This window comes from Carassius auratus, chromosome 48 (genome assembly GCF_003368295.1).
Source record: "Carassius auratus strain Wakin chromosome 48, ASM336829v1, whole genome shotgun sequence".
Lineage (NCBI taxonomy): Eukaryota > Metazoa > Chordata > Actinopteri > Cypriniformes > Cyprinidae > Carassius > Carassius auratus.
Window position 1 is genome coordinate 2,608,374 of NC_039290.1, and position 207,804 is coordinate 2,816,177.

The window sequence follows — 207,804 nt, forward strand, 5'->3', positions numbered from 1 at the left end:
CCAAGATTCCATAGAGGGCACACACCCTGAGTGATATCTAATTCACGGACCATGATTGTGTGTAAACTTTATTGGGATCGGGATATATCAACCAGTAATTTAATTTCATTTTCAGTAATCAGTTTTCAGTTCTCTGCTGAAGTCCATACTGTAAAATCATTATTCTTCCACAACAAGATCAACAGTGCTCCAGAAACTCGTGATCTCTTCAAAACATTCAATTCTCTCCTCTGTCCCCCTCCACCACCTTTACTTCTATAACAGCTGATGATTTTGCCACATTTGGACAAAACCAGAATGATAAGTAGTCAGTTTTCGAGAACGAGTCAATCTTTTGTTCGTTATCTGGCTCGGCTAGGTGTTCATTTTCAGTTCTCTCTTCACAGCAGTTCAGTGAGTGTTCTGTTTGAGGACATGAATTACTCTGGGATATTGGTTTGTTTGAACTCAAAGGGAGTGTCAGCCACATTAAAAAGTTAACAGCCTAAGTCATTTGTGGATTAATGCATATTGGAGACGCGAACCATTTAAAACAATCCAGTTTGATTTGGTGAACCTCTATCCAGGTTGATGTGCTGCTTGGTTGGATAGGTGTTCAATGGTTTCCTTTGTGTGTGTATGTGTGATTTAGATTAAAACATGTGCCTTTAGTCACTTTACAAAAGTTGCCAAAATCTTTTTTTCAAAATGCTAAATTTGTTGCTATATGCTTGGATAGTCTAAAAAGTTGGCAAATTTAGCAACAAAATTGCTAAATTGGTCTAACACAAGGTCCCCAAATAATACTAATTCTGTGCCAATAAGGCTTTAGATGTTAAGTGATTATGACGTTATAATATTAGTTTCTCGTTATTATGATTTACAGATTCATATTTTATACACCACTGTGTCGAAAATCCACTACCATAAGCCATAATGAACCTAAAAGGTGTGAAGTGGCTTTTTATAATCGGTAACAGAACCTTCCCACCCTCTAAAATTCCATGACGCATCGGAACGTCATCAGACGGAAATGACTTCATGAGATCCAAGTGTTGATCTCCACCCTAAAGAAAAAGAAACCAGTGCTCCGCCCTTCCTGTTAGAGAAATTGGACTTTATGTGCCTCAGTTTAAATCCAGCACAGAGCACCGATAAATCAAAAAAAAAAAAAAAAAAAAAAACGAAGGTAAGGTTGCTTAAAACAACGATTTAATTTGTGACTATGTATAGAGTAACGTTAGCCTATCTACCACAAGGTCCTCGCCATTTTTTAAAAGAAATTATCCACACACACACAAAATATGATCCATTATTTTATCTTTTGTGTAATTTTTATTTTCACAATGGTATTTTACATATGTCGAGTTACAGTTTATGTTATCGACTATTAAATTACCTGATAAGGCGCACTAACCAATGCACTTTCTACGCGCTGCGTAGTAACGTTAACGTTAACGTTAGTTACCTTAAAATTACGTTATGTGATCACATTATTTTGGCGTAACGTATAACGCTAGCCTTATAAGAAAATAAAACAAAGCTTGGTTGATTAACTAAGCCTATTATTTTGCATTCGTTCAAAGCATGTGTAAGTTGTCTAATAATATGGCATGTTAAGTTAACCCCATCTTGATTGTTATGCTAACGGCTAAAAGCTTTTTCTCATGTGAATCTCTCGTATCTTTGTTGTTGTTGTACTGAATGTGTTGACGTTTAATTAGTTTAAAAGTACACATTTTAAAAGCACATTTCCTTACGCTAAGATGTCTTTATATTTATTAGTTGCGAAAAAACATTGACCTTGTTTGGAGCAGGCATTCACCGATATAAACAAGATGGGCTGTAAGGTGCTGTGTCCCAGTATTGTTCTCCTTGCTTATCTTATGATCTGTGAACATGTCCGAGGTGAGTATCTATCTATCTTTCTTTCTTTCTTTCTTTCTTTAATGAATTTTAACTAAGATTACGTATGTGTTTTAGCATTAAGATAATCTAAATGCTAGTGTAGAAAACGAACCTTAATGACATAACGTTAGATATACGGATTTAACATTTAGAGTCTTGTCTTTTGGCAATATCATACAAAATATGAATTGCACATTAACAGGGTTGCCAGATCTCACTAGTCCATCAAAACCATATTAAGCCACTTGAGGTTTTTGTTCTTCCAGAAAACAGGCATGAACAGTATATCCATTTTTTTCCCCTACACCCTATGCCGCTTTCAGTGAATTTTAGGAGTAACAAACACAGAAGTGTACACAATCCGATACTGCCAATGAACTTGTTTAATGGTTATCTCTAATAATTCCACAAAATCTGAGATTCTTAGTACATTCCAGTGAATTATTTGTGGGATATTGTTCATTAAATCATGATAGCAAACCATGAACACAGTGTCTTATTTTTGTCTTTTTCACATTGTTACAGCAGAAAAGTAAAAAAATATAATCAGATGGACAGAACAAAGAGAACTTAAAAGAGGATTTGAAACTTATATTCTTTTGGTATCTACATATAATGGGGTGTATCTACGTATGATGGATAAAAAATAATGACGGAAAACGTATAGCTCATTCAGCCAAAATGACAAATAACTATTATTTGTAGTGCACCCTTAAAATATGAAATCATTTGTTTGTTTATTTGAGTGACACTTGGCTAAACCTGAAGTGCTGGCAATATGTTTAAAAAGCTGTTTCATTCCCTCAGACAAAGGTGGATATCATTTTTATTCTAAGGATTGTGTGGGACTTTGTGTTTTTTGTAAACTGTTTATAGCCTAGTAGCATTATGTTGATACTAGAAACTAATAATGCTTTGCAAACAGAAATCGTTTTGCTTGATGCTTGATAATCCTGATAGGGGTCACAGCATGCCTCTACTGTACACAGACATAACCAAACATGACTTACATTTGCTTCTGATGATGAAATGGATACATAAACCCAAAAGTAGTTTTAGCATTTAAATATAAAGTGATAAATTATGAGCAACATTAACAAAAAGTAAAAACTGTTAATAAACTTTAATTAGCTGATCCTATTCAAGCATTGTAATTTAATTTCAACTGCACGTCTTACTCGAGTGTTTAAACCATACTAATAAATTTTTTCTTTTTTCCCCCAAATATAAGAATAGAATGGAGAAGTTGAACTTATAATAATGATGATGATGATCAAAATAGTACTGTGCCTGATTACAGTAACGCATGTTGTTTATCACCACAGGGGAATGTACACAGCCTTCTTTTGAAGCAAGAAATGTCATTTTATCAGCAAACGATCTCTCGACTCAAAATTTCTCAGAAGGATCCAGTGTAACATTTGATTGTCAGATTGGACACAAGCCAGTTGACTCAACAGCATCTAGATCAGTTACCTGTGAGGGAAACCAGTGGACAAGTCTGGGACTCAGTTGCACAAGTATGTACTGTCATTTATTATTAAGTAACGTACATTTGTAAATTCCTTTAAAATGCCTTTGAACATTTGAATTTTAAAAGGTCTCATTTAGATACGTAAAAGGACGGTATAGGTCAAGAAGTCATTAAATAGCGTATGTTTTTAAATAACTCATAGTTGTTTTCCCACTGACGGCAGGAATAAATCCCTGTATCATGTGATGAAGCAACAGTGAAGATTATTATTATTATAAGATTATTTGAGGAGCACCAATTCTAAATCAGTCAATATCTTGAATACATTACAGGAAAACCCTGTGGAAGTCTTCCTGATTTCCTTTATGGGAGATATGAAATGACTGGGATTTTATTTGGCGACACGGCTAAACCGGTTTGTGACCAAGGGTAAGTGAAACAATTAAGTTCATATATATATATATCTATATATATATGTGTGTGTGTGTGTGTGTATATAGGTATATGCTGTTTTAAGTCTGTTTTAAACCACATAGAAGTTAGATTGTTTGCTGTGTTTAAGTATTTGGTAAGAGGCAAATCATTGCTTTCAGATACATGTTAGCGGGTAGAGAAACAACGAGAACATGCCGAAATCAGGGATGGGATGGCCGAGATCCTCTCTGTGAATGTATGTTAGTTCTTACATTTGAAAAAATATATAATCTTGAAGAGCACAAAACCATTCCCGATTTGTGTTAAAATAGTTTTTATTTTTTTTCCTGAAAATAAATACCGATTCACCTGTATATGAATAGGTATATGAATGTGATATGTTTTTCTCTTTAGCGGTGAAATGTTCAGCACCTCCAGCCATAGAAAATGGGCAACTCCAAGATGTGCCTTTGGAAAGTTACGAATATTTAGATGCAGTCTCCTATAGATGTAACGGAGGATTAACTCTTATAGGACAATCAACACTTCATTGTTCTGAGGATGGAACCTTTAAACCAGATCCACCAAAATGTTTTGGTAAGTTATGGTTAAAATGTCATGAGATGAAGAAAAAAAAGTCTTGTGAGTTTCTTCCTGTTAATGAATAAAATATTTAATGATCAGTTCTGTTCCTTTAAATAATCTTTTACCAGATGGGTGTCCAGCACCTAAAATTCCTAATGCAAAAAGAGTTGGTGGAAAATCAGCACCCTACAAACAGGGTAACTTTATAGAATACAAATGTGAAGACGGCTATACACTGAAAGGAGATGCTTATATTGTGTGTAGAGGAAATGGATGGAGCCCTGAACCACCACAATGCATCGGTAAGACTGAAATTAATTATTTTATTTTATTAATGTATGACTGCTTTTTGTAAAGGAACTGTTCACCCAGAATGAAATTTGTCATATACTTACTGTGTTGTTGTTTGAGGAAGTCTTAGTGAGCTATAGTGAGTCTAGCTAACATCACATTAGTAGTTCAGAAGATAGAAATAAGTAATAATGGTATAATAACTAAAATAGTATTCAGTGGTATATAAATAGTATTTAGTAAAATAGTATTATCTGAGGATTTCTTTCAAACAAGGCAAAATTCACTGCCAGATTTTCGGCTGAAAAACAAAAGACGATGCTGTGAGACTATAATGGATTCATCAGTTATGTTGCACCACACAGATGTGAGTGTGTGAGTAAATGTTTTCATTATATGATCACTATTGCTTTGTCTGTTATTACAGATCGTTTGATATTAGTATTTATGCATTTTTAACCTAAATCACAGCACCATCCATTTATGAAGTATGTAGGCTGTCAAACATACTCAACTGTTAGACAATCATAGCAGTCGGCGTTTACTTCCAAATCTACAATCCGCCACGAATATTCAAACAGAGCGTGCTGATGAGGGGGGTTAAAACAGGACAGAAAATAGCCTATTACGACTAAATTATAATACTTTTTTATGTTAAAATCCTAATAAGTGGACCTCCCAGAACAATACACCTACGACTACTCTTGCGATTTCCCCAACATCCAATCCTCCTAAATAGAATGATATTGTCTTCTGACTCTTTATTATAAAAATATTAGCTATAAATTAAAGCTGCAGTAGGTAACTTTTGTAGAAATGTATTTTTTACATATTTGTTAAACCAGTCATTATGTCCTGACAGTAGAATATGAGACCGATAATCTGTGAAAAAAAAATCAAGCTCCCCTGGCTCCTCCCAGTGGTCCTATTGCCATTTGCAGAAATATGAGCTGCGGTCTGTAACTTTTTTTTGTGTGTGTGTTCAAAATTTACAAAATGTATATAATAAGCGAGTACACCATGAATCCGTTTTTCAAACCTTGTTTTTAGCCTGTCCTGAATCACTAGGGTACACCTATAATAAGTGTTTATGTTCAGTCTATCGCGGTGGAGTAACCCAGTACCTTTATGATTCTTCATAGACATAAACAGAGAGAAGTAGCTCTGGCTACAATGTTCTTCCACAGGACGAAAGCAGTTCTGTTTATTAACCACTAGAGCGTCAAAAGCTACGGACTGCAGCTTTAATGTTCTCATAATGGCCTTGCTTTGAAGAGTTAACATCATTAAAATCCAAAAGGAGAGAGTTCAGAAATTTTTGTAGTGATGTTCCAATATTTATTAACAATTGAAAGAAAATGCTGGCTTACAATTTAAGGCTGGAAATTGTTAGCCACCACATGAATAGATTAATTTTTTTTTATTCTGAGATGTGATTACAACCCTTCCCTTCCACAAGCCTTCTTTGCTCTGATTGTCCAGCTAGCCAAGCCTGTTGTGATTGGCACAGAGAGTACTCATTGAGCCAGTTAGCCAGTGCTACCATTGACAAAGCACCTTTACATAAAACATTAATATAGTGCGCCACTCTGTTCTTATAATGACATAAAATACAAAAACACTTATGCAAGCAAATCAGGGCTACAGCTAAAGTTTAGCTGCTAAACTGTAAACACTTGGTGGATACGTTAGCCAGGTGCTAACATGACTAACTGATGAAACAATACAGTCTGTAAACCAAAATATGTCTACTGTAATGTTTAAAAAAGACAGACACAAGACACTCTGTCTTAACTTATAATTAGAACCCAGAACCACTGTATCACAGGAGCACCAGCCTAACTAACTCGCTCATCTCTCACCCATTAACCCTATAACTGCCGGTGCAGCAAAATAAACCACAATTTCACAATGATTATAAAGTCTGTGCTACACTACATTCTTTATTATTAAACAAAGTAATTAGAACAACATCAGGCTACAATAATCGACACATTCTTTTGAAATAATAGGTTCACAGGGAATTATCAGAACTAATTCTACTTCAGTAACTACTTCAGTAACACAGTAATATTGTGCTTTTCCTGGAAAGCTGCACTGGGTACACATCGGGTTCCGTTGGGTTCGGGCAAAGATCTTCAGCTCTAAATTGTACTGCGGTATCCTTGAACACAACGTCTTCTCAACATGATGTAAACTAGGGGTGGAACCGTTCAACCTTTTCACGGTTCGGTTTGTTTCCCGAACAAATAAAATAAACGGTGATTGTCAGGCTTTTTAGGTAGGTCTAGCATTAGTAATTTAATGTAAAACAGCATTGCATATTGGACTGTATAAATTAAAGATGATTATTTGTTAAAGTTACAAAAATTTTTCAATCAAGATCAGTGAGTGATTTATTTGTTGTTGCTGTTCGATTAATATAAAGACTGTCACTTTAAGAGAATACACTGATCCAGTGCACTGATACAGTAGGCCAACGTTCAGCCGGCAATGTCTGCTGTAGGATACTTAACAAGGCAGGCATTTTGACATTTTTGTGTGAATTTGTCCACTTAATCGACACAATACTTCAGAGAGAGCTTAATATTTGCACGCGTTCTGAGGTGCAGGTTTGCATGCTTCGGATGAGCTCACGCACAAATCTTCTCACTGCGTGCATGAGTTTGCGTCCTTTTTCTATTAAATATTTATACTGGCAAATCCTAAATGAGTTTAGTTCAAACACCGATATCAACATTAACCCTATAACTGCCGGTGCAGCAAAATAAACCACAATTATAAAAGCCAAGATTAGAGAAGCAGTCCTTGGTTTAATGACTTGCACACAGAAAAAGGTTCGAATTGTACTAGAGCTGTAATCAGGCCTTAAAAGTTAGGCCGGACAGGACCCGAGCCAGACAGATTTCGTCCCGTGCCCGACAAATACATTTTGATTGACAGCTTTTTCAAAGTGCAAACCCGTTTACAGTCCGACATTATTCAAATGTGCACACACACAGCTCTTTTGGCTTTAGAATCATTTATACATGTTTTAACATAATTTATTCCGAATAACGTAACATATAATTTGAAAAACCTTTACTCACCAAGATTAGGCTAGGCCTACATGTTTTTGTGTATGAAAATTATTGAATACACTGTAGATGGCTTCAGCGCGTTCCTGCGCTCACTGATTCGTCCAGCAATATAGCCCACTGGCTCATTATTCTCGTTATAAACATGGTCAAAACTTTTCCACACCTCAGACTTTGCTTTAGTTGCTGGTGCAACCAAAACTTAATCGCCAGAGGCAAGACTCCGTTTTACCTACTCAGCATCTATTTTTGCATCTTTTTCTCGCTAATCGAAATGCATCACATGACCACTCATTTACCTCACAAACCAGAGCACAAGCCTGAGCCCGTGTAAAATTATATAAATTAAGCACGAACCTGTTGGGGCCAATCGGGTTCCGTTGGGTTCGGGCAAAGATCTTCAGCTCTAAATTGTACTGCGGTATCCTTGAACACAACGTCTTCTCAACATGATGTAAACTAGGGGTGGAACGGTTCAACCTTTTCACGGTTCGGTTTGTTTCCCGAACAAATAAAATAAACGGTGATTTTCAGGCTTTTTAGGTAGGTCTAGCATTAGTAATTAACTGTAAAACAGCATTGCATATTGGACTGAATAAATTAAAGATGATTATTTGTTAAAGTTACAAAAGCTTTTCAATCAAGATCAGTGAGTGATTTATTTGTTGTTGCTGTTCGATTAATATAAAGACTGTCTCTTTAAGAGAATGCACTGATACAGTAGGCCAACGTTCAGCCGGCAATGTCTGCTGTAGGATACTTAACAAGGCAGGCATTTTGACATTTTTGTGTGAATTTGTCCATTTAAGCGACGCAGTACTTCAGAGAGAGCTTAATATTTGCGCGCCTTCTGAGGCGCAGGTTTGCATGCTTCGGATGAGCTCACGCACAAATCTTCTGCACGAGTGCCAAGTCTGCGGTTGTTTTTCATGTCCGCGGTTTGAAGCAACCCCAATACCAATAACGAGATATTTAGCCCCTAAAATGTGAATTTTACCAAGACAACCATGCCAAAAAACAAAACGTATATTTTAACCCCTGGAAGCATTTTTTTTCAATCTGGGAACCTCCTGGAATCGCGATTAGTTTTGGACTAGTTTTGAGAAGCAACAGGGCAGGATTTATTGTGAAAACCTGGCAACGCTGATCTGAACACACGTGCTGGAGATAATGGGGAAGTCGTGGTCTAATGGTTAGAGAGTCAGACTCCCAATCGAAGGGTTGTGAGTTCGAGTCCCGGGCCAGCAGGAATTGTGGGTGGGGGGAGTGCATGTACAGTGCTCTCTCCACCTTCAATACCACGACTTAGGTGCCCTTGAGCAAGGCATCGAACCCCCAACTGCTCCCCGAGCGCCGCAGCATAAATGGCTGCCCACTGCTCCGGGTATGCTCCGAGTATGGGTCACCATACTTGGCTGAATGTCATGTCACTTAATACTTCCAATTAAAGGAACGTTTTTACTGATGAGATGTGCATGAAAATCGCATTCGATTTTTTGTACAGCCCTATTGTGTACAAATATACACAATTACTAGTTAATCGGGCCCATTGTTCTAAAGGTCCTTACAAAACCTTTCCCAGTAGTGAAGGTTGTTCAAGGAAAGCTCTATGGTGTTCAAGTAGATGAAGAAGAGACCTTAGAAAGAACCTGGCACACATTTGTACAGCATACACACAAAAGCACAAATGTTACTTTTAACACATTTAATCCTGCCAAATACTGTTAAAGATCATTTTGACAATTAAATTCTTAGTAGAATTCTATTTTTAATTTTGCAGTTATGCAGTTTTATTTTAGTGAGTTAATCATTTAATAATTAAAATAATTCCCCCCACCTCTGCTAAAATTCTAAATGAGCTGTTGTCATTGCAACTCTCAGTATCACTAGCCAAGTTTCCATCAGGTTTTTGCCCTGTTTTGTCATCGACAAAAAAATATGTATACATTTTTTTTTCTGTCCAGCCGGTTTCCTTCCAACTGGCCTTTTGCCGACAAAATGGTGTGCGTGATGACATCATCCCTAAAAAATGGAATTGTCATTGAATAATTGCTGAATTGCATAAGTTTTAGTTTATTGCAAAAAAGCTGTGTCCATACATAATTTCACCTATTATGCAAATGATAAAGACTAGCAGCCTGTTCTTCAGTTTATTTTTATTTTTTTATTTTTTTGGTACTTTGTTATAGACCATTTAGATACTTGGTCTTCAAGCAATATTCATAAACAGGTGCAGTTGTAGTATTATTATTCTTTTCTGATTAACTTTTATTAGACCATATTGGAAATTCAGTTAATTTTGATTTGTTATGAATTGTAATTTAATATAAACTTTACGTCTTAAGCCCTATTCGGACGAGACTAGTTTTCTAAACTACGTTTGAGTTTCGATTCTTACCACCTGACGTCTGTGATTTTCATGTACCAATTCGGACGGGACTAACATCTCCTTATTTGTTACAGAGGTGGGAGGGTCTGTTTTGTGCATCTGGGCATCACAGAGATCACACGCTCTGTATGCGTGCATTGCATTCATTCAGAATGATTGCCATTAGTATTAATACACAATAAATACTAAATGGCTAGTATAGCAAAGTATAGTATTTTGTGTGTGTGTGTGTGTGTGTGTAGTAGGCTAAACCTAACGTATGTTTAATTTTCATAAAGGTACATATGTAATTAAAACATTATGTAACTGAGTGCATAAATGAATGTGAGTAATCTTATCTGATGCTGATATTAAAATAGATGGTATTAACAGTTAACATGATCTTGCTCTTGATTTTATTTATTTATTTATTTTTTTTATTTGCCGCTAAGCAAATATATCAAACATCCGCACAGTAAGAGCATCTACGGTAATTCATGTTGGCCAAAACACATGAGGAAATGCGTTGTGAAATAAAATATCACCGGCAATCAGAGACATTCGCATTCGGACGGGATTAGTTTTTTCAGAGGATCACTGAGTTTGCTGAAAAACAGTAGGTAATTTGCTCTGAAATTATCACAGAGGTTGTGTGAGAAAAACACAGACGTGGCAGATTTCGGACGGGATTAAAATCACCAAGTACGTCTGTGAAACGCAGATTTCTCTAATGACCCTCTGTAAAACTAGTCCCGTCCGAATAGGGCTATACTCGAGTGAGTAAACCATACAATTTTTTTTTTTTTAACCAAAGTAAGAATAAGATGGAGAAATTTAACTACTACTAATAATAATAATGATGATGATGATCAAAATATTACTGCGTCAGATTACAGTAACACATGTTGTTTATTTCCACAGGGGAATGTAAACCGCCTTCTTTTGCATCAAGAAATGTAATTTTATCAGCAAACGATCGCTCGACACAAATATTCCCAGATGGATCTAATGTAACATTTGAGTGTGTGATTGGACACAAGCCAATTGACTCAACAGCATCTAGATCAGTTACCTGTGAGGGGATCAAGTGGACAAGTCTGGGACTCAGTTGCACACGTATGTACTGTCATTAAATATTAAGTAATGTTTGTAAATTCCTTTAAAATGCCTTTAAACATTGTATTTTAAAAGGTCTAATTCAGATATGTGAAATGATGTATGGTATGACTCAAGACGTATTTAAATAACTAAAGTCACAGTGGTTTTCCCACTGACGGCAGGAATAAATCCCTGTATCATGTAATGAAGCAACAGTGAAGATTATTATTCATCAATCTGACAGTATTTGAGGAGCACCAATTCTAAATCAGTCAATACCTTGAATACATTACAGGAAAATCCTGTGAAAGTCCTCCTGTTTTCCGTAATGGGAGATATGAAATGACTGGGACTTTATTTGGCGACACGGCTAGACCAGTTTGTGACAAAGGGTAAGTGAAACAATTAAAGGTCCTATGACATGAAAATTTCACTGAGGTTTTTTAAGATTAATATGAGTTCCCCTAGCCTGTATATGGTCCCCAAGTTTCTAGAAATTTGAATAGGTGTAAATCAAGATTTTTCTATCTTTCTCTGCCTTTGAGAAAATGGAAGCTCAACCGGGCTGATCTTGAATCTGCTCGTTGTGACGTTGCAAGGAGAATTGTTACTAGGTCTGTGCGATTCATCGAAATCGAAATAAAATCGTGATTTGAGTGTGCGCGATTTCTAAATCGCTTTATAGCACGATTTTCCGCGGCCCTGACCTCTATGGAGTGAGTTTTGGTTCTTTATTACATGCGAGAAAATAAAAGATCTGTGAGAAAAAAAAAAGTTTGAGAGAAAAAGTTATCACACTGATAGCAAAAAAACATTTCATGAGAGAAAAAAGAATATTCGAGAGAAAAGGTTTTCATGCCAATAGCAAAAAAAAATAATATTTGAGACTAAAAAAAAGTTTTGAGAGAAAGTATTTTCTCATAGAACATAAAAAAATATACATTTGAAATTTTTTACATTATTTCTGAGAAAAAAAATCTCTCTCAAAATACTTTGAAAAAAACTCTCAAATATATATTTTTTGCTATCAGTGTGAAAATATTTTCTCTAAAAAAAAAAGTGTTTCCCTCGAAACGCTTTTCTTTGCTCGATGCAATTTCTTGCTCTCGTGTCAGGATTTTGCTTTCACTGTGAGAATTGTGTCATGGGCGGGGCCACGTTCCTATTGGCCAGTCGGGTGAGCATAGTCTTGTCTTGGGAGTCGAACTGAATCATTACATCATTGTTCGGTTCACCTGCATAGAGGCCGCCTCTGCCTTATGGCTAGTTAAGTTGAGCACAGACACTCCAATGTTTGGGTAAGATGATGACACACAGCTGGCTGAGCAAGTTCAGTATCACTGAAGATTAAACATTAAAAAATAGCACTCATATTCATGAATGAACGTGTATTATATTATTTGCTTGCTAATCACTAGTAAAGCTAACCAGCCATCATGCTAGGTAAACTTGCAAACTCACCTGGTTTATACTATGTTTAAATCAAATGCCAAATTAATGTTTTGATTTAGATAGTTTCACGCCTTATTTAGTGAGTAGTGAGTGAGCAGTGATTGATATACCGTTTGAAAGTGTCCCACCTAGTTTTGTTTAAAATAGTCTTTGTATGGTTGTTGCACTACATGTTTAGCTACACTGCATGTATAGCTCACAAACTCAGCTACACGGGCTTATTCTAAATATTTTTTACCATCTAGCCGAGGTCTAGAGCTGACAAGGTAAATTGCAGGTCTAGAACTAACTCTTACATTAGCAACCCACAAATATGTTTGTGCCTGTACTGTCATGGTAATTATTTTTTCTTTTAAATCTTTCAAACGGTTTATAAATCACTGTCTAACGTTAGCTAGTTGTAGGGTTGCCACCTTCCATGCATACTAATGTTAGTTGAAAGTTGTACGGGAGGTTGTATGAACAAGCAGTTACTCTTCAGGTGCTTTGAGGCTAGCAAGTGCAAAGGTAGAAACTAGCTCACTACTCGCTATATAAGGTGTAAAACTATCTAAATCAAAACATTAATTTGGCATTTGATTTAAACATAGTATAAACCAGGTGAGTTTGCAAGTTTACCTAGCATGATGGCTGGTTAGCTTTACTAGCGATTAGCAAGCAAATAATATAATACACATTTATTCATGAATATGAGTGCTATTTTTTAATGTTTAATCTTCAGTGATACTGAACTTGCTCAGCCAGCTGTGTGTCATCATCTTACCCAAACATTGGAGTGTCATATGTCCGTGCTCAACTTAACTAGCCATAAGGCAGAGGCGGCATCTATGCAGGTGAACCGAACAATGATGTAATGATTCAGTTCGACTCCCAAGACAAGACGATGCTCACCCGACTGGCCAATAGGAACGTGGCCCCGCCGAAAATGAGAAAAACACTTTTTTTTTTTTGAGAAAATATTTTCACACTGATAGCAAAAAATATATATTTGAGTTTTTTTTCAAAGTATTTTGAGAGAGATTTTTTTTCTCATAAATAATTTTAAAAATTTCAAATGTATATTTTTTTATGTTCTATGAGAAAATACTTTCTCTCAAAACTTTTTTTAGTCTCAAATATTATTATTTTTTGCTATTGGCATGAAAACTTTTTCTCTCAAATATTCTTTTTTCCCTCATGAAATGTTTTTTTGCTATCTGTGATAACTTTTTCTCTCAAACTTTGTTTTTTCTCTCAGATCTTTTATTTTCTCGCATGCAATAAAGACACATTTCTAACTCCATAGACCTCCTGCAGTATGTTATCTGAACCAATCAGGATGCAGCGCACCTGAGTGGAGCGCGAGAGCAGAGCACTGAGAGCAGACTGGGCATATGCCTAACTCCAGGTTCACACACTGTCTGTGATGCGCAGCCTTTTTGTTTTTCGAGCCATGTTAACGGATCAGAACGTTCACACTGCACGCAGTAAAAAGATGAGAAAAGAAAAGGTTATAAATAGAAAGGTGCGAAAAGATTTAATATCTTGCGCGTGAGCGCAGAGTTGTGAGTGCACAGGACACAGGTTGAATGAGAGGAGACACGTTGTAAGTCAGCATGTATCTGAGCCTTATACAGTCTATGATCTGAGCACGCGCATCTGGTTTTGATAACAGAGCAAAGGAAATCTGCGTGCAAGTCAGTGATGCGCGGGTTGATCCAAAATGAGCGGGTGCCCGCGGTTACCAGTCATCCAAAAATATTTTTAATGATATTCGGCTCGCTGTCGGTCGGAACCTTTGAAATAAAAATGCCAATTAAATCTTTGTCATTTATATAGTAGGCATTGACCCGCGCATCACTGGTGCGAGTGGAAAGATTCGCGCTCGCGCATTATTTTAATGTGCTGTTTCGCGTTACAATAATGCACTCTCGTTGCTGCTTCTGAACCGCTTACACATAAATTACTGTATACGCACTGCAGATGGAGTACGTGACCTTTGGGCAATAAATATATTGGGTAAAACATATAACACCTGAGGGTACCGCTACAGTGAGCTCTATGACCAATGCATGGAGAGAAAAAAAAAAAAAGATCCCTGAACACGGTTTTATTTTATTTTATTTTCTTCCATATGTCTAGACATTTTGTTTGACATCTTTACTTAGTGATTATTTTGACTTATGTCTGTTCTAGAGGCATTTGATAAAGCTCTCATTGGTTTTCCTTTGGAAATAAGTTTAAAAATTATACTGAATGCATTTATGACTGTAAAGCATGTCTATGTTTGTCAAAATCGTGATTAAAATCGAAATCGCAAAATTGACAAAAAAATCGTGATAGGTTTTTTTTGTCCATATCGCACAGACCTAATTGTTACCTCCCCTTTCTCTGCTTTGCCCGCCCAAATATTTACATATAATTCAGTCGCAATGTCAGCACAGGCGTTACAAACAGACTTTTATGATATGGATTCGACAGCACCGGCACAAACAGTGAGTAACAGTGTTCATTAATGTCTGATCTGTGATCAGTGATTTCTGATGTGTAGCTAATCATTCACGTTCACACAGACTTTCTTTATAAATCGTTTAATACTGTTTATGCATCGGTGAATCAAGCCAGTGACTAAACGATCAACTTCACGTTGTTTCTCTTAGTAGCATGAAACAAATCTGTTATTTAAATTGTGATTTAACTACAGAGAGCGATCAAAGAACACTCGCTTTTTTCCGGAACTGTTACACATCGCGAGTATATCTGCACACTTGCCCAAACTGCCGTTACAATGAATGAAGCTGTTATGCTGCACAATGGAGCTCTTACTGTATTCATGTGTTTGCTGTTAGCTGTTGTTAAAGCATTTTGTGAGATAACGTGTTGCAATAATGAGGAGATCACTGCATCCACGCGATAAACAGACTCTGTCTACTCAATGCTCATCACTGCAGCCTTTCATGTGATGGGGAAAAGATCGAAAAAATAATTATATAATCAACACTTCCACGATTCGTTAATCTCGACAACTGTATATATATATTTGAGAGGGGTTCCACATGAATGCATTTCGTATGCAAAGATGTCAGCCAATCACAACAGTTGTGGTTTACTCGGAGTCTCACAGCAGACACGCCCCTTCAAACAAAGCATTCAAGGGCTAATATCAGGATCTAAAAATGCTTTTTATTTCTAAATTTTAAATGTTAAAATCATACTAACAATATAAGTACACCTAAGGAAACATTAAAAAGCATTTAAAGAAAAGGAAATAATCCATGTCATGGGACCTTTAAGGTCATTTATATTTATATATATGCATAAATATGTCTGTTTTAAACCACATGGAAGTTAGACTGTTTGCTGTGTTTAAGTATTTGGTAAGAGGCGAATCATTGCTTTCAGATTCTTGTTAGCGAGTAAGGAAACAACAAGAACATGCCAAGATCAGGGATGGGATGGCGGAGATCCTCTCTGTGAATGTATGTTAGTTCTTACATTTTAATGAAATGTAATATTGAAGAGCACAAAACCATTCTCGATTTGTATTAAAATATATATTTTTGTCCTGAAAATAAATACCTATTCACCTGAATTTTTTTTCTCTTTAGCTGTGAAATGTTCACCACCTCCAGTCATAGAAAATGGGCAACTCAAAGATATGCCTTTGGAAAGTTACGAATATTCACAAGAAGTCTTCTATAGCTGTAATAGAGGATTTACTCTTATAGGACAAGCAACACTTCATTGTTCTGAGGATGGAACCTTTAAACCAGATCCACCAAAATGTTTTGGTAAGTTATGGTTAAAATGTCATGAGATGAAGAAAGAAAGTCTGTTAATGAATAAAATATACACATTAATATTCTCACAATGGTCCTGCTTTAAAGAGTTAACCTTAAGATACAAAAGGAGAGAGCTCAGAAACTTTCTCTAGTAATGCTCAGATCATTTATTAACTATTGAAAGAAGATGATGGCCTACAATTTAAGGCTGGAAATGTTTTGCCACCCCACAATAAGAATAAATTTTTTGATTCGGGGATGTGATTTCAAAAATCAAATAATGATTTGCTAGAAACATCCCAGTAACATACTACATTTTATTCTGATTTTACAAAAAAATAAAGAATTATGAACAGCTGAAATCACACGTAATTAAATCACATAATCTGGGTGGATTTATAAACGTTAAATGAATGCATGGATATTTCATAGTGATGTGACGAAATATAGTGGCAGGAGATCCGACTTGTCTTGTGAGAATGTGATGATATCCTCGTCAAAAAATTAGCAGCGTTTACATTAGAGCTGCAAGATTAATCGTTTAAAGATCGCGATCTCGATTCAAACTCCCACGCCATCTTATTCCTGAATGATAATGATTCAGCTACGTCTGTTACGAGTTTTTCACATCGCGCGTGAGAGAAGCACGATTTGTCGTTATCATTCATGCTGCTGCTGATCCAGAAAGAGTAACAGTCTTCAACCACACGTCATTCTGGGTTACAGACATTGAAATAAAATAAGTACTGGGATAAAGGTTTATAGTTTGGGTATAAACCCGTATTCTTAACACTTGTCTGTATTGTAACGCTTATCCTCTTCCGCCAGCAGGTGGCGACAACTGCCAGTTTAAAAAAAAAAGTAATTGAATCATTGATTCAGGTGATTCCAATTGTAAAACCGGTCTTTATGGATCTGTTGTTGCCCCGCATCCACAGCAGAGAACATCACTGGGTTCTAATTTGCTTTTGTTAAATCGCGCCGTTTACACGTCTGGTGTAGACTCTTAGAGCAGAACCATGCATCGTTCATTTATATTTCTACATGACTCCCTGCAATACAACTCTTGATTATTCAAACATACAGTGAACAGGGAACAACATAATAGCTGTAATTACTTTCATACCGGAATAGTGCCCTCCCCTACCCCCACCTCTGCTAAAATTGTAAATGAGCTCTGATACTCTCTGTATCATTGCCAAAAAAAAACATCAACTCTACATTAACATCTACTAACTCAGAATAAACTCTCTGACCGCTCAGAGATTCACAATATCCTATAATAAGCTAGTTTCTGAGCATTTTCCAGGTCATGTCATATTTTCTAGTTGGGCATTGTAGTTTGTTTTAAGTGAAGGTTTACATTTACTTGAGTTATGTTTTATTTTGTTGATTCTCAGCCCCACCTACGATTCCCACGACTACCGCAACTCCTGCGATTTCCACAACATCCGAGCCTGCTAAAGAGAGAAGTATTGTCTTATGAATCTATATTTTATTATTAAAATATTAGAAACACGTTAATATTCTCACAATGGCCCTGCTTTAAAGAGTTAACATTAAAAATCCAAAAAGGAGAGAGCTCAGAAACTTTCTGTAGTGATGTTCAGATCATTTATTAGCTATTAAAAAAAATCTATAATGTCCTACAACTTAGGCCTAGAAATCTTTAGCCACCCCACGATTAGAATACATTTTTGATTCAGGGATGTCAGTTCAAAAATCACAACACATCCCCAAAAAAAATTTGTGGATATATATATATATATATATATATATATATATATATATATATATATATATATATATATATATATATATATATATATATATATATATATATATATATATATATATATATATATATTGGGAGTTAAAGTGGTTCTACGTATGCTCTAAATTCATAAACATGCATGTAGAAATCATCTAATTCTGCTAAAATTATAAATGAGCTGTTGTCAGTACAACTCTCCATATCATTGCCAATAAAACATTAACTCTACATTAACATCTACTAACTCCTAAGAATAAACTCTCTGACAGATCAGAGATTCACATTATCCTATAAAAGGCTAGTTTCTGAACATTCTCCAGGTCATGTCATATTGCTTGCCAGGCACTGTGGTTTGTTTTAAATTAATATTTACTTGTGGGTTATGTTTTATTTTGTTGTAATTTTTTATTTTGTTTTATTAAGTGTTAAAAAAGTGATTTCCACATTTATGTCTAAATCCATTAATTTTCCTTTTTTTTTCAGGTCACTTGGTTACCTCACTGTGTGTTGTGTCTTCGATCTTGATTGTTGTGGGTAAGTCAGTCTACACGTCCTATACCTTCTTTTAATTCAATGCACTCACCAAATCTTTTGTTAAGTTGTAGCAGTACTATGCTTTAAAAGGGGCTGAGTTTGGTTTCGGGATGGACAAGGTTGTTGTTGTTATATGTTGTTATAAGTCAGCTCATCTATTTAATGAACAAAATGCAGAGAAACAGAGAATATGTTTTAAATTCTTCTTTTTGATAATGACTTTATATTCTGAAAAATAAGCCTAACCTGATCATCACACCAGACCAAAATTGCATTGTTTAGAGCGAGACAGAGGGGAAAAAAAGATAAGTTAATATGTATAAAAACACGTTTTTTAAATTATTATTATTATTTTTAAACTCCACAAAAAATAATTTAAACTTTTATATTTTGCATTTCTGTTCTGAATACTTTTTTTTTATTATTATTTAAAGTTAATTTAATGTATATTGTAGTATCTTTTATTATTAACAACAACATTTATTATAGCAAAAAAAAAAAACCCTAAATAAACCTACTGGTGTGTGAGAAATATGCTAAACATATACACTTGGGCTGATATGCCTCCCTCACCGAGCATAAGTCAAATTGTGCGCACTTTGTCCAATCCCCCTTACAACTGTCACAAATTATCAGTGTTGTTTTTTTTTTTTTTTTGTGAAATATTCAAGAAAATACGTTTTGTTGACCTTTTTATGTGGGATACTTTTTTATTACAGTGTTATTTGTAACAATTCCTTTGTTTAATAGGTGTGTTGGTATGGTGGATTGTCAGAAGGAATCGGTAAGTTATCTGCACTGTCTCAGTTGCTCTTTTCGTGACTTCTAGACTGTTGTTCTTATACACTCACATTGGGTAATAAATGAATACTTTGCATTCAGTGGTTGCAAAACAGGAGGAAGGTTTGGGTAAGATTTCCAGACATTTCTCATGGGAAATGGAGATTCCTTTGAGGTGAAGTTTTAGTATACCAGCTGTTTAGTCATGCACATGCTGACTGTTGGATTTCAGCTCAAAGCATGAGCATTTTGAAAAGGTTGTTGACTCTTATCTTATGAGCATTTAAGTGCCCATTTTTAATCTACTTTTTGCTTAAAATCAAAATATATAATGTTAAGCTTCGTCTTAGTTGTAGACGTTCACTTTTTTGAGCAGCTAGTTAAATATATATGCAATGTATCGAACCACAGAATGCTTCATTGTGGATACAAATTCTCAAGAAGTTCCAATGGAAAATTCTACAGTTATGCAACCATTAATGCTGGGGTTCTGTGTTTAGCTATGGGATGAGGTCTTATACATGTGTGCTGGATTGAGATTTAATATACCCAGTTATTTAGGCATGCACATGCTAACCATCTCTTGTTCTTTTGGATTTCAGCAAACACTCGTATTCTCACAAGGTTGCAACTAATAATGAAGACTATCCATTATGAATCCCTCACATACATGGTAAGGACAATATGAACTATGAAACTTTCTCTGACTTCCTCCATCTAACTTCACCATGAGCAGACAGACAGAGTTTCTGAACATCGTACTTGTATCATTGACATTTAAATGTGCCCAGTTAGATTTCTGATGTCAGAAACCCATCATTACCAAAATAGAAGTATTGAGCTCAGGATTGTGGAGGACATTTGGAGTTCAAATCCATGCATGCATATGCACACTCTCATTAAAAGCATCAGCAGCACTGAGTGTTTTCTAGACGCTTAAATAGTTTTTTCTTTTTACCTAAGCCTGCTGTTATTGGGACCTGTCGGTTTTCATACCTTAAAATATAGTATAATTTCATAACTTCCATACAATTCATTCTTAGTTTTTAAATAACAGCATGCATTATTTTTATGTGAATGACTATTTACACCTCTAATTACAGGTTTTCATGAAATTTGCCATGGAGAAAATCTGTGGAGCATCTTGCAAATATATATAATTTACATTAGCACTTTCCAGAATTAAAAAGAGGCTGGCTAATTTCCTGCAGCAAATTCCTCCGTGATCAGAAACACTGTTCCTTTGAAAAGCTCTGCTTAATTTGAAAAAACTGCATTCTAGCAGTCTCTTGACTTCACCCCATTCTGTGCTCTGAAACAGATCTGTCTTCACATAAGACAGGTTGATTTCACTTTTATAAAGTGCTTGCTTGTCATTTCTGTCTTAATTTTCAACACTGTTGATCCAGTGACCACTCTTCTGTTAATGATTTCGCTGTTCCTCTTCCTGAGAATGACTGAAGATTCACACCAAAAGAAGTGCACTGATTGTCCCATACCTCACTGGTTTGGTTGAGAGATTAATTTTTCATTAATATTTATGTAGAAAGACTGATCAAATCCGTTTGAAAAGAGATACATATTTGAATTTATAAGTCGGATTATTTAAACAAAACCAAATGTTGAACAATGCTTACTGCTTTTGCCTATTACTTTTAATTTGGATAAAACAGGATATGTATATTAAACTTCCCTGTAAATATTCAGCAGAATGTGATTTGCAATGCAGATTGTAAATGGGAAGTTTTTCTTAAAGTGCCTTTTCATTTTCCTGGGGTTTTTGCTCCGTATTGTCTAGCTCTATGTGAATGGGCTCTTATTAAATTATAAATGCTTTGCTATTGATTACAGACTTGGATATAATGAAGAAAAATAAAAGAGAACTCAGTAATTTTTTCTTGCCAAATTATAGACATATAAAATTATCTGGTTAATTTCAGCTCATATTTTCAACCATTTCTGTTAAATTGGTTAAGTATGTATCATATAAGGTTTTATTGTAGCAACTAGCTGTTGTTTGGAATAATGGTTTTGAACCATCACTTTGACTTTCAAATGCTGGAATGTAATAAAGTTGATCATACATAAATCCACCTCTTGCAATTGTGTATTTCATTGAGCTTTGTAGGTGCCCGGATGATCTCAAAATAAAAGCTCCATGGTCAAAACATAACACTTGGGTTCTTAACTGGTGAATATTTTCATTTTATTTTCATTTCAATACTATTCATTTTAGATATCACAGACGTAAGCATTGATAAATGTGAAGCAGTTTGATAAATGTCTAATGTAAAATTAGATTTTGCAAGATCAGTTGCTCCATCAGCAGATACATTTCCTGTTGAAAATGTCAACATGAATAGCTGCTTTCTGTATCACAAGGCTACAATAAACCATCGGAGTTATCAATTGAGATATTTAGCAGTAGTTTATACCTAGAAGGAATGATGTTCATAACATGATTACGGTGCATAGCTCTGATTGCAAATCTAGTGACGTGGACTGCTCATTTGAATTTAACATATACAATAAATGTTTCAAAATAATGCCCAACAAAACACATCATAAAATGAAGACATACTGAACATGAATCCTACTGGACATGGTATTTGGAAGGCATATTTTGAATGGAATATTTTGCTCCAATGAGCATAACAGATATATAATAGTCACTTCAATTCACGTTTCATCCTGTTCTACAGCCAACAGCTGTCACGGTTTTACGCTGCCTGAAGGAATACGGAGTCGAGGATAAACAGAATAAGGCTTTTAATATATCCAACACAGGGGATATCCAACATGGAGCACAGAGGTAGACACACGTAAGTAGCAAGTGAAGACCCGACAAAACAGAACTGAAAGGACAAGGCTTAAGTACAAAGGATAATGGGGAAACACAGGTGGATGGAATAACTAAATTAACAGGGACATGGAACACATGAGGAATAGAATTGACACACCTGGGAACTAATCAAACTAAACACGGAAGACAGAAACTGGGTCACGGGCAAAAACACACTAAATGAGTCCAGGTGTGTGACAACAGCAACATTCTGAAAACCTGTTTTCAATTACCAACAAATTTAAGTCTACTATAGATAATTAAATTTGTATATTTTCACTTAAATTGTACATTTGGCATTATTAAATATTGGCAACTCTTAATGTACATCTAAAAAAAAAAAAAAAGAAGAACATATAAATCTAGTACAACATGAGAAACAAACTTCCAGATTTAAATGACAAGCTAAATAACAGCAGCCCGAAAAATAACAGCACAAGAATTTCTAATGCAAAACATGTCAAAAGTTATTGCATTCATAAGAAACATGCATGTGTACTGAAATGTGTAAGTTCGGTTCAATGCATTAGGAATCCTAAACTAATGTCAATAACTTTTTTGCAGCATTTATTAATCTCTAGAGTCTAGACCCATGTTCATTTAAAAATATGAAAATTCATATCATATTCAATGTTAACCCAAGTTGCTTCATATAAGTACATTATAAAACAATGTTTTCAAACAGTTTTTATATTAAACTTCAAGAATCATTTAAAAAGCTGTAAAATAATTGTTCATTGTTATTCCATGTTATCTATTGCATTTATTTGTATAGAACCTTATTGTAAAGCTTTATCAAAGTTAATTAAATAATTACAAATGTAATAAGGGAGAGATAAAAAAAATTTCACCACTTTCTACAAGACATAGAAATAAAAAAAAATAAAAATGCAAAATATGTTTTGCCTTTGAATATACATACTCTTATAAACAATCAAATACTAATGCTACATTCATAAATTCATAAATGATTTTTGACATACACTGGGAGTAAAAAATGGCCCTGGATTTTCTCCAAAATAATAGGCCCACCAAAACTACAAACAGTTGTTTAACAATATTACAGCATTCCTGTCACATTTATGGCAAATAACATCACAAAACCATGGTGACCTTGCTAACAAAAAAACAATAGAAACCATCACAGAAATTCTAATAATTTCCACTACAAAAGCCACTACAAACCATTAACTTTTAACCATTAAAACCATTAAATAATGTGTTTTGGGACATATTACGTTAGGATTTAGTGGTTTTAACAAAAGCCACCAACAAAATATGAGCAATTAATAGCTGAGACCAACAGGCACCATTAGAGTTTTAATTAAAACCAATACAATTTCATTATAACCAGTAAAACCATTACAAATAATGTGGTTTTCTTTTCTTTTCAGTAGGGGATTGAAATAAAGGTATTATTGTATGAACTAAAATACTTGAGATGAATAGCAAAAGAGCAGAATGCAAAATGTATAATATGACAATAATAAGCATAAACCTAGAATCTAGAAACCTGAAACAACAGAATTCTTCCATCTGAGTATTCGCATCTGTCTGTGTGTGTGTGTGTGTGTGTGTGTCTGTGTGTGTGTTTGTCATGTCAATCACCTTAAATGTGATTTCATTAACTCTATTTTCAAACTCAGTAGGCCTAGATCTTAAAAGTAAACTGAATCGCTGCTGACTCTGTTACGACTTCTAGGGGATAGCCGTAACAGAAAAGACTGTTGACTTCACACCAGAGAGATGCCAAAGAAATCTATTTTATTTTATTTTAACGGGAATATTGTCAAGGGTAGACAAGGCCAAAACAATAAACAAAACAAACTTTGCTTTGAAACTAAATAAACTCAAATGGAAATAAAGAAAACAAAAATACAGACCAACTTACCTACCTCCCTTAACCATAAACAAAGTGAGAAAAAGATACATATAAATAAAATGGCATCTAACCCCCTACATCCCTTATAATTATATAATTAACAGAAATATTTACAAAGTTATTTACAAATTTCCAGGCGTACACAAAGCAGAATTAGAATCCAAATCGTAGTCAAAAACAGGCAATGTTCAGAGAAACATATGAACTGACAATGACAGACACTTAACAGATTCACTACACAGAATATATCTCTCTGATATAACACTCTCTACCAAACGACAAAGATACAAACAATAGCATACAAAACTTTAGAATGCAAGCGAAACCAGAAAGCAGTCAACAAGGTTCAAAAGGCCTAGATGAGTGTTTGGGGCGGTCCTTATATCTGGTTCATGTGTATAGTTGGACCAATCACCATCTTCAGCTGGTTAACAGAGGCCACATCCACCTGGAACACAAACACATCTACACAAACGAGCAAAAAAAAAAAAAAAAAACACATACAAAAAGAGTACACAGATGCATAGCATATTTTAAAGGTCATAACAACTCTTTATGAAAGAATATTCATGCCATACAATGTGGAGTAATAAAAGGCAGTGAATGTTCGGACTAGGGGTGTCCTGTTAACATAGTGCTCATATGCTCTATAGCAGGGCAACTTTGATAGTGAAGAGAGCCAGCATTTTTTTTTCTTTATACCACGGTACCAGATTACTCATCCACATTCACACCTTTACATTTTCTTCCTTTGTATTGAAGGAAATTAAAGTAGGCTATATTGTAATTTGTTTTTAAAGATTTTATTAATTATAAAACTTGAGCAGTTAAGCTAATTGAGAAGGGAAAATTTGTCGTCAGTTGACAGCAATACCACCTCAAAAAAAAAAAAAAAAAAAAAAAAAAACATCTCAATTGCATTGCCTGTTAATTTGCACTAAACAAATGTACAGAGGTCCTATTGTTTTATTCGTGGCCTATAAAACATTCTCAAAACAACACAAGAGGACAGTTAAAAGGGGCTTATTCAAAAAAAATTTTAAATAGTTATTCCAAATGGTACCATAAAATAACCAGGAAATAACTGCAGGGTTTTTTTTAAATAAAATTTAAGAGCTTTTAAGACCTGCACTTCGCATTTCAGCCTTTAAACATTTTTTAAGAAAAAGGAACAGTCAAAAGTATAAATTATTATATTAATCTAAACAATTTTCTTATATTTAATTACATAAATATATATTAGTGTCTTAATTGTTCAGATTTTTATAATGCATTAGCTTTTTGTCGATCCATTATTTCACATTTAAAAATATGTAGCAAAAAATAGCAGAGGTCTTATTGAAAAAGCAAATTCGTTCTCTGCCAGCAGCGGGTTTCACCCATAGACAGCAAAAGGGTTTCACCAGAGAATGTCTAATATGGCGAGAAGTTTCACTCTCACTACACTTCCGGCTTCTGAACTGGTTGCAGTTCCACACTCATTCCATATGAGGGCGCTCACAGGACGAGTGCAGAATGAATGGAGGTCAATCGCGGTATACCCCTCAAAATCCACTTTTCTCAGCATTTAATTTTTTTGTCTAGTAATTTGAATGCTGTATTCGAAAGGAGATACAAAGAAATTACACATTGCTGGGTGTTAGATTTCCACTTAGTCACTTATTTGCTTTAAAAAGTATTTTAAAATGTCAATGACGCCATACACATCGTACGACCAGAGATACTGCTTTACGGCATTCCTTCAGTCACTTTGGTGCTTTTAGAGAATGTCTATGGTGCTTTCCAGAGCTGTTGACAAATTAATTTTACATATAATTTGTATGTAGCAATCGAGTAAGGGAAGAGTCCCCCTCCAAACTAGAGCTGAAGATCTTTGCCCGAACCCGACGGGACCCGATGGGATCAGGACAGCAGGATTGTATTGTTGTGCGCCCCTTCCTCAAATATGATGATGGGAAATAAACTTTTTTTTTTTTTTTTTTAGTTTGTTTTCCTCAATATTTATTAAAATGCAAGGAATAAATATACAATAAAACCAAACCGAAAAAAATAAGGTTTCTGATTCACAAAAACGTTTTGTTGTTCCCCGTCGCTTTCTTTTTTTCTTTCTTTTTTTTTTAAACAGTTAGAACACAACAATAATTTTCAAATAACAAAAATAGAGACAGAGAATATTTCAACAACATAATACAAAAAAAGTATTTAAAATAAATAAATAACTACCAAAAACAAAGAAGGATACAGAAAGAGGGCATTACTCACATGAAAGAAAATTTTAACATTTAACAAGGCAAAGAGTCCATAAGTCGTGCAAATTTTACAAGTTCTGATCGCTTTTGGGTTAAGAGATGACGAGATTGTATTTAAATAATGTTTTATCTCATGCAAAAATACCAAATGAATTGGTTTACAGTTTGAGAATTTACATTTATGAATATAAAATCTGCACAGGAAAATAATTAGATTTATTATAAAGCAGGGATTAGAATCCGCTTCAAAAAATCCAAATATAACAATTTGGGGATTCATAGAAAAATTTTGCAAGATATTTCTTGAGATAAACCAACTAACATCTTTCCAAAGATTCTGAGTGTAACTGCATGACCAAAACAAATGAACAAGAGTTTCAGTGTCATGCTGACAGAAAGGGCAGTTAGTTTCAAAATCAGATCTGATTTTTTTTCTGAAGGAAATTTTTGACTGGGTAAATATTATGAACTAATTTAAAAGATATTTCTTTTACTTTGTTTGTCAGGAAAAATTTATGCTGTATGGACCATATATTTTTCCAATTTAAATGATCAAAAAGCCTATTCCAATATGAGATTGCGGGAGGGGCAGAAATAATGTTTAAGGAATAAAACTTTATAATTTCTTCCTTTTTTTAGTGAAACACATCTTGCCAGTAGGTGTATTGACAAGCTCAGGATGAGACAACGACCCCAAAGAGAGAGTATTGTTTTTAAAAAGCATAAGTAACCCAGAAGGAATAGCATCCATTACTGTGGTAAATTCTTTAGGACTGGTATATTATATTCTGAAAGAAACTCTGCATACCTAAAAAGCAGACCTTTGTTATTAAAGAGCTGTCTAACATGATATATTCCATTATTGAACCAGTTATTATAGAACAAAGATTTATTCTTAAACAAAATATACCTATTGTTCCATATATAACATCGGTGAGGAGAAAAGTTATGTTTGTAGATGAGATTCCACGCCAGAAGGACTTGTTGGTGAAAGTTAGATAGCTTGACAGGGAGTTTATAAATATCATAATTACACATTAAAGCAAATTTTGCACCAAGTTGCGAGAAAGCATGCTGAGGGAAAACATTCCAAATAGAGGTGGGATTTTTAAGGAATTGATTAAGCCAATTTATTTTTATTATGTTACTTAGTGAAATAAATCAAAAAAATCACTGAAGTTTAAGCCGCCCTTTTGTTGAGTATTTCGTATCACTGACTTTTTCAAATAGTGGGGTTTATTTTCCATAAAAATTTAACTAAGATTCCATCGATAAGTTTACAAGTGTTCTTATCAATGAACAGTGACTGAGCAGCATAAGTAAGGCGAGACAGACCCTCCGCTTTAACAAGCAAACCTCTGCCTTTCAAAGAAAGGTCTCTCTGCAGCCAGCAGTTAAACCGTTTCATTGTATTTATAACAATTGGATCCAAATTAGCAGAACATCTAGAATTATCTTTGGTTATTTTTATACCCAAGCATGTAACACAGTTTTTAATTGCAATACCATCAATTGAAGAGATCATACTGTCTTTTAACGGAAGTAATTCACATTTATTAATATTGAGACGTAGGCCAGAGGCTTTAGAGAAGAGATGAAGAGTACATAAGGCTGCAGGTATTTGCGTAAAGTCTTCTAAGAACAGAACAGAATCATCCGCTAATTGATTAATAATTAACTCTGTATTGCCAATACTGATGCCTTTTAGATGGCTTGCTTTGATGTGCGAACTAAGAAATTTTGTAGCAATTAAAAAAAGATAAGGAGATACTGGACATCCTTGTCTAACTCCACGGTTCAAGAAGAATCTGGGAGAGGTACTGTTACTCATCTTAATGGAGCTGCTACTGTTCATATACAGCATTTTGACCATATTACAGAACGAGTCACCGAAACCAATTCTATTTAGTGCTTGAAACAAAAATCCATGCTCTAATGTGTCAAATGCTTTGTAGTAGTCTAAAAATAAAATAAAACTATTTTGGGAGTAAATGAATAGTCCAGTAGATCTAATATTAAGCGTATGTTGTTTGAAATATGTCTGTTTGGCAGAAATCCTGACTGTGTTTCATCAATAATAGAATTTAGGACACATTTTATTTAATTTATTTAAAGTAATTGGGCGCCAATTATCAATAAGAAGGGGATCTTTATTTGGCTTCAGAATTAGAGTTATTATTCCTTGACATAGGGTTGGAGGAAGAAATGTTTTCTCTAAAAACCTGTAATAGAAATGGTGTTATTTTTTTTACTAAATAATTTATAGAATTCTGAGGTGAGCCCATCAGTGCCAGGAGATTTTCCATTTTTTAATGAATTAATTGCTTCTACAATCTCATTTGTGGTAATAGGAGCATCACAAAAATCTTTATCTACCATATTAATTAAATATTACTAAATTTAATAATATTTAGTTGTATATTCTGAAGAGACTCGAAGAAATCAGTTGCATCTTGGTGGCAAAATTTAGATGTATATAAATCCGTGTAAAATTTAGAACAGAATTTTCCAATTATTTTTTGATCTTCATTTAATACTCCATCAATCATGAGTTTCCTTATTGTATTTGTTTTAGCTTGTTGTTTTTCTAAACGAAAAATAAGCAGAGCTTTGCTCGCCTTCCTCTAGCCACTTTCTGCGTGATCGGAGTTCAAAACCCCTGCAAAGGTTTCCTGAGCCTTCAAAATGGTCTCTCAGTTTGGTTCACTAAGTTACACAATCATGTGGATGACTGCTGATCTGACAGTTATCTAGAAGACAATCAATGACACCCTTCAAAAGGAGGGTAAGCCACAAACATTCATTGCCAAAGAAGCTGGCTGTTCACAGAGAATTCAAGAATTTGAGTGAACTTCACAAGGAATGACAGAGGCTGGGGTCAAGGCATTATTGACAGACATGTCATTTTGCTGAATCACACACACAACATCAGAGGTGTCTTACCTGGGCTAAGGAGAAGTAGTACTGGACTGTTGCCCAGTGGTCCAAAGTCCTGTTTTCAGAAGAGAGCAAGTTTTGTATTTCATTTGGAAACCAAGGTCCTAGAGTCTGGAGGAAAGGTGGATAATCTCATAGACCAAGTTGCTTGAAGTCCAGTGTTAAGTTTCCATATCTGTGATGATTTGGGGTGCAATGTCATCTGGCACTGTCAGATAGTAAGGTGAATCCCTTTTTATTTTACAGTGTTCAGTGGAGGTTGAGTTATTCAAGCTATATGAATGCCACAATGTGTCAGGGTTGGCAAGGGAGGAACTCAAGTGCAGACAGGGATCACAACACACAGGATTTATTTAATACAAAAAGGGGAAAACAAAACCCACGAGGGGGAAAACAACAGCTAGGGCGGAAACTAAACAACTTAACAGGACAGGATTGACATGACAAACAAACTCTTAACACTAACTACAACCAAACACTCACGGTAATACAAGGACTTCAGAGGTACAGCACAATCACAAAAGTGGAACAATCACAGATGAGGTACAATCACAATGAACCGACACGGGTCTGCCATGATCCTGCCTCAAGACTAGGAAAAATCAAGGACACGAGGGCAGAATTATGACAGAACCCCTCCCTTAAGGAGCGGCTTCCAGACGCTCCTCAAGGGAACATCAGACACGGGACATGACTGACATGACAGACTGGGACACAGACACAAACCAACAAGACATGACAAATAACAACAAAGGCAAACATGAATACACAACGGCAGGGTTAGGGTGGCGTATCAAAAAAAACAAACAGGGAAGGGGAGGAGGTGGGACCACAAAGTTTATGGGGGACAGACCAGGGTGGGAGGGTGGGCAGGAGTCTTAGGAGGACGGGACGAAGGCTGACGACGAGGGGTCCGGGCAGGTCTGGGTGGTGAGGGGTCTCGGGACAACTGACAGAGGACATGACAGGAGCAGACACAGGACGCGGGGCAACACTTACGGGACGCGGGGCAACACTTACGGGACGCGGGGAGACCACAGCTGGACGCGGGGGGACAACATCTACTGGACGCGGGGGGACAACAGGACACGGGGAGACAACGTCTACTGGGCTCGGGGAGACAACATCTACGGGACACGGGGGGATAACAGGACACGGGGAGACAACGGCTGGACACTCGGGACTTCTGGGGACAGGGTCTGGGGACAAGACAGGACTGGCGGGGACTTCTAGGATCTGGACAAGACGAGACAAATAATCTGAGAAGGCTTTAGCAGCAAGAAGAACCGGCATCTCCTTACGAGATGAGACAGACTGTAGTAAAGTTTCTGCCGCAGAGTCGGCCGCGGCTCTCTCCTCCGCCCTCACGACTGGAGACTGGAAAACAGTTCTCTTATTCACCGGTTCGGGTTCAAGGGTCACCGCTGCTGGCTCGGGCACGCCAGCGCTAGCGCTCTCCGCTGCTGGCTCGGGCACGCCAGCGCTAGCGCTCTCCGCTGCTGGCTCGGGCACGCCAGCGCTAGCGCTCTCCGCTGCTGGCTCGGGCACGCCAGCGCTAGCGCTCTCCGCTGCTGGCTCGGGCACGCCAGCGCTAGCGCTCTCCGCTGCTGGCTCACCGCTGCTGGCTCGGGCACGCCAGCGCTCACCGCTGCTGGCTCACCGCTGCTGGCTCGGGCACGCCAGCGCTCACCGCTGCTGGCTCGGGCACGCTCACCGCTGCAGGAGGAGACAAAGTCGCAGGACCGGAAGACCCCTTCTTCTTCCTCTTATGCGGGGCAGACTCTGACTCCCACGACAATCGTCTCCCTCTCTTCATGGGGAGACTGCTGGCTGTGGAAGGCGCCTCAGGACTCTGGGAGGGACTTGCCTGATCCCCCAGGGTTGCCACGGCCAGGACACGACCCTCTGGGATTGCTGACAGCTGGGCTGACGGTGGGGACCTCGAAGGGAAAACCTGCGGCTCTCCCTGGGATATACTCTCCCATAGCCGGGCATAGTTTTGAAGGATCCACACCCCCTCGGGCGAGTATGGGAGGGTGACCCCCTTCCTGTCAGTGGGGGATGACGTCCAGCATTGCCGGCGGAACTCCAACAAGTGTCGTAGCTCGGCGGTCCTCCTGCCTGCTGAGTTCCTTTTAGGTCGGTTCATTCTGTCAGGGTAGGCAAGGGAGGAACTCAAGTGCAGACAGGGATCACAACACACAGGATTTATTTAATACAAAAAGGGGAAAACAAAACCCACGAGGGGGAAAACAACAGCTAGGGCGGAAACTAAACAACTTAACAGGACAGGATTGACATGACAAACAAACTCTTAACACTAACTACAACCAAACACTCACGGTAATACAAGGACTTCAGAGGTACAGCACAATCACAAAAGTGGAACAATCTCAGTGGAACAATCACAGATGAGGTACAATCACAATGAACCGACGCAAGACAGAGCACACTAGGAGATCTAAATAGGGGGAACAATTAAGACACGACAGGTGACACAGATAGGACAATCACGACAAGACTAGGATAACAAGGGGGGCGGGGCAAGTCCCAAAGACAAGGCCATGTGCTTGTACACAAAACACGGGTCTGCCATGATCCTGCCTCAAGACTAGGAAAAATCAAGGACACGAGGGCAGAATCATGACACAATGTATGTTTGAGTATTGATAATATCGAGTGCCTGATAATGTTACAACTAGTGCTGTTAAAAACATACTGTTTGTTAGGGCCGATTGTGGCTTAGCTTTCTGGAGAAATGCTCCTTCAAATAACTTCACAGTCAGCACCCTGAACAATACACCTCTTATGAGTCATAGTGCTATAGCAATGCTAAAATAAGTCTGTGTGTCTATTTTGCTCAAACAAATTTTCTTCTCTTTCTATTTTCATCTACTATTTTTCAAGTCTGTGATTAAAGGAAGTGTGTGTGACACTGATGTCATGTGCACTAATTTCCACAGCAGAGCATGTTAATAAACTGAGACTCTTATGTTTAAGGCTTAAACATTGCCTTCCTTGATTTATAATACTAAATTAAACCAATGCATTCATAATATATCTGTGTAATATGCAATTAGTTGTGTATTTTTTATTATATAAAACAGGTGGGACCTTTCCCCTTGCTTTTCTTCTCTGTTATATCAGTTATTATACTTTACACCTATTGGCAGTAAGCAGAATGAACTATCTTCGTTACACACAAAGCAGGATAAAATTACTAAAATTACAGGAAAATCAAAAATGCTGGATAAAATGTGTACATAATTATTAGGCGAGTCAACATTATGATTAAATTTAAGCACTTTTACCAATTTGAAACCACATCAATCACTATATTTTTTTACAATCATATATCTTATAATAATGTAATCAGTATGAACAGGACAAAAACGCTCACTATTGCTCCAGAAGGAAATAATGCATTAAGGGGGTGAAAACCTTTGAACAGAATGAAGATTTTTATTCTTATTTATCTATATGTAAATATGTTCAAATATGGTCAGAAGATTTAGGGTGGGTTATCTGGTTTAAACTGGATGTGGTAAAAGAAATGCTGATCAGAAATGACATATTAAAACTAAGAACATCTGCAAGTGGAGTTATGAGATCTAGATAGATAGATAGATAGATAGATATAAAAAGAATGAAGTAAATGTCTTCAGTTTGCAAGAGGTGCTACATTGGTCAGCAAAAGAACGGAATATAAATATGTGATAAACCCACAAAAGAATAAATGTTAAAAGGCAGCATGAACACAAGAGAGCATATGACTCTGCACTGGATCCGTTTTTAAATCAGTCACTATTCATTTTGTTTACAATCATCTTTTAATTATATAATCAATATGAACTGGAAGTAAAAACTGCTCACTGTTGCTCCAGAAGGAAATAACGCATTAAGGGGGTGAAACCTTTTGAACAGAATGGAGATATATATTTATATGTTTCAACTGGATATGGTGAAAGAAATGCTGATCAGAAATGACATATTAAAACTAAGAACATCTGCAAGTGGAGTTATGAGATCGATCTAGATAGATAGATAGATAGACAGACAGACAGACAGACAGACAGACAGACAGACAGACAGACAGACAGACAGACAGACAGACAGACAGACAGACAGACAGACAGACAGACAGACAGACAGACAGACAGACAGACAGACAGATAGATAGATAGATAGATAGATAGATAGATAGATAGATATAAAAAGAATGAGGTAAATGTCTTCAGTTTGCAAGAGGTGCTACAGCAAAAGAACGGAAGTGAAATATGTGTTAAAACCACAAAAGAATAAATGCAAAAAGTCAGCATGAACACAAGAGAGCATATGACTCTGCACTGGATCCATTTTTAAATCATTCACTATTAATTTTGTTTACAATCATATGTATTATAATCAATATGAACTGGAAGTGAAAAATGCTCACTGTTGCTCTAGAAGGAAATAATGCATTAAGGGGGGTGAAGCCTTTTGAACAGAATGGAGATATATATTTAAATATATTTTTTGATTTAGTATTGCCCTTAAGAAGCAACAAAAGATACTTGCATGTTTCAAGACAAAATAAGTTCAATTTACACAGATCTTATTATAAATAATAATTAATTACATTCTTTGCGTAGCCTACAGAAAGTTGCTTCGTAAAATTATTGTTGAACCCCTGATGTCATATGGATTATTTTACAGAGCTCCTTGCCACGTTTCTGGACCTTGATCATGGTAGATACATTGCTGTATGGGAGTGTTGGGCATATGGTCATTTTACAAATCGTCATATCCTTAGCCTTTGAGATCGACGATACACATATCATCATGCACGCAATTTGTTGACAGCAGCCTGGAGTCTCACTGTTTATTTTTGGGATTTTATAATGCACAGGACAGCACTGGACAAACTCTTTTCTCCTGCATCAAGGATGTGTTTTTGAGACTGAACATTCCAATCGAACGCCTCAAAGAATTGTGCCCTAAGTCAATGTATGTACACTGTAACAACCACGTGCTGGACTTGCTGCTTCAAAAAGTTGCTTGTGAAGTGAGCCTTGTGGCCGACACTTTGAATTTTGTACGGGGTGTTGCGACTGTAATTGGAGAATCGCCAAAGCGCAAACAGCTTTTTGAGTCGCTTTTCGGTTGCGGTTAACATCCTAGGCCTTTGCCCGATGAGATGGTGCGTCCGCTCCACAGACATCAAACTGCGTCTGTTTCTCTTACAGTACTCTTCTGGCTACACTCAATTTGCTGAAAGATGACAAGAAGCTGCTCAGAGGGGACAGCAGATCAAAGATTGGGGGACTGTGGAACCAAGCCCGAACAGGGAGAACATTTTTTCGGTCTTCTGTTGCCAAGCACTGTTCGAACTCTGCGAGGCAGTGGCCCGGGGCCAGCAGAGCTCCAAAACAAAGTGCCCTTGGTGCACTTGAATGAGCAAATGTGCTCAAAGATTGCATAGCGGCACTTTGTGATGATGACATCATCATGACGGCATGTGCCTCAGAGATGGACCTGAAAATGCCAGACACCACCGCAACAGTGAGCAGAACCCCGGGCCGCTTTCACCAAACCATGGAACCAGAGGCAGTGGCGCACAATGCAGCAACAGTGATTTGGTGACATCAGGTTTACCAGGCTGTTGACTTGTTGTCAGCGGAGCTGAAGAGACGGTTTGATCAAGAGAGTATGACACTAGCAGCGAGCCGAGAGAGGGCAGTAATAGTGGCAGCAGGAGGAGGAACTGTTGATTTGGAGCCCCTTCAGCTTCCCAAGGAGCTGGACAAAGACCGCCTTAATCTCCAGCTCAAAATGCTTTGCGATGTCAACAGAGAATCTCAATGTAGCACAGTGAGAGATGTAGCATCATGCCTATCCAAGCTCCATCCTCAAACGAGAGCTCTGTTTACTAAGGCTGAAAAACTCATACAATTGTGTCTGTGTTTACCTATATCAGTGGCCTCATCCGAGCGATCATTCTCCAACTTGTGCCGATTAAAAACATGGTTACGGTCCACCATGACACAGAAGAGACTCACACACTTGTCCCTGACGCACGTCTCACGCAGGCAGTCTGCATGCAGCAGAGCAAATGGTGTTTTCAGCTGCCTAAAAACGCTTTGGTGGACACAGGGCCTAATTGCTCAAAAACAGTGTTAATTTAATTAAGGACATTTATTACTATGCATATTTTCTTGCATTAATATGCCTTTTTGCATTGAATTTAAAACCATTTTCTTTATTTAACCTTAAATACTACTCTAATTGTATTAGGCTATACATAACAGCGGAAAATAGGATACAATTCATAACAAAAACTGTTGATCTGCATGTTTGTCTTCGGCGTGATAATCAATGCATGTGTCTCTCACGCACAATTTGTGAGAGTTAGCAACCCTGCTTTGTCATCGTTGACACAAAAAAGCCTTCACCTGATGAACATGTTCATCAGTAATAATGTCCTTAATTAAATTAACACTGTTATTGAGCAGTTAGGCCCTGTGTCCACCAAAGCGTTTTTAGGCAGCTGAAAAAGTCATTCGCTCTGCTGAAAACGCCCACCTGTGAGCACTTGAGAACGCTTTTTGTGGGCTGCGTTTTTTCAGTTGAGACCACTGATCTATATATGATATCTATATTATAGATCAGTGGTTGAGACGCCTTGGCTGCTATGATACAGAATAACCGCTAAACCAGGGACGTGCACAGACATTTTGAGGGGCAGGGGCTCAAGTGAAATAAAGGGCACTTCTCATAATTACTTTTTTTTTTAAACAAAAAAAGTATATATATATATTGACTTCCTTTTAAAAAAATTAATTAAAAAAGTTAATTAATTTTATCTTCCTCAAACTCTAATTTTCAAAAGATGTCTACAAAATAATCAGTACACACAGAAACCATGGTCTCCTTAGTATTCACTAGGTTTATAGAGCAGCAAAGGAAACCATCCCACAATGTGCATGTTTTGAAAACATTTTCTATGCTACTAGTTTCAAGTATATATTTAGAATAACCAAAATAACTGCATCGAGCAGAGGGGTGTGTTTTACTAAAAATTTGTTTATTTTTTTGCACAAGGCACTACATCATTTTAATTATTTTGGTGTTATCAGAACACATAACACTTTTAAATCAACACAAATATTCACTTTAAACCCGAAATGTTCAATGTACACAAACGTTTCCAACATGTTTTGATGTAGGCCTAAGCTGTGTATGTTTAGTTATGATTTGATTTTAGCCCAATGACACATACTGTACCAGGTTTTTGTGTTGGGGACTGCAAAGTGGACAAACCAGTTCTGGGTTAGCTAGGGTAGTTCAATGTGTGATTGCAAGATGTAAATGTAATGGTTAGATTAAAGCCATTAACAGCGTGAATGCAAGGTGACTTACATCGTAAACAATATAATTCACAATGTCCATATGTGTGCATGGAGGTAAATGGTCCAGGTCTCTGTGCCGCTGCAGGGAGCTCGTATGGGCCGATATTTTTGATGCCTGAGAACTTCTCCCATAATATTACTTGTTCCTGTAAGGTCCCCTTTCTTTCACCTTATCTTTCTGCATTGCTTTACTTTCTTCATTTCTTTCTCGCATTCGTAGATCCGTCTCTGTTCCGCCGACATAATAATTGCGCAAAAATGAAAGAGCTCTGAAATGTTTAGTCGCGCCTCTGTGAAGTTCTGAAGGCGTTGCCCCTGGCAACCGATAGCATGTCCTACCATCATGGCCGACCGGCTCAAACCAAGGGGCAAGGAACTCGACCGGAAGTTGAAGTCGGGTGGGGGCTGCCATCTTTTAGCAGAACTTCACTTGCGTTAGCATTCCCATTGACTCCCATTCATTTTGGCGTCACTTTGACAGCGAATAACTTTACATCTGAGGCGTTTAAAGACTCTGTTTGTCCATTATTTATTTCTAAAGATACACGACAATGTATAAAGGGCTCCATTACCTTCTATGTTACATTATGGCCCCGTATAAACAGTTTTTGTAAAAAATAGGCTAACGATTGCGTCATAACCACTCGGCTCTCTGTCGCATTACCGTACAGACAGGAGGAGAAGCTCGCAGGCAATTAACTTAATATGGCGTACTGGCGTTACATTTTAAAATACTATACAAAATAATTAATCAGAATACTTACTCCTGCTCACTCACGACAAAGAACTCCCCGCTCAAGCTCGCCGTCTCTGCAAGATTAACGATGGCAGTTTTCACGCACAGCTATTAGAAGATTTACATCTGCCAGACAGGTTGCTGACGTCGTCAAGCTTCGTTTGAGTCTGCGCGTCAGAAACGGAAGTGCTAAAAAACGCTAAAACCGGGCTTCATTTGTCTCAATTGAGTTCCAATGGGGTCGCTGTGTCCATTTCTTTTACTGTCTATGGCTCAAACCCCTCCCAATTCAACCCAAAGCGGCACGTCACTCCTCACTCAAATGCTGTGGTGGACAAGCGGCCTTAAGGTTACTATATTTAAAATTATTTTTAATTCAGAATGGGTGCAATGCTAGCTTTTTTTTTCTCAGAATTATGTTTGATGGCTAATTTACAACTAACAATCCGATTGTGAGCTAGCATCCTAAAATAAAAAAACAACTATTGACAGACCAAGATTATAATAAAAGTGACTGTCCGATTCTAAGATAAACACTTATTCAGTAGCAGTAAATTATGTGTACCAAACAATCATAAAACAAATTAATATTATCTTACTGTCATTGTGAGGTAAAATAACGAGGAAGGATCACTCTGTCAGCCTATCACACAGCGACGTCGCTCGCGCTCGCAGTCTGTAAATTCCTTCAGAAAACAGCGTGTGGCGCACTTGAGCGTATTTTCAGACGCACATCTGATTTGAAGTAGCTTTTTATGGGAGCAGCAGCAGCGCAATACGTTGATAAAAAAATAGACAAGGCTATGTGAAATATTGTTCCTATTTTTAGATTTTATGAAAAAACAGGGGACCCCCATTTATTTGGGCCTTATGGGAGGTACCTTGATGCTTATGGGGGGGGGGTCCCGGAACCCCCGCACCCCCCTCAAAACGAACACTGGCACTGAACCTCCTCTTACCAGTCGATTCACTATAATATTAGAATATTTGGTTATAGTGCCCGCTCACTTTTACCCAGGCCCGTCCAAAAATAAAAATCTGGCTACGCCACTGACTACTGTGTTGTGTTTGAGGAAGAGGAAAATATCTACAAGTTTGCAACTTCTGTCTGTGACTTTAAATTTACTATGACACATGTGGTTATATTCTCTACAATTACAAATAATGCTGTCACTGACGCTTAGTTGTTCACCAACAATACCTAAAATATAAGGCGGAGCGTCTCTCCAGTGGCGAAGCCAGGATGTTTTTATAGGGGTGGCCAAGTAAGGGCCAGCAACCAGTCTGGGGTGGCAGAGAAATCTTCATTATTTCTATATAAAAAATGTGTTTGACTATAATGTAGGCATAATGGGCTATTTTAGTGCCTTAAACACAACTGAGTACAATTAATTTCTACTTAACTGAATTGAGATTGCAATTTACGACTTAGATCAAGTAACACTGGGTGAATATGAACATTTTTTATTATTCCTCACCTCCAGGTATTTTAAAAAAGGGGCTCACTTTAACTTTATTGCTCATTCAGCTTCTCAAAACTTGTAAATGCTTTTTCTACAACATTAATCATGGATGAGGCGTGCAATGATACAAAAAAAGGCCAGAAATCAACATAACAGTCGAATTTGTTTATGCATTTAAATGGTTTAATTTTCGCATATTTTATAGTATAAGTGCACTGTACAATAAAATTAAATTACTAATAAAAAAATACAAATCAACTTATGTCTGATATTGTGACCTCGAATTGCAGAATAGGCTATATTTAACATGCAATATATAACATGCATTTGAGATACGTGGTTTGCTGCTTATACACGCACAGTTTGCAGCTTTAATCGCCTTTTCTGTGATTTCATGACTTAGATGTAGACATCTTCAAGACTAAAAGACTTTAAACAGCCCTTTAATGCTTTTCATGGTGCAGCAGTTGATTCTGTTCCCCTCTGGAATTCTTGTTTCCCCTCGGGTTGCAAGGTCTGTGTAATAAACCCAACCAAATATTTTATCAAACATTGCCCCAAAGTAGCCTAAATCGTGCCGCCTGCAAATACACCAAACACAACTGGATGTAAGGAAAGCAAAAAGGGACAAATCTCTTGCTACACTGCAGCATAGTAAAATGATTCTCAAACTCCAGTTAATGTTCTATTATTATTTTTCTTCATCTTGCAGTTGTTCCTTTGTTTTTGTCTTATGTCCGAGTTTTTGCAGTTTAATTTTTCCATTGCAAATTAGTGTAATCTGTCTGATGTCCAAATGCTGACGTTTCAATATAGAGCAACAATACATTTTAACTAATATTCTATGATTAATCTGTTTACCTTCTTACTGATACAGTGGAATATAGTTCATATAGATCAAACCTATATGAGGAAATTCTAAATTACAAAACTCAAGGTATTTATCAATGTCTTAAAAAAAATAGCAGAAATATTTTACTTGCATATGTCCTCCAATTTCCAAGTTAATGGTAAGCAACTTCTCTACAGTAACACATTTTTTCATAGTAAAGTGAGTATAATGATACACCAACACTTTATTATAACAAAAAGTCAGTGCTTGTCAAGAAACTATACTTAAATGACTTAAAGCAACTAGCACATGGACAATGACCTGTTTTCTAATTTCGGTTTATATAGGTATATTCCTTCAATCAGGCCTTTAGAACCTCATTGCAGGTTATTTGTTTAGATTTTAACAATAAAGCTATTTCAATAGATGGCAAAGTTAATCCTCAGAAAACAATGCAAAGTTTAGAAGAAAAGCGGCTGCTGGACAAAAAGAGGCCAGACAATTTTTATTTTAGAATTAGACAAAAGCAAGACATTGATAAATGGTTAAAAAGGCTACTAAATATTTTCCTTTTCAACACTGCTTTGAGACATATAAACTGATTATGTTATGTTAACAGCTAGGATTAATTTAGTGGGGAAATTCACAAATGCATGTTCAGGACCAAAAATTTAAATGAGTACATTTATTGACCATTACATAAAATAGCCTATGCTATTCTGACTAAATATGAAGCAGTTGTGTACTGCAGTAACTTATTTCACAGGTTTGGGGCAACAAAGATCATTCTTTCTGACCAAGGCACAGAGTCTGTTTACCAGGTTTATAGTTTATTGAATAAAGGTGGGGGGGGGGGGGGTCACTATGAATTAAAGTTGTCATGTGTGCATATGGTTCTGATTTATACACAACTTTTATGGTTCATTGTATACTTATTCTAGTGTATGTTTTGCATACACACCACACACAAAGATTTTTTTAAGCTTTCAGTGCATACATAAATACAACAACAGCAAGGCATATAATACAAAAATAAAAATAAATGAGCATAAATGAATAAGTATAAGACAGTATAAAACAAAATAGACAAAGCCTCAAGCATCACACTGAAATCGGTAATAAATCTAAAAAGAAAAAAAAAAGAAAAAAAAAAGGAAATAATTTTTGAGTTGTAAAACCCCTCCTCTTAAAACTATTTTCAAGTTTAAGATTTAGGACGGTATTTTGAACCATTTGACTTGCCGTACATGCAGTCTCGCTTCTTGTGCACGCTAGTTCTGATCGTACTAGGCAACTGAACTGAGATGATGACATCACTGAATTCAAAGATGAACTGCCTTTAACTGTCATTTTGCATTATTGACACACTGTTTTCCTAATTAATTTTGTTCAGTTGCTTTGACGCAATCCTTTTTGTTAAAAGCACTATATAAATAAAGGTGACTTGACTATGTTTGCGTAAAGGGAAACAGACATTTCGAGGGGAACAGATAGACTGCTGCTGCACCGGCGGTATTCTAACCTTCAATGCTTAACTTAGTTTGCAGGCTACTAAGCTAGCCAGTGCAGTGTAGTTCAACTTTAAGCTGCTACTTAGTGCTAGATACATTTTTCCTACACATTCAGAGAGCACTAACTAAACATTGATATACCATACATCTCAATCGACTGATTCCAGCGTTTTTGTCGTTGCTACTCTGTGTGACTGTCCTCCTGTGTTTCACGGACCAGCAGCAGTAGGTGCAGCGCGCGCGCTCATCTCACGGGTCACCTGACCAGCATGGCCAAACGTCCGCTTAGCAGAAATCATCTCTCAGTCTCCGTACAACCGTTACTGTGTTAGTTAAAAATGTAAAATTGGCCCTTAATCAGTTGATCAGCTGTCATCATTGATTGACAGCATTTCTCCTTTCTTGTGTTGACGAACTTGACCAACTAGCTATCAGATCCAAGTATAGGTCTCTGCAGGAAAGTAATGGGAGTTACAAGATCAAGGTGTTTTTACACCATGATACCTGATTGGTTGATGTAGTAGTGACGTTAGTTTTAGGGGTGGGGTTGGGTAAGGGGGATCATTTAGATTGCATGATTCAGAAACACCCAGCAGTTTTAAACCACCCACATGGTGATAAACGCCCACTTTTGCTCTGCAGAGACCTAAGTCTCATCAGATCTGGGGTGGCCACAGGGGTGGCCAATGAGCTTTCAGGGGTGGCCCCGGCCACCCCAAGACACCCCCTAGAATCGCCATTGCGTCTCTCACGCACAGAAAAGTGCCCTTCATGCACTTTGAAGGACTGGTCTTCGAAGTGTGTTCACTCAACTTTGGGACACAACTGTTGAGAAGCAATTGTTAATCTCTACCCGTAGTTGAACTGGACTTTAGTTTAGACTCAGTTTGAATCCAGCACAGAACACCGACGAATCTTCTAAAAACACCCGAAGGTAGGCTGAGGTTGCTTAAAAAAACGATTTGATTTTCGCTTCTCTAGAGTAATATAAATACCGTAAGGTCCTCGCCATTATTAAAATAAATTATCCAGAAGAAGAAAACACAAAAGATATGAATACATTATTTTATCTTATGTGAATTCATTTATTTCACAATGGTATTTTAAATGTGTCGAGTTACAGTTCTGTCATCGACTATTAAATTAACAGATAAAGCCCTTTCTGTGCGCTTCGTAACAGCACATTATTTTGGCGTAACGAACAACGTTATCCTTATAAGAAAATTAAACGAAACTTTGTTGATTAACTCAGCATATTATTTTGCATTCGTTCAAAGCATGTATAAGTTGTCTAATGATATGGCATGTTAAACCCTTTCGTAGGCTATATTTGTAGTTGTTGTTGTACTGAATGTGTTGACGTTTATTTATTTAAAGAGTAGGTCTACATATTAAAAAAAAAAAGTTCCTTACGCTAAGATGTCTTTATTAGTTGCGAAAAAACAAACAAATAACATTGACCTTTTGTTTGGAGCAGGCGTTCACCGACATAAACAAGATGGGCTGTAAGGTGCTGTGTCCCAGTATTGCTCTTCTTGCTTATCTTATGATCTGTGAACATGTTCGAGGTGAGTAGGTTATCTATCTAGCTATCTTTAATGAATTTTAACTACGATTACTACGACACTTAAAACGTTGTATCTTTTGACGTATATGTTTTAGCAAGAAGATAATCTAATTGCAGCGTAGAAAATTAACCTTCACCAGATGGATTTAACATTTACAGTCTTGTCTTCCGGAAATACCATACACAAATATTAATGTCACATTAACAGGGTTGCCAGCTCTCACTAGAAATCAAACCCATAATAAGCCAATTAAAGGGCCCATGACATGAAAATTTCATGTTATGAAGTTTTTAACATTAATATGAGTTCCCCTAGCATGTCTATGGTCCCCCGGTGGCTAGAAATTTCGATAGGTGTAAGCCAAGCCCTGGGTGTCCTTTTCTGCCTACCTTCCCTTTCTCTGTTTGAAATTGGATTCAGTTAATTTTTTTACATTTAATTCAGTCACAATGTCAGCACAGGGTTTACAAATAGACTTTTACGATCTGGATTCGATCTGCTCATCGCTTCAGCCTTTCATGTGATGAGAAAAGATCTACAAAATAATGCTATAATCAAAACTTCCACGATTCGTTAATCTCGAGAGCTGTAATAGTAAATAAAAATGTAGTAAAAGAATTTGAGAGGGGTTCCAGATAAAATGCGCATTTCGAATGCAAAGATGTCATCTAATCACAACAGTTGGCATTTACTCTTGCCCCGTTTCCAGTGGCGAAGCCAGGATGTTTTTATAGGGGTGGCCAAGTAAGGGCCAGCAACCAGTCTGGGGTGGCACAGAAATCTTAATCATTTTATATAAAAAATGTGTTTGACTATAATGTAGGCATAATGGGCTATTTTAGTGCCTTAAACACAACTTAGTACAATTAATTTCTACTTAACTGAATTGAGATTGCAATTTACGACTTAGATCAAGTAACACTGGGTGAATATGAACATTTTTTATTATTCCTCACCTCCAGGTATTTTAAAAAAGGGGCTCACTTTAACTTTATTGCTCATTCAGCTTCTCAAAACTTGTAAATGCTTTTTCTCCAACATTAATCATGGATGAGGCGTGCAATGATTAAAAAAAAAATGTGAAAAAGGCCAGAAATCAACATAACAGTCGAATTTGTTTATGCATTTAAATGGTTTAATTTTCGCATATTTTATAGTATAAGTGCACTGTACTATAAAATTAAATTACTAATAAAAAAATACAAATCAACTTATGTCTGATATTGTGACCTCGAATTGCAGAATAGGCTATATTTAACATGCAATATATAACATGCATTTGAGATACGTGGTTTGCTGCTTATACACGCACAGTTTGCAGCTTTAATCGCCTTTTCTGTGATTTCATGACTTAGATGTAGACATCTTCAAGACTAAAAGACTTTAAACAGCCCTTTAATGCTTTTCATGGTGCAGCAGTTGATTCTGTTCCCCTCTGGAATTCTTGTTTCCCCTCGGGTTGCAAGGTCTGTGTAATAAACCCAACCAAATATTTTATCAAACATTGCCCCAAAGTAGCCTAAATCGTGCCGCCTGCAAATACACCAAACACAACTGGATGTAAGGAAAGCAAAAAGGGACAAATCTCTTGCTACACTGCAGCATAGTAAAATGATTCTCACACTCCAGTTAATGTTCTATTATTATTTTTCTTCATCTTGCAGTTGTTCCTTTGTTTTTGTCTTATGTCCGAGTTTTTGCAGTTTAATTTTTCCATTGCAAATTAGTGTAATCTGTCTGATGTCCAAATGCTGACGTTTCAATATAGAGCAACAATACATTTTAACTAATATTCTATGATTAATCTGTTTACCTTCTTACTGATACAGTGGAATATAGTTCATATAGATCAAACCTATATGAGGAAATTCTAAATTACAAAACTCAAGGTATCTATCCATGTCTTAAAAAAAAGAGCAGAAATATTTAACTTGCATATGTCCTCCAATTTCCAAGTTAATGGTAAGCAACTTCTCTACACTAACACATTTTTTCATAGTAAAGTGAGTATAATGATACACCAACACTTTATAATAACAAAAAGTCAGTGCTTGTCAAGAAACTATACTTAAATGACTTAAAGCAACTAGCACATGGACAATGACCTGTTTTCTAATTTCGGTTTATATAGGTATATTCCTTCAATCAGGCCTTTAGAACCTCATTGAAGGTTATTTGTTTAGATTTTAACAATAAAGCTATTTCAATAGATGGCAAAGTTAATCCTCAGAAAACAATGTAAAGTTTAGAAGAAAAGTGTCACGCCCCCGGGCTGATCTGCCTGTTTTTCCCCATAGTGTGTGTTGTTTACACTTACCATGTGCTTCTGTGTCACCGTGGTGCCCGTCTTCACCCTCTTGTTTCATTATTATCTTGTTATTGGTCACCATCACCTGCTCTGCATTATGATAATAACTCCTTCTCTATTTAGTCTCCTCATGTGTGCTGTCTGTTGTCAGATCGTCGAGTTGTCAACTTTATCCACATCTCTTGTTAAGCCTGCACAGAGATTGTGCCCGTTTTGTTTTCATCCTCTAGTTTTGTTTTTTCCCACTTCCTCCTGCTTTCAGGCAGCGCTACTCTCCAGCCTTCCGTGTTAGAGCTCACCGATCACTGTCACTCCTCTTCTTCGCCGCGCCACAGCGCGCCACCAGTTCCCCGCCTCAACAGCGTCCCCGCCTCCCTGTCAGTTTATCCGGGCATTGCATCAGAGGATTTCCAAGTGGAATAAACTGACCTTTTGAGCACCTGCAACTGAGTCCCAGTCTCGCCCTTGACAGAACGATCTGACCACCATGGACTCAGCAGGTGCAGATCCCCTCAGATCAGCCGTCACCCAGCAGGGCATTCTCTTGGGCCAACATGCCTCCCAGCTAACATCCACGTCGCGGGAGGTTGAGTTCCTTAATGCCAAGTTGTCGGAGCTGACTGCCCTGCTCCAGGAACTTCGGAGACAGACATCTGCAAGATCGGAGGACCCCACTAGCCTTTCCTCTACCCGTCATGATCCTGAGCCTCATGCCAACAACCCACCTCCCCACGTCCCTCCTCGTCTCCTGCTGGCGCAGGGTTTTTCTTTGTTAAGAAGAAGGACGGCTCCTTGCGCCCTTGTATTGATTACAGAGGTTTGAATGACATTACCATTAAGAATAGGTACCCCCTGCCCTTAATGTCATCTGCCTTTGAACTTTTGCAGGGAGCCAAGGTCTTCAGTAAGTTGGACCTCCGTAATGCTTATCACCTGGTTCGGATTCGAGAGGGGGATGAGTGGAAGACAGCATTCATCACTCCTTCGGGACATTATGAGTACCGGGTGCTACCCTTTGGCCTGACAAATGCCCCAGCTGTCTTCCAGGCCCTGGTTAATGACGTGTTGCGAGACATGGTTAACAAGTTTGTCTTTGTGTACCTAGATGAAATACTTATTTTCTCTCCTTCACTTTAGGTACACACCCAACACGTGCGCCAGGTGCTACAACGGCTGCTGGAGAACCAGCTATATGTTAAAGCGGAGAAGTGCGTTTTCCACTCCAAGTCAGTTCCCTTCCTGGGCTATATCATTTCGGCGGAGGGAATCAAAGCTGATCCCGCTAAGGTAAGGGCCGTAGCCGAGTGGCCACCTCCAGACTCACGAAAGGCACTGCAGCGGTTTCTGGGATTTGCCAACTTCTACAGGCGCTTCATCAGAAACTTTAGTCAGGTTGCTGCACCCTTGACAGCTCTTACCTCCACTAAGGTACCGTTTAGGTGGAATTTGAAGGCTCAGGAGGCCTTTAGTGACCTAAAGTCCCGATTCATTTCTGCTCCTGTTCTTTCATTTCCAGACCCTGAAAGTCAGTTTATTTTGGAGGTGGATGCTTCTGAGATTGGAGTAGGTGCGGTCCTTTCTCAGAGATCCCCCAGAGATGGGAAGGTACATCCCTGTGCCTACTACTCTCACCGCCTGAGCCCAGCAGAACGGAATTATGACGTAGGGAACCGGGAACTATTGGCGGTCAGGCTGGCCTTGGGTGAGTGGCGTCACTGGTTGGAGGGGTCAGCACAGCCCTTCTTGGTTTGGACGGACCATAAGAACTTGGAATACGTCCGTTCGGCCAAGAGGGTGAGTTCACGCCAGGCCCGATGGGCACTCTTCTTTGGCCGGTTCAACTTCTCTCTCTCGTATCGCCCAGGCTCCAAAAATATAAAACCTGATGCCCTCTCCCGTCTTTACAGGGATACAAAAGGAACCAGTGTATCTACTGAAACAATTATCCCTAAAGAAATTGTGGTAGGGTCCCTCTCCTGGGACGTGGAGAGGAGAGTGCTGGAAGCCATACGAGAGAGAGAGGTGCCGAGGGAGTGCCCAGAGGGTAGACTTTTCGTGCCGGCTGGGCTGCGCCCTGAAGTCCTCCAGTGGGGGCATTCATCCAAGTTAGTCTGTCATCCTGGGGTTCGGAGATCTCTGGCTGTCATCCGCCAGCGATTTTGGTGGCCATCCATGGCCCAGGACGTCAGGCAGTTTGTGTTTGCCTGCCCAATTTGCGCCCAGAACAAGAGTTCTAATCAGCCTCCTGTTGGTCTGCTACACCCCTTACCCATCCCCTCCCGCCCCTGGTCACACATAGCCCTTGACTTTGTCACTGGTCTTCCACCATCGAGGGGTAACACCGTAGTATTGACGGTGGTTGATCGCTTCTCTAAAGCAGCCCATTTCATCCCCCTTCCCAAACTGCCTTCAGCTAAGGAGACCGCTCAAGTGGTGGTTGACCACATCTTCCGGATTCATGGCCTTCCGGTGGACGTGGTTTCTGATAGGGGGCCACAGTTTGTCTCCCGGTTCTGGAAGGAGTTCTGTCGACAGATCGGGGCCTCTACGAGTCTGTCGTCAGGTTTTCACCCTCAGACCAATGGGCAGTCCGAGCGGGCAAACCAGGTTCTGGAACAAGCTGTCCGCTGCCTGACGTCCCATAATCCGAGTTCTTGGAGCCAACAGTTATCCTGGATTGAATATGCCCATAACTCCTTGCCAGTGGCGGCCACAGGTATGTCTCCATTACAGTGCTCCATTGGTTTTCAACCTCCTATGTTCCCCTCACAGGAGCCCAATGCTGCTGTTCCGTCTGCCTTAGCCTTCGTCCGCAGGTGTCGCCGCACCTGGAGGAGGGCTGAGGAAACCTTGGCTCGGGTTTCCAGACGAACCAAAGCAGCGGCTGACCGTCACCGTATTCCTGCTCCCCACTCCGTATGTGGTCAGAGAGTATGGCTGTCTACCAAGGACCTTCCTCTCCGGGTGGCTTCTCGCAAGTTAGCCCCCAGGTTCATGGGGCCATATCAGATCACCAAGGTATTGAGTCCGGTGGCGGTAAAGCCCAAGTTACCTCCCATACTTGGTCGGGTACACCCAGTCTTTCATGTTTCTCGGGTCAAGCCTGTGTTTCATTCTCGCCTTAACCCATCTGCTACTAACCCTCCCCCTCCCCGTCTAGTGGATGGTTCCCCAGCCTTCGCTGTCAGGAGGTTGCTGGATGTCAGACGTCGAGGTCGGGGATTTCAGTATCTGGTGGACTGGGAGGGATATGGTCCGGATGAGAGGAGTTGGGTCCCGGCTCGGGATATTCTGGATCGGTCGCTGATCGAGGACTTCAACCGGCAGCGTGGTGGTACCTTCCCTGGAGCGCCAGGGGGCGCTCCTGGGGAGGGGGGTAATGTCACGCCCCCGGGCTGATCTGTCTGTTTTTCCCCATAGTGTGTGTTGTTTACACTTACCATGTGCTTCTGTGTCACCGTGATTCCCGTCTCCACCCTCTTGTTTCATTATTATCTTGTTATTGGTCACCATCACCTGCTCTGCATTATGATAATCACTCCTTCTCTATTTAGTCTCCTCATGTGTGCTGTCTGTTGTCAGATCGTCGAGTTGTTCTCGTCCATGTCTCAACTTTATCCACATCTCTTGTTTAGCCTGCACAGAGATTGTGCCCGTTTTGTTTTCATCCTCTAGTTTTGTTTTTCCCACTTCCTCCTGCTCTCAGGCAGCGCTACTCTCCAGCCTTCCGTGTTAGAGCTCACCGATCGCTGTCACTCCTCTTCTTCGCCGCGCCACAGCACGCCACCAGTTCCCCGCCTCAACAGCGCCCCCTCCTCCCTGTCAGTTTATCCGGGCATTGCATCAGAGGATTTCCAAGTGGAATTCGTCCAGGAGGCTCTTTTGGATCTGCTCCAGACTGCCCTGTTCCTGGATAGTTTTTGTTTGTTAATTCTTATTTTTATTTTTTTTGTCCTTTTGGAATTAAGACATCTAATAAACTGACCTTTTGAGCACCTGCAACTGAGTCCCAGTCTCGCCCTTGACAAAAAGTGGCTGCTGGACAAAAAGAGGCCAGACAATTTTTATTTTAGAATTAGAAAAAAGCAAGACATTGATAAATGGTTAAAAAGGCTATTAAATATTTTCCTTTTCAACACTGCTTTGAGACATATAAACTGATTATGTTATGTTAACAGCTAGGATTAATTTAGTGGGGAAAGTCACAAATGCATGTTCAGGACCAAAAATTTAAATGAGTACATTTATTGACCATTACACAAAATAGCCTATGCTATTCTGACTAAATATGAAGCAGTTGTGTACTGCATTAATTTATTTCACAGGTTTGGGGCAACAAAGATCATTCTTTCTGACCAAGGCACAGAGTCTGTTTACCAGGTTTATAGTTTATTGAATAAAGGTGGGGGGGGGGGGTCACTATGAATTAAAGTTGTCATGTGTGCATATGGTTCTGATTTATACACAACTTTTATGGTTCATTGTATACTTATTCTAGTGTATGTTTTGCATACACACCACACACAAAGATTTTTTTAAGCTTTCAGTGCATACATAAATACAACAACAGCAAGGCATATAATACAAAAATAAAAATAAATGAGCATAAATGAATAAGTATAAGACAGTATAAAACAAAATAGACAAAGCCTCAAGCATCACACTGAAATCGGTAATAAATCTAAAAAAAAAAAAAAGAAAGAAAAAAAAGGAAATAATTTTTGAGTTGTAAAACCCCTCCTCTTAAAACTATTTTCAAGTTTAAGATTTAGGACGATATTTTGAACCATTTGACTTGCCGTACATGCAGTCTCGCTTCTTGTGCACGCTAGTTCTGATCGTACTAGGCAACTGAACTGAGATGATGACATCACTGAATTCAAAGATGAACTGCCTTTAACTGTCATTTTGCATTATTGACACACTGTTTTCCTAATTAATTTTGTTCAGTTGCTTTGACGCAATCCTTTTTGTTAAAAGCACTATATAAATAAAGGTGACTTGACTATGTTTGCGTAAAGGGAAACAGACATTTCGAGGAGAACAGATAGACTGCTGCTGCACCGGCGGTATTCTAACCTTCAATGCTTAACTTAGTTTGCAGGCTACTAAGCTAGCCAGTGCAGTGTAGTTCAACTTTAAGCTGCTACTTAGTGCTAGATACATTTTTCCTACACATTCAGAGAGCACTAACTAAACATTGATATACCATACATCTCAATCGACTGATTCCAGCGTTTTTGTCGTTGCTACTCTGTGTGACCGTCCTCCTGTGTTTCACGGACCAGCAGCAGTAGGTGCAGCGCGCGCGCTCATCTCACGGGTCACCTGACCAGCATGGCCAAACGTCCGCTGAGCAGAAATCATCTCTCAGTCTCCGTACAACCGTTACTGTGTTAGTTAAAAATGTAAAACTGGCCCCTTAATCAGTTGATCAGCTGTCATCATTGATTGACAGCATTTCTCCTTTCTTGTGTTGACGAAGGCCCCGGCCACCCCCTAGAATCGCCATTGCCCGTTTCCACCGCAGGAACTTTACCCAGGAACTAGGGACTTTGGCCTGGTACTCAGGTTTTCTTTGGTCTGTATTCAATTGATCTATATATATTAAAAAAGGCAAATTTATATAATATTTTGTTTCATTGTAATGGCTGTATATACACATATCCCTGAACTAAGTACATTTCTGCAGCTGTTATTATGTTTAAATGAAAACGAAAGGAGGCAGTGGTATTTGATATCCTATTTCGTTTTATTGTAAATATACAGAGAGGAAATTTGCAGCAGCCAAGACGAGCTGACTGAAGTTATGAAGTACGCTGCTGTTTGCAGAATTAACGGATTTGTGTTGTCGCAGACATCACACTCTCGAGTCGAATAAGTGAAATCTAAACTACAGAGGATGCAGGTCCAAAATCAATTTACTTTATGTAGAGAAACGCGCGCAGACCTACGTCACCAGACTATTTGCCTAATCTTCCCGGTACTTAACACCGTGGTGGAAATGCAGAAAGCAACAGGTCTGGGGGGAAAAAAATTGCTGGTAAAAAAAGTTCCTGGTACAAATGTTCCAGGTAATTTCGGTGGAAACGCGGCATCTGAGTCTCACAGCAGACACGCCCCTTCAAACAGAGCATTCAAGCCAGAGGACTAAAATCAGGATATAAAAATGCATTTTATTTCTAAATTGTAAATGTAACAATCTTACTAACAATATAAGTGCACCCCAGGAAAATTTTTTCCAGGAAACAGGCATGAAGAGTATATCCATTTTTTTCCCTACACCCTATAACGCTTTCAGTGATTTATGAGAGTAACTTCCACAGATGTGTAAAGGCGGGCGTACACGGTACAAACTCGGATCGAAGATCGTGTGTCCATGCACACATCATGAGTGAGTTTATCTGAAATCGTACGGACGAGGTGAAATACGACACGATTTGACAACCTGGGCGGGGGGGGGGGGGGGGGGGTTGTGATAAAATATGAGCAACATGAACAAAAAGTTAAAACTGTTAATAGACTTTAATTAGCTGATCCAATTCAAGCATTGTAATTTAATTTCAACTGCACATCTTCCTCGATTGAGTATATAATATTTAATTTTTTCTTTTTTTTTCAAATATAAGAATAGAATGGAGAAGTTGAACTTATAATAATGATGATGATGATGATGATGATGATCTAAATAGTAATGTGACAGATTACAGTAACGCATGTTGTTTTTTCCACAGGGGAATGTACACAGCCTTCTTTTGAATCAAGAAATGTCATTTTATCAGCAAACGATCTCTCGACACAAATATTCCCAGATGGATCCAGTGTAACATTTGAGTGTGTGATTGGACACATGCCAGTTGACTCAACAGCATCTAGATCAGTTACCTGTGAGGGAAACCAGTGGACAAGTCTGGGACTCAGTTGCACAAGTATGTACTGTCATTAATTATTAAGTAATGTACATTTGTAAATTCCTTTAAAATGCCTTTGAACATTTGTATTTTAAAAGGTCTCATTTAGATACGTAAAAGGACGGTATAGGTCAAGAAGTCATTAAATAGCTTAAGTCTTTAAATAGCTCATAGTGGTTTTCCCACTGACGGCAGGAATAAATCCCTGTATCATGTAATGAAGCAACACTATAGATTATTACTCATCAATTTGACAGTATTTGAGAAGCACCAATTCTAAATCAGTCAATATCTTGATTTATATAACAGAAAAATCCTGTGGAATTCTTCCTGATATACTTAATGGGAGATATGAAATGACTGGGATTTCATTTGGTGACACGGCTAAACCAGTTTGTGACAAAGGGTAAGTGAAATACAATTTAGGTCATTTTATACATATATATATATACACTATTATAGTCTGTTTTAAACCACAAAGAAGTTAGATTGTTTGCTGTGTTAAGTATTTGGTAAGAGGCGAATCATTGCTTTCAGATACGTGTTAGCGGGTAGAGAAACAAGAAGAACATGCCGAAATCAGGGATGGGATGGCCGAGATCCTCTCTGTGAACGTATGTTAGTTCTTACATTTGGAGAAAAAAAAAATATTGAAGAGCACAAAACCATTCCTGATTTGTATTAAAACAGTTTTTATCTTTGTCCTGAAAATAAATGCCTATTCACCTGGACATGTTTTTCTCTTTAGTGGTGAAATGTTCAGCACCTCCAGTCATAGAACATGGGCAACTCAAAGATGTGCCTTTGGAAAGTTACGATTATTTAGATGCAGTCTCCTATAGCTGTAACAGAGGATTTACTCTTATAGGACAATCAACACTTCATTGTTCTGAGGATGGAACCTTTAAACCAGATCCACCAAAATGTTTTGGTAAGTTATGGTTAAAATGTCATGAGATGAAGAAAAAAAGTCTTGTGAGTTTCTTCCTGTTAATGAATAAAATATTTAATGATCAGTTCTGTTCCTTTAAATAATCTTTTACCAGATGGGTGTCCAGCACCTAAAATTCCTAATGCAAAAAGAGTTGGTGGAAAATCACCACCCTACAAACAGGGTAACTTTATAGAATACAAATGTGAAGACGGCTATACACTGAAAGGAGATGCTTATATTGTGTGTAGAGGAAATGGATGGAGCCCTGAACCACCACAATGCATCGGTAAGACTGAAATTATTTATTTTATTAATGTATGACTGCTTTTTGTAAAGGAACAGTTCACCCAGAATTAAATTTGTCATATACTTACTGTGTTGTTGTTTGAGGAAGTCTTAGTGAGCTATAGTGAGTCTAGCTAACATCACATTAGTAGTTCAGAAGATAGAAATAAGTAATAATGGGATAATAACTAAAATAGTATTCAGTAGTATATAAATAGTATTTAGTAAAATAATACGGATTCATTTGCAAACAAGGCACAATTCACTGCCAGATTTTCGGCTGAAATACAAAAGATGATGCTGTGTTGCACCACACAGTTGTGAGTGTGTGAGTAAATGTTTTCATTACATGATCACTATTGCTTTGTCTGTTATTACAGATCATTTGATATGTAATAACTTAGTATTTATGCATTTTTAACCTAAATCACAGCACCATCCATTTATGAAGTATGTAGGCTGTCAAACATACTCAACTGTTAGACAATCATAGCAGTCGGCGTTTACTTCCAAATCTACAATCCACCACGAATATTCAAACAGAGCGTGCCGATGAGGGGGGTTAAAACAGGACAGAAAACAGCCTATTACTGCTAAATTATGTTTGATAACATAATAAGATGACCTCGGAGAATGGTACAAAATAATAAAACATTCAGTTCATGACTCATTTAAGAGTGTGACTATTTCTGGGATTATCTGGATTTCTTGTACTCATATTTCTATAGTTCCCTAACCCAATGCAAATGTTGATTTTCAGCCCCACCTACGACTACTCCTGCGATTTCCACAACATCCAAGCCTCCTAAATAGAATGATATTGTCTTACGAATCTATATTTTATTATAAAAATATTAGCTATACATTAATGTTCTCATAATGGTCTTGCTTTGGGATTTAACAACATTAAGATAAAAAAGGAGCGTGCTCAGAAGCTTTCTGTAGCAAGGTTCAAATATTTATTAACAATTTAAAGAAAATTATGGCTTACAATTTAAGAATTTTTCAAAGCAAGTTCGGAGCAAACCGCTCACTTCCAAGTATAGGTCTCTGCAGGAAAGTAATGGGAGTTACCAGATCAGGGTGTTTTTAGACCATGATACCCGATCTCATAGTGATGGTTTAGGCGTGGGGTTGAGCAGAGGGGTCAAGTAATGAAGTACAAATACTTTGTTACATTACTTAAGGAGAAATTTGGGGTATCTATACTTTACTTGAGTAATTATTTTTCAGCCGACTTTTTACTTCTACTCCTTACATTTTCATGCAAGTATCTGTACTTTCTACTCCTTACATTTTAAAAATAGCTTCGTTACTGCGATTTCATTTCGGCTTGTTTTCATTCCGGCTTGTCCAATCACCAATCACAACAGTTGGCGTTTACTCTGAGTCCCACAGCAGACACGCCCCTTCAAACTGAGCATTCAAGCCAGAGGACTAAAATCAGGATATGCAAAAATGCCTTTTATTTCCAAATTGTAAATGTAACAATCTTACTAACAATATAAGTGCACCCCAGGAAACATTTTTCCATGAAACAGGCATGAAGAGTATATACATTTTTTTCCCTACACCCTATAACGCTTTCAGTGATTTATGAGAGTAACTTCCACAGATGTGTAAAGGCGGGCGTACACGGTACAAACTCGGATCGAAGATCGTGTGTCCATGCACACATCATGAGTGAGTTTATCTGAAAATCGTACGGACGAGGTGAAATACGACACGGTTTTATGACCTGGGGGGGGGGGGGGGTTGTGATAAAATATGAGCAACATGAACAAAAAGTTAAAACTGTTAATAAACTTTAATTAGCTGATCCAATTCAAGCATTGTAATTTAATTTCAACTGCACGTCTTCCTCAAATTAGTAAATAATACTTATTTAATTTTTTCTTTTGTTTTCAAATATAAGAATAGAATGGAGAAGTTGAACTTATAATAATGATGATGATGATGATGATGATGATCATGATCTAAATAGTAATGTGACAGATTACAGTAACGCATGTTGTTTTTCCACAGGGGAATGTACACAGCCTTCTTTTGAATCAAGAAATGTCATTTTATCAGCAAACGATCTCTCGACACAAATATTCCCAGATGGATCCAGTGTAACATTTGAGTGTGTGATTGGACACATGCCAGTTGACTCAACAGCATCTAGATCAGTTACCTGTGAGGGAAACCAGTGGACAAGTCTGGGACTCAGTTGCACAAGTATGTACTGTCATTAATTATTAAGTAATGTACATTTGTAAATTCCTTTAAAATGCCTTTGAACATTTGTATTTTAAAAGGTCTCATTTAGATACGTAAAAGGACGGTATAGGTCAAGAAGTCATTAAATAGCTTAAGTCTTTAAATAGCTCATAGTGGTTTTCCCACTGACGGCAGGAATAAATCCCTGTATCATGTAATGAAGCAACACTATAGATTATTACTCATCAATTTGACAGTATTTGAGAAGCACCAATTCTAAATCAGTCAATATCTTGAATACATTACAGGAAAATCCTGTGGAAGTCTTCCTAATTTCCTTTATGGGAGATATGAAATGACTGGGATTTCATTTGGTGACACGGCTAAACCAGTTTGTGACAAAGGGTAAGTGAAATACAATTTAGGTCATTTTATACATATATATATATACACTATTATAGTCTGTTTTAAACCACAAAGAAGTTAGATTGTTTGCTGTGTTAAGTATTTGGTAAGAGGCGAATCATTGCTTTCAGATACGTGTTAGCGGGTAGAGAAACAAGAAGAACATGCCGAAATCAGGGATGGGATGGCCGAGATCCTCTCTGTGAACGTATGTTAGTTCTTACATTTGGAGAAAAAAAAAATATTGAAGAGCACAAAACCATTCCTGATTTGTATTAAAACAGTTTTTATCTTTGTCCTGAAAATAAATGCCTATTCACCTGGACATGTTTTTCTCTTTAGTGGTGAAATGTTCAGCACCTCCAGTCATAGAACATGGGCAACTCAAAGATGTGCCTTTGGAAAGTTACGATTATTTAGATGCAGTCTCCTATAGCTGTAACAGAGGATTTACTCTTATAGGACAATCAACACTTCATTGTTCTGAGGATGGAACCTTTAAACCAGATCCACCAAAATGTTTTGGTAAGTTATGGTTAAAATGTCATGAGATGAAGAAAAAAAGTCTTGTGAGTTTCTTCCTGTTAATGAATAAAATATTTAATGATCAGTTCTGTTCCTTTAAATAATCTTTTACCAGATGGGTGTCCAGCACCTAAAATTCCTAATGCAAAAAGAGTTGGTGGAAAATCACCACCCTACAAACAGGGTAACTTTATAGAATACAAATGTGAAGACGGCTATACACTGAAAGGAGATGCTTATATTGTGTGTAGAGGAAATGGATGGAGCCCTGAACCACCACAATGCATCGGTAAGACTGAAATTATTTATTTTATTAATGTATGACTGCTTTTTGTAAAGGAACAGTTCACCCAGAATTAAATTTGTCATATACTTACTGTGTTGTTGTTTGAGGAAGTCTTAGTGAGCTATAGTGAGTCTAGCTAACATCACATTAGTAGTTCAGAAGATAGAAATAAGTAATAATGGGATAATAACTAAAATAGTATTCAGTAGTATATAAATAGTATTTAGTAAAATAATACGGATTCATTTGCAAACAAGGCACAATTCACTGCCAGATTTTCGGCTGAAATACAAAAGATGATGCTGTGTTGCACCACACAGTTGTGAGTGTGTGAGTAAATGTTTTCATTACATGATCACTATTGCTTTGTCTGTTATTACAGATCATTTGATATGTAATAACTTAGTATTTATGCATTTTTAACCTAAATCACAGCACCATCCATTTATGAAGTATGTAGGCTGTCAAACATACTCAACTGTTAGACAATCATAGCAGTCGGCGTTTACTTCCAAATCTACAATCCACCACGAATATTCAAACAGAGCGTGCCGATGAGGGGGGTTAAAACAGGACAGAAAACAGCCTATTACTGCTAAATTATGTTTGATAACATAATAAGATGACCTCGGAGAATGGTACAAAATAATAAAACATTCAGTTCATGACTCATTTAAGAGTGTGACTATTTCTGGGATTATCTGGATTTCTTGTACTCATATTTCTATAGTTCCCTAACCCAATGCAAATGTTGATTTTCAGCCCCACCTACGACTACTCCTGCGATTTCCACAACATCCAAGCCTCCTAAATAGAATGATATTGTCTTATGAATCTATATTTTATTATAAAAATATTAGCTATACATTAATGTTCTCATAATGGTCTTGCTTTGGGATTTAACAACATTAAGATAAAAAAGGTGCGTGCTCAGAAGCTTTCTGTAGCAAGGTTCAAATATTTATTAACAATTTAAAGAAAATTATGGCTTACAATTTAAGAATTTTTCAAAGCAAGTTCGGAGCAAACCGCTCACTTCCAAGTATAGGTCTCTGCAGGAAAGTAATGGGAGTTACCAGATCAGGGTGTTTTTAGACCATGATACCCGATCTCATAGTGATGGTTTAGGCGTGGGGTTGAGCAGAGGGGTCAAGTAATGAAGTACAAATACTTTGTTACATTACTTAAGGAGAAATTTGGGGTATCTATACTTTACTTGAGTAATTATTTTTCAGCCGACTTTTTACTTCTACTCCTTACATTTTCATGCAAGTATCTGTACTTTCTACTCCTTACATTTTAAAAATAGCTTCGCTACTGCGATTTCATTTCGGCTTGTTTTCATTCCGGCTTGTCCAATCACCAATCACAACAGTTGGCGTTTACTCTGAGTCCCACAGCAGACACGCCCCTTCAAACTGAGCATTCAAGCCAGAGGACTAAAATCAGGATATGCAAAAATGCCTTTTATTTCCAAATTGTAAATGTAACAATCTTACTAACAATATAAGTGCACCCCAGGAAACATTTTTCCATGAAACAGGCATGAAGAGTATATACATTTTTTTCCCTACACCCTATAACGCTTTCAGTGATTTATGAGAGTAACTTCCACAGATGTGTAAAGGCGGGCGTACACGGTACAAACTCGGATCGAAGATCGTGTGTCCATGCACACATCATGAGTGAGTTTATCTCAAAATCGTACGGACGAGGTGAAATACGACACGGTTTTATGACCTGGGGGGGGGGGGGGTTGTGATAAAATATGAGCAACATGAACAAAAAGTTAAAACTGTTAATAAACTTTAATTAGCTGATCCAATTCAAGCATTGTAATTTAATTTCAACTGCACGTCTTCCTCAAATTAGTAAATAATACTTATTTAATTTTTTCTTTTGTTTTCAAATATAAGAATAGAATGGAGAAGTTGAACTTATAATAATGATGATGATGATGATGATGATGATGATGATCATGATCTAAATAGTAATGTGACAGATTACAGTAACGCATGTTGTTTTTCCACAGGGGAATGTACACAGCCTTCTTTTGAATCAAGAAATGTCATTTTATCAGCAAACGATCTCTCGACACAAATATTCCCAGATGGATCCAGTGTAACATTTGAGTGTGTGATTGGACACATGCCAGTTGACTCAACAGCATCTAGATCAGTTACCTGTGAGGGAAACCAGTGGACAAGTCTGGGACTCAGTTGCACAAGTATGTACTGTCATTAATTATTAAGTAATGTACATTTGTAAATTCCTTTAAAATGCCTTTGAACATTTGTATTTTAAAAGGTCTCATTTAGATACGTAAAAGGACGGTATAGGTCAAGAAGTCATTAAATAGCTTAAGTCTTTAAATAGCTCATAGGGGTTTTCCCACTGACGGCAGGAATAAATCCCTGTATCATGTAATGAAGCAACACTATAGATTATTACTCATCAATTTGACAGTATTTGAGAAGCACCAATTCTAAATCAGTCAATATCTTGAATACATTACAGGAAAATCCTGTGGAAGTCTTCCTAATTTCCTTTATGGGAGATATGAAATGACTGGGATTTCATTTGGTGACACGGCTAAACCAGTTTGTGACAAAGGGTAAGTGAAATACAATTTAGGTCATTTTATATATATATATATATATGCTATTATAGTCTGTTTTAAACCACAAAGAAGTTAGATTGTTTGCTGTGTTAAGTATTTGGTAAGAGGCGAATCATTGCTTTCAGATACGTGTTAGCGGGTAGAGAAATAACAAGAACATGCCGAAATCAGGGATGGGATGGCCGAGATCCTCTCTGTGAACGTATGTTAGTTCTTACATTTGGAGAAAAAAAAAATATTGAAGAGCACAAAACCATTCCTGATTTGTATTAAAACAGTTTTTATCTTTGTCCTGAAAATAAATGCCTATTCACCTGGACATGTTTTTCTCTTTAGTGGTGAAATGTTCAGCACCTCCAGTCATAGAACATGGGCAACTCAAAGATGTGCCTTTGGAAAGTTACGATTATTTAGATGCAGTCTCCTATAGCTGTAACAGAGGATTTACTCTTATAGGACAATCAACACTTCATTGTTCTGAGGATGGAACCTTTAAACCAGATCCACCAAAATGTTTTGGTAAGTTATGGTTAAAATGTCATGAGATGAAGAAAAAAAGTCTTGTGAGTTTCTTCCTGTTAATGAATAAAATATTTAATGATCAGTTCTGTTCCTTTAAATAATCTTTTACCAGATGGGTGTCCAGCACCTAAAATTCCTAATGCAAAAAGAGTTGGTGGAAAATCACCACCCTACAAACAGGGTAACTTTATAGAATACAAATGTGAAGACGGCTATACACTGAAAGGAGATGCTTATATTGTGTGTAGAGGAAATGGATGGAGCCCTGAACCACCACAATGCATCGGTAAGACTGAAATTATTTATTTTATTAATGTATGACTGCTTTTTGTAAAGGAACAGTTCACCCAGAATTAAATTTGTCATATACTTACTGTGTTGTTGTTTGAGGAAGTCTTAGTGAGCTATAGTGAGTCTAGCTAACATCACATTAGTAGTTCAGAAGATAGAAATAAGTAATAATGGAATAATAACTAAAATAGTATTCAGTAGTATATAAATAGTATTTAGTAAAATAATACGGATTCATTTGCAAACAAGGCACAATTCACTGCCAGATTTTCGGCTGAAATACAAAAGATGATGCTGTGTTGCACCACACAGTTGTGAGTGTGTGAGTAAATGTTTTCATTACATGATCACTATTGCTTTGTCTGTTATTACAGATCATTTGATATGTAATAACTTAGTATTTATGCATTTTTAACCTAAATCACAGCACCATCCATTTATGAAGTATGTAGGCTGTCAAACATACTCAACTATTAGACAATCATAGCAGTCGGCGTTTACTTCCAAATCTACAATCCACCACGAATATTCAAACAGAGCGTGCCGATGAGGGGGGTTAAAACAGGACAGAAAACAGCCTATTACTGCTAAATTATGTTTGATAACATAATAAGATGACCTCGGAGAATGGTACAAAATAATAAAACATTCAGTTCATGACTCATTTAAGAGTGTGACTATTTCTGGGATTATCTGGATTTCTTGTACTCATAGTTCTATAGTTCCCTAACCCAATGCAAATGTTGATTTTCAGCCCCACCTACGACTACTCCTGCGATTTCCACAACATCCAAGCCTCCTAAATAGAATGATATTGTCTTATGAATCTATATTTTATTATAAAAATATTAGCTATACATTAATGTTCTCATAATGGTCTTGCTTTGGGATTTAACAACATTAAGATAAAAAAGGTGCGTGCTCAGAAGCTTTCTGTAGCAAGGTTCAAATATTTATTAACAATTTAAAGAAAATTATGGCTTACAATTTAAGAATTTTTCAAAGCAAGTTCGGAGCAAACCGCTCACTTCCAAGTATAGGTCTCTGCAGCAAAGTAATGGGAGTTACCAGATCAGGGTGTTTTTAGACCATGATACCCGATCTCATAGTGATGGTTTAGGCGTGGGGTTGAGCAGAGGGGTCAAGTAATGAAGTACAAATACTTTGTTACATTACTTAAGGAGAAATTTGGGGTATCTATACTTTACTTGAGTAATCATTTTTCAGCCGACTTTTTACTTCTACTCCTTACATTTTCATGCAAGTATCTGTACTTTCTACTCCTTACATTTTAAAAATAGCTTCGTTACTGCTATTTCATTTCGGCTTGTTTTCATTCCGGCTTGTCCAATCACCAATCACAACAGTTGGCGTTTACTCTGAGTCCCACAGCAGACACGCCCCTTCAAACTGAGCATTCAAGCCAGAGGACTAAAATCAGGATATAAAAATGTCTTTAATTTCTAAATTGTAAATGTAACAATCTTACTAACAATATAAGTGCACCCCAGGAAACATTTTTCCATGAAACAGGCATGAAGAGTATATCAATTTTTTTCCCTACACCCTATAACGCTTTCAGTGATTTATGAGAGTAACTTCCACAGATGTGTAAAGGCGGGCGTACACGGTACAAACTCGGATCGAAGATCGTGTGTCCATGCACACATCATGAGTGAGTTTATCTGAAATCGTACGGACGAGGTGAAATACGACACGGTTTTATGACCTGGGGGGGGGGGGGGGTGTGATAAAATATGAGCAACATGAACAAAAAGTTACAACTGTTAATAAACTTTAATTAGCTGATCCAATTCAAGCATTGTAATTTAATTTCAACTGCACGTCTTCCTCAAATTAGTAAATAATACTTATTTAATTTTTTCTTTTTTTTCAAATTTAAGAATAGAATGGAGAAGTTGAAATTATAATAATGATGATGATGATGATGATGATGATGATGATTATCATGATCTAATTAGTAATGTGACAGATTACAGTAACGCATGTTGTTTTTCCACAGGGGAATGTACACAGCCTTCTTTTGAATCAAGAAATGTCATTTTATCAGCAAACGATCTCTCGACACAAATATTCCCAGATGGATCCAGTGTAACATTTGAGTGTGTGATTGGACACATGCCAGTTGACTCAACAGCATCTAGATCAGTTACCTGTGAGGGAAACCAGTGGACAAGTCTGGGACTCAGTTGCACAAGTATGTACTGTCATTAATTATTAAGTAATGAACATTTGTAAATTCCTTTAAAATGCCTTTGAACATTTGTATTTTAAAAGGTCTCATTTAGATATGTAAAAGGACGGTATAGGTGAAGAAGTCATTAAATAGCTTAAGTCTTTAAATAGCTCATAGTGGTTTTCCCACTGACGGCAGGAATAAATCCCTGTATCATGTGATGAAGCAACACTATAGATTATTACTCATCAATTTGACAGTATTTGAGAAGCACCAATTCTAAATCAGTCAATATCTTGATTTATATTACAGAAAAATCCTGTGGAATTCTTCCTGATATACTTAATGGGAGATATGAAATGACTGGGATTTCATTTGGTGACACGGCTAAACCAGTTTGTGACAAAGGGTAAGTGAAATACAATTTAGGTCATTATATATATATATATATATATATATATATATATATATATATATGCTGTTATAGTCTGTTTTAAACCACATAGAAGTTAGATTGTTTGCTGTGTTAAGTATTTGGTAAGAGGCGAATCATTGCTTTCAGATACGTGTTAGCGGGTAGAGAAACAACAAGAACATGCCGAGATCAGGGATGGGATGGCCGAGATCCTCTCTGTGAAGGTATGTTAGTTCTTACATTTGGAGAAAAAAAAATATTGAAGAGCACAAAACCATTCCTGATTTGTATTAAAATAGTTTTTATCTTTGTCCTGAAAATAAATGCCTATTCACCTGGACATGTTTTTCTCTTTAGTGGTGAAATGTTCAGCACCTCCAGTCATAGAACATGGGCAACTCAAAGATGTGCCTTTGGAAAGTTACGATTATTTAGATGCAGTCTCCTATAGCTGTAACGCAGGATTTACTCTTATAGGACAATCAACACTTCATTGTTCCAAGGATGGAACCTTTAAACCAGATCCACCAAAATGTTTTGGTAAGTTATGGTTAAAATGTCATGAGATGAAGAAAAAAAGCTAAATTATGTTTGATAACATAATAAGATGACCTCGGAGAATGGTATAGAATAATAAAACATTCAGTTCATGACTCATTTAAGAGTGTGACTATTTCTGGGATTATCTGGATTTCTTGTACTCATATTTCTATAGTTCCCTAACCCAATGCAAATGTTGATTTTCAGCCCCACCTACGACTACTCCTGTGATTTCCACAACATCCAAGCCTTCTAAATAGAATGTAATTGTCTTATGAATCTATATTTTATTATAAAAACATTAGCTATACATTAATGTTCTCATAATGGTCTTGCTTTGAGATTTAACAACATTAAGATAAAAAAGGAGCGTGCTCAGAAGCTTTCTGTAGCAAGGTTCAAATATTTATTAACAATTTAAAGAAAATTATGGCTTACAATTTAAGAATTTTATTTACCACCAAAAAAATAGAATACATTTTTTGATTTAGAGATGTGATTATTGAAAATTATTTGCCAATGATTAGGAAACATCTCATTCAAAGCAAGTTCGGAGCAAACCGCTCACTTCCAAGTATAGGTCTCTGCAGCAAAGTAATGGGAGTTACCAGATCAGGGTGTTTTTAGACCATGATACCCGATCTCATAGTGATGGTTTAGGCGTGGGGTTGAGCAGAGGGGTCAAGTAATGAAGTACAAATACTTTGTTACCTTACTTAAAGGGGGGGTGAAATGCTGGTTTTCACTCAATGTCCTGTTAATCTTGAGTACCTATAGAGTAGTACTGCATCCTTCATAACTCTAAAAAGTCTTTAGTTTTATTATATTCATAAAAGAAAGATAGTCTGTACCATTTTTTTTTTTTTCGGAAAAACACGACCGGCTGGAGGCGTGACGTGTGGGCGGAGCTAAAGAATCACGAGCGCGAGTAGGCTTTTGCGTTGAGAGCATGTGGAAGCTGTGACATTACCGGGAGGAAAAAAACACCATCCAAAACAAACCATGGCTAACAGTCCGATTCAGCGTATATTTATGATCCAGAATCAGATCCCGAGGCTGAAATTGAACAAGAGCAGCAGCAGCAACGACTACAGCAGGACGTCTCTATGTGGTATGTATTAAAACTGTATATATTTGCTTAGCAGTTTTGGAAAATGACTAAGTTCCACTTTATGCAAATCTGGCGTCAAACTAGACCTTGTTTGTAAAACAAGCATCTTCGAAATGCAGGGAACAAACAAAAACACTTGCACAACTTTGTTGATGCTCTGTAAAAATAAACTCCATCCACTGGTCCCTTAATGCTGTTTTTTTTTTGGTAATCTGTGCAGGGTTGTCTTGCCCTGGCAACCAAAAACACACTCCTTTTGTGACATTTCGGTCTCTCGCTCTGATCAGTGAACGTCTGTTGTGCTCTCAGTGCTCTGCTGTACGGGAGCGCGCGCTCTTCCGGGAGAAGTGCCCTTAGGACCCATATAAGGAAATTCCGCTCCATCTAACGTCACACAGAGCCATACTCGAAAAAAACTTCCCGAAACTTGTGACAAACCGGAATTCAAACGTACAACTTAATTTTTGAAACTTTGTCCATGTTTAGCATGGGAATCCAACTCTTTAACAGTGTAAAAAACCCGTATGCATGAAATAGCATTTCACCCCCCCCCCCTTTAAGGAGAAATTTGGGGTATCTATACTTTACTTGAGTAATTATTTTTCAGCCGACTTTTTACTTCTACTAAGTATCTGTACTTTCTACTCCTTACATTTTAAAAATAGCTTCGTTACTGCGATTTCATTTCGGCTTGTTTTCATTCCGGCTTGTCCAATCACCAATCACAACAGTTGGCGTTTACTCTGAGTCCCACAGCAGACACGCCCCTTCAAACTGAGCATTCAAGCCAGAGGACTAAAATCAGGATATAAAAATGCCTTTTATTTCTAAATTGTAAATATAACAATCTTACTAACAATATTGTGCACCCCAGGAAACATTTTTCCAGGAAACAGGCATGAAGAGTATATCCATTTTTTTACCTACACCCTATAACGCTTTCAGTGATTTATGAGAGTAACTTCCACAGATGTGTAAAGGCGGGCGTACACGGTACAAACTCGGATCGAAGATCGTGTGTCCATGCACACATCATGAGTGAGTTTATCTCAAAATCGTACGGACGAGGTGAAATACGACACGGTTTTATGACCTGGGGGGGGGGGGGGTTGTGATAAAATATGAGCAACATGAACAAAAAGTTAAAACTGTTAATAAACTTTAATTAGCTGATCCAATTCAAGCATTGTAATTTAATTTCACCTGCACATCTTCCTCGATTGAGTATATAATACTTATTTAATTTTTTCTTTTTTTTTTTCAAATATAAGAATAGAATGGAGAAGTTGAAATTATAATAATGATGATGATGATGATGATCATGATCTAAATAGTAATGTGACAGATTACAGTAACGCATGTTGTTTTTTCCACAGGGGAATGTACACAGCCTTCTTTAGCATCAAGAAATGTCATTTTATCAGGAAACGATCTCTCGACACAAATATTCCCAGATGGATCCAGTGTAACATTTGAGTGTGTGATTGGACACATGCCAGTTGACTCAACAGCATCTAGTTCCCTTTCGATACTTCACTCATACTGCGTATGGGGAAAAGCTCCTTTTTTCCTCGATACTGAAGCCTTTTTTCAATAACGCAGTGCAACTGCACTGCCATTGGTTTAATCTGTAAACTTTTTTAAACCAATGACAGCGCTGCGTAGCTGCGCGAGCCTGTGGCGATGCAGCGCGCCAAAGCCCGCCAGAATGGGCGGGGCGAATGGCTATATAAGCAGGCAATCGCCAGAGGAAATCAGATCTTACTCCTTCAGCGACGACTTCACTTCGTTGGATCTCTGCTGAACGCCTTCGCCTGGAACGAGCTCTCGCCGTCGAAGAGGCACCGCAGCGGACCAGCTGAGACCGCCGACCGCCTGCAGCGCCGGCGTACTCGCAGACAGCCGCTCTCAGCGCCGATCTCGGGCCGCCCGCTTCCGGCCGCTTCTCAGCGATCTCCTGCCGCCATCCGGCGATCCTAAAAGAGCTTTTTCCAGCGGTTTTCACCGCTCTAAAAGAGCGTTTCTAACGCCGTTTTAACGGCGACGGCCATGCCGCGCCACAGCTGTGGCACATGCAGAGCCCCTCTGCATGAGGACGACGGCCATGGTGAGTGTGTTTTCTGCCTGGGCAAACCCCATGCTGAGGCTGCACTCACTGAGACTTCATGCTGCTTTTGTGAAAGCATGAGTCTCGCCTCTCTGCGCTCGCGGATTGCTTTCTTTAATGAAAGTAATCCCGCCCCTCGCGCCCTCCCGTCTTTTTCCTCCCGCGAGCCGGCCAGGAAAAGACAGCGGGGAAGAGGGGCCCAGCGCCCGGATTTGGGTGAGCTCACGCCGGCTCAGCGCCCGCGTGCCTCACCCTCTCCAATGAGAGAGCCGTCCCCTGTCCTCTTCTCACGCCCAGAGCAGTGTCCCTCGGCTGAAGCGAGCGACCTCGTCTCTTTTGGCGGATCGGAGGACGAGCCGCTTGACGACTCCATGTCACTCGCGGCTTCTGAAACGGAGGACTGGGCTGGCAATTCTGACCCCGCCCACCTGCCGTCACTGGAGCCCATCGACGCCAGAGCTGGGATGGATGCCGAGCTTCTCCGCATCTTCTCCAAGGCCGTTGAGGAACTCCATTTGGAGTGGGCCCCCCTGAAGAGCCGACACGCAGCAGGCTGGACGAGTGGTACCTGCCAGGACGCCGCCAGGCCCCCGCCAGCGACCTGCCCCATTCTTCCCTGAGGTTCATGACGAGCTGACAAAGTCGTGGCGCGCCCCCTACTCGGCCCGCCTACGCACTTCCTCTGCAGCTCTCAGCTCAGTAGATGGCTCTCAGGAGAAGGGCTATGAGCAATTGCCGCCCCTGGATGAGGCCGTGGCTGCTCACCTCTTGTCCCCCCGCGGCTGTGGGGTGGAAAAATAAGAGAGCCCTTCCTTCCAAGCCCTGCAGGACGACCTCTGCCATGGCTGGCAGGGCCTACACTTCTGCGGGCCAAGCCGCTTCATCTCTGCACACCATGGCCATATTGCAGGTGTTCCAGGCAAAGCTTCTCCGTTCCCTGGATGAGTCTAGCTCTAGTGAACCTGCTTTCCGTGACCTCCGCAGCACCACTGATTTGGCTCTGCGCGCCACGAAAGCCACGGCCCAGGCCATCGGACGATCCATGGCCAACCTGGTTGTGCTGGAGCGCCACCTCTGGCTCAACCTAACAGAGATTAAGGAGAGCGACAAAGTGGCCTTTCTCGATGCCCCAGTCTCTCCATGCGGCCTCTTCGGACCAGCGGTAGAAGGGTTTACAGAACGCTTCACTGCAGCACAGAAGTCGTCCCAAGCCATGCGACACTTCCTGCCCAAGCGCTCCACCTCTGCCCCGAGTCGCCCCAGGACTGCGCCGACTCAGCACCAGAGCAAACCTGCCCCTTCTACCCCCCAGGCGGCACCCCCTAAGGAGCAGCACCCAGCTCGCCCCACTAGGCGCGCTAAACCGCCTAGACGTCAGGGCCCCCGGCAAAGGATTGTGCTGGACCCGACGCCCTCTAAATCCTCCTGATCGTTGGGGAAGAAAGAGGAAGGGGCAAAGTCCCGCCGCGGCCGGACCACCCCAGAAGCTCTCTCGCCTGTCTGCTGTGCGACCTGGGCCCACTGTTGTTGCGTCCACGCAAAGCGCCGTTGTTATGGCGAACACAATAAATATTTCACATTTTCAAAAAGAGAGCACTTTTCCTCTTCCACACTCGTCAGTGTTCAGGCCCCTGATCAGCGGTCTGCCATCCGACACTATCCAGCCCCTTGTCACGCGGGCCGAGGCCTGGCAGGCCATCCCCGGAGTGTCCAAGTGGGTGTTGGGGATAATAAAACACGGATACTCACTGCAGTTCGCCCGAAGACCCCCGCGTTTTCGCGGAGTGATCCCCACCTCGGTAGAGCCGGACGATGCTCAGGTCCTCCGCACCGAAGTGATGACGCTGTTAAGGAAGGGAGCCATAGAGATAGTTCCTCCCTCAGACAGCGGGTCGGGGTTCTACAGCCGTTATTTCCTTGTCCCCAAGAAAGATGGCGGTCTCAGACCCATCTTAGACCTCAGACACCTGAACCTTTCCCTCATGAAACGGAAGTTCAAGATGTTGACACTGAAGCAGATCCTCACGCAGATTTGCCCCGAGGACTGGTTCTTCTCGCTGGACCTGAAAGATGCTTACTTTCACATCCAGATAGCCCCCCATCACAGACGATTCTTGAGGTTCGCGTTCGAGGGTGTGGCTTACCAATATACAGTCCTTCCCTTTGGGCTGTCTCTAGCTCCCCGCACTTTCACGAAGTGCATGAACGAGGCGCTCTCCCCTCTGAGACAGATGGGAATTCGCATTCTGAACTATCTCGACGACTGGCTCATTCTAGCCCTGTCACGAACCGAGCTAGACCACAACAGATCCATGCTCCTGAGCCACTTACAGTGCCTAGGACTCAGGGTCAATTTCGCCAAGAGCTCACTGCTCCCCAGCCAACGTATTACGTTCCTGGGAGCAGTTTTCGACTCCGTCAATATGAGGGCGGTCATATCACCAGAGCGCGCTCTTGTACTTCAGCAGCTCGCGGCCTCTGTCAAGAACAAAGCCTGTTTCCCTCTGAAGTTCTTTCAGAGGATGCTAGGGCTGATGGCTTCCGCCTCCCCAGTTTTACAGCTCGGCCTCCTACGAATGCGGCCCTTGCAGTACTGGCTGAAACTCCGGGTCCCACCTCATGCTTGGCGGCACGGCCGCTTTCGCATCAGGGTCAACCAGGCCTGTCTAGCAGCCCTGGAGCCTTGGATGAACCCTGTTTGGTTCAGTCGTGGAGTACCCCTACAGGCGGTTTCCAGAAGGACGGTACTCTCAACAGATGCGTCCAACCTGGGTTGGGGTGCTCTGTGCGAGGGCAGACCAGCCTTCGGCTCGTGGTCGCACGAAGAAAGCCATCTTCATATCAACTGCCTCGAGATGCTGGCAGTAGAACGAGCCCTTCAATCCTTTCAGGCAATCTTGGAAGGGCGCCACATCCTAGTCCAGTCGGACAGCATGACAGTGGTGTCCTACATAAATCACCAAGGCGGCCTTTCGTCCAGCCGCCTCTGCGCACTGGCAAAGCGCCTCTTGGAATGGGCATTACCCAGGTTGCGATCGCTCAAGGCGACACACATACCTGGCAAGACGAACCTGGGAGCAGACATGCTTTCACGGAGCAATGTCCCCTCGGACGAGTGGATGCTCCATCCGCAGACAGTTCTCAAAATCTGGGAGATTTTCGGGAAGGCAGAGGTCGACCTCTTTGCCTCAGAAAGCAACTCTCATTGCCCAACTTATTTTTCAAAGGAAACAGATGCACTGGCCCACAACTGGCCCAGCCTCCTTCTTTATGCTTTTCCCCCGATCGCTCTGATCCCTCAGGTCATCAGACGAGTCAGGGAAGACAGACACAGAGTCCTCCTAGTGGCCCCACTCTGGAGGACCCAAGTTTGGTCCTCGGAGCTTTTCAGGCTTTCCATGAAAGCCCCATGGCCGATCCCCCTGAGGCGGGACCTCCTCTCTCAGGCGAACAGGACAATCTGGCACCCACAGCCAGAACTCTGGGCTCTGCATGTATGGTCCCTCGATGGGAGCCTCTGAGCCTCCCCGGGGACGTACTACACACCATTGCTCAGGCAAGAGCCCCGTCTACAAGACGCCTCTATGCCCAAAAATGGTCAGTCTTTGTTGACTGGTGCTTAGCACAAAACAAAGACCCTGTTGAGTGTGATGTATCTCCGATACTGTCATTTCTCCAGGAGCGTCTAGAAAAGGGTCTCACCCCTTCCACACTCAAAGTGTACGTAGCAGCCATTGCAGCATTTCATGCTCCTATTGCTGGCCAATCAGTGGGTCGACACAGCCTCATTGTGCGTTTCCTGAGAGGTGCTAGGCGGTTGAAGCCCCCACGCCCTCTTACCGTTCCCACTTGGGACCTTCACACGGTCCTTGGAGCACTCAAAGGACCTCCCTTTGAACCGCTGCGGTCAGCTGACCTTCGGCCCCTAACGCTCAAAACCGCTCTGCTACTTGCTCTAGCATCGGTCAAGCGTGTTGGCGATTTGCAGGCCCTCTCAGTGAGCCCTGCATGCCTTGAGTTTGGGCCCAATGACTCTAAGGTCATTTTAAAAGCCAGGCATGGCTACGTACCTAAAGTGCTCTCGACGCCATTCAGAGCACAGGTAATTTCCCTCTCAGCTCTGCCTCCGTTGTCAGGTGAGCGAGAGCTGGATTTACTCTGCCCAGTGAGGGCTTTGAGAACTTACATTGAGCGGTCTCAGCCGTTCAGGCAATCTGACCAGCTTTTTGTCTGCTTTGGTGACCGCACCAAAGGGTCTTCGGTCTCAAAGCAACGCCTCTCGCGTTGGATAGTTGAAGCTATCGCTCTATGTTACTCCTCTATGGGCCTTGAGTGCCCCATAGGAGTTAGAGCCCACTCTACTAGAGGGATGGCCTCTTCATGGGCCTGGTCTAGTGGTGTCTCTATCAAGGACATCTGTGAGGCGGCCGGCTGGTCCTCGCCGTCCACTTTTGTCAGGTTCTATAACTTGGATATCCCGACCTTGCATGCTCGGGTTCTTTCGGTTTGATACGACGGCCTCTAGCAGACTCTGTCATCATACCACCTCCAGGGAGCTAGCTCCCTCTCAGCAGTGTAGCGTCAAGGGTTCGATGGCTCCGGCCCTCTCACTTATCCTCTGGACCCCAGGGTGTTCAAGTTAAGTCTTGTCGTTCCCTACCGTGGCACGGCGCGGTTGAATTCGTTCCCCATACGCAGTATGAGTGAAGTATCGAAAGGGAACGTACTCGGTTACGAACGTAACCTCGGTTCCCTGAGATACGGAACGAGTACTGCGTTATATGCCGTGCCACGAGGCTGCGGGTTCAGTGTCGTCGCTTCAGTCGTATGACCTGATTTCCTCTGGCGATTGCCTGCTTATATAGCCATTCGCCCCGCCCATTCTGGCGGGCTTTGGCGCGCTGCATCGCCACAGGCTCGCGCAGCTACGCAGCGCTGTCATTGGTTTAAAAAAGTTTACAGATTAAACCAATGGCAGTGCAGTTGCACTGCGTTATTGAAAAAAGGCTTCAGTATCGAGGAAAAAAGGAGCTTTTCCCCATACGCAGTACTCGTTCCGTATCTCAGGGAACCGAGGTTACGTTCGTAACCGAGTACGATCAGTTACCTGTGAGGGAAACCAGTGGACAAGTCTGGGACTCAGTTGCACAAGTATGTACTGTCATTAATTATTAAGTAATGTACATTTGTAAATTCCTTTAAAATGCCTTTGAACATTTGTATTTTAAAAGGTCTCATTTAGATACGTAAAAGGACGGTATAGGTCAAGAAGTCATTAAATAGCTTAAGTCTTTAAATAGCTCATAGTGGTTTTCCCACTGACGGCAGGAATAAATCCCTGTATCATGTAATGAAGCAACACTATAGATTATTACTCATCAATTTGACAGTATTTGAGAAGCACCAATTCTAAATCAGTCAATATCTTGATTTATATTACATAAAAATCCTGTGGAATTCTTCCTGATATACTTAATGGGAGATATGAAATGACTGGGATTTCATTTGGTGACACGGCTAAACCAGTTTGTGACAAAGGGTAAGTGAAATACAATTTAGGTCATTTTATATATATATATATATATATGCTATTATAGTCTGTTTTAAACCACATAGAAGTTAGATTGTTTGCTGTGTTTAAGTATTTGGTTGGAGGCGAATCATTGCTTTCAGATACGTTTTAGCGGGTAAAGAAACAACAAGAACATGCCGAGATCAGGGATGGGATGGCCGAGATCCTCTCTGTGAACGTATGTTAGTTCTTACATTTGAAAAAAAATAAAATATTGAAGAGCACAAAACCATTCCTGATTTGTATTAAAACAGTTTTTATCTTTGTCCTGAAAATAAATGCCTATTCACCTGGACATGTTTTTCTCTTTAGCGGTAAAATATTCAGCACCTCCAGTCATAGAACATGGGCAACTCAAAGATGTGCCTTTGGAAAGTTACGATTATTTAGATGCAGTCTCCTATAGCTGTAACGCAGGATTTACTCTTATAGGACAATCAACACTTCATTGTTCTTAGGATGGAACCTTTAAACCAGATCCACCAAAATGTTTTGGTAAGTTATGGTTAAAATGTTATGAGATCAAGAAAAAAAAAGTCTTGTGAGTTTCTTCCTGTTAATAAATAAAATATTTAATGATCAGTTCTGTTCCTTTAAATAATCTTTTACCAGATGGGTGTCCAGCACCTAAAATTCCTAATGCAAAAAGAATTGGTGGAAAATCACCACCCTACAAACAGGGTAACTTTATAGAATACAAATGTGAAGACGGCTATACACTGAAAGGAGATGCTTATATTGTGTGTAGAGGAAATGGATGGAGCCCTGAACCACCACAATGCATCGGTAAGACTAAAATGATTAACTTTATTAATGTATGACTGCTTTTTGTAAAGGAACAGTTCACCCAGAATTAAATTTGTCATATACTTACTGTGTTGTTGTTTGAGGAAGTCTTAGTGAGCTATAGTGAGTCTAGCTAACCATCACATTAGTAGTTCAGAAGATAGAAATAAGTAATAATAGTATAATAACTTAAATAGTATTCAGTGGTACATAAATAGTATTTAGTAAAATAGTACGGATTCATTTGCAAACAAGGCACAATTCAATGTCAGATTTTCGGAAAGGCTGTACGACTATTTTGGATTCGTCAGTAATGTCGCACCACACAGTTGCTATTGCTTTGTCTGTTATTACAGATTGTTTGATATGTACTGACTGAGTATTTATTCATTTTTAACCTAAATCACAGCACCATCCACCATTTAATTACACTTTTTTTTAATTACACTTTTTTAAATATACTTAATTTAATCATACATACTTTATACATACACTACTGTGCAAAAGTCTTAGGCACGTTAGTATTTTCACTTAAAAGAATGGCGTTCGGCCAGTTATTTATATATTTTGCTGTATTGTGTCAGTATAAAATATCAGTTTACATTTCCAAACATTAATTTTGTCGTTGTCAAACTGCTTGTGCATTCAAAATCGCACTAGATTATTGTTAAAATGAATGGCAAACTGATATTTCCTACTGACACACTACAGCAAAAGATATAAATATCTGGCTTAAAACCCTTTTTGGGGTGAAAATACTAATGTGCCTAAGACTTTTGAATAGTACTGTACTTTACAAATGACATTGTTGCTACTTTATAAAGAATGAGCATACAGTAATTCACAGAAGTGATTAAAGACAGTGACAGACAGCACTCATCTTAACTAAATATCAGAGTGAGTGACAGAGATACAGTAGAAACGTTATGTGTGGTTTTGTATTAAATAATGACCCAGATTGTGAAATACATTTTGGTTGTGAAATTACAGCCTTAGATTAAGGGAATCATAACTTGAGAAATGAGAACATCCAAGGAGCGTGAGAAAGCTATGGATTTATTTTAAATAATTGTAATGTTCTTTAATGTAATCCATAGTGTTTTTTTGTTTTGTTTTGTTTTTTGTGGCTCTTTTTTTTAAGTATGGGTTCAGGCACCGTTTAGGCACCAGTAACATTCTAAAAGTATCAAAATGGCACCAGACCATACTTAAAGGTTATTATTTTTCACTGGCTCATTTACCAAATGGGTGCTTTCTCTTCATCCTCCACAAATTAAGCTACTGTAGGTAGTTTGGTAGCGAGAACTTTGAATAAATTATCGTTTGTGATTGACGACGCGATTGATAATGTTGTGATAAGTAGGCTATACAAACTTTGTAACTCGTCGGAAAGTGTGTTCATTTTCAATGGGCATATACTGTATGTGGCTGAAACAGGTAGCCTAGTGCATCCTAAATTTTTATTTTTTCTTTGAGGAGGTGGGGTAGTGCACAATAGGCCCCTGTGGAGCGGCCTAAGCTTTTGTTCTTAATGGCATTTTTTCCGCTTACATTACTTTAACTTTCATACTTTAAGTAGTTTTTTAAACAAGTACTTTTACACTTTTACTTGTGTAAAAAGCTTGAGTTGATACTTCAACTTCTACAAAAGTCTTTTTAAACCCTAGTATCTATACTTCTACTTGAGTAATAAATGTGAATACTTTTGACACCACTGGAGTAAGGGGAATCATTTTAATTGCATGATTTATAAACACCCAGCAGTTTTAAAATACCCACAAGGTCAAAAATGCCCACATTTGCTCTGCAGAGACCTAAGTCTCACTTCCACAAGCCTTCTTTGCACTGATTGTTCAGCTAGCCAAGCCTATTTTGAATGGCACAGAGAGCAGTCATTGAGCCAGCTAGCCAACACTACCATTGACAAAGCACATTTACATAAACAATAATATAGTGTGCCACTCTGTTCTTATAATGATATAAAATACAAAAACACTTGAAAGCGAATCAGACTACCGCTAAAGTTTAGCTGCTAAACTGTGAACACTTGGCGGATATGTTAGCCAAGTGCTAACATGAATAACTGATGAAACAATACAGTTTGTAAACCAAAATATGTGTGTTGTAATGTCTGAAGAAAGACAGACACAAGACACTCTGTCTTAACTTCTAATCAAAATGCAGAACATTTGCAGACAGGATCACCAGCCTAACTACCTAACTAACGTACCGGACTATCATAGTTTGGCTGGTCCTGCGACTTATAGTCAGGTGCGGCTATTTATCAAAATTAATTTGACATGAACCAAGAGAAATGAACTAAGAGAAAACATTACCGTCTACAGCTGCGAGAGGGCGCTCTAATGCTGCTCAATGCTCCTGTAGTCTACAATGAAAACATAGAGCGCCCTCTCGTGGCTGTAGACGGTAATGTTTTCTCTTGGTTCTTGGGTCAAAATAAATGCGACTTATAGTCCAGTGATGACTTTCCTTATCATGCCGTATTTTTGGACTGATGCGATTTATACTCAGGTGGACTTATAGTCCGAAAAATACGGTAACTGGCTCGTCTCTCACTCATTAACCCTATAACTGCCGGTGCAGTAAAATAAACGACAATTTCACAATGATTATAAAGTCTGTATGCTACACTACATTCTTTATTATTAAACAAAGAAATTAGAACAGCATCAGTCTACAATAATCAACACATTCTTAGGAAATAGTAGGTTCACAACGAATTATGAGAACTACCTCAGTAAGACAGTAATATTGTGCTTTTCCTGGAAACTTAAAGCTGCACTATTCAATTCAATTCAATTCAAGTTTATTTGTATAGCGCTTTTTACAATACAAATCATTACAAAGCAACTTCACAAAAAATTATGTTTCTACAATATTTAGTAGTAGGTTATAAGTGGTGACTGTCAGTTTGTGTGCATATTACAGGATTTTTCAGAAAAATTAATAAGTAGTATACGTAGTCAGCCAGATGGTGAACATTATTAATAGTAATTATTATATGATGCAATCACACTTGTAGCAATATTTGTTAGTTCTGTTTGTTGATTCAGGGTTAGCATCATCTGGGGTCCTTTGAAGGGTCAGCATCATCTCTTCTCAGGTGTTCTCGGTATCCAGACTGGAGCTTGTGTATATCCTAGTTAAAACAGCAAAACAGAGAAACAAATAGAGACATCATTAGCATAGCTGCTGTTCCAACAAAGTAAAATGAATCAGTTTAACCCAAGCTAAAGAATGAGCATGCACATTTGATCAGATGCAACTGCAGTCACAATTTATGAGATGCATTATTCGAATGCTTTGAGAAAGAGATGCGTTTTTTAATCTAGAATTAAATAGAAAGAGTGTGTCTGAACCCCGAACATTATTAGGAAGGCTATTCCAGAGTTTGGGAGCCAAATGTGAAAAAGCTCTACCTCCTTTAGTGGACATTGCTATCCTTGGAACTACCAAAAGTCCAGCGTTTTGTGACCTTAGGGAGCGTGATGGATTGTAATGTGGTATATGGCTAGTTAGGTATGCAGGAGCTAAACCATTTAGGGCCTTATAGGTAAGTAATGATAATTTGTAACTGATTTGGGGTAATATAATCATAATTTTTTGACCTGGTAAGGACTCTAGCTGCTGCATTTTGTAGTACCTGTAGCTTGTTTATTGAAGATTCAGGGGGGGGGGGGCAATTCGCAGGGTGCATTTAACGTCATGACATTAAATAAACCAATCAAAAGACTCTGTAGGCTTGTACAGCCCACTTGGAGCTGAAGTCCCACCCATTTGGAGCTGGCTCCGACCTCCGCTTAGAGAAGGGTAGAACTGCAGCCTGGAGATCTCCAAAAAGGGGCGGGATCTCCAATATAGGGCATGGCTTCCTCCAATTGAGAGACACGCATGCACACCCCCCCCCCCCAATCCACTTCAGTGCAAACTCCGCCCCACAGCTGATTCTGAAGTTTTTATTGGTTGCGTCCTACACTATGTAACAAAAATGCTAACCCCTAAACCTACCCCACACCTTACCTTAACCATTTAAAGAGCCACACAGATGGGAAATCAAAAATTACCTGTATTACAGTGTATGATGTAGCTGTCCATCAGTGTAAACAATGTGCAAAGTAATTAAACCAAAAAGTACACGATTTATAAAGTTATTGGCTTCTAAAGTAAGGAGTCGACTCTGAATCACTGAAACTAGTCGTTATAGATTTCAAATCTTTTGCCCATCTCTATGTACGTCACTAGGAACACTTTGCATAATAATCTCCACCTACCGTCTTGAGAGAAACGGAACTCTGACCTGCCCCAGACGCTCTGGTTGGTGTGATGGCATCATGTCGAGGAGACAGTGTGTTTTTAATTGTAAAGGCAAGTTTGTTTTATTTTCACTGCCAAAGAATGAAAATCAGAAGAACCAATGGCTAAAATTCATTTTTACCACAATACCAGAGCAGCACTTTTGTTGTGTTCACAACATTTCACTGATGACTGCTTTTCTAATCTCGTACAGCAGGATTTTCAAAGCGTTTGGCCATAAAAGAGGGTTCATTACCAACTTTATTTAGAACAACGAGCATCTCCGAATCACAACGCAAAGTATGATTATGAAGTTATGTGTCTGTTTTCTCCAGAGCGTCTTATCAGTATGTGTGCTGTCTGCAGCCTGTCTGCGCTGATCTTAAAATGAAGTGTAACTCCGTGAATAATCAACGAAGAGACATGAGAGAGATATCTATAGAAAGCTTGACATGTCTACTTTAAAACTAAACAAGTTCTGCTGAAAACAGATATTTTGTGATAAAGTAATCCATATGAAAACAACGCGATGTCTGTTTTTCATGTCTCCCTTCGTTATTTCTAATGTGACCACACCCCCGCGCTGAACGCGCTATTCAGATTCAAACTGAAGCGCGCGGCTTGAATACACCCACACAGAAGAAAAAGCAGCGAGACTGTTCGTTTTTTATTTGACTGTTTGCTTCGCGGTGAGAGGAATAAGACATAATTCACCGCAAACAGATGCTAACGCATAATTTACCGTGGAGATGTGTGCGGAACAACCAATCAAAACTGACTATGTTAGTTGACCAATCAGAACACAGTATGCTACCGAAAGGTGGGGTTTAAGGAAACTGAATCTTTTGAACAGCTTCGCGCGAACCGTTTGGGGATCTCTGAGAATTGAGGTAATTTTAAAATGATATTTTGGCAAAATGACAATGTTTTTTAACCTTGGATGGATTTAAACCTAATGTACAGGACTTATAAACAGTGATAGGAAGCTTAGAATTTTCATCTTACTGGCTCTTTAAATTGACTGAATGGCAGGATTGATGCTGAATAGTGTGGTAAAGAAAGTTTCAGTTCAGGAGATAAACAGTTAATAAGATTATGCGATATAAGACCCACCGCACAATGGAACTTTTTAGTTACACCCAGCATCGCTACCCCTTCCTAGCCTACAAATTTTGTGTTCCGGGATGGCCCTGTTGCTTGGAATAAAACGATAGAGTAAAATCTTTCCCTCCGCTGGGACAGCTCCTGAGTGATTCCCGTTTACATCATGAAGCAGAGGTTCAGACTTGAGTCCCAACACCACTCGCCACAAGCTTTGGCCTCTGCTCTCATGGAGAATACAATTGGCAAAAAGTCAGTAACAATTGGCTGAAGCCACAGCCAATAGTGAAAGTCTTTGCAAAAGGAGACCCCGCCCCATTTTGGAGGTTCTGCCCAATTTTGGAGTTCACGTCCCATTTTGGAGATCTCTGGTCTGCAGTTATTGCAAAAATTGCCCTTGAACTGTCCATGCATAATTTCACCTATAACACAAATTATAAAGACTAGCAGCTTGTTCTACATCCATTTGAAAGTTCCATGAGTTTTTTTTTTTTTTGGGGTATTTTGTTATAGACTATTTAGATACTTGATCTTCAAGCAATTTTCATAAGCAGATGCAGTTGTAGCATTATTATTATTTTTCTGATTAACTTTTATAAGACTGTATTGGAAATTAAGTTCATTTTGATTATTTTATTTCTCGTAAACGACAACTGACAGTCATTATGCCATTATTAACCATTAACCACCAAGATTGTTAGATTAATTAAATTAATTATTTTTAAAATAATTTTATGCATGCAAAAACAGCATAAACAGAACTTGAGGATTCACATGGTCACATTACACGCAGAGCTTCTGCAAACAGAGAAAAACAAAGCTATATATAAAATAAATAATTAGGCCTATATGCAAAACACTCTTTTTCTAAATAATAAATAAACAAAAATAAAGGGGGCGTGACTTCAGCAACCAGCTCCCACCTTTTTGCACATTTTCAATTGTCCAGGAGAGTTGTGCCGTTATGGGCTGACAAGATGTTGACGGCCAGCTCTGCACACTTTGAGTTTCAAAACGCTCTTCAGGAGACTACGGGTGACTTTAAGGTCACTACGTCCATGTTTTTATACAGTCTATGTTCCTTCCATGTACCTTTTTTTTTTGTGGTTTTACCACAAATGTAAAATAAATGTACAAACATTCTATGTATAATCTATATACATACTCTACATAATGAATACAACCAATGCTTTAATTTGCAATGAAATGCTTTATTTTTCAAACAATGGTAATATCAGGTTAACAGTACCTTTAACTAAACAAAAACTTAAACACTAATAATGTAAAGGCAGGGGAGGTGGAGATTCAAATTGACACGCTGGACAGCTATATAGCATCATGGGGTCAGGCTCTTGAGCACATTGCATGTACCACCGGTCTTAGATGTCACATGATTTGTGCTTGAGCTCATCTGAAGCGTGCAAACCCATGCCTCAGAACGCACAAAAATATTAAGTTCTCTTTGAAATATTGTGTCGCTTAAATTGACAAATTCACAAAAAAATCTTGGGAACAACAAAGTTAATAATGATTCCAAGATATTCAGGGTGAATATCTGAGATACAGTAGAACATATAGCTAGCTGTGATACATATACTGTGTATATCCTCTGGAAAAAAAAATGATGTACTGTACCATGCATGAATGGGGCCTCAGAATGATCAAGGCACTGAGATGTTTTGTTTTGAAGAAATTTGTTTTTCCTCCTGTTTTGGAACAGTCAGGAACACAAGGAAGATGTTTTGTTTGTTGTTTTGGCATTTCCCATCTCGGAAACTTGTGATGTGGCATTTAGAGGAAAATGACCTGAACGCTCCCACAATAAATGAAAATTAATTGTACTCCTTGTTGCTGATATTCATCCGTTGCATGTTGTTCCTCTCTCCTCCTTCACTGGGCCATATCAAAAATGAACAGAAATATAGGTGTCATCCCTATCTGCTCTAGAAAGGGTTCTGGTCGTCCCAAGCGTCTTCCATTTAAGGATTATTGGAGGCTCTTAGAAACCTTAAGTGCAGCAGAATTTTTTTGTAACCTTGGCCAGATCTGTGCCTTGTCACAATTCTGTTTCTGAGCTCTTCAGGCAGTTCCTTTGACCTCATGATTCTCATTTGCTCTGACATGCACTGTGAGCTGTAAGGTCTTATATAGACATTTGTATGGCTTTCCTAATCAAGTCCAATCAGTATAATCAAACACAGCTGGACTCAAATGAAGGTGTAGAACCATCTCAAGGTTGATCAGAAGAAATGGACAGCACCCAAGTTAAATATGAGTGTCACAGCAAAGGGTCTGCATACTTAGGACCATGTAATATTTCAGTTTTTCTTTTTTAATAAATCTGCAAAAATGTCAACAATTCTGTGTTTTTCTGTCAATGCGGGGTGCTGTGTGTACATTAATGAGGAAATTGTTTTTAGCTTAAATTATTTTAGCAAATGGCTTCAATATAACAAAGAGTGAAAAATTTAAGGTGGTCTGAATACTTTCCGTACCCACTGTATATATATCATAGACCAGGGATAGGCAACTCCGGTCCTGGAGGGCAACTGTCCTGCAGAGTTTAGCTCCAAGCCTAATTTAACACACCTGAACAAGGCAATCAGTGTTGTCGGGATTACTAGATAGATACAGGCAGGTGAGTTTTTATGAGGGCTGAAGCTAAACTCTGCAGGATAGTGGCCCTCCAGGTCCGGAGTTGCCTATCCCTGTCATAGACTGTATAAAAACATGTAGATAGTGCCCGTGACTTCACCCGTAGACTCCTAAAGAATGTTTTTGAAGCTTAAAGTGTGCAGAGCGGGCCATTGCAATCTTGGCAGCGCGTCACAGCGCTACTCTCTGGACAATTGAAAATGGGCAAAAAGGCGGGAGCTGGTTGCTGAAGCCATGCCCACCTAGCTCGACGCCGGTGTCAGCAACGGCAATCCACCTGTCACTTCAAGTGGCCATGCCCTTAATTATGCAGAACTTTAAGGCTTAATATAATTTAAACAGATGAATTATAATAATAAAAAAAAAATAATCCACCCCCCTATATGAGCTATATAGACCAACATAATTTTTTGCACCAGGCTGTAATTTTTTGTACAGGCATGTTTTTTTCTGCTGTAATGTTGGCCATTTTAGCATGGGGAGGCTATTGGACTGACTCCCTTTTACAGTCAGCCTCAAGTGGCTAGTCAATGAATTGCAGTTTTAGTCACTTCCTTGTTGGCTTCATGAGAGAGAGCGGGAGGTTGCCACTCGATATATATGGGCCCTATCATACACCTGGCACAATGCGACGCAAGGTGCAGCGAAAGTGTGTTTGCCAGTTTCGGTCCGGTGTTCTGTCAATTCATCCTACGCTGTCAGATTTTCCTACCTCCCACTAAAACAGTGGGTAGTACAATTCCACAACGAAAAATGCTACTGTAAAGTTATGGTTTATTAACGTCTACACCTACCACAACCCTAATCATACCCTTACAGTACTGCATATACAGTAATTATGTGTTATATTCGCGGTTGTTGCTAGAAGGGATACAGTTACAGGAAACCAACAATAAATATTATTTTCTACCAATTAGATTGCGTTTTTATTAAAGTCTACACCTACCTCAACCCTAAACCTACCGTTACAGTAATGCAGATACATTAAATATCGTTGTTTAGCATGAGACAAAGGACGTGATATTGATGTGCACGTGCCGGGTAGGAAAATCTGACAGGGTAGGATAAAATGTCAGGACACCAGCGCTGTTCGCATTTTCCCGTCCAGCGCCACGTCGTTTAATTACATTTGTGCGCCCACGGGCGTGCTGGTCTAAAAAAGAGGTGTGTATAAAATAAATAAATAGGCCTATATGCAAAATATATTGTTTCTAAATAATTTTTTAAATTAACAAAACTAAAGGGGAAAAAACTGCATCAAGTAGTAGCCTATATGCAGAATTTCTGTAAATATTTGTCCTGTTTGTTTCCTTTAAGCACAATGTTCGTTTTTATTGTGGATGTAAACAAATAAAAAAAATATTTAGAATAGTTTCGAATAATGTCTTATTCTTATATGACCACAACTGAATGAGTATTATAAGTTGTTTCTACTTTTATAAGGAAAAAATAAATGAATTGTAATTTAATATTAACTGCACGTCTTACTCGACTGAGTAAATCATACTAATTTACAATTTTTTTTTACCAAATATAAGAATAGAATGGAGAAGTTGTCCTAATACTAATAATGTCAATCAAAATATTACTGTGTCAGATTACAGTAACGCATGTTGTTTATATCCACAGGGGAATGTAAACCGCCTTCTTTTGCATCAAGAAATGTCATTTTATCAGGAAACGATCTCTCGACACAAATATTCCCAGATGGATCCAGTGTAACATTTGAGTGTGTGATTGGACACATGCCAGTTGACTCAACAGCATCTAGATCAGTTACCTGTGAGGGAAACCAGTGGACAAGTCTGGGACTCAGTTGCACACGTAAAGTATTGTTCAAAATAATAGCAGTACAATGTGACTAACCAGAATAATCAAGGTTTTTAGTATATTTTTTATTGCTACGTGGCAAACAAGTTACCAGTAGGTTCAGTAGATTGTCAGAAAACAAACAAGACCCAGCATTCATGATATGCACGCTCTTAAGGCTGTGCAATTGGGCAATTAGTTGAAAGGGGTGTGTTAAAAAAAATAGCAGTGTCTACCTTTGACTGTACAAACTCAAAACTATTTTGTACAAACATTTTTTTTTTCTGGGATTTAGCAATCCTGTGAATCACTAAACTAATATTTAGTTGTATGACCACAGTTTTTTAAAACTGCTTGACATCTGTGTGGCATGGAGTCAACCAACTTGTGGCACCTCTCAGCTGTTATTCCACTCCATGATTCTTTAACAACATTCCACAATTCATTCACATTTCTTGGTTTTGCTTCAGAAACAGCATTTTTGATATCACCCCACAAGTTCTCAATTGGATTAAGGTCTGGAGATTGGGCTGGCCACTCCATAACATTAATTTTGTTGGTTTGGAACCAAGACTTTGCCCGTTTACTAGTGTGTTTTGGGTCATTGTCTTGTTGAAACAACCATTTCAAGGGCATGTCCTCTTCAGCATAGGGCAACATGACCTCTTCAAGTATTTTAACATATGCAAACTGATCCATGATCACTGGTATGCGATAAATAGGCCCAACACCATAGTAGGAGAAACATGCCCATATCATGATGCTTGCACCTCCATGCTTCACTGTCTTCATTGTGTACTGTGGCTTGAATAAAGAGTTTGGGGGTCGTCTCACAAACTGCCTGTGGCCCTTGGACCCAAAAAGAACAATTTTACTCTCATCAGTCCACAAAATGTTCCTCCATTTCTCTTTAGGCCAGTTGATGTGTTCTTTGGCAAATTGTAACCTCTTCTGCACATGCCTTTTTTTTAACAGAGGGACTTTGCGGGGGATTCTTGAAAATAGATTAGCTTCACACAGACGTCTTCTAACTGTCACAGTACTTACAGGTAACTCCAGACTGTCTTTGATCATCCTGGAGGTGATCATTGGCTGAGCCTTTGCCATTCTGGTTATTCTTCTATCCATTTTGATGGTTGTCTTCCGTTTTCTTCCACGTCTCTCTGGTTTTGCTCTCCATTTTAAGGCATTGGAGATCATTTTAGCTGAACAGCCTATCATTTTTTGCACCTCTTTATAGGTTTTCCCCTCTCTAATCAACTTTTTAATCAAAGTACGCTCTTCTTCTGAACAATGTCTTGAACGACCCATTTTCCTCAGCTTTCAAATGCATGTTCAACAAGTGTTGGCTTCATCCTTAAATAGGGGCCACCTGATTCACACCTGTTTCTTCACAAAATTGATGACCTCAGTGATTGAATGCCACACTGCTATTTTTTTGAACACAACCCTTTCAACTAATTCAACTAATTGCCCAATTGCACAGCCTTAAGAGCGTGCATATCATGAATGCTGGGTCTCATTTGTTTTCTGAGAATCTACTGAACCTACTGGTAACTTGTTTGCCACGTAGCAATAAAAAAATATACGAAAAACCTTGATTATTCTGGTTAGTCACATTGTACTGCTATTATTTTGAACAATACTGTATGTACTGTCATTAATTATTAAGTAATATTTGTAAATTCCTTTAAAATGCCTTTAAACATTGTATTTTAAAAGGTCTAATTCAGATAAGTGAAATGATGTATGGTATGAGTCAAGACGTCTTTAAATAGCTAAAGTCACATAGTGGTTTTCCCACTGACGGCAGGAATAAATCCCTGTATCACGTAATGAAGCAACACTAAAGATTATTATTCATCATTTTGACAATATTTGAGGAGCACCAATTCTAAATCAGTCAATATCTTGAATACATTACAGGAAAATCCTGTGGAAGTCTTCCTGATTTCCGTAATGGGAGATATGAAATGACTGGGACTTTATTTGGCGACACGGCTAAACCGGTTTGTGACAAAGGGTAAGTGAAACAATTAAGGTCATTTTTATATATATATATATATATATATATATATATATATATATATATATATATATAGACTGTTTGCTGTGTTTAAGTATTTGATTGGTAAATGGGTACGGTTGGTAAACCATGATCTCTGGATGTTTGCACTTTGTGGTGAAGTCTGTGTGTTTCGCGTCTGCACTGATTAGTTTGTGGGCGTCTCTGTTTAATGTCGTTTACCCTGTTTGTCGGCTTCAGTGTTGTCTGCGTTGGATGTCTGTGTTTTCCTAGAACCTCATCCACTCTATGCACTTCCACTCAGCTACAAACATTTACCTTCGGCTCTATTCCCCGCAGTTCCTGTGCCATCCTCTCCTGCTGCCTTCTCACCACCATCATCCGGACTACTCACCTTCGCTCCGCCATCATCCGGATTCCTCACCTCCTCACCACCACATTGGATTATCGTCTTCTCAGCCTCATTGTTCCCTCGTGTATATTTGTTTATTTATTTTCATTAAAAACTGTTAACTTGCATTTGTTTCCAGCCTTTCCTTCATCCCACCGTCACAGTATGTTAGTTCTTACATTACAAAAATAATAAAAAAATCAGTTCATGTCTCCTTTAAAGGGGGGGTGAAATGCTATTTCATGCATACAGAGTTTTTTACACTGTTAAAGAGTTGGATTCCCATGCTAAACATGGACAAAGTTTCAAAATTGTAATTTTTTTACAACTTACGTTTGAAGGAATACTCCTTCCGGTTTGTCACAAGTTTCGGGAAGTTTTTTTCGAGTATGGGTCTGTGTGAGATGGAGCGGAATTTCCTTATATGGGTCCTAAGGGCACTTCTCCCAGAAGAGCGCTCGCTCTCGTAGAAAAGAGCACTGAGAGCAGAGACATTCACTGATCAGAGGTAGAGCGAAATGTCACAAAAGAAGTGTGTTTTTGGTTGCCAGGGCAAGACAACCCTGCACAGATCCCCCCCCCCCCCCCCCCCCCCCCCCAAAAAAAAAACAGCATTAAGGGACCAGTGGATGGAGTTTATTTTTACAAAGCATCAACGGAGTTGTGCAGGTGTTTTTGTTTGTTCCCTGCATTACGAAGATGCTTGTTTTACAAACAAGACCCAGTTTGACGCCGGATTTGCACATCGTTTATTTCTTAAGGATAATGCAGTCCCAACGAAAAAGGGTCACGATCGTGTGTTGGAACCGCAGGCGGTGAGTAAAACTGCTTCAAATATCTCTGTGTTGTTAACTTAGCTATCGGCGCGTAAGCGCATCAAGTAAAAAACATGCAAAGTTGGCATAAAACTGCACTTTCCGAATGTACACCTTAAAAAAAAAAAAAAAAAAAAAAAAGTGGAACTTTTTCCAAAACCGCTAAGCAAATATATACAGTTTCAGTACATACCACATAGAGACGTTGTTGCTGATGTTGCTCTTGTTAAATTTCAGCCTCAGGATCTGATTCTGGATCATAAATATACACTGAATCTGACTGTTAGCCATGGTTTGTTTTGGATGATGGTTTTTTCCTCACGGTAATGTCACAGTTTCCACATGCTCTCAACTCAAAAGCCTATTCGCGCTCGTGATTCTTTAGCTCCGCCCGCACGCCAAGCCTCCAGTTGCTCAGGTTTTTTTTTCTCTTATAAATAAAATAAAACTAAAGACTTTTTGGAGTTATGAAGGATGCAGTACTACTCTATAGGTACTCAAGATTAACAGGATATTGAGTGAAAACGAGCATTTCTGGGATTATCTGGATTACTTGTACTCACATTTCTATATTTCCCTAACCCAATGCAAGTGTTGATTTTCAGCCTCATCTACGACTACTTTTTTTTGCACAACATCCAAGCCTGCCAAAGAGAATGGTATTGTTTTATGAATATATATTTTATTATAAAACTTTTAGATACACATTAATGTTCTCACAATGGCCCTGCTTTAAAAAGGTTAAGAACATTAAGATCCAAAAGGAGAGAGCTCAGAAACATTTTGTTGTGATGTTCAAATATTTATTAACGATTGAAAGAAAATTATATACTTCAGTTTAGGGCTGGAATTTTTTTGCCACCACATGAATAAATAAAAAATTTAGATTCAGGGATGTGATCACAACACATAAAAAAAAATAAAAAATAATAATAATAATAATGATTGTAATAGGGAATAACATTGGCTATGCATATGCTCTAAATTTATAAAAGTGCTAATATGTAGAAATAATCTGATAAAATACCCTAGTCGCAAAGGTAGTTGTTGTAAAAAATAATCTGTAAAATATAATGTAAATAAACTGGCAGCTTTGGTTGCCAGAATTATACTGTAAAAAAATTCGGTAACACCGTTTTAGGTTTAACGGATTCATACCATAAAAAAATACCATTTTAGGTTTAACGGTTTTACCTTAATTGTACAGTTTAATACCATAATTTAACTGATATAATATTAATATACCAACTGAAATCTGTTTTGTACCTTTGTAATACACTGGTAACCAACAAAAGCAGGTGTTGATGAGAAAGTCACGTGATGGCTCATCACAAGCAGCTTTTAAATAATAAGATACATAGAAGGTGCACAGTGTGATTCACACAAGCACTAAACGCCATCATGGTGAGCCTCATTAAACTGAAATATGCGATAAACATTAATTTAACAACATTATATGTAACATACAACCCTAATAAACATAGTAATTAAAAAAAAAATCATCAAATTCAAACTAAATTTGAAATGCAACATAGAGAATTCTGGGAACATCAGTTTATGATTTTACAGGAAACTACAGTTAATTTAAAAGGTTTGTAATGTAGCATTTTCACAGTTTTTTACCATTAAAATCACAGTCATTTACTATAAAATTACATGTAAAGTCCAATACTATTTTTCACCGTATATAGTAGGGGAATTTACCAGGGATGCACAATCATGATTTTTCATGGCCGATTTTGATTTTTTTTTACAAGCAAACTGGCCGATTCCGATATCGATTTCCGATTTCTTTTGAATCTTTAAGCAACAAACAAGAAAGAAGGAAAGTGTGCATAAACAAGATGTATATTTGGTATTTAATAGGCCAAACTGGCTTTTGGCTATTGAAAACAATAACCGTAACCATCTGAAATTAACAGCAGTAACTGCACAGTAAGTATCCTACATTCAATATAAACATATACAGACAGCATTTAGCTTTTGTTTTTGAATTGGGTTGAAACCACATAGAACTGGCCTTTAATTAAAAAATTAACTGTAACATGTGAAATTAAAGGCAACAACTGCATAGTTCTACAATCCAAACACAATCAACATGCATTCAATAAGGTTTCTTAATCAGCATTCAGTATTTGTTTTAGTTTTTAAATTTGGTCTTTAGGCGATATGTAGGCGATATGTACCAAAAAGCTTTGACGGGATGTCTTCTAATAGCACTTCGTCGAGTTTTCCTTCAGGTGAACAGGTGTGTTATTTCAAACAAACTGCAACATGACCATAAACAAACGAATGTTACAGTATGAATTACTGACTGTGGAAAACATGAAATATTGTAATTAGTAGTTATGTCTTCTTTATTCGTTATATTTTCTGAATAATGTGCATTGTTAGATATAAAAAAAATATTGTAATATAGATTGTAACACTGACTTACCTGTCGAGAAGAAAACTGGCCACTTCAGCGTCTCTTTTGAAATCTTTATCCAGCATTAGCTCTTTCCACCTAGAAAAAGCTTCCCCGACATTAACTCTTGTTTTCTGTAATCTACGGTCACGTTTCCTTTTACGTTCTATTTTTGACTGTTTTGGCGACGATGTTTTCTTCTCCTGTGGCGCGGCATATGTATGATCCATAATAAGAATGCAATCCAGACTTTTAAACTTGCCGGTGCAGTTTCAAGCGGCTCTCACTGCTCTGCACCTGCATTTCTGGCTCTGACCGAAAACGCGTTGTGGATACGCGTTGGCTTAGTACTTTTTGTCCCTCTCTGCTATTATAGTTTTGCAAGATGGCGGAACTACATGGAAGCCTCCGTCGACCTACCCGTCCCATGTATATAAAGATAATAAATTCTTCATTTACGAGGATTAGTGTAAACATTGGCATAGGTATTTGTACACCATTGAGGGCATATTTATGAATAAAAATATTGATTTTAGATAATAAAATACCTAAAAAGTTACTTATTGTCCCTTTAATATCAAATAATATTGGTGGGAATTAAACAAAGATGCAAAGCGTTTCATTCATCCAATTAAAAAAATAAATTTAAGGTAATGATTCACATCTGTATTTTTTTACTTGATCCAATGAAAAATAAATAAATATTGTGTCAAGTTAAAAAATATAAATGTGAATCATTACCCAAAATTATTTTAAATGGATGAATGAAACACTTTTACGCTCGCGCAACTTCAGTGAGCAGGAAAGGGACTCTTATTTTGTGCAGTCGACTGTTCGCTTCCTGCTATCTGTGCCTCAGACATGTAGCTCTGCACTTCCAGTGCTGAACGGCTGCCCGTGTCCTGCGCACAGATTTCAAAATACTTCCACTCAAATTACATAGCGAATGATTACAATGTAGTCTGTGCAATTTTCATAGTCATGAAAATAAAGAAAACTCTTTGAATGAGAAGGTGTGTCCAAACTTTTGGTCTGTACTGTATGGTCGGTCAACTGGTGCATCCCAAGAATTTACCGTAAACCATTGAACAGGTTGTCACTGTAGCATTTTTATGTTACAGTTAAATTCACAGTCATTTTTTTGCTCATTTTATTTTTTTGCACTTTTCACAGCAAATTCACTAATCATATAGACCAGATTTGTGCGTGAAGTCTGTTCAGATGTTTTCAGGACCAAATCATGATTTGACAGTAAGATCCCAATAACATTTCATTTTGATTTTAGAAAATAAATAGGAACAGCTGAAATCACACGTACTTAAATCACATAATCTGGGTGGATTTATAAACGTTAAATTAATACATGGATATTTCTAGTACAGTTAATTAGTGCTGGTGCGCTAAGACGAATATGGCTTCTGTTTTACACTCCCCTCTTAAAGGTTGGTTGTAGGAGTAACGTTGTGTAAATTTAGGGCACTGGTATACATTTTCGGTGGAAGAGCGGATTACCTCACGGCTGCGCGCTTTTCTTTCGTCTGGGTTTTCAACTTTTATAACATAAAATTGCAGGTTCATTCAAACGTTTCTCGCCTAGTATGCTGTCTGTCGCATGACTGATGTGTGTGAGCTCAGCTCGAGCAGCTTCTTTCACTGGTCCGATCCGATAAATGGTCCGTGCGGCTTAGCTTAATTCTAATGATTTCGTCAAACTTTCACATTTCACCAGACATTTTTATTAACTTTAAGTAACGTTAATACTTGTATGAAAGTTTTGCAGCTAATCTTTTAATGTATTAATGCTGGCGAACAAACAGGAATAGCATTCATTTGCAATCGATCTGATTCTCTGGGGGAAACAAACAGACTAAAGGAAATTAAAACTTTTTTTAACGTATAAAAATAATAATTAACGTATCAGACAGATTACTTAATATAATATTATAACAGTTATATACATCATACGATTATATTAACAGTTACTTACCCATAATCAGGCAGGTTGCCTCTGATGTCCGCGCTGAGTCGCTGACTGTTAAAATTTGAACCGGAGTGAAGCGGGAAACATATAGCTAACAATAACCCAACGACGAAAAAAAAAATGACCCAACAAATTTTAAGATAACCCAACACATAGACCCAATATGTGCAGTGGTGGCTCCAGACAATTTTGATTGGGGGACAATGGGGGGTCCTGGTCATTTCAAGGGGGGTCTCATGAAAACCAACAAAAAATAAAGTGGGCACGGCTAATAACTGCATATTACTGCATCGAAAATACATTTTGGTCCAAAAATAGCAAAAACTATGACTTTATTCAACATTGTCTTCTCTTCCATGTCTGTTGTGAGAGAGTTCAAAACACAGCAGTTTGTGATATCCAGTTCACGAACTAATCATTCGATGTAACCGGATCTTCTTGAACCAGTTCACCAAATCAAACTGAATTGTTTGAAATGGTTCGCGTCTCCAATAAGCATTAATCCACAAATGACTTAAGCTGTTAACTTTTTTACCGTGGCTGACACTCCCTCTGAACAGGGCCGTGCAGAGACCTTTGGAGAGGCAGGTGATCAAAGTATAAAAGGGGCACATGGACAAAACTTTAAATGGCACTGTTCAAAATATCAATACAGCAATATATTGTGATGCATTCCTTGCTGATTCGCATATCGATATGGATGGTTTTGTATTGATACAGCAGCAAATGTTTTGATGCAGTTTAGAAAAAGAAACAATAGAGAAGACAATTTTAAGTTTAAAATAATAATAGCTCTGGAATTAGAAACTGAAATGTCTTAAATTGTCCCAACCTGATGGCTTTTTCTTCTCTGTTCTACAGAATAATTAAGAACAGCGGTTATGGTAAAAACTATAGAAAACACTTGTGCCTCTACATTTTCCTCTTTCTCACCAGCCTCTGTCTCCTGGCTTGGTGTTCCCTGCTCTCTTTCTGTCAGTTGTACCTCTACATTTCCCTCTTTTTCTTCCTCTATCTCCATCTCCTCATTTGATCTATTACTTTCCACTCTCTGTCCATCTAGGAACAAGGCTCAATTCACTATTTCAACATTAATATATTATTTTAACCATCACTACTACTCTTGCACCTAATCAATTCCACCTTAAATATTGATACAAAACATAAAAAACTGATACACTGGAATATAGTGATTAATATTATTATTATTATTATTACTGTTGAAGTTGTCTAAAATTGAACACCTTTGCAATGTAAACAAATGACAGGCATTTGTTATCCATATCCTTCACATTTCACTTTGATGTCAGGTATATTATGCATTTATTTCCAGAGAGATATTATTGAGTTTACAGGCTAAAGTGGTCTTGCTGTTGTAAACACTGTTGCTAGTGTAGAAAAAATACATATATTTGCGTCACATTTAAAATATAATTAATTTCTGAATTGTTTTTATTTTATAATGATAATTTAGAGAAATGGGAAAATCTGACAAAACGATGCACAACCTTACCAGTGTTGTGATAATTATTTTTAAGGCACTCAACATGTTAAAAAATAAATAAGTACTGTAATATAATAAAAGTTTAGTCAAATAAAATAAAAAAGACCAGACCCCTCGATGCCTGTGAAACTTTTCTCCCTCAAACAGCACGCTAGTGTTACTTCTACACTACAGGCTACACACAGCAACATATCTGCATGTTCTCACCTCAAATCGTTCTTGTAAAATAATAATAAGTAAATAAATGTCAAAATCATTTTGCTGAGAATGAAACACCACTTACCAGCTGCCACGGTGTTGAAAATATCCTTTAGCAATTATAAAATGCGCGTGAGGAATCGTCCCGGTGAGGTGAAAGGTCATCATGTTGGTCATTTTATTTACGGCTAAATTATTATTAATAAATTGTACTAATATTATGATTGGGCGTGGGCAGGCATCACAAAAGGGTATGTTATTACAAAAAAAATCGAGGAAATTTTGCTTTGACAAAAGGGCACTTAAGGGGCAAAGGAGCAGGTGCTCAAGTGAACCGGTTCTTTCGGACAATGTGATCAAATAAACCAGTTGGGGGAAAAAACGGTTCACCGGTTCTTTTGCGCTCGATGTAATGTCATTAGCGATGGCTGCCCTTCATTCAAGCCTTCAATTTATCCGCGCTTATAACATAAGCACAGAACAGGCGGCAAGGAAGTCGACCGGAAGTTGAAGCCGGCTGTGTGCTGCCATCTTGTAGCAGAACTTCACTTGCATTAGCATTCCTATTGACTCCCATTCATTTTGGCGTCACTTTGACAGCGAATAACTTTACATCTGAGGCGTTTAAAGACTCTGTTTGTCCATTATTTATTTCTAAAGATACACGACAATGTATAAAGGGCTCCATTACCTTCTATGTTACATTATGGGCCAGTAGGGATTGCGTCATAACCACTCGATTCTCTGTCGCATTACCGTACAGACAGGAGGAGAAGCTCGCAGGCAATTAACTTAATATGGCGTACTGGCGTTACATTTTAAAATACTATACAAAATAATGAATCAGAATACTTCTGCTCACTCACGCCAAAGAACTCCCCGCTTCAATTGTCTCAGTTGAGTTCCAATGGGGTCGCTGTGTCCATTTCTTTTACTGTCTATGGCACAGAATCAGTTCAGAATCAATCACCAAAAGAATCAGTTCGGTTCAGACGAGCTGTGAGTCAGTCTGCTTCACACTGAATCACACATGCGCAGTAACATCAGCTCCTCGGTTCTCGAATCAGACGCGTCTGACCGAAACGGTTCTCGGTTCAGTGTATGAATAAATGTCGAAATAATTATTATTTATTATTTTATCTGTGTAGTTTGAAGATAATTTTTTTAAAATCTTTATCCCGGATATATATATATATATATATATATATATATATATATATATATATATACACACATTAATCAGGAAGAGGATGATGGGGGGGGGGGGTCAAATGGGGGGTCAGAGCGTTTTTTTGCAGGGTCTTGCGATCCCCCAAGACCCCCCCTGATGCCGCCGGTGAATATGTGTAACCCAACGGTTGGGTTAAAAAAAACAATTGCTGTGCATTAACCCAGTCTTGTGTCTCGTCTAGTATCGCTCTCCTGAACCCAGTCTCCTGTATCATCTTGTCTCATTCTCGTCATCTCGTCTCGTGTCTCATTCTCAGGAACCCAGTCTTGTGTCTCACCTTGTTCTCATGAACCCAGTCTCGTTTCGTTCTCGTGAACCCAGTCTCATGACTCATGGGATAAGTGTCTCGTCACACACCTAATATTTCATAGTTTCTAATGTTTGCTAAGATTTACAAAAGGCTCTAAAGGAAAAGTTGTATGGATCTCTTATATGTAGATTTGATGCCAGTTTTTTTCATCACTGGGTTCTATTTGCTTTTGTTAAATTGCGCCGCTCACGTCTGGTGTAGACTCTTAGAGCAGAACCATGCATCGTTCATTTATATTTCTTCAGAGCGTTCAAGTGGGTACTTCAAGTCAAGTTGAGGTAATTCATATATGCCAAATAAATATTTTATAATAAATGATCAATGATAAATGATCTGATCAATGATAAATGATCTGTTGTCCATACAACTCTCCATATCATTGCCAATAAAACATTAACTCTACATTAACATCTACTAACTCTAAGAATAAACTCTCTGACAGATCAGAGATTCATTGTATCCTGTAATAGGCTGGTTTCTGAGCACTCTTCTGGTCATGTCATATTTCTAGTTGGTCATTGTAGTTTGGTTTAAATTAATATTTACTTGTGGGTTATGTTTAATTTTGTTGCAAGTGTTATATTTGTCTTAATCCATTAATTTTAGTTTTTTAATTTTTTTGCAGCTGCGTTGTTCCACAATCAGTACCACTGTTGCTCTGAAACAGATCTGTCTTCACAGAAGACAGGTTGATTTCACTTTTATAAAGTACTTGCTTGTCATTTCTATCTTAATTTTCAACACTCTTGATACAGTGACCACTCTTCTGTTAATGATGTTGCTGTTCCTCTTCTTAAGAATGACTGAAGATTCACACCAAAAGAAGTGCACTGATTGTCCCATACCTCACTGGTTTGGTTGAGAGCAGTGCTGTAATTTATTTAATTTTCTCTTGCCAAATTGCAGTCATGTAAATTATCTGTGGTGTACTGTAGTTCAGCTAATATTTTCAAACATTTTCGTTAAATTTGTCAGGTAATTCAATTTAAACTGCAAAATATTTCCCCAAAATAATTTGTTTCAAATATTTGATCATACTGTTTTATTGTAGCAAGTAGCTGTTGTTTGGAATAATGGTTTTGAATCACCACTTTGACATGCAAAAAAAAAATTTTTTAAAAAATGTATATATGAATCCACATCTTGCAATTGTGTATTTCACTGAGATCTGTAGGTGCTTGGATGGTCTCAAAATAAAAGCTCCATGGTCAAAAAACCTAACATTTGGGTTCTTTGATTGGGCGAATATTTTCCTTTTGTTCACAGTTTAGTTTTTAGATATTGCAGACTTAAGAATTGATTCAGTTTGATAAATGTAATATAAATTTGATTTTGCCAGATCAGTTGCTCCATCATCAGCAGATACATTTCATATTGCAAAATTCAACATGCATGGCTGCTTTCTGTATCATAAGGCTGCCAATTAACCATAGAATAACTATGTTCAGTCAACATTTCCATTAAAATCATTACAAAGAGCAGTGATGAGATGTTTAGCGGTAGTTTAATCATTCAACTAGAAAACAACAATGTTCATAAAATGATTACAGTGCACTGCTCTGATTGCAAATCTAGTGATGTGAACTGCTCATTTGAATCTGTAGAAAGAATATACAATATATGTTTCAAAACAATGCCCAACAAAACAAAGACATTTTTACAATTCTGGGCATCTCATAAATTAATTAAAACAATTATCCATTGAAGATAAATTAATACTTGTTACATCCTGGCACTCTTAGTTGTATAATAACCAATAAATTAGCCTAATGACCACTGCTCATTTCCATGCAGTGACTGGTCCTTCTAAGGCACTTAAATTGTACATTTAGCATTATTATTTATTGGCAACTCTTAATGTACATCTACAAAAAAAAATCTAGTACAATATGACAAACAAACCACCAGATTTAAATGACAAGATAAATAACAGCAGCCCGAAAAATAACATCACAAGATTTTCCAATGCAAAACATGTCAAAAGTTATTGCATTCATAAGAAACATGCATGTGCACTGTATGTGTACTGAAATGTGTAGGTTCAATTCAATGCATTAGGAATCATAAACTAATGTCAATTAAAAACTTTTTTGCATTTTTTTATCTCTAGACCAATGTTAATTTACAAATATAAAATTTGTATAATATTCAGTGTTCCTTCATATACCTGTATATGTACAGTGTATAACAGTATTCATTTTTTACAGCTTCTATAATCATAAAAAAAGTAAAATAATTGTTCATTGTTATTTCATGTAAGCTATTGTATTTATTTGTATAGAACCTTCTTGTAAAGCTTTATCAAAATTAATCAAATAATTAAACTTGTAACAAGGGAGAATTCTTTCTACAAGACGTCAAAACAAAACTGAAAAATATTTTGAATATACATAATCTCAAAAACCCTAGATCCATAAATTCCTGATTACCAACCACATAATTTTTGACATACATATGAAATCAAGTATATTTTTTTATAATTTTGACAACATGACAGTTTTTGGTTGTTCAGTGTTTGGTTAAATCACTCTGTCTGAGGCACTGAAATCGTTGGGCCCTTTGGATCATCAAAGCGGTCCATGGTGTGAAGCTGCATGATCATGTGCAGGCCATAGGTAAGAATGAAGACCATGAGCAGAGAGGTCAGCAGGCCCATCCAAATCCCTGGAGTGAAAAATCCTGCACAATCGCTGGCATACGAGAAGTCTTCACCAGTAACATTGAAGCCTTGGATCTGTGGGAAACATTGTGCATCAATCAGCTGCAGTATGTGGTATACTGTATATGAGTTTTGTAAATGAACCTGAATCACTGAACACTACCAGTTAAAAACAGTGCACTGTAATAGCACCTGAAAATCAGTGAAGGACAGCTTCCATTGGTTAGCGTTGTCTGTAGCACTGCGAGGCACCAGCAGGGGGCTCTGAATGCTGCTCACACTCTGGCAATGGAAAGAATACTCTGCAGGAGAGTAGATCCCACCACTGGCGTTAAAGATGGCCCTCTGGCCGTCATACTCCAGCACCACCTGCTCCACCACCGACCAGTTGCGAGCAGATACAGGAAATAAGATCTTGCGCATAGAGAAGCTTCGGAGAAATATCACAAATTAATAGGTATCACAACACCACAATATATAACATGCATGCAGTATTGGCCAAAGGTTTTATATAATTACAAAAATATCTTATGTTCAACAAAGCTGCAATATTATATGAGAACACCTTTCAAAATGTTTTTTTATAAATCTTAATCCTAACTTTTGACTGCTGGCGTACTTCACCCAAAACGCAAGTTAAGAAAGATTTAACTTGGCATTAAATATGGTTAATTCAAAAGGTCAAACAAAGTGAGCTTCCGTGTTTATTAATCGTTTGTTAAAAAAAAATAAACAAAATACATTGACCAAGTATACATGTTTAACACTTTTTTAAAAAGATAAACAGAATCATGAATATTTTTATTTTGGTTTCACTTTTGACATTTAGTAACTGCTTTTCTTTTAAAAAATAAAAATAAAAAAAGCTTGCTCTATTCTTTTTCTATTATATCGGTTTACTTTTTATTATATAATAAAAAAATAAAGAGACTTGTTATAGCACTTTGTGCTCTTGTTGATTTTGATTGTTTCCATTGTCAGGTCGCTTGTAGTGTCTGCTAATGACTGAATGTAATGTAAATGTAATGGCCTGTACATGGGGTCCAATGTTAAAGAATATAAAAAATAAAATAAAAAGTACCATCTGTTCAAACTAGTATTGTGAGAGTATGTGTCGTGAGATCAGTATTGTGTATTGATGTGAATCGTGACATGAGTATAGGGTTACATCCCTATTAAATATGCATGTAAAATATATCCATATCCAACAATTGGAGTAAATCATTTTCTTCAAAATCACAAATAATACATATCAGTGATGGATTATGTGTTGAATACTCACATAAGCCGGAGGGATCGCAAATCCAGAACGTTTTGGTAATTAATGACGAGCCTGGAAAACAAAATATGTTATACTTTCAGAGGAAAACATTGAAAAATATTGAAATGTATACTGGTTTCTTGTTGATTGTGATTCTGACCTTGACAGGTTTTCATTGCAAACTGAACCAGTCGTGTCAGCAGAACCATTAAAAATGTCTCTTGCCAGATCCACCTGCTTCCCAGAGTAACTAGCGAGGAGAGTGTCAGCCCACAGCAGGATGCAGGGCTGGCCCGCTGTGCTTTTGACAACGAGTGGAGCTTTCACAGATGACTGTGGCGGTGCCTGAAGTAGCGATCGGCCCACAGAATGTCCTGCCATTACTGGAGTCTCCTCAACGACCTAAAACAGAAGGATAAATGACAAATGAATAAAACATCAAAGCTGTCATGAATTTATAGTCTCAAATAAAGAGGAACATAATGTGAAAAAAAAAAAAAGTACAGTACATACTAACTTGTCCTTATGATTTTCCACATTTGGTAAAAGCATCTGTAAAATGAATCACTGTTAAGGTAAATGTGGGGACTTACTCTAGAGGGCTTCAGACCGGTGTATACAGCAGTGTAAGGCACATCCTGAGATCTGAACACGTCAAGGACCTCTCCAATGATCGCATCTAATCAGAAAATAAATCTTACATCCTTTAGTATAATACAACAATACTGGCAAACACATGGCATCAAGTTCAATTGAATTATACCATAAAAAACAATAAACAATCATTATATTAAAATAAGTATCAAACCGGATAAAAAAAATATATAATAACAACTACTCACCATTTTTCATAAGCGATTCCTTTGTCTCATCCCTGACATTCAAAAAAAGCAAAAACAGTGTTATTTTTGTATGTTTTATAAAGCATTATAGTTTTTATTAACATTAAAATTAAATTTTATTTTTACCTTTTGCTTTATTTTTTTTTAGTAATTTTGTTGTGTGATTGTCATTTTCATTATTTTCATATTTTTTTTATACATTTATGCATTTAACTTGAGCTTATTTTAAGTTGGTTAAGGAAATATTTTTTATTTTAATTTTAAAAGTGTTTATGCTTTGGTTTTCATATATGATATTTTATATGATATGGTTTTTAGATATTATGTGCGGTGTGGTGTTTCAAAACATTGAAACAGAAAATTTATAATTTTAGAGTGACATGTTTTATATTAGAAAACATTCTTTGAGAAATCATTCAGACATTAACCAGTTTCTTTCATTTTACTTTAATATTGTGCTGTGTTTGTAATGCTTTGGAATGCAAAATGATTCATTCTGGCATCACATCACACTGACTAAATTTTAGTCCCCGTGCTGCAGAAAGTTACCGAGATGAAAAACATGAAAGTGTCTGAAAACATTTTGTAAGATATTGTATATGTATAATTAAATAGCATTACAGAACATCTTACCCAGCAGTGTAAGGGAGATGGACAGCCAGCAGTGAAGGCTGTGCGGTGTTCAGCTTGATTTCTCTCAGGGTGCTGGGGTCGATGTGGACTGCTGGGATACCCAGCTCTCCCTGGAAAATCTCCAGGATGGAATGTGATGCAGACCAGTCCAGGGCTGGCAACACCAGGGGACTGGAGGACATCTGGAGGGCTGACTTGAATACAGTGAGAGAATGTTGAGAGAAATCTAGTTGTGCTATACCTTCAGAGAAAAAAAGAAGAAAAAAAATCTGAAAGCACATACCCACCTCTACATTCAAAAATGCACTGTCTTGCTTGTTGCCAAAAACTCCACCGTACATAGTGAAGTCCTCCATACTGAGCTATAAAGTGGGGAGAGCAGGCAAAAATTCTGTTATTTTAGTATCCTTGATACTTTTCAGCTTTGTTTTTATATTATGACTTAGTTTTTATTTTTATATTTAATTTTTTCATTTTAACTTTAAACTTGTAATATTTAAACATTTTTATTTTACTACAATTTATTTTTGTTGTATTAATAGTATTATTTCATATTACACTATTTATTAATATTATGAATTACCGCATTTTTCGGACTATAAGTCGCACCTGAGTATAAGTCGCATCAGTCCAAAAACACGTCATGATGAGGAAAAAAACATAAGTCGCATTTATTTAGAGCCTAGAACCAAGAGAAAACATTACCGTCTACAGCCACGAGAGGGCGCTCTATGTTTTCAGTGGTAAACTACAGGAGCAATGAGCAGCATAGAGCGCCCTCTCGTGGCTGTAGACGGTAATGTTTTCTCTTGGTTCAAGTCAAATTCATTTTGAAAAATAAGTCCCACCTGACTATAAGTCGCAGGACCAGCCAAACTATGAAAAAAAGTGCAACTTATAGTCCGGAAAATACGATAGGTTTTATTTTGATTTTTTTCAATACTGAAAAATAAGAAATGCTGGTGTAGCAACAAAATAAGTGTAGTTGTATTATAGTTGTTGAAAATGGTTTATATGGTTTTAGTTGAAAAAAAAAAACACTGATTCAGATCACATATACATTGTTAATATCTACCGATCACACTTGTTAGTCAATGTTTCAAAACTCTGATGTTTAATATTGCAATAAAGAAAAAGAAATCTTGCAGACCATCAAAATTATACAAGGGTAATGTAACACTGGTATGTCCAAGGGAAGATGGATGGGGAACTAAGAATGTGGCTCAGAGTCACACTATACTGACAAGTCCAGTAAATGGCTGGGAGAGTAAAAATATCTGTGAGAGGAGGAAACTACTTCACTAATAGTTCCACATTGTAAAATACATTCCTACTACACTGATCACATTGTAAAGCTTTTCACCAAGGTCTGAAATGAACTTTTCCATTAAAGGATAATATGTGGAATTGATTTCAAAGGGCATTGTTACATTTATGAGGACATTTTTCTAAGAAACAGCACATCATTCATTGTTTCATATATTTCAAACAATATAAGTGGTCATATAACTAAATAATATTGTATTATGAGACTAATCAAAAGACAATTTTTTCGGCTGGTGCAACAAATTTTTGTGAGCGGTTGCACCGGTGCTCACTGGATCTCGGCCACCACATTGCGTTTGAAACAACCTTTTAAAAGAGAAATTCAAGCACTTTACAGTGACTTTCAAGCATTTCACACAACTGTTTTTCCAGCACTTTAAAGCTCTAAAATGATCCAGTTTGAATGTTATTTTTGATGGGATGAACAAAATATACTTTGTGGTAAACAAACACTTATATAAAATTAAACAAATACATAATATCACAATTATAACCAGTAGACAGCAGCAGAGGAGCACTTATTGGCTTACTAGTCATTCATTTATGCTTTTTCTCTACATTTTAAAATTATAAAACAACTATTATAAAATATAAAATCATCAAGAAATCAGATTTTGTCAGAATTGTACACTTTTTTTGTGAATGAAGTAAGAAAAGTCACAAACTTTTCATCAATTTGCTACTAAATCGAACAATCACTGAACTCGGCCAGTTCCATAGGCTAAAAGAATAATGGTACATTTAATAAGAGTGGAATATATAAATTTTCTGCATAGAAAAAAAGTAGATTTTGCACCTGTTACTGTTGTTAATAAAAGTAAATTTTGTATGCATCTTAAGTCATTAGTGCTTTACGGTCAAATCTGTATAAACAATAAACCATAAATGAACATGAAATGTTATTAGTAACTACACTTATTAAAGCAAAAATAAAATAGTAATTTTATGATTAAATGATCTTTATTTTGAATACCCCCACACACCACCCCCAGCGCTACCAAATCTGCTCCTGGGTCCATCATCTGTAGATCTTGGTGTCACTGGTGCCACTGCTCTCAAATGGAGCCCTGTGTGGGAGGCATTATTTCACCCAACATTTTAAAGATATGGGGCATTTTACCTTATCCTGCAGGAAGAGCAGCACATTGTGTGGAGCAACGGACAAGGCAGATTTCAGATAAGACCCCAGCTGCCCTCCAGACACTGTCTGACCAGCTGCAGGTTGGGCCAGGTGTAGGTTGGACCTGTGTTGACAAAGATATCATTCAGTTTGCAACCCCCTCAACAAAATCAGGCTGACTGAAACCTTGTCCACTGTAATGAACCTCTACCAAACACTTTCCAATGTCACTGTCTGCCTGAACTTATAATAGAAGAGCATAGCAGTGTTCTGGAGCTAATAGAAATCAATCATAAAACCATATTTAAGAGACAAACATGTAACGTACCCATCACTGGTCCACATGAGCAGAGGCACTTGACCATAACAGCTATAAATCGAGCAGATGAATAATAAAACCGAGGTGAAGGCCATTGTTGAAACGCTCCTACACCGCATTACCACTTCCGTCATCCTCGGGAGAGTCACGTGAATGATAGATGATCATATGACTGATTTTTCTTCAATCATGTGATTCTCTTCTAACTCGATTCGTCCGTAGACCCTTCTCTAATAATTCACGTCTCCTGAGCAGTGCGCAGGCGCGAGATGCAGCGTCTGTCTATGGCCTGAACATCATATAGACTACATTTGCATTATTCGGTAGGCCAGCAAGAAAAAGAACATAGTCGCTGTAAAACATCCTCTATTTAGAACTTTGATTACACATTCATTGATTACAAATATGAAAAAAAATTAACCTTTAGATTTAAGTTCAATTTGGAACTCTATCTATCTATCCGTCTATCTGTCTATCTGTCTGTCTGTCTGTCTGTCTGTCTGTCTGACGTCTGTCTGTCTGACATTTCTTAAGAGAGAAATGCTGCAATGATCCATTTGTCATTGTAAAACACATTTTTTCCAAAGTTTAATAGTATCTTTGTTTTGTAAGACAACATTAAAAAAAATAATGCTTTTTAATACTCAAAGTAAAGTTGCGTTTATCTCTAAACACATTTGGATGACGCTGTCATTTCAGGACCACTTTATTGGGCTTAAATATTGACAGACAGTCTCTGTCATATCGCATTTTAATCAAGCCTATTTTAATTATTAACAGATCATATATTATTATGAGCATGTTGATATAAAAGTAAAAAAAATCATTTGCGTTTGCAGAACACTAAAACAGCTCTTATCTTAATCATCACCGCGTTGATTCACGCATTATTGACAGAGGCTTCACCCACAATGTTGTTGGCGGAGGGATATATGGTACTGTGACTGCGCCCTGTGCCATTCAGCTGGGAGATTGGGAAATGAAAGTGCCACCGAGCGTATTCAAATGTATTTAATCAGATTCCCCAGGACGTGGATTACCATTGATATTTTAAAAGCGTCTATATTTACGGCTGAATTGTAACTCTGGGCTGATGACATTCATAGCAATATCGATCATCTCCGAGTAGGGAGGTGCACTATATTATTTCGCGAATGTCTCCGCACCGCTGGAGCTTGTGCTGCGGTCAGGGCCATCTTTGGTTGTTCTCGCCGGTCTCACCACAGTCAGTTTGCAATTGTGATACGTAAAAAAATATTAGAGCGATAATTGTTCGCAAAGAGGTGTTTTTTGCCACTCATAGAACAATAGACTGGTCCTGCATAAATATTTTGTTTCATCAACACCGTTTTGCAGATTTTTTTGCAACGGAAATTTGGCAAAAGACGGGAGATCCACTGTAATACATCATGGATGAGGAATATGATGTTATCGTATTGGGCACCGGACTCACAGTGAGTAGCGCATTCGGGTCACTGAGGACTCGTTCGCTTCAGAAACAGATTTAGATGTTGCCGAGGGAGGCTCGGGTGCTTATAGATATGGCTGTACGAATAGATGCTTTGCGTTAGACTGAACCCTAAGGCCTATTGCTGACGCATCCTTTGGACCAGTTCTGTATGTGTGTGGAGTGAGCCAGCATTTCTCGCAATTTCTGCTTGAATACGAGCACAGTTCGTCCTAAATCTACCTTCCCCCGAATGTTCAAAGTCGCCGAGGCTGCATCATTATATTGGCATGAAAGTGGTTATTAAAAAGTAATGAGAGATTCTTCCCTCAGTGTCTGGTTCTAAGGAGTGGCATCAGGTATCCCGTGCGTCGAAATAGGCGCAAATGTGTATTTATTGCGGATATTTTGCCTTTTATGGTTTGCTAACGTACACGCTTTATTGTACTTAAGTGATGTTTAGTTCATTGTTTGCCTGTATTCATTTTTGTTATTGTTATTCATTTATTATTTAACAGACGTGGGAGCTTGACATTGCGTAAATACATGCAAAACATGTATTGTAAATAATAATAATAACGTAAAAAGCCGAAGTGCTTTTATGAAACGTTTCCTCTGTTTTCCTCATGGAGGATAGTGGATGATCTAGGCTGCGGCTCATGATGTGGGCTGGGTGTAGCGATGTCCGAATCGTGAAGAATTGTTCTTGTGAGTCGGATCTTTTCAGTGAATAAATCAAATAGTAGACGTTTTAGAAATTAGTATTATAGTATTGTTTCGTCTAAATATAAATTATTTCTAATTTTTTTAAAAGTCATGGATGTAACAAACGGAATTTGAACACAACAATTACAATAAACGCAATTGTTAATCAAAATCAAACATCAAAACACTAAATCGGTCACGCCAGGATGTCTGAATGACGTAGACGAATCAGAAGAATTCGTTTTCGAAGCGTTTCATTACAATTAGAACTGTTCAAAAGAACCGATTCGCGGGAATGATTCGGACTTTCCATCACTAGTTGGGTGGGGTGACTCGCATCCATCCCAGTGTTTAACACGGAAGTCAAGGCAATGGATAGATACCCGCTGCCATGTCAACAGATATTTAAATATATTTAAAAATTGAAATGTATGTCTATGACGGATTATTTCAACTAAATGATGTTTGTTTGTATAGGAATGTATTCTCTCTGGGATCATGTCTGTGAATGGGAAGAAAGTTTTGCATATGGACAGAAATCCATACTATGGTGGTGAAAGTTCCTCCATCACACCCCTGGAGGAGGTGAGGATAATTCACATTTCCCACTGTCACTATTCCAATCTCATGTATGCTTGGTATTCCACACGTTTACTGTAATTATATCATTGCAATGAATAATAAAATATTAATAAAAAATGTTGCCATTTGTATTTAACAATTTGTATTTAACAAATTAATACTTTATTTTAATATCAATGTTTATATTAATATAAAATCTGTTTTTAAAATCAATTGAGATTATCATCTGATGTACATATGTTTTATTTATCCTTGTTTTTAATGCATGCAATCACATTTTAAATGCTTTTCTCTCAGCTCTATAAGAGATTTGGGATTTCGGACAGCCCACCAGAGACAATGGGCCGGGGAAGAGACTGGAATGTGGACCTTATTCCTAAATTCTTAATGGCTAATGGTAAAAATACTGTTTGCTGGTCAATCAAAAACATGATTGTTGGTGTGATAATATTGCTCAAAACATGTTTTTGGATTAGACTGTTGTCAATTAAGTCATACAATTATGTAATTTCATAAAATTGCAAATAATGATGTACCACATGATTTTGTCACCATCTTCTTTAAGGTCAGTTAGTTAAGATGCTTCTATACACTGAAGTGACCAGATACCTTGACTTCAAAGTGGTCGAGGGAAGCTTTGTGTATAAAGGAGGAAAAATCTACAAAGTGCCCTCTACTGAGACAGAGGCACTGGCTTCAAGTAAGTCCAGCTAGCGATTTAATTGTCTCTAGGAATAAATCAAGAATGACTGTTTTTGATGAACATGCAGATTGATTTAGTTGACACGTAACATGTGTTGCTTAGATCTAATGGGAATGTTTGAGAAGAGACGCTTCCGCAAGTTCCTAGTTTTTGTGGCCAACTTTGATGAGAATGATCCCAAGACTTTTGAGGGCGTCGATCCCAAACTGACAACAATGGGAGAAGTGTACAAGAAGTTTGACTTGGGACAGGACGTCATCGACTTCACGGGACATGCCCTGGCCCTCTACAGGACAGACGAGTAAGTGTCGCTAGTGTTACAAAACCCTATAAAGTCCTTAAGAATCTTATTATTGCTTTCATCTTAAAACAAATTAATGGAATGTAAGGCAATACAGTACAGGAAAAATCTTTGTTTTATATATTTAAGTGTTTATTTAAGTATATATGGATATCATATCAATTAAAACATGTCTCTTTAAAGGTTTTGTCAAAATGAGTTTTTTCTTATGGATCAAGCCTGAAATCTCCACTTCAGTGGCACTTACATCAAAATATCTGATTTTGTTCCTATCCATATTCTGAATTTTTTACAGAAGGGTTCATTCATTTATCATTTGCCTGATTTATATAACATTGTATTCCTACATGTACAAGCATATTGAATTAAAAAATTTTATGTACTTCTTTTTCCCTGATTTATAGAGTGATGAAAATATATATCTCTTCTTAACTCTAATATGTAAACAAAATGAAACAATAATTTTGAAACCGGCCTTTTCCAATGTTCAGATATTTGTTGTGGAAATGTATGCAAATTGATGCATATTTTAGTTAGATAATGCCTCATTTGAATATTTAATTTTATTTCAGAAACCTTGTAATACAAAACAATCATCTTAATGTACCGTGATTAATCAGCCGGGGAAAGTACGCTTGCTTGCCTTAATGTCAATAAATGGCAACAAATTATTTTGGATTGGTAATAAATGTTATTAATTGAATTGAATTCCTCCTAGTTACCTAGAGCAGCCGTGTCTGGAGACCATCAATAGGATCAAACTCTACAGTGAGTCTCTGGCACGCTACGGGAAGAGCCCATACCTTTACCCTCTGTACGGACTGGGGGAGCTCCCTCAAGGGTTTGCTAGGTCAGCGTCTCCTCCCACACATGTGTTTAGTGTCATTGTAAAGTCGTTGTGTCAGAAATATGGTATTTTTTCTTGGGGAATTTACAGGTTAAGTGCAATTTATGGAGGAACCTACATGCTGAACAAACCAGTGGATGAGATAGTGATGGAGGGAGGACACGTAGTGGGCGTGAAATCAGAGGGAGAGGTGAACTTTTCACACAAGTGCTGTTTGCAGTGTGATATACCTTCAAATTAATAATTAAATATTCATAATTTATAATAATAATAAATTAAATTGATTTATTTCAAAGTGACAATGCATGGACTTAAAAAATGTAAATTTATATTTGGTTTATTTAATCAACCATGCATTAAATAAGATTAAATAGGTGGCTTTCATGCATAGGTTTATGCATAAGACCTGGTGTTGTCTTCTGATTTGGTGCAATCATCCAGGTTGCCCGCTGCAAGCAGCTCATCTGTGATCCTAGCTACATCCCGGACCGTGTGCACAAAGCCGGCCAGGTGATCCGGGTCATCTGCGTCCTCAGCCATCCGATTAAAAACACTAATGATGCCAATTCCTGCCAGATCATCATCCCTCAGAACCAGGTTAACCGCAAATCAGGTTAGTTACAATATATCAACTTCAGAATATTTGCAGGATAAACCTACACTATAACAGTGTGTATATGTATTAAAGTAAACGTTAGCATGTGTGCGTCTGTACTTGTGTGCAGTCACCACTAGAGGGCGCTGCTTGCTTGCATTTCAGAAATGAGCTGAGCTGAAATAATGAAAAGTTCATGCACATTTTGTTTTGTTTTTGCCTGTAGATATCTATGTTTGCATGATCTCCTACGCCCATAATGTGGCAGCTCAAGGGAAATACATTGCCATTGCAAGCACCACTGTGGAGACCTCTGATCCTGAAGCTGAAATTGAACCTGCTCTGGAACTCCTTGAGCCCATTGACCAAAAGTCAGTTTACGCTCTTTTTCTATGCCTTTTGTTTTTTGGGTCTTTTTTTTTTGTGAAGAATGTTAGTGACTTAAATAGAAGCAGTAATATTCCGTTCAACTGCACAACTGCGAGTGTAATACTGCTTTTATGCAATAGTTTTGGAAATAATAGTTCATATCTGTTAATAATTGTCAATATCAAGAAAGATAAGAAAAATGACCATTTAGTATTAGGTATAAAAATAAAACATTCACTCTTTACTATAGACAAACCCCATAACTCTTTATACTTTGGTCTGGAACACTGCTTTGCCAGCTAAATTCTTGGACTACAGATAATATTTATATTAAAACATCAATCATAAATGGAATGCAATTTTTTTATGCCATTTCTACAGGTTTGTGGCCATCAGTGATATGTATGAACCCAGAGATGATGGTACAGAGAGCCAGGTCAGCTTCCCTCAGTTATTTTAATATTATTTCTATATTACTGTAGTATTTACTAACATCTTGAATTAGCTTCTATACTTTTAGCTTTCATTCAGTTTTATTTTAGTTGTAATTTGACTATGTGCTTTTGTCATTTTTATTAGAATTTTAAATATTTCTATTTAACTTTACTATTAGTAAGTTTAGTACTTAAAGTTTCATTTTGCTTTGGTTTCATCATAGTTTTTTTAGTTTCTGTTTTTAAGCGAATATTTATTTAATTTATTTCAGTTAACACAAACTATTTGAATAGTTTTAGTTAACAATAACAACACTGGCTTCACAGTTCTTTCTTTCAACAAGGCACTGCCGGGCATCAATCACAAAACATAACCGCTATCCTTGTTTCCATGTTTCCAGATTTTTGCATCACGGTCCTACGATGCCACCACTCATTTCGAAACGACATGTAACGACATCAAGGACATCTACAAGCGGATGACAGGCAGCGACTTCGACTTTGAGAACATGAAGCGTAAACAGAACGACGTCTTCGGCGAGGACGAGCAGTGAGGGGTGGAGAAGTGACGGAGGAGTGGAGAGGCAATGATCAGGTCGAGGGAGAGATGAAGCTGCGTTCAAAGGAATGACAACGCTTTAAATCTCTTTCAACCAGCCTTATCTTTATCCTTATCTGCTCATTCCCTCCACACTCCTCCGGTGTCTCTGTTCGGATACTTACAGTTCAGCACAAAGACACACAAATGCTCTATTGCTCACATTCCACAACTCTGCACTACAAAGTGGGCTCACACCAACATGCTATTTTAGATTCATACACAAGCAGTATGCATCGTTTGCGCAAAATATCCTGCTGAAGTGAAACACGTCTCTTTCTGTTCTCTGAAAATCATCTTTGACTGAAGCCCACAGATGTGAACGATTCCTCGAATATTGAAGGTGATTTAAAACAATTTCTCATCAACTTTGGTGAACTGTCCTCAGAATGTTAGTTTAGCATACTGCCGTCACTTTTTCATGTGAACACTACAGCAGCTTTCCTGTACTTTGGGAAAGTGTCCCTGAGCAAAATAGTACGATTATGAAACGCTCTCAATTAAAAACTAGAGTTTGACACCTGGAAAAGGATGTAATATGATATCGACAATATTTAAAACACAGAAGTCGTACAAAAATAAATCGGACTTTGCTAGATCCAGCAATCAAAACCTGAACTGACGGTCTTATAAGTCTCATATCATTGCATTTCCTAATCATGATCCTTCTGCTCTATCACTTTAAAGGTATTTAGTTCTTTTTTATGATTATTATTGGAGACAACTAAATTGAATGAGATGTATAATATGCAGTATAGAAGTGAATTGTAAGCCATTAACTTGTAGCTAACATTACAGTCTTTGTGCTAACTTAAAAACATTGTATGGCCTCACAATGATCTGTCGACTTTATTCTACATTCCTCATCCTCCTGCTATCATTCTTGTTTGTAGTAAAAAAAACAAAAAAAAAACAATACAGACAGCTGGTATTGAATGCAGATGTGAGCAAAAATGCATAATGAGTCGATCGCTTACGGGAAATGAGTCTTAATAAGAACGTGGAAGCAATTTTCACTCCCACAGCTGCAGAAGTAAATGATAATGTGAATTTAATGAGTATCAGATCCTTTGGTATTCAATAGTAGCCATATCTGTTGGTAATCTGGCTTTTGTAAACCAGGCTGACTAAATATATTCATGCTCTTAACTTTGAATTGTGATGAACACTATGCCTCTCCCTGTGTACTGTAAAGATTCTCACTCTTCATGCAACTAAACCGCATCTTCGATTTCTATTTTATCAGTGATTGACACATGCAGTCTCTGCATTTACACTTGGCTGTTAGAAACCACAAGACAAACTTAGTATTGAACTATGACTGGTCATTTTCACCATTACTTATATCCCTATTCATGCTTGTTTTTGTTTTCAAATGAATTGATCTGCCATCAATAGTTATAGTGGACTCTAGTCTGGACCAGATGATAATGGTGTGCTGTCTGAACTCTTACTGTACAGCTTTCAGTGTAGAATATACAAGCATTGTCATGTTTTCCATACTCGCCTTTGCTGAGAAAAAGCCTTTGACTCGAGTTCCCTCCCTCCCTCCTTTCCTCTTTATTTTAAATGGAAAACAAGGAGTGTGACAGTTTCATTACATTCTTGAATTTTATTGGGCCAAATTCACTTATGGCCTTATTGATTCATGTAGAAGCATACAGGTCTTGAACTCTTTCCTTAGTGCACAAATTAGATGGATTAATGATAACTGGAATCAAGTAGAATTACGCTGCATTGCTCTATTTGTTATCTTTTGCACCTCTCCAGCATATTGTTGCATATGTTTGGATTAACTGTTTTGTACTGTATTTATTTTCATTTTGTCTTTCATTTTCAATGTTGAAACAACTAAACATCTTTAAAAAACTGACACACAAACCCGACAATTTTAAGTTGTGAATTTCATCTCGTGTTTGAGCAGTCTTGTGCAACAAAAATAAAAATGGATAAAATGAAACTCAGTCTTTCTTGGGTTACGTTTGATTATTGGTACATGATAAAGAATTTCCTCTCTTAACAGGACAAAGTATTCAATACTCTACTAATACACAATATTATATAATCACTTTTCACTCAGTTCTCATAAATATATTATTTTAAATGGAAGCACATACTGTATATATATATATATATATATATATATATATTTAAGTATATTCAAATAGAAAACTATTATTTTAAGTTGTAATGATATTTCACAATATTACTGTTTTTTCTGTATTTTTGATCAAATAAATGCAGGCTTGATGAGCAGAAGAACATTAAAAATAGTAATGTTTACAAACTGTTGGTCTGGTCTGTACTGTATATATATATATATATATATATATATATATATATATATATATATACACACACACATACACACACACACACACACATATTTATGCAAACTAACTGGCAGAAAGAAAAGATATTTTGATTACTGTGATTTTTTTATCATCTCATCCCAAAAAGAATATTAAATATTAATTGTATTAAATAGTCAATTTACTGATAAAAAAAATGCACTGATTACTACCATTCAGAAGTTTAGCGAGATTTTATGTTTTTGAAAGAAAGCTCTTTATTCAAAACTACAATAAATACAGTAATTTGTTTTAATAAAGTTAGAATTTAAAATAACCGTTTTCTATTTTAATACATTTAAAAAATGCAAGGCCATTACTCCTATTAGTCTTCAGGGAATTTTTTTATTAAAATGCAAATATTTGGATCAGTCAATGCTTCTGAAACATCCTTCAGTTCATCACAGCTCATGTTTATTCTTAGGCTCTCCCCATCAAATGTTTTTGCACTGTCAAATAGCAAAAGATTCAAGTTCCAGTGTCTTTTCTGTACCTTTTGTAACTGTAGAAGTGGAGACGTGATGTGAAGGTTTTCTACTGGCGATCCACAACATAGCTCTCATAGGACTGGCCCAGAAGTCTCTCTATGTACATCCATCTTTGGCACTACCCTGAGCTGAGTTACGCTTCCTGGGTGAGTCTTTAATTCTTGTCTTTTAGAGTGACAGGAAAATGCTCATCTTCTTTCTTTAGCAAAGCCCACAGCCAGTGAAGCATTCTTATTTGTTTGTGCATGATGGAAACCATCTTGATCCCTTGAAACCCTTATGACCTCCATATGACTATGTTGAAACTGGCCTGGAAAGAAATACCCATACAAATCCTCCATTTGAAATTATTTGGGATGGTTCTAGTGATGAAAGAGAATGAGGAACTGCACACCAACCCCAAGCTCAATCCAACAGCTGTGGTGCTCTTTAACCGTGTAGCTCCACAGATACTCTCTGATTGGTGGACAGCATCTCAGTTTCTTTCCCATCCACTTCTACTTGTACTGAGTCCAGAGTTAATGTGATCATAACACCACCTTTGGCAGCAAATGATGGAATTCCTGGCAAAGAAGGTACGAGTACAATTCTCCAGCCCTCCTTTTGAAGGAGCCAGCATTAGATGCCCATCCACAAAGATGAACATAGGCCGGCTGTATCGGAGCACTGGATCAGTGCATTCTCTTAAAGTGACAGTCTTTATATAAATCGAACAAACAACAAAGAAATCACTCACTGCTCTTGATTAAAAAGCGTTTATACATTTTAATAAAGAATAATCTTTAATTTATACAGTCCAATATGCAATGCTGTTTTACATTTGATTATTCAATTTCTGTACTTAAAAACTTGCTAGACCTGCTTAAAAAAAGAAAAATCGGAAAATCACTGTTTATTGTTTGTATCTTTACTCTATTGTATTTATTTGTGCTGTTGCTTGTAGTTGTAGTTGTTTGGTCTAGATCTTACATTAAAACAGAATCAAAGTTATTCATGAAAGGAATGGAATGGAACTAAATGTCAATACTGTACAAGGCCACTGGAGGATTTTAGATGTTAGCTTTTACACACAATTCACTGCTGTGCCAATATATTACCACATCTGTAAAAACAAACAAAAAGCTTAATATGGAAAATAATGTGTCTCTGCCACTTTAAGGCACACTTTTTTTTTTACGAAACTGCTGTGTGACATAGGTTTATCAAAAATCCAGAAGGAATGCAATGAGAAATTCATACAGAATGCCATACAGAATACCTTGTGGGAATCTTTATTACAACTTTCTAAGATTCCAGGGTAACGCATAATAAAAACTACTAACAACACAAAAAAGACTTGTGATTACTAAAAGGATTGTAAACAGATGTTATATACCACCCTTCCATTTGACTTATGCATCCAAATACAATATAAAAACGCTCTGTAAGTAGATAGACACCACATATGATTCTAAGAATGAAATACCATTCAACTGGTACAGAAATTGTGTGCTTCTTCAGTATAGGCCCCTACAGGTATGTGCGTTTTTGCATGTAATGTGACCAGGCAAATTCTTAGTGTTTATTTTGCCCAAATTATCATCGGTCACTCAAGACAAACTTCACATTTTACTTATCAGAGGAAAATGTCACAGAACGATACATTTATGAAAAATTATGAATATTAATGCTATAACAAGTACAGCTACCTGGAGGGACTGTGTGTGCGCGTCAAAATGCGCACATCCAAAAGGAACAACAGTAAGCAGGATGAAAATGACAGTGTGGATAGTCAAATATAATGCCACGATAATGCCATGAGAGAGATGGATGCTCATTTAGATTGGAAAAGTTACTTTCCGATAGCTTATAATGAGAAATGAGTTTAGATCATGTGCAGGTGTTTGTGGGTTTCAAAGGGAGCTCTTTTTACGTGTACATACTGAACATTTCGCAGAGTCTCGCCACGATTGTGGGGGTACAAAAAAACGCAATCCAGTAACCCGTGACTGCATATAGGACTGTTACATTTTAGTTGTTACATAATTATGTCTAAAATTTATTTGGATATAGAAATCTCAAATTGAAGAAGATTTTTGGACAGGCTCCCATGAACATACTAATATATTAACAAATTGTGAGGAGTAAAGTGGCTTGAGAATGCTCATGTGTGATATCGTGATGACTCCTATAGATTGATTGATTTGGTTGCTGTCCATGGTGCTGTTAACCGAATCATCTTCTGATTCCTATACTTTATCAATGCATAAATCGTAATTATTGCCCAAATCTTTTAACACGATATTAAATTAATCAAATAACAGATATTCACTTTCAAACAATGGGGATTTTCCCTGTTCTAACTAAACATTTTAGTTGCAATATCATTTCAGCTTATAACATTGTCAATGCAACCATCTTATCAACAAAGTAAAAACATGGGCTTCTTGATTTTCACTGTTTAGTTTTAAAAACTAATGTAGAATCCAAAAGTCTGAGAGTCCTATTATGAAAACAAAATTGTTTTGCATTTTCTAATTTAATACAAAATTAATATCATTTGTAAAGAAAATGTATATTATCAACAAAATTTGAATAAAGTATAAAAATGTATACTTTCAGAATGTCTTATGTCTTTTTTTAGAATGTGTTTTTTCCCCCAGCTATGATATCAGACTTTTAGATCCCACTTGTGTGTTTGTAAGACTTGATAATCTTAATGGAAACATGCTTATGTCTTCTTAGATTCCTTCCTCCCACCTTGTTATTCATTTACACAATCTGTGTGTAGATTGTGCAAAAATGGCGAATTTAAGATTTTTTTTGTGATTACTGATGTTCAGGTACAGTCTGTAGTGCTTCTTCCGTCTTTCTTGCAATATTCACATTCTGGAATGCAAACAAGAAATCGCTTATAGAAACTGATCAGCGATTAAAATTCTTCACTCCGTAGGATTTTATGACTTACTGGGGGTCTGTCCCTGTGCGTGTTCACTGCTTGGATGTTTAAATAGAAGGACTCCACTTTGCATCCTGCAAGGAGAGCATAAAAGAACAGAACACACTTACATATTATGTGTCGCACTTTTCATGAATAATGTAATGAGGGACAAACCTGTAGTATCCAGGGTTGCATCCAATCAACTAAATACCACTCCAACAGATTAAATCAGAATTATAATGTTATGTTGTGGTTTTAATTCATATAGTAATGAAGGTGGTACTGACCTAAATGCTGCTACAGTAGCTACTTTTCATGCTGGGTTCATTTGATCATAATTCTTTCTCTAATATATCTACAGAGTAGTTCTCTAAGACTGAAAACAATAAGAGATTTCCATACTTTTAAAAGACATCAGGACCCCACATTAACCATGGAACAAGCCATGTTTGAAATAAAACCATAACTATGCCTACTCACCGTACGCTAATGGAGTCAATTTGAGAACAGTATGCAGAGGACACTTTAGATATGGTAGATCATCTGTGGAGAAATCAGAGATGTATAAATTAGATGAAAGATGCTATTACAGTGACAAAGTGTGTTCCATAGTCAGTGACAGCAATTGCTGGCTGTTTCTTGTTTAGACCTGCACTCTTGTCCAGAAAGTAGGCCAGTAGACAACGCATGACTGCCTGGTGGCAGATGACCAGTACATTCTCTTGTCTCTCAAGCTCCATTATGACTGGCTCCAGACGGTGCACCAGGTCTTCATACGACTGCAGAACACAGAACAGGGCAAAACTCAAAAAGGTCAAAAGTTTGTAAAAACAGTAATATCCTGCAATTTAAAATAACAAATTTTAACCAGCTATTACTCCAATCTTCATATTCATATCTTAATATTTTGATTTGATACAGTACTATTAATTACTGTTGGTGCTCAATTTTAAGTAATGGTTCTTATTATTAGCATTGTTAAAAATAATTTGTTTTGGATTCTTTAATAAAAAAGCATTTATTTGAAATAGAAATATTTTGCAACATTGTAAATGTCTTTACTGTCACTTTTGATCATTTAGTGCATACTTGCTGAATAAACATATTACTTGATTCATTTTATTGAAATCTTCTTATTGACCAACAATAGGATCGTGTGACCCTAAAGACTGAAAACTGAAAACTCAACTTCGCCATCAAAGGAATACATTTACATTTTAAATGTATATAAAACTAAAAAAACAAACAATCATTTTAGATTGTAATAATATTTTTTTTTATTATTATTATTATTGTAATAATACCATATTACTGTATTTTTGATCAAATAAATGCAGCCTTGACAAGTAGAAGAAATTAAATTAATTATCCCCAAATTTTGACAGGCAGTGTACTTTCCCACATAAACTCATTTTAACACTGTTGTGTTGTGTACAAGACTCACTTCACCCTTTGGATATCGGTAACGGTACTTGTCCTGGTCTCTTAAGGCAAACTCTTCTGGATGGGTTGCCTGAATCTCCTCGTACATCATCTCCTCACATACCCCCTTAAAATGTGCAATGGAGTTCAATGGTTTTTCTTGACATTTGTATTTCACATGCATACACCTTTAATACAGAGCGTGACTAGCTTACCGCATCGATTTCATTCAGTGCCTTCCACTGTTCATACGGTACGCCCAGTGCTTCTGCTGTCTGTATGGTCCTCTTCATGTGGCTGCTCCACACCTTCAGGTCCTTGATGGACTGACCCCTGATAAACTCTGCAAGGGCCTTAGCGTACTAAGCAACAAGACAGACACAAGTCTAATCTATATCTGTGTGTTCAAGGAAGATTCAAATCACAGAAATGCATGGCTTTGTATGCTAGAATTAAGGCTACATCCACAATCCGGTTAAATCTGAAAGTGTCTAATTTCTTTATGTTTTGGCCTTTCATCTATACTGAGACAGCATTTTTATTCTGCAAAAATTGAGCTTTTGAAGATGCTCTCCCAAAAAAAACACTGTTTTTGTTTGGAATGTGGACTGTGAAAACCAAGGTTTCGAAAACAGTTTTCACCCTCAACAAGTGTAAACTATTCCACTTTGACAAAGATTTTACATTTAGTTTAGGATCTAAATAACCTTTAGTCCTTGTGAAGAGAGGCCTGAGTCTCCGCCGATTCTTCCCAGCAGGTTTAGCTCACTTTCTCCATGGCGGCTCAGATAGATGGATCGTGGAGTGACGTGGATGTTCATGAGGTAGTACACTATACGACTCTGAATGTGATCCTGGACATGGTTCACGAGGTACCTGGATCCCACGTTAAAGATCTTAATGAAGGAGAGGTGCCTATGAAACAGATGCAGAGACAGAGGATTGGAATTGATGCATCATCTTACATTTGAGACTTCAGCAGCAGGGTACCTGTCCTTTTCCTCATCCAGGGGGACATAGGACAATTTGTAACAATCAATACGCTTCAGAAAGTCCACCAGTGCTTCTTCTTTATCGTAGTTTTCATAATCTGGGCTGCTCAGCTTCACTTGCTGTCAAAAAACACGGAAATAATAATAAACAAAAGCCATCTCATTCTAAAGTACTGTATGTTCAAAACTATTTTAATAGTCTAACATCACAAATAGTTTAATAAAATAAAATCTCACCATTATATTTTCCTCAATGATTTCTAGGTCATCACAAACCGACTCAATGAAAAATACCTGGACATAAAACATTTTTATGAAAGGAAATAGTTTTATAAATTATTAAATGACAGCAATTTAAGTGATTTCAAAATGATTTTTTTTTCAATGCATCACAAAACACTAAATTGCTGTTGTTACCCTGTAGCTAAGCACATTGACACAATCAGTTCGATATCTCAATCAAACTCTGAATCTTGGAGCACAACAATCTCTTCTAGTACTTACAATATGTTTGATAAAATAACTTGGAAAGTTATAGTCTTAAAAAAAACATCCCATCAATCATCACATTGATACATAAAGCAGTCTGTTGAATAAGCAAAAACCTGCACCTGCCTTATAGCCCCTCTCCTTGGCAAAGCTGATAATGACTCCTCTCCTCTCCCTTGTAGTATTGGTGGCATCAAATACCTGTGAAGTGTATTTGTCAGAGACTGATTTGCCTCAATGATTGGTTGACTCCTCAATAAGAATGCTGAGAGTCCCAGACTAAACTGGTAAATTCTCAGTTGTATTGGATGTAAAGTCAGGTTCAGATTCATATAGTATCTTGACTATTTTAAATCATAGCTTGGACAAACAAGAAGATTTGTTATTCATTACATTCTTGACTCACTGCAACTTGTCCCTGCTCCTTAGTGAAGTAATTGGCAATGTCCTTAAGAGCATTTGTGGCACAGGATCTGAACACATAATACACATATGCACTGAACAAATTACACAATACATAGATATGCACACGAGACAGGTTTCATAATCAAATAACAGTTTATTTAGAAGGTATATACAATCATTCCTAATGTATTGTACCTGCGGATTTTCATGGCCTCTTCATTGTCAGGACGAAAAAATTCATAGTTCTTATAAGTCTGCACAACTTCCCTTCGATACTGACCCAAATTAAAGACTTTACATGAATAAAAACAAAACGCACACACAAAAAATTTGTTAGCAGATATTTCTACATATATTTCCACACTAAATGTATAGAGTTTTATTTAAAATTAAATAATGCTGAAAAAATGTATAGGTTTGTTTTATACATACACACATACACATACAGTATTTATGCACATATACCACAAACATAAACAAATCCAAATACTTGCTGATCATTAATTTCACATACACTCACCTTGAGTTGGGACTCCAATCCAATTTAGATATCGGGTTAACTTTTTGGAGATGTAGGTTTTTCCCCTGGCTGGCAGACCAACCATCACAATCATTGTGGGACAGTTTGTAAACTGGGGTCGTGAGGCTGTGGACCAGTAGAAAACATTGACATTAAAGTTTGAACAATGTTTAATCACTTGAAGATGTTGGAGTAGGAGATTATATATTCATTCACAAAATAATGCCTATGCAAAATTAATCTGATAGTCTGTTACATTTGAGAGAATTGAGGAAAAACTAAGCGGTACAAGGCGGTGGCTGCCGGATTAACTTCTAAGAACATACAGGACTTCTTCACTGAAAACAGCACATCTTCATCATCAGATTATTAAATTTATAATGATTTGTAATGAGACAGCAGGGTTACTCAAATGGCTTGGATTCCACAGAGTATGAAAACTACTGAAAGACCATCCCACAGTAACCAAGGAATCACATGAGTCTTGAAGCCAGCTCAAGTACTTAATATTCTTGATCATCCCGTTGCCACAACAGAAGAAACAATACTCTCAAAAACACAAATTGCTGCAACTTCAAGAGGCAATTAAATGTAGACAAAAGAAGCAGGCAGGTCTGAAGTTCACAACACCCATGTTGATCGTCTACAAGAGATTAACCCTCATAGTGCCCAAGAATTTTAGAGGAGAGGGAATAAGCAAATATAGACAGGAAATGCAGGTGAATTAAGTTAGACCCTCACTTACAGCCTCTCCTCTGGCCTAGAGAACTGCCCATCCCTGGCACCCATATCTTGAGCAGTGGTGTCTGTGTGAGCTCCTTCTGCTCCGTGGACATGTCTTTAGGACCTGCACAGCTGATTGTGTGTTTAGGAACTGAGAACACATGGCTGGGATCCCATCAACCCTGTTCCTGCTCAGGTCACCTGACTGAGGCGGGAGAGAGTTGGGAGGAGAGGCAGGGTTGGTGGAGAGACAGAATCCTGGCTGCCAATGGGTAATTGACTTAGTTAACCCTTTGTAGGTTTTGAGCTTCATTGTGGCTTCATGACAAAAAATATACAATTTCTTAAACAAAAAGAAACATTTAAAACATTATGTACAAATATTTTACTTCATGTATATATTTTAGACCAGCAGCGTCCTAATTTGAATGTATGCACTGTGTTTAGTTGCAAATTTGTAAAATACAATGAAATTATATATATATTTTTTAATTGGCCTATATATTTTATAGCCTATAATTATACGTATTTACTATATAACTATATAAAATAGTTAAGTCCAATTGACTCTTAAGACTAAGAACAACAGACGCATATACATGCAGACATGCAAAATGCATATACAATAAACAATAAACAGAATGTTGATGCTAAAAGTTATTATTTATGCACTGAAATTTTTTGTTTAGGAATCATTTTCACAAATAAGCTAATTAAAATTAAACAGCAAAATAACTTTGAATTAAACATGAAATTTTGAATTAGAAAAACTGAAACCGTATTTTCTTGTAAATAAAACATTGTCCTATGCATGCCAGGCACTAGTTGGCGATGTCACTATGTAAAGGAACACTGTAGTCTGCAAATATATAAACATAAGCTGCGTCCAAAAGCCTAGTCAGCTGCCTCGCTTTGTAGGCAGCTTTTTTTGTACTAAGGCACCTCATGAAAGTGATTTCGGACAGGCTTCTGAGGCAGCGTAATGGTTTAATTATATCTACAACAAAATAGAACGAGTTTTGGTGATAACTAAACAAATATTTAATTACTATAATATTGATTTCTCGCTAGAAATAAGTGCAAAAGCTGTCAGAAATATACATTTCAGAGGCCATCTTTATTGTTTAGCTCAACAATCACGGAATGGAACGCACAGGATTGTGGGATATCAAAGGCAGCGAAGTATATCTAGGGTTGGAGACCCTATACAGTAAATAAACTGTCAGATTATCTTCAGATTAAAAGGGGAAAGAACCAATATAGCTGTTCATGACCCATTTATCATCCCACAGCTGTGAAGTAGAGCACAATGAGGCCAGGTACAGAAGCAGCTTGATCAGGACTGTAAATAAGATTAGCAAGTCTGCAGACAGACTTACGTACTGTCTGATTCTGCATGTGCCTGATTTCAGATTGCTCCCTGATCCAGGTGTCCTTTGATATCACGGCCTTAATAATGTAACATATCCTCTGTAGAAGGCCTGTGCTGTACAGTTGCTAGAGGGGAATAGTGCACATGATTTAAGATAGAGTGCTGTGATGTGGTGATACCATAATTCGGTAAGCGTGCACAATAGATGTTGCAGGGCTGCCAGCTGCAAGCGTTCAGCTTGAGACACTCAACTGACACCATTCTAACACCACATGTCCATTTTCTCATACATTGGAAAGTACCTTTGAGCGACAGCCAGAGCACCCACAGTTTAATCTGATATTTTGCCAACCTCTCCAGTGTGTAGAAGTGTTTGCACTCTGGAGAGCATCAAAGTGTCTATTTACAACATGTTTTTGTAGCGTTGAGCAAAGTAGCCAATCACAGACACATTTGTTGATTTCTTGAAAACTTCTGATTGGTTATTGTCTTCAAGATAGTTGGAATTTAGTCAAAGCTCACACGCCTTTTTCTGCACGCTTGCAAATCCTCTTATTAATATTAGAATTTTGATATCAAAATGTTTTTGCAATTATTTAGATAAATAATTCTCTCACTGTGCATTGCAATAATAACATACAAAAAGAATTTAGTTAAATAGTTCTGTTTTCTGATGTATCATCTGCAGTTTATGCTACTGTAATTACTGTACTGTATTATTGTGAATTTTTGTGCTAAGAGTTATGAAAATGTACACCTTATTTGTGAAATTAGTACCAAAGTGAATAAAAAAATAAGAATTCCAAGTTTAACTCAAAATCAAACCAAGCGAAATTGACCGTGGATCATTCAAAACTCTCCATGGGAAATTGCCCTTTGTAAAAACAACTGCTCTGACAAGATGTCTATCTATACAGCAGTGTGTGTGACCACATTCATCCACGCAGAGAAGCACAGACGAAGCACAACCAAAACTTTGTTCTTTCGCGAGACGCATGCACTTTCATTTCTAAGCGCTAGCGGGTTAGTTAAACTTAATGTCACCAAAAAAAGACTCACAAAAATGTCTCATTCAAAAAAAAAAACATTATTCCATGATACAGATTAAAGATTGTGAAACATCTGCAAACTAATAATTCTTTAACCTTTCTCAGAATTTATTTTTTAAGCATCTCAGTTCCCAAGTTCCCAGTTCTCAAGTTCACACAGTCAAAGATATATTGTAAAGTAACCACTCTGTAGAGGTGAACACCATTTATATCTTAACGTTGAACAATATATCTGTTGTTGTGTCATTCAAATGTTTATTTTTTTTATGAAGTGTACTTTGAAGTTTTCAAGTGTTTATATTTATTTGTAGAACAATTAAGGGTCTTCATGTTCTGGTTTGTGTGTTTCCTGTTAACAATAGTTCACAGTAATCAGGAAGCTGTCGTACAAGCAAGCAGGTGTAGTGTGCACTCACTGCTGTTCCCCTTTGAGTGTGATGTCCGACACCTTCGCCCTGAGACTTCCTGGATGTCACACACAACGCCCATGACCACATGTGTTGCGTGTGCTCCTTATTAGCTCAAATAAACAAGTTACTCATTTTTTTTTACTGGTTCTAGCTCTACGTAGCAAACTGTTCAACCAAATGTCACTAATACACCAGCCAAAATACAAATTATCAACATAAAAAAGCTTTGCCTTATTCTGACAGCTTATGCGGTGTGTAAACTTTATCAGTTCTATCTAGCCTATCTGTTGCCTGTTTCACACTCATCCATCAGTTGTTGTCACCAGGGTTTGAAATTAACACCTGCAAACCCGCAAAATTAGGGTAAAAATCAGCTGTGGCCGGAAACGCTGTCAAATCACTAGTCAATGTGGCGTGTTACTTCTCGTAAATTATGTTCACTCATTCATTTCTTGGGGAAGTTCATGTAAAGTGAATTGACATACAGCCAAGTATGGTGACCCAAACTCAGAATTTGTGCTCTGCATTTAAGCCATCCAAAGTGCACACACACAGCAGTGAACACACACACACACACTGTGAACACACACCCGGAGAAGTGGGCAGCCATTTATGCTGCGGCGCCCGGGAAGCAGTCGGAGGATCGGTGCCTTGCTCAAGCTAGGACACCTTAGTCATGGTATTGCCAGTCTGAGACTCAAACCCACAACGCTAGGGTTAGGAGTCAAAGTATGCCAAATCAGCCAAGAATTAGCGCAAATACTGAACTTGTGAGACATTGTGACATTATCGAGTAACGTTAGGCCTATATTACAAAACCCAAACCAAACACCTACAGAGTGCACGCATCTTTCACTGTAAGATTCAGTCTATTATGCATTATAAGAATGCTCACTTAATTCAAGATAAATTATATATTTAAGTTATATCGTTTCATAAAGTAAATCAATATCACATGAAGAGTGCCATTTTTTCTTTAAATCAGCATGGTTACAAATGTAATATTGATTTTATACAACAATAAACAATAAGTGTATATCAAGAGACTTTTCTTAGACACCATATTAGCTGTTTTTGCCAAAAAATAATAATAATTCCAAACACAGTCACAATGCTGCTTGCATCTCTAAGGAACATGATGATGTTTAGTTCCTGAATTAATTAAACGAGTAAATTTATCTTGAGGCCACGAGTTAACTTATCTTGAGGCCACGAGTTAACTAATCTTGAGGCCACGAGTTAACTAATCTTTAGGCCACGAGTTAACTAATCTTGAGGCCACGAGTTAACTAATCTTGAGGCCACGAGTTAACTATAATCTTGAGGCCACGAGTTAACTAATCTTGAGGCCACGAGTTAACTAATCTTGAGGCCACGAGTTAACTAATCTTGAGGCCACGAGTTAACTAATCTTGAGGCCACGAGTTAACTAATCTTAAGGCCACGATATAACTAATTTTGAGGCCACGAGTTAGTTGTATATATTTTTTTTGACAAAATGGGACCAGAGGGGCTCCGTACCTGACTGCTCAAAAACAGTGTTAATTTAATTAAGGACGTTATTACTGATGACCATGTTCATCAGGTGAAGGCTTTTTTTGTGTCAACGATGACAAAGCAGGGCTGCTAACTCTCACATTTTTTGCGTGAGACAAACATGCATTGATTATCACGCCGAAGACAAACATGCAGATCAACCGTTTTTGTTATGAATTGTATCCCATTTTCCGTTATTATGTATAGCCTAATACAATTAGTGTAGTACCTAAGGTTAAATGGAGAAAAGGGTTTTAAATTCAATGCAAAGAGGCGTATTAATTAATGCAAGAAAATACTGAATTTAACCCAAGAAAAGTAAGTACAGTAGGCCTATTCATGTGAATTAATAGTGAATCAAGACATCGAAATTGATTAATGGTCATCAGCATCGTATCAAATTCTTTCTATTTTTTACCCTCTTGTTTACCCAACTATGACAACTTCCGCTAGAAAATATGAAAGGGTATGTAACTATGTAAAATATGTAACTACTTTCAAGATAAATTAGTTTTTTAATGAAATAAAATGCATACATGAGTATATAGTATATAGTAAAGTATATATTTTTTTATTTAATTTTACATATAGTAAAAAGAACATGTTCTGAAACACACAAAAAGTAAATTAAATTCACAAGTAAAGTAAATTAAATTATATTATTATGAAATAAATAAATATATATATATATTAGTTTTTTTGATGATTTTTGATGATTTAAAATGATTTTTGAATGGTCACTTTGTTAAATCCAGCATAGACAGCCTCAAGCAGCTGGTTTATTTCCGGGTTTAACATGTTGTTGTTTTTTGGCTAATATAAGTTATGAATGGCCAGTAACTTAAAATGTATGAGCCAAATTGGCTGGTGAGTGAAAAAGTTAGTTTCAATCTCTGGTTGTCACACTTTGAACTCACCGGCACTGTCACAACGCGTTCGTCTGTGGAACTCCTTCGCAAATGTATCCATCTTTAGGGAAAACTCGCAGATAACCGTAAATATCAATCCCTAACTTGTGCTGTGTGATGTATTTCAGATGCTCATTTTAATGTAGCTAACTAAACGGGAGAAGCTTGTGCGTTCTCTTCCCTATCATCCCCCACCCTGATGACACATAGACATATGATCTGTGCCGCCTGGCCCTGTCCTTTAATGTCTGCCAGACCAAGAGTTGACATGCTCAGCAAGCACAGGCTACTCACAACAGCAGCAAAGGTTATGTTTCTGACTTTTAACCTTTATGTTTTCCACAGACCATTTACCACTTTATATAACCACAGGCATTTAGGTTTCATGCATTATCAACCACTAGTTTATGTCAATTTCATGTTTAAGTTTTTCAATATAAGATATTGTTAGGTTTGATCATGTGGAGTTATTTTAATAAGAACGATAAGTTCTACAGCATGACAATAGTATCTGCTAGAATATTTTTATTGATGCACCATTTCAACCCTCTGAAGCAAGAGGTAATGACATTCATGAACATCACTGAGGACTGTTATAATTGTTTCTCCATAAGTAAACAACAACAGTGACAGCAATGAGCATTTCCTCAGTATTTATTGCTTTGACAATAAACTTGATCTTAGATTATCAATGATCCATGTTTTTTTTTTAAAAAAGAATATAAACAAAAAATGTACAAAACATAACCTATATTTACAATCTGTGTTAAAATAATTGGCATAATAAAGAACTTCTTTTTTTCAGAGTGCAGTTTTTTTATGTTGGACGTGGGGACAACACAATACCAAAATTGACAATCATACAAAGGTACATTTTCTTTAAAATTGTGTATAATATGTTCATTTTGTTGGCGAGAACCAATATTTTTAGATTTAATATATATTTACCTTGCATGGTTTTGTTCATGTGTTTGGATGCAAGTCTATCTATCAATCAATCTATCTAACTTGTCAGAGTTGAGGAAATTTCAGATCTTTCAGTTTTGCTTTTACTTTACCACATGGCAGTCATATTTGCTGTGTGTCATATCTTAATGTGGATATTATAACACTGTTCATCTGCACTGGCCTATGTAATAAAAACTCAAAATAGGTCCCTTTGTGTTTGTTTCAGTAGCAACATGCTGCTTAGAAACCTAGAGCATTACTGTGATTGATGAATGTACATGACAAAAATCACTTTTGAAGTTCTTCTGAATTTAGGCTATACATAAAGAAATGTGTGCAAACATAAAAGCAAAAATGCATTTTCAATCATTCAATGTGTAAAAAAAGCATTGCAAGACACCACATTAAATGACCTTTCTTTTAAAGCGGAACCAAAATTAGAACAAAATCAGTTCTGTTTCTCAGAATAAAGTGCAAGCACATCCTGTGACAAAAGCAAGGCCCCAAATAACCACATTACATCAAGATGATCTAGATAAGAATTGTTTCATTCAGTGTACATAATCTCGATGAACAGATATGTTTTCGGGTTGATAAGTGGGCAAAACATAACAAAGAAACTCCATTCATCTCTATTTCTTGACCATGCTGTCGGGAGTTTTCTTCCGTAAGGCAGAGTCCTCCTCAAAAGAGACGGCAGCAGATTGGCGGCCTCGTCCGCACTTTATAAAGCACTTCATCAGCAAATCATCACTGTTAAAGAAGTAAACCAGTGGGTTGATCGCACTATTCATGCATGCCAATCCATTACCAACTTGGTTTGCGATGTACATAGAGTTATACCATTTCTGACATACGCCGTCCAGTTTGGAGATACGAGTTACCAGGTTTAGATTCCTAAAAATGTGGTAAGGGATGAAACAAACAGAGAAGAGCAGGGTCAGGATGACAACCAGTCTGATACACCTCAGCTTCAAGATGACATCGATGTCTTTCTTTGTCATCAGAATAAACGCCACATGCCCATAACAGCATAACATTATTAACAACGGGATCCCAAATCCAAGAACCGTCTTTCCGATGCTGTACTTCAGGTATTCCCTGATGTATATGTCCGAAGTTGTGTCATAACATGATGTTTTGTTTTTGAAGAAGGTTTTGTCAAAGAACATATCCGGGAGAGACTGAAGGAAAACTAAAAACCAAACCAGCGTAACAATCAGCATGGAGAGTCTCGCTGTAATTCTGCCTTTAACTCTCAAAGTGTGCACGATGCCGAGATACCTGTAAACACTGATGCATGTGAGGAAACCAATGCTGCCGTACAGGTTGATGCAGAAACACAATCTTAAAATCTTGCAAAAAACATTTCCATATTTCCAGCTTTTGGAAGCGTAGTAAACCACCAAAAAGGGCAGGGTTAAAATATATAAAATGTCCGCCAGGCAAAGGTTGAGCACAAAGATATTTACATTACCAATTTTCCTCCAGTTATTATACATAGATTTCAGCCCCAAACAGTTGCCAATTGCTCCTAGAATGAAAACAGTCACGTAGACCGAGGGCAAAAACTTTTGAGTAAAACCAAAATCGACTGATTTGCAGGTTGAATTGTACGCCATCGTTCATTAAAAACGATCATCAGACTTTCTTGCTAGAGGATGGAGATGCTTGACATTCTCGCACATGAATATGTTACAGGAAGTGTGAGCACGTTGAGATGTCTTGACTGAGAAAGGCACATGTGCGTAAAAAAAAACGTTGAACTCTGAACTTTGAGTTTGAACTAATTTGTAAAAAAAAAAAAAAACAGCTTTTATGAATTATATATACATAATAATAATAATAATTATTATTATTTATTATTATAATTATAATAACTAATATAATTAGGCATAATAACTAAATGTGGAATCCCCTTGTTTTGTGTGAACCCTTGGTACTTCTAACTAACTCAATCCTAATGACCTGGGTGGTCTCTTAGGTTTATATTCAGTGAATATGTCTGCTTTGTATTTAATTATAAAGTTATTATATAATTATATATCGTAATTAGCCTATATAGCCTATGGTTATTTAGTTATACCCGGGGTTCATGTAATAAAACAATCTCTCTCTTATTATCATTCCACTGAATATCCTCTTTATTTCTGTTGTATTTTCCATTCTTGTTCATACAGTAATACCTTACAAAATGGAACAAATTCTACCGAGAGCAAACTAGAGCATCTAATTCTTGCTTGCCTTTCCTCGTAAAAACAAGAGAGGGCAGCGTTACACTTCTGAATCACTGTTGGGCAAGGCAGGTTCATTTATACACAGCAGCACATTTCATACATAATGGTAATTCAAAGTGCGCTACATAAAAGAAAAGAAAACAATAAGAACAGAAATCACAACAATGAAACAAGGAATTGAAATACTTCGAAAATGATTTAAGAGTTTTAAAATTAGTTTAAAACAGTGAAGAACAGATAATGAATTTAAACATAAATTATAGTGCAATTAGTTCGGTCAATGCACAGTGCTCATTCAATAAATGCACAACTAAACAGATGAGTTTTAAACCTGGATTTAAATTGTTTTGGCACATCTAATCTCTTCTGGAAGCTGATTCCAACTGCGGAAGGCATATTAACTAAATGTGGAATCCCCTTGTTTTGTGTGAACCCTTGGTATTTCTAACTAACTCAATCCTAATGACCTGAGTGGTCTCTTAGTTGTATATTCAGTGAATATGTCTGTTATGTATTTAGGTCCTAGGCCATTGAGTGATTTATAAATGAGTAAAAGTACTTTAAAATCAATCCTAAATGTAACTGGGAGCCAGCGTAAGGACCTGAGGACTGGTGTGATGTGCTCAGATTTTCTGGCATTCTGGATGAGCTGCAGCTGTCTAGTGGTCTTTTTGGGAAGGCCTGTGAGGAGACTATTACAATAGTCCACCCTGCTGGTGATAAAGGCATGAACAAGTTTCTCCAAGTCTCGACTGGAAACAAAACATCTTATTCTTGCAATGTTTTTTATATGATAGTTTGCTGATTTAGTTTCTGCTTTGACATGACTTACTGAAACTAAACTGTAGAGTGAGAGACTCGTGGTGGGAATTCAGTATAGAGCTACTAGACCCCAATAAAAGGAGACAGGCACACAGCACAAAACATTTATTACTGAGAATTTATGATGAGATTAAAAAAAAAATCGTTTTCTTAAGGTCTGAAAACACTGTTAACTTTTGACTGCAAGGTTGTGAGGTGGCAATTGACAGTGCAATGAAACTTAAAATTCGCTAAATGAACACAAATATTAAAGGTTCTAGTATTAATGAAAGAAACATACAGACATAAACAAGTATTTACATATATATACAGTCAATCCTTTTGCAAGAAATTAGTAAACACTAAAGTATGGCTAGTGTCAGTCTTCAAATAAAAGCCTGCAGTAAATACAAGTGAAGAGGCCACAATTAACTAAGTAGGGATAACTGCAGGCGGAAGCAGTGGGTGTGGCCAAAGATGAAAGGTAAGGTGTGGATAAAAGGTTTTCTAATTGTTTAGAGTTATTGGTGGCTAGAGGGATTAGTTGCTGATGTAGAATTCAACTTTCAGCATGCCACCTTTTGCCACTCACATTGCTTCGACCTGCGGCTACCCCTGTCTCCATTTAACTGTAAACAAAAAAATTGTCTAAATTTCGCGTGGCATCTAAACATTGCTTCTTCTATGTGCAATGCTATTTCAGGTAAATTTCAAATCTAAGACTAAAGTTTCTTTGCTTAAATCCTGTTTCTTGACCAGGAGAAAACATTTTATCTCATTTACATAATTTTATTTTTTTTCTAAAACAACTGTCATTTCAGGCACATCTTAAGCTCATAACCTATTTGAATTCCACCACATGTCATGAAAAAAAAAAACAGTCACATCTCAAATGGCTTATGTGCTCTTCAGTGCTTTAAGTCGAACAGGGTTTTTGTCAGTCAGTAAAATGAAACTTCAAATCTTGAGTTGGGTCCGTGTAACTAACACGCAAAAAGACATGTAAAACCCAGAGCGTCCAATATGAATCTACTAGACCCAAAGTCAGCCTATAAGAGAGTGAGTGTCTAACCCAAGAAGGGAGACCCTCTATATGCCCCTCCAGATGAATAGGGGCAGTTGTAATGGCAGATGCAGGAGCTGATGGTCATGACAGCATGATTAAGCAGTCTTCCTCCAGGGCAGCGGAAAGTGACCAGTGCTGTGCCAGTGTGGTAAGGAGTGCAACAACGGTTGTCTTTACATGTGCCACAATAACGGGGCCTGTAGAACTGTGTACTATAGCAGCCCTGGTGGAAAAGCCGCACCGGGGTCGCTGACCTGTAGGTGGGTTGACATTTCCTCCTGGGCCACTGAAACATAGAAGTTAGTTAGAGAATGTTTTGACTGGTCAAAACCGAAGCATCCTATGGTAGATAGGAGACATACCTGTGGGTTTCTTTGGAGAACAGGCTGACAGGGTCGGATCATACACAAGCGCATCTGCATCTCCAGGCGACAGGCCAGGTTTTGATTGGAAACCCGTGTAGATATTCCAGGCCCGCAGGTGTGTGAGCAAGCACTCCACTCTGAGCTCTGGTCTATGCAGTTTGAACCAGGTCTGGTTTGGTATGCAGAGTCTGCAGGCAATGTCTGGTCACTCCCTGAAGCTGCCATCCCAAAAACAAATCCCTTGTTATGCTATATTAATACCAAATATTGGGTTCACTCTTTTTGTCAACATTCTTTCAATTAGCACAGGTTTTGTATTTCTTGTTTAGAATTGATTGGAATGGATGAATTGATCTGAGCTTATGCACTGTTTTTGAGTGAATATTGCCGAAATTATCCACAAATAATTATTTGTATAATTTTTTCAATCAAAAACTGAAGTGAGGAAGCTCAGATCAATGAGCCATTTGACTTATCAGTTCCAAAAATAAATATAAAACCTATGCTAATTGAAAGAAAACATGTAAAAAAAAAAAAAAAAACTGAATCCAATATTTGGTGATAATATAGCATAATGACAGATTTACAAGGACAAGATTTTTTAAAAGGACAAGGGTTAAAATAACACACAGAACTGTCGTGAAATGTGTATTTAGAAAGAAAAGTACATAGTATCAATTCTGATTTCATGTTGAACTTAAATATTCATTCTTATCTCAGTAAACCTTATCGAGTTGTATTATTTTGTAACCAGCTCTTACCATCTGACAGTAATTGTTATGAGAATCCCAAAGAAGCAATACCAAATACTTCTATCCCTACGAGATGATAATCAGCCATTTATTGGCAGTGTTTTGTGCACATGGATCTGTTAACGTCCTCACTGTAAACACATTCTGAACAAAATGTACCATTCCAGCTGATTTAACTTGGGTGGCATTGCCTTTGAACACCTTCCATGCTCTGTTTGGTTTTTTTGGAGTTTAATTGTTAAACTACACAGACATGAGTCTTGTTATGAATCATGGAAAGTTGGCTTCGGGTAGAAGCTAGAATTTGTGCTTTTGGGTTCCATCTTGGCAAGACATTTTCAATTAAATGGTCAAAATCCCACAGACGGGAATGTAATTCAGAGTTCTCAGAGATTCGAATAAGAAACATGTAAAAAGATTTATGCAAAATCCCAAAAGAAGAGAGACGGTTTTCATTTCAGCTCATGGAGTAGGCCAACTATTACATCAACAACAGCCTTTGTGTATGTTTTATGTCTTGATTTGTTTGCTGGACACATAAACAGTTAATAAAGTACCTATATGAGCGTCCTGAAGCACTGTGTTGTCCATATTTTCACACACCCACACTTTACAGCATTTTCCTGGTTGTTGAACCCTTCGAGGATGAGGGCAGTCTGGGGTGGGCAAGAGAACATCTTCACTGCACCGGGGCACACAGGTCACCCCTCCACCTGAACAACGACACTGAAGAGCACAGGAGGGCTGAAATACCTGGCCTTCCTGGTAAGAGACTCCATTATGTTCACAGCCCAGCTCCTTCTGACCTAAAAACAAAGGTTCAAAAGATTACACTGATGACACGATATGCAATACAGAAGGTCTAAATGTCCTTGAGTTCTCATAAAGGTTTATTGTGAAAGGTTTAGCACAGAAGCTGTAAGTTCTGCTTCCTAGACAGGCCTTACTGGCTTTGTATTTCATGTTCCCTCTCTGTAAAAAAATATATTCACTTAAACTTTGTTTAGAGTTGAACTCATTCATTTTATTATTTTAAATGAATGTCAGGTTAAAATTTTAGATTGTCATTGCTTTTACCCTGTCATAATTCTATCGCTTTTTTTTTGTTTAGGTTTTATTGAAGTTTTTCCCCATTAAAATTTTAAATTACAATTATTAATGATGGCATAATAAATCAAATTCTCTAAATAGCTGCTCAAATGCTTAATCAAAACACAAATACAATTGTACTCATAAACTATAAAAATATATAATTATTATTTTACATTATATTATTATATTTAGAATTTAGAAAACTTTTTTTTTACATTTGAGATTCAGTACAACCCTGGCATAATTAAAACTATTATTTAATACTCAAATGATGAAATACTCAAAGGACATCTCAAAAGATAAATCAAATGCTCAGACCAACATTACAAATGATGAATAATATGTGCCATCCCAAAATTATGATAGTAACTGACCTTGTCATGTTAGTCAAGAGCTATGGGTGGAGCTTATGGTTGTAACCATAATGTTAATGCAGTGTATTAGGTGGTGGAAACTCACTGACACACTCTCCTGGGTCTCCAGGGAAGCTGGCGCTATAGTCACATTGCAGGCCGCGCTGAATGTCACATGGAAACAGCTCACTGCAGGCCTCACCCTGCTGCCGCGCACACACCTGACAGCACTGGCACCCATCGAGAATGAGAGGAACGCCTTCCTGGCAGTCTGGTAGAGAGCTTTGGCACTGACATGGGCTGCCACACTGCTGACAGCACACCTAAGACAGGATACAGGAAGACTTGTTATGTAATGAATGCAACAGAGCATCAGTGTATGGGTAAAATCTACACAATCTGTACATGTGCTCAATAATACCATGTGTCCAATGCTTGAATGCAGTTTCAATAATCAAGCATTACTGTAATATACACTGTAAGTTTCCATTAATGCTTTATTTTTCATGAATGCCTCTAATAATATCACTGCTGGTTTTTAAAACATGCAGCTTTGTTAAAAAAAATTCATAGCATAAGGAGAAGCAAAAGGGAAAGAAAAAAAATCCCTCATGCGAATCACTGACGGTAAATATTCCCAGGCTTTGAACACAAAAAACATGCTTTCAATTATAAGCTAGTGTTAGAGCCAATAAGCTTAAGATGAAAATCATCCATTTGTACAGAACAATGACACTTTAATTAAGCTTTAATTTCCCATTTCATTCAGTTTGTACTGGAAAACCCTGTTTATTAATGAACTCTCTGAGGCAAAATGTCCCTCAAAAAGTCCCTGATAAAGAAACATTAAAGTAACCTCTTCCTCTTGACTCTGAGCATAACAGTTTACAAAACCGTAACCAGACCTAATCTCACATCTGTTGCACAAAAAAAAAAGCTGAACACACACATCAGAAATATTTTCACTGCCAAAATGCATACATGCAACTAGATTCTCACCTGTGAGCCTAGGTAAAACAGCAGTGCCCATGCCATCAGACTGTTTCGGTCTCTCTGTAGCTTGTCCATCATTTTCTGCTATAGGTTCCAGCACAATGAGATTTTCTACTTGTGTTACTGTTTTCTCACTGCCTGGCTCTGTGCACATGCTCTTTTATAAAGTCCTTGCTCTGATGTCATAGCCTGACTGCAGGGTAAACAGTGGCTGGACCTGGATCAGAAATGTTTCAAATTCCACATCTCCATTGCCCATTTCCACAACCAGGAATTATTTTCTCCCTCTGCTCGTCTGCTCTGGTGTGCAGAGGTGAAACATTGACTTTTGGAAGAGAAGACAGCATATTGTGGTTTGCTCTCGACCACATCCAAGTTTTCTGTTTTCATCGAAAGTCTAATAGCTGTTGTTTATTAAATGGCTACATTATATATATTTAAATAAAAAAAACAGACTGATAAGCATGGTTGGGAATAAAACATTGCACGTTAATTCAGGAAAACAGTTTATATTGCATAACTTACATATTAGACACAATTGCCACTAACTTTGTGTATTTTTATCCACCAATAATTCCACATGAAGTAAAAATAGAATTTAATAAAATAGAAAACTGAAAGCTTTCCTTGACTGTTTCCTTGTACCTTAATCTTTGTGTGATTATCACAACCAGTTGTATAACACTATTTTTTTGAATACATTTTTTTTTCTTGCCTATTATCTAGTAATATACAGTAGCCCTAAGGGCAAGTTTTTTTTTTTCATTGACTCAAGTAAAAAAAAAAAAAAAGATGTGAATCATTACCCTACATTATTTTACTGTAATTGGATTAATGGAAAAAAAAATCAGTGTACAAAGTGTCATTGAAAATCTCCATTACTAATAGACACTGACAGTCTGTCTGGAAAGTGACACAAACATTAAAGTGATCAGAATATTTTGAAAGCTTGCTCAGTCACCAAGTTCGAGGACTGGAACTAATTGTTCTTTGAATTGTAATAGCATTTAAAATAGAGAATGTGCTTCCATTTAAACTGCGGGTGGCTCTGAAAAAGAGTTTTTAGCTTCTCAAAAAGGCGTTATACATTTTTTTCATGTCAAGTGCTCAGACAAAACAATCCTAATGAAATGCAGGATGACCCACTGGGAATGACGGTTTAAATATAGACCTAGACGGGAAATTCACTTTTACAAATACCACAGCTCTTGATAATTCAGCTGGAACACATGTGGCCTGCCAGATACAGCAAAAGTCAAGTGGATATTAGTTCTGTCTAAAAATTCTGTCCAGCCACTCTTATATTTATTTTGACATCCTTTCCAAAAATCACAAATGATTGGAATGTACAATATCACCGTAAAGGGTGCAGGGCACACATCTCTTCATGCAAAACACAGTATAGTATTCAGAATGAAAAATATTGTCTTATTCTTGAATGATTTTGATTCAGTGTAACAGTGGAGGATGGAGTAATCTAAATATTATTATCCTATAAATGGTATTAAATAAACATTCAAAGTCCAGTGGAAACATGTTATAGGGTGTCAGGAATGTGTAAATTTGTTCTGGAAGGATGATCCACAAAAATATTGTTTAAATATTTAGAGATTAACTGAGCAAGAAAAGCAGATGTGGGACAAAGACTCCCTCTTTCATGTCTAAAATACAGCCAGTTGTGGTTAAAAACTAGTCCAATAATGCCTCATGGAAAAGTTTTCTCTTAAAATGAAGTACACACATTGAACTTCACTTGCTGAGTGCCCTGAACTTACTTGAGTTACCAGGAATACAGGATATTGGAAAGGCAGCCTCATATTTATACACTAAGCTGTGGGCAGTGCTTTCATTTAACACCTGCTGTGGCACAGCAGAGTAAAACCCTAAATACTAAATGACAGTGCAGTGGAATTCTAGAATCAATGTACAACAGCCCTAAAAGGTAACTTCTTTCAGTGTGGTGTAATTGGTTTAATTTAAGAAATATTCTGTGGAATTCATTATGCTTTTGGTATTGGAAATAGGTTGTCTTAGTTAACTCCTTTATTCACATCGATTCCCGTGCAATGCATGTGATATTCAGTGCACATGTGATTTTCTCTCTGTTAGCTCCTTAGTTACTGCACACGCTGCAATAAAAAAATACTTGATGAATCAACATGCTTGACCAGACAGACCAAACATAATTCCCACATTCATTCTAACAATATTTCATGTTAAAAAGTCTTTGGTTTGCCTTTGAGGTTTGAAGACTTTGGCCCCAACTGCAATGTGTCATAGTTAAGCAGTTTGAGTCATAGATAATAATTTGAAAACTGAAAACCTTTTTTCCTTTGTATCCCATGACGATATTAGATTTCCTTTCATATGAATCTTAAATCTAACCTGACACTGAGACCAAAACATTTAAAAACATCTGAATAATAGGGATAATGTACAGCCAGCCAGACAATGCTAAAAATCATAGAGGCAGAGCTGATATTTACAGGGCTTTTCACAAAATAAATAAATATATGAAATATTTATATTAGAGGAAATTAATGTATAATTTTATTTGTATAGTGTATTAACACTACCACTAAAATCACTGATTGGTAGGATTGAATAATCAGAACAAATGATTTTTGAGAGCTGTCTAACAAATTATTAATTTGTCAGGACAGACTGACTTATCATTTTTATATTCTCTAGATTGATGTTATCAGTGCTTTGTTTGTTCACCATCAAAATTGTAGCATGCAAAGTAAAAAATGAAAGTTTCCAGGTTGCTTTTTTTCTTAACCGTTATTTGAACCGACCTCTTACACATTAATTGCAGCTGCAGCCCAGATGTGCAGCGATGTAGATGAATCAGCCTCTAAAAAGAAGAACCTGAATCTGACTAACTGTTTTTGAGGGTAGGAAATGATACTGTACCTAAGTTCCAAGAATTCTAACTAGATGTGAAACTGCACAAGTCGAAACAGGAAAGCCTATGATTTCTGATAAGCAAGGGTCAAGTAATGATGTTTGAGAGAAAGCAAATCTGACAGTCACAGGAAAGATTGCAGACAACACACACAACCACATGAAGTAACAGCTTTATGGGAAGAGCCCAGTAACCATCTGGAAGGGAATATTAAAAATAATTCAACTGAATCTGTGAAATCTTTTAATGTAAACTTCAGAAGTCATATTGAAATTTACAGCATGAGAGGTTAGGTATTCTGCAGAACAGTGATGTGCACTGAAATCACATTCTGAGTGCTGGTGGGACCTCCCTCCCTCAAATCATGTTCGGCACTCAAAAAATAAATAAAAAAGTGTTCTTTTAAACACTGATGACAGAAAGGTTGTTTGGAGATCCCAAAATATTTTTTCTAAGGCATCACCCCCCCCCCCCCCAAAAAAAAGAAAATCTATTGGAACCTTTATTTTTAATATAGTATCTTTCACAAAACACAAAACATCCCATTCCTTAAATATATAAGTCAATTTCACACTGCATTCAGCTGTCAGTGAACACATTTAACCAATTTCATTACACAAATACTGATCAATGCATATGTGATAATGATTTTCATCTTACTATCACAGCTTGTGTAAATGAAGTAATTATTTGGAAATTTTGGAGTTACCTCATCAAAATTTGAATGATATAAAGTCCATGCCTTTAAATGAGCAAGAACAAATAAATACAGGACAAAGGATATATTCACTGCGGTTACTTCTTCCTAACATGTGGTCAGCAGAGTCAATATTTTTTACGGATATTCTGCTCTTTAGCTAGGACAAGATCTCCACAACCTCTAACATTCTAACAGAATCTATCAGTGTCTTGATCAAACAACATGTGTAAACCATATTTGGTCAGCATATCTGTCATATCTGATAACAGTTTAGAGTGGTAATGGTTAGCTTAAAAAGACGTCACAGATGCTTGAACAATAAACAGTTGTGCTTTATTCTGTTACACAGGGGTGTCATGTAAGGAGCCACAAATGACAGGAAAGAGACGCAAATAAATGGTAAATGGAAAAAAGGCATGTTTTTACATCTGCTCAAAAGCTTTACATCTCTATTCATGTCTTAATAGCATAAAAGGGGTTTATAGACAGTGTGGTGCTACCACACTCCTAAGCCGTGTTCCAGCAGACTTATGTATGACACATTTAATGGGATGTTTTTGCTGAAACAGAATAAGGTCCATGTGGCTTCACGGCAGGGTTAGAGTTGTAGGATTAGGCCAAGTTAAATAAGAGTTGTTGTTTAGGAACTGCTCTAACAGCAGGGGTTTAGAAAGAACTTTGTTAATGTGTAATGTTTTAGGCATGCTGTAAAAGTTATGTTGCCTACTATTTGCAATATTTGTCTCTTATTCAGCAAGTCATTTTGTACATGGTTTATGATGTGCTCTATTCAAGAACAAACACAAAACAAGAAAATTCTGTGCATTCAAATATTCAACAAAGATAAACACACAAACAGTCTTAATTTGATGAGAGAGGTGCATATGCAATTGCCATTTGCTAAAAAATGATATACCAAAAAATTAATTAATATAATAATATTTATAATATTTATAATATTTATAATATTTATAATAATTCATACATATATATATATATATATATATATATATATATATATATATATATATATATGTTTGTATGTATGTATGTATGTATGTATATACCACCACAACCAATTATTTCCTAATCACATAATGCATATTTCGGCATACAGGTGTGGCCCCCTCCGGTCGCTGTGATTTTGCCAAGTAAGACATGCTCCTGGATCAACATCTTTTGTTGATCCTGGATCAACAGTATTGTTCAAAAATATAGACTTAACCCAATCCCTATCCCAAAACCTAACCCTACACATTATTTATTTCTAAAATCAGTGTGAAATGATGTTAAATAACAAGGTTGTAGAAGCACCTAACCCCCATCATAAGTCTAAACAGATATTTTCTGAAATGTTTCCCTCAATTCTGAATGGTTGATTGGAATGTTGTTCCGTCAAGGATCATGTTCCTCCACCTCCACCAAACACAGAAATGAATACACTTGTGACGTTCTGATGACATCTAGTGGTCAACTACTGTAAGCTACGCAGTTTACATATCTAGAATTTCCAAGTATGGAAATAAATAATCTTTAACAACAAATCACAGTCATAGAAAACAGTTCATAAATTAAAATACGGTTCTGAATCCAAAATATCCTAAATGTTTGTCTGTTTTGAAGTAGGCTTATTAAACTGTGCTGATCCATTTTTTCAAGAAACTAGTTTAAAAACATTTTTATGTCAATTATGTCATCAAGTGGGGCATTGTGGTTTGGCATGTTTTGAAAGTATTATTTTGAAGGATTGATATGGTTATTTAATTTACTAGTTCAGTTTGTTGCAGCTAGGCATGATTCATTTAATATTCCATTCATGTAGCCTATATTGTTGGCAAAACTGCCATACATTTTTTTCTTTTCACTTTTTGTTTCCACCTTCTTCAAAATAGCGTTTACGTTTAGCAGAAGGAGGAAACTCATTTAGGTTTAAAACAACTTTTGAGTGAGTAGGCTTAACTGCCGAAATACATAATAAATGATTGTTTATGTGGCCAAGGGTGTTAGTGATCCACAACCGTTGGGTGAAGCGGTCATAGATGTGCTGTGTTGTGAATAAAACACCGCTGCTGTCCAATCAGAATCAAGGAATGGAACTGTTTAATAACTGAAAATAAAACATTGTTTTATTTTATTTGTATATTACCTGTATTTGTAATGTGTATATTTGTTCTCATTAAAAAAAAAAAAAGATTAAATAACAAAGATTTTTATCTTCACTCACTTTGGCTTAAATATCAACATAACAAAGATTCATGATATATCATAGCCTATACTTCTAAAAAATAAAATAAAATAAAAGATTTGTGACATTTTTGCCATAGCCTATCACCCCTAGCAGAGGGTGAACAAACCCACGCTGAACACAAAAGATGATATTTTGAAGAATCTGGATAACCAAACAGTTGCTGGTCCACATTGACTTTGACAGCAAAAAAAATACTAAAGTGACTGTGGACCAGCACTTGTTTGATTTTTCACCTTCTTCAAAATAGTGTTTACGTTTAGCAGAAGAAAGAAACTCATTCAGGTTTAAAACAACTTTTGAGTGAGTACATGGAGGTATACAAAATAAAACATTAACCTATTTAATTTTGGGGCGAATTATTCCTTTAATGTTAATCAAACCAAACACAAAGGGAAAATTCACCCAATACTCCCAGTAGAGGTAATATACAATTGCTTTAAAGGGATACTTATATATATAAATTTTGTCATTAATCACTTACTCCCATGTTGTTCCAAACCTACAAAGCTTTGTTCATCTTCGGAAGACAATTTAAGATATTTTGGATGAAAACTGGGAGGCTTAAGACATAGACTGCCAAGTAAGTTACACTGTCAAGTACAGAAAAATATGAAATACTTTGTCAGAATAGTCCATCTGCCATCACTAGTTCAACCGTTATGTTATGAAGCGACGAGAATACTTTTTGTACTTGAATAAAACTAAAATAACAAATTTATTCTACAATTCCTTTGTCAACAGTCTTCTCTTTCCATATCACTTAGACTGCCTACGTTCTTTTGAATCAGCCGCACCACAAGGATGCACTGTTTTCTTTCAAATCAAAGCATAAATACACGCTTCATAACATTACAGTTGAACTAGTGATGGCAGATGGACTACTCTGATGATGCTTTTCATACTTTTCTTGACCTTGTCAGTGTAACTTACTTATGGGACAGTCTCTAGCTTCCCGGTTTTCATCCAAAATATCTTAAATTGTGTTCCGAACATGAACAAACCTTGTACAGGTTTGGAACGACATGGGGGTAAGAGATTAATGACAAAAATGTTTGCATTAGATAATATAAAATTCCATATATTATCTAATGCACATTCCTTATTATCATTATCAGATATAAAACCATTTGCTCTTACCTCTGGGACCTGGATATGTGACGAAAAGATTTGGACTCCACACCGACACCCACACCTGCTCAGCTAGGTCGAGCCTCTTGAAGCTTAGTAGGGCTATTCAGTTCCAGAACAATATGTTACTAATAAATAAATTACTCAGATGCATCACCATTTGTAATGGCCTCGCTTTATTAATAGACAATAACTCATAAGCAATAAAAAATATGAAAGTAACAGCGAGTAGCCCTAGGTCTTCACCACGGCCTTGAACATCACACTCTTGAGTCTTTCATAGCTTTTGCATATCATTTTTATTAACCCCCCCTGCATCACTCCTTATTTGGTAATTACATGTATTCATACACACACATCATACATGACCTTTATCATAGTCCATACAGAGTGTCAGGGGTAGCTAGGAGTTTGACTCTTAACCCTAAGGTTGTGGGTTTGAGTCTCGGGCCGGCAATACCATGACTGAGGTGCACTTGAGCAAGGCACCGAACCCCCAACAGCTCCCCGGGCACTGCAGCATAAATGGCCGCCCACTACTCCGGGTGTGTGTTCATGGTGTGTGTGTGTTCATTGCTCTGTGTGTGCACTTTGGATGGGTTAAATGCAGAGAACAAATTCTGAGTATGGGTCACCACTTGGCTGTATATCACGTCACTTTCAAGCATAGCTGCAAGTATGCCCTGTGTTAACCACAAAGGTCACACCTGCATGCTAGTATAGTAAAAATAGCACAACTAGGGGTTCCATTTTGCAAATTTGTTGCAAGATGCATCCCCTACCTTTTCTACCTGCTGAATAGGCAGAGCACACAGCAACTCAAACCACAGAGGTTAACACCTATAGACATGGGGTACATCAAAAACATTTTGACTGGAGCTTTCATTTTTGACGATTCTAGGTCACCCGTTAACCCTTGCAGCCCCAGATTAATCCTGTTAATAGTCAGCCATCTATTTTATCAGCTTCATTATTCTTTTATTCAAAGATTCCTGCTTCCGCATCAATTTTATTACAGTTCTCAATTTTAAATTCATATTGTGCTAGTATTCCAGGTTTCTTCTTTGTTCGGCGACGCTTCTCCACTTTCCTTGCTTTTTGTCGGCTTTCTTCCACTTGCAGCCCTTGAATGACGTTTGAATGATATATATTTTTTAATTGCTTCATAGTTCCCTATAGAAATTGTCCCAGCCGGGCAATGACTTGAAAATCGCATAAGCTATTTGCATTATTTACGGAGAATTCAACAATTTCTTCATAAAATACCTTTATTTCTTAACAGAAATATTAGTCTGGAATGTTTGAAGCCATAAATATCTGGCAGAGTAACAGTGTTACAAATTAAAAAAAGACTACATGCAGATGATTTATCCGAAATGGTTATTTAATGACAGATTATAGCATTATACACTTTAGATTACAGAACAATGGTTGTGGTGTTCTTGCATTGCTTTGACCAACAGATGTCGCTGGCGTGCCGTCACTCTTGTGTTGCGCATGTGTCATTGAGATTTTTTTTATTTTTTTTTGTGGATATTCATTATTTCCAGAAGGTTTCTCTTTATTATGAGAAAGTTTCTCATCGAGAAGGTTTCTCATTACGAGAAACTAAGTCATTAGTAGAAATTATTACAAGATTATTAAAATTATTACGAAATGTTCTCACTATTACGAGAAACTGTCAATATTACGAGAAAATGTCTAATTATTACGAGAAAGTTTCTCAATATAACGAGATAATAAGTCAATATTGTGAGAAAGTTTCTCATTATTATGAGAAAGTTTATCAATTTAATGAGATACTAAGTCATAATTATCAGAAAGTTTCTAATTATGACTTACAGAATCATATTTTTCTCAATTGTGGCGGGAACGGGCTTCCATAGCTTTGAGACTCTCAGCAGCAGATTCACGCCGTTGTCGTTATGCACTTGTGCTAGAAAAAGCAACCAAGGAAAAATAAATTAATTAATTAATTTGAGCACTTGCAGTGAAGGATTCGAGAATTTTTAACTATTGTGTTTGTGGAAGAGGGGGAAAAAATACTAGTTTGCAACTTTTGTCTGTGAATTCAAATTTACTGGTACAGGTGTGGGGCTATTCTCTACAATTACAAATTCCACTGTCACAGACGCTCAGTTGTTTTGCACCAAAAATATCTACTGGTTCAGTGTGACTTTGATAGCAGGGAAGTGATAGACGATAGATAGTGATAGTTTTATAGATATGAAGTCCCTGTGGACCAGCCTGTTTGGTTTTTCACCTTCTTATAGCGTTTACGTTTAGTGGAAGAAGGAAATTCATTCAGGTTTATAACAACTTTTGAGTGAGCACAGAAATGTAAAAAAATAAATAAAACACCAACCTATTTTAATTTTTGGCTGAATTATTCCTTTAATGTTAATAAAACCAAACACAAAGAGAAAAATCACTCAATACTCTTGACTGAAAAAATGTAGGCTAATACAGTTGCTTTAATATCATTTCATAATATCATCATATAGAACAATTTTTAGTCCTATATAGTGATTTATTTTTATATTTGTTCATTCCCTTTTTTGAATGATTGTACTAAATACACCGATTGTTTATCTTATTTGTATGTGTATTTAATCTTTGTTTACATTTATTAAACTATAGTTATAAAAAATGTAAACAAAGATGCAAATTACAAATAGTTCATGATGGATATTTAGGCCAAAGCGATAAAAATATGTTTCATAAAATAATGATACCCACTTTGGCCTAAATATCCGTCATACTTTTTCATATTTTGTTACCTGGAAAGGCTTGGTCTTTATAATAGAGAAGTTTGAGTGTATTGCACAAATATCTTGCAAAATAGAAAAATCAACATGACAAAGATTCGTGATAAAATCATGATATTTATAAAAAAAAAAAAAAAAAACGTTTTGCCATATCACCCACCCCTAGCACACACACACACACACACACACACACACACACAAATTACAGGGTATCTCAACATTAATTTTTTCACGGATTTTTTGGTCCTGATGAAGTAGCCTATTTAACTTTGTTTTCAAACAGAATGCATGCATGAGTTTTAAAACCTTTTAAAAAGTAACTCCCGGTAGTTGTTATTTAAGAAACAGAAACCGCAAGTCGTGAAACTAACCAGACTCTTGTTAAATCACAAACTGACATAAACGAACCGTAGGCCGAAAATCATGTAGTTAACAGAAAGTAAACCTTTTTAAAAGTAAACTTTTGCCTAAATCTATGTACAAAGCGCGACGCGACGCAAAAGTCTCGCGTCTCGTCTTGTAGCCTAGTGTAGATGTGATACTACTGTTTCTAAAAAGCTTCTAATAGGATTCCGGTTTAATCTCTTCGCATGGAGTAGATCAGCTTGTCAGTTCAGTTTGTTAGGTTAATGTTGTCACTGTTTTCAGTTTATTGGACGCTGATGTTGAGGCGGAGTTCGTCGGTGATACAGTATCTGTTCATAATAAGGCGTGTTCTTTGTCCAAGCCTGGGCTGGAGTGTATAATAGTAACGCGCATATCAGGAAGCTGAACTTCACTGCTTGAGCTGACAGGTTCCGGAGAGCGCGTGTTCAACTTGTATCACGACAGAGATACACTTTCAAGTCAGGAAAATGGCAGAAAAGAGTGGAAAACCAGAATTTGATCAACCTAAGGTTAGTAGTGTTGTTGTTGTTGTTCTTCTTCTTCTTAACATACAGGGAAACATTACGGTGAAATGCTTTTTTTAATAAACTGATAATACAGTATACTCAGTCAGCACATATTAAATTACATGATTAATGTAGATATATAGGCTTAAGACCCAAGACCTTAATTCTGATGTTTAATAAGGAGGAAGAGACTTAAAAAAATTAGGTAGAAGAATCACAATCATTATCATAATATAGCTGAAATATAAAAAAAATAAGATATAAGATATTTATTATAAAGATATTTTGTAACTGATGCATCAGTATTCTAACAGTGATTCAAATGGTACATGTTGATTTATGTTACTTGTTAACTTATGGCACATAATGCGCTGACCCCATACAGTGATGAAGGAGAGAACACTCTGGGATAATATTAATACTTCTTGGTCTTGCAGGGAGATACAGGGCATTGCATCTGCCCTTTGGAGTTATTATACTGACTCAGCGAGCAGAAGTCAGCCAGAAGAACTGATACTAGAAAAATGATTGATAAGCAAATAATTTGTGGAAGTGTCTATAACCAATATAAGAGTCGACACTGTCTGTCCTGTACTCCTCTTGTTTTACACTTACCATGTGCAGGTGGAGGACTGACACCAGCATCACTGAAACTAGCATTCAGCTTATTCTTACTTATGCAATGCCCTTCTCAAATTTCTTTCAAAATTGAATAATAATTACAGTGTGAATCTACACCATTGTTAGCAGCAGCATAGTGTGAGAGGCTTCCCTGATGGTGCATCATTCTCTTTTGGTTCCTCATTGTAAACACACATTCAAAAGGGCTTACTCTGCTGTTTAATTTGTGTTTAAGAAGGCAAATTAGTGGTGTATTTGTAATAGACCTAATAAAGAGCTACAATCATTGTAGGCAGTAAACAATTTACCATTCCTTGACTAAATCATACCCTTCATAAAATTTGCTATATCAGAAATTCAATAGATTAAGTGATACTTAACAGACAGTAACTTCCATATTTTATCAGCTGCCCAGGACTTTGTTTCACATCTCACGATAACATGATATTCACAGTGAAACCATACAGAAAGGTCACATATCTTGTTGTTTGATCGCCGACTGACAATCCATTAAAACCAGTTTTAGGATATACCTTCAGATGTAATGCTAGAACAACAGTGGATCACATTCATTACACAAAACACACCTCAACAGCAAGGCAATATTTTCATAACAAACTTTATAGCTTTTTTGATTCCATAATGTAAGCAGATACAATCAAGTCAACATAATTAATATTTAATTGACATTTATATTCAACCGCATGCTCTTACCCAATGACATTAATATTAAACCAACTACAGTAGTTGTTCGTAATTCACATACTGTACGAACCTATTCAGGTATGAAGAGGATGGCAGCATAGGCTAGTACAGACAAGACAGTTTTGCCACTTGATATATATATATATGCGCACAATGACATTCAGTGAGTTGTTTAATTTAGTAATTGAATAGACTGCAAGAAGACCCATGCAGAGAGTGCTTGAGGACAGTAGTGTCGTCGGGCCTCATGCTTTGCTAACCTGATCCGAGTAACTGAGCCAAAGACCAATGAATTGAAAGCACTAGAGGTGACATCATCTTTGTTTACTTCTGCCAAAGACAGTGTCTTGCCACTTGAAAATGGATTCTTCATTAATGTTGATATAAAATTGTAAATAAAATTTTAAACATTACTAGACCCCAAAGCATTACTTTAATCTTTTAATGAGATGAGAGAGTGCTTCACATTTGTTTTACTGCAGAAGAATGTAAAGAATAGTTTTATTTGTCCTGTATCAATGCCGGTTTGCTTTGAGTGCTTTGTGATTATGTAGATTTACCAGGCGCCTCAAGTAAAGCCTTTACAAAGCATGCACATTTCCGTCATTGAACTGTGCTGAAGGGACTGATATCATTTGATATAAAAGACCGCGTGCACACCACATTTTCCTCTGGGGGTGGGGGAAGGGACTTAATACTCTGCAGTGTCCTTTCTCGTGTCTGGCTCGTCCCTGGCGATCACACTGCATAATCAGTGTTGACTTCTTTCAGTATCTGGTTTCTATCTTACTCATGAGGGTCAGTTCTGTTTGAAAGTGTCTTTATCTTCTGTGTTAACTGTATGTGAGCGCTGAGAGGAAATACGATCCACTGAACAGCCATTAACTTAGGTTTTATCAAAGATGTACAGCTGTTAGTACACGTGCACAGTGATCCTGTAACGCCTTTTTTCTCCTAAGAATTTCCTGTGAACTCACCAAAATTGGTCTCCGGTTTCATCTCCATTACAGTTGATGAAGCACTCTTCGGTTAACAAACATTTTCAGCAAGATTGAAGTGAAGAGCTAAAGATGATGACATAGTTTTCATATTTGTATGCTCACACTTCGTTATCTTGTGATATTGTATGGTGGAAACAAGTCATTTTAGCACTTACAATTTTGTGAAGTCAATGGGCTTTTTAAATAGATTTTTGGTTTGGTTAAGTTTATTGATTAACAAACTCAATATATTTTTACATTTTATTCTACAACTTAAACTACATCAGCGATACCTACTTGTGATTTAAAAAAAAATATATTTTTATTTTACTTGTCTTGAAAAATGCAATTCCTAACAAGTGGCTAAACAGGACTAATAAGGTTGATGGAGACATCAAATATCTTCACGCCAAACAAGAAATCTTATCTACTCACTAGTACACAGTGTTTATAATCATGCTCTTGCTATCTATTCTAAGTCAAAGTTTCATGTCAGAAATATGCAAGGGCATAAAAAGAAGTTCATATAAACAAACCAAAATAAATCACAACTTTGTCACCATATAAAGGCAATAAAATATTTATGAATCAAGATAACTTGGCAGCGTTTCTGTGCATTCTTCTAACTTTATTGGTAGAAGAGTACATTACTCACGGTGGTATGATGGCTAGCAAATGTACAACTCTTGTACCTGAATAAAACAATGTGGAAAAGAAGGCACAAGTCAAATTCTTTTGTCACTGATTAAACATACTATTAGAGCAGTTGACGCCACATGGAGGGTTTTTAGATTCTCCAACAGACAAGGTTTCTCTTTGTGGTTTGTCTCTGTCCTCCCAGCTGCTGGTGAAGTTGGGTCACAGTTTAATCTGGTCATCTGTCAGGACATCTCTCAGTACATCTCAGTAGACTGGGGCCATTAAATTCACTTCTCTCACAGCCCTCCCTGGCATTCCTAGCCTGTCCACTGAACTTGTTTCACCCAGTCGTGCATTCTGCATTCTAGATGCGCTCCACAATGAGCATTTACATGGGAAGGAGACTCTATCTGAATACAACAGGCTGAAAGCTAAGCTCAGAGTTTTGATGGATGTGGTTCTGCTCTGTGCCATCAACAAGTATCTCTTTCAGCATTTGTCACGTGGCTAAATGGTCTGCAAATGTGTGCGTTGACATACAGATTCACTTTATTGCTGCTCTTTTATCTTTGCAGATTGAGCTACACGTGCATCTTGATGGTGCTATTCGAATAAAGACGATAATAGAAGTAGCAAAGTAAGTGACATATATTCCAGTTACATACCATGAGAAATATATACTTTCTATATTTTCTGTGGAAAAGATTATTATTTTAATAATTATATACTTAGTAATTATTTATATTAACATTTATAATATTGAGTAAAGGTATTGTTTGTATTTTTAATTTAATTTTTATAGCAATTGTGTGGTATATTTCAAACGTTCTGAGGCCAAAGGAACAATCCAAAATCTAAATCGATTTTAAATCCTAAACTCTTCTTCACTGCAGCTCTAAAATCAAATATAATATACCGTAACTATTATAAATTATATCACTATAACTACTTAAAATGATTTGATAGATTTATACAATTATTTATTTTTTTAATCTTGATAGCCAATGCTCAGTAATAATGTTGTGATCTGCTTTAGGCTGTTTTTGGCTGAGAATTAAATATGTTGGAATGCTTAGGCTATTCCAAGTTATCAGATATGCATCAAATATTTTTTTTATAATAAATCAACAGCACTATATGTTCTTAGGTAAATAGATAAGATCTAATTCTGTCATTTTTCCATAATAACTTTCAAAGCTCTAACCACTGACCTCTGTGTAACTGTGTCTCAGGAGGCGGGGAATCACTCTACGTGCAAGCAGCGAGGATGAAATGAGAGAGCTGTGCATAATGCATAAGCCGGGCACACTCACAGAATTCCTTGGCAAGTTCGATCACTACATGCATGCCATTGCGTAAGTAGTTGTGCTGAGAAAAGATCTGCTGGCTCTAAATAAATTGTGTTGCTGATTTGCTTGAAGATTGCATGGAAGCTTTGTCATTGAAACTGCATGAAGAAAACAAAATATGTTTTTCTAATGGTTTTATGACATATTACAATTTTTTGGTTTTATTACAATTTTCCATGAAGATTTTACACCAACAATAGTTACATTTTAGTTCCTCAGGACTGTTCTTCCCTAACAGACAAAGAAGGCTTCTGAACAGCAAAGAAATTGTGCACGATCATCACAAAGCTGCTGATTTTCAGATTGGGGAGGTTTTGCAACAGTGTTGCAAATTTGTACAATCTCATTTTTACCTTTTCATCAAATCTGCCATTGACCATTGGGTTCATCTTGTGTATTGTTTTTCTAAAAATCATATGTTTTTGTAGGAATGGTATGGTATGAATTCATACTAAGTTGTCACCTCCTAACACTGTAACCTTTTTCCAGGAGAGGAATTTTTAAAAGTTACACTACAAAAAAAAAAAAAGTTTCAAAAGTTTCAATGGAACAGTACCCTTTCAAATATTTTATACTTTAAGGTGCTATTATGCACCTGTTAGGGTTAAATAAGATACTAAGTTTACCTTTTAAAAGATACTGCCCAGTGACAGCTTTTTTTAACTGTTTTAAACTTTTTCTGAAAGTTTATGATTTCCTTGTATATTAAACCCTTTAGATCTGGGGAAATTTGATTTCTAATGAATCAAATAATCAAATCAAATGAATTTCCTTTAGCCTCACTGTATCGCTAGTGGTGGATACACCGTCAAAGGCACAGCTGCCTTTCTCACGTCCTGCATCAGACATCTTTACATGCAGCTCATGTCACACTTTCACTACGTGTCACTATAGTAACGGACATATAAACCTCAGCAGAGGCTTTTTCTTTTGCCTTGCACTTAGTCCTCTGAACAAGAGTCAGAGAATGTGGCAGTTTCTGCATGTTTCCACTCAGATTCACGAACATGAGAGGTAGCTGCTTTGACATGTAGACATGAAAAGCAGTGCAACCGGTAGTTTTGTGGGCCGGCAGCTGACATGCTTCATTGAAAATGAACCTCTAGTCCTCAGAGGCTTTAAAAGGGCCTTGTTTACAGCATGCGCCTCCCCCAAAACAACATGGGAACTTGCTGGCTGTTTTTGGCACCCACTGGGCACCCATTGTCCAGTGCTGTAGACAGGCTCAATGCATGTCATGTGGTATAACCTGAAAACATGCTTTGTTACTGCAATCAAACAGCCTTTTTATTTAGCACTTTCAAGTATAATATGATTCAGAGATTGAATTAAAAAAATACAATAACTGTTCAAGTGAGCTGTTTAAAATAAGCATCATAAGTGTAACTGAGTTGTAAAAATGATTATAGCCTTCGGAATCTTGCTCCAGTTGTGGGCGTTCTTGGAAAAGCGTATGCTTATGCAATAAAGATGGATTTTATGAGTGTGTTAGTGAAAGTAACATCTAGTTCATTCAGTTAATTCAATCATTCACATAAGATATCTCTGAAGATGTGCTATCTATAAATGAAGAAGTCATAAATGCTATAATTTTTTGACATCATAAAACTGTAGCATTTATACTTCAGATGAAGTTGTAATTTGAGATATATAAATATATATATATAAATAATATATATATATAATTTATGTATGTGTAAAAACATACATAAAAACACTTCTGTTTGCAGATTTCTTGCATATTTTCCTACATAACACATTAAAATACTATCTTCTAATTAGTAACACATGAGTAAATTAATTTCTTTTTTAGGAATAGAAATGCTTTAATGTAATTTGTTTTTACACACACACATACAAATGTGTATATACATTAAATTAGTTGTCTGATAATTTCTTTTTTAAAAAGCAACTTATAGTGACAAAATTCTAAGGCAGCGATTCAGATGAAGCAACAACATGAGAAGTGTTGCAATACAACATTTCTTAGAAAATTACAAGCTATAATATATATATATATATATATATATATATATATATATATATATATATATATATATATATATATATATATATATATATATATATATATATAGCCATGGCCAAAAGTTTTGGCAGTGCCATAAATTTTGTGTTCTGCAAAGTTTGCAGCTTAAGCCGTTGTGGTGTTCAATCACATCATTTCTGGATTATTGTGTAGAGTAATCAGATGCAATTGCTAAAAACTTCATTGGCCAATAAATTAACTTTTTATGTGAAAGTGTGAATGATGACTAGTCAGGTAACATCACTATCATACTATTTAGCAGAAAACTATTTAGACTCTGTAGAAGAAACAGAGTCTGTATATTAGATGCATGCAGGTCTTAAAGGGACAGTAGGCTACATGCTGTCGACTGTAATTAAAGGGATAGTTTACCCTAAAATATTATTTCAGTCATTGTTTATTCACTCACATTGTCCCAAACCTATATCTTTCTTGTACTGAACACTGAAGAAGATATTTTGAAGAATCTGGTCAACACTGACTTTGATAGCGGGGGGGGATTACTATGGAAGTCACTGTGAACCAGAGATGGGGACTCGAGTTTGAGACTCGGACTCGAGTGCGACTTAAGTCGCACAAACAGTGACTTCAGACTCGACTTGAGACTCGTCCTCGAAAGACTTCAGACTCGACTCGGACTCGAGCTCCGGGACTCGTGAACAATGTTAATTTTTAGTAAACGTCAGATGAGCTCGCTGTTAGAGTTGTGACGTTTGCGAACGAACCGATTCTTTTGAACGGCTCATAAACATGAACGATGGGAGCCGAGTCACGGCTGGAGGGGAGCCGTTCTTTCTGTCGCTCTTTTTTCCTATGCGTGTTTCAGAGCGCGTGTTTCACACAGATGCACACAAATGAGCTCCTCCGCGAGACAGAACAGTTATAGGGGGAGGGGTGCACCCAGCGCAGGCCAACCCTTTATAGCGTGATGATATTAGTTATTAGTTGTGCACGCATCCTTCACATGAGTACTCCAGTGGAAAAAAACCTGCGTGCCTCTGTCATTGGGTAGGAGCGGAGCCATGACGTTTTGCACAGATATTCATTGCAGCCCACTTTGTTATTGTTCATTGACTTGAAGGGGCTGATGTCCTATCTGCAAAGTTTACAGTAGTAATAGTATGTAGACATTTCCATTTTATTTATTCTAATTTTATCTACTTTAAATATTTTTGGTTCTCTATCAAAATGTTCTTGTGTGATAATGTTCTTGTGTGGAAGTGTTTGTAGTAAAAGCTGTTTTGCACAGAAATTCATTGCAGCCGGCTTTGTTTTTGATGTTTATTTGTGAGTAGGTATTGTATGAATAACATAAGTCAGCGTAGCTTTGTTCATTCTTAAGCCAGACAAGAGGTGTGCAGCTATACAGCCAGGACAGACAGAAGGCCATTACTGAATCCATAAATGCAAAATACAGATATTAACTTAAAAGTAAAGCATTCTTGGTGTTTCTGTCATGTTGCAATAGCCTGTTTACACTGATTATATACCAAAATCAAAGTTGATATTGTATGCTAATAGATAGAGTTGTCATAATAACATATTACATGCTTTGAATTCCTTATATATAGCTATGCAGTGTTCTAAGCAGCTTGGATGGGTCGCTGTACGTGATGCAACATTTATTATAACCAGAGACTTAATATAATAAAGAGACTTGAGACTTGACTTGGACTCTAGCTCAGAGACTTGAGACTTGACTTGGACTCTAGCTCAGAGACTTGAGACTTGACTTGGACTCTAGCTCAGAGACTTGAGACTTGACTTGGACTCTAGCTCAGAGACTTGTGAGCATCTCTGCTGTGAACCAGCATCTGTCTGGTTTTCCACCTTCTTCAAAATAGCATTTACATTTAGCAGAAGAAGGAAACTCATTCAGGTTTAAAACAACTTTTGAGTGAGTACATGAAGATATGAAAAATAAAACACTAATCTATTTAAATTTTTGGCTGAATTATTCCTTTAATGTTAATAAAAAAAAAATCACTCAATACGCTTGACTGAAAACTTTAATACAGTTGCTTTAATAGGAATCATTGAATATAGTGTTTTATTTTTATATTTGTTCATTCAGTTTGTTGAATGCTCATACTAAATACACCGATTTTGTGTATTTGTAATGTGTATCTTTGTTCTCATTTTTTAATAACTGATAAAATAATGACATTTTTATCTTCACCAACTCTGGCCTAAATATCCATCATACTTTTTCATATTTTGACCGTAAAAGGCTTTGTCTTTATAATAGGGAAGTTTGACTGTATTGCTCAAACAGCTTGCAAAATAGAAAAGCCAACATGACAAAGATTTGTGATAAAATCATGATATTTAAAAACAAACAAAACAAAAAAAAAGTGACATTTTTGCAATCCACCCAATGTTCCCTCTAAGCTGCACGCAACCTCGTAGAAAAAAATTATGTGCCGTGCACACAAATAATTGAGTTGGGAAAGCCATTTGCGAAAGCGAATGAATTGCAATGCTTGGGTAAACCGCTATAGAGTTGATAACTGGTGAATGCGGTTTACAGGTTTAATAGAAAGAGAATGATGTGCACGGCAGTACATGATTGCAATTTCTAATATTGGTTTCCCTTTTTTAATATACTCTAAAATATAATTTATTCCTGTGAAGCAAAGCTGAATTTTCAACATTATTCCTCCAGTCTTCAGTGTCATATAAAATTTTATTAGATTTTCTTTTTAAGAAAAAATTACTGACCACAAAATTTTGAATAGTAGTGCATATTGTAACACAAAATGTATATTTTAAATAAACACTGTTCTTTTTAACATTTTAGTTATCAAAGAATCATGAAAAAATATCACGTCCCAAAAAATATCGCAGAACAGCAGAAATAGCAGAACAGTCTCCAGCACTGATAATAATTCAGCATATTAGAATGATTTCTGAAGATCATGTGACACTGAAGACTGGAGAAATGATGATAAAAGTTTAGCTTTGCTTCACAGGAATACATTCTATTTTAAAGTATATTAAAATAGAAAACTTTTATTTTAAATTGCAATAATATTTCACAATATTATTTTGTGAAATAATATTCTTTATTTTTATCAAATAGATATAGCCTTTATAAGCATAAGAAACTGCTTTAATAAACATTATTGATCCCAAACTTTTGAATGGCAGTGCATTATACTGTAATAAAAAAATAAATAGAAAGCTCTTAGGCAACCTAAAATATACATCATTTTGTCAAAGGTCAAATTAAATACAAGCATATTAAAGTTACACATTTAATACAAATAGCACATTAAAGTTAAAAGTTGTACTGGTCTGGTACAGTATGAAGAATGTTTTTGCTCAGGTGGACGAAATGTCTGCTCTATAGAAAAAAGTTTTGCTTAGCAAGAAAAATTTAGGGAAAATTAGAGGGAACATTGCACCCGTCCCTGGCCAAGAGTGAACAAACCCATACAATCTATTAAGCAGCAAACTTATCAAAACACAAAATGTTGTGTCACTGCCAAAACTGTGGCCATGACTGTACTATATACAGTATTACACACACAAACATGTTTCTTGAAGGTAGCGAGGGATGATGACTCTGTAGGCCTTGAAGCTAGCGAAGGGCTGGGGTTATCATGGTATCTTATCGGTTTCATTTTCCATCTGCAGAGGGGACAGAGAGGCCATCAAGAGAATAGCTTATGAGTTTGTAGAGACAAAGGCCAAAGAGAGAGTGATCTATGTTGAAGCCAGATACAGCCCTCATCTGCTGGCCAACAAGGGAGTGGATCCTCTACCTTGGAACCAAGAACCGTATGTGTACCATATTTGCTCTAATCAAAAGCTGTTTAATGCCATGTATTGTTTATTGTTCTTATATGTTACATAATGCTGGTTTACATTTTCTCTTGCACAATAACCCTGTTCTTGTTTTTGTTCTTGCCTGTCCTCCCCTCTTCCTCCCAGAGGAGACATCACTCCTGATGATGTGGTGGACCTGGTGAACAAGGGGTTCAGAGAGGGAGAGAAGGCCTTCAAAATCAAAGTCAGGTCCATTCTGTGCTGCATGCGTCACATGCCAAGTAATGCACTCTCACCTCTTCCCCACCCAGCGTTCTGTGTGTTTGAGAGACGTTTTCTAACTGTCATCCTTCATTAATCACAGCACTGCCCGAAACCGCCTGCGGATTGGCTCAGATTTTTTTCCCCCTCTTAAATTCAGTCAAGATGGACTGTTTCGAAATGCTGTAGTGAATTAGAAAGCCTTGGTGATTCATGCGCACTGTGTTTTGTAAATAGACACACAATTCATGTAACACTTGAAACTGAAGAGATTTGTCTTCTACACTGCTGTTTAAAAATTTGGGGTTGTAAGATTTGTTGTTTTTGAAAGAAGTAGCTTTTTTACATTAAGGATGCATTTATTAAGTCAAAATATTAATCTATTTTTGAAATATTACAATTAAAAATAACCATTTTACATTTTGAATGAATTTTAATTTGTAAATTATTTCTATGACAGCTGAATTCTTAAGAAATTTCTCTCTCTCTCTATACATATAGATGCATTTATTAAGATGCATTTATGTGCACACTATAAATCTATAATATTCTATGGAATTAATGCATCATCCAAACCATGTAATTATCAGCTTATATGCAGCATTTATGAGGAAATGATAACACAACCAAATCATGGACTGTTATAATCTGATGCTTATTACTGCTGTAGATTGGTCTATGGAAGTGGTCGAGCTGTGCAAGAAGTATCGTAAAGAATGGAGTTGTGGCAATAGACCTAGCAGGAGATGAATCCATTGAGTGTAAGGAATTCTCAGGACACAGGAACGCATTTGAGGTAAGAAACCACACATCCTCCATAAGAGCTGCAAGAAACCTGATAAACGTCTCCGGCTGCATTTTTCTCAGCAGATCATCTAGTGAGAGATTAAACTCATCTTTATGAGGTCTGTTATGAAACTGCCTGCACAGGATTCTCAGAATTTGACAGAACATAAATGATAACCATATGTCTTATCCACATACCATTTTGTCAAGGTCTTCTTTTTCCTTGAGTTCCCTTTCTAGCTAAAACAAATCACTTTGCACACAATTTGAAGTGCTTTACATGAACAAGTCTAACATCACAATAAAACTTTGATTAGTTGATGCATTTATAACTTTTAAGAGATTTACATTTATATTGTTGGCTTGTAAACTCTTATATAAATCATCATTTAGATAACAAAGAGACATCTGTTTAGACCATTCACATGCTAAAAGCCACAGCTGAGATGTTCAGGAAACGAAACAAGTTCTCTATCATCCGTTGATCTAAGCTTCAGCTTACAAACACTGTTTGACAGTTATAAATTTTGTTTAATTAGGCAAGAATAACAGAGTGCATGTTACAGATGCTGTGTTTGGAGACTGCTTGGTGCTTTTATCCCATCTGCAGACAAACGGTTATTGCTGGTATTGTTCTGTGAATTCACGGTTTTGTTTTTGATAGGAAGCTGTCAGAAGTGAGGTGCACAGAACTGTGCATGCAGGAGAAGTGGGCCGTGCCAGTGTGGTGAAGGAGGTATGAGTTTCCTCTTTTGCTCAGCATTTATTATAATCTATTCAGCAGGAATGCAGTAACCACTCAAAATGTGCTTCTCACAAAAACAGAACGATTCCCCATCTGCTATCTGCTATTGTACAGATGGAAAATTGTGTAAACAGTGCTGAGGCTGTTCTTAACTATCAGCTTTACAGTTATTCTGTGAGGAACTTCTGTCTGAGTAGTACATTTCCTTCCCAAGTACTAAATCAAAAAAGACAGATATTTCAGAAAAAAACACTACCACTCAGCTCCTTTTTCTAAATATCATTACACAAGAAAACATCTTCGGATCTGAAACTATGTGCCAACCCTTCCCATAATGTGTTTACACCCTGCAGGCAGTTGAAGTCCTGAAAGCAGAGCGCATTGGACATGGATACCACACGCTTGAAGACCAAGCGCTGTATAAACAACTGCTCCAACAAAAAATGCATTTTGAGGTAAGACTAGATGGCAGCTTCCTGACAGTTACAGAAATCACTTTGACATATACACCAACATACATTCATATCATTAGTCTGATAAAAATGCTGTTATTATGCATAAGTTTACAATGCATCATGTTTATCTTCATGTTGCACCAGACTGCTCTGGGTGTGTGCTCACAGTGTGTGTGTGTTCACTGCTCTGTGTGTGTGCATTTCGGATGGGTTAAATGCAGAGCACAAATTCTGAGAATGGGTCACCATACTTGGTTGAATGTCACTTCACTTCACTCACATCTATCGCTGTATGTTTGTTTAACATTTAAACTAGCTAGTGCGCTTAAGGTTGGCGACTTTTCACCTATAAAACAGAAACTTGCTGATTTACTAGATAAAACCAACACACCAGTTCATATGCATAGATTATTTTACCTGATATGAAGTGTGCACTGCAAACACGAGCATTATTTATGTTCATCTCCATCCAGTCTGTATGCCTTATTGCATTCAACCAAAGCTATACAAAGTTGTCCTGATATGTCACTAAAACAAGAGCACACACACACTTACAGATATTATCTTAAAAAAAAATAATAATAATTCACTGATAACCAGAGCTTATTACATACATTGTGAGTTCTTACTTTACTGATATCTTTCTTATGTAACGGCTCGTTAGTTCATTAAGAGTGTGCTCCATGACCTGAGTGCAGGTGAGTGCAGTACCGCTGCTCCCTATACACAGAGTACGCAGTCTGCGTAGGGTACCAACTCCCGGGGGAGGGGGACCGCTCGCACCTCATGTTTGCTGCTTAATGTTCATAATTGATGGATGGACATCTATGTCCTGTTAAAAAACGTCAGCAATCCGGCACAGAGAAAAGAAAACAAAAGAAAGAAACAAACAAAAATAGGCATAAAGTTAGCTTGACATTGGACATTTGATATTCGCAAATTTAGGGTCTCTAAAGTTACATGCGATACACATTTCTAACGTCTAAAGCATTTGAAGAGAATGACTTACAGTCATAAAAACAACTGTAATTGTTCATCTAGGTGTCAACTATAATGCACACCTTTTACATTTTTGATATTTATTAAAATAAACTGTAGGTCATATGTAAATGATGCTACTTTTCCACAATTTATTGGGCTCAATCGCAAATTTGCCAAAGGCCTGGCGATTGCTGCTGTTACACTTACAGGACGATCAAATTCTTGTTTAGGCTATTATACAAAAATGTAATTCAAATATCATCTTTTTGTTATCGATGACACATCCTTTATAATTTCTTCAACAAAAAAAAAACATGTGGCTATCACAACCCTTACAAAAAATAAAACATGGTTTTATCATAGTAAAACTACTTAATTTTCTTTTGGATGATTCTGAATGCTTGAGACTACAAAAATAAATTAGAGTCATAATGAAGTTATAGCCATAGGTAAATGTCGAGAGCTACAATTGAGAAAGGGGGCACAACAATACAATCCTGCTTAGGACACCCGTTTGGCCAGCAGTGGCCCTGTGTGTGTGTCAGAATGAGAATTTTTTTTTTTTTTAAGCCAGAAACGAGACTGAGAAACTGGGTTTTATAAAATGCTATATTACACTGCCCTCTAGGGGACATTATTTAAATATCTCTTTATAAATGGAGTCGCCGGACATTCTCAGTGTAATAATATTTAGATTTTTGTTACCAGAATATTTCTCAGGTGTTTAAAGATGGTAAATAATCTACATTTGTCCCTATGATCCTGATGTTGTGTGTGTTTCTCTAGATATGTCCCGTCTCTAGCAGACTGACAGGAGCCTGTAACCCAGACTTCACCAAACATCCTCTCATCACGTGAGAATAGGTTTCTTTGCTCTAATGTTTACTTTTTTTAATGCACGTTCCTGGTCATATTGTGAACTATTTGTTGGTACATGTTATCCCACCTTTTCAGTAACAATAGTTAGGCTATTAGATAATGTTAACACATCTCCAAATAGTTATTTTAGCACTGCTTTAGCAAACTCTCATTCTGACTCAATTTCTGTTGCATTTCACCATCTAATGCATTAGGTATGGTTTTGTACCTAGCATGTTTCACTCAGAAATATGGTGCATTACAGAATTAAACTGGACGATTCATGCTGGGCTTTTCACACTGCACTTAACCCCGGGTTATCATTGGTCTAAACCTCAGTTTTATCCGCTTAAGAAACGTTTCACATTTGTTCATTAGGTTAGCACCACTTTGCACATGTTGTTATGAAAGCCTACTGCAGAGCATGGGTAGTGCCTCGTTTGAGGTGCCAGACTTCGCATCATATTTGTGCGCTCTGGACGGTCAACTAAACGCCATGGTAGTTTAAGGGGAAAAAGTCAAATGTTGACAGAAAACACATGAATTAGAGTGAATTGGATTCTTACCTTGATATTCTGAAAAGTCCATTCATGAAAAAACAAAACAATATATATGAGAACGCGCATGCAGCATTTGTCCAATCAGTGACACTGGCAAAACAATGCTATTATGTAAAAAGAACAGGTTTTGGCAATGTACAGTTTGAAACGTGAGTTTATGTATACCCAGGATTAATGGTTAACTTTGGTAGCAGTGTTGTTTCTGGCCATTTTGGCAGTATAGGTGGCCAAAGTCATATAAACTAGGATTCAGTTTACCCGGGGTTTAAAATGAGCCAGAGTTAACTAGTTCAAGTTTGAAATGTCTTGTTCTGTATTTCAGATTCAAGAAGGATAAAGCGAACTACTCCTTAAACACAGATGACCCTACCATCTTTGACTCCACCTTGAACTCGGACTATCAGGTGGTGCAGCAGTATATGGACTTCACTGAAGAGGAATTCAAGAGACTGGTAAGACACAATTTGCCAAAACAGGCTCTCGATTGGACTCTGATATAACCAAATCATTGCAAAAAAGTGACTGAGTATTTTCCTGTCCGCTTCTGTTTTTGCAGAATATAAATGCAGCTAAGTCCTGCTTTCTTCCCGCAAAGGAGAAAGAGGAGCTTCTTGAACAACTCTATAAGGCTTATGGCATGCAGGAAAGCACAGGCTTTTGAAGCCAGCACAACAAGAGTGCAGCGGGCACATCCTTTCAGAACATTTGCCTTTCCATTGTGGATCCTGATTCCATGAAACCGGAGAACTCGTAAACTCAGCAAAATATTATTTACACAAAAATAATAAAGCTCATACGTCAACATCTTCAAAAAAAAAGATTCAGCTTTAGAAGTTAACATGCCATTTATGTTACAAATGTAATTTATTGTCATTTCATTAACCGCCGTTACAGCATACTGGTTTTGACCAAACGATGTTGCCTTTCATCTACATCATTTTTATTACAAATATTGTAATAATCATATAACATTAAATATTGGTCTTATTTCATATTTACTCAAGCCACTATACGTTATGCTATTCTCAGTATATGCACAGAATATGACCATAATGTCAAGTCTTCGTATGAAGGATGTTAAGCTGTGTAACGTGAATGGTGCTATGAGAAAGAAATTAAATAGTACCTCAGCTGTATTCTACAATTTTACAATGGCAATAATGTATAAATCCAAAACATTAAACCAGAATATGATCTTATGTATGGTTTTTATCTAATGTATATTTTATATGCAATATACAAACCTATTGATATTAAAGTTATTAGATGTTTTATGATGAAATGTTGTGCAAAACCCCTTTTAATTTTCTTTCCTTTGTTCTAGCACCAGAGGGCACTTACCAAAAGACTATTCAAGTAACTCAGGTTTGGAGTTTATCAGCCTAGTGAAAAATAATTGTCAGATTTTACGTTTTGTGTATAATGTGAACTGCATAGGAAAACATACGGACTATAAATGTGGCAAGGAAGGGTCTGAGAGCTTTGTCACTGTATAAACGATCAATACAAATAAATTTGCATCTGAATGCTTGTGTGGTTCCTTATGGTTGGCTATTTATCCCTTGTATCATAATTTTCCTAAATTTGAGAAATGGAAAGACAATGCAAATAGACTTTTCATTTAAATACATCAACACCCAACTTAAAAATAAATACACAAATAAGACACTGAAAGCAATCATGTCATTCCGGTTTATTTCGAGGTACTTCTATTTATAGGTCACGATATAAATGCAGTGTTTCAACGAGTGTTTCTGAGAAATTGACAAAACACAGAAAACAGTGCCAGAGGCAGAAAACAGTAACTCAGATACTACACAAACATTGTTAATTATGTTACATTTGTGTAATATTATATAATGAAGTTTCTGACCTCAGGTAATATCTGGGAATTATGTTGTATAATCAGACATCCTTCAACTGTAGTGGTCATTGTTTAAAAAAAAAAGAATAATAATAATTGTTTAACTGAGCCATCCTTGTCATAAGCTGTAACAAAAAGGCTATATTTGGTAATTTATAGTTTACAGTAGCTCTGAGTATTTGTTTAACCAGTAACTCAACAGGATTGAACTGCTTAGTTTAAGTTTAGGTTGGAAAAATATCAAAATGCCTGTGCTTCTGTTCGACCTCTGTTACAAAAAACTATCTTTTCCCTCACTCAGTGCTGTGAATGAATACAGTCCTCGACAGATTCGTCCCATTTAGTGGTGTTTGCAAAGGCAGTGTCTTCTCCATCTGTCTTTTAGGCACTCGACAGCATGCAATGGGTGGACGTCCACCTTAATGGCAGTCTATGAAAGAGACTCTTCACTGCTGCCTGGTGAGCAAAGATGAGGAGAATTTTAATGAGAAAAGGAGAGAACTCCCCAGCTTTCCTCTCTCCTCCAGGTCATTCTTGATCTTTATGACGGTCCCTCTGTCCCCTGTTTATCCTGGCTCCCAGATGCCTCTGCTTCAGGGGCTGGAGATCCGGAAGCATCTCCCTCTAGAAGACACAGATATGACAAACCTTTTTGCCACATTAAATGCGCACATGCCCCGGTATATTCTCCAGCTAAACATTCTTAACCGAGTCCTCATGGTCATGGGAAAGTCTCAGGTTATTTCAGAGCTAAAACAGTGCCAAGAATGTGAACTAAGGAAACTGGGTCAAATAGAGACAGATGCTGCTCTTATTTCAGCAGGAAAAAGTTGAAAAGTTCCCATACGAATAGGAAACGGTCAAGGAAGCAGTTATTGGTGAGAGTGCAGATAATAAATCTTTGCCAGCACTGACAGACTCCATTCAACCGCATCAAACCTCTTTGTGTTCAAAGTGGACACTGTGACCTTACAGAACAGTGTCCTGGATAAAGTAAGGGTCAGTGAAAGTCTTTGGTTCACATCCTACACTTGTAATGTGTTCATGTATCACCGTCTTACTGTATGCACAAATCAAGTCATTACAGTGGCCAAACTGATGCAGTGTTGCATAATAAATATGACCTGATAGACCACTGATGATCTGCAGAATTAATCATGTGAATTACTGCTGTCAGAATACAAATAAAGTACTAAAGGAAATACCAGTGCATGCATGTTTGCAGTTTTAGATAAGGTTATATTTCATTGCATTTTTATAGATTAAACTTGTATGTTTTTTCTTGTTCACATGATGTATTTTGAGTGTTAAAAGGTATAGATGATCTAAAAGATAAAATAAAGACCATTTGCAACTCCTTATGCAAATAAATGCAAGACAGATGATGCCATTTCTGTTTGTTAAATACATAGTTCTGAAGAGTGAATATTCTAACAAAAAGTTTCTCAACTTCTATCGTATATTTATTTGAAGTATAACATTAGTGCAAAACCCCAAATTAATAGTCTACCAAAGTCTAAAATTATTCACAAAATGTTTTAAAGGGGGGGGTGAAATGCTATTTCATGCATACAGAGTTTTTTACACTGTTAAAGAGTTGGATTCCCATGCTAAACATGGACAAAGTTTCAAAAATTAACCTTCCGGTTTGTCACAAGTTTCGGAAAGTTTTTTTCGAGAATGGCTCTGTGTGACATTAGATGGAGCGGAATTTCCTTATATGGGTCCTGAGGGCGCGTCTGCCGGAAGAGTGCGCGCTCCCGTATAGCAGAGCACTGAGAGGCTGAGCACGGACAATCACTGATCAGAGCGAGAGCGTCGCGAAATGTCACAAAAGAAGTGTGTTTTTGGTTGCCAGGGCAAGACAACCCTGCACAGATTACCAAAAGAGAAACAGCATTAAGGGACCAGTGGATGGAGTTTATTTTTACAGAGCATCAACGGAGTTGTGCAAGTGTTTGTGTTTGTTCCCTGCATTTCGAAGATGCTTGTTTTACAAACAAGGCCCAGTTTGACGACGGATTTGCGTATCGTTTATTTCTTAAGGATGATGCAATCCCAACGAAAAAGGGTCACGATCGTGTGTTGGAACCGCAGGCGGTGAGTAAAACTGCTTAAAATATCTCTGCCTCCTTGTTAGTGCGTCTGCCTCCCATCGGAGACCCGGGTTCGAGCCCCGCTCGGAGCGAGTCGTTGCTGCTGCTGCTCTCGTTCAGTTTCAGCCTTCACAGCTGTCACAGCTTCCACATGCGCTCGTGATTCTTTAGCTCCGCCCACACGTCACGGCAGCCGGTCGTGTTTTTCCGGGAAAAATCGGTACAAACTTTCTCTTATGAATATAATAAAACTAAAAACTTTTTGGAGTTATGAAGGATGCAGTACTACTCTATAGGTACTCAAGATTAACAGGATATTGAGTGAAAACGAGCATTTCACCCCCCCTTTAAGGAGTTTTTGAAGGTGGAGGAAAACTGAGGAGGAGGGACAAGGAGGAGGAGGAGAAGATGGGGGAAAAATAAAGGGGAAGGAGGAGAATGAGATGACAGAGGAGGAAGAGAAGCAGAAGAAGAGAATGTTGGAGAAATATCAATAGAAGTGCTGGCTTGCAAGCAGAAGTGGAAAGCGGTGTGTGATGTACCTGCAGCTTTCAGGTCCATCTGAGCCAGGTCTTTGGTTAGTTCACTGGTGCCCTTCACTACTGCCTCTCCTTGAATGTCTGGCACCGCGTTCCTGCGACCTGTACGATCACAGTTTATGAACTCTGTATATGACGTCTCAACGTCCATCATCTGCTCACAAACTGCCCTCTCATTCCACCTGAAACAAACAAAAGAAGAGAGCATTTACTCTGTTAAGAAAGAAACCAAGCCAACAGTTTGACTAAAATCTCTTTAGAAAAACGCCATATAATGAGCTCCAAAAAAAAAAAATCCTTACACACAGAAAACACACTGTGAATCTCTGTTCAAGTAATACCCATGACAGAACACACCGTCTGATGAATTGGAGTAATCATTACTTCAGGGGCTCTATTTCAACGCTAAAGTTAATAAATTCAGCTGCTGAACTCATTTCATGGCCTAATTATATAAGAGGGCCTCACGCATTCATCCAACTCTGGATGCATTCGCCGTTCTTTTCATGCTTGTTTACACTCAGGGTTTCTTATGAGTATCAGTGCAAGCTTGCAAATGGAGTCGTTTTGGCATGGAAACAAGAGATAAAACCCAAAGCGATCGATTAGACACTTTTTGGAGCTCATCAAACTGCTTTCAGGAAGGAGAGTCATGGGTAGACATTATACTGAGAGAGGAATCCTCCCAGAGAATTGGTCCAAAACACATTAGCTGCTCAACTCAAGAAGTGTCTCCTTAATCAACAAGATAACCCCACGGACTTTAACCAATGCTGGTGATAACGTCTCAAGTAACACGCTCGTATTGCTTCTTACACCATAATACCCTGAATACTTTTCAAATAACTACTTAAAAATATTACTATAAAGATAACTCTTTTCTATTTGAATATATTTTAAAATGTAATTTATTCCTGGGTCTTCAGTGCCACATGATCCTTTAGAAATGTTTTTGCTTTGGTGGTCAAGAAACATTTCTTATTATTACCAGTGTTGAAAACGGAGTTGTGCTGCATGGTGTTTTTGTAGAAAATGTGAACAGAGTTATTACCGTATTTTCCGGACTATAAGTCGCACTTTTTTACATAGTTTGGCTGGTCCTGCGACTTATAGTCAGGTGCGACTTATCAAAATTAATTTGACATGAACCAAGAGAAATGAACTAAGAGATTTATTTTATTTAGAACCAAGAAAAAACATTACCGTCTACAGCCACCAGAGGGCCCACTATGCTGCTCTATGCTCCTGTAGCCTACACTGAGCAGCATAGAGCGCCCTCTTGCGGCTGTACACGGTAATGTTTTCTCTTGGTGCTTGGTTCTAAATAAATGCGACTTATAGTCCAGTGCGACTTATTTGTTTTTTTTCCTCATCATGGCGTATTTTTGGACTGATGCGACTTATACTCAGGTGTGACTTATAGTCTGAAAAATACGGTATATATGTTATATACCGTATTTTCCACAATATAAGGTGCACTTAAAAGTCTTTAATTTTCTCAAAAAACGACAGTGCGCCTTACAATCCGGAGCCCCTTATATATGGATCAAGGCGTCTTTATCTGACTGTTTTGTTGACATTCCCTTTAGCACAGCTCCATCTAGTGGATGCATAACGCAATCCCAGTTAAACGTTTGCCTGCAGAATCTTCTATTCTATGCGCCTTATAATCCGGTGCACCCGATATATGAAAACAGTTCTAAAATAGGCCATTTATTGAAGGTGCGATTTATAATACATTGCGCCTTATAGTGCGGAAAATACGGTATATATATATATATATATATATATATATATATATATATATAATAAAATTATACTGACACTAAACTTTTGAACAGTACAGATTATATAAAAATAATTATATATTAAAAATAAAGAAGTATAAATGTCTAAAGCAGAGACTAGTGGAAAAAAAGTAATGCAATGTTGCAATACTTTAAAACAGATTTCTTAAGTAACAGGGCTCAGTTTTATTTTTTTAGTGCATACTACTCAGTCTTTCATAAAATATTACCAATTCATTCTATCACTGAAATGTCTTTTATTTCCACCTGATATCACCAATGCAATCATTTCATGATGGATAAAATCAAGTTCCAGCTCTCATTTTCATCTTAATGCTAAAATGTGATGCATGTAGAGATACATCACATTGGGTTATAAATACAAGTGTTGACTTTATGCGAGCTGTGAATCTTAAATGCCACTCTGAATATGTTCAGCTGGACCGTCTGAAGAGAAGAAGAAGGGATATTCCAGAGGGATGTGAGAGGTCAAGGAAAAGAAGGCAAACACAAATAAATGTGATGCTATGTGTTGGAAGCAGAGGGGGAGGTAGTGAGGGAGAAAATTACAGGGTATAAATCATGCTGGTCTTCACTGCTCATCCCTCCTTTCTGCATCTCTCCTTCCACTCGTATCACCTTTCTTCATCCCTTTATTTATCTTTCCTCCTTACAACCCTCCTCTTATTTTTCTCCTCCTTTTTATAGTTCTCTCTTCTTTTCTATTATTTTCAAACGCTCCAGTAGTGCAGAACAAATCAAGGGTGTAAGAACAATCTGGAAAGTGGGAGGGACATTAGACTTGGAAAAAGCACTCATTATCTCCCAAAATGTGGACTGAGATTTCTGCAAACAATCTCCAGGAGCAATAGATGCCCATGTTAGAATGTGTTCAGGTTGATTTTGGACACAACACTCTTGTGAATCAAGTGGTCAAAGTTTGGCTGATTAAATAAGCCCATGGCGTGCTAGATTGTGTAGTTACTTGTGTGTCTTTTTTAATCAAATAAACACTGAGAGTCATTGAGAGCAAAACTTATTAAATTTTAATTGAAAAAGTACATGATTGCAAAGAAAAAGAGGCAGTTTTAATAGCAAAAATAAATTGATAATAAAACTGCAATGCTAGCAAATCTTTGTTTTTCTTTGTGCAGGTTTCATCACGTACAGAGAAATGTAATTTATTTTTGTAGTTAAAACTGCCTTAAGAATACTTTTATAATATATAAATTGAATTAGTTTTGCTTTCAAACACAGTATGTACTACTCCATAGTGGCCTACATGATGTAACTACATTATCTGGTTCCAAAAAGTATTCCTCTGTATTTTCTCCACTGATATTCATTCAAAACCATGTAACCATGTATTCTAATGTAGGACTGCACAACATATTGAAATAAAATCAATAATGCGATATTGCTTAGTGTGAATCTCAAATCATGCACTCTTTTCTGCTACCCATCATTCAGTTGAGTATACAGCTGCACTTCATTTCAAAACATGTTGTGCATGTTTTTATTTGAAGGCTGTTAAGTTTAAGACATTATAAAATGTGTTAACGCACATTATACCTCTATGCTGAAAACTGTTTAGTATTTCACATGCCAGTTTATTGAAACTAAAAAGGGACTCTTATTATGAAGTTCCGGGCTGTGGGGTTGTTGAACGTGCGTTGTGACGGAGTGGAGTGAAGAGGAATAAATGGAGAACATTGATTGATTCAAAAGTGTTTTATTTCGAGTAACATTGGTAGCAGAGGATGGTTAGCAACTACAGAGTACCCCCGACCTTTGATGAAGGAAAACCCTATGAAAGTTGGAAGAATGAAGTCGCGATTTGGACTAGAGTTACAGACCTCGAGAAAAAAAAGCAGGCGCTTGCTGTGGCTTTGGCGCTTTCGGGAAGAGCGAGAGAAACGGCGATGGAAATACCGGTAGACGATCTGAATAAGGACACTGGCATGGACACTTTACTAACGAAACTCGATGACTTGTTTCTTAAAGAAGAAAAGGACCAAGTTTACGAGGCGTACTCGAGCTTTGATCGTATTGTGAGAGATAGCAGTGTTTCCATGACAGACTATATAATTGATTTTGAACAGCGATACTCACGGATGCGTAAATATAAGATGGAGCTTCCCGATGCAGTATTGGCATTCAAACTGCTGGACACTGCGTGCTTGGAAGTGAAAGATCGACAGTTAGCGCTGACAGCATGTACAGATTTGGATTTTGCGTCAATGAAGTCAGCACTGAAGAGGATTTTCGGAGGAAAGCCTGCTTCTACAGTGGGAATTAATCAGGAAACAGCATATGTAACAGAACATAGACGACAAAGGAGCAAGCCATGGTCCCAAAATGTTCAGCAAAAGACACCACTGCCTGGCACTAACCCTCTGGACAGGTATGGACGCAGATCAAAATGTGCTGTTTGTCAAAGCACATTCCACTGGGCCAAAGACTGTCCACACCGAGGTGAGCAAGTCAAACTGACTGAAGATTGTAAAGCAGATGATATAGAGGAATGCAACATTACTCTGTATACAAAAGATTCGCCCACTGAAGCAGAAATATTCATGACTGAGTGTTTTGGCTCAGCAATAATAGACACTGCATGCACACGAACTGTGTGTGGACAGGAATGGATAAATAACTACATTGCTGAACTAAGCCAAAATGAGATAAAAGACATGAGGAAGACAGAAACTCACAGTCACAGACCTTTTAAGTTTGGTGATGGAAAAGTGGTCTATTCCAACAGAAAATTGAAAATTCCTGCAAAGATTGGACAAACTAGGTGTCATATTGAAACTGAAGTTGTACCAGCGAGCATTCCATTACTCTTAAGCAAGGCATCCATGAAAAGAGCAGGGACAGTGCTAGATATGGAAAATGACAGTGCGGTAATGTTCAGTAAACCTGTAAAACTTGACTTTACAAGCTCTGGTCATTACTGTGTAAACATTATGGACAATGAAAAAAAAAAAATTCAAAGTGATGACTGTGTCTTGGTTGCTGTTGAAGATGTCACTCTTGAGGAACAAAAGAATGCGGATGTACAAAGTCAGTGTGCTGAGGAAATTCTGACAATATCAGACAAAATGAGCTTAGCAGAAAAACACAAAATCCTAATGAAGCTTCACAGACAATTTGGTCATGCTTCTGCTGACAGATTGCAGAGACTTCTTACTAGCTCAGGAAATAAAGATGCAGAGTGTAGTGTCATTCTGGAGAAAATTGTGAGTGAATGTGGAACGTGTCAAAGATACAGTAAGACCAAACCAAAGCCTGTTGTTGGTCTACCACTAGCTTCTCAGTACAATGAAACTGTTGCAGTAGATCTACATGAACTTGAACCAGGTGTGTGGTATCTCCACATTATTGATCAGTTCACAAGATTTAGTGCAGGCAGCATACTGACCACAAAGAAGTCATCTGAAATAGTGAAACACTTTGTCCATGTCTGGATAAGTGTCCATGGTCCACCTCAGAAACTTTTTAGTGACAATGGGGGAGAATTTAATAATGATGAGGTTAGAGACATGGCAGAAAACTTCAATATAGAAATAAAGACAACAGCAGCATACAGCCCGTGGAGCAATGGTCTTACAGAGCGACACAATCAAACACTTTCAGAGATCATAATGAAAGTGAAGTCAAGTAACGGCTGTGACTGGGACACTGCATTGGACTGGGCTCTTATGGCAAAGAATACCATGCAAAATGTTCATGGCTACAGTCCTCATCAACTGGTGTTTGGACAGAATCCCAACCTGCCCTCTGTGTTAACCGACAAGCCCCCAGCTTTAGAGGGCACAACGAAAAGTGAGTGGGTGGCAAAACACATCTCTGCTCTACATGCATCAAGAAAGGCGTTTACGGAAGCAGAATGCTCAGAAAGAATACGAAGAGCACTACGTAAACAATTGCGTCATACAGATGAAAAATATGAAATGGGTGACAAAGTGTACTACAAGAGAGTTGACTGTCAAGAGTGGAAAGGACCAGGAGTTGTCATTGGCCAGGATGGTGCAGTGGTGTTTGTTAGACATGGAGGAACCTGCATTAGAGTACATTATCTCAGACTAAAAAAAGTAAACGCAGACAGTGGAGATCAACATGTCATTAGGGATGATGCTGAAGTTAACACAAACAACATGCAAAGACAGGAGATAGCAGGAGCTGTTGTCAACAACATGGAGGGAACAGAAACTGTAACTGAAATACAGCAGAGTTCAGTGCAAACTGAGGACACAGGGGTACCCACTATGGGACAGAATGTAGCAGCACAACACACAAGTGATGATGTAGTGACACAAAGTGATACAGAGCAGAGAACTGATGTCCATTTAAAAACAGGGCAAGTTCTAAAATACAGAGACAGAGATAGTGGGGCTTTGCACACAGCAAAAGTACTAGGGCGTGCAGGCAAAGCTACTGGCAAATACAAAAACTGGTACAACCTTCTGCTCATTGAACCAACTAATGTTGCAGGCAGTAAAGATTCAGTTGACGTATCATGTCTAGACTGTCTTCAAATGGAACCCGATGTTGCTGATGTTAGTGCCACAACTGTCAGTGAGGATGTACTGATAACAAAAGATCTATCCTTCGACCTAGCCAAACAAGAAGAGATGAGGAGTTGGAGAGACAACAGTGTGTTTGAGGAAGTTCAGGATGAGGGACAAAAGTGCATCTCTACCAGATGGGTGTGCACTCTTAAGGAAACACTAACTGGACTAGTACCTAAAGCACGATTGGTGGCAAGAGGTTTTGAGGAGTTAAATGTGTTAGAGTTACAAAAAGATTCTCCCACATGTGCTTCTGAGTCTCTTCGATTGCTGGTGGCAGTTATTTGTCAAAAACAGTGGACACTTCATTCCATGGATATAAAGTCTGCATTTCTGCAGGGGATAGAACTGTCACGTGACATCTACATCAGGCCTCCCCCTGAGGCTATATGTGAGGGAACATTGTGGAAGCTAAAAAAGTGTGTATATGGTCTGGCAGATGCTTCATTGTACTGGTACAATAGAGTAAAAGACATAGTGCTGAAAGCAGGAGGAAAAATGTCCAAGGTTGATCCAGCTGTTTTTTATTGGCTAGATCAGGACTGCACTGTAACTGGGGTACTTGCCTGTCATGTGGATGACTTCATATGGGGGGGCACACAAAGTTTCTCAACAACCATAATACCACATCTAAGATCTGTTTTCCAAGTTGGTCGTGAGGAACATGATCACTTCTGTTATGTGGGAATAGACTTTGTGACTGTCGAAAGAAAAGTACAAATACACCAGGAAAACTACATTCAGCACATGAAATACATTCATATGGATCCTTCACGAGCTGTGGAACAAGACTCACCTCTCTGTGAGGAGGAAAAGGATCAGCTCAGGTCCAAAATTGGTCAAATTCTCTGGGTAGCAAGGCAGAGCAGGCCAGATGTCATATTTGATGCTAGCAACTTGACATCAAACATAAAAAATGCAACTGTGCAGACAATCCATGAAGCAAACCGGATAGTGTGCAAACTTAAGTCCAAGAAGGTAATTCTAAATTTCCAACACTTGGGCAGAGACAGTGCTCTTAAGATGATTGTGTTCAGCGATGCTTCATTTGGAAATCTTTCAGATGGAGGCACTCAAGGAGGACACCTGATTACTTTAATGGGAGAAAATGGAAAATTCTCTCCCCTTTCTTGGCAATCAAAGAAAGTCAAAAGGATTGTGCGGAGTACACTTGCTGGTGAAACATTGGCAATGTCTGATGGAATTGACAATTCTATTTTTCTGTCCACACTGTTCTCAGAACTAACTACTGGTGATGCTGAACATGCTCTACCAATAATCTGTGTCACTGACAATCATTCACTTGTTGATGCAATTAAGTCCACAAAGCCAGTCTCTGAGAAAAGACTCCGCCTGGAGATAAGTGGTATCAAAGAACTTATCCAAACACAGAGAGTTGAGCGAATACAGTGGTGCAACACAAAAGAACAACTTGCAGACTGTCTTACCAAAAAGGGAGCATCAACTTGTCAGTTACTCAAGGCACTGAGTGAAGGACAATGGAAATTGAATTAAAACAAAGTCTGTTCTTATGTTTGACTGGAGAGTTTGTTGAAATATGTTAGGTCGTATTTTTGTTCTAGAATGTTGTTCCATATGGCCTGTTAGTATGTTAAATTGAAAGATTTTTTTTTTTTTTAAAGAGTGGGAGTTTGTTAAGTTTAAGACATTATAAAATGTGTTAACGCACATTATACCTCTATGCTGAAAACTGTTTAGTATTTCACATGCCAGTTTATTGAAACTAAAAAGGGACTCTTATTATGAAGTTCCGGGCTGTGGGGTTGTTGAACGTGCGTTGTGACGGAGTGGAGTGAAGAGGAATAAATGGAGAACATTGATTGATTCAAAAGTGTTTTATTTCGAGTAACAAAGGCAACCGTTCAAAATAAAGGCCTGATGGTTTACTCTTTGAAAATAGGAAATTTTCATCCTTACAATGTAATTTTTTTATACAGAATGATGCAAAGAAAAAAAGAAAAGAAAAGAGATATTTCAAGTCATCTAGTAATAATTCCTGTATTTTTCATTATATATGTAGCTGAAAAACAACATATCACAATGTCAGCTGATTCAGATATGCAGCCCTATTCTGATGCATCCAGAAATGTAGTGTAAACCCCAAGGCACTTAGCAACATTCAAGGAAGCTCCACATGGCACTGGTTTACAGTACATTATTTAGCATCATGCTGAAGTGGATCTGCAGTACTTGCCTCAGCTGTTAACTATCATCTCACAGCCTTGCACATTCAACACTGGTCACTGTGTTTTATCAGGCTGTATTTATTACACATTACGTCTGCCGGCAGCAGCATGTCAGTTACCCGATATGCCCAACCTCATCGTCGGCCAGGACCTTGAGAAGTGTGAGCCAATTTCACTTACATGCGAACTTTGCTGACTTGTTCTCCAAATATCAACCTGTTTCCGCAGAATCTAATGACTAGTACTCCCATGTCCTGTGTAATGCAAGCAGAGAGGTTATTTTCTATTGCTGAGACCCAAGTCAGCAAACGTCAGGCTCAGGTCCCAGCAGCTGATGAAGATTTGGAAAAGTGGCCTGTGGAGAGCTCATCTTCCCAGAGTTGACACAAACTGAAGAAAGTGTCATACAAGACTTTTAAGAGACTCTTCCGCCAAAAAAAACTCAAGCTGCGCTCTATTGAAAAGTGCATATACTGTCTTGCGTTCACAAAAAAAATGTAAAAGCTTATCATCCCAAGATGAATTCTGACAACGCCGTGTTTAACTGCTGTGCTACGGATGTTTTTTTCAACATTTCAATAAATTGTGCAATAACAAGAAATTTTTTTAGCACCAAATCAGCATATTAGACCATGTGACATGGATTATGTGACAATGAAGACTGGAGTAAAGGCTGCTGAAAATTATGCTTTGCTTCACAGAAACAAATTTCATTTTACAATATTTAAAGATGGAAACCAGTTACTTTAAATTGCAAAAATATTTCACAATAGTAATGTTCTGCAATTTTGCTGTATTTCATTGCTTAGTGGCGCTCTGTGGGATTTTTTACTTATAAAAACTGTGCTGTTGCTAAAATAAATTTGAAAACAAAAAAAAACAAAAACAAGTTTCTATATTTAGTGAGTTTATCTTAGGCAACAGGGGGCTGTTGCTTTGCTTGGCTCAAATGTACAGTGTTCAGTTACTTTCCATTTACTCTCCCAAACTTCATTACAATAAAGTTACACTATGACTCACTAAAGGTTATATGACATAGGAGGAAAGAGGAGTCAACAGCAGCTGTAGGCAGTGTCAAAAGACAAACGACACAGGTGTGCGCACAACATCATCAAAACATCTCACATACCAGAAAGGAAAACAGCCTAGCTCCCCTTAGCCTGCAGTCCTCATGGGATCAAGAGAGAGAGCCTTACAAAAACACCAACATGAGGACTGACGTATTCATCATTTGCATCTGTTCTGCTTCACCAGCAGACCTAAACAAATGAAAAACTCAGGTTTAACCTTCATTTACATTAAAAAACAAAACAGCAAACCTGCTTCCACTCTCACTAGATGTTTGGATATGTCCAGTGTCTAAACAGTCGCACAGCCCACTGGGTACATGTCCATATATGGACAAATCGTGAGATATTAGGCCCCGTCATGAGAATGAAGGCCAGCCGACTAGATCTTCACTCAAAATGAGAGTCAGTCACTGATCTATTGACAATTAAGGGATAATTCCCTCAAAAATGAAAATTCTGTCATTATTAACTCAACCACACATGCAAAATTCATGTTAATGTTTATGAATTTATGATGAATATCTTGGTCTCCTTTTTCCATATAATAAAGATGAATGAGCACTGGAGGATGTCAAACTCTGAAATAACAAGAAGCACCACTAAAATATATATTTTTTTATTTTATTTTATTTATTTATTTATTTTTTAATGAGAAGTATCATCAATATTTTTTACATTCTTGACAACTACACTTGCTCTTTGTCACATTAATGGGAATTCATGAGGGAAATAAAAATGAATTGTATTATCTGTAAATTATCTGTATTAAGCGACTTCTTGTTTTGTCAATGCACAATTACTCCAGTACATGGAAGGTGAAGGTTTGCCCAGTCTAATTATCATCAAATAATTTGCAAAAGTGCCAAACCACACCTGAAAGAGTCAAATATGGTCCCTTTACCAGCAATTCTGTAAAGGTGTTTCAGAAATGATCTTACTTCCTTCAGTTTATGAAGCCTGCAACAGACCGCCTTGTTCCTAGAAAACACCATATATGATCCTTAGGTAAAATTATCGGTCTTAAATATCAACGTTACGGCTATGATGGACAGATATTCTAGACCACAAATGGCACAATTCACCAACCTCAGGACATGAAGACACTTCCATGAAAAGGAAAGTGCTCAGACAGAGAGACAGCGGTGCAGCTCAGGAATGCACACTCAAAAGGAAATAAAATGGCTCTGAGGTTAATATCATTACAGCACACCTCAAGCTAATACATTCTACAGACAAATATGCTCATCTCCAATATGCCTGTGGCTTCCAAGAAACAAACCAACACGAATACATATTGAGTTAGTCTCCAGAACTCCAGTCCATCAAACCTGGTCACAGGGCTGCCTAAGGCCAAGCAATTACATGCACGGTTTAAATACTGATTGCTCATAACTGCTTGACTATCCCCATCAGTCCCTGGATTGAAAGTGCATGTGGCCACTCTAAGCAAATAACTTTTCAGTCAATAAAGAGCTTCTTCTGTATGGACCGGATAAGAAGCCCTTACTCCTCTGACCTCAGCAGCAGGAGATGAACCGTAAAAGCAAGAGACTCAAAGTTCACTCTAGACACTTGATCTTCATCCAGATCAGCTGTGGACTGAAAGGACGTCAATGGATCTCATTTTCATCTATCGCATCAAACTAATCTCATTAAACCTGCTGTAACATGAGCACGGTCAATAACGGTTTTAGAGAGGATGAAAATGTTTCTTTGTTCTCTTTGTCAATGTGATGCTCTAATCATATAATGGCATGGTGCAGTTGTGGGAGCTTATTATTGTGGCCATGAATGCAGTGTGAATCAGTACACCTGCAAAGCAAACAGGTTTCATTTATAGTCCTCCATCCTTGAGGCTGTGGAACGATGAATGGGGGATCTTCTCAACAGAGTGTAATGAGAGTGCTTACTGATATTATGAACAAATGCCCGACGGCCCAGCGAAGGATATAAGTCTACTGCTACAATTCTACTGGACCCTCAGTGCCTCGGAGCATAATGAAAACATATGATCTGGTTGCAATATGCCCAAACTTACAGTGAGTGGCCTTAATGAAGTAATTTAATTTACTAAAGGAATAAAGCTGCATAAAAAACAGCAGAATCTGCCAATAGGCCCATCAGAAGCACAAATGAATGTCATTATTTGTTTAGCTTACTAATTTAAGTTACATTTTAAACCTTGAAGTTGAAACCATCAAAAGGTTTTCGATGTGAGCTCAGACTATTTGACCCTACAGTGTACATAAACTAACAAAAACACACATTTAGATTATGGATCAGCAAATAAGATAATAAATGTATGAACCAAAACAAACAAACAAAAATATCTATAAATCTATAAATGTCAATGTGATCTCCATCGTTGAAATTAGCACTTTTGTCAGGCAAATAAAAAAATGAACATTAATAAACAAAAAAATAAAGTAATAAACTACTAAATGTACCAACAAGCAAATGAACAAAGTAACAGATTAAAAATGTAATTTAAAAAAAAAAAAAAAAAAAATAGAAAAAAGAACATGAAAGATTTTAAATGAAAAAACAAATAAATACACAAAAACAAACAATTTAATAAACCAATGACCTTAGAAATGAATAAACAAATAAACTAATAATGAATGAATGAATAGAGCTACGAAGTAAACAAAAACAAACAATCTCACATGAATAAAGTACTGAATAAACAAATGAACAAAAGGAAAGCACAAATAAAGTTGTTTAAAAAAAATTTGAATAAGTTAAATTCACAAATGAAAGTACAAAAAAATAACAAACAACAGAAGAAATCAATAATGAAACAAACAAACAAAAGCTTTTCCTTGACACCCTGTTGAATAAAATGCCAACATAGGACCACCACCACAACCAGACTGAAATATTGCTGCTAGCATCTGTTTATTTATCATGTGTAAAAAATGCCCAAGGAACACCCAAATGGGACAAACTTATGCATAGAAATGACACACACAACCTGCTTTTCATACTTCCAGTCAACAGACATGCACACTCTGCTGACTGTAGGAATTTCAGGCCTTTTAAAAGGGAATTTAAGATGAAGGAGTCTGCTGACACTACATTTAAAGCTCCAGTTTTGGGCAAGAGAACACAATTTATATAATGGCTCCTAAGAAATGAAGTTTCAAGCTTGAAAAATGCTCCATATTTTGTCTTTATCAGGAATACACTTCTGGACGCAGTGAAGCTGCATCTAATCAAGTTGATCAGACTCCAGCTTGTCTAAAGAAGAAAGCACATTTAGCTGCTCTTTAGATAAGTGCCCCAGCTCCAGCCATACCCTATTTGCTCAGATGAGCCACAGCTTGTTCACATGACATAAGTGACTGGTCGTTCATGAAGGGGAAAAAAAACACCCAAATGACCATCAAGCAGGCATTGTTTTTTTTGGCACTGGTTAAAAAAAAAAGATATCTCACAATTCAAAGTTTGTTTGCTGTCGTCCTACATATCCTTCCTCCTTTTGAAGAGCCGTGCTTTGTGTATCCACATCTACTTTTCTCAAGCAACATCAAAAGAGCCACTGCCTGAATTTCCACACTGGTGATATTATTCAGGACCAAAAATGGTCACCTTCTCTTCTACCAACCAAGCATATAGTGATATCATGATTTAAATGCCAACTTTACGGTCCCCAAGCACTTCAGCTGCACTTTTCACAGCCTCTTATCAACATATCTCAAGGCCCACATTCAGCATCTTCTGGAAAAGGTTATAAGCCCACCGCAAGGGAACTTTGCTGATACATTACACATCCACAGCACCTGAAATATGAAAAAGGATCTTTGATCACATTCCAAATAAAATTACTTTCAAATCGTCTAACAACACTAAACCAAAATAATGGTAATCATGAACAAACAATCAAGAACAAAAAGACGATTTGAGCTTAAAATTACATAATTAATGATAAAAAAATATTTTAATGAGTTATGTTAATGAGCTTTTTGCAGTTGTCAGTTTAAGGACAATTATAGATTCTCCCAATAATGAGAGATTATGAATATTACATGCACTATAATTGTAATACACAGGATATAGTTTATAATGGTTTAGCATGTCACACACCAGAACAAGTTATTCTGACTCATTCATAATTTGAATCACACATGCAAGAATAAATACAAAGACATAAACATTTTACTTATTTTATGCTTTTTAAATGTTGAAAATATCTCTGTGAAAGCATCCCACCACATTATCATTACAAATCTGAATAATAGTATAAGATAAACTCACTTTTCCCAACTCTCAAACATTCAAAATGTCTTTTTTAATTCCTTTATTAGCAACATTTTCAAGGATCCACAAGAGATCATTCATTTACTCATTGACTCAAAAACTGATGACAAAATATATATATTTGGGCAATATATAATTTCTTCCATTTTTAAATAGACCCAATGAGAAAATGCCCATATATAAATCTAAAACGTCTAGTAAAATCTAAATGTGAAGAAAAACTGGGCTTCTACTCATATAATTCAAATATTATAAGAGATATATGGATCCCTTTTTTAAATCTGTTGACATAGATCAGATGTCCAAAATCCTAGAAGCACCTTTTTAATGCCAAACACGGATTGAATGTAAAACAAAATGGCTCTGAAATGTGTGATAGTCGTATTGGTCATGGAGGTGGCATGAACACTGTGGAGAGCAAGAAGAGAATCTGTCAGGCCTGCAGTCATACTACTTGTGGACGAGTGACTCACTCTGTCATTCAGAACCGGCGCCACTCCATCCACGAGGATTTTACGGAGGATCAACATGAGAATTGCTAAGCCAATGCAGTCCGTTTGCGGTCAGGCGAAAGAGGAAGTTTTTCTCATGTCATTGAGATCCTTACAGCTCCCTGGGTGCTGAGCTGCTACTTTACAATCGAAGGATTTTCAAAGCCACTAAGAAGCAATTAACTGAAGATTTGGTGAATCGAGATTAAAGCCATTTTCTCGCACTGATGTCGGAAGGCTTTTATTGCACAGGGCAGGTAATTTGGTGTTATTTCATGAAACAAAGTGTTAGCATTTAAAAAGGCTCGGGGAGATGAAGGTGTGCGACCGCCGCCTCTTTACTAATGCAGGAGTTGATGAGCTTCATTTCCCAGCCCTTTTGATATCAGAGCAAATATTAAATAATAATGAGGACACTGCAGTGAGACCGAGTCAAATGTTAGGGCAGTTTGAGCCCGCTGAACTTCAGAGCTTACACACGAAGACACATATCCATCTTTAATAATTCCACAACACCAACATCCAACACGGACTCAACATTATTTGCCTGGCACCAGGTGGAAGCCTCATCGTACTTGCCTCATTATTTGAAAGAAACACCAAACTCGGCAGCTTAGATTTCATAATGATAAAGAGCAAAGAGCTTGTGTTTGCCTTCCTTCCCACTTCAAATACAATTAATATCTATAATAAGCAGAAATGCCAAGTTGAACTCATCTGAAAACGCAGAAGGTTAAAAAGAAGAGATCTTTTTCCCTAATGAAACAAACAAAAAAAAGAGTTTTACTTTGAAATGTTCTCAAAGAGGAAGCAAAACTCCTGTCACTGCAAGATGGCTTTTTTTTCTACAGTTATGATGACATGTAAGCCCACAAGATGCAGTTTGCAATCACCCTTCACATTCAATCATCCGGCCAGAAAACGAGTGTTTGCTGAGAGAGTTCAAATATCTGTCTGAGCCAAGAGTATCAGATGTCTGAATCAATCCATTGTTTATTTGGAGGCATAATTACCACTTATTGTTTTTATGTGGCGCTTTCCCCAATTAAATTCACAGCATGGAGGCGAAAGAGATGGAGTGTGCTAAAAGAGTTTAGGATTTCCCCATGCATCACACATCATACTATGACAACAGTGACTGAAGGGAGGGATCTCTGCTGAGACTTGAACAGGTGGTGTCGTTCAGATGAGGACAGCGGGAGGTTATTTGACTGGGAATGTTAGAAAAGGATAAAAAATTAAAAGCTCTTCCAAAAATATTTCATTATTTACTCATTCTCATGTCAATTAAATCTCTTTCTTCTGTGAAAAACAAATTAAGGAAAACTGAAGTATAGTTCAAGCTCCAAAAAAATATCATAAAAGTGACTCAGGTGTTATATTTAAATTTTTCTGAAAGCATTGTGAATTAAATAATGTATATTTAGTTATATACCAATTACACTAGGTTTAAGCTCAGAGTATTTTTTTTTACATGATTTATTACCTTTATTTAACCAGGAAAAAGACTCTGAGATTAAACATCTCTGTTACAGAAGCATCCTGGCCAAGATAGGCAGTTGAGCTTGCATACAAAAATAAACAAGAGTTACCTGTAAATTATATGTTTTTGTGTCAGTTTTAGAATTGTATGTTATAATAACCAACTAAAAACAATTACACACACCATTAATTCTCTCTCATACTAAAGTTTTAAAATAATTACAAGACACCAAGTTTTGTAACCGAGTAGATTCCAATCTGAATAGTTTAAAGAAGTTTTACCAAGCTCAGTTCTGACAAGGGGCACAAACATTATAATCTGATTGAGAACCTAATGAGTAATTGCCAGATTAAATCTTCTGAATTAAACAGCAGAGATAAAATGGCAAATAACTCAATATGGCTTTATATATCAGCATATATATAGCATTTCATTATATAGCATTTCAGCATGCATTTTGTTTTTTCAAGATTCAAAACAAGCTTCATTGTTTTTATGAATTTCCTGACCAATTGCGATGTCACAAATTGGAATATTCATGCATATTCAAACTTTAAATGTATTTAAATGAGTAAAATGTTATTGCTGTAGCAGAGTTTCAGTGTCTTAATATCAGTCTGCTTGTTTCAAGCAGTGCTACAGCACGCTTGGAATATAGTGCAGTAGTGGGCTACTGTAATGAACAGGTAAAAATCCCTATTCAAGAGTAATGCCTGTAAAATGGTCCCAAAAAATTTAATGATCAGAGGTTTACACCATTTTATGCATATGCAAACTCTTTGCCTTCGGTCAAAAGGTCACATGCCTCCAGAAAAATAAATCGCACTGCTAGGAAAAAGAATGGTTTGCACAAAAATTACACAATTTGCTCACCATCATCTGCTCCCTTCTGTTACATACTGCACAAACAATGGCATGCAGACAATGTAAATGATAAACCTAATCCGCAAAAGTAAAGAAACAAACAAATCATTTTTCTAGAAAGACCAAAGTTGTGAGAAAGTGGATCAGGAAAGTTAAGAGTTCACACAAAAATCTATGTTCTGCCACTATTTACTTACCAACATGTTAACAACCAACATATTCATTTCCAATAAAATAATGAGAGCAATAAAGACATAAACTGTTCAATGAATTTACACAGTCCCTTTCAATATACTGAACACTATAAATGCAACATAAACATACTCTATGATCTCTCAACATTATTTCGCTTTCGAAGTCTTGAAATATAATATAGCTTTGCTTGAGGAACAGTCTAAAATAAAAGTCACTGAAAATCTTTTCTTCTGTAGCTCTCAAAATAAAAAAAGTGTTTGACGTCATAAAATCTTACGTCAAGCATCTTCAAATTTCAATGAAATGTTACTTTAATGAAAGTATCTGTGAAAATATTTTAAAACACTCATAATATATGACAGAAAGTTCATTTTTGAACTATCTGAACTATCCCTCTAAATGGAAGAATATTGTCTCTATGACAAGACCTTGTTACACACATCCAGTTTGCTCTTGCATTAAACCACACATGGCCTTAACAGGAAGCAGGTGGAGCATCTGTCCTTGTCGTTTATGTCCTTATGAGAGAGAGAGAGGATGCACAAAACCAGAAACACTGTACCAGTGAGCATCTGGTGTGCAGGCAGACTAAAACGGAATACAGACATATTTATGATGCTTAAAGTGAAAGTTCTCCCAAAAAAAAAAAAAAACCTTCTTCTAAATATCTTCTATTGTTTTTCACACAGGATAGAAGGTCCAATGCTTTTGGACTGACATGAGGGTGAGTAAATGACAACCTTTTTGAGTGAACTCTCTCTCTAAAATCCATCTACAGAACTCTACAGTTTTTGAACGAGAACTTGACACATAACTTAATAGCTCCTGAATTTCACTGACACAAGCGTTCATTGAATGCTCAACCTCATGGTTTGTGGGAGGTGTTTTCCTCAGTGACAGCTTGAATAACATATGGAGCCAGAAAATACCCTTTAAACAAAGTACAGCTGTATGGCAAAACTGTATGTAGGCCCAACAAAATAATAGGAGACTTAAGCAAGATTAACATCTTTGTGGTAATAACACCTTTAATCTATATTAATCTATGACAGTTTTTTTAATCTATGACAGTTTTCTGATTTAGTCAAATGTAGGCGAGATTTTCCACCCAGTTCCCACAGCCACCAAACCCAGACAGCAATTAAAATAGAAATGTCCTGGACAAGCAAATGAAGCTGAACAGCTGTTAAGTCTTAAAGACCACCTGTCACTGTACGTTTCCTCTTTTTGCTGCACCATGCTTAACCCTTTTCTCGCTTGCATTAATCAATACTTCAAGCTAACAACCATTATCCAAACTTACAGTCACAGTTTCAATTACTTACCAAACGCACTTCAAACGCTAATGACATGGTGCTACAAAGCTCTCCGAGGACCTGAATAAAGACAGTTTTATTTTAGTCCACACAAGAAACAAAAAAGCGGCGTCCTCTGATCCTAGCATTTATGAGAGATCCTCCTCTCATTCGCTCTCTTTCTCCTTCCCGTCTCTCTAGCTCTCTCTCTCCACAGCAAACAGATCCCACACAGCTGCAGCACGCCTCTCTCCCACAGATCAGGGAGGATGTGGGCGTAAAGAGAGAAAAACAAACCTAACATATCCTGAGAGAAGCTTTCAAATCTTGAATGACAGCCTGAATCAATCTGACCAATGGCTTTAGCCGTAACCCACATAAGGGCATGAAAGCCACACTGACCATGTTAACATGGACGTGAAAATTCAGAATAATATCAGATTGTTGTCATTATGTCAATGATGCAAGTGCCATATAAACAGCAAATATTGTTAATCAGCAAATATTCCAGTCAGAACCACCATGTAAGTATTTGAATAAAGTGGAATGTAACTTGACTAAATAAATAAATAAGCTTATAATAATAATAATAATAATGATAATAATAATAATAATAATAATAACTACTATTATTATTTATTATTATTATTTATTATTATTTTTATTATTATTATAACAACAAGTATTATTTTTGTTATTATTTTTGCAAGCATATGAATAAAAGACTGATTATTTTATTCAAACATTAAAATAAATGAATAAATATACAGGTAAAACAAATTTGGTAAGAGTCTCATCACCATCATTTTGCAATTCAATACGCTCTTCTGTGCTGTTGTCAAGGACATGAATGAGTTTAAATTTTCATCTTATTTGTACTAATTCTAATAATATATATATATATATATATATATATATATATATATATATATATATATATATATATATATATATATATATATATGCGCTTTTCGTTGTTTCCTGTAGAAATATATTCAGTATATTCTGAATAAATTAAATTACATGCATGCTCTTTTCTCATTATTGACTGTGCAGAATTATATATATATATATATATTCACATACACACACACACACACACACACACACACTTTTACTAATAAAGAGCTACTTCCAAAAATGAAACAACTTTAATAGTATATAAATAATAATAAAATAAGACTGAGAAGGACCTAAAGTGAAAAATTATTTAGTGTGGAAAATATACCAAAAGGTTGGTATATTCCTGTGGATATAGATTTTTTTTTAAAGACAAAAGAAAAAAAAATTCTTAATATGAGAAAATGTCAAACCCTGATTAACTCAGCAACTGCTGTGTAAATTCCTGCAAGATGTACTATGTGGTACATATGCAATTATATTGATACTATAAAGCTATAAATATCATGTGCAATAATAATAATAATCTGAACAGCTCCCAGCAGGCTATAGTGGAGTGAAGAATTGCTTCCCTGCTATATCATTACAATATCAACAGCTATGTTGATGAGGCCCTCAAGACACTATAGAACTGAAACCCTGTCAAAGCATTTGTGCACACAAATTTATTTTGGGACAACAAATATGATTTTGTGAAGCTTACAGGTCAAAAGCTCCCAGCTAACCACTCAGTGAGAGACCCCACAAATAGCCTCTCCTTTGAGCAGAATGCCTTATAAATTTACATTCATGCATTAACGAAATATGAGACTGTTAAGTAGCCTATTCACTGCACCAACTAGCAAAACCTTTATAAAAATAGAGAGGAAAACAAATCGAAAGAAAAACAACCACCAAAGCCCTCAATGGATACTGTGGCTTGATAATGGTTCAAGCACTGATGCAAAACTCTGGATGTGTCATGCAAATGAACTTTTCACTTAGAGCAAAGTGCCTGAGAGCACTTACCAAAGCAATTGCTGCCAGCTGAGGATAAAGCTTCTGCTACATCTCGAATATAAATGATAATAGTCACAGTACATCATTGAGTACCACTACCTGCCATTTCATCAACTTACTCTAGCAGAAGAAGCCAAGTGCATGATGACTTGCGGGAATAATATCTTTTGACTCAGAGGTCCAAAACAGTAGCTGATAGAGAAGTTGTTAGGCCATAGATAGAAAGTAGGGCAAAAGAGCTCCTGAGAGCAAAAGACACCAGCTGTGCAGAACAAACTGACAGTTGAAGTCACACATCATAAAAGTTCATTACAACACCACTCAATCTAATATGGCAATTGTAACATCAAATATTAACATCCACTCTACAGAATTAGCTTCGGACGCATAGTCTAGATTTACACAGCTCATGTGACTATGAAAAATTAAAAAGCCGATGACAATGAACTGATTGTTCGAGATCATTTCGCTTCTTTGGGTTGTTCATTGTGCAACTCATCAAAACACTTCAGTGAATCAAGTCCATCATGTCTTTGAGCTCAAGGGTCCCATGAATGTAGTGACCTAAACAACTGACTCCTCAAGGGTAAAAGAACTAAAAACAGACCATGTTGTATATTAAATACGCATATCAGAGCAAACAGGTCTCCCGCACGCACACACTAAAAGTGAAGTGACATTCAGCCAAGTATGGTGACCCATACTCACAATTTGTGCTCTGCATTTAACCCATCTGAAATGCACACACACAGAGCAGTGAACACACACACACACACACACACTGTGAACACACACCCGGAGCAGTGGGCAGCCATTTATGCTGCGGCGCCCGGGGAGCAGTTGGGGGTTCGATGCCTTGCTCAAGGGCACCTAAGTCATGGTATTGAAGGTGGAGAGAGAGCTGTTCATGCACTCCCCTCACCCACAATTCCGTCCGGCCCGAGACTAGAACTCACAACCCTTCGATTGGGAGTCCAACCCTCTAACCATTAGGCCACGACTTCCCCTTTAAGTGACTACATTTGATGTCTACATGTCTTTGGCATCTTCAGGAGTGTTTTTTACATTTTAAAAACATTTGTTATAGTTCGGAGCAAAAAAAACATTTCCAAAACCATTTTTTTTTTAATATATTTTTTATATCCCCTCTCTATTTTTTTACCCTTCCATTAAGAAATGGACCAAAATTTGCAAACTTCAAAATGTACAAATAGACATTAGAAATTCATATGAATCTAGCAGTTTAATCAAAGTGTTAGATGAATAGATTTAATTTAGATATAAACACTGATCAGCACATACACATCAAACAGCCATTGGAAGCTCAAAAGTGTTAGATGAGAACATTTTGGTTGAATGGTCTTTCAGTGGATAGATAAAATTGATGAGAGAACAGTAAATATATAAGTATTAATAGCAAATAAGAGACTACAGGTGCTGGTCATATAGTTAGAATATCATCGAAATGTCTATTTCATTAATTCCATTCAAAACGTTTAACTTTTAATATTATATTCATTCATTACACCCAGACTGATATATTTCAGATGTTTTTTTATTTTATTTTAAATTTAATGATTATAACTGACAATTAAGGAAAATCCCAAATTCAGTATCTCAGAAAATTAGAAACAATACAAAGAAAGGATTTTTAGAAGTCTTGGCGAACTGAAAAGTATGAACATGAAAAGTATTAGCACGTACAGCACTCAATACTTAGTTGGGGCTCATTTTGCCTGAATTACTGCAGCAATGCGGCGTGACATGGAGTCGATCAGTCTGTGGCACTACTCAGGTGTTATGAGAGCCAAGGTTGCTCTGATAGTGGCCTACTGCTCTTCTTCATTGTTGGGTCTGGCATATCGCATCTTCCTCTTCACAATACCCCACAGATTTTCTATGGGGTTAAGGTCAGGTGAGTTTGCTGGCCAATTAAGAACAGGGATACCATGGTCCTTAAACCAGGTACTGGTAGCTTTGGCACTGTGTGCAGGGGCCAAGTCCTGTCGGAAAATGAAATCTGCATCATTGTGTAGTGGTTCTTGAAGCATTGACTCCAGCTGCAGTCCACTCTTTGTGAATCTACCCCACCTTTATGAATGGGTTTTGTTTCACAATCCTCTCCAGGGTGCAGTTAACCCTATTGCTTGTACACTTTTTTTCTACCACATCTTTTCCTTCCCTTCGCCTCTCTATTAATGTGCTTGGACCTTTTGTTTCTTGCCGCCCTTCGTGCAAGGTGTCAAAAGTTGTCTTTTGGACTCTCAAGTCAGCAGTCTTCCCCATGATTGTGTAGCCTACAGAACTAGAGTGAGAGACCATTTAAAGCCTTTGCAGGTGTTTTGAGTTAATTAACTGATTAGAGTGTGGCACTAGGTGTCTTCAATATTGAACCTTTTCACAATTTTCTAATTTTCTGACATACTGAATTTGGGATTTCCCTTAGTTGTCAGTTACTGTATAAACATCAAAATTAAAAGAAATAAACATTTGAAATATATCAGTCTGTGTATAATGAATAAATATACAAGTTTCATTTTTTTAATGGAATTAGTTAAATAAATAAACTTTTCTAATTATATGACCAGCACCTGTATATGAAGATCATAAAGTGTCTGTTAAAAATATAAATCCTGTCATTGTTCACGGATCTTCACGTTGTCAGGCAGAAGGACAGTTACAGTCACCATTCACTTGCACTATATAAAAAAGGATTCATTAAACGGTCGACTGAGTTTGTCCATTCCTTACATTTCACCAAACATCTCCTTTCGTGATCCACAGAATAAAGTCAAACAGGGCTGGAACAAAAGGAGGGTAGCTTAATTTTAATTAGAGGGCGAACTGTCCCTTTTAACGTTGGGAAATCAAATAAACAGTCGCCAAGTTAGGATAAACAAGCCAGACCATTTTATAAAACCAATTCCAACTACATATTTAGATTGGGGAATTTAAACTTATTATGAATATTTTGCAGACATACAATAGCATGAATAAAACAAAACAAACCCTTACATCATTACTACTCCTCAAAGTCTAATACAAAGAAACGTCACGAGTCATCGTGTAAAAATGTAACCACAATCTCTATGCTTATTTTAGCATGAAAAGTAACACGGCAATGTGTTTCGTTACATTTGTATAAAATACTATATATACCATATCGGCTGTGATCAACCATGATCACTGTGACAAGCACTAACCTTAATCCGCTTCACTTTCTTCCACTTGTTACAATGCCATACGCCGTTCACTCTTTGTCGGGATTCCCCTTCATTTCCAAAAGCTTTTCCCGCATTCCACACACAGACTCAATGGATTTTAATTGATCTGTTGAAAGATTCCTGGTAAATCCCAAACGCTCCCCTGACTGTGTATTGAACACAATGAAAAAGAGCCAAGAGGGATAAGGCATTGAACAGCTGTTTCCAAAATGGAGTGATCCCACAGCCAATCACACTCCGCCTGTTCTCTCACCAATAACAGCACTTCGCTTTGTTCACGCGGAGCTCCTCGCCTGATAAAACCGAACGCTGAACAGTAACTTTAAATAAATGACATCTTGAAATGTTTGTTTTAAGGGAGATTTATGGAAAGGAAAGCAAGTTTCCAGGCTGGAGTATGTAGGTAAGTGCTGAATACCCTTCCAAAATTACCATGGCAACCACAGTTTTCGCCAAAATTCCAACCTAGAGTGATTGTTTCTGTTATGAAACTGTGGTAAACTTGGCCACCATTGTCAGAAAAAATAAGCAAATTAAGCATGACGACATAAGCATAAGCTTTATGTTTTGAAGAAGATATTATTTGTATTGGCTGTAAACAGGGATTTTATGTTTTCGTGGATGGTGCTTGTGAACACACTATGAACTGATTCCTTTTTCCAGATGTAGGAGGACAGGAAGGAAGTGTGCTTGTGGAGTTTCTGTCAGATGGTGTATGTCTCCATCTTCTGGTGAACTTCATACCACACAGCGCTTCTTCAGCCAACCACAAACAACAGAATCTTTCCACTTAAAAAAAAAAAATTATAATCTTTATCGACTTTTTTCTCAAACAGAAATAATAAAGTAGGCTATTTAAATAATAAGATATGGCTACAATACTGACATATGGTCTGACATTAACATAAGACTTGAAAATTAAGGAATAAATGTACTCAGTAAGACAAAAATTAAATTACATCCCTTGCTTTATGTTGCATTATGCTTAAGATAAGAAACCAGTTATGTATACAAGATGTATACAACCTTAAAGGTTAACGTCCATCTCAACTATTTTGGCAAATGACAATATACAAACACAAATCGTGAACTTTATGTTGTCCACTTAACTTTAAAAGTAGTATGTAGTCCAGACATAAATTATACTGAGCTAACTCACCTCAGCGTTATATGCTGTAAATGTACCACTACTTGATGTCAAAAAATTTCTAAAGCTTATCATGTAACTAAGCAGTTGCATGTTGCCAGGAAGTCAGTGACAGTAATAAAGCTGGCAATGTAGATGTCTGAAGGAGTCTTCTCTATGTGCGCCTGCTTGCTCTCCCTCAAACAGCATGGAATCTGGCAGAATGACGCCCTCCAGAGGATCAGGCTGACAGAACTCCACCACAAACTCTTCCTCGGCCTCCAGCGGCGTTCTGGACCAGGCAGACATGTAAAGTCTTCCAGCCACTCCTCCATACTCTTGCGGCAGTACAGATTGAGGAATGACTCGATGGAGAGAAGCCAAAACTGAGCCATGCAGGACATACTGTTGGGAGGAGACAGACTTGTATCAAATATTATTGTGTTAGAAATGTCTATGCGTAAATACCAGGATAAGTAGCTAGTTATTTGCCCTCTCTGCCATTTTCTCTTTCAGAAATGGCTTGATTATTGCAAAAATACCCTTGAAGATACGCGGCTCATTTATAATGTTTACAGCCTTTATTCTGATTTGGAAGCCTTCCTGAAACACAAAAGCAACGGTCAGTCAGTACTAAAAATCAACGACTTCATCGTAACGAATCACTGGGCTACTTTTGCATGGTCTTACCTGAAAAATACAGACAACTTTCTTTGCCAAAAGCGGTCCTGGATTAGAGGCTTGAGAGAGGCCAACTCTTGTATAATCCACCAGGAAAACAATTCCATTCACTTGGGTTTCCTCAAGCTGAATAAGCTTCTCTAATGTCAAACAGATAGCCCGAATGTTGTCCACAAATGGGTAATCATTAGGCCATTTACCTTAGAAAACAAAAGACATAATTTTTTTTATTTTCTTTATTGTTAACAGTATCACTGGGATAATATAGATATCAAAGCAGCAAGAAAGAGAAACTGTGATCATCTTTTCGTCTCAAACGAAAACCCAGATCTAGGACGTGCTTCACTGTGGAGGGCTTCAGGCCTTGAAACACCTCTGGCCAGGCTTTCCGGCTGGCATGATAATTGCTAGTGTGAATATCAATGTTTTGTTGGAAAAATGTAGATATTGCCAATACCATGTTCATATTTTATTTTATACAATGACAATGTCCAACTTCCTGGTGACTATTAAATGAAACTAATGATGATATTATTTTATACAGCATTTCCTACATACAGCAAGATCTTTTATGAAGAACAACTGTAAAAGGACTCCTGGTGGTACTTTGGTGTTCATGAAATACTTTAATTAAATTATGAAGCCAGGCATGGTACTTTAAAATGCTGAATGATTTTTAAACGTGTAAAAGTTGATGCCCTTTATGTAAAACTGAACAGAAATCAAAAGAAATAAACAACCTGCCATCAGTTCCTTGTGCAGTGAAAACAAGCCGTTCTACCATTGGTTACTCTTTGTTATGTGATGTATGACGCTAGATGTTTAATCAGCCTGTTTCCCTCAAAGCTGAAGTGTGTAATTTTTTCTAAAGAAAAATAAATATGCAGGTGCATTTATAAATAAGAAAACTGTAGTCTGATTTACCGTAAAATGTATACACTTTGGCCCTATGATCATACCAAAACATTGACAGCGCAACATTGGCTCAATCAATGGCATAGGTTTGGGGGCGGGATTATGCGGTTTTTCGGCCAATTGCAGCAGACACCATGAGTGTTTGGGGGAACCTATTTACAAACGCATTACAGGACAGGTAAGAAGTTATTTTTACATTAATTGAAAGAGGCATTGGTTTTGGTTATAAAAATCGACTTTTACTTTCCAAAGGCTGTTAACAGGCTACACTTTGTTACTTTCTGTCCCATGACCATAGGTATTCGAAACCGTTATGAAATATAAATATATATTAAAGTAACGTTATATCTTGAATGCGACTTGACACCATGTTTATTGAATTGGAGATGTGATTAACAAATCATTCAAAAACTGGCAATACTGGTTAGGCTTATATAATTCCCTGACAGATTTCTTAAGAGAAACTATCAGTTAGGCGCCTGCTTTATGAATTGTTTTATTGCCTGTTATCAGTGTTGAGAAGCACACACCTCCAGCACTAAAAAATCCTTGACCATTCTTTGCCACGTACACTCACTTTTATCATCTTGTTTTGATGCAGGTTTTACAGCTGGTGATGATTACGAGAAAAGTAGCCTGATCCAATACATGCCTGAAACTTGTCCAAATTCAAAACAAAAAAAACATTTAAGACTGGTTTAAGTTGGATTTAGGAGAGTATATAACAACTGTATCTCCCAAATAAAAAGGCTTATTGAACCTACTGAAATTATGGTGGATTCTGTCTAAAAATGCACAAATGCACAAATGATAACTATAGATATATGAATGGAAATAAACAATGGAACACTTTTATGTAAAAATATAGCCTTGACATTTAATATCAGTTCATATTGCAAGTTTGAAATAACCCTTCTCCTAGAAGGCAGTAATTGTAAAGGGGCAGTGAATGACCAATATGTAAAACTACATACGAGTGTGACATTCTCTTACTGTATGCATACATACACATCACTATCTAGTTACAAGGGGTTGAACAGGAAACACTTTTTTTTATTATTATCCTAAAATCATGAATTAGAATAGACTAAATCCATTCATGAAAAAAAGGAAATCGTTATATTTACAATTTAAGTATGGCACATACAGAAAAATATGAAATTCACATATTCTTAGCATACATAAAATAATTACCAGCATTTTGGTAAATAACAATATTTCCAAGGCACAAAATGTTATGTATTCTATCAGGATATCATAAAAGTACTATAAGAGCCAGTGGCAAGCTGTTAAAATACTGTACACTAAAACAAACATCTGATCATAGTCAGGCCTGTTGTCAGGCCACTCAGATGGCTTCTTGTTTAGTGATGGTTGGTTGATGGATGGAGCTTAGTTGCTTGGGCACTGTGGCTATAACACCCTGAGCCATTTTGTAATGATCAGAACCTGAGGCCGTCGGGGGAGATGGGATTGGAGTTTCCGGAGTCGCTGTTTGTAAAAAGAGCAAGAAGATACATTAGTTCAAGGGTCCACATAGGGGTATTATGGAACCTTAAATAAACATAATTTGCATAGCATGAAAACATGCGAATGAAACCATTGGTTGACATGAAGTAAGCACGCTTATGAAATTTCTGAAGGCATTAGGGTAGAAAAGCATTACAGTAGCCTGCTTTGACAAAATAAGCCTGATTAGTTTCTACGATTCTAGCAGGGATTACTCCAACACGTCTGTTTGTCCCTGACTACCTGGCTTTCTCATTTGAAGGACCTATATTTTCTGTTCAGTTCTCCCTTATAACAAATTTTCAGTCACGCAGTTCAAGAAGATAGTGTTACTTACACATCTGGCCATTGTGAATTGGAGTGGCCATGCTTGTGGTGACTATGACATTGTTACTGAGGTGCTCCTGGACCAGATGTGGGTGTAGAGAATGATGGGCATGAGGAGCTTCATTAGCTGAACCTGACAGAAAAAGAGAGTCATTAAATCTGTGATTTGGAAGATGGAACTTGTTTTTCCGTCTATATGATCTATGTAGGGTTTTTAAGAAAGTGGAGTGCCTTTTTTTTATCTCAGTCTTCAAGATTATGACAAGCTGTTCCTAGATTTTTTATCATGCATCTCAAGTATTGAACCTTTTGACAGCCATCCAAAGTTAAGGGTTATTTACATACAGTGCTGTCTAATAACCATGACTTTGCACTTGTCTACAAAGTTTCACTTCATCAACAGAAATCAGTTACCTCCCAGAAGCATCTCTTGTAGCAGGTTGTCTATCTTCGCCATTCCGAACAATTTAACAAACTGGATTTGCTCGATCATTTGCCAGGTGATGCTCTGCAGCGTCGGCAACAGAAGAAGTAGCTCGCCGAACCGCCCCCGCGAGTCGAATTGCCGGTCATTGATGTAGTCCTCTAAACTAACTTGAATTTGGTATCGCATACGTTTGATCTTGCTTGGGTCGCTTAAACCTTTGGCATCTATGTGAGAAAGACCATCACATTAGATTCTGTTTGAAAACTCACTTGACATTCTGCGCTGTTTTGTCTCAGTTTTAGCGCAATTTATCTACCTGGATCGAAAAATACAATGGCCTTCAAGCAGGCATATTCATTGTCATCGATCTGGAGATCCTGGAAGGGAAGCACTAACTCGTCAAGGATCCTTATAGACACGCGGCTCACCTCCAATTCGGGACAGTTTCGTGGAATTATGTGATCATTACCTGCAAGAAACATGGAAAATTGTGAAGTAAAACATTAGTAAAAGCGCTTGAGTCCAGTTGACTGTCATATCCACATTTCCGATGTGCTTTTAAACTCACCTAATTGTAAAATGTCCTTATACAGCATTGAACGTTTGGCAGCTCCTAGTAGCAGATGTTCTCCAGCATGAGCTCGCAGTAAAGCAACCTGAGACAGATAAACATGCATAGGTTTGGTTAGAGTTATTTTAATAATCATATTAGCTGATTTTTTTTTTCACCATAAAATCAGGTCTGTGTTCATGCCTGTATGTGCATGTGTGTATTCACGTGCATGTGTGTGTGAGAAGATGCAGTTTAAGACGCTCTCATGCACAGCTAAATCACTGATCAGTTATCATGCCTCGGTGCTCAGCATGTTAATGATTCTGAATGTCTCAAGAAGAGATTTCAAACCAGCTCATCATTTTCTAACCTGAACCATCTAAATACATTAACCACCCAAACTGAAGATCTCTGAACTTTTTTTCCAACTGAGACAAAAATCTGGGCCAACTGATGCAAATATCTATGAAATGTACATAGAGGGAGTTTTTTCAGCTAAATAAGAGGTGCTTATCTTACCTGATCATCCAGGGGAAGGTCACAGAATGCTGGGATGTATTTAGCCCATTCAACCAGCACCAGGAGCTGCTGTTTCATAGACTCGCACACATCGGTTATAGTGGCTATCTTCTTCGTTCTGATGTCACCATTCAAGATAGAACTGGGTGATGAGATCTGCATAGTAGGATATGGGAGAATTGTATTATTTTATTAAATTATTTATTATGTGTAGTGTACACCTCCTAAATATGGTTATACATGCATAAACACACACATATGTATAGTAATGATTTAAATGTATAATCATGTTATAAATATAAATCATGCATTATATTTTAAAGGTAAATTTTGTAATTTCTGTGCCACTAGCTACACCTAGTAAAATTGGAGAAGTGTTGACTGTTTCCAAACAGGTTTCCAAAACTGCCACTGCTCAGATAGTCATGCTCAAACCAATTCCAATGGTTAAAGGCACAAAATGTAAGAACAGTGTTATATATTTTGCAGACTTGTGTACTTATAATATCCCAAATGTTTCGAAGAATGTTTAAATCCAGAGAAATAAGCAATTTTAACAAGTGACATGGACTGTGTCTACAGTGTCATTGTGTCGCCTGCCAATGATGTCATAACCCCTCAATTTCCGGTTTTGTTTTGTAGAAAACATATGGAAACACCAAAGACGCTTTAAAATGTTTTAACAGTCCGATGACGACTGCACAGAGTAGCATTATAACAGAACTTTCAAACATATCTAGTATAATAAACAACAAACTACGCTACCCGATCGTTGTTTATTTCTTAATATGCGCCCTCTATTGGTGATACATATTGTGCCTTTAAGCGTGTGTTGCAGTGTGGTTCTAATTGGGTTGCTCAAACAAATAGGGCAGTGTGTTGCTAGCTGTGCCAAAGTGTTCAGAGGAACCAATCTAAGTCTGAGAATCAATTATGTTTTATTGTCTCTACATATTGAACTGGGGTAAGAGGACATATTTTAGAGATATTTTTTGAGACCATGTCACAATTCACCTTGTGGTTTGAACCTATATTTGAATCACACTGTTTACCTGTCTAGAAAGGACATCAGCTTGAATGAGTGCGTTTATGGAGGGTAAACTGCTGTCTTCATAGCTGGATCTTCTGGTGCTAATCCTGTCTCTCTCATTCTGCACAGCTGAGAATGAGAGGAACACCTTTAATTAGCAAATTAACATTACATTTATTACAAATACACATAGAAGATTCATTTTGACCAATACAGACAAAAACAGCTCTGAGTAATCCACTGAAACATACTCTTTCATCATCAGTAGCAGTGAATGTCATCCAGTTCTGACAACCAATTGAGATAGCAGAGATGAGGTATATTAGCTGACTTTGTGAGAGGGGGGAGTCCTCAAGGTTGTGCTTTTTTATCAGTGCGGAGTTATGATGGCTCTAAACTGTTTGTTCAGCATAAACCAGACATAGACCTCAGTGCATTGTTGAGTGAACATTAACAAAATGTCTCTTGCTAACTCTCTCCCTGCTGTTGCAACATCTCCCATTTGCGCCACCTCATCCCCTAATCTCCCAAACAGGGCAGGGAGTTTTAGTGTCTATTTTTTTTACTTCTTTAATATTATTATATGAATAAAAATCTCACAGCATGAGCAAGTACCTTCCTTCTTCATCCCAGCTCGAAAACATTTCTTTAGTCTGCAGTACCGGCACTGATTTCTCTTGTCTTTGTCCACTATGCACTGTCTGTTAAATCTGTATGGAAGCATAAAGAAGTCAGAGATTTACTTTGACGGTCGATGGAAACATGCTCTTTTATGCAGAATTATTGCATTAGGTCTACATTGTTAGGCAAGGAGGTGTTTTTTTCTGACCTGCAGGAATACATGTGGTTTTTGCGTACGCTGCGTCTGAAGAACCCCTTGCATCCATCACAGCTGGAGGCTCCATAGTGCTTTCCTGTGGCCCGGTCCCCACAAATGGCACATAGGGTGCCGGCCCCTAAATGGTTGACAGCATTCATGTTGGCACTCTCAGCTGACGAGGAGTCTGAAATCATAAGGGATCTTGAATGTAGTGTCACAAGTGTTTTATTTTATTTATTCATTTTTTTAACTATTCTTTTTTTAAGCAAAAAAAAAAAAAAGCATAAGAAATAAGAACTGCTTAAAATCAATAAATTAAGTATACTGTATGTGATGCTGTGAAGTACTACTTCTTTTTATGAATGATACTTAAATATCTGGGTTGCAGATCGAACCAGTTAGATTCCTGATTCCAGACCAGTAGGGGAAATGTCATGGGGTGAAAAATACTCAAAAAAAGACATATTTACAGCGAAATCAATTGGCAATGAATCATCATCATGAACATGTGCTGGAAGGGCTGTTTGCTAAGTAATCAAGAAATGATTAGTATTAAACCTGTACAAAAGATACAACAATATCATCTTAGATTATATGAACTCTAATTAGTGCTCTTGATGCCCTACTTAACAATTTTCACACAATTATTTTTTTTCCAGTAACATATATGATTAATATGAGTCAGTTTGATTTGATTTTATGTTGACAATTTCACAAAAGATGTGAGAGTTGTTAAATGTTCATTATTCGTAAGAGCTAATCAAAGATAATTACATTAAAAGCCAAGCAATGATCAAAGGCAACAGTTTTTAAATGGCTCATCGGTGTGAGCGATTATGTGGTGATCATCTAAATGGAAAATAATACAACTGTTGTGCTTATATGTGATTTAAACATTTTATAATTTCAAATATTGGTTGTAATACTTCATAGTTACAAAAATTATAATAATTTAAATATAATATATATTATTCGCAATCTAACTAAAATGTAAAAACACTTACTGCTTTACCTAAATATAACTTTACCCTACATATTAGATTACTTTGTCAGGTTGATACTGGTTGGATATCAATTTGTTGCACAAAACCTAGACATGGGAGACTTAGCTGCGAAACATTTACATGACACCCTCTTTGCTCAGTAATCATTCATCCTGGTGTCAAACTTCTCTTGAAATACTATCCAAACAAGTCATTTTATCCCAAGCCACCTGTATGAGAACAAGCAAGAGGAAACGAATGAACCTCTTCTTCTTGTCGAGTACCATGTCTGCAGGACAAAGCCTGCTGTGCTTCTTATCTTCTCCTAAAAAAATATTTTGTATTGGTTTTTACAATCATTATTGGGTGTTCTGTGCAAAAGGTTACAAATTTGCCAATTGGCACTTAACTATAAGCCTATCAACCCTGTTAAACATCTGCCTCCCACGCTTGACCATATACACCAGCCTATATAAGTCACCAAAGGACTCAAAGTTCACTGCAGGTCTGAGCAGATGACTCACCTGTGCTCATCGCAAGCACTTGCATGTTCTCAAACTCCAGGGTGGTGTAGGCTGGGTCCAAGGCCTCGCTATAGTCTGCCATCTCCATGTCTACTAGTGGTCTGGACAAACGCATTCTCAGCTACCTGATGCTGGGGTGAAAGACTTGTCCTCTCCACAACGTTTGGACACCCCTTCATAGGCCAAGCCCCTCCTCTTGGAGGGGTAGACACCTTTGAGTGACAGGGGCCATGTCCTTAAGCGCAAAGATGAGGCTTGCTGTGATTGACAGTCTGGGCCTCCTCCCAGGGCACGGCCCCATTCTGAAGTGGGATGGCTCTCATGTTAATGATTAAAGTGCTAAATCAGAGTTGTTGTTTTTTTTTTCAGAGACTAAGACAAACAGGGTTTTACTGTCTTATTTTTTGTCTCAATGCCCTAAATTTATTACTTGAAAAATATATCCAGTCTCAACACCATGCTTCCTATCTCAGTTCCCAAACAATGGCTTAACGGGTCATCATGAAAGATGACTGTCTGGGTCACTGTCTTGACACATATGAGACAGTATGGAAAATGACTCATATTTGACTCTAATATATAAGATAGAAAGTAAGTGGTCCACATTTCAACATGCAAAGTACGCGTTTGCTAAATCTCTGTTAATTCTAGCACAATAAACAACAGCAATAACTCACACAGAGTAAAATTTGTGGCCTTTATGTAAAAGAGCTCATTGTTCTGTTGAACATTCTGCATGTGCACGCAATGCACAACTAGGTTACAGCTGTACAGAAGAGATTGTTTACTTCTCATCAAAACTAACATTCGGAAGGCAGTAAAATATCTGAATTCATAATTAACAAGGGCAGCTGTGTTTGCCAGAAGTTCACTGTTAAAAAAAAAAAACCTTAACAGTATTGTTTCTGGGACATTTTAATGTAATATGTCTACAAAAATGAGTAGTTAGTAAATTGTTTGGTTAACAGTCAGTAAATACTTTTTTTTAACATTACTTTGTTACATTACATATTATTTTATTCCTTCTCCATTAAAATGTCTAACATTTGTACAGTTTGGTGACCTTTTATTGTCTACACACACTGGCATTCAAGACTTGGAATTCAAACTACATTCTTAAGAATAAAGTTTCTTTATTGGCATCTATGGTTCCATTAGGAACTTTAACATTCATGGTTCCTTTCCTTTGCACAAAAGATTATTTTCTTTTTCACACTCAGAAGAAAATTGTTCTCTGAATAACTATTTACCAAAACGGTTCTTCTGTGGCATCATTGTGAAACCCCCTTTTGCAAACTTAAATGTTTAAGAGTGTGATTATGCAAAGATAGTTTCTAAATGACCTTGAGAAAAGGAAAAAACTGAGGTGATCATCTGTGTACATAATGCTGAATTTGTACAACAATCTATGTTTTCCTAACTCTTTTTGTAGAGGATAAAACTATTTGTTACTCAAACAGGAAAATTTGATGTTACAGTTAAGCAAATACCAACTTCAGGTACCTACGAATCAGGGCCAGGGCAAACAGACAAAATATATTTGAAGAGTAGAAAGCAACAGAACAAACCATGGGTCATCGTTCCTTAGTTCAGACCTGCCATGAGCCTGTAATATCTCAATCTCATGTCTACCTGAACTTCTGTAGCTATACTGTCAGAGTGAACAACCTAATTATCATTTTGTGTGCTGTGCATTACAAAGCATACATAAATACACTGCAAAAAAAACTAAATCTTAATCTGTATTTAGTATGTTTTTGTACATTTAAAAAAAAAAAATGACTAGAAAACAATTGTGTTGTTTTCATAGAGTAGAAATTTGAGAAACAAGAAATTATTGCCGGTGAGATATTAAACACTGTTTAATATCTGTATGGTACATCCCACCTGACCATCTCTGTGGACTAAAAGTCCTGAGCTGGTTTTAAACCGGCTGGAAAAAACCTAAACTTACAAGAAAGCTGGTTTTGAATACATTAGACACTTGCATATTTATAGAGTTATTAAAAAAAATAAAAAGGCAAGAGTGAATTATGTTCACAAGAAGAAATGTTAGCAACTTGTTAGCTCTAACAGGATGATGTTTAACTGGTAGATCTCAAAATAAATCTACAAGATGTTGCAGACTTTGTAGCCTATAGATCAGGAGCGCTTATTAGTCTTCCTTATGTCTGTGTGAGATGACTTCACTTCTCCTGCAGTTAACCTGAGTAATGACAATCAGTGTACAGGAATGACTCACAATGAACAAATCTTATCGGAGTCACCAATAAATTCCTTATTGCAGCACACATCTCCATGTTTCTGTTAACTAAGTAATGACCTCTATAAAGTGTAATCTGTAAAGTTATGGCCCTTTCTCACATACACCTCAGCGATCAGAGCAGGCAGCAGTAGATAACTACATTAGATCATTGCCTCACATGACCAAAAGCCTCTTGTTGAACAGACCTATTTAACAGATATGCATCTGTAAAATGTGATGATGTGGAATAAGAAGACAGTTAGTTTATCGATTTATTCATCAAGTGGTATTTGTATGCCACTCATGTACTTCTATTAACATGGCAGGCCATGGGTGTAAATTAATTATTTGATTTGAAATCAGTATATTTAGAATTTTGAGTATAATATGTATGATTGATTTTAAGCTTTATAGTGTAGTAGAGTTTAATGTAAGTTAAATGACCGCATATTAATTGACAGACTGAACTGAATATGTCCTTTTGTAAAAGTTACTTGAACGTTCCCTCTTGTGTAATTACATTTCATTTCTATTTCATTATTAATTATATTTTTTATAGTATTAATCTTCATGTTGATTTAATAAAATCTGTTATGCACCAACTGATATGCAGGGAATTATCCAGCACTGTCCTTGTTGTTGTTTTTATTAAATAACATTCAACTCACCTGTAATACTTTGCATACAGTATGTAATGTTTTTAAACACACTCCTACCACTCATTTCTCCTCCCCTTAAGCACCTGCTTCTAACTGTATCAGTGATGGCACAGAGACAGAACCCTTAGACCAGACTAATACAACAAACTCAAAGCAACTCTCTCACTATCTGAAAATAACCTGCATCAAACGGTCTAAATTTTCCACCGTTATCTGATCAGCGTTTACACGCGCACTGCAGCGTGGTGCAATCGTACTTAGAGTCTCATCACAGAAGACAACATGACACATGAGCACATTTCCTTCTCTGATCGTCTTCTCTGAGTGATATGAGGCAGCAATGTCATGTCCTATAATCAGTCACCCATACCGCCTGCCTGGGGCTAAAAGTCAGAGGGTTGATGTAACTCCTCTGCCTATTTTCCCCTTTGAAACTTCAAACTCCAGTTTGTGAACAAAGTCCTGTCTATCTCCACAATAAGGATCTCCGACCACTGACCAAACTCCATTTGTAACCACTGCCTATTTGTACTTTCTCTCCAATGACTCTTTTTCATTTCACCTGTCTGACCAAATGGGAATAACAAGTAGCACTCCAAAGGTGGATGTGAAATACACATGTTGTGGGAACCGGTGGCCTACATGGAGTAACACGCTCTTGGAGTACTCGGGGATATGTGCTTTACATGGGAATATGAGTGTTTTGCTTTCTTTTGATTTTGAATATTTAATAAGAATGGGAGAAGATAGCAGGAATATGCTTACTAAAGCACATTCAAGGCCAGCAGAAAAGCCTCTGTGGACTGACTGGAATAGATGGCACAGATATGTGAGTATGGTGACATAGTGAACACACAAGGGATTGTCAACAGATTGGTTGCAACCTGCAGACCACGCAGCTCATGCCCTTTGGGGGAAAAATATTTACTTTTGCTTAATAGAAATGACATTTTTTGCATATATTGGCATTTATTTGTAGTTTAAAACTATTGTATTTTTAATATTGCCTCATATATGACTGCTGAAATGTATTTGTCCATGTTGAAGTGTGAAGGGGCTGGATAATGCCCCTCCCCTCTGTCTAAGTTTTTGTGTGTGTGTGTGTGTGTGTGGTCTCATAAGGCTGTGGTGCTTTTAAAAGGCCAATCGAGTGTAAATCAATGGTCAGATGCTACATATTTCAAGCAGTTATGGCATTTTCATTCGGTTTTGTCTTTGATAGTTTATATTCAACTTTAACTCAAACATTTTAGTCAGCTGATGATAACAAAACTCATCCTGAGAATAAATCAGAAAGAATTTAAGTATTTGCCAATCAAACTCTTTCAGCACCAGGAAGCTGAGAAACATGTCATGTGATCTGTTGCTTTGACAAAAAATGTCAGGATTGTTATGTTTTTAATACATATCTCAGGTGCAAAAGAAAAATCTGTGATATCTGCCAAGATGCAATTTATGATGTTGTTAGTGGTTTTATGATGGATACTTAAGTTAAAACCTAAAGCCTTATGAGCAGTGAACAGATTTTCAGAACAACTAGGATTTCACTTTCTTGTAACCCTCATTTAAATTGCATTTTAAATGTCAATATTTTTGAGATTTCTATTAATATTTACTTCGTTATTAATAAAATATTTTTTTAATTTAATTTCCAATTTAAGTTTTAGACTTATATATATATATATATATATATATATATATATATATATATATATATATATATATATATATATATATATATATATATATTAATTTCAAGTAATTAAATTTTATTTTATTTTTTTATGTTTTTTATATTAGTTTCAGTTTTAGTTACCTATAATGGCCCTGGATACTTTGTCTTTTTAGCAGTGTGTTCTATTTTAAAAGAGATACTATAGAACTCAAAGCAAAGCCATTTTCTTAAGGGGCACCAGAGACAAAACCATCCTCCTCCGTAACGATTAACAGAGACAGTTATCTATGAAGTTCCCATAGTCCTCACCCATCACGGTATTTGTAGTCTAGGTAATCATAAACCCCTAGGGCCTAATATTGCACAGCCTCCATAAAGTGGTTTAAAACACAAAATCATTGGGTAATAATATGTTTGACAAAAAAGAGTCACATTTAGCCAACCTTTGCTGTTACTTTCTGCTTATCTCTGTCTATGTCATGCTTTTCATCAGAAACATGATAGAGTCACTGATAGGATTTTGTCCTGATGGTTTGCCTGCTTGTTTATAAAATGGACACAGCTTTATGGGATTACATACTATATGACAAATTGCGCTACTGAAATGATCAAGCTTCTTTGTTACTTTAATCACGTTGCAAAAGCTCAAGTAGCTGCGTGCACATCACGCAAGTAAACAATTGCATCAGTAAACATTTAGAGCAATGCTCTTTGTAAATCAATCACATCTTCTGATAAAACAGTTTCAATGATTAACTGTTTTTCTGCCTGATGACCCAATCATATTTGCAGGCTGAGTGATGCTGCGTGCATGGACAGTTATCACTCACTTGTTATCATAAATCAATTACATTTTCATCACAGTGTACAGATCACAAGAACATTTTACCCAAACAAGTTTAACTTTACCCCAGTTTATCAAAGCTAAAGAGTCATATGGCTAATTCATTTTTAATAATAAGTTAACGTTCTGGGCTTGGTGTACTTTTACTCATTTGTGCTGTTTGGAGTCATTTTCCTGCCGTTTTAATATATATTGATTGTAATGTTTTAGTGGTGTAATCATTATTTAACCACTTTAATGATACTATGGAAATTCAGTACAAGAAATCTATGGAAGCCTTTTTTTTCCATGTTGTATAATAATCTTTGATGATGCTATTATTTCTGTGTTGATATATCACATTTAGACAGTTGGATCATTTATTTTCATATTAGTATACTGTATATAAAAAAAGTTTTATGTTTTTACATACATTCAGAGTCAGATATTATGGACATGTAGAGTAAGTTCCAAATGAATGAATATTTGAAAATCTTGGTTTGTATGTAAATAAAGAACAATTAAGAATTTAGCAAAATGTAAAACAAATGATGATGTAAAAATGATGTAAAAAATTTAGTTCACTAATACAATAAAGAATTCTTTATATTCATATTTTCAGTTTTCATTTTAATTTGAATGTTTTAGTAATTTTGTTGTATTTTGTCAATTTTAATTAGTTTTTGTTTTTTAAATCTATAGCTATATATATATATATATAGAGAGAGAGAGAGAGAGAGAGAAAGATGCCCCAATATTGTTAGTGTGCACAGTTACCGTCAAGTACACTATTACTATTCTTCAGCTCCTCTTTGTGGACAAAGCTTGCAGTTACATCAGCAAGGTTCCCACAGCCTTGGGCCTTACTGTGCAGAACCACACAGGCTTCATCAATTGTCGATTGAAATCCCCCCAAAATATCAGGTCAGCAGTGATTTAAATAAGCAGTCTGTTTTAATATACAACCATAACAGCAATTGTGACATAAAGAACTAAACCGAAACCTTTTTTTTTTTTGTACTCTCTGACCATAAACCTCTAGATCTGAACGAGTCAAATATTCTGCACATGACCACTTTGAGGACATCTGAACAACTTTTAACTTTAAATTGTTTTATAATGATCCAGTATGTCATCTTCATTGTTCTAATAGGTGTAATATCTGCCCAAATTATGCCTGTATTATTTGTAAACTCCTTTGCACTATATGTTTTATCTTGTCAAATAGAAGTCACACATATTTTTGGTGAATGTGCACTCTAATTAGGATGTAAGCTAATTTTCATAATCTACCTCACAAACCTTCAGCCACAACTGTACTAAAATAGGCAGTGAATCTGCGGTCCCTGTACCTGGTGTGCTGCTGAAGTGGCCCGTGCCATGTCCTTCATACATCCTGCACTGGTCTGTGGTCCTGAGAGCTAGCAGGGACCCCCGCTCCTCAACCTCCTCCACACAATGACCTATCCATTCAGTCCTCAGTGTCTCTGTGAGTGTGTGAGGGAGCCAGTGTTCTCACACACGCTGACCGGCAGCTTGACCTAATCCCTTAATGCCTGTCACAATGTGATTTGATTGGGGCTTGAGCGCATGGCCTAATAGTGTCAAGTGTAGAACTAATAATTCATATCTGGCACTTCTATTTCCCGAGGCCCCTGGATTCTCCCTCAAATGGATAGGAAACATTAGGCTGTCATTTTGATGAGTGTGACACCAGTGTTTAATCAGTGAAGATGCATCTGAATTGAATAGCTTTCTGGTGCTGAGGAGAGAATTGTACTGAGACATCATTCAAGAGACATCACTTAAAGCGTTAATTCAGCCAAAAATGAAAATTAAGCCATACATTATTCGCCCTGAAGTCATCCTAGGTTTATGCCTAAAAGACTTTCTTCCTTCAGACGAATTCAGTTGTAGTTATTAAAAAAATTGTCTTTGATCTTTCAAGCCGTTTGATGCCACTCGTCAGGTGTTGCCCTCCATCGGTCCATGAGAAGTTTTTGTGAGAAAAATATCCATATTCAAAACATAATAATCATTTTAATTTAGCTTGCACTCACAGTTGTAAAACGGAAGCATATTCGGGGGTATGACATCCGGGGGTATGGTCAGCTTTCCGGAGCCGTGTGAAACACTTTTTTTCAGTGGATGCGCTTTATATTAAACGTATCATGGAACGATGGAGTGCAACACCCGCTAATTGCAATGGCTCCTATAACAAGCTCGAGAAATTAAAGCGGCAGACGCACATGCGCTTAGAATAAACAGATGATATTGTTCGCTGGAGTGGAAGCTAATATCGTTTTCTTTATAGTTATCGTTCTTGGTGTGAACGGGGCTTTACAGTAACAGTATGAACTGTTGGAGAGTGCTAGTATCCAAATAGCTTTTTAGCAGACTTGTTTGGGTGCCAGTCTTGTAGATACCATTCAAAGGTACAGGCTTGGTAAGGTTTTTAAAATGTTTTTGAAAGAAGTCACCTTTAAGGCTCAACATTTCTTTGTATTCCAGAATACATTTCAGACAGTAAAATTATAAAATATTATTTCAATTCAGTTCAATTTCAGTTCTTTATATTAATATATGTTTTTTTTTTTCAGTATTTATTCCAATCTTCAGTGTCGCATGATCCTTCAGGAATTATTCTGATATGCTGATTTACTGCTCCAGACAATTTTATACAGTCTCTGATATTCTGATTGTTATCAGTGTTGAAAACAGTATACAGAATCTTGACCCCCATTCACTACCTTTATAAAGTTTGGGAGAGCCAGGACATTTTTTACTATAACTCTGATTGTATTCATCTGAAAGGAGAATGTCATATACACCAATAGGATGGCTTGAGGGTGTGAAAATGATGAGGTACACTGTTAAAAAATTACTGTAAATTTTACAGTAAAATACTGGCAGCAGGGTTGCCAGCCAGGTACTGTAAATTTTACAGTAGTCGTACTGTAATTTAATTTACAGATTTTTCCTGTATTCTCAATTACAGTAAAATTCTGTAAATTAAATTACAGTAAGACTACTGTAAAATTTACAGTACCTGGCTGGCAACCCTGCTGCCAGTATTTTACTGTAAAATTTACAGTAATTTTTTTATATTTGTATACTGCATTTTTACAAAAAAATATATTATATACTGCATTTTTAATACATTGTATATGGCATTTAACAATTATTTAAATAGCAAATGCACACTTTCAAGTAGTTTACTGTGCAAAGCAATTCTTTGAAAAAAAGCATATGTGTATTTGCTATATTTAAAGTATGTAAAATGATAGCATACAATATATTTTCCCTATTGCTGACTTAACTTTAACTGCATAAAGTGTTATATAATGCATAACTTAATTCACCAAAAAAATATAAAAAAATAACATTTTTAAAATAAAAAAAAACAGGTCAAAATGTTATATATCACTTTCAAATTTACATAAAAAAATGACATAAAAAGTATATTATTTTGAACTCATTTTTATTTATTTTAAAATTATTTCATTTTTTTTTTAAATGGATATGAAATTTTGGCATGATTTCTTTTTTATTACTTGGAACATAATGGCCATCATGGACCTTGACACAAAGAAATATTCAAACTGCGTTATAACCGAAACATGACCAACATGGTCATATTAAAACAGTTCACCCAAAAGTGAAAATTCTGTCATTTCTCACCCTCATGTCATTCCACACCCTTAAAACCTTTGTTCATCTTCACAACACACATTAAGATATTTTTTATAAAACCTGATGGCCCAGTGATGCCTACATTGCTAGCAAGATCATTTCCCTTTCCAATGCCCAGAAAGGTACTAAAAACATATTTAAAACAGTTTATGTGACTACAGTGGTTCAACCTTAGTGTAATGAAGCAATGAAAATACTTTTTGTGTGCCAAAAAACTAAATAATGACTATTCAACAGTATCTCGTGATGGATGACACTGCTTCATGAAGCTTCAAAGCTTTATTAATCTTTCAGTTCAAATCAGAGCATATCAAACTGCCAAAGTCACATGATTTCAGTAAATGAGGCTTCGTTACGTCATAAGTGTTTTGAAATTTCAATGGTTCGTGTGACTTTTGCAGTTTGATACACGTTCTGAGCAAATGATTTGAAACAAAAGATTCGTAAAGCTTCTAAGCTTCATGAAGCAGTGTTTTGAGATCGCTCATCACTAGATATAGTTGAATAAAATCGTTGTTTTGGGAGATGGGGGTGGGGGGGGGGGGGTTGGCAAAAAAAGTATTCTCGTCGCTTTATAATATTTAGGTTGAACAACTGTAGTCACATGAATTGTTTTAAATGTTTTAGAGGCTTTCTGGGCATTGAAAAAAAGAAATGATCTTGCTAGAAATGCACGCTTCACTGAGCCACATCTTATTATGTGTTGTGAGGATGAACGAAGATCTTACGGGTGTGAAACGACATAAGTAATTATTGACTTAATTTTCATTTTTGGGTGAACTAATCCTTTAAAAACCACAAAGACATTTTCAGATAGCTATCATCATTAAGGAATAGACCAATATTGCCAAACAAGTCATACAAAAAAAAGTGATGCATGACTGACCGGAAGGAGCCGCGCACTTGCAGAAGTCATACAAACTTTCCATCAAACAGATAAAAATCAACCAAATAACAATTATGCTCCAGATGAAGTTCAATCCCAGGATTCAAAGTGTGACTAGAAATATTGAAAAGAGTAAAGAGGACAATACATTAGATATATTACAAAACATAATAATACTTTCAGAAACAAATAGGGGGAGGACAGATACATACAGAGACAGATACAGGGATGAGAGGTACAGTCAGAGAGAGACAGAGGGATGAGAGGTACAGTCAAAGGCAGATAGAGAACAATAAAAGGAAGACGCAATCTTGGTGTGTGTGTATCCTTACATTTCAGAAATTCCATTGGAATTTGCACAGAAGAGTGGCAACATGTGGGTTGACTGCCACACATTTTCTTCTGTATCACTTGTCCTGTTTTTATTTCGATGGCACTTTTCCCTTGGCTTTGGGTCCTCTCTCTGGATTTATGCCCACAAAGCACCTAAAGGGTCATGAAACAGACAATATGTAATTAAGAGCGGTTTTAGGACCTCCAAGAAAGTTGGAGATGTCCACTAATAATAATAAAAAAACATATTTAACTCAATAGCTTGCTGGTGTTAAATAGGGAGACAAATATATTCTCTTCTCGAGTTAAGACACATTGTTTTAAAGGCATCAACAGAAATAACACTGATAACATAACATTATTAAAAGGAATGTTCTGATATAACTTATCTATAAAATGCTGGTTCTGAAGTTGTTAGAATTCAACCATTACCTTTGAATGAACTCCAAGGTACACACTGCTTCCTCCTGATACTCAAGATTAAACTAGTAATAAGCAGCAAACAGAGTGGCAAAGCCGGACAGGAAACTGGGCTGAGTGCCCTCACACACCACCTCGCCTTCAATACTCAGCATCCAGTGCCCACTTGTCAAAGTGTCTCCTAAAACAATCAATATCACAATAGTAATTAATACCTATACCATTTTTTTTTTTTTTTTTTTTTTGTATTTCAGATTTTTACATTTACATTACATACTATATTTAGTAGGGGTGGGATAAAAATGTGATTCTTAAATGTATCGCAATGCATAAGCAGACGATTCTGAACTGATTCACAAATGTCAAAAATAAATTTTCTAAACGTTAATTAATGTAATGTTGACGGAAAGTAAAAGGCGGATCTCTGAAACGCGGAAGTGCATGCCCAGACAGTCTGTGACATGCACATATTTCTTTTACTGTCTATGGTGTGTATCCACTGGCGCAGAGCAAGCGTTTTGAGACCTATAACGTTACTTGAGCGTTTTCAGTCCATTTAATGGAAGTTGAGCTTCCATAGTTGCATATGGTTTGTGGTGGATCGATTATGCAGCAAAATGCCTCCTAATGTGAAACAGACTGCAAGCACTTTGTTTTTTTCTTCCTGAACCTTCTGGTTGTTCGTTCATTTGAAATGACTCGAAAAAAGATTCGTTCATTTTGCTGAACGAGACTCAAAAGTCCGATTCGGTAAAATGATCCGAACTTCCCATCACTACAACTGATGATAAGATTCAAGTCATAGACGCAATAAAACAACTCGTTTGTTTATTGGTCAGTGTCGCGCATGATCAGTTCATTTGTTCAAGTGTCACCGCACTGATAAGGAGCATTTGTGCACCCTGTGCCAAAATACACACAAGATTTGCCGGCCGACATAAATATAGACACACATATATAAATAGCATATTTAATAATTTCAAGGAAAACGTATTTGGTCGCCCTAAGGTAATAAATTAGGCTAACTATACAAAGCAGACTTTATATCAAACAGATTTGTTAAAGTTTTCACATTAACGTTACCTGAAGTTAGCAAATGCTCAAAAAAAATCTACATCTCACTGGTTACGTTAACCTCTTAGAAAAGCACCACTGAGAATTTATATGACACACACATCCTCCGTGAGCGACCCTGACTGACCGCGAGGCTTAAGAAACGCGTTTTATTTCGGCGCCCGTGTTCACAGATGACTGCATGTGCAAAGTTGTTTTACATCATAAAATAATCACGACGAAGTGTGCTGATAAACACTAAGTTACAGCGAATATAAACTATTAGCACTGAAACATGTCATTCATAACGAAGGATTCCAGAGATTTTCTGTCCATGGCTGCTATAGCGCCGGGGGATGTGTGAAATCCTACCGCGACCGCGCTACTGAAACCCCGCGCAATTCTGCCTCGCGCCCCGCGGACGGATGATGCTTGAATCTGGGGTTACCATATAATCCGCGAATGTAGATGCATTCATATACTATAAACTACCAAACAAGAAATATAAAAAACTGAAGTCACTTACCACAGTTGTGAATCACTCCTGCTTGTTTTAATGTTAATCTCCTCGACCGTTGACGATGCGGCTCCGAAGATTTGAAATTTACAGCAAAATTCTCGTAAATTTGAGTCAGAACCTTACACGTGACCCAGAATGCATTGCAGTTTACAGGCATATGCTGTAATTATTAAAAAACAGTCCGCGGCTGTAAAATAATGCTGTAATTTTTACAGCAAAATTCATTACAGTGTAATTAAA

The 207,804-nt window shown here is 37.2% G+C and overlaps 9 protein-coding genes, 1 long non-coding RNA gene and 1 pseudogene across 22 annotated transcripts in view; 5 read left to right on the top strand and 6 right to left on the bottom strand.

Annotated features, from left to right (window-relative positions):
* Positions 1–1,016: 1,016 nt before the first annotated feature.
* Positions 1,017–94,873, top strand: LOC113065508 (complement factor H). 5 transcript variants are annotated; one of them, XM_026236797.1, is made up of 30 exons: positions 1,017–1,168; positions 1,765–1,887; positions 3,213–3,407; positions 3,694–3,790; positions 3,955–4,031; positions 4,190–4,372; positions 4,489–4,662; positions 51,946–52,140; positions 52,432–52,528; positions 52,660–52,736; positions 52,871–53,053; positions 53,169–53,342; positions 55,367–55,561; positions 55,852–55,948; positions 56,080–56,156; positions 56,291–56,473; positions 56,589–56,762; positions 58,792–58,986; positions 59,277–59,373; positions 59,505–59,581; positions 59,716–59,898; positions 60,014–60,187; positions 62,216–62,410; positions 62,702–62,798; positions 62,952–63,028; positions 63,162–63,344; positions 65,832–65,969; positions 82,758–82,814; positions 84,726–84,822; positions 85,165–85,423. In XM_026236797.1, exons 2-30 carry the CDS (start codon positions 1,818–1,820, stop codon positions 85,406–85,408), a joined length of 4,062 nt encoding a protein of 1,353 aa, XP_026092582.1. In that variant the 5' UTR covers positions 1,017–1,168; positions 1,765–1,817; the 3' UTR covers positions 85,409–85,423. The 5 variants fall into 5 exon arrangements, with proteins under 5 accessions (XP_026092582.1, XP_026092583.1, XP_026092584.1 ...); XM_026236798.1 differs by lacking the exons at positions 65,832–65,969; positions 82,758–82,814 and having other exon boundaries at positions 1,018–1,168; XM_026236800.1 differs by lacking the exons at positions 65,832–65,969; positions 82,758–82,814; positions 84,726–84,822; positions 85,165–85,423 and adding exons at positions 63,552–63,607; positions 94,288–94,873 and having other exon boundaries at positions 1,020–1,168.
* A 274-nt stretch (positions 94,874–95,147) lies between these two features.
* Positions 95,148–101,985, bottom strand: LOC113065509 (V-type proton ATPase subunit S1-like). The gene is made up of 10 exons (XM_026236803.1): positions 101,832–101,985; positions 101,504–101,627; positions 99,345–99,419; positions 99,058–99,251; positions 98,425–98,456; positions 98,176–98,261; positions 97,743–97,984; positions 97,604–97,654; positions 96,514–96,751; positions 95,148–96,396 (listed from the first exon to the last, which is right to left on the bottom strand). The coding sequence occupies exons 1-10, from the start codon at positions 101,954–101,956 to the stop codon at positions 96,187–96,189; spliced, it is 1,377 nt and encodes a 458-aa protein (XP_026092588.1). The 5' UTR covers positions 101,957–101,985; the 3' UTR covers positions 95,148–96,186.
* A 1,001-nt stretch (positions 101,986–102,986) lies between these two features.
* Positions 102,987–110,367, top strand: LOC113065510 (rab GDP dissociation inhibitor alpha). The gene is made up of 11 exons (XM_026236804.1): positions 102,987–103,276; positions 104,452–104,559; positions 104,854–104,953; positions 105,122–105,256; positions 105,362–105,560; positions 106,279–106,410; positions 106,498–106,597; positions 106,849–107,020; positions 107,229–107,373; positions 107,753–107,807; positions 108,207–110,367. Exons 1-11 carry the CDS (start codon positions 103,232–103,234, stop codon positions 108,357–108,359), a joined length of 1,344 nt encoding a protein of 447 aa, XP_026092589.1. The 5' UTR covers positions 102,987–103,231; the 3' UTR covers positions 108,360–110,367.
* A 2,130-nt stretch (positions 110,368–112,497) lies between these two features.
* On the bottom strand, positions 112,498–124,174 carry LOC113065511 (6-phosphofructo-2-kinase/fructose-2,6-bisphosphatase 1). Of its 6 annotated transcripts, XM_026236806.1 has the most exons (15): positions 123,998–124,174; positions 118,736–118,918; positions 117,991–118,116; positions 117,666–117,762; positions 117,472–117,538; positions 117,192–117,266; positions 116,814–116,870; positions 116,575–116,696; positions 116,292–116,499; positions 115,800–115,946; positions 115,607–115,711; positions 114,812–114,941; positions 114,643–114,705; positions 114,190–114,254; positions 114,051–114,110 (listed from the first exon to the last, which is right to left on the bottom strand). In XM_026236806.1, exons 2-15 carry the CDS (start codon positions 118,824–118,826, stop codon positions 114,051–114,053), a joined length of 1,413 nt encoding a protein of 470 aa, XP_026092591.1. In that variant the 5' UTR covers positions 118,827–118,918; positions 123,998–124,174. The 6 variants fall into 6 exon arrangements, with proteins under 6 accessions (XP_026092590.1, XP_026092591.1, XP_026092592.1 ...); XM_026236805.1 differs by lacking the exon at positions 123,998–124,174 and having other exon boundaries at positions 112,498–114,110; positions 118,736–118,826; XM_026236807.1 differs by lacking the exon at positions 118,736–118,918.
* Positions 124,175–125,468: 1,294 nt separating this feature from the next.
* On the bottom strand, positions 125,469–126,627 carry LOC113065513 (P2Y purinoceptor 1). Its single transcript, XM_026236811.1, has one exon. It carries the CDS (start codon positions 126,556–126,558, stop codon positions 125,569–125,571), a length of 990 nt encoding a protein of 329 aa, XP_026092596.1. The 5' UTR covers positions 126,559–126,627; the 3' UTR covers positions 125,469–125,568.
* A 1,458-nt stretch (positions 126,628–128,085) lies between these two features.
* LOC113065514 (connective tissue growth factor) lies at positions 128,086–132,839 on the bottom strand. The gene is made up of 5 exons (XM_026236812.1): positions 132,602–132,839; positions 131,709–131,925; positions 130,715–130,963; positions 129,403–129,623; positions 128,086–129,326 (listed from the first exon to the last, which is right to left on the bottom strand). The coding sequence occupies exons 1-5, from the start codon at positions 132,671–132,673 to the stop codon at positions 129,042–129,044; spliced, it is 1,044 nt and encodes a 347-aa protein (XP_026092597.1). The 5' UTR covers positions 132,674–132,839; the 3' UTR covers positions 128,086–129,041.
* A 10,362-nt stretch (positions 132,840–143,201) lies between these two features.
* On the top strand, positions 143,202–159,524 carry LOC113065516 (adenosine deaminase-like; annotated as a pseudogene).
* A 125-nt stretch (positions 159,525–159,649) lies between these two features.
* On the bottom strand, positions 159,650–186,025 carry LOC113065517 (cAMP-dependent protein kinase inhibitor gamma-like). 3 transcript variants are annotated; one of them, XM_026236815.1, is made up of 3 exons: positions 185,823–186,025; positions 162,501–162,679; positions 159,650–160,486 (listed from the first exon to the last, which is right to left on the bottom strand). In XM_026236815.1, exons 2-3 carry the CDS (start codon positions 162,649–162,651, stop codon positions 160,404–160,406), a joined length of 234 nt encoding a protein of 77 aa, XP_026092600.1. In that variant the 5' UTR covers positions 162,652–162,679; positions 185,823–186,025; the 3' UTR covers positions 159,650–160,403. The 3 variants fall into 3 exon arrangements, with proteins under 3 accessions (XP_026092600.1, XP_026092601.1, XP_026092602.1); XM_026236816.1 differs by lacking the exon at positions 185,823–186,025 and adding an exon at positions 180,751–180,998; XM_026236817.1 differs by lacking the exon at positions 185,823–186,025 and adding an exon at positions 172,192–172,330.
* A 114-nt stretch (positions 186,026–186,139) lies between these two features.
* LOC113065518 (uncharacterized) lies at positions 186,140–188,479 on the top strand. The gene is made up of 3 exons (XR_003279044.1): positions 186,140–186,246; positions 186,507–186,574; positions 187,177–188,479. It is a non-coding gene; the product is annotated as an uncharacterized LOC113065518 (long non-coding RNA).
* Positions 188,480–189,419: 940 nt separating this feature from the next.
* Positions 189,420–195,474, bottom strand: LOC113065515 (hepatocyte nuclear factor 4-alpha-like). 2 transcript variants are annotated; one of them, XM_026236813.1, is made up of 10 exons: positions 195,258–195,474; positions 193,760–193,934; positions 193,531–193,640; positions 192,953–193,059; positions 191,901–192,056; positions 191,397–191,484; positions 191,145–191,297; positions 190,816–191,052; positions 190,412–190,534; positions 189,420–190,056 (listed from the first exon to the last, which is right to left on the bottom strand). In XM_026236813.1, exons 1-10 carry the CDS (start codon positions 195,370–195,372, stop codon positions 189,914–189,916), a joined length of 1,407 nt encoding a protein of 468 aa, XP_026092598.1. In that variant the 5' UTR covers positions 195,373–195,474; the 3' UTR covers positions 189,420–189,913. The 2 variants fall into 2 exon arrangements, with proteins under 2 accessions (XP_026092598.1, XP_026092599.1); XM_026236814.1 differs by having other exon boundaries at positions 193,546–193,640; positions 195,258–195,471.
* A 6,643-nt stretch (positions 195,475–202,117) lies between these two features.
* The window catches only part of LOC113065282 (DNA fragmentation factor subunit alpha-like), a 10,134-nt gene continuing 4,447 nt past the window's right edge, over positions 202,118–207,804 (top strand). Inside the window, exon 1 of the mRNA XM_026236524.1 lies at positions 202,118–202,148. Coding sequence (XP_026092309.1) covers positions 202,118–202,148 — 31 coding nt within the window. The remainder of the gene's footprint in view (positions 202,149–207,804) is intronic.

Bases quoted from the DNA above. Each gene is read 5' to 3' on its own strand.
- LOC113065510 (XM_026236804.1), top strand. From the start codon at position 103,232: ATGGATGAGGAATATGATGTTATCGTATTGGGCACCGGACTCACA. The intron at 106,411-106,497 runs GTCAGCGTCTCC...GGGAATTTACAG, and splicing joins CTCCCTCAAGGGTTTGCTAG to GTTAAGTGCAATTTATGGAG. The intron at 107,374-107,752 runs GTCAGTTTACGC...CCATTTCTACAG, and splicing joins CTTGAGCCCATTGACCAAAA to GTTTGTGGCCATCAGTGATA.
- LOC113065514 (XM_026236812.1), bottom strand. From the start codon at position 132,673: ATGATGGACAAGCTACAGAGAGACCGAAACAGTCTGATGGCATGGGCA. The intron at 130,964-131,708 runs GTGAGTTTCCAC...CTTTGTTTTTAG, and splicing joins AGACCCAGGAGAGTGTGTCA to GTCAGAAGGAGCTGGGCTGT. The intron at 129,327-129,402 runs GTATGTCTCCTA...TCTATGTTTCAG, and splicing joins TTCTCCAAAGAAACCCACAG to TGGCCCAGGAGGAAATGTCA.
- LOC113065509 (XM_026236803.1), bottom strand. From the start codon at position 101,956: ATGACGGAAGTGGTAATGCGGTGTAGGAGCGTTTCAACAATGGCCTTC. The intron at 98,457-99,057 runs GTAAGATGTTCT...TTTGAATGTCAG, and splicing joins CATCTCCCTTACACTGCTGG to GGATGAGACAAAGGAATCGC. The intron at 96,752-97,603 runs GTGAGTATTCAA...ATTTCTCCGAAG, and splicing joins TTGCGATCCCTCCGGCTTAT to CTTCTCTATGCGCAAGATCT.
- LOC113065517 (XM_026236815.1), bottom strand. From the start codon at position 162,651: ATGATGGACGTTGAGACGTCATATACAGAGTTCATAAACTGTGATCGT. The intron at 160,487-162,500 runs GTACATCACACA...TGTGTCTTCTAG, and splicing joins GATGGACCTGAAAGCTGCAG to AGGGAGATGCTTCCGGATCT.
- LOC113065511 (XM_026236805.1), bottom strand. From the start codon at position 118,826: ATGTCCACGGAGCAGAAGGAGCTCACACAGACACCACTGCTCAAGATA. The intron at 117,267-117,471 runs GTGAGTCAAGAA...TACACTTCACAG, and splicing joins AGGAGCAGGGACAAGTTGCA to GTATTTGATGCCACCAATAC. The intron at 115,712-115,799 runs GTAAGCTAGTCA...GCACATTTTAAG, and splicing joins CACTGAATGAAATCGATGCG to GGGGTATGTGAGGAGATGAT.
- LOC113065508 (XM_026236797.1), top strand. From the start codon at position 1,818: ATGGGCTGTAAGGTGCTGTGTCCCAGTATTGTTCTCCTTGCTTATCTT. The intron at 3,791-3,954 runs GTAAGTGAAACA...CATTGCTTTCAG, and splicing joins AAACCGGTTTGTGACCAAGG to ATACATGTTAGCGGGTAGAG. The intron at 59,582-59,715 runs GTATGTTAGTTC...TTTTCTCTTTAG, and splicing joins CCGAGATCCTCTCTGTGAAC to TGGTGAAATGTTCAGCACCT.
- LOC113065515 (XM_026236813.1), bottom strand. From the start codon at position 195,372: ATGCGTTTGTCCAGACCACTAGTAGACATGGAGATGGCAGACTATAGC. The intron at 193,060-193,530 runs GTGAGATTTTTA...TCTCATTCTCAG, and splicing joins GGAAGGTACTTGCTCATGCT to CTGTGCAGAATGAGAGAGAC. The intron at 190,057-190,411 runs GTAAGTAACACT...TTTTACAAACAG, and splicing joins AATTCACAATGGCCAGATGT to CGACTCCGGAAACTCCAATC.
- LOC113065513 (XM_026236811.1), bottom strand. From the start codon at position 126,558: ATGGCGTACAATTCAACCTGCAAATCAGTCGATTTTGGTTTTACTCAA.